This window comes from Carassius carassius, chromosome 40 (genome assembly GCF_963082965.1).
Source record: "Carassius carassius chromosome 40, fCarCar2.1, whole genome shotgun sequence".
Classification (NCBI taxonomy): Eukaryota; Metazoa; Chordata; class Actinopteri; order Cypriniformes; family Cyprinidae; genus Carassius; species Carassius carassius.
Window position 1 is genome coordinate 2,232,450 of NC_081794.1, and position 237,997 is coordinate 2,470,446.

The 237,997-nt window shown below is 36.5% G+C and overlaps 10 protein-coding genes and 1 long non-coding RNA gene across 20 annotated transcripts in view; 8 read left to right on the forward strand and 3 right to left on the reverse strand.

Moving 5' to 3' along the window:
* wfikkn2b (WAP, follistatin/kazal, immunoglobulin, kunitz and netrin domain containing 2b) overlaps nt 1–11 on the reverse strand; it is a 3,308-nt gene extending 3,297 nt beyond the window's left edge. Inside the window, exon 1 of the mRNA XM_059532951.1 lies at nt 1–11. This exon is cut by the window's left edge and continues 465 nt beyond it. The gene's annotated coding sequence lies outside the window, so the exon portion shown is untranslated.
* Nucleotides 12–17,084: 17,073 nt separating this feature from the next.
* abcc3 (ATP-binding cassette, sub-family C (CFTR/MRP), member 3) lies at nt 17,085–93,388 on the reverse strand. Of its 6 annotated transcripts, none has more exons than XM_059531675.1 (31): nt 93,083–93,377; nt 58,907–59,083; nt 58,700–58,825; nt 58,230–58,358; nt 56,369–56,494; nt 54,601–54,662; nt 52,137–52,268; nt 49,953–50,186; nt 46,943–47,120; nt 41,806–41,967; nt 40,475–40,567; nt 39,380–39,583; nt 39,021–39,167; nt 37,872–37,959; nt 37,683–37,749; nt 36,280–36,406; nt 36,035–36,211; nt 34,918–35,085; nt 34,559–34,742; nt 33,489–33,603; nt 32,953–33,106; nt 32,526–32,733; nt 28,144–28,457; nt 24,676–24,875; nt 24,398–24,524; nt 23,727–23,828; nt 23,408–23,554; nt 22,107–22,265; nt 20,469–20,635; nt 19,406–19,600; nt 17,085–17,861 (listed from the first exon to the last, which is right to left on the reverse strand). In XM_059531675.1, the coding sequence occupies exons 1-31, from the start codon at nt 93,113–93,115 to the stop codon at nt 17,753–17,755; spliced, it is 4,611 nt and encodes a 1,536-aa protein (XP_059387658.1). In that variant the 5' UTR covers nt 93,116–93,377; the 3' UTR covers nt 17,085–17,752. The 6 variants fall into 6 exon arrangements, with proteins under 6 accessions (XP_059387658.1, XP_059387659.1, XP_059387664.1 ...); XM_059531676.1 differs by lacking the exon at nt 28,144–28,457 and adding an exon at nt 30,614–30,924; XM_059531677.1 differs by lacking the exons at nt 17,085–17,861; nt 19,406–19,600; nt 20,469–20,635; ... (1 more) ...; nt 23,408–23,554; nt 23,727–23,828 and having other exon boundaries at nt 24,419–24,875; nt 93,083–93,388.
* An 8,643-nt stretch (nt 93,389–102,031) lies between these two features.
* On the forward strand, nt 102,032–134,161 carry radil2b (Ras association and DIL domains 2b). Its single transcript, XM_059531682.1, has 16 exons — nt 102,032–102,419; nt 104,357–104,674; nt 108,623–108,855; nt 110,030–110,361; nt 114,742–115,341; nt 116,864–116,901; nt 117,015–117,193; nt 117,276–117,388; nt 124,261–124,480; nt 124,555–124,727; nt 128,432–128,573; nt 128,687–128,829; nt 131,915–132,215; nt 132,327–132,406; nt 133,625–133,764; nt 133,867–134,161. Exons 1-16 carry the CDS (start codon nt 102,286–102,288, stop codon nt 133,964–133,966), a joined length of 3,246 nt encoding a protein of 1,081 aa, XP_059387665.1. The 5' UTR covers nt 102,032–102,285; the 3' UTR covers nt 133,967–134,161.
* Nucleotides 134,162–134,818: 657 nt separating this feature from the next.
* Nucleotides 134,819–138,813, forward strand: sult2st2 (sulfotransferase family 2, cytosolic sulfotransferase 2). Its single transcript, XM_059531683.1, has 6 exons — nt 134,819–135,048; nt 136,329–136,540; nt 136,614–136,740; nt 137,056–137,150; nt 138,199–138,379; nt 138,556–138,813. The coding sequence occupies exons 1-6, from the start codon at nt 134,910–134,912 to the stop codon at nt 138,663–138,665; spliced, it is 864 nt and encodes a 287-aa protein (XP_059387666.1). The 5' UTR covers nt 134,819–134,909; the 3' UTR covers nt 138,666–138,813.
* A 7,555-nt stretch (nt 138,814–146,368) lies between these two features.
* On the forward strand, nt 146,369–152,568 carry LOC132122575 (sulfotransferase 2B1-like). The gene is made up of 6 exons (XM_059532952.1): nt 146,369–146,534; nt 148,633–148,844; nt 148,922–149,048; nt 149,185–149,279; nt 151,859–152,039; nt 152,431–152,568. Exons 1-6 carry the CDS (start codon nt 146,396–146,398, stop codon nt 152,538–152,540), a joined length of 864 nt encoding a protein of 287 aa, XP_059388935.1. The 5' UTR covers nt 146,369–146,395; the 3' UTR covers nt 152,541–152,568.
* A 1,215-nt stretch (nt 152,569–153,783) lies between these two features.
* On the forward strand, nt 153,784–170,541 carry LOC132121936 (uncharacterized). Of its 4 annotated transcripts, none has more exons than XM_059531684.1 (19): nt 153,784–154,150; nt 154,351–154,614; nt 156,705–156,947; nt 157,248–157,487; nt 157,566–158,132; nt 158,224–158,645; nt 158,737–158,865; nt 158,967–159,164; nt 159,289–159,429; nt 160,733–160,993; nt 162,271–162,454; nt 163,533–163,699; nt 163,786–163,914; nt 164,791–164,966; nt 166,074–166,243; nt 167,203–167,427; nt 168,298–168,404; nt 169,394–169,594; nt 169,751–170,541. In XM_059531684.1, exons 1-19 carry the CDS (start codon nt 154,039–154,041, stop codon nt 169,913–169,915), a joined length of 4,101 nt encoding a protein of 1,366 aa, XP_059387667.1. In that variant the 5' UTR covers nt 153,784–154,038; the 3' UTR covers nt 169,916–170,541. The 4 variants fall into 4 exon arrangements, with proteins under 4 accessions (XP_059387667.1, XP_059387668.1, XP_059387670.1 ...); XM_059531685.1 differs by having other exon boundaries at nt 154,027–154,150; nt 154,445–154,614; nt 169,751–170,262; XM_059531687.1 differs by lacking the exons at nt 153,784–154,150; nt 154,351–154,614 and adding an exon at nt 155,670–155,822 and having other exon boundaries at nt 169,751–170,263.
* Nucleotides 170,542–170,756: 215 nt separating this feature from the next.
* Nucleotides 170,757–201,012, forward strand: LOC132121937 (uncharacterized). The gene is made up of 25 exons (XM_059531688.1): nt 170,757–170,976; nt 171,058–171,205; nt 172,771–172,945; nt 174,620–174,797; nt 175,572–175,698; nt 175,915–176,034; nt 178,515–178,656; nt 178,846–178,958; nt 179,147–179,300; nt 180,194–180,442; nt 180,529–180,720; nt 182,215–182,393; nt 183,714–183,900; nt 184,974–185,116; nt 186,185–186,369; nt 190,649–190,914; nt 191,717–191,936; nt 192,023–192,200; nt 193,085–193,211; nt 193,294–193,374; nt 193,468–193,647; nt 195,468–195,727; nt 195,843–195,988; nt 196,954–197,038; nt 200,759–201,012. The coding sequence occupies exons 1-25, from the start codon at nt 170,759–170,761 to the stop codon at nt 200,897–200,899; spliced, it is 4,194 nt and encodes a 1,397-aa protein (XP_059387671.1). The 5' UTR covers nt 170,757–170,758; the 3' UTR covers nt 200,900–201,012.
* Nucleotides 201,013–201,143: 131 nt separating this feature from the next.
* Nucleotides 201,144–205,337, forward strand: LOC132121938 (uncharacterized). The gene is made up of 4 exons (XM_059531690.1): nt 201,144–201,365; nt 201,492–201,671; nt 203,232–203,397; nt 204,434–205,337. The coding sequence occupies exons 1-4, from the start codon at nt 201,281–201,283 to the stop codon at nt 205,002–205,004; spliced, it is 1,002 nt and encodes a 333-aa protein (XP_059387673.1). The 5' UTR covers nt 201,144–201,280; the 3' UTR covers nt 205,005–205,337.
* A 772-nt stretch (nt 205,338–206,109) lies between these two features.
* Nucleotides 206,110–215,707, forward strand: bsk146 (brain specific kinase 146). Its single transcript, XM_059532953.1, has 4 exons — nt 206,110–206,335; nt 211,004–211,199; nt 213,025–213,227; nt 214,614–215,707. The coding sequence occupies exons 2-4, from the start codon at nt 211,028–211,030 to the stop codon at nt 215,406–215,408; spliced, it is 1,170 nt and encodes a 389-aa protein (XP_059388936.1). The 5' UTR covers nt 206,110–206,335; nt 211,004–211,027; the 3' UTR covers nt 215,409–215,707.
* A 1,758-nt stretch (nt 215,708–217,465) lies between these two features.
* Nucleotides 217,466–219,737, forward strand: LOC132121939 (uncharacterized). The gene is made up of 2 exons (XR_009426331.1): nt 217,466–217,658; nt 218,376–219,737. It is a non-coding gene; the product is annotated as an uncharacterized LOC132121939 (long non-coding RNA).
* An 11,531-nt stretch (nt 219,738–231,268) lies between these two features.
* Nucleotides 231,269–237,031, reverse strand: si:dkey-94l16.4 (uncharacterized). Of its 2 annotated transcripts, none has more exons than XM_059531691.1 (6): nt 236,824–237,031; nt 233,571–235,702; nt 233,401–233,494; nt 232,605–232,654; nt 232,363–232,432; nt 231,269–231,856 (listed from the first exon to the last, which is right to left on the reverse strand). In XM_059531691.1, the coding sequence occupies exons 2-5, from the start codon at nt 235,695–235,697 to the stop codon at nt 232,388–232,390; spliced, it is 2,316 nt and encodes a 771-aa protein (XP_059387674.1). In that variant the 5' UTR covers nt 235,698–235,702; nt 236,824–237,031; the 3' UTR covers nt 231,269–231,856; nt 232,363–232,387. The 2 variants fall into 2 exon arrangements, with proteins under 2 accessions (XP_059387674.1, XP_059387675.1); XM_059531692.1 differs by lacking the exon at nt 236,824–237,031 and adding an exon at nt 236,568–236,810.
* Between the last annotated feature and the right edge of the window lie 966 nt (nt 237,032–237,997).

Below are 237,997 nucleotides of genomic sequence, written 5' to 3' on the forward strand. Positions count from 1 at the left end.
TGACAGTTATGAATTACTCTGTAGATCTAGAGAGAGGATTAAAAACATCTGGTCCAGATTTGGGTTGGTACTAGGACACCTGCCTCTCTTTGAAAGTGCTCTAGGCTGCTGCTTTAACCCTTTATCCACGTGATGCGCGCTCGGGAATTGCGCGCACGCGATCCTTCAGCGTATACCACATAAGAACCCAAAAGCAAGAACGTCAGTTTTCAAATATCAATGTTTAAGTAATATACACCCGTTTAACCAATCACAGATAACATCTCCATCAAACCAGAGCAATATAAAGGCATTCCAGGACAAAATGTGCAAGGTAAGAAAATATGCCACAGCTTTTACGTTTATCGTAAAATTTCTAATTACGGATCAGATATATGGTATAAAATCTAATCCTGTCACACAAATGCAAAGTCCAATCCACTAGGTTATACTTTCTTTAATCGCCAATTCCAATATAAGGAGTAGTCTAGTTAAGTATGCGACTAAACAGCCTATACATAACAAAGAGGGAAAAACAGATCCATCGATAATGCTGTCGGTATATTTTCACATACAGTAAGTAAGTAAAAACATACGGGATACAACACAACTAAAGATGCACTAAAGACGCATTTGATTCTCTTTTAAACACTAAAGTTGTGCAAGAAGACGTGAGCGCGCGTCCAGCTGATTGCCATAATTTGATCTAATGTTTAATAGGCTATATATATATATATATATATATATATATATATATATACTATATAATTTTTTAGTTTTGGCATTTTTTATTTCTTTATCCTTAAATTAAATATATATTAGTGACAGTGCATAAGATAATAAATATAAACTGCACTATTTAACTTATAAAAAATAAACAAAATATTTTCAACTGCAACTTTTTACATTATTATTACATTTATAAATACTTTTATGATTTCCCACAAAATCTGTTTCTCCTTGTTCAATAAAAAGATATTTATTTTTCAGCAATCATACACTACTGGAGTAAAGCACATGTTGATGAAATTGTAAATTAAATGATGTGCATTCAATTAATAAATGTAATTTGCATTAAAATTAGGGTTTATCTTATGTAGAACACATGGAGTTTCCATAAAACCACAGCCTGTGAGTAAAACTCAAAACCTATTAATGCAAAAACACTAATGCTGATTAACTAAGGGCTACAAGACTCTCATTAGTCCTGCCAAAAATGTGAACCGAACAAAGGACGTTTCATTCACAGTGCACTAGTGAGTCATGCCTTAAACAATAAATATATAACACAAAATAAGACTGAAAACAAATGAAAGAATATAGCGGCAAGCAGCAATAACGGGGCCAAGCACTACAGAAGCAAGCTTCAGACAAACGGCAGGAATGAGTAATTAAGACCGTTTTAAGATTATTTTATGCAAAATGGCTTGAAAACAATAAACAAAAAAACTAGTAATAGGATTTATTGGCTTATCACGTTTGACCAATAGGTGGCGCTATTACCAAATTAGTGTGGAATGGTCAGTGTGAGGTGACAATGACACATACCATGTTTGGTGCAAAAATGTCAAAGCTTTGCTGAGATACAGCGCCTCAAATGCATTTTGGCTTCCAGCAAATTCGTTGATGCGCTAAATGAGAACCGTTTTTTATATTGACATGAATTCCATGTCTTTTAGGTGCCTCAGTCTGAAGATGATATGATTTGATTTTTGGTAAAAATCGGACAAACGGTCTAGGAGGAGTTCGAAAAAGTAGGTTTTGACTGAAAATCAAAATGGCGGCAAAGGAAGTTCGGCCAAATAAGGAATACTTGGTATCTATGTTCTCAGCTTGACACAAGGAATCTATTAAAACCAGCGGCATTTCAATAACCAGATTTATTCAAAAGTTATTAGCTTTTTTGGAAATTTTGTTATAACATTTGACCACTGTTTCGAAATATTGTGAGTACCTTCAGGGGATGGTGTTGTTGGCACATTCTGAGTTTCGTAATATTACACCAATGCATTTGTTTAGTATAGCATTTTATTTCAGAAAACTGCAATAAAGTCAATGGCAATTTCATGTTTTGTTCTATTATAGCACCACCAAGATGCTCAGTCCCACCATTTTTTTATGTGTCATCAGAGTGAGCCCATACATATGTGTGTCAATTTTGGTGAAAATATCTCAATTCACTTCAGCGTTATAGACATTTATATGAAAAAACACGTAAAAAAATTACTGACTCTTGACTTTGATTGAATTTTACTACCCCTTACTATCAATATTTTCACATTTGGGGATTGGTATTTAGCTATCGACCTATGTTTCCGAACTTCTGACGGTGGTTTCGTCTCAATCAGACAAGCGGTTTCGAAGATATAGCCAAATGGTTTTTAAGCGCTAAATCACATCGCTACACAAACTGTAAGGCAAAACCTAGCATGTTTGGTATCGTAGGACTCTGTAAGGTTTCAGGGCCCGTATTCATAAAGATTCAAAGAATCCTCTCAGAAAACTCTTAATTTAGCTTAAAAACTTTTACGTAGGAGTCTTAGCTTAAGAGCGATTCGGGACCGATCTGAGAGCAACTCTGAGTAAGGAAAAGACAAAAACTTCATCTTAGTGAGGAGGCGTGGTTGACCCAGTTGCTATGTATTACACAATCTTTTGAAGACTGTGATTGGTTGGTTGTCCAAGAAGGAAAAAAGAGTGATTTTAAGTATAGGGTCTATTCTAATTCTCACTTTGAATTTACATGCGTAATTTTTCCTATTTGACCGTTCTCTCACACACACACATTATATGTGTGTATATAAATCCTTTTTTTTTTTTACCATGCTTTTAATTTCCTATAAGGTATTTGATTGGCTTAGAATGATAAGAATTGTTCCACTCTTTCCAGCTACAGTGATTGCTGTCCTATTTAAGTGGCAGTTTGAATGTTGGTTTTAATGTATCAAACATGGAATCAAAACCAAGAAGGGCGAGAAAGCCAGACTGGACAGAGGAACAGTGTTTACTGTTAGCCCAGTTAGTGGATGAACACAAGGCCATTCTTAAAGGAAAATTCGGGCCGGGTGTCACAGCAAGGGACAAGAAGCAGACATGGGAACGTACAGTACAAACTATTAACGGTTCATTCCCCCTGCTTGTGCGCACCTATAAGCCTGCTATATTCATAAATGCAGTTTTTTGAGCCTGCAAGGTGGGAATGTCCAGTGGAAACGAAATGAACTGCGACACAATAAGATGTTCTGAAAGTGCTGTAATTGTTTGTGTGATCACTCTGCTTACAGAAGGTTGTGACAGACCCAAATCATCACTATTGCATTGTTGCATTTTCCCAGTTGCCAAATATCTTAATGTAGTGATTACTTTAATTTCTGGCGCTATGGCATTTCTGCGCTGTTTCGGAGATGTTAGCACGTCTCTAATAAGATCAGTCACAAACATGATCCCAGCACGATCTAATCTATAGTATCTTATTAACTCACTGTCATCCATTGTCTGCAACACATTTCTTCTGCCTCTTCGTCTTTCTGCCATTTTCTCCTCTGCTAAAGAAACTTTTAAGCCTCTTAAAAGTCCTTGTCTGTGCTCCTAACAAGTTTGACCTTAAGACCTCTTTTAAGGGTTAAGATGCTTTCTGAATTACTTTGTTCTTTACTAGGATTTTTTCTTTAATTTTAAGAGTAAACACCCACATTTCTAAGAATTTTCTAAGATTTTTTTATCAATACGGGCCCAGGAGTCTAATTAGATAAGTCTCGTGAAAATACGTTGACCACACCCAAAGTTATAAGCATTTTAAAAAAGAAGATCACCACTAGGTGGCGATGTTTCGAAACTTCTCACGCTCCTTTAGGACATTGTGCTGATGACCCATACTAGAGCTGAAGATCTTTGACCGAACCCGACGGGACCCGATGGGACGGGCTCGGGCTCGCGCTCCGGTTTGTGAGGTAAATGTGCGGTCATGTGATGTGTTTCGATTAGCACGAGAAAGATGCGAAAATGGATGCTGAGAAGGAGAAACGGAGGCTTGCATCTGGTGATTACGTTTAGCAACTAAAGCAAAGTCTGAGGTGTGGAAAAGTTTTGACCATGTTTATAATGAGAATAATGAGTGAATAATGACGCACCATCAGTGAGCGCAGAAACGCGCTGAAGCCATCTACAGTGGATTCAATCATTTTCTCCATAGAAACATGTAGGCTTAGTCTAATCTCTGTGAGTAAAGGTTTTTCAAATGATAACTAAATATTCATTGAGTCTTAAATGCATAATGTGGACAGAGTATTTACGCTAATGTTGGCATTGTTCTTTTATTAAATGTCGACTGCTAGTGGCGAAGCAAATCCGGCGGAGCCTTTATCTTAATTTTGTTATTGTCAAATACCCATCTTAATTTTAAATTTATCTTAATTTAATTTGATTAAAAAAACTCATTTTTATTGTTGCGTTGGTCTATTTATAGGCAAAATGCCTATGCCTATTTAGAGTGCTGACATGTTTCGATGTTACAGAGGACTTATTTTATTTCTTTATTCCAACTTCCAAGTGGCCTATAATCTACGTTAGTTATGAATAAATTATGTTAAAACATGTATAAATGATTCATTCTTGACAAAAGGCAAAAGAGCTGTGCATGCGCGCACATTTGAATAATGTCGGGCTGTAAACGGGTTTGGGCTTTAAAAAGCTGTCAATCAAAATGTACTTGTCGGGCTCGGGCCGAAACCTGTCGGAGTCGGGTCCTGTCGGGCCTTAAAAGTTATTATAGCTCTAACCCATACCATGTTTCGTAACAATCCGTTAATGCGTTCTTAAAATACAGCATTTTAGCACAAAATTCAAAATGGCCGACAGTCAAAATGGCTGAAATGGTAAAACTGTACATCAGTTCGACTCGGCATGTTGCCCTGAATCTAACGAGACCAATTTTATGATTTTTGGACAAACTGTTTAGAAGTTATAAGCAAAAATAGCCATTTTTCATATCTCCGGACCAGTAGGTGGCGCTGCACTGAAACGCAGCAAGTAGCCTCAAGTCATGCTTGTTATGACATGTACAGATACAGCCTTAGAAATGTTTTTGTTAGCGCTACGTAAAATTTGTTTGATTGTTGATCGAAAACGGTTTGACGAATCAATTTGAGTTGCATAACTTTTGGTCAGCACTGACTGAAGATGATCTGGTTAAATTTTCGTGTGAACCGGACAAACCGTCGAAGTTCGACGAGTTCTAAAAAGGAGGTTTTTCAAAAAATTCAAAATGGAGGCCATATTTCTATGACGGAAAATGACTTCATAGGGTGCAATCGAATCGACATAAGCTCAGAAATCAGACAAAAAAAGAATTTTGTTGATTGGCCTTATGGTTAAAAAGTTATTAACAAAATTAAAGTGAAACTTTGGACAGTTGGTGGCGCTAGAGGGAATGTCGTAAACACACTAAAATTGGTGTACTTACCCAGCCGGCATTTCAACGTTGAAACAACATCAGCTACCATGCTTGAATCAACGTTGAATTACCTTTCGATTTTGCAAATTGGATCAACGTTGAAATCACGTTGATTCACCGTTGAAATCGCGACGTTGATGCACGGTTGAAATCGCGACGCTGTTTCACCGTCTTACCTTCATCACGGGTGAATTACGGTTGTTCTGCAGACCTTGGATTAACGCTGAACGAGGTGTTGATTTTGAAAAGTGAATCAACGTTGATAACATGATGTTGTTTCACCGTCGTATCTGGCACCGTGTATAAATACACACTTGTATGTTCAATGAGATCCTAGTAGATCAACAGTAAATGATAAAGGCTAACAATCAAATGACTGGCAGCAATGGCTTTACAATCAACTTCAATAAACTACCACATGCTCAAAATTGTATAACAGCAGTTTTATTTTGGAAACATACTGTATAAAACAGATGAAAATAATCCCAAACTTTATTCTTGCAGAGTATGCATGGATGTATTGTTAAAAACATGTAGTAGAACAATCCAAATACAATAATATTTAAAGGTTTTTGTAAAATAATTTGGCATACAAACCCTTGTACCTTTATGACTGAAACCAGTTGATCTTTTATTTTGGTGGAAAACTACAGTTTCTGTAAAAAACATGTTTGAGTAATGTGTCTCATGACGAGATGTGTACATTTGTGCAGTGAAAATGTGTTGCACAGTTCGAGAAGGGAACCTTCAACCAGGACCGCTTGTAAGGGGAGGGAAGATTAGGACAATTCCAAGGGCCCAGCGTGTCTTCTTTACCGTGGGGAATGCAGAATGAGATTTCTACCAAAGGGGACTCTAAAATGTTATAACCAACAGCCTTGTGCATATAGTGTGGTTGTGCTTCGGGTGATCCTTGAAAGAGTCCCAGCGCTAGGTCCATTCTGACGCCATCCCCTCCACTCTCTCCCACTTGTGCACTTTCTGTACCGTCCTGTATATGCATTTACATTTAATCATTTAGCAGACGCTTTTATCCAAAGCTACTTACAAATGAGAACAATAGAAGCAGTCAGGTCAACAAGAGAACAACAACAGTATACAAGTGTCATGACAAGTCTCAGTTAGTCTAGTATAGAACGCATAGCCAGTTTTTTTTTTTTTATATGAAAGACAAGAAAAGAAGGAAAAGTGCTAGTATTAGCTGGTTAAGTGCTGGCGAAAAAGATGGGTCTTGAAAATGAGTACAGACTCAGCTGTTCGGATTGAGATTGGGAGGTCATTCCACCAGCTGGGCAGGAAAAGGTCCGTGAGAGTGATTTTGAACTTCTTTGGGATGGCACCACAAGGTGTTGTTCACTTGCAGAGCGCAGACTTCTGGAGGGCACATAAGATTTAACCAGTGAGTTTAGGTATGTTCACAATGTTTCACAATAACTTTGATATTGTGAAATATATTTAACTGAAAACTGAATGCAAAATAAATCACACAATATTTTCACTTTACAGTTCAGTAACGGTGAGGTTGGAAACAAAGTGGACAACACTATTCATTAAACACTTATTTAATGTATTCAGATGAAAGTTTACAATTCACAAATTATTCACAAGCAGTGTTTTCAGAGCCCCCAGTTACACTGTTTTAATCAGAACACTAGCATTACAGTGTAGTAAAACAAGTAAAATCAAATTCAGTAATTTTTTATTAAACTAAGTACAATCAAAACCTATCACAAGGTCAAAGCATCTCTACCAGAAGTGACTGCAATGTAGCAGATGAACAATTTCTTACCAATGTTTCAAGAATAAGCTGGATCCTTGATGACTCTACAAGAGGAAAGAAGAAATGTATTAACATTAATATTTAATTTAGTGATTCACCTGCGTAACCACTAGAGAGGGGCCTGACACTGAGAACCACTGCTTTAAACAATCCTAATTCACTTTTAAATTCATTTTCATTAATTCATTAAAATTTTACCGACATTTGCACTTGTATGTTTTAGAAACACTTTGAAACTATTATTAGAATAAAAACATATATAACACACATAATGTGGATTCATTATCAGGAAAATGTGAAAAATCTCTAAAAGACAGACATTAACACATAACTTACCAGCAACACAGTAGGTGAGCATCTAACTTATCTGTGATAAAGCAATGCAAAAATACACACACAGGTATTTATTTATCTTCTCCAGGTTACATGCTACCCATTTGTAAACTCTGGTTATACTTTACTATTTTCAAAAGATAATAAAGATAGCGATTTTCTTACCTCATTTTGCCAGGATGTTTGCAGGACCTCGCAGAACACATCTGACCCTTCTTGTGTTCACAGTTTTTGTTCTCCGTTGACATGTCACGACTCAAATTCGCTCAAAATAAAAAAAAATTAACAGGCAAATTTGTACGGAAGAATAATAATAATAATAAGTATGTGTGATAATAATAGTGATGCTTTGCCTCGGCAAGCACCACTAATAATGTTTTTTTCTTTCAGTTTATAATGTATTTTTTTTTTCTATTTTAATTCTAAAATATCTTATATTTACATATAACACAAGCTAGTAAGTGTTTTTTAACATTGAGCTGCTCATGAGACGCTTCACCTTGTTTTACCCGTGACCAGAGATTAACTTTAACAGTGCCTCGTTGTTAACTTTAACTGTTTAATTCCTTGTTCTCACATATTGTTCCAGAGAATGGGGAGAAAAAAAGGGGAAAAAAACTTTCAGGTTAGGTGTCAAATGAGGACAACCTCTTTATGAATCACACTTTCTTTCTTTCTTTCTTTCTTTTTCTTTCCCCCTTGCATTTTACCTCACTTAAATATCCAGAAATCTCAGACTGTAGACTGATATTCAGGAAAGATTTACTACAATTTGGCCATCAACAGTTATCCATATGATATTTCACGCCTGGGGAGCTTCGATTCAAATATATCATTACACGAACCTCTAACAATCAAGCATTTTTTCCTCAAACATTGCAGAGGAAGCGTGTTCGACTGAAGGATCCAGGTTGAGGAGAGTATCTGGCCTCCAGCAGGAATAAAAGGCTTTGATGAGCCGCTTTAACTGCTGGCACATTGATAACATACTGCAACAGCAGCTCCTCTGTGCTCGGTGTGATTGATTGCTGAAGGAGCTGCTACACACTGCATTCTTTCACGTACCTGCTTCAGAGGCACATTACCTTACTTGCCCTCTACGGAGGCAATGTGGGATGTGTTTGTTTGAGGAAATATTGTAATGGGAACAAAAAATTAATAAACTCCTGTCAGTCTGAACATCTTGAGTGAGGACTGATGCAACCTCAGGGTGTGCCATTGAAATAACAGGATAGTTAGTTGTGAAAAAACTGTTTCAAATCATCCACCGGGAGGTTTTAACACAGTAGACTGATCTAGACTAATTATTTGAAGACAATCAATATCAATTTTATTAAGAAATAGTAGACAGTTTAAACCGATGGATAAATCAAAGTTCTTTGGGGTATTCATGACTGAGACGTTTTAGTTTTTACACAATATGCTACAATGTAACTGGAAAAAAAATGCTTTAATGTTTTTAAAGGTAAAGAATGTAAAAATGTAAAAACTTTAAACACCTACACTACTGTTTAAAATTTGGGGTCAGTCTCTTCTCATCACCAATGCTGCATTTATTTCATCAAATACAGTAATAAATCAGAAATATTTTTTACAATTAAAAAAAAAGTTTTCTATGCGAATAAATGTTAAAATGTAATTTATTCCTGTGATCAAAGCTGAATTTCCAGCAGCCATTACTCCAATAATGCTCCAAAGTTGCTGCCGAATTGCCAAAAAAATAATATTAATTTAAAATTAAAATTTGCTGCAAATGTCCTTACCTTTGTTTCTTCATCAGATTTAGAGAAATATAGCATTGCATCACTTGCTCAGCAATGGATGCTCTGCAGTGAATGGGTGCCTTCATTCTATGATGATTTTTATCAGCTGTTTGGACTCTCATTCTGACGGCACCCATTCACTGCAGTGCATCCATTGGTGAGACACTGATGCAATGCTACATTTCTCCAAATCTGATGAAGAAACAAACTCATCTACATCTGCACGTCCCGTGATGACTGGAACTACAGTTTATGTTTCTAAAGAAGTGTTTTCATCCCAGCTCACATATAGCACATCTGCAGATCCAGGAACACCGGCTGCACGTAACCCTGTTGTTCTCAATATAAAAACAGCATGTTATATTCTCACAAACAGGCCCGACCCTTGCAAGAAGGTTTATTTCCCAGAAAACATCATCCACTCCAGATATTGTTTACAAACACCACAGGCCGTCAATGCCACAGGTAACTAAATTGGGAAATGGGCTGATATATTGGCGCTTTGTTTTATATCGCAGGCAAATCTTGCTTTGTCAACGAAACACACCCACTTCTGCTCCAATCTTTCCCCCTGCAGCGTGAAGTGATCAGGCAGGTAAAGAGGAAGAGCCAAACCCATCCATATTTCATGTGCTCAGGCTGAGGGAGCCAATATGCTTCGCATCTACATCCTTCTGTGTCCATCATCATCTGTCAGTGCCGCGGCGTTGAGACAGCACTCTTTAAATGAAGTTTCACCACTGATCCTAATTAAGTAAATGACATTAAAGGACGGCCAACACTCAGATCTCCAGCACAGAGCGTGAGGTGTCTTGTCTGGAGATGAATGGGAATAAACAGCCCTCCTGTCTGGATCCTCGCAGGCCTGCCAGTGTTTGTCACTCCGCATGACGGAGGATATATAAAGATATGGGGTTTTTTTCTGTCTCCAGGGGATGTTTCGTGATTAAGCTTGCTCCATGAGCCGAAAGGAGTCGTGGAGGGAGTTTTGTGGGCTTGTGTCATTGAATTGGCCAATTTCGTTACTGAAGTGTTTGACATTTGGAACGACTGATTTCTCAGAGGTAAAGATCTGGAGGTAAAAATCATTGAAAGTCATTATCATATCAAAAACATACAGGGTTATCATTAGGAATGCACGCGGCACTAATACATTTCTCTTTCGATACTGAAATAACCGCTTTTTCAGAAGGACGTCTGCTGATACTAATGATTCGGATTTTCTTAAAGGGGTAGTTCACGCAAAATTAAAATGACCACATGATTTACTCACCCTCAAGCATTCCTTGATGTATATGACTTTCTTTTTTCTGATTAAAACAATCGGAGTTATATTAAAACAATGTCCTGGATCTTCCAAGGTTTATAATGGCAACGAATGGGTGTTGATATTCTGAAGTCCAATGAAGTGCGTCCATCCATCATAAAAAGTGCTTCACATGACTCAAGGGGGTTAATAAAGGTCTCCTGAAATGAACTGATGTGTTTGTTTAATAAAATGTCCATATTTAAAACTTTATAAACCATAATCTCTAGATTCTGCTAACTGTCGTATGCGTGTAATGATAAAGTGGCATTCCAGCGGATGACGTAGAGAGCAAAACGAAACACCGGTCACAAATTAGAAGTACAAGACACATTGATTGCCTTCAGATGGCCTTTATTAACCTGGAGCCGCGTAGAGCACTTTTATTATGGATTTATGCACTTTTATTGGACTTCAAAATCTCAACAGCCATTCACTGAGATTATAAAGCCTGGAAGAGTCAGACATTTTTACAAAATTTAACTTCGATTGTATTTGTCTGAAAGAATTAAGTCATACACACCTAGGATGAGGGTGAGGAAATCATGGAGTAATTTTTATTTTTGGGTAACCTATCCCTTTAAGAAAAAAAAACCTAATGCTGTAAGCTATACCGGAACCTTCTCGTTTAGTATATCACTATAATATATTAGAAGTTAAACTTTTATAAATAAACTATTATACTAAACGGATATAATGATCATGTTCAAACAAAAACTGAAACATTTGTCTAAAACTCAGTTGCACATCATAAAAACTTGTCTTCATGTTAGATTTATTCAAACATGCATATATAATTAACAGTAAATTAGTTCTAGCTCCTATTTACTGTTAACTAACAAAGTGTGAGCACTGGATAATTTTCCTAAGGTAGGCTAAATGCAAAGTTAAATGTTCACAAGCTGATTTATTTGATGTCTTTTGGTGGTTGAGATACTAAATGATCAATTACTTGATAATTATTTACTTTCAACTACTTCTGTTGTTCCTTCATGTTTATTTTGTGCTGTAACTAGTAGTAAACAGAGATTATCAATGCACATGCCGCTTGAACTACAGTTGTTACGGCTGTCAAAACAAATTAAAGAGCACAAAAACCACATTTATTGTTTGAATTTTGTGACAAAATGGACAGAATTTGAGAGCTGAGATTTTGTTTCTCATTAAATGTAACACAGCTTCTGCGATTATTGGATGAGGGAGTGCGGCATAAATAATGTTTTGTGAAGGGTATAACCAGAGGTGGGTAGTAACGAGTTACATTTACTTCGTTACATTTACTTGAGTACATTTTTTGGGTAACTAATACTTTTTTGAGTATATTTAAAGATGGGTACTTTTACTCTTACTTGAGTAAATTTTTTGGAAGAAATCTGTACTTTTACTTCGTTACTGTGGGCAACGCTACTCTCGTTACTTTATCTTAATGCAATAAATGTTATAAATGCTTCAGTTTATTCCAAACGCGCCGTCTACTTTTCTCTGGACAATGAGCGATGCTCATTCGCAAATGATTCATTCTTTTGAGTCAACTCTGTTCAAAGGCTTGATCAAACCAGTTGGCAAACGAGTGAATTGGTTCATGAATCAGTTTGAATTATTCGTTCAGTTCCCTGCCGCGTGCGCTGAGCGTCTGAAGCGGTTCAGTTGTAACGTTTAACACCAGCAGCGTTGAAAACGTGGCTATAGAACTGCACTGAATTAAAAGCAAATCTGCAAAGGCTAGGCTATTGCTAGCGATGAACTCTACCCCTAAAAATCAGCGACTTGGAGAAAGAGCAAGTCTTTGGCCACCCGTGCTGCCAGCTTGGTCAGTGTTCGCTTTAATCAGTCACACATACACCTTGTACTCATTTCCGTATATATATATATATATATATATATATATGCTCTTTTGCTTTGTTTGATTTCGGTCTTGTTTTTTTATTTTTTCCCCTTTTCTTTTCTTTTCTTTTCTGTTGTTATTATTGTTTTATTTTATTTTTTCTTGAAGTGGAAGTGTGTGTGGATCTAAAAACCTTTCTATATTATAGTAAGGTTACCTCATTAAAAAAAAAAAAAAACTGAGAAGAATGCATACAACTTTCCCGTAGTGTTGCCTTTGTTCTGTCTTTCTGTTTTTTTTTTTTTTGTATGTAACGGATGGTTTGGTTTGTCTGGTGTGCTATCTGGGATAAGGGAAATTAATATACAAATGTGTCAGGTATAGACTTGTCTGGCGCCCGAACAATAATAGTTTTTTTTTCTTCTTTTGAGGCTTTCGGTCAGAAAGTCGACTAAAGTCTGCATGCAGTCATCACCAAGAGTAAGGTGTGGGCTGGTGGTTAGGACTTTCTGTCTTCACACGGATGACCCCGGTTTCGATTCCTGCTTCAGAAGTGTGTTTTTTTTGGCAACCACCGTTATACCAGGTCAATTGGGAAACTTCTTGGAGAAGTTGGATGTGCTGCTATCAAACTTTCCTGAAGATGGTACTCCTCTGGTACTGCTTGCTGACTTCAACATCCACCTAGATAAACCCCAGGCTGTTGACTTCAACACTCTGCTCGCCTCATTTGATCTCAAGTCAGAGTCTACTACAGCCCCTCACAAATCGGGTAACCAACTGGACCTCATCTACACACAATGTTGCTCCGTGGACAACTCTTCAGTTGCTCCACTGCACACTTCAGACCACTTCCTCATTACTGCTAACCTAGTACTTACTCCTGAAGTGGCACACACTTCACCGCAGGTCACCTTTCGACGGAACCTACGCTCACTCTCTCCATCTTCTGTGGTTTCATCCTCACTTCCTGCACTCTCTCAGTTTTCAGCTCTGGACACAACAGCGCTACGGACACTCTTTGCTCCACTCTAACCTCTTGCTTGGACAACTTTTGCCCACTGTTGTCTAGACCAGCATGCACCGCCCCATCTGCCCCCTGGCTGTCCGAGGTTCTCCGTAAACATCGCTCTAAACTCAGGGCTGCAGAGAGGAAGTGGCATAAATCAAGAAACTCTTCTAATCTCAGTGTGTATCAGTCTCTCCTCTCTTCCTTCTCTGCAAATGTCTTCACTGCTAAAACATAATACCATCACTACAAAATGTACAACTGTTGTGACGCCCGGACACTCTACAAAAATCTTTCGCTTCTCTTCTTAATCCGCCTCCGCCACCTCCTCCATCGACTATTACAGCGGACGACTTTGCCGTTTTCTTCACAAATAAGACAAGAACCATCAGGGACCAATTCTCCACACCGCAGACTGAGGATGACTTCACAACTACTAATGCACACTCTCTGTCCTCCTTCTCTCCACTCTCAGAGATGGACGTTTCCAAACTTCTCCTGTCCAATCATCCTACTACTTGTCCACTTGATCCGATCCCCACTCACCTCCTTCAAGCGATTTCTTCTTCAGTCATACCTTCTCTTACTCACGTTATCAACTCCTCTCTCCACTCTGGAACATTTCCCTCAGCATTTAAGCAGCCTCGGGTAAGCCCAATGCTTAAGAAACCATCTCTAAATCCAGCGCTTCTAGAAAACTACAGATCGGTATCCCTTCTTCCATTCATTGCAAAGACACTTCAGCGAGCTGTGGTCACAACAACTTGCTACTGGGATTCCTCAAGGCTCAGTACTTGGACCACTTCTCTTCTCCATCTACATGACGTCATTAGGATCTGTCATTCAGAAGCATAACACTCAACTCTACTTCTCATTCCAACCGCATTTCAGCCTGAGTGACATGTCTAGCTGGATGAATGACCATCACCTTCAGCTCAACCTTACTAAGATAGAACTGCTGGTGGTTCCAGCTAACTCATTGGTTCATCACAACTTCTCTATACAGCTGGGTTCGTCAACCATAACTCCTTCCAGGACAGCCAGAAACCTAGGAGTTGTGATGGATCATCAGTTAAGCTTCACAGACTACATTGCTACAGTACAACGACCTGGTCCTGCAGATTTGCCTTATACAACATTAGGAAGATTAGACCCTTTCTATCAGAGCAAGCCACCCAACTCCTTGTCCAAGCTCTTGTTCTCTCCAGACTGGACTATTGTAATGCTCTCCTGGCGGGCCTTCCTGCATGTACTATCAAGCCTCTGCAACTGATCCAGAATGCAGCAGTGAAGGTTGTCTTTAATGAGCCCAAAAAAAGCTCACGTTACTCCTCTCCTCATCAGGTTACACTGGTTACCAGTAGCTGCTCACATCAAATTCAAGGTACTGATGCTTGCCTACAAGACGACAACTGGCACGGCACATACCTAAACTCACTGGTTAAATCTTATGTGCCCTCCAGAAGTTTGCGCTCTGCAAGTGAACGATGCCTTGTGGTGCCATCCCAAACAGGTTCAAAATCACTCTCACGGACCTTTTCCTGGACTGTGCCCAGCTGGTGGAATGACCTCCCAATTTTACTCATTTTCAAAAAAACATCTAAAGACTATTTTTTTCGCCAGCACTTAAGCAACTAATACTAGCACTTACCTTTTCCTTTCTTGTCTATCATATTCTTAAAAAAAAAAACACCAACCTGGCTACGTGTTCAGTACTAGACTGAGAGATTGTAACAATCCAAAGAGAAAGGAAAAATTTAAATCGCATCATATGACCCCTTTAATTATTTTATACATCTGTGTATCCATATATAAAAAATAATAATAATTACTTAAAAAAATTATTTCCAGTTAGGAAACATTTACCTAAACCATTTAAAAACTAAAATATATTAAAACTGCATAGAAATATATAAAAATAATAATAATCCAACTAAAAAAAAAAAAAATCTAATTAAAAATATTAACTTTATTAGTTTATCAGTGATACTAAAATAAAACTGCTCTTGTACTTATTGGATTTTCCTACATTTATTTAATTACATTAAATAGACCTTTTACACATTTAAAAAAGTTAAAAAGTGAGAGTATTATTGTTAAATAAATGCTGTTCTTTTAAATGTTTTATTCACCAAAGAAATCAGAAATGTTAGTTGAGCAGTAAATCAGCACATTAGAATGATTTCAGAAGGATCATGTAACTCTAAAGACTGGAGTAAAATTCAGCTTTGATCAGAGCAATAAATTACATTTGACTACTTATTCGCATATAAATCAGTTATTTAGAATTTTAATAATAATTATCAAATTTTTACTGTATTTCTGATCAAAGAAATGCAGCCTTGGTGAGCAGAAGAGACGTTTAAAAAAAAAATCTTACTGACCCTAAATCTTTGAACAGTTGTGTATATTTACAAATCTTTACATGGACATGTAGTCAAGTCGGTCTCAACAGATTATGAGGGATAAATCAAGTCTGTTTCATTGCGTGACACAACCTTTCAGATCTTCAGATCTAGTCAGTGGAGCTCAGAGGAGACGGACAGCAGCTGCGTCCAGAATGAGAGGAATGACACCCTTTGACCCGCTTTATGTTGTATCTATTGCGGCATATTTTCATACATTCACACTATGAGCCCTCAAAGTTTCAACAGTTCAACATTAGATGTGTTCAAGCCTATTCCTAAAACCAAAGTGTCCTCAGAAAAAGGTGATTCAATCATGAAGCACATTAGTTAATGTTTTGACTCTGTTGAGGCTCAATTGCAGAATCAGAAAGGCTCATGTGCTTTGTTACAGACGACATGATGATGCTGAGGAACGTCCTCTAGTGGCAGTTATGATCTAGATCTACAGACACTGAAACACAAGCAGTGGACGGTGAATTCAGGTGCAAATCTACTTCAGTTCACTCTGCTGATGAAGAGATTTTAATATTACTTTAGTAAACAGACATTTAGCTTTCATGCTGTTTTAGAAATGAGCAATAAATGTCAGTAAACAATACACTTCTGAATTTTCTTTAATTTCAACTTCAACTTCCTGAACTTATTTAAACTTTTATTTAAAAATAGATTACATCTATAAAATCTATAGTTCATTTAACTGGTTTTATGGCCATCGTTTTATTTTAGTGAAAGTGGACGTTTTTATCACTACTCTCTTCAAAAAATAATTAAAAACCAAATTGTAATTAAAAACCAAATCAGCTTTTGAGCATATTAAAATGTATTTAAGATTAATTGGGATAGTGTAGATAAAGTTTTGTTAAAATAAAAAAAATTAAAATAAAACAACAACAACGAAAAAGCAATGATGTATCGTGAATTGATAGCTGCCACAATTATGAAACAATGTATTGAACTATAATTATAATAAATTACAAATAAAGAAAAAACAAATATATAAAATGGGGAAAAACAATACAATTTATATCAGTAGTAGTGAAACTGTGCAAAACATTATGCAATGATTATATGAAATTATAATTATAATATAGCATAAATTATGAAGAAACTATAATAAATATGTATATATATATTTTTAATAATTCATAGGTTCATGATTGCTACTCTGGTAAAAAAAAAACAAAAAAAAAAACTTGCGAAACATTGAAAAAGTATATTTCTTTTATTAATTATAATAGTATAATGATATTATAAGTATAGTGATAATAATAATACTTATAAGTAGTAATATTATAATTATAATTTATAGTTGGCTAGCATAAATGAAGTTTTTTCAAAATTATGAAAAATTCACTATCATGCTGTATTGTTTATGAGTTTACAGCAATCAGAGATCAAAAATAATATTTTAAATAAGTTACAATTAATTGTAAATGTAAATGCACTAAAAATATATAAATTAAAATATAAAAGTGGCACTACAAAAAGGATGTTTATGAGTGATAATCAAAACGACTTTTGGACACAGCATTTCCAAGAAACACATAGAAGCAGTATTACTTTTTTTTAATAAATGCAACAATACTCCAATTCTGCTAACAGAATTCAAGTTTTTACAGATTTGGTTTACAAAAAGAATCACACAGAAATCTTCCCTATTAAACAACTTCAAAAAGTGACTTAAATAATACAGTACAAAAATAGACTGCTTGGTCATGAAACGACTCATTCAGTAACAGTGGCACTGTAGTCATAGAAAAAACAACAATAATGTAAAAACAATAAAAGATCCTAGATGTAGCTTTCGCTGTTGAGTAAAAACAAAACAACATTACATTCACTGGCACTGTGTGTGTGTGATACTGTGTGAAGGCACTGCGGTTTACAGCATAGCGGCTCACACCAGACCCGCGTCTTTAGCCATCCCATAGAAGATTCCTTTCTGAGCGATCAGGTTAGTCGGTGTGTCGAACTCTGCAATCTGTCCCTTGTCCAAAACGAGCACTCTGTCACAAGAGAAACGCACATGCACCGCCTTCAGAAGAATGATATGGGTTTGCCATACTGCTAGATACTGCTAGATATGCCTTAATAAATGCCTTAACCTAATAAATGAGTTGTACACACAGCTGTTTATGTCTTAAGTGAAGGTAAATAGTTGAGAAAGAAAATGCAAGAGTGTCAGTATATTAGGTCCGTGCATTAGGTCTTAAAGTGACAGCAGCCTAATAAGCCTGCTGCTGTCATTAATGTTATTCAAACAATAAAAAAGAAAATATCTCACTGCTTTAAACTCAAATCACTTTTGTATGGAATTGTATTTCTGCCAATTAATAAAGAAATAGATATTTGGGACTTTTTAAATTGCACAATTCTTACATTTTGTAAGAAAACAGAATTGTAAGAAAACAGTTTTTTTCCTCCGAATTTGACTTTTTTACTTGCAATTGCAAGTATATACTGTATCTATGTTTATATAAATTCTGTAAAATGAAGCCAACATTTTGAGATATAAAAAAAAAAAGTTTACTGCATATCTTGCAGTTTTGAGTAAAAAGTAAAAACTATGAGATAAGTCATAATTTTCTTGTTTTATCTTTTATAAAGTGACGGAAATAATCTTCCATACTCTTCAATAAGACTAAATTAATATTTAATCAGACTGTGCATTGTTTTTCTGTACAGAACAGAATTTTAGTTCTTATTTCTAGTGCTTGGTTTTTCACATAAGTCTATTTCATTTGTGTCTTTTATTCTTGTAGTTTTTGTCCTTTCATTTGTTTCTATTTTCTTATTTTATCTTACTGTTTATTTGTCTTCAGTAAGCTTGAGAGATTTTCTTTTACTTAAGTTAGGTTATTATTAGAGTTTTGTGATATTAAAATTGATGACAAGAATTATATGAATGGTATCAAAACTTCTGAAATCATAAAAAGCTTTACTTAAAGCGAAAATAACTATAACAGAGCTGAGTTTGTGCTGCATCTGTCAGTGATGCCAAAAATGCCAAAAATAACATATGCATCTGGAAAAATTATTATTCAATGTTAATTTAGTGATGCATTATTATTTATGAATACTTTGAAATTCCAAATAAAATACATTTTACATTAAACAAAAAAAAAAAAAAAAAAAAAAAAAAAATATATATATATATATATATATATATATACAATTTTCTGCTATTTTATCATGTGCCAAATGCCATTCATGATTTTTATTACTCTGGTCAAAGAACTTATGAATCAGTATTACTTTAATAACAAATGCAATGCAATAATACATTAACTACACTTACCAAAATAAAGTCAAATGTCAAAACAGAGTATTCAAAATTTATAATTAAATAAAAATGTGTTTTTCTGCTGATTACGAGAGAATATAAGACTGAATAACCCTACAAGTAATCATCAAATGCAAAAATGCTAAAAAATGCATCATCTTTTTTGTGAGAAAATGTGACGTGGTCCAGTAAAGCAGACCGAATTTGTGGAATCTGCAGCTCAAGTGTAGTAAGAAATGAGAATTGTGTTTGCGTGATTAGATGAACCTGGTGTAGTCCATGATAGTGTTGAGTCTGTGAGCGATGGTGAAAACGGTGCAGTCCTCGAACTGTGTGCGGATGGTGGACTGGATGAGATCGTCCGTCTCCAGATCGACGGCAGCCGTGGCTTCATCCAGGACCAGGATCCTGGTCTTCCTCAGTAAAGCTCGCGCCAAACACACCAGCTGCCTCTGACCCACACTGAACACACAACAACACGCTATACATAAACACACTCATAATGCATCACACTTACAGCAAATATAGAGAAACAAATTGTGCATGAACTAGTGTCTTTTTTGCCTGAACCCTCTGATGCTGCTTTTGTGGCAGTCCATTCATTCATTTATTCATTCATTTATTCAATCATTTATTCATCCATTCATTCATTCATTCATTTATTCATTCAATTATTAGTTTATTTATTTCACTGAAAAGAATGTACTTTTTAATTTTGATATTTTTTTTTATTTAAAATTTTGTATTGTACTAATTTATATTAAATTATCTATATCAAATAAAAATATATATTTATATTTATTATATTTAAATTATATTTATATGTATTCAATCTTAAATGTTTTGAAGCACAGACTCAAGTTTTGTCTCGTTTTAAAGAAGACACTAGCAGAAAAAAGTTACAGAAGTTTATTATTATAAAAAATGCATATACTATCTTTAAATTTTACATTAAATATTTATTTAACATGTTTCAGTCTAAACTGTTTGAAAAACAAAGCTATGAATTAAGTTGTGTTTCAAATTTGAAGTTGACATCAAAAAAAAAAAAACTTTAGAATGAAAAAGTACGATTTTGTTTGGGTGCAGTACAAATGTTTTCATTAGAAATGTAAGTGTGACTATTTTTTTTTTTTTCATGTTTATGTTCACACATCAAGTGACAAAACCTTTACCAAGTTTTGTCCCATTCTGAAGAAGGTCAAATTTTTAAACAACCAAAACAAACAGTCAAAAATGACCGACCAGCACTTAAAAGGTTAAAATAACAGTGTTTTTTTAATAAATATGTTGTGATGTAATGCACAGCCCATATTGCTCCTGCTTGTACCTGAGGTTTTCTCCCCCTTCGGAGCACTCCAGGTCCAGTTTGGACGTCTGGTTGCTGACAAACTTCTTCAGATGAGAGAGTTCCAGCACTTTCCACACTTCTTCATCACTGTATTTCTCAAAGGGATCGAGGTTCATCCGCAGAGTCCCAGAGAACAGGACGGGCTCCTACAAACACACATCAATCCCACAATACACTGCTCTGTCAGATACTGTGTTACACAAAACATTTATAACCAAAACTCACTTAAACAGCATTTATTTATCATCGGCATGAATCAATGTGAATGGCAGGACTCAACCATATTGTCAAAATTATTATTAATTAATAAATCAAATAATATAAGCAGTATGATTTCCTGCTATTAATGCAAATTAATAAAAAAAAAGAAAATTAACATTAGCATACATTAGATTTTTTTTTTTTTTACATACATTAGATTTAACTTTACTGAACTCAATATTTACTTGAATTTATAGCTGTCACAGTTAAATAATACATAAAATTATAATAAATCAATTAAAAAAAGAAAATTAAAATGTAAAATACATTTGATTTTTCAAAGATATTTACAAAAATTAACTTTACTGAACTCAGTATTTACTTAAATTTATAGCTGTCACAGTTAAATAATGTTATTAAATAATATACATAATTATAATAAATAAATTAAATTAATTAAAAAAAAGGAAAATGTAATAACATTAATACATATTTGAATTAAAAAAGAAAATATTTAACTAATGCTGTACTGCTGAATTTATAGCTGCCAGTGTTAAATAATAATTTATTTACTAAATAAATAATATATACAATTATAATAAACTATAAATTAAATAATTGGCACAATTTCCTGCTGTTAATACAAATCAATTAAAAAGAAAATGCAACATTTAACTTGATTAAACTCAATATTTAACAAACGCTGTATTGTTTATGAGCTAATAGATGTGAAAAAATAAGTTACTTATTGAATAAAACATAAAATCATAATTAAAATAAATTATCAATTAAATGATATAAGCAGCAGAACTCCTGCTATTAATGCAAATTAATAAAAAATAGATTTATATATATATATATACAGTACAGACCAAAAAACATTACATTGGTTTGGAAACATTACTATTTTTAATGTTTTTGAAAGAAGTTTCTTCTGCTCATCAAGCCTGCATTTATGCATATATACATACATATATATTTGATATATATTTGAATACTTTAAATATATACAGAATTGGAATAAAACTGCTGTCCTGTCATCGCTGTGAATAATGAATGGTGCTGAGCAAAACAGATTTAAACACTGCAGCATTTTAGCAACTGTTAAAAGTTGAAATGAGGTTAAGAACAGGTTTTACTAGAGAAAACAAACAACATGTTAATAATCTGGACACAAGCTAACAGGCCATTAGTTTATAACAGGCTAATTAGCCAGAGTTTAGTGAGCCTGAAGGTGCTTTGGCATCAAAATCACTATCAACTGCTTTATGGCTCTGATTGGGGAAATGAGCTTTTTCTGCTGAGCCATCATGAGTGCAGTGCTAACACAGCAGTAAACACCATTCCCAAGCTGTGCTTAAATTAAAACAGATGCTTTACCACCAACAAAGCCCAAGAAAAAGCCAAAAGAGTCACCTGAGGGATGATGGTGAGTTTGGAGCGGAGGTCGTGCAGGCCGATCTCAGAGATCTTCACCTCGTCGATCACGATGTCTCCATCCGCCGCCTCCAGCAGACGAAACAGACACAGAGTCATGGAGGACTTTCCAGCACCTGTCCGTCCGACGATACCGATCTGAAGAGACACACGCATCCAGTTAGGAACTCAAACCATCAGATGGAAAACACACCGCATAAAGGAACACAGAAATAATGCGGTTGCCCTGTAAACCAATCATTTTCTGTTCCTGACGCCCACTTGTCATGGAGAAGAAGGGAAGTGCAACAGTATTTAAGATTCTTTATTACGTTAATGTGCAATTGTGGAAAAAAGGGTCAAAATGATGAGATATAACTCAAAATTGCAATATATAAATGCGCAGATCTGAGAAAACAAATCATATTTGTGAGATATAAACTCAAAATTACACATCATAAATGCAATTCTAAGAAAACGGTTAAACATTTGCGATACAAACTAAACATTGCAAGATATAAATATTGCATTTCTGAGAAAAAAAGTCATAATTATGAGATATAAACTCAAAATTGCAGGATATAAATTTGCATTTTAGAAAAAGGACATGATTATGAGATAGAAACTAAAAATGGCAAGATATAAATGCTAAATTATGAGAAAACGGTCATAATTATGATATAAACTCAAAATTGCATTATATAGATAAATGTGCATTTCTGAGAAAAATATCAAATGATGACATATAAACAAAGAATTGCAAGATATAAATGCGCAAATCTTTTTTTAGCAATTATCTTTTTTAAAATGATTGATATATAATAAATACAATGTGCAAGATATAAATCCGCAGGTCTGAGAAAACGGTCATAATTATGAGATTTACACTCAAAATACAAATAAAAAGTGCATTTCTTGATATACTCGAAATCACACATTATACATGCAATTCTGAGTTAAACATTTGAGATACAAACTAAAAATCACAAAATATAAAATGCGCATTTCTGAGAAAAAAAGTCCTAATTACGATATAAACTCAAAATTACACAATATACTAAATGCAATTATTAGTATAATTCATGCCAAATATTTGCAAATGTTATGATTCTTTACAGTTCTTCTTCAAAGATGTGTAAAGGCTTTAGCAATCACTGTGATGTGGAAAAAGAGTCACATGGTAACCCTTATAATGCACCTCTGTGCCGTTTGACATCACTTCTTACAGTACTCCGGGTGAAGTAACAGTACCTGAAACAGACTAAATGTTTCTGTGCTGTGAATGATGTAAAACAGGTCACCTTCTCTCCTCCTTTGACCTTCAGCGAGATGTTCCTCAGCACCAGGTCGAGTCCCTCGCGATACCTCACGCTGTAGTCTACGAACTCCACGTTCCCCTTCGGAGGCCAGTCTGGAGGAGGTTGCTTGTCCTTCACTATCCATGGAGCCTACGGGTTCGATTTCAATGACTGACAATCAGCTCTTGCTGTCTACTGAGCAGTCTGTGTGCAGAGTAAACTGCAAACTGCACCAGCTGTAATACTGATATTCAAAGTCTTGCTCATGCAGATGATTTCTGAACCCTAGGAAAATGATTATATGATGACGGCGGATGTGTACCTCAGTCTGCGTCTCTGAATACTCCTTCACTCTCTCCACTGCTACTATGTTGCTCTCGAGGTCAGAGGTCATCCTCACCATCCAGTTCAGGGACATGGTGACCTGTTCAGCAGAAATAACAATCGTTGATGCAGATTTTATTTGCACAAAAAACATTGCATTTCTCTTTTTCGTAATCTAGCTTATAATAAATGTGACATTGTATCGAGTGAATATTGCTGAGTCTGTGATGAATTGCGTACGCTCCTCTGTTTCAAGTTGCTTTGGATAAAAGAATTAGATTTTAAAAATGCATAAACAACCAGACAAAAGAAACGTTTTTGTGTTTTGATGTCCTTCTGCTAACCAAGGCTGCATTTATTAGATCAAAAAATACAGTCAGAACTAATAGGGTGCATTAAATTGATCAAAAGTGACAGTAAAAATCTTTTTGAGCAAATAAGCTCAAAAATAAAAACAATCTTTATTTAAACCGTTTTACTGGTACAGTGTTTCTCGTAAGTCCTACGATACGTTTTCAAGCATCAGATGCAGTTATAATAAAATACAGTAAAAAATCTAATCTAAATGAGAACTAATACTCTGCATTATGATTCAAGCAGTTCAACCGTTCACTCATCTAAAGGTACATGTTATCATGATTATACAGAACAAAATGAGTGTGATTTTACCTGTAGAGCATATGACACGGACAGACCGACCAATCCGGGGCTGAGTTTGTCCTTCCCAATCACAGCAAACAGAGCAGCAAACAGCACAATGCAATTGCCGATAAACTCGATGCGAACCCCCAACCACCTGTGTGCATCCAAACACAACACCGTCACGACTCGAAACTGAATTCAGAAAGACATTTCCCATCAAAGAGCCAGTGTTGTTATTTTCTGTGAAGCAGAGGCTAAAGAATAGAAACATGCATGCATCCAAACGAGAGCGAGACCAAACCTACCTGTTGGAAGCAATACCAGGGTAGTAACTCTTTTGGTTCTCATCCACTTTCATATCGCTCAAGAGAACAAAGGCAGCGTTTCGCCCGTAGGCGCGGATCACGCTAGTGCCTGTGATGGTCTCCGAAAAATGAGAATATATAGGAGACCTACTGACAGACTCCAGTCTCTTAAGCTGCCGAGATGTGGCTACATAAAACCTCTAGAGAAATAAACAAGATGCTATTACAACAACATCATATATATGTGTACAGCATACAACAGGAATATAAGATATACAAAAATACACAAATGAGCGAGGATTCTCTTCATTTGACTGGCAACATGCAGTTTTCTTGCTTTTCAAGCCTTTTCAATTAAGGCTTTAAAGTTAGGCATTAAATGCACTTCAATATTGCAGGTTTGTCTGAACTCCATAGGAAAGTTTGGTCAGTAAGAGAAAAATGAATGCAAATTATTTTATGGTGGCCAAAAGCTTCTATATAATCATTTTCAGTTTGCCCTCGAATGCAAATATCAATGGTAGCTTCTCTTTTGTCTTATGCACGATACAGTTTGGGGTCTGTTTCTGACAGATGTGTGTTCTGCTCATCAACTCCTGCATTTATTTGATTAAAAGTAAACTATTTCGGCATCATTACTTCAGTCTTCAGTGTCACATGATCTTTAGAAATCATTCGTATGATCGGATTCGCTGCTCAAGAATCATTTATGATTTTGTTTAATGTTGAAAACAACATGTTATGCTACATTATATTTTGGCAGAAAATGTGATGCATTTCATTTTTCAGGATTCTTTGATGAATAGAAAGTTCAAAAGAACAGCATTGTAGCATCTTTTGCAAAATTAGAAATGTCTTTTGATAAACTGAATGTGTCCTTGAGGGATAATTTTATAAAAAGATTAAATCTGAATACGATAATCAAAACTCTTCCGAATATCTAATACTGCTACTTATAATAAACTGTATGGGATTCAAAATAATCCAAACATTCCTTCGTTCAGACAAACCATTATGTCCAATTTTTAATTTACAGTTTAATTTAGTTTCTGGAATCCTCGCTTTTAATCAGTTATCAAACAACATTTAACAATACATGATATGGCTATCTTCAAACACTCAAATATTTCAAAACAATGTTCACATTAAGGGATCAAATGTAAACGGGATCAAACACTATCATAATGTTGTAGTGTTTGGTTTGGCTTCGTGCATTCCTGTGTTTAAGTTTATAATGAAATCAGTGAGAATTTAAAAGAATGCATTTGATATTTTGGTTGCATGCAGCAAGTGATTCATTTAATCATCGCACAGAAAATATAGAAATCCAGTCAGAGCCATGCAAGGCCAAAGCAAAACCTCAAAGAGAGACCGTATGTGAAATTAAATTATAATCAGGAGGAGATGCAAGACCAAGTAAAAATAATGCAATGAGAGATTAGAAATTTAGTGCCTAAAACATCTTGAGAATCACAGTAGAGAGACTAGACCAAAACTGCACCAAAGATACATCTGAAACACTATCTTAAAAAACATCATTATTATACAGTAGCAGATGTTACAAGATATTATTGTTATCACCGTAATGCTGCTTTCCTTTCAACTACTTGTAATTAGGATCTGAACAGGTTAAGCAGAATTTAACACTATGTTGTTAGTAATTTAACAGGAACAGGTTGCCCAAAAATTTTAATTAGCTGAAAATGTGCTCACCCTCAGGCTATCTGAGATTAGGATGAGTTTGTTTCTTCATCAGATTTGGAGGAAGTTAGCATTGCATCAGTGTCTCATCAATGGATGCTCTGCAGTGAATGGGTGCCGTCAGAATGAGAGTCTGATAAAAACATCACAATAATAATCCACAGCACTCCAGTCCATCAGTTAACATCTTGTGAAGACAAAAGCTGTGTGTTTGTAAAATATAAATCCATCATTAACGGCTGACGGCACCCGTTCACTGCAGAGCATCCATTGATGAGACACTGATGACATTTCTCCAAATCTGATGAAGAAATACACTCATCTACATCTCAGATGGCTTTAGGGTGAGAACACTTTTTTATCTTTGTCTGAACTGTTCCTTTAATAGTGGGACACCCCCCCAAATCCACTTCTTACTCCTGGACCCTCTCACATCCCCAGTTCTTTCATTAAAATAACTACAGGAACAATTTAAAGTCCTGTCTGTTAAGAGCGCTAGCATTAGTACCGTCAGCTACACGCTACACTGTTAGTGTCAGAGCAGTGTGAACACTGATGTGATGGAGATTAGACTGATGAAGTGATGAGATGCAGCACAGCAAAACACTTCAAACCATGTTCAGTACAAGACAAATCAATTCACTTCTACTCCTGCTAAAGCTAACTCGACAGTAAAAGGCTGTTCTTTACCTGCCTTTATTACTTTTCAAAATAACGGGTCATTCTTGTATTAGGATTGATAATATGGAATATGAAGTTTACGTGGAATATACTGTTTACTATATGCCAAAGTACTTAGAAATTCATTATTAAAATAAATAAATAAATAATAAATAATCATACATTGTTGCCATAATTTAATTACATTATAATAAAAATATTTATATAAATAATGATAATTTTTTATTACTTTTACTTTACATTAATCCTAATGAGAATTTATTGCAACATTTAAATTATATAATAATAATAAATAATTATAATTAGTAACAGTACTAGTAGCAGCAACATTAAATCCTTTAATAATTAATTTACTACTAATACTAATAATAATTTAGTAAACAGTAGAGTAACAAATATAATTAATACTAGCAGTAGTATCAATATTATATAATTTATATAATAATAATAATTATTATTTTTATTTATAAAAGTTTATTGCAGTAACACATAATTACATAATAATAATAATTAACTGTAACAATGTTTACAATTATATCCATAAACTAATTATTATTATCATTACTAGTAGTAGTATTAATAGCATATATTTAACAAATTATTGTAATAATGTATTTTTTATAATAATAATAACAAATGATTGCAATGATAGTAAATAATGCTATAATAGTACAATATATATAGTAGATACTATAATAAGACAATTTATAATAATAAGACAATATAATAATAATAACAAAATAATACTACTTTTGACTCCAATTATTATACTGTTGATATAATACACAATATTAATAGAAACTAAAACGCGAGGATTTGTGCTATACTGCATGTTTCTAGTAAGCTCTGTTACTGTACGTTTCTATGAAGTTCTCCGAAGCGAATGATTGGGTAACAGCCACGACTAAAACATCAGAGAGCGACTCCCTGAGCGCACTACAACAGAATGACCAAACCACACACACACACACACACACACGGGGTCGCACTACAACACTACCACATAATGATAATGCAGCTAGAACATAACAACAACAACATGTTAGCATGCTGTATTAATGAGTAAGCAGACTTGTTCCTATTTACCTGGACCCACCAATAGAACAGCATTAACGGCACTATGACTATGAGGAACATAGGGGTGAGGGCAGAGCATACGATCAGCACATTTACTGTGTACCAGAAAGTGCGCATCCAGATATCAATATTTTCTGGAATGACAGAGTCTATTGTGTCCACGTCTTTGCTGAATCGGTTCAAGACCCGCCCAGAGGGTGTGGCCTCAAAAAAGGCCTGCGGGGCCCTCAGAATGGCGTGGAGCATGTGGAGGTGCGTCTGGTGGGCCGCCTTCAGCATGCTGTACGCCCGGCACAGTAAACAGTTGGCCAGAATCAGCGCACCTGTTGAAGGGCAGCACACGGGTTAGTGAGGTCGAACCCTCGCACCGTGTGTGTGTGTGTGTGTGTGTGTGTGTGTGTGTGTGTGTGTGTGTGAAACACTGACAGAAGCCGGCACCGTCTCCACTCATCTAGGAGAGAAACAGACTCATGTGGAAGTCAGAAAACTGCTTTGGTTGTGTTTCTGTTGTGCTTGTGAGAAATTCAGCATTCTAATGACTATAACCTTCAGAGATTTTAATGTAGTTTAGATGAAAACTGTTCAAAAGTTTGGGGTCGGTAAGAAAGAAATGCATACTTTTGATTATCTTAGTATGTGTTTCTGTTTCAAATTAATGCCATTCTTCTGAACTTTCTATTGATCTGTAAATCATGAAAATTATAATGTATGATGGTTTCCACACAAATATGACGCGGCACAAATTTTTTCATCAACAATGATAATCAGAAATGTTTTCTCAGCAGCTATATCATCATATCAGAATGATTTCTGAAGATCATGTGACACTGAAGACTGGAATAATGATGCTGAAAATACAGCTGCACATCACAGGAATACATTAACCAAATTAGTGCAGCCTTGGTGAGCAGAAGAGTCTTTTAAAAAAATAAAAACCTTGCCGACCTCAAGCTTTTGAAATGTTGTGTAAAGCATTTTCTGAGATATAATTAATAAAATGTGATCTGAAACTACTAGAGACATGAGATTACTTGGGTCTTTATCTGCCTAAAGGCTAAACAAAAGATGTTAATATTGTGTCGTTGCTGTCTAGAAGATTAAAATTAGTTCAGTATGTTTGTCCTATTGTCCAGTACAATTATCTAAACATTTACCTGAGAAGCAAAATGACTTGTTTTCTGAACAAAATGTATCAAACTTCATTGAATTAACAAAAACTCCCCCTTTTGGTACTTAACGAGAAAGCAAATTTTTTCTAAAGTAAATTATAAGATATTTTTACTGGAAAAGAAGACAAGAAAAACTCAGTTTGGATGATTAACTAAGAACAAGATGATGGCTAGGTTGTACTCATTGCTCTCAAACACAGCGAGCACAGATTTGACAGGAGAAGTGTGGATGTGTTTGATGATCAGCAGAGGGCGCTAGTGAAGCACAAACCAGAGACGGACAGACACTCCCAGAGTCCCTGTGTGCATGTGTGTGATTGTGTGATGGTTTGTGCTCATGAATGGGTGTGATTGTGAGAGCAAACAGCAGCAGAAGTCAAAGCAGGAAGTGGGCAACAGGCGCTGAGGGAGGAACAGGAAACACACGACACACAAGCGACGGCTTTGCTCACACCACGTGAAAATCTGATCTCTAGGAGCGATGTCTGCGTGTGATAACATCAGCTGTGTGTGTCCAGACAATGTTGTGCATTAAATGCTTCTAAACTACTGTTTGTCTACATACAGAAGACTGCAAAAATGATTTTCTTACTCAGTATTTCTGTTGTTGTTTTCCACAATAAATATCAGAAAATTCTTAAATAAAGTAATACTAAGTCTTAAATCAAGATACACCTCCACAGAAAAATTTTGATTAAATTTAATATATATATATATATATATATATATATATATATATATATATATATATATATATATATATATATATAAAGGAAAAAAATAGCCAATCGGGTCGGAAAAATGTAGTAAAAATGTAATTTATAAATTGTATTAATTATATAATAATAATAAATTCATTTGATATAAACAATTTAACATTGTAAGTCAATTTGCTTCTCTAGAAATGAAATTAACACACACAAAAATTTATTAAAATTAATATACTAACAATGTAAAAAACACTAAGAAAATCAGTTTTTGCAGCGTAGAGTAATAATGCACATTTTCTGTGATTTTATATTGATGTGTCCTAATTGACAGAATAAATGTAAATCGAAGAGACTGTTAAATCTGTTATTTTAATTGTGCAATAAAACCCAAAACAACAACTAAAAAAAATCAGATTTTCCCGCTGTCTGAATAAAGCCATATAGACACAGAGGAAGGAAGAAATCACGTGTTACACAGACTGACTCTGTACCATATTCTGGAAATCACACGCTCAAATACTCCTCGAAAGGGAACTGAAAAGCAAACGTTATCCCGCTCTCATCCAGAACGGTGTACAGCTGCAAAAAGGGCAAAAATACCTGCACAAAGAAGTAAATCAAAGCCAGAGGGCCAATGACCAGCGCGAATATTGGCGTACTGCAAATGATAACAATCATGGTGGACACAGAGGCAAAGAAGGTGCCCAGGAACATGAGGACGGTGGACGGGAGGACCTCGTCGATCACATAAATGTCCTTGGAGAAGCGGTTGATGATCCGGCCTATGGGGGTGGTGTCAAAGAAAGACTGGGGCGTGTGAAATTTGTTGTCCAGCAGGGTCTGATGCAGCTTGCGTGCTGCCTGGATTTTCCCCAGAGCCAGAGTAAAGGAGGAAAACATAACCAGGACGCCTGTGTTAGAGAGACCAGAGGAGGAGCACAGCATCACTACACACACCTGCAGGGGATTGTGGGATACGGGAGAGCTACAGAGCGGGAGTCAAACGAGAGCACAGTCCTCAGCACAAATACACACAGGGACCGAGTTCACACAAAAACACCAGGTGCATGAGAGCACTCCACTGGAACGCAAAAGGAGAAAATTAACACAAAATCGATCGGCCAACAAAGCTGTATTCACAATAGAGGATAAAAACGTCCATTTTTAAACACATGTGCCTAGTTTTGATCATATTTAGACAACCTGTCCTGTTTTTTGTTTGTCATCAGCACTTTTTCTACTGCGAATGCATAAATCAATTTAAATTAAATTAAAAATAAATGTATGCATTTATTCAAAGTGACTTACAGTGCATTCAGGCTATACATTTTCTACCTAAAATGTGTTCCTTTGGAATCGAACCCACAACCTTGCACTGCTAACGCAATGCTCTACCACTGAGCCACAGGAACATGTATGTATGAATGGTTGCCAGGTTGAGAAGATAAAGCTAAACACTGAATCCTCTCAAGAGAGAAGCTCATCTGGCAACCCTAATACATTCAGACACATGGAGTCCTGTCTTGGATATAGCTTTTATTTTTTAAATGCTATAATTAATACAGTCACTATAGTGAAATGATGCTCATGGGAAAAAGGTGGTCAGGGAATATTTTCATAGTTTTTGTTAACGAAATGAACAACTTGCTCTGCACTCTTTGTTTTCACATTAGTTTCATATGGTTTTGACAACTTTTATACCACTTTGAACAAAATGGTTGTATGTACTGTATGTAAATAACTAATTATTAAAATGATTTACGATCTCCAGTACCAAAATGCTGTTTAAAACCCTGTTTTTGTGTGATTTGGTTATTTTCTAGGAAAACTAAAGTTTTAATCAAAATTCTTAAAATTAAAAATTTAAATAAAAAACTCATTTTGTTTATTTATTTATTTACATTTTTGAAATGTCTTTCGGTGTAACCAAAGGGTAAATGTCACATTTTTGTGGAGTTGCACCACACAACATCTTACAACCTCTAATATTGCCCTTTTGTGATAAAAAGTTAACTATTAATAACATTTTAATATTCATAACAGTTAGTTATAATTATATTAGACGCATAGTTGTATATATTATAATCAATATAATTAGAATATAATTATCATAATTTAATATTTTACGAGATTTCTTGAACTTCACATACAGTCTAGACTATATATTTTTTTTTTTTGTAAAAAAGCCTGATGCACCAGTTTTAATACGCAGAATGGAGAATAATAGATTTGAAGTGTTTTAAGCTGTTTCTAAAGTTTGACAGACATGCTCACTTTAACAGAAGCGAGTGAATCTTCATAATTTCTCCTTTTTCATTCCAGTGAAGCAGTAAATGGGTTTGATAAGACTGTTCAGATTTTTTGGGTGAACTGTCCCTTTATGGTGCTTGTGAATGAAATGCTATGACCATGTGTAGTCAGTATTTCTGTGCTTGGTTAAATGACACATTCAGACGAGACTCGTTAGATTAGCATTAGCGTGTCTGTGCACAGAGAGAGTATCTGACCGTACCTTGTGAAATGCCCAGCGCGGCGTACACCCCCACCCTCATGGACACTTGGTCCTGCGTCCGGTTATTCTGTGCATCGTTCGTCCAGTCGCTCAGCCAGAAGTTTGCTCCGATGGAGGCGGCGCTCTGGCAGCCGTACAGGAAACAGATGAAGACAGACAGAAACGGCCCCACGGCCTTCGCATACTCCCAGTACACCTTAAACTTCACCTGAAACACACACAACACACAGAGAAAACACTTTGGTTTGGTTATTTCACAGCATTAAAAAGGAAGTAAAAAAATTCAAATTGAAAGGTTGGGTACTATATATATATATATTTCAAAACGTAGTGTAATGTGGCATCATAGTGAGGTAGAGTTGTGTGCTGTGTTTGTGTGTTTGTTGGACTCTCGTCCTCCACACGAGGGCGATCTGGAGTCACGAACCCGTCCGGTCTCAGCCGTCTCAGCCTGGATGAGTTTCTCCATCTTCAGCTCCTTCTTCTCGGTCGGAGACTCTGGGTGCTTCCTCTCGCTGCAGCGCCGCCGGCGGGACATTTTCTTTGGGTTCTCCAGATCATTAGACATGATGCTCATCTGCCTGCAACAGAGAGACGCACAAACTGATGGGACATCCCAACTCAAACACCCATGCATTTTTTAATCCAAATGTATTAATCCTGTAACATGCATGCATCTATAGGATGATGCTTATTTATAAACATTCAAATAGGAATAAATATAACCGTTGTATATAAATGTCTTTTGTATATTCCACTGAATGTGATATAAGGTGGTTATAAACTGGATATACAGCATGCAAACTGCATTGTGTCATAATTGTATCATATCATAAAGTCACCGAAAAATAAAAGCAGTGTTTGCCGAGAACCAAATTTGTTGTCATCAGAAGTGCTTGTAAAAGGAGATTCACAAAGCCAAAGCAACTGGCAGAGCGAGAGGCATTAGTAATGCATGTGTACCTCATGAACTGTCTGCGCGCCTCATTGACTACAGGCTCGTTATCCACCATATCTGTGTGATTACTGAGAGCATCTTCAGGAAACTCCTCCTCCTCATCATCATCAACCAATGAAACTGAACAACCATCGGGAGTCAGAGTCAGAAAAACATAGTGTAAGACCAAAACTAAAGCAATACTGAGTCATAAATATATTATACATAAATAAACAAATATATAAATACATAACTAATATTTAAAAGTGAACAACATTGTAATATGTATTACAAAAAAATGATAAACAAAATAATAAATAAAAATGAAATGTTTTTATAATAAACAAATTCATATATGTTTTACAAATAAGTATGTATAAATATGTATTATGAAAAAAAAAATTATTTAGAAATATCTGTCAACCAACAAAACTGAAAAACCATTAAGTGTCAAAGTGAATTTCTATAAGATCAAAATGAAAGTTATAATTTTTTACTAAATATATTATAATATTTTAATTAATAATATGTAGAAATAAATAAATATGCAACCAACAAACAAATAAATAATTATTTATTAATATGTATTATAAACAAATAAATACTCAAAATAATCTAAATATATAAATAAATATTCCAATATATGTATTACAAATAAAAATATATATCAATATATCAATTACAAACATTTAATGTGTATTATAAACAAATAAATACTATCTAAATATATGAATGAAAAATATTTCATATGTATTACAAATTAATAAATAAATAAAATTATATATAAATGTAAAAATAAAAAAATACTTGATTATATATTACAACTAAATAAAGAAATCTAAATATATGAATAATGAATAAAAATATATAAATTATAACATAAAAAATAAATATTACAAATATACACACATCTATATTTATTTATTTTTATATATATATATATATATATATATATATATATATATATATATATATATATATATATATATATATATATATATATATTATAACTTAAAAATATAAATATTTACATAAAGATATTTAGGACCACATTTTATAATATGAATAATAAATAATTAATAATTCTCTTACGTACCAATGAGTTCATCGTCTTCAATGATATCTTCGAGAGAGTAGTTTCTGAGGAACTCTGCAAAAGCTCCATTCTGCTTGAGCAGATCCTGGTAGGAGCCCATTTCTGACACGTGTCCGTCCACCATCACCAGGATGTTGTCCACCTGCGGCAGGAAGCTGATCCCGTGGGTCACCAGTATCCGCGTCTGGTGTAAGAACAGCACATTACTTTACCCTGATCTGCTAAATCACATTAAATTCTGACTGTGACAGATGAGAGTGCATCTCATACATGGGTCAATGTTAGACCATTGTCCTGACCACTGCTAGTTCACTCAAATTATTTTCAGGGAAAATGCTCTGAAGTAGTCATGCGCATACCTTTCCCTTGAGGGCTCCTTCAGGCCCGATAACTTTGTCAAAGATGTGTTTGGCGACATGAGCGTCGACGGCAGACAGAGGATCGTCCATCAGATAGACGTCCGCTTCACTGTACAGCGCTCTGGCCAAACTCACTCTCTGCCGCTGACCACCGGACAGATTGATGCCCTACACACACACCATTAATTACATGACATGCTGATAATTACATTACATGACACTGCACATGAACATTAGTAAGCAATAAGGTACGAGAGCCCATTGCTGTACTGTGAATAAGTCACGACTGAAAATAGGTTGTTAGGCAGTTATTCACAATTCAGTAAACCTATGCCTTATTTGCTTTTATAAAATGATTACCACACCATACATAATAAATATTAAAACCAAAAAATTTATGTATTGATACTTTTTTTGAAGTAAGTTGGTTAAATGATTTGTAGCAGTGAATGAAGAGGTATCATATCGATCACAAATGCAGTATGGAGTACCTCAGGGCTCAGTACTAGGGCCGTTACTTTTCACGCTTTACATGTAACCCTTGGGAGATATCATCAGGAAACATGGTGTTAGCTTTCACTGTTATGCTGATGATACTCAGCTCTAGATTTCTTCACGGCCCAGAAAAACATACCAATTTGAAAAACTAACAGAATGCATAGTCAATATAAAAAACTGGATGACGAGTAAATTCTTACTGCTAAATTCTAAAAAAAAAAAGCGGTGTTAATTATTGGACCTAAAACCTCTGCATGTAATAACCTAGAACGCTGTCTAAGACTTGATGGCTGCTCTGTCAATTCTTCGTCATCAGTTAGGAAATAACTAAATAACTAAATAAAATAAACAATAATAATAATAAAAACATTCAAAAGTCATCCATAATTAAAATCAGGGTAATGCACAATTTGTATATAACTATTTGTATAAAATAAACATATTAAACTAGACAGTCCTAGTAACCATACAGCACTATTTAATTAAATATAAAAATAAAAAACAAAGAGGGCATGATTAAATGTTAAAATAATATTAAATATTATAAAATGTATTTTAATATTTTAACTGTATTAAATAAACAGGTGTTAAACTGACATCTTATTCAAAAGTCATGCACCTTCTCTCCGATCTCCGTCTGGTCTCCTCCAGGAAGCACTTCCAGGTCAGGGGTCAGAGCGCATGCCTCCAGCACGCAGTTGTACTTCTGCTCCACGTATGGTCTGCCGAACAAGATGTTGTCTCTGAGCGTGGCGTTCTGGATCCAGGCCTGCTGCGGTACATAAGCCACAGATCCCTACAGGAGGAGACGGGCGTCAAACACAGCATTCCCTGATAAAGACTGATCTAGAGACGAACACACACCCGTATGGAGATCTGACCCTCCTGCTTCTCCATCTCTCCCAGCAGGGCGCACACGAGCGAGGTCTTCCCACAACCCACGTGACCCACGACGGCCAGCAGAGATCCCTGCGGCACCATCACATTAATGCTGCCAACACATCACACGGGTTACTGAGCACTGCTATTAATCAATCACTTCCCCTTTAAGAGAAGCACTATCATGAGGCAGCTTTAAATCTTGTCTTAAGACATCTTAAGGGTAGCTTTAACTTGACTACTGGTTTAATTGTTTTATTTATTTATTTATTTTACAATTTTATTTCATTTTATTATTTGTATTTTTTTGTCTTATTTATCTTAATTTATCTAAAATCTTATTTATTTTGTTTAATTTTTAATTTTTATTAAATTTTTGTATATTTATTGTATTCTATTTAATTTAGTTTATTTATTTATTCTTATTTTCTTATTTATTTTATTCATTTTGTTACATGTTTTGGCTTGTTATATTTTATTATTTTATTTATTTTTTATCATCAATTTTATTTTATTTTTTAAATGTGTTTATTTATTTTATTTTATTTAGCTTATTTTTGCTTAATTTTATTGTTTTATATTTTAATTAATTAATTTTGTATTTGTTGTTTTTTATTTTACAATTTATTTTGTTTTTATATGAAGTTTATTTATTTTTGTTATATTTTTTCTTTTATTTTAAAGTTTAATTTATTCTTCTGTCCTCACATCTTGTGTTGTCTTGTTTCATTTGTTTTGCTTTTGTTGTAAAGCACTTTGAGAAAGCAACATTAAAGGCACTATTTAAAATAAAGCTATTATTTTTGCTCTATTTTTATTTGACACACAACAATGTCTCTCAATAACTGTGCAAATGCACAGCAATCTGTGTGAAAAGATGCATGCAAATGTTTTCTGATTAAGGTTGATACATCAATACATTTGCGCTTTTTCTGAAGGATCAAATTTAGAAACCACACGCATGTAAAAATCACTTAGAAACATGAAAAGTGTCAGGCTAAAATGCCTCTTATATTAACACTAAATAAGTGATCCTAAAATAAGTCATATGTATTTCTGAGAATTATAAATGATGTGCATAAATCTAAATCAGATTCAGCATAGAAATGCAGTAAAGGCCTCTATGAAAGTGCTTGTTTTGTTTAAATTACACTTGGCTTCACCCGAACAATGAATCAAAAGGAACATACAGTAGACACATGTTTGCAACAGGAGGTTATGCATGAAGCCCATATATGGAGATAGTGGGTGTGTATTATGTTAATTAGCATCTGCTGACACACCCTCCTTCATCCAAAATAATGTGTTAGACCTTCTGTCATGAGCACATGTATAAGATCAGCTGCACACCTTATGATGAATGAGAGCCAGTGTTTTGTGAGTCTTACTTGTCAAGAGTGGCTTGGTCTTGTTTGGACCATGAGAACGTCCCGTTAACGACGCTCACGGCGTACTCTGATGAGAGAGAAAGCATGAGTCAAGCTTGCAGAAAGGAAGCTTGCAGACAGCAGAGATTTTACAATGACTCAGCATGAAGAAACTGGAGTCGAGTCTGATTGTTTCAGCATGATGGTTACCTGACGCGTTATTTCTTCTGTCCACGCTCTCTGGATCGAGCTCATCATGACTCAGGAAATCCTGGATGCGTTTTAGAGACACGCTGGCCTGACGGGCGATCACACACAGGAACAATCAGAAATGCTTATTCTGTACGAGCACAAAACATGATGAAGCTGATCTTGATCCAGGAATATTACGCAATTATCTGATACATAGACTAACCCTATTAGGAAGGTCACTTCTGAATATGAACTGAGACCAATTAGTTTATTTAAACTATCTAACTATTTAAAATCTGAACTTTCTGCTGTAGTTCTATATGACAGATGCAGACAGAAAATAAATAATTTTTCCTCACTTTTTTATATGTATGTGTATGTATATATATTTTTTTTCTCAAAATGAAAATTTTATTGTTTTCAACTTTTCTGATCAATTTATAAAAAAATTATTAATTTTATTAATAAATTAATAATTATTTTTATTAAAATGATCTTTTAATTCATAATAAATGATTTATTTTTTGCTTGTATGCCAGATTATATATATATATATATATATATATATATATATATATATATATATATATATATATAAAATCTTATTTAAAATCTTTAATCTTTTTTAAACTTTTATTGTATTGGTATTAATTTAATTTAATTTAATTTAATTTAATTTAATTTAATTTAATTTAATTTAATTTAATTTAATTTAATTTAATTTAATTTAATTTATAAAATCTTATTTAAAATCTTTAATCTTTTTTTAAACTTTTATTGTATTGGTATTAATTTAATTTAATTTAATTTAATTTAATTTAATTTAATTTAATTTAATATATAAAATTTTATTTAAAATCTTTAATCTTTTTTAAACTTTTATTGTATTGGTATTAATTTAATTTAATTTAATTTAATTTAATTTAATTTAATTTAATTTAATTTAATTTAATTTAATTTAATTTAATTTAATTTAATTTAATTTAATTTAATCTCTCTATCTCTGTGACAGATGCTGGCATAAAATATTTTGCCTTACTTTGATAGTCACATAGGCTGTATGTATATGTTATTAATTTAACACTGTGATCGACAGCGTCTGTAATGTCTCTCTAAAGCTAGATTCAGCCTGTAATATTAGTGTAATAAAAGGCAGCGCTGGCTCACTTGTACGATGCTGCTGATGACCTGCGGAAGCATGTTCAGCGGGAACCTCAAGATGTTGAACAGAGACAAAGACACAAAGGCCTTCTCTGCATCCAAAACGTTATCCTCGTCCACATTCACGTACACAGCAAACGTGGTCAGAGCCACCTGAAGCACATCACAGCACAATCATGACAGATAGACTTTAGTCAGCGCTAACAAACTGAAACCAAGAGCACTCTGAGCTTATTAATCACATTGGCTAATGCACTTCTGAAACATGAGCCGGCAACTCGACGCCTAGATAGGGATCTACTGCAAAGATAAGCACTTTGCATTTCCATCAGACACATGAAACCGCACAGAAAGCGATAAGTTACCATGAAGGGTGCGCTGGTCCAGGCCATGGTGGAGAGAGCGCTGAGATACGCCGTCTTGCGCAGCACAGCCAGCTCCTTCTGCCGGATCTGCAGGATCTTCTCCTTGAAGGACACTTCCCAGGCGTAGAGCTTCAGCACCTTTATACCGTTGAGAATCTCGTTCATCAGCTTGATGCGCTCGTCCTTATGCTTCATCTGCTCCACCTGTGCCCACCAATGCAACGAGTTTTGTTCACAGCTCTTGAATTAGAATTTTTATATTGCCCAATTTAGTTCAAGCTAAATTTCTGTCATTTGTATTAGTTTTGGGTTTTATATAGTTTAAATAAAAAATTGCATTCATTTTCATTTTAGTTTAAGTACATCCTAGAGATAAAAACAGAATAAAAGTAGATTAAATAAATTAAATAAAAATGAGAAATGATGAATTGGCAATTACATGGAATAAAATAAGTGTTTTATATATATTATATATTTTATATATATTTATGTATATAAATATTCTTTTTTAATTATTATATATTTTTTTCATTTTGTTTCATGTAACGCCAATGTATTATATTTTTTTATGGTTTTAGTCAACAATAATAATCATTACCATAACGGTGTTCAGCTTACTAGGGTAACCAAACATTGAAATGTATTAATATAAATACAAACTGCCAGCAATATGATGAGTTATTAAGCTAGCATTGACTAAATGTAAAAATTGACCATTTGTGTCAAGTTATTATGCTATTTTATTTCTGTTTAAAAAACAAAAATTATATTATATTATATTATATTATATATATATATATATATATATATATGTGTGTGTGTGTGTGTGTGTGTGTGTGTGTGTGTGTGTGTGTGTGTGTGTGTGTGTGTGTGTGTGTACATTTTATTAACTATAATAAGCCTGGTGTGGTGTGCAGGCAGAAATGACTTCACATGGTGTTTTGTTTCCAGTTTAATTAGTGATCTGTCTCTTTAAGAGGAAACGACGGCTGGCTAGAAACTTCTCCTAAATGTGAAAGTCTGATAAGCATAAGCTGCAAAAACCTCAGAGCAGACGCAGAAACATTGATAAACAACTGAAGAAGCGAGCCAAACCTGGTAGGTTCTGGTCTTCATGGCGATGAAAGCGTTGAGAGGGATCAGCAGAACCATCACAGCCACACCGGCCAGAACCGACGGACCCAGATTCTGAACACCAGACAGAAAACTCTCACACATCTGTGATTCTGTCAGACGTCTCTCTTCACATTTCAGACTGTTACCCAACACAATAACTGGCATATTTGCTTATATTTTAGATAAGATTTATTTTTGAATTATTTTCACTTTCATTTTAGCTTAAGCTTCAGTAATTTGACTAAAGTAGTTTTTGTCATTTTCATTAATTAATTAATTCATTAATTTTCATTACATAATTAAAATGTATTAAACATTTTTTTAAATGGTTTTAGATTAGACTTAGTTAATGATCATTAAATTTGTTATTATTTTATATTCATCTTAATTTAAGATATGTTTTAGTAATTTGTTGTGGTTTGTCATTTTCATGCGTTTTTAAAAAAATGTCTCTGTTTTTCTATTTTAAGAAATTAATTTGTTTTAAGAATGTTTTTTGTTTATAATTATATTACAATTAGTTTATGAATTTTTCTTTAGTTTTAGTTATTTTAGTACTTCAATTTACGTGAAATAAAAATAAATTTCAATACTTTATTTCAATTACTGTTTATTTTATTACAAGTAAAAACAATGTTTTATAAATTTTTTATCATTTTATTTTCCCTTTCATTTTAACTAAAATTGTAATTTTCATTAGTTTTTTTAAATGTTATTTTAATTTCTCTATACTTTATTAATTTAAGAATTATAAATTTAATAATAATCATTATTATTAACAGTCAATTGATTTATGAATTTTCTTTAGTTTTAGTTATTCTAGTACGTCAAGTTAAACTAAATAAAAAATTATCAGTTTCAGTATTTAATTAATTTAGCAAAAAAAAAAAAAAAGGTTTTAGATTAGGTTTCATTAATGATAATAACCCTGATCAACAATATTATTAAAATGATATTGACTGAAGATATACAGAATATTTTAAGAGTGTTGAATTTCAATGGTTCCCGGAAAACACGAACCATTTTTTTTTACTTTTCTTTACAATATTGTTCCCTTACATACTGCCTTAATGTAAAAAAATAAAAATAAACTAAATTCTCTTTTAAAAGCGGTCAAGCCTATTTGTTTCACTAATAACTATGCATGATTACATTGACAAAAGCATTAAAGATTTACATTAACTATCTCTTTTAAGAACAAAACCTGCGGCACATTTTATAAGAGAAACATTCTGTATGAATATGATTATCCTTTGAGCAACAGAAGGCAGAGGAAGCCTGTAAATGTGTTGAAATGTGTGGCGCTGTACCTGCCAGAGGAAGAAGAGTGCCAGGATGATCTGCAGCGGCGCTGACCACAGCATGTTCAGGAAAGTGACGAGATCCATGAAGCGCTGGGCGTCCACAGACATCAGGTTCACCACCTCCCCGACCGTGGACGAGCGCTTGGCCTCGTTCGTGATCACTAGAGCCTGCAGAGACACCACAAACTCTCAGAAACGGCACAGAATGCATCGGTGATTCAGCTGCTGAAAAAGTCTTAAATAATAATGAAAAAACTCAGTGCTGTCAAAGGATTAATTGCGATTAATCGCATCCAAAATAATTTTTTCCTTTTACATTCTATATGTGTGTATACTGTCTATATGTATTATGTCTATATAAATACAAACACATGCATGCATATATTTAAGAAAAATATTTTATTGTCCTATGTTCGATATATTTATATATAATACAAAATATAAGAATATGAATATATAAGTGTATAACAATTCTTTTCGAAATATATTCTTTATGTGAGTGTATTTATATATACATAATCAGAGCCAGATTATCCATAAGGGCACTTGGACCAGTGCCACCAACCATTCACAACAACTAGGGGCGCACCACATGACACAAGCTTTAAAAATATTTTTCGTAAATTGTTTTATTACTAACTCGAAATTCTTGAAAGACCATACATAACTCGTTTATGAACACTAACTTAACAATAATAATAAAAATAATAATAAATTATAAATAAATAAAGATTACATGACCACTATCAGTCCCCCCCTTCCGTCCCCAACCTGTCAGAGTTGAGTTGGTCCACAACAAGTACGCGCAAATGTGTAATTTTTTTTAACGGCTACAGAAAATGAATTAAAATGGATGGACATCAATTGAGTGGTTTTGCAAAAAGAAAGTTAAAGAAAGACAAGGACGCTAGACGTTTAGCTACAATTCAAAATGTTTCAGGGATCGAACATTTTTTTTTAAACGAGTGAAGAATGAGCTCAGGACGACAATGACACAGAAGCGATCGACTGCACTGTCCCTTGTTTACCATTGAAGTTAAAGTTAAAACATTACCATCTCCAGCCGCGAGAGGTAATGTTTTCTCTTGGTTTTTGGTTCTAAATAAATGCGACTTATAGTCCAGTGCGACTTATATGTTTTTTTCCTTGTCATGACGTATTTTTGGACTGATGCGACTTATACTTAGGTGCGACTTATAGTCCGAAAAATACGGTAGTTGGACAAGTTAATAAATTACATTTGAGAAATCACCTTAATTGTGGTTAGAGAGTTTGACTCCTAACCCTATGGTTGTGGGTTCGAATCTTGGGCCAGCAATACCACGACTTAGGTGCCCTTGAGCAAGGCACTGAACCCCCAACTGCTCCCCGGGCGCCGCAGCATAAATGGCTGCCCACTGCTCTGGGTGCGTGTTCACGATGTGTCTGTGTTCACTGCTCTGTGTGTGTGCACTTTGGATGGGTTAAATGCAGAGCACGAATTCTGAGTATGGGTCACCATACTTGGCTGAATGTCACTTCACTTTCACTTTTTCATTATGTCTGATGGGGGGGGGGGTGCTTTTGAGGTTTAGTGCCCAGGGGCACCACACTGTCTTAATACGGCCCTGTACATAATAAATATACACAGTACACCAACATATAGAAAGTGAACAAAAACTTTTATTTTGCATGCGATTAATCAAAACAAATATGCAAGGCACATATCTGCATAAACTGGAAAAATCTCTCTTTTCATTCTCGTAATACAAAACAACTACTGATTTAATTTGACTTTTAATTCAGATTGATTTTATCAAGCTTTATTTGTGATAATTCAACTTAAAGTGGGCAAAAAGGTTAGTGATTAATAATAAGACAGCTGTAATAAAATGCCACACAACAAAAAAGTGCCAAATCATTAATTCAATTTTGAGCTGCTAAAAATGTTCAGTAAAAAGTAATAATAAATAATATCTCTGTAGCAGTCAAACAGGTTTCCACAAACCAGCATTGACTGCAAAAAAATATTTTTTTTAAATCAATCCAAAAAACAACTAATTTCTACTTCAATTTCAACAACATTTTTCATGAGCAATTCGTAGAATTCGGGTAGAAAAAGTAATAAATATTACTATCTCTGTAGCTGTCAAACTTGTTTCAATTTTAACTCTATTTTCTGAACCTGTAATTTAAAGTAGTTCAGTATTAAATAATAATAAATAATACCTTTACTGTTGTCAAACAGGTTTCCACAAACCAGCACAGATTGTCACAATTCAAAAACAACTAATAATTAAATCTCTACTTTGATTTTAACTAGATTTTACATTAACATTTCAATATAAAGGGGTTGAAAAAGTTTTGTAATAAATAATAATACATAATATTTGTGTAGTTTCCACAAACCAGTAAAAATAGTAAAAATCTTTATTTTTCATTGTCACGATCAAATAACAACTAATCATTTCATTTCTACTTTTCAACTTAATTTTCTGCCAAAGTAATTTAAGGTGGATAAAAAAAATAATAAATACAAATAAATAATGTCTGTTGTTGTCAAACAAGTTTCCACAAATCAGCATAAACTCTAAAAATATTTATTTTTATAGTCATAATGCATTAACAACTACTAATTTAATTAATGTCAACTAAATTTTGCCGTCAGCAAATACATTTAAAGTTTATAGTAATAAATAATAATAATAATATCTCTGTAGTTGTTAAACAGGTTTCCACAAACCAAAACAATAATGTAAAATGTAAAAAACTAAAAAAGTTATTTTTATTGTCATAATGCAAAAACGATTAGAATAATTTAATTTAACAAGATTAAAAATTCTGTAATAAATAATAATAAATACATACAATGTGGGTTGTAACTTTGACACAATTATTTAGGATTAAAAAAAAATCATAAATAAATTGATAATTAACCCCGTTTTACATTTTTGTGGACTATTTTTTTACAGTGTAACAGGTTTGTTTTTTTTGCAGCTTATCTTCCACAAAAGGTCTAAACCAACAGAGCTATAAAAACCTAAAAAAGTTTCTACTAGAAAAAGTTTGTACTACGTTTTGGGCGATGTAATATGGAATACCATTTCATACATGCATGCTACATGAACATGCTAGCCGTTCAGTACCACAGAATAAACAAATATCAAAGTAGTTATTGCATTGAACTGTTGATGCATTTCAATGTTTTTTCTAATGCAATATCTTATGACGACGCAGAATTTCAGGAATATTTCACACCCACGAGTTATTACGCAGATCTGGGGTAAAAGTGCACATGTGTGAAAGTGCACCGTCACCCTTACACCACACCTACCACAACTCAAATCTTTATTCTATTCAGTTCTTTTACTCGTGTGGAGTAGAGTAGTAGAGCAGAGGTCAGACGGCAAAATCACACAAAGGCTGGAGTTTATTTAAATCACTGTCTGTCATCGTGACTCTCAGCACAATGTCATGCTGGAATTAACATTAAAACACAGTTTTAGAAGTTAATATATTGTTTCATTTTTTTCTGCACGTCTAATTTTTTTTTTATGCATTTTTGAAGTACTTGTTAAACTGTGAGTGCAAATAAAAAACAAACTACTGTCATACAGAATAAGCATGTTTTCCAGTGGTATATGTGTATTTAAGTACTGTGAAGTAATTTAGCCTTTATCTCACAATATTCAGCAGAAGGTTTAATGCTTATATTGTAACTGTAACTCTGACAGTCACAGTAATATAGTCAGAACAGGGATAACACATTCGAGTGCAAGTATCTGTTGACATAAGCTCGAGTATCCGTGTTTAGAGTTTTCCTTGAGGCTCAATGCACTTTCTTTGACTTGAACCCAACTACATTTATAAAAATAAAAGGTCAAACCTGTAATACTAGAGCATGGAAAGTTCATTTGAGTTTGGAAAGGTACAGTTTCTGATATAATCAATGAACTGTCAAAGCCCTACTGTATAACTAGCATTTTGTCACCATTTACTCATGTGGGTCCTATCCGGAAGATCTTTTCCGCCGATGAATAAACAATAAAAATGGCTAACTGTGACTTTTTTATCTTAGGATTCTGACTTTCTTTCTTGCAATTACAAGTTTATATTTGCCAAATGTTGTTTTTGACTTTTTTTTGTCATGCAATTCTGTGTTTATAAATATCTCCGGGTTTCAAGATAAAAGTTTGTAATTTTCAACACCTTTTTTTAATCCCATGGCAAAAAAATAAAAATAAAAAAAACATTCCACAGGTTACAGACCAGTATGCAGTACTTGTATGTACTATGATGTTTCGAATAATTATATAGTTCTTATTATTTACTCCTATTAAGATATATGTGTCCCTGGAGCACAAAAGCAGTCTTGAGTCTCTGGAGTATATTTGTAGCAATAGCCAAAAATAGATTGTATGGGTCAAAATGATAGATTTTTCTTTTACGCCAAAAATCATTAGGACATTAAGATCATGTTCCATGAAGATATTTTGTAAATGTTCTACTGTAAATATATTAAAACTTAATTTTTTTTTAGTAATGCACATTGCTAAGAACTTCATTTGAACAACTTTAAAGATGATTTTCTCAATATTTAGATTGTTTTCTCTTTTGCACCCTTTCTCTTTTAGTTGTATCTCAGACAAATATCGTCAGATCATAACAAACCATGTTTTAGTAACAAACAAAGCTTATTTATTCAGCATTCAGATGATGTATAAATCTCCATTTTGAAAAATTGACCCTGATGCCTGGTTTTGTGGTCCAGGGTCACATATATGGTTCACCAAAAATGTCATAATTTACTCATTAAATATTGCATTGCTTGTATGTGTAATGCATTTAATTCTTCTGTGTGACACAAAAGAAGGTGTTTCGAAGAACGAGTCCACTGACATCCAAGAAAATCTTTTTTATCTATATATAAGATATATTTATATATTTTTATATATTAAAATATCTTCTGTCACACAAGTTTGCAAATAAATGACAGCAGAATTAAAATTTCTGAGTCAACAACCCCTTTAACCTACACCATTTGTGATCAGTCACTTCACTGAAAAGACTCTTCTGGTCGGCCAGCACTAACCAGCATGAACCAGTCTTTATTATAATTTATTTGTTATTGAGTGAGTCTTTATTCTCAGAGAGACATCTGTACCTTCCTGTAAATGGCTCCGATGATTCCCGAGCGCAGCCTCATGCCTGTCACAAAGCAGTACTGAAAGTGCTGATGCAGGATGAGGGTCTGTAAGAGGGAAGTGCCGAACATCAGGAACGCCAGCGAGTAACCCCACCACAGCGGGGCATTGGACTGTTTGGTGAACTCAATCAACATCCTGATAATAAAAGGAGAATCACGTTAAAAACACACCTCTCTCCATTGTGGTTTCCATATATCATCAACTGTAGACACTACCAGGCAAAAGTTTGGCATTGGATGTTTTTTTTTTTTTTTAAAGAAGTCTCATCTGTTCACAGAGTATATGTTTATTTGACAGAAAATATAGTAAAAAATTCTAAATATTATTACAATTTGAAATATCTGTTTTCAACGTGAATATCTGTTAAAATGTAATTTATTCCTGTGATCAAAGCTGAATTTTCAGCATCATTACTCTAGTCTACAGTGTCACAAGTTTCAAATAAATGCTGATCTTTAGAACTTTCTGTTCATCAAAGAATCCTGAAAAATATCACAGTCTCCACAAAAATATCGGTTTTCAACACAGATAATAATCAGAAATGTTTCTTTCTCAGCAAATCAGCAAATTATTCTGATTTCTGAGGATCATGTGACACTGAAGACTGGAGGAATGATGCTGAAAATACAGCTGTGCATCTCAGAAATAAATTACGTTTAACATATACAGTCAGGTCCATAAATATTGGGACATCGACACAATTCTAATCTTTTTGGCTCGATACACCACCACAATGGACTTGAAATGAAACGACCAAGATGTGCTTTAACTGCAGACTTCCAGCTTTAATTTGAGGGTATGTACATCCAATCAGGTGAACGGTGTAGGAATTACAACAGTTTGTATATGTGCCTCCCACTTTTTAAGGGACCAAAAGTAATGGGACAGATTAACAATCATAAATCAAAATCTTTCACTTTTTAATACTTGGTTGCAAATCCTTTGCAGTCAATTACAGCCTGAAGTCTGGAACGCATAGACATCACCAGACGCTGGGTTTCATCCCTGGTGATGCACTGCCAGGCCTCTACTAGAACGGTCTTCAGTTCCTGCTTGTTCTTGGGGCATTTTCCCTTCAGTTTTGTCTTCAGCAAGTGAAATGCATGCTCAATCAGATTCAGGTCAGGTGATTGACTTGGCCATTGCATAACATTCCACTTCTTTCCCTTAAAAAACTCTTTGGTTGCTTTCACAGTATGCTTCGGGTCATTGTCCATCTGCACTCTGAAGCGCCGTCCAATGAGTTCTGAAGCATTTGGCTGAATAGGAGCAGATAATATTGTCCGAAACACTTCAGAATTCATCCTGCTGCTTTTGTCAGCAGACACATCATCAATAAATACAAGAGAACCAGTTCCATTGGCAGCCATACATGCCCACGCCATGACACTACCACCACCATGCTTCACTGATGAGGTGGTATGCTTTGGATCATGAGCAGTTCCTTTCCTTCTCCATACTCTTCTCTTCCCATCACTCTGGTACAAGTTGATCTTGGTCTCATCTGTCAATAGGATGTTGTTCCAGAACTGTGAAGGCTTTTTTAGATGTTGTTTGGCAAACTCTAATCTGGCCTTCCTGTTTTTGAGGCTCACCAATGGTTTACATCTTGTGGTGAACCCTCTGTATTCACTCTGGTGAAGTCTTCTCTTGATTGTTGACTTTGACACACATACACCTACCTCCTGGAGAGTGTTCTTGATCTGGCCAACTGTTGTGAAGGGGTTTTTTTTCACCAGGGAAAGAATTCTTCGGTCATCCACCACAGTTGTTTTCCGTGGTCTTCCGGGTCTTTTGGTGTTGCTGAGCTCACCGGTGCGTTCTTTCTTTTTAAGAATGTTCCAAACGGTTGATTTGGCCACACCTAATGTTTTTGCTATCTCTCTGATGGGTTTGTTTTGTTTCTTCAGCCTAATGATGGCTCGCTTCACTACTAGTGACAGCTCTTTGGATCTCATATTGAGAGTTGACAGCAACAGATTCCAAATGCAAATAGCACATTTGAAATGAACTCTGGACCTTTAATCTGCTCCTTGTAAATGGGATAATGAGGGAATAACACACACCTGGCCAAGGAACAGCTGAGCAGCCAATTGTCCCATTACTTTTGGTCCCTTAAAAAGTGGGAGGCACATATACAAACTGTTGTAATTCCTACACTGTTCACCTGATTTGGATGTACATACCCTCAAATTAAAGCTGGAAGTCTGCAGTTAAAGCACATCTTGGTCGTTTCATTTCAAATCCATTGTGGTGGTGTATAGAGCCAAAAAGATTAGAATTGTGTCCCAATATTTATGGACCTGACTGTATTCACATAGAAATCTGCTATTTTAAATTGTAACAATATTTCACAGTTCTACTGTATTTTTGATCCAATAAATGCGTAATTATTTCAAACTTTTGACTAGAAGTGCCTGATTCAAAATAGTAAAAAGGACTATAGAGAAACATATTTGCATTTGGTTTGCATTGCAAAACACAGACAGAGAGTGTGAAGAGCACATATGTGAAGAAAGTAAAACAACATGCAAACGATTCTGCAGGCTTCTATGGAAAACAGCAATATAAAAGATATTTTTTACACCACATTCCAGCTAATCTGCGTAATTTGTGTTTGCTCTTCCTGTTACAAGCAAACGGAATAAATCCATGCGTATAATAAAACCCAGGTCTAGGTAAATGTTAAAGGAACAGCAGCTACTGTGACAAATAATATTACAGCTGTTCTGACTAAATCAATACCTTCAATTTATTAATCATGAATCATAATATCAGCAGCTACCATGCATGAAAACGGAAGTGAACATGTTGTGTGAATAACCAGTGCAATAGAGCGAACGTCAATGTAAACCTCACTTACTGGCAGCTTTATCCTGATGTGTGTGATATCACTACCTTCCCTATCGTAAAATCATTACTAATTGTGACTATAGTGATCCTCTCTGGCTGGGAATGATGCTTTACCTGAGCAGCTGAGGGTTCACGAAGGTAATAAGATCCTGCAGGAGTTTGAAAGCGGAGCCGATGAGGAAGTAGGGCCCGAAGGCCCTGAGAAGGGCCCGCAGGAACGAAGGCTGCCGTGCCTCCTTCCTCTTGGACAGCAGAACCTCCTTCTCCTCCGGACTGACGCTCACATGGTTGGGTTCAGCGTCCGGGCCTGCCTTCCTAAACGCGGCCTGCTCCTTCACACTCGGCTCACTGCACAGACAAACAATAACGGATGATCTTCTGAGGTTTAAATGACTCTTTCAGCAGCTACGTCAAGGTCACGGGTTCGATTTCCAGTGAATGCATGAACTGAACAAATAGAAGCATGAATGTAAATGCATTAGTTTTGGGAAATCAAAACGCAAAGCTGAACCTGGACTCAAGTGTCATCCTACACTAGTGGCACCAAAAACACCTGCAAAAATAACTATTTTTCACGCCCTTTCAAAACGATGCTTTGGCAAAATACCCTTCCATTATATTAATGTATCACACAAGCTGCCAGTAATGAAAACAGAAGCTCACCATGCACGTATGAACGTTTAAAAATTACAATACACAACAGAAATTCTGAGAGAGAGAGAAAAAAAAACGCATATTGCACTATAATTGTAAAAAAAAAAAAAAAAAAAAAAAAAAAGTATTACATGTTTTGATGAATTCAATTAATTAGGTGGGCTGTCAATCGATTAAAAAATTAACTAATCACACATTTTAGTGTAATTAATCACGGTTAATTGCATATTAATATAGTTATATTGTCATTTCACATTGAATTTCCAAATTAATGTAGGAACAACAAAGAAGGTACATATTAAATATGTGTTTAATGAAATCTTTTTACTAAGCAGCCTATTATTAATTAAGGCATCATTAATAGCAATATGGCTACAGAATGATGTCTCTATTTAATGCACTTTTTCCTCAATATTAGCCATTAATTATAGAAATTCAACATTACAGTATAACTGATTAATTTATTATTATTTTTAACCTTCAATAGGCTTTGAAAAATATTAGAAGTAAACTTAATGCAGTCTTCACATAAAACTACACATTTAAATTATATTTCAAATACTTAAATTATATTTTTGAATGACAGATTTTCTTTTGTTCTTTGATTTTTATCAATAGGCGCGTTTCTATTACCCTTCACATTGCTTCAAAAATGTTTTTTATGCACGCATGAGGTGGTTTTTCAGGCAAAGCGAAAAATAGTTAATTAGCAAAACTGCATTGGAAACGGCTATGATATGACCAATGAAGCTGACTGCGGTCTATGGTTTATTCCAGCCGCGCCATGCTGTAAAGATACACACATACATCTTCTTTGAATAAATATAGCCAAAATCCAACCAAAGTCCTTTGCCATGACTATTCGCGAGAGGCAAAAGATTACATTTTAGTAGCATAACATTGGTTTCGCGCATAATGACAGACTGCAGCAGGCTTCACTTTAAAAGCAGCACTGTCTCTTTAAAACTTGATGCAGATAACGTGGACTTGACAGATATCTGGGCTTTCTCCCAGTTCTCTACTGTCATATAAGACTTTTAAATGTATGCTTAAAGGGTCAACAAAAATGGGCACATTAATCGCACAATTAAAACTGAAAGAAAAAAAAATGGAATTTGAAATTTTGGAAGAAAAAAAACTGTAGCTTAGTGTTACTGTCACGAATCGCACACACAAACAGAGAGATCCAGTTGCAGTGCTTTATTAGGAGAATCCAAAAATCCAAATCCAGTCAGGCAAAGGGTCAATATCCAGAAAGGCAGTCCAAAACAAGAAACACGACAAACACTGGGGAACACGAAAAAGAAGGGTTAAATAATCCAAGGACCCCATGAAAATGATAGAAACAAACAGTCTATATAAGGACAGGTGAAAACAATGAAAGTGGGAACAGCTGAGTGCAATTAACAGGTGTGCAATTAACAGTGATGAAACGGACAGAGGCTTGTGGGAAATGCAGTACCTGCAGTGGGGTGACTATATGGGGAAGTGAGACCACTAGTGGACACCCAGCGAAACACAGACCAGACACTGTGACAGTTTATTACTATAAACAAGAAATGACACTCGCAGCCTTTTTAATTGACCCAATGTGCCACTAAACCAAATGTAAAACTTCATTTTCTGTTTTAATGCATACTGTACCTCTGTGCTTTGGATTTCTCCACCTCCCATTCACTGAGCAGATTGGGAACCACCAGTTCTGAACTGTCTTGCTTGTTCAGCGACCAGAGGTCTTTATTCTCCAGTGGGGATTTATAGCCTTTGATCGCCATGCTGTAAAACACAAACAAACATCTGTCTTAGAAACACCTTCAAACAAGAATTCTTCTAGCATTGGACATTAATTTTTCTGTGCTTTTATTTCTGTTGTTTATGTCGAATTAAAGGGACAGTTCACCCAAAAACGGTTCTGTCATCATTTACTCATCCCCATGTTTTTTATCCTCTACAGAATCCAAATACTGTAAGACGATATTTTGAAGAACCTATTCATTTCTTTAAAAATAATTATTCTTTTATGTTTCAGAGAGGAGAGAAAATCCTAGAGGCTTGGGACAGATATGAGACCATGTCAATTTTTTGGTGAACTATCCCTTTAAATCTTACACTTTGGCTTGAGAGAAAACATTTGGGCTAAAAGAAATGTAAACTAAACAAATTCAGGTTATACAAATGTTGTGGAAATGTTGTTGTGAAATGTTTATAAAAGTTATAAACATCCAGTTTTATTCTTCTTGATTAGAACGTTGTCTAAAGTTACAAAAACGTTTCTATCACAACATTCTACCAGCTTTATTTCGACCCCAAATGTAACACAATTTGAAAGTTTACTTTTAATATTCTAAGAACTTTAAAAAGTCCAATTCACTTGTCATGTGCAAATATCATCAAAGAGTTGAATGTATATTCAGAATGTTTATTGAATGTACATCAAATTTTAAAGGGTTAGTTCACCGAAAAATGAAAATTATGTAATTAATAACTTACCCTCATGTTGATCCAAACCCGTAAGACCTCAGTTTATCTTCGGAACACAGTTTAAGATATTTTAGATTTAGTCCGAGAGCTCTCAGTCCCTCCATTGAAGCTGTGTGTACGGTCTACTGTCCATGTCCAGAAAGGTAAGAAAAACATCATCAAAGTAGTCCATGTGACATCAGAGGGTCCGTTAGAATATTTTGAAGCATCGAAAATACATTTTGGTACAAAAATAGCAAAAACTACGGCTTTATTCAGCATTGTCTTCTCTTCCGTGTCTGTTGTGAGAGAGTTCAAAACAAAGCAGTTTGTGATATCCGGTTCGCGAACGAATCACTCGATGTAACCGGATCTTTTTGAACCAGTTCACCAAATCGAACTGAATCATTTCAAACGGTTCGCGTCTCCAACACGCATTAATCCACAAATGACTTAAGCTGTTAACTTTTTTAAGGTGGCTGACATTTCCTCTGAGTTCAAACAAACCGATATCCCTGAGTAATTCATTTACTCAAACAGTACACTGACTGAACTGCTGTGAAGAGAGAACTGAACAAGTCAAGAACCGGTTGCATCGGTTTTCGGATCACCAGTAATTCTTTTTTTTTTACAGTTCGATTCAATAAACCGGTTGAAGAAAATGATTCACCGGTTCTTTTGCGCTCGACGTAATGATTCTTGATTCAAGCCTTCGGTTTACCTGGGCACATAACATTAGCACAGAATCAGTTCTGAATCAATCACTAAAAGAATCAGTTCGGTTCATGCGCTCTGTGTGTCGGTCTGTTTCACACTGAATCACACATGCGCAGTATCATCAGCTCCTCGGTTCTCGAATCGGACGCATCTGACAGAAACGATTCTTCACTCGTGAACGAGTCATTATCTGGCTTGGCTCGGTGTTCATCTTCAGTTCTCTCTTCACAGCAGTTCAGTCAGTGTACTGTTTGAGTAAATGAATTACTCAAATATTGGTTTGTTTGAACTCAGAGGGAGTGTCAACCACATTAAAAAAGTTAACAGCTTAAGTCATTTGTGGATTAATGCGTATTGGAGACGCGAACCGTTTAAAATGATTCAGTTCGATTTGGTGAACTGGTTCAAAAAGATCCGGTTACATCGAGTGATTCGTTCGCGAACCAGATATCACAAACTGCTTTGTTTTGAACTCTCTCACAACACACACGGAAGAGAAGACAATGCTGAATAAAGCTGTAGTTTTTGCTATTTTTGTACCAAAATATTTTTTTAATGCTTCAAAATATTCTAACTGACCCTCTGATGTCACATGGACTACTTTGATGATGTTTTTCTTACCTTTCTGGACATGGACAGTAGACCGTACACACAGCTTCAATGGAGGGACTGAGAGCTCTCGGACTAAATCTAAAATATCTTAAACTGTGTTCAAAAGATAAACTGAGGTCTCACGGGTTTGGATCAACATGAGGGTAAGTTATTAATTACATAATTTTCATTTTTCGGTGAACTAACCCTTTAATGAAGCTATAAGAATGTTCCATACACCTTAATTTAGGAACGTCTTGTCCTAAAATTTATATAACATTAGTGTAGGTTGTGAGAACAGCTTTTTACATTAGATTATATTTTACTTCATATTACTCACCTAGTAAACCACCAAAAGGTCATTTTGGAGAGGAAACCAGCAGTGATTTCTGGACAAGCATTCTGAAAATCCAAAAAAAACACCACAGGCACTTTTTAGTTTGCTGTTCTGACCTTTCTAATGTTCAAAGATCCACATAATCTACAGTTGATGGCACTAAATCATTCTTTTATTCATTCTTGTTTTTTGAAAGCATGACGGTTACTGCTTGCCCTAGATCACACACACGTACACACGAGCACGAGCACACACACACTTAGTGTTGTCAAAAGACCCGGTACTTCGGTACCAAGTCGGTACTAAAAAAATGTAAATGTGACGGTACCAGGTTTCTTTAAGTACCGGTAGTACCGAGGTCCCGTTCAAACCCGGTTCAGCGCTATGATTTCCGCGAAGCAAAAAACGAGGATGGAATCTCAAAATCCAGTCATGAAAATTAAACTTACATTTTAATATGGACAGTCATGGAATTTGTCAAAGTTAGCATAAATTAATCAAATCAAATCTCCATGTGGACCAGTATCTGTAAATGTTAAGCCGCAAAAGTTGTTTGAAATATGAATCCGTGTTCTGCGCGTCTCTGTGTGAATTAATGAATGGCAGAGACGTGCGGGTTTGTTTACTACATAGACTGAAGCGCATGACGCTTGCATTAATTTCAGCATTTGAGCTTCAGAATTCTCTCTCCATCAAGCGATCTGAACTTTTCAGTTCATCTCAATGGACGCACAGCGCACCGGTATTTGACGCTCTGTAAACTCTTTGTGAAGGCGCACGACTCACCGTCGCTTTACTGATAGCGCTGTTTCTCACACATGCAAAGAGAGCGAGAGCGAGAGTCTTACCACGCTGAATCGACACGCTATATGTAAACTATTCTTTGTTGTCTTCTCCTGTAAAAATAATGGAGTTCATTTAGAATTATTCATATTCATTTTCGAACAAGCAGAAGACATACCGGTTTCTCCGGTAGTGGGCGGAGCTAATGCGCAAATGGCAATTTCATTGGCTGGCGCTGATCTAGTACCGTCCCTGTTTTGATTTCAGCAAATCAGTTTGAACGAACGCAGACAACGTGATTAATATTCATGAACCCAGCAGCTCATCATTTCATAGTGCATTGTATATACATTAGTATGATAGTAGAATTAGTAGTAGTATTATCTTTTAATAATAATTAATATGATCTATTACTATTTTTTTTACAGAAACCCTCAATGACCAAAAATATCTTAAGCATCACCACCAGTCTTAAGTTCAGTTAAAATGACAAATATGCATTCATTAGGCCTAAAAGTTAATTTTTACATAATGGCATTTTACATAAAGGCATAGAAATATTACTATTATTTAGTAAAATGTATGTGATACTGCTACTACTGTTGAAAAAAATTATAAGACTTTATTTTTTAAAGAAATAAAATCACAATATTTCTTCCATGTTTTAATTTTAATAGCAAATCCCCTTTATTTACCAAAAATAAAATGTGTTTAAATTTCATAAATTTAAAGACAAATTAGATTTGGGTGAAACTTGTTTACTGTTTTTCATAATTATATAACTTGTAGAAAAACTTTAAACACAATTGTGAATAAGTATAAAGAAATAAGTGCTTGTAAATTAGTGCTAAAAAGTTTTTTCTTTTTTATTAGCATATTTTTGTGTTTTGCTTTGGTACCAAAATTGGTACTGAGAACCGTGGATTTTCACTGGTATCGGTACCGAATACTGAAATTTTGGTACCGTGACAACACTACACACACTTACAGGATCTGTGACCACGCTGGAGAAGAGAGGAGGCTTTTCATTGAAGCATGATAGGATGAGTTGAATCAGGGTGAGGCCGAAGTAAATGTAGAACATGGTGAACCGCAGCTTGTCTTCAACCCCGTTCTGAAAACAGAGAACGCTGCTTTATCAAGTAATCGTAACATCTCTACACGCCGCATCACAAACCCTCTCAGCCCTGAGTGTGTCCTTATTCCTCACAACCCTGCTCTTTATGAAATCTAGCTCTTATTTGATTTCAGAACAAGCCTGTTCACATCAGGCTCTCACCCCACACTCACACCATCAGTCACGCTTTCTGTCAGGATGGTCGAGACGCTCAAACAATGAGTGATGTTTTGAATAATGTCCCAACATTTTGAGGAAATTGACCTACAAAGAGCTGACTTTTAGTTGTATATCCTCATCATGCTTACAGAGAAAGTATTTTAAAACGACTGAATCTTTATAACATAAACACCATGTGATAAAATATCTGAAACTAATTATAATGCAGATATTAATATTCTAAACAATGTAAATGCACACCATGCACAAACATTATTCATATTATGAGTTTATCTGACAATTTGGAATGCAAAACATGCGTGAGCCATGTTAATATTATTAAATTAATATATCTGAAAAATGTAAGTACACAACATGCACAAACAATATTAAAATGAATAAATTAATATGTCACCATGGAGAACATATAATAGTATTCAACTAATATACAGTATCTGAAAAATGTATAATGCACACAACGTGCACAAGAAACGTTAATAGTATTAAATATAACTAAAAACTCAAAATGCAAAACATCCAGAAAAAATATTAATATTATTTAGTGCTGTCTAGTGATTAATCAGACATATTAATTTAATAATATTAGTGCTGTCAAATGATTAATCATGATTAATCGCATCCAAAATAAAAGTTTTTGTTTACATAAAATATGTATGTGTACTGTGTTCATTTATTATGTATTTATAAATACACAAACATACAGTATATATTTTGAAAATATTTACATTAATATATTATTATATTATATATAATATTTTTAATATATAAACAGTATATTTTTCTTAAATATATACATGCATGTGTTTGTATTTATACATACATAATAAATATACACAGTACACAGACATATATTATGTAAACAAAAACGTTTATTTTGGATGCGATTAATCGTGATTAATCATTTGACCGCACTAATATTATTAAATTAATATTTCTGAAAATGAATAATGCAAAACATGCACAAACAATATAACTTATTAAATAAATATATATATTTGAAAAATGCATCATGCACAACCATGCACAAACATGACTAATGTTGTTATATATTTCTAGCTACAATATTTGAGTGTTCCTGCAGAGCATGGCATCTCAATTCATGGGTTCAGTCCACAGGGAATGCATGAAGTGAATAAATATACTTTAAATGCAATGTGATTCACTTTGAATAAAAGCGTCTGTCAAATGCATATCATTTATTATTCAAAATTCTAAATCAGATGGCATTTGTCATAACCAGAAGCAAGAATCAGACTCATTTGACTTGGAAAACAGCGACAGCCTTGAGTTATGTTTGTTGCTCTGTGAGTTAGATAAGCTGTCTTGAAGCAGGTTTTAGGAACAACAGCAGCCCTATTCTCTCAAAACATGGCCTTAACTGAACTCCTTCAGAGCCGAGAGAAAGCTGAACATGTAGGTCAAAAGATGCATGTGAGGAATAAATCGGGAGGGAAAAGTGCAGGAGGGGAGAGAGTCGCACATTAATGCTGGCAGAGCAGTTACCATGGTTAGACTTCATAGTGGAATATCTGCTTAAAACGGACAAACTGACCTGATACATGAGTTTGGAGCGGAAAGGCACAATGGCACACAACACTGAGATCGTCCAAAATATGAAGAGCACTCCGGAGGACTGCACACCTTTCAGCCTCTCATACTGGATCAGGAACGTGGCTAAGAGCTAGAAGAGACAAAAGACAGCGAAAGTCTCACAAAACATGAAATACACCTTCCTTCTGAGCACATATACTGACTTTTAGATTGTGCACACAATATGAGTGGAGTCATTCATTTTATTTCATTTTAGGTAATGCAACCAGACTGCTTTTCGATTTCTTTTAGATCACTTGTGAAAAAACCTAAAGCCTAACAAATCATGTGCTTCATGTTGATCTGTTTTTAGACATGCATAGAGGTTTGACAACGAGCCATTGTTAAATGAAAGCCTTTTTTGGACTAGAGAGATCCGAAAATGATTTTAAGATCTGACACGTGGGACAAAACCGACATATTCACACTTACCATTGTCATGCCAACTATTAGAGGAGTAACGAAATATATTGGGGGTTTAGACTGATTCTGGCTCATCTCGTGAAATGAAGAAAACAGGTCTGTCCAGCATACGATCCACAATATCAAGCCGAGAACCTGCACACACAGATACAACGAATTATTACAAATAGATAGCAGAGAACTCCAGCACACCTCAGAGACGTTCACATCGCCTACCGTTTTGATTCTGTTCAATATAGACATCATGATGTATCCTCTGTTGTTCCTCTTGAGGTAGAAGATGTAGAAAGGAGACGTGAGCCACAGGTAGATGCAGGGAGTCCATGGCAGGATGGACAGCTGAAAGCATGCTGGGAGATCCGGCAGGTTTGTGTGCTTCGTGAGATTGGAGTCCTGAGGGAACACCAACATCAATTCAGATGCATGGTTCCCAAACTAAATGAATATCATATGTAGCACAGAGAACGCAAGTCTATTGGATTTGAATCGGTTCATGCATGGGAATTTCAGTGGGAAACAAACCCATGATCTTGAGAGCATCATGCTCGCAAAAAAAGCGCACAAAAATAAAAAAATTCAATTTGTAAAAATGCACAAACAATATTAAGATTATTATACATTTTTAAAATCAAAATATAATATTTGAGCTGTCCTGTAGAGCATGGGGTCTCTTTATGAGCTCAAGTTAATATATGAAGTGAATAAATATGCATAGTTTCTTGATGAAATGTAAATTCCATTAGAACTCGGAATATAAACAGAACTACGAATATGTATGATTTTTTTTATTATGATAAAAAATGAACAATCTAGAACTCATAACGTAAACAGATTTCTCAATAATTATAAATCTTTTTCAAAATTTTAATGAAAAATAATAATTAATTACATTTGAACTCACAATATTACAAAATTACACAGTAGCTCAGGAACATGAATATGCATCCTTTAGAAGTGTATGATAAATAATTCAACCGATATTACAGATTATTTAACAGATTTATCACCTGTTGGATATTTTATGCTCATTTCTCCTATTTTTACATTTCGATTATCTTTGCCATCCTTCATTCTCACTTAAAGTTAATCTTAAAAAACACAAGAAATTAATAAGTGTTAAATCTATTCATCAGCGGCAAATCTAAAGTAAATCTCCATTTTTCATGATGTACATTATTATGCGATTATGATGTCTAGATTGACAAGTATTAAAGAAGATTTACTTTATTTATGTTTTGTTGTTAATGGTTATTTAAAATACATATTCCTGTGTCCTGCAACAGGTTTATGTCAATAACATAAAAAAATACATTTCCATATCAAGCTCTAGTGACTTTCTTATCATTTTAAGTAATTGTTTTGTCCCAGGTCTCAAAAATCAGTTATACACCACAATAAAAATATATTTTATAACACATTGCATGATAAGGCTTCGACAAACAACAGTCATCCAATATTCCTCAGTCACGACAGATACTCCAGTGTGGTAACCGTCACTATAAAAGAGCTGCAGAGGACATCTCCAGAGAGACGTATTCTCTTATCAAGCACAAACAGAGCTGGGAAAGAGAGCTCAGATGTGTTTTTGTGTGTTCCCTTCTCTCGTTTCTAATCACCATGATGCTCTAGAGTATCTGAGTTCTGGCTTTAGCCTGATCACTTAAACAAGCAAACCTGATTAAACTCAGGGAAATCCAAGCGACAGCCATTGCGCAAGATACCAGATGCACAGCATTCAATACAGTTAGAGAAAATAAAGCAAGGCTTGGTTATGCTTCCATCTTCAAAATTTTTAGAAGACTTAGGCCAGCATTGGGGGTGACAAGTTATCAGATTACTTTTTTTAAGGTAACAAATGAGCTATTTTTAATTTACAAAAAAATTATATATTAAGTAGCAATTGCAAAAGTAACATAATGCATTACTTTACATAAAAAGTGACTAAGTAACATATTTTTTTTTTGGGGGGGGGGGGGGTGACATAATATTGTAATTGATTACTTTACAAAAAAAATTAAGTAACATAACTAGTTCCTTTTTTGGAGTAAAACAATATTGTAATACATTACATAAAAAGTAACCAAGTAAATTTTTAGGGGAGTAACACAATATTGTAATGCATTACTTTACATTAAAAAGTAACTAAGTAACAGTTAAAGGCCCGTTCACACCAAGCACGATAACTATAAAGATAATGATAAAGATCTAGTTCTAAAAATCTTTCTCAATATTAAAGAATAGCAGAGTCCACACTACAACTAAAACGATATCGTTGGAATCACTTTCAGAACGATTTTTTCCAGCTGATGAACGATACAAACATTGACATCCAATCAGAATCCACCCTACTATAACGAGCTCGAGGATTTAAAGTGGCAGACGCACGTGCGCTCTGAATAAACAGACGATATCATTCGCTGGTGTGGACGCTAATATCGTTATCTTTATAGTTATCGTTCTTGGTGTGAACGGGGCTAAACACAATATTGTAATGCATTACTTTACATAAGAGGTAACTAAGTAACTGTCACGGAGACGAACCCCGTGATTCCCTCTGCTGGCCAGCAGAGAGCACCCTCACCTGAATACTGACACACACGCATCCATCCATTCACTTACACTGACGACACTACATTTCCCATAAGCCCAGTCCTTGGACTCTGATCACCTACACAGGTGCCACTCATCAAGACTGTGCATATAAGCTGGACTTCCACAAGAGTTCAAACGCGAAGTCTTGATTTGCTGTGTTTGTCATTTCTGAGCGTTATTACCCGTGTTTGATTTCCTGTTACCGATCCTGCTTGATATCCTCTACGTACCTTTGCTGCCTACCTACCGACCCCTTGCTTGTTACTGGATTTTGATTCTCTGTTCTGACCATTGCCTGTACGACTTCGAGTCTTTACAATAAAGCCTGCATTATGGATCCCATGTCGAGTTCTGGTTCATTACAGTAACAAAGTTACTTTTTAGGGGAGTTACACAATATTGTAATGCTTTCCCCAACAATGGAAATCATAGTACATCATAATTCAGAATGTAAGCAGAAGTATGAATATATTGTAATATTATAATTATTGTGATAAAACCATTATAAATTAAATCATAATTATTATAATATTCAAACATATTCATATTTCCGCTTACATTATGAATTCTAATGGAATTAATATTTTATATCATTAACTATTCATAAAAATATTCATACATATGTAATATAAACAGAAATAAGAATACATGAATATGTTTTCAAAATTATAAAAAAAAGAGTAATAACATTGGAACTCATAACATAAACAGGAATATCAATTTTAGGAATATAAAATATTTGTTCAAAGTTATGATAACAAAATGATAAATTCAATTGTAACTCAATTGTAAACATAAATATGAATATTTTTCTTTATGAATTATGATAAAAGTTACAAATTACATAGTAGCTCAGGAATATGTATATTTATCTTTTAGAAGTGCATGATAAATCAGTACTATATTAATTTAGCCAATAAAAAAATTAAATGTATCCTTTAATATTAGATATTTAGCAACTGAGACTTATTTTGAAAGGGTTTTTACATTTGCCAAAAATAGTACAAACAATCAAGCCCAGTCCTGCTTTTCACGAAAGTAACAAAATTCAACTAGTATGTAACTACAGTAGTTATCTTTTAGGGAGGAACACAATATTGTAAAGCATTGCTTTTAAAAGTCACTTTCCTCAGCACTAGGCTGTGTTTATGTCGTTGCTCTCACAGGATGTGGGCTGAGGTTTGAAGGGAAGACACCTCTCACTGCAACGCCTTAGTTATGAGGTTATGAGGTCAAACGCACAAATCAGAGTAATATCTGCTCCACTTCGGTCAGTACTGAGTCTTTAAACTGGAGGTGAATAACACAAGCAGCTCCCTGGTGAGTACTATTACAGTACAGTAGCTGCTTGTGTTAATCGCTAGATGAGATCTGTTTATCACTGCTTACTTCCACTCAAATGTTTTTAGGAAACACAAACATAAAACAGTGACAGATTTACTACTAACTCCTAGGCTGTGCTCAAAATCCTTTACCTAATTTGGTGTTCCCATTCAAAAATTGCCAGCAAATCACACATTACGCTGTTACCTTTCAAATTTTATCAACTTGTTTTCTTTCAATTAGCACAGGTTTTGTATTTCTTTCTGGAACTGATTGATCTGAACTCATGCACCATTATTTCAGAATGAGCTTTTTTTTTTTGCCAGGTATGTTTACACATACGAGGAATTTGTTTTCGTGACAGAAGCTCCGCAGTACAACAGAATGACAGCGACAGAACATAAAACACATAATAAAAGAATATAAAAATACAAAAAATACAAATAAGTAGACAAGGAATGAAAATATACAAATTGACAATTGTAGGCAGGTATATTACAAAAATGCAGTAATGTATGTACATGTATATTATGTGCAAAATTTAAGTGTATACTAAGTATGTGTGTTAGATAAATTAAGTGTATGTGTATATAAATATAAAGTGTAGTGTGTTCATTGTGTTCAGTGTGTATCAGCTGTTCATAAGATGGATTGCCTGAGGGAAGAAACTGTTCCTGTGTCTGGTCGTTCTGGTGCTCAGTGCTCTGTAGCGTCGACCAGATGGCAACAGTTCAAAGAGGGAGTGTGCTGGATGTGAGGAGTCCAGAGTGATTTTGCCAGCCCTTTTGCTCACTCTGGATAAGTACAGTTCTTGAATAGATGGGAGAGTTGAACCGATGATTCGCTCAGCAGTCCGGACTACCCTCTGTAGTCTTCTGAGGTCAAATTTAGAAGCTGAGCTGAACCAGACAGTTACTGAAGTTCAGAGGATGGATTCGATGATGGTGGAGTAGAACTGTTTCAGCAGATCCTGTGGCAGGTTAAACTTCCTCAGCTGGCGAAGGAAGTACAACCTCTGCTGGGCCTTTTTCACAATGGAGTCAATGTGAATGTCCCACTTCAGGTCCTGAGAGATAGTGGTGCCCAGGAACCTGAATGACTCCACTGCAGTCACAGTGCTGTTCATGATGGTGAGTGGGGGGAGTGCAGGGGGGTTTCTCCTGAAGTCCACGATCATCTCCACTGTTTTGAGCGTGTTAAGCTCCAGGTTGTTAAGACTGCACCAGACAGCCAGCTGCTCAACCTCCTGTCTGTAAGCAGACTCGTCACCGTCCTGAATGAGGCCGATGAGTGTGGTGTCATCTGCAAACTTCAGGAGCTTGACAGAGGGGTCATTAGTGTACAGGGAGAAGAGCAGTGGGGAGAGAACACAGCCCTGGGGAGCTCCGGTGCTGATTGTACGGGTGCTGGATGTGTATTTTCCCAGCCTCACTAGCTGCTGCCTGTCTGTCAGGAAGCTGTTGATCCACTGACAGACGGAGGTGGGCACGGAGAGCTGAGTTAGTTTGGGCAGGAGGAGGTTTGGCATGATCGTGTTGAAGGCAGAGCTGAAGTCCACAAACAGGATCCTCACATAGGTCCCCGGTCTGTCTAGGTGTTGCAGAACATAATGCAGTCCAATGTTTACTGCATCGTCCACAGACCTGTTTGCTCTGTAGGCAAACTGAAGAGGATCCAGCAAGGGTCCAGTGATGTCCTTCAGGTGGGCCAGCACCTGTTTTTCAAATGACTTCATGACTACAGACGTTAGAGCCACAGGCCTGTAGTCATTTAGTCCTGTAATTTTGAATTTCTTTGGGATGGGGATGATGGTGGAGCGTTTGAAGCATGAAGGGACTTCGCACAGTTCCAGCGATCTGTTGAAGATCTTTGTGAAGATGGGGGCCAGCTGGTCAGCACAGGATTTCAGACAGGCTGGTGTAACACAATCTGGGCCTGGTGCTTTTTTCCTTTTCTGCTTCCAGAAGACCTGGCGCACCGCATCCTCGCTGATCTGTATTGCAGGTGTGGGGGAGAGGGGGGATGCAGGAGGTGTGAATGGTGAGAGCGCTTGATTGGAGAGGTGTTCAGGGTGGGTTGCAGGAGCTGTTAATGGTGTGAACGGTTGTTTGGAGAGGCATTAAGGGTTGGTTGCAGGAGTTGTTATTGGTGTTAACGGTTGTGTGGAGAGGTGTTCAGGGCAGGTGATTGGTGTTCTTTCAAACCTGAAGTAAAACTCGTTCAGATCGTCTGCCAGTCGTTGATTCTCCACAGTGCTGGGGGGTGGTGTCTTGTAATTGGTGATCTTTTTTAGACTTTTCCACACTGATGCTGAGTCGTTCGAAGTGAACTGAGTCCTTATTTTTTCAGAATAATTCCTCTTTGCCACTCTGATCTCCTTTTCCAGTGTGTATTTAGCCTGTTTATACAAGACATTGTCCCCCTTCCTGTAAGCATCTTCTTTGGCCTGACGGAGCTGTCTGAGTTTTGCAGTGAACCACGGTTTGTCATTGTTGTAATTTAGTTGAGTCTTGGTAGGAATACACATATCCTCACAGAAACTGATATATGATGTTACGGTCTCTGTGAGTTCGTCCAGATCGGTGGTAGCAGCTTCAAAAACACTCCAATCAGTGAGGTCAAAACAAGATTGTAAATCCTGCTCTGCTTCATTAGTCCAACTTTTTACAGTCCTTAATACAGGTTTAGCTGATTTTAGTTTCTGCCTGTAGGTCGGTATAAGATGAACCAGAAGGTGATCAGAACGTCCCAAAGCTGCTCGTGGAACAGAGTGAAATGCATCCTTTATTGTGGTGTAACAGTGATCCAATATATTACTGTCTCTGGTGGGACATGTAACATGCTGTCTGTATTTTGGCAGTTCACGGGAGAGATTGGCTTTATTAAAGTCCCCGAGAATGATTAAAACAGAGTCCGGTTGTTGTTGTTCTGTCTCTGTGATGTGCTCAGCGAGTTTCTGTAAAGCTGAGCTCACATGCGCTTGTGGAGGAATGTAAACACTAACCAGAATGAGCGAGTGAAACTCCCGCGGCGAATAGAACGGCTTGCAGTTGACAAACTGCATTTCTAGATCAGGACAGCACATCTTCTTTAACACAATTACATCTGTACACCACCGTTCATTGATGTAAAAGCATGTCCCGCCGCTGCGCGTTTTCCCCGTTGATTCTGCGTCGCGATCCGGTCTGAACAGCTGAAAGCCCGGCAGATGGAGCGTGCTGTCCGGTATGGCGTCATTCAGCCAGGTTTCCGTGAAACACAGAGCAGCAGAGTGAGAGAAATCCTTATTTGTCCGAGAGAGCAGAAGGAGTTCGTCCGTTTTGTTGGGTAGAGAGCGTAGATTTGGCAGATGGATGCTAGGCAACGGCGTTCGAAATCCGCGCTTCCTGAGTCTGACGAGCGCGCCAGCTCGCTTTCCCCGCCTGCGCGTCCTGAAGCGTTTGATGGATATTTGTGGATATTTTGGCTTAAAAACTGACATGCATGAGCTCAGATCGATGAGGCCTATGATCAATCATATCCAGAAACAAGCACAAAACCTGTGCTGATTCGAAGGAAACAAGTCAAATAAAAAATGGAATCTAACGTTTGGTGATAATATAGTATAACAAGAAATTTATAAGCAATTTTCTATAGGCTGGTCATTTTTTAATTTGAACATGTGAAGTGTAACAAGATGGGAATAATGTCCCAAAAATGGCTATGGACTAACCTTTTTAGGAAAAAGAAAATCCTTTTTGGGCCAAAATGGCCAGAAAACGAGGGTTACACAGCAGTACTTCTCTTCATGCCATTTCAAATCTGTAGTGCTTTCTTTCTTCACAGGAGCACAAAAGAAGAAACTTGTAAATTAAGTTCATTTCATTGATTTTCAAAGACTTTTTAATGGATGCAAAAGCATCATAAAAACTCCTAATAAAAAAACGTTTTCTGAACCCATACGACAGCTTTTTATGAGTAACACACTGAGATTTAAGACATTAGTGAAAATCTTGATATCCAGCCTAGGTCACTACGTTTTTTTGACTTTTTGATTTTGGGTGAACTATAACACTTTACATTTCAGTCTGTTCCTCACACAAAGCAATGGCTTCAGCAGACCTTAATTAAAGAGCACAAGTAGCATGGACTTAAATTATAAATCTTTTGTGTTGTGTTACGAACCCGTGTTGTTAAAATGCTCGTTGCTAAAGGGTTCAGCAACATAAAAGGAGACGCAAGGCAGAGAGCAGTTCAAAACATTTATTAAGACTAATAGGATGACTGCACAAACTCACGTCTCTCAATTTTTCTCTCTCTTCACATGTAAACACACATTTACTCTACACTAAAGTCAATACAGACATAACAAACACTAACAAAGATAAACAAAATAGTAGCACAAAAGACAAAGAACACAGTTTGAGTTAACCAGCGGCTAGGCATCATGACGCGCACGGAGTCACCGTCGCGTGTCTCACCCTCCTTCACACTCCACTTATATGCTCAGCACGAGCCATCAGAGCAACGGGCCACAGGTGCGCAAGGGCGGAGCCTACATTCAGAAAGAAACCCCCGATTAGAAAACGAAACAAACACACAAATACACACAGGCAACACCCATAAGGCTGAGGCCGTAACACTTCTCCCCCTAAAGGAAGAATCAGATTTTTTTTTTTTTTTTTTTTTCCTTCCTTTAGAAGAGAAAAGAAAACTGATTCTGCATGAAATCACACAGAAAGCTTAAACTAATCCGCGAGACAACGCGTCTGCAACCACGTTGTCAGATCCTCTTTTATGATGGATCTCTAAATTATATGGTTGAACCATTAAAGCCCAACGCATCAATCGTTGATTATGGTTGTACATTTTGCTCAGAAAAACCAGCGGATTATGATCCGTGTAAACAACGACAGGAGAAGAACTAGACCCCACATAAACGTTAAAATGTTGTAATGCTAACAACATAGCTAAAGTCTCTTTTTCGATTGTTGAATAATTCAACTGATGACGGTTAAACTTAGCTGAAAAGTACGATACTGGGTGGCCTATTTCGTCAGCACCCTCCTGCAGCAAGACAGCTCCCACTCCAACCGCACTAGCATCTACCTCAAGCTGGAATGGACGAGTCACATCTGGAGCAGACAGAACAGGTGCACTGCAAAGGAGAGATTTTGCAGAGAGAAATGCCTGCTGGCACTCATTAGTCCAGTTAAAACAAACTTTAGGACTACACAATTTTGTTAAAGAGGCAACAACACTCGAGAAATTTTTACAAAAGCACCGGTAGTACCCAACCATCCCCAGGAATCTACGTAATTCTCTCCTCGTAGTAGGCACTGGGTAGCTGAGGACAGCAGCCACTTTTCCGTCCACTGGCCGTACCTGACCGTTTCCCACCTGCTTCCCTAAATAGGTGACAGAAGCCTTCACAAATTCACATTTTTTTAGGTTTAACGTTAAGGAAGCCGCTTCTAATCGGTGAAACACGTCATGTAAAGTCAACATGTGTTCGGCCCATGTAGACGAATAAATGACCACATCGTCTAAATAGATATTGCAGTTTGGAACTTCGCCTAACACGATAAACATTAAACGTTGAAACGTTGCTGGTGCGTTCCGCAAACCGAAGGCCATACGCGTGTACTGCAGAAAAGCATCAGGGTTACGAACGCGGAGATCTTAGAAGCGCGCTCGGTTAAAGGCACCTGCCAATAACCTTTCAAAAGGTCTAACTTAGTGATGTATTTCGCACCCCCAAGACTGTCAATGCAATCGTCCATTCGCGGTAACGGAAAAGCATCAGCCACAGTGATAGAATTTACCTTTTTAAAGTCAGTACAAAAACGTAAAGACCCATCAGCCTTTGGTACGAGAACACACGGCGAGCTCCATGGACTATTACTCGGGACAGCGAAACCATTCTGCAATAAATACTTAACCTCACTTTTCATTGCTTCTCTCTTATTTATTGGGCAACGATAAGCATGTTGCTTGATTGGCAATGAACTACCGACCTCGATGTCATGCTGGATGATATTAGTACCGGGAGGAACGTCGTTAAACAAACTCGAGAAACTATCTATCAGCTTCATTACGTCTTCTCGCTGTTCAGGCGAGAGATAAGATAGTTGATAAGGAAGCGAAGATAAAACTTCAGAGTTCTCAAAACATCCTCCTTTTAAAGCTTCCATAGATACATTCAACCCATCATCCTCAGTGTCGGTAGGCAAAGCATAAGTTAGCAGTGAAACATGCTCAGTGGTTAACTCAGTCACCGGTTCACAGACCAAATCCTCAGTGTTCTCTTTTGACTCAACACGACATAAATATGGTTTCATCATATTCACGTGACATTAACGGGTTTTTCGCCTCCGTTCTGGAGTGTATAAGATATAGTCAGTTTCACTCAACTTACTTTTTATCACGTAAGGACCGGAGAAACGCGCAGAGAGAGAGGATCCAGGAATGGGAAACAGCACTAGACCTTTCTCTCCTGGCAGAAAATTACGCACCACTGCTTTCCTATCGAAATTTCTCTTCATTTTCTTTTGTGACAGAGAAAGTGCTTCCCTCGCCACAGTACACGCATTTTGCAAACGTTCACGAGTACGTGATACGAAATCAAGGACGTTGGGCTTCGCAGACGAATCATTACAGAGAAATTCCTCCTTTAACATTTTCAAAGAACCACGGACATTATGTCCGAACACAAGCTCTGACGGGCTAAACCCAAGCGAGTCCTGTCGCGCCTCACGCACCGCAAACAAAACCAATGGGACTCCATCATCCCACTCATTTCCAGTCTCTATACAATACTTCCGCAGCGCAGATTTTAATGCTTGGTGCCACCTCTCCAAAGCTCCTTGCGACTCAGGGTGATATGCACTTGATACGACGTGAGATACCCCAAGAGCCTTTAATGATGTACGAAAAACGTGCGACACGAAATTTGAACCCTGATCCGTTTGGACAGTTTTCGGTAGCCCAAAAGTTGTAAAGAACTTCGTTAAAGCCTTAGTTACAGTCTTAGCCGTTATATTCCGTAACGGAATGGCCTCTGGGAAACGTGTAGCTACGCACATGATTGTCAACAAATATTGACAACCAGACTTAGCCCGAGGGAGTGGACCCACACAATCAACTAGAACACGCTCAAATGGTTCGCCGACTGCAGGAATAGGACAGAGAGGAGCAGGCGGTACCACCTGATTAGGTTTTCCACTGACCTGACAAATATGACATGTTTTACAGTACCTCACGACATCAGATTTTAACCCTGGCCAGAAAAAATGCTGGAGCACCCGGTTATAGGTTTTAGTTATCCCTAGGTGTCCAGACCAAGGATGGTCATGGGCCAGACTTAAAACATGTGGTCGATATTTTAAAGGTACCACAATTTGATGCACCGCATTCCACTCTTCCCGCTGCTCAGGATTTAACGATCTACTCCATTTACGCATGAGCACATTATCGTTCCAGTAAAACTGGTGGTTACGCAGCAACATTTTATCATTTTCAGCACTCGCACGACATTTGTCTAATGATAGATCACTTCGCTGAGCTTCAATCAGAGTCTCACGCGAGACAGACAAGTCAGCGGTAAGATCAAAGCAAACAGATGACCTAGAAGTCGTTTTAGACGAGTCTGGAGAATCAGGAAGAACATCAGTTTTCAAAATATTTGAAAAGACAGAATCGCCAAGAATATCACTTTCCTGAATGTCACGATTCGCTTGTGCTCGCGTCACCACAGCACTAAACACATTTGGCAAATTCTTACCAAGTGCATCAGCCTGCGAATCATTATACGGGACATCAACCGCTTGCACTACCGGCATTACCTTACCTCCAGCTATGTCATTTCCCATGATGAAGTCAACACCTTTCAGAGGTAAAGAGGGACGAACGGCAACCTCAAAACACCCAGATGCCAAATCAGAAGAAACGTATACACGATGAAGTGGAACAGGAACAAAACCCATTTCAATACCCTGCACAATCGCGCTTGTATTACACGCCGAATCAGCACAAAAATCCAGAATCTCTGATAATATAAAGGACTGAGACCCTCCGGTATCACGGAGAATTCTTACAGGTTTTCGGCTTTCGACCTTCTCATTTAACGACACAAATCCATCGAACACAAAAGGCTGAAAACAGCTATCAGGAGTCGCAGGAAAACCAGAGAATGATGGAGACAAAGTTTTCACCAAAACAGAACCTCGAGGCTGAAACGATGAGGACTCTTGTCGCTCTTGTTTCCGTTTTAGAGTACGACACTCGGCCATCATGTGTCCCATCTTGTGACAATAACCACACTCTCTATTGGACTTCGGACTGGTAGGAACCCATTTATTTTTTGAATCAGAAAGATTTTCATTTTCTTTTAGTGAGGGACCCCCAGAATCAGACGAACGCTTAAAAAACACCGTTTTGTGCATTAATGCGTACTCGTCAGCCAACACAGCAGCCTGTTGTACCGTGCTGACTTTTTGTTCGTTTAAATACAACGCAGTACGTTCCGAAACACAGTTTTTAAACTCTTCGATCAGCAACAATTCTCGCAATGAATTATAATCAGTTACCTTGCACGCTTTGATCCACCGATAAATAAAATGCCCTTTTCGCGAACGAATTCGACATAAGTTTGAGACGTACCTTTTTTCGTGGTACGAAATCGTTGTCGATAGTGCTCAGGAACTAATTCATATGCTCGTAAAATTGCATTTTTCACGGCATCATACTGCACGCTGTCCTCTAACGAGAGAGATGCACACACCTCTTGTGCCTTACCTGATAGTTTACATTGTAACATTAGTGCCCAAACCTCGGTTGGCCATCTTAATACACCCGCAACTCTTTCAAACGCCTGAAAATACACTTCAACTTCCTTCTCACGGAAGGGTGGAACAATAGCGATATTTTTAGCCACATCAAAATGTGTCGAAACCGGCGCTACTACAGACTCAGATGCGGTACCAGCCGAGACAGAATTAATACTCGAATTTGATGGACCAGCCGGTGTCTCCGAATTACCCTTCAAACTAGATGTTTTTAAAGTAGATTTTTTAGGGACTTCTGGAACAACCTGCAACTCCAACTCCCGCAGTCGCACTTTTGTATCTGCATCAATTCGATACATTTCGATCTGACGCTTCAAATCATCTTGTCTTGCCTGAGCTCTATCTTGAGTCTCTAATTGTAACCGTGCTAAACGTATCTTTAAACGTGACTCTAAAGGCAAACCAGATGATGCCTCGGTGGAAAGTGAAAGAGGTTCAAATTTAGGCATCGAAAAAGACGGACCTACCTCCGTGCCAGCCACAGTCACTGGAGTCACTGGAATACCACTCAATACACGTAAGGGCGAACTTCCTGCAGCTGGTGCCGCCAACTCCGCTGCTGGAACAGTCTCAGAAGGAAATACCCCCTTGGTAATCAAACTAGCCACTAAACAAGCTTTTAACTCTTCTTTACGTAGTGTTCTAGAGATAGAAATCTCATAATGTTGAGCAATAAGAAACAAATCATTTTTCCGACATGTCTCTAATATTTCAACACTAGGCTGATCTATAAATTGATTTAACTCAAACGTTGCCATCTTTTTAAAAAAGAAAACACAAAACAATCAGAATGATCCAACACTCTCTGGACCTACCTACCTCACCATTAATCTAACTATCCCCTACCTAATCTTCAGAGGGTACCGATTAAGAGATCGCTCTCTCCCCCGGAATACCTCCAAAAACAACAAACTAAAATAACAAAGAAAAACAATAAACAGTAAACCGTCGTCAGGACTGGCGCTAAGCACAGCCCCGCTGGTTTACTCTTTCTAACCAGAGAATATGGATCACCTGAATCAAATGAGATCAATCAAATTGCTACTTTTAAAACGTGTTGATGCCCGACGTTTATTCATTGGCGAAGGATCCCTTTAATGAAGCTCACAGAGTGATGTTTTCATGCAAATGCTCTCTGAACTTGGATGAAGTCCTTGTGCAGCAGGTTCTTGGCCGGCTGTAGGTGTCCTGTCCTTTTTATCTGAGCCACGGTCTTCAAATAACATGCATTTCTTATAAGGTCACAATGAGTTTCTCTCTCTATCTCCTCTCTGTCATGTTAATGTATTCCATGCACACTGCTCAGTGCACAGTAGTTTATACAGCATTAGATTAGAAAAGTTTTATTCCACCTGGTCTCTCCACACAAGTACTTCCTTCAAACAAACATGAAAGATGTTTAAAAACTGACAGGACCAAAAAATAAAAAACAATAAAAAAGTGGTATACTAACAAAATCAGCAGAGACCAGGCAGGCTTTCCCTGCAGCCACAGTAAGATAAACACAGCTGCAGTTCCTCTCTGTCTGTCAGCATCGCTCTGGTGTGTGTGTGTGTGTGTGTGGCATCTGCCGTCGAGGAGAGCAAACCCAGATCCACCAACTGATATATTTACCACATTCACATGTAAACATTCACATATCCAACACAACATGCAAATAGCTCAAGACAGCAACGTAAAGCAAATGCAAAACAGAGGTCTTTTGAGAAAACTGGAGATTTTTGTATGCGGCATCCAGAGCTAACAGGGAAAGTTCTCATGACTTTAATTAATGTTATTTAAAAGTTATATGACTGTTAGGACAAAATGTTCTTAATGTATATGCAATGTTCTAATTTCTTTAATATTTGATATTGACTATGACATTGAGAGAAAACTTTCTGAGAAAAACATTCTAAAAATGTTCTTATGATGTTAATTGTACTTGATGAACATTCTAAGAAACGTTTTTTTGTAACATTTAAATAACATTCTAATCACGACAAGAAAACTATACATTTTAATGTCATGAGAATAGTAAAATAAACATTCAAAAACCAAATTTTTTAATCTTTAAATTAAGTTCAATAATGGACATTTTAACGTTTTAAGAATAAAAAATAATCTTTTAAAAACAACCTTTTTAAAACCAAAAAAAAAAATATTTTAAATAATATAAAATAACATTGTAAGAAACATTTATCTTAAAATATAATTTTAATCGTGACAAAAAATGGTAAAATTTGGTAAAATTTAAATGGTAAAATTTAAATGTTCTTAGAATATAATTGCAAGTTCAAATAACATTATAACAAAGTTAGCAAAATATTTTAAGAAATGTTTGTGTAACCTTTAAGTAACATTATAATCACGATAAGAAAACTGAATATTTAACCTTCATAGAATATAAAAAATAAGCGTTTAAAAATTGTTTAATTTTGGGTGCAAGTTAATTTAGTGCAATGTTATGTGAAGCGTTTCTGCAACCTTTAAACAACGTTCTAATCACGACAGCAAAACGTCTCGGGTTATGCATGTAACTATGGTTCCCCGAGAGGGAAAGGGGAATGCCGAGAGCACGACCGGCATCTAAAGCACAGGTGAAACAACGCCAATCCTATTGGTCCACATGGCCCATGAGGTCATAGGTAGGGTGCCCGAAGTATGAAAGCATAACTGCTGAATATGTCACCAACGTTGTCTAAAGAAGACGTAAACAAGCAAGCTGAAGTTTCCTCTCAAGGAACCATGGTTACATGCGTAACCCAAGACGTTCCCCTTCTAGGGAACTCCATGCTGCACCCCCTAGGGGGGCACACTGGGGAACAAAATCCAACCCTGTTATGCCAAGGCGCATAGACCAGAATAACAATCTAGATAGTCTTCCTGCAGAGCTGTACATGATGCACTTACAGTCCACTCCTGATCCGCGGCTGTTAACCACAAACACAACATTTATCCATTATTTTCAAATACAAACGTAGTTAGCCTATACTAAAAGTGCTTTTTCCACAGTACAGTTACACAATCTTTCATAGACATATTCACATTTAAACTCAATTAATATAAACAGTGTAGCCTATTAAATGCATTTGGCTTCTTGATTCAAGTGGAAACACATTTGAATGCAGCATATAGCTTTCTAATATTAGGTTATCAAAAATGTTTTAAATAAAATCTTACCACTGACAGAAACAGTCGGCTCTCATGTCTTTTACATTTAAATCTTTATTACAAACAGTCCCGCGTGTCTTAAAGAACTTTGTTTTTATACCTCCACAAGACACAAGTGCATAGGTTGCCTTGTTTATCTAAAGGTGAATTTTTCTTTGTTTTAAACCAAGCCAAAAAGCCTGTGAAACAGACTTTAATTATATCTATTTATTGGGAAATTACTACATTTCCGTGTCAATCCATGTTCACTTTTAGCACAAAAAATGGACTGTCACTTTAATTCAGTGCAAGCAATACAGTAAAAATAGACTCGTGAGCCATCCGTAAACGATTGCTGGACTGCTGAAGACACTACACTCAGTCTGCAGTGTGAAAGCTCTAATCCGTTAACATGGGTGCGTAAAAAAATGCAATGCACACGCACTGCAGATGGAAACGGGGACGCAGCGTAGAGTTCCTAGAAGGCGAATTTGACATTTAAAAAATTTAGAAACATTTCAAAACAACGTTCCTACAATGTTTTCCTAACCTAAATCTCACAGTGTTGTAGCTGAAATGGTGCATATATTTCATTTCAATTATATAAACAACGCACAACAATTTTCTCTCTTTCACACAAAGCTTGCTGAAGGGAAGGGCAGATATGAAGCATATTTGTAACGCCGAAGCTTTTCTGTCTTAAAGGATTACGAGTGTTAAAGCCAATCTGTTCTGATCCAGGCGGCCTGTGTTCTCTTCCTCAAGGCTGCAGGAAGGTCAGCTTTTGCTTTTAGCGCCTCTATTCATCTTGATCAGTGAATTATGCAAACAGCCCTCAGACACACCTAGCAAACCAGAAGAGGAACATTCCTTAAGAGTTTACATGTTGGGCTCCTTCCTGAACCTCTGGAGGCACTCATATGACATTACATGCATTAAGTTCAAAGTAGAGATGCAGACAAAGCCCAAGGACATTACAATTCACAAATGAACGCACACACATTTTTGTTTAACTATGCCAGATCTTATAAAGGATATATGTTTATATGATATAAAGGCTGAGTATATTCTATTTTAAGAAGGCAGTATGCAAGATAGTGGCAATAATGCATTGCTGAGTGCTTTTTAAGTAGAGAATCCTATTATAATTCTTGGAAGAGAAGACATTAAAACTTTTTATGAAGTTATATATACAGATGATATCTGTAGTGTATAAAAGTGTATATAACTTCTATATATATAATATATATAACATATAACTCTATATTGTGTTTATTTTTACATTTAATTTAACTTCTAATTTTTTATTTAGAATTCAAGAAATTTGTAAAGTTCTTTAAATCTCAAAGTAAAATTAAGTTAAATTCTTATTTTTAAGTTTATTTGGATAATAAAAAAGAACTAATTCATGATTATCAGAAAGGCTTTTTTGTTGTTGTTGTTTTACAGTGCACTAAAGGCACATTTCCTGTCTTTCTAATAAATCTACTAACACACCCTCACCATAAAATCCTTTAACAATCCATAGAATGGCCCTGTATTGACAGGAACAGGAGCGGTGAGAGATGGCAATGACACAAGCATTTCTGAAAGAAAAGTGCAAAACGTGGCAAAGAGCCGAACACAAAAGCTTTTACCCTTTGCCTTGTTTTTACACTAAATCTGAACTCAGAGGAAACACTTCATCCAGAGTAACCAAACCGCAGTCTTAGTCACGTCAGGAAGTGCTATATATGGTGATATTTTGGCTTGCAGACAAGGAAAGTAAATGGTTTGAGTGAACACATATGCTGTGTGTCTGGATAAATGTAGTAAATGATTCAGCAGTCGTGAGTAATCCTTGTATAAATTATTGAGGGAAGATCAGTTCTGAACCACTTTACAACTCTTACTTTGTCAATAAGAAGCAATCTCAAAGACTGACCTATTTATGTCACAAAATGTATACTATTTACAGTTTATTATATAAATGTATATGAATATGAAGATCCCATGGCTTGGGGCTTTACAATTTTCTACCTGGGACAAAGCTTGATAAAGACTTGATTTAAAACAAATGCAACATAAAAGTCAAATTAAAACTGAATTTACACTTAAATTGTCAGCTAATTAGCAGTCAACAAATTTTTGTGATATTACGGTTATTATAGGTTAAACTTAAATTTAAACCATAAAACTAAAACCATTTTTGTTACTTAAAATAATTATATATATATATATATATATATATATATATATATATATATATATATATATATATATATATATATATATATAAATAACTTATGTTATTAATCTGGTTGAAAATTTATTTAAAAGCAAATATATATAGACACATTTGAAAATAAATAATATAAAAAACTATACTAAAAAATGTTTTAGAAATGACAAAATTACTAAGTAAAATATACAAATAAAAGTACTCAAACTGTTAATATACACTAAAATAACACTGAAGTTGTGTGACCAACCTACAGTGTTGTAATTTGTAATAAAAATGCATTAGATTAAACAAGAATGCATTGGAGACGTTATTTTCCCAGTATTCTCAGACGTTTGTCTCGTTCCTCTAATAAGACCAGAAGTTCTTGATGGAGCACTTCAAAGCTGCTCTTTGTTGCTGGAGATTATCGCCATTATTATGTCTCTTGGTTTTAATGAGAAAACCTGCCGAAAGCTGGGGGAATCATTCTCTCAAAGGTGTATTCTTGCCAAAAGTGGCACAGTCAGAAACTATTCTATTCAGAATAATGATTTTTCCTTATTGCATAAGCAAAATCAGCTCTATTCTTAATGCTTGATCATGCCAGAGTCTAAAATTAAATGACACACTTGCATTCAAAGCTCGAATATCTCACATGCATTTATTTTTCCATGCTGTTGAGCAAAACTGGTGCTGTTGTTAGGACGCATTTGTTATGTTCTGTGTAAACATTTGCTACGTTATCTATGTTCTATTGTGAATAAAATATTGGCTCATGTGATTTGAAATTCCTTTAGTTTTCATTTTATTAAAATTTAAAAAACTTTTCCGGAATTCGGGTTGTACTAATTTGTTCCATCGATTTATAAATTGTGCGCACAATTTACTAATTTGTTCCCTCGATTTATAAATTGTGCACACGATTTACTAATTTGTTCCACTGATTTATAATTTGTGCGCACAATTTACTAATTTGTTCCCTCGATTTATAAATTGTGCGCACAATTTACTAATTTGTTCCCTCGATTTATAAATTGTGCACACGATTTACTAATTTGTTCCACTGATTTATAATTTGTGCGCACAATTTACTAATTTGTTCCCTTGATTTATAATTTGTGCGCACTATTTACTAATTTGTTCCCTCGATTTATAAATTGTGCGCACAATTTAATAATTTGTTCCCTCGATTTATAAATTGTGTGCACAATTTACTAATTTGTTCCCTTGATTTATAATTTGTGCGCACTATTTACTAATTTGTTCCCTCGATTTATAAATTGTGCGCACAATTTAATAATTTGTTCCCTCGATTTATAAATTGTGCGCACAATTTACTAATTTGTTCCCTAGATTTATAAATTGTGCGCACTATTTACTAATTTGTTCCCTCGATTTATAAATTGTGCGCACAATTTACTAATTTGTTCCCTCGATTTATAAATTGTGCGCACTATTTACTAATTTGTTCCCTCGATTTATAAATTGTGCGCACTATTTACTAATTTGTTCCCTCGATTTATAAATTGTGCGCACAATTTACTAATTTGTTCCCTCGATTTATAAATTGTGCGCACAATTTACTAATTTGTTCCCTCGATTTATAAATTGTGCACACGATTTACTAATTTGTTCCCTCGATTTATAAATTGTGCGCACTATTTACTAATTTGTTCCCTCGATTTATAAATTGTGCGCATGATTTTCTAATTTTTTCCCTCGATTTATAAATTGTGCGCACAATTTACTAATTTGTTCCTTCAATTTATGAATTGTGCACATGATTTACTAATTTGTTCCCTGGATTTATAAATTGTGCGCACAATTTACTAATTTGTTCCACTGATTTATAAATTGTGCACACGATTTACTAATTTGTTCCATTGATTTATAAATTGTGCGCACAATTTACTAATTTGTTCCCTCGATTTATAAATTGTGCACACGATTTACAAATTTGTTCCATTGATCTATAAATTGTGCGCACAATTTACTAATTTGTTCCACTGATTTATAAATTGTGCGCACGATTTACTAATTTGTTCCCTCGATTTATAAATTGTGCACACGATTTACAAATTTGTTCCATTGATTTATAAATTGTGCGCACGATTTACTAATTTGTTCCCTCGATTTATAAATTGTGCACACGATTTACAAATTTGTTCCATTGATTTATAAATTGTGCGCACGATTTACTAATTTGTTCCACTGATTTATAAATTGTGCACACGATTTACTAATTTGTTCCACTGATTTATAAATTGTGCGCACGATTTACTAATTTGTTCCACTGATTTATAAATTGTGCACACGATTTACTAATTTGTTCCACTGATTTATAAATTGTGCACACGATTTACTAATTTGTTCCCTCGATTTATAAATTGTGCACACGATTTACAAATTTGTTCCATTGATTTATAAATTGTGCGCACAATTTACTAATTTGTTCCCTCGATTTATAAATTGTGCACACGATTTACAAATTTGTTCCCTTGATTTATAAATTGTGCACACGATTTACAAATTTGTTCCCTTGATTTATAAATTGTGCACACGATTTACAAATTTGTTCCCTTGATTTATAAATTGTGCACACGATTTACAAATTTGTTCCATTGATTTATAAATTGTGCGCACAATTTACTAATTTGTTCCCTCGATTTATAAATTGTGCACACGATTTACAAATTTGTTCCCTTGATTTATAAATTGTGCGCACGATTTACTAATTTGTTCCACTGATTTATAAATTGTGCACACGATTTACAAATTTGTTCCATTGATTTATAAATTGTGCACACGATTTACTAATTTGTTCCACTGATTTATAAATTGTGCGCACGATTTACTAATTTGTTCCACTGATTTATAAATTGTGCACACGATTTACTAATTTGTTCCACTGATTTATAAATTGTGCACACGATTTACAAATTTGTTCCCTCGATTTATAAATTGTGCGCACAGTTTTCTGTTCCCTCGATTTATAATTTGTGCGCACGATTTACTAATTTGTTCCCTCGATTTATAAATTGTGCACACGATTTACTGATTCATTCCACTGATTTATAATTTGTGCGCAAAATTTACTAATTTGTTCCATTGATTTATAAATTGTGCACACGATTTACAAATTTGTTCCCTCGATTTATAAATTGTGCGCACAGTTTACAAATTTGTTCCCTCGATTTATAAATTGTGCGCACAATTTACTGATTCATTCCACTAATTTATAATTTGTGCGCACAATTTACTAATTTGTTCCCTCAATTTATAATTTGTGCGCACAATTTATTAATTTGTTCCATTGATTTATAAATTGTGCGCACAATTTACTAATTTGTTCCATTGATTTATAAATTGTGCGCACAATTTACTAATTTGTTCCCTCGATTTATAAATTGTGCGCACAATTTACTAATTTGTTCCCTCGATTTATGAATTGTGCGCACAATTTACTAATTTGTTCCCTCGATTTATAAATTGTGCGCACAATTTACTAATTTGTTCCACTGATTTATAAATTGTGCGCACAATTTACTAATTTGTTCCATTGATTTATAAGTTGTGCACATGATTTACTAATTCGTTCCTTTGATTTATAATTTGTGCGCACAATTTACGTATTTGTTCCATTGATTTATAAATTGTGCGAACAATTTACTAATTTGTTCCCTCCATTTATAAATTGTGTGCACAATTTACTAATTCGTTCCTTCTCTCGATTTATAAATTGTGCACATGATTTACTAATTCGTTCCCTCAATTTGTTCAAATCGTGCACATGATTTATAAACCAAGAGATTGAATTAATACATTGTGTGCATGATTTAGCAAATCGAAGGAATGAAATAGTAATCGTGTGCATGTTTTAGTGCATCGAGAGAACGAATTAGTAAATTATACGTACAATTTATTTATTTTTCTCGCATGTTAGGTGCGGGGCTCCATACAAAACTGTCTAATTCTCAAAATCGGGAAGAAAGCAGAAATGTTAATGTAAACCTATTATGATTCCATAAAGCCTTGATAAATATTACAAGTGGACTTATCGAGTGAATGAATGCTAGAAGAATGCAGAATATAACCTCATTCATGTGATTAATTGCTGGAGTCATCCCAGGACAGACACCTCAGTTATTTGACCCACACTTCCAATCCTCAGAGCGATTATTAGAAAGCCTGTTCTGCACGTTCAGACTGTCCGTGTGAGGATACTGTTGTCATCAATCACATATTACTTTAACACAAACAACACTCTACATATACTGTAAAAAGGAGGTCACAGTATCAGAAAGCCATACAGTGTTCTCAAAAACCTCAATCCACACTAAGAGAAGAAGCACGGTTAACAATTAACTTGCAAGTTTAACGGCTTCATGCTGCCAGCTGCGAATTGTCACACACCCGGATGACCAGACCAGGATGCATAAACCTATAAATTCATCAGACAATATGTATTAAACTGTATTATTAGACATCAAGCTCTTTTGATACTGCATCAACCATTTTTTATAATAAACCATGCTTTTTTTTTTTAACTCTAATGTAGTGTTTAGTTTACCCACAGAGATTAATGAAAGCATGAGATCTACTTTAATGTGTATTGTATTACTGGTCATATTCACGCACACAAACACATTCACACGAATAACTTGAATGATACAATCGTTCATAGTGAGCTGTGTAAATAAAGCAGTGTTTAAACAGCCATATGGAGATCTCCCATAGGTGTGCCATATCAAACACGCTCAGGAATCAGGTTTGGACTAATGCTTTCAGATTTAGACAATGACTAGTGAAACATGCTGACTTCAACAGGAAATGTGACACCAGCACTGAATTTTGCTTTCCAAACATAGCATGGATCACTGTATTTTCTTTCCCAAGTTATCATATGATGCGGATGATGAGCAAACCTGCACGAAGGGGATTTCACACGGCTTTAATAAGGAAGCGAAACCTTGAAGACTCATTTATAGACTGGTTTTCCCGTTTATATTGTTAGAGGGCATTATCTGGTAATATGTGGTCTTGTAACAACCCAATAATTGGTTCACGGGTTAAAAGTGCAACATTAAGGGCATCAACTGGAAATCACTTTTAAGCCATAATTATTGTTCATTTTTGTTCAGTGCAAGAGCAATGCTGGTTTGTAAGGAATCTGCTCGTTCTGCTTGCTCAACCCAAAGCCATTATACGTGTTGCTACATGTCGAGTTACTAAATCAAGTTTTACTTCCCTTGAAAGTAAACACTGGTTAGTTTGAGTCAAGAGACTCTAATGATTCAGAGCTGAATGTAGATGTTTCTGATTTTCTGGAATGGTTTCAATAATTTTTGCTAAAGCTGAACTAGACTTGCTTTTCCTGTAGGAAATACCAGCACTCACAGTAGAATGCTGTTAAAAGGGTTATTTCACCCAAAAATGAAAATTAGCCTGTGTTTTGATACTAATGATAAAATATTTTTATTAGTGGGAAAAAAAATATTATTTGTGACCCTGGAGTCTCTAGGGTATATTTTTAGCAATAGCCCAAAAAACACTGTATGGGTCAAAATTATCGATTTTTCTTTTATTACAAAAATCATTGGGTTATTAAGTAAAGATCATGTTCCATGAAGATATTTAGTAAATTTACTATCATACATATATCAAAACGTAATTTTTGATTAGTAATATGCATTGCAAAGAACTTCAATAGGACAACTTTAATGGTGATTTTCTCAGTATTTGGATTTTTTTGCTCCCTCAGATTCCAGATTTTCAAATAGTTGTATCTCAGACAAATATTGTCCGATCATAACAAACTATACATCAAAGGAAAACTGATTTATATAGATGATGTATAAATCCTAAAGACTTGGTTTTGTGGTTAAGGGTCACATTTAATTAAAGTGATAATTTGGTTTGGAGAGACCAAACTTGATCTAGCTCAGGACTGTTTTGATTATCATAACCCTATAAGCTATTTTAAGAGATTTTCTTGTGAACGTTGTGCCTGAATAAATCAGTTTTTTCATCCAAAAATAAAGCATCTTATCCCTTACCTCTATTTTGTTTCGTATCCATATGACTTACAAAAGAATGATGTCATTCAGTGACTTTTTCATGTGGCTAACTAAATGGTGAATAAGAGCGTTTATCTGTCTGTCATCTCATTTGGTGGCAAATACATTTATTTGTATAAATGAATTGTGTAATCATTGTAATTACATAATATGATTTTCAAAAGCTGAAGTAATTACCTTTATTTATTCGTTACAATATGTATAACTCAATACTTAAACTAATTGCAAATGCTGGATAATCAAAGTCTACTGATTAACCAGTGAAATAATCGACGATTAGTCGATTAATCGTACTAATAATCATTAGATTAATCGATTATCTAAATAATTGTTTGTTGCAGCCCTAAAATAAATGAAATAAAAAACATGCCTCACACGGCTCCATAGGGGGTGAATAAAAGCCTCATGTAGCGAATCCATGCATTTATTACATTTGAAATATACATAGAATTTTTATATCAAAATAAAATATTTTTAATATACGTTTTAATATTGTATTATTAAATTATACTTACTCCTTATACTTATTCAATAAAATATCTCAAATAATTTTCAGAACTACTAGTGAATTGAATCAAACATGAAACATGAAATATCTTCTGACTGACTGTGACTGTTTCACATCATGCAGCAGTTTCACGTCCAGTATGGACAGATAAATGTTATTATATTGTTTGATTTCAGATACTGACACTTCCATGAATTGCTGTTCAAGTTTAAGTGAAGTTTAGTTGTGGTTCTGTGTAAATGAAACCAACATCAGAGCCGCTTTGCTGTCAGCTTCAGGCAGAGAATCACTATCATTCACGGCATGAATTAAGACAGCTGAACGTTCGCACTAAACATTAGGACACTGCTGGCTCAATTATGTGGTTCTGTGCAAGTTTTTAAAATCGCTAGGACCTGTCTCTCACAACTTCGATCACTTTTTCAAAACCCTTTTCACAGTGAAGCACTGCAGCGTGCGCGAACTGTAGATCATTTATTATAATTTTGGCACCAAATACAGTACATACATGAATTGTTTTCTCACTCAGACACAAAAAAGCACAAACTCAAAAACAGGTCAATTTACACTTTCAACTTAATTTCAAAAACTTACGTAATACAACCCTCGATATTATGGTGCTGGAATCACTCCACAGTGACAAAACAAAACACACCCAAGAGTGACTAATTGACAGTAATACAGAGAACTGTTAGCTATTAACTTTAAATTATAGTATATGTAGATGAGTTTGTTTCTTCATCAGATTTGGAGAAATATAGCATTGCATCACTTGCTCAGCAACGGATGCTCTGCAGTGAATGGGTGCCGTCAAAATGAGAGTCCAAACAGCTGATAAAAACATCACAGTAATCCACAGCACTCCAGTCCATCAGTTAATGTCTGGAGAAGACAAAAGGAACAAATCCATCAAGATGTTTTTAGCTTCATCAGGTGAAAAAAAAAGTCCATCTCCTGTTGTCTCACACATCAAAATTAGGGATGCATCGATCCAATACTCAGGATCGGTATCTGCTCCGATACTGGCATTTTCTGTAGATCGGGTACCGGCCACATATTTGTTTAGAGCCGTTTTGGCTTGTAAACGGTGCTTGACCTATGCAGATTTCTCTCCTGATTCAGACCAGATGACTTTTTCACTGAAGGAAGTGTTATTATGGTTTTCAGACTTGTATTTTAGTTAAAAACATCTTAACGATGGATTTGTTTCTTCCAAACACACAGCTTTTGTCTTCTCAAGTCATCAACTGATGGACTGGAGTGCTGTGGATTATTGTGATGTTTTTATCAGCAGTTTGGACTCTCATTCTAACGGCACCCATTCACTGCAGAGCATCCATTGATGAGACACTGATGCAATTCTCCAAATCTGATAAAGAAATCTTGACATTTTGCATGGACTGAGGGTTCATTTTTGGCTGAACTACTTTTTTTCATTGCAGAAAGCATTTATTAATACCCATAAAAGCAAAGGCAGCTGCTCAGTGGCATTATTTAGGTGTCTGCCTGAATTGAATGCAGTGCGAATAAGGATTAATTCAAGCAGACATTAATTATATTCAAAGCCAAAACTGACAAATTCAACGACAGTCATGAGACAATCCATGCAAAATCCAGTAGGTCACAACTCACCAGTGTATTTCCAGTGAAAACATGGGTCAAAAGAGGTGAGAGATTTGAAACAGAACAGACCTTACCGATCCGGCTAAAAACGTGTTATGCCCTGGAATGAGTTACCTTACCTGACATTTCACACATGCCAGTAATTGATTTAGCGCTCATTATAGTAACATTCAGTATTAACCATTCAGGGGTAATCCCTGGTGGATTAACTACTTTGTGCTCATTTGAAATTGGGACAGCAACATGCTACAAGTAATTCCCAACAATCTCATTTCAGTTCATTGCTCTTTTCGAGTAACTCAGCTTTTGTTTTATCACTGAGAAGGATTTCACCTAAATATGAAATCAATGCCATACATGAAATATGATACAATGAAATAGTTACAAAGCTGTGTAACATTTAATTTGAGTAATCTGAGTACTGGAAAAAATTACATTAATACATAAGCTACGAATACATAATGTATCATATCAGTTTTAGATTTTTAATTGTGAAAATCATATTTGCTGTCATAAAACGTTCACTTACAGATTACAAAATACTAATAATTTAATATAGTAAAATAAAAAACCTTAAGACTCATAATGAATATTCATGTTTTATTATATCTAAATTCACAGCTTTTTTTATTTTAATATCTATATAAAGATATATTTATATAAAATGCAATACTAAATTAATAATTATTTTAAATAAAAAAAAAGAAAATTTTACAGTACATTTCTTTGCATGTTACAGTAAATATAAAAAAATATCTTAAAGGAGTCATACCCTCGTATTACCTTGGATACCTACGGCTGTATTATAGTCTTTCAGGCCCTTCTAAAAAAGAAAAGTGGAAAAAAAATAAACACAGAGCTCCTCAGACCCTTATCTCTGTAGGCATTATTGTCTCGCGAGATCTGATGCGATATTTTGGCTGTCGTGAACGGTCATTATAATAATGCAAATGAGGGGCACGTTGATTGGTTGCAGGAAGGAGGGGGGTTGACACCGCAGGTAACGCTTTAGCATATCATTACAAACTGACATCATGGCGCAAGTTGTGAATGAACGCGACAGGCTTCCCGGCCAGCGCCGTTTAGGGCTTAAATCAAACTTCATTCACGCACACATATAAAACACGCTTGCATATATACTAAGTACTAGTCACACTCACACATACATGTATATGAACTATCTACGCACATAAAGTTACTCATATGAGACGTGAGCACAGCACACACACACAAATATAAGACGTGAGCACACACACACACAAACTAGACGGGGCCTCATGTAAGCATTAGGTAATAAATATTCAATAACCTAATTCATGATGATCTCAGTCATTTGTTTTTTGCAAAGTACGTTAGCAGCCATTCCCCATACCTCGAAGCTAATACTCCTGCCAGTGTTGTGCCTGGACGCGTTCATTGAACGATAATTCATGAACTCGTTCATATTTTGGGCGAACATGAACTGAACGTACCGCATTACTGCCTGATGAACGTTACTGTGAAGTCGTTCATTCTGGTGTCTGTGAATGCCACTCTCTCTCTCAGTTTAACTTCGTTCAGTAGGATGCCAGTTTCTATAAAGCCTTCCAGGCGAAAACCCACCTAAAACACACCGTAAACCGGCCTTAATATGTAGCGGAAAAAACACCCAATTTGGCAACGCCAGACTCTCTTGTTCAAAGTCGTTCATCAAAATGAACAAATTAGGGCTGGGATAAACGATTATTTTTTAAACGATTAATCTAGCGATTATTTTTTTCGATGCATTGATTAATCTAACGATTAATTTTTCAGACCGATTCGATTTCGATTATCTCCCCATTAATTGACTACTAACAATTTATACATGTTAATTTACATATCTGAATGAAAAAAACATGAATTCCTTAACATTGCAATACATGTTTATTGCTCTTAAAATTACAAAATAAAAGACTGACTAAGAATGCATTACTTTGCAATTGTATAGAGATAGCATTCAATAAAACCTTGAAGCCTTGAAAAAACATAGCTTACTGAAACAAGCTTACTGAACACATAGGCCCTAGCTTACTGAAAAAAAGTTCTTCTTTCAGATGAAAATAACAACAACTTGATGTCTAGCATTCAATAAAAAAGTTCACCCAAAATACTTGTTTAGAGCAATTGAAAGAATACAGTAACCAATGTAAACTTTAGGGCTTTAAGCTAATACAGAGAGTGCTTTTCCAAAATAAAAATAAAAAATTTAACAGTGGGAGCCAGCAGCCTGTCATGGAGAAAAAAAAATCACCGAATGCTCCACGTGAAACTTTGGCGTTCCGCCCTTTTTCTTATCGTGTCTAATGATTTTGGTTAATATTCACGAGGGGTGGGGGAAGAGAGAGAGAGAGCGCTCGTGTAGTTTGAAGACTGTGAGTGAAACTGCGCGTGAAACTTTGGTGTTTCGTCCTTTTTCTATCATGTTTAATGATTTTGATTTTGCACAAGGGAGGGAGAGAGCAAGAGGCGCTCGTGTTGTTTGAAGACTGAGTGCGCGCGCAGCCGGGGCCAGTGTTGCCAGATTGGAAATGTCCAAGTATCGTACCAGAAGTTCAAAATTATCGTATTTGGAAGAAAATTATCGTACACGAGTCAAAAGAGTTATTTATCTATTCTAAACCAACAACATTTCGACACGACCTGCAAATTACCACAATAGATAAGGCGTATTGTTGGACGGAAGCAGCGAGACAAAATACTATCCCATTATTTTCAGTGACTGTCTCGGGCGTGGCGCATATTAAAACACATTTAAATGATTTTAACACTTGCTTTGTCGCATCCAGTTAAGAAGGAATTTAGCTGTTTCTGCGTGGTGCAGTTAACTCCACATCTGAGCCGCTGTCATCGGAATCCTGCGTGTTGCCAGATGTTGAAGGGAATCTTTCTGTCATGGACCGCAACTAGTGCTCGTTGGCTTTAAAGCAGGGCACCCTCCAGCATTCTTAACACACTCTGAGGTGCACACGAATGCATTTAGAGTGTCTGTAATGAGCCGATTTCGTGTATGAGTAAAGAAGCCCTATGACTGCAACTACCACCATTTAAATTTTCATAAAATACTGAAATTATCGTACATTACGGGATTTTTTTCATTATTGATCGTACATCGTACAGAGGTGAAAATTATCGCACAAATACGATAATTATCGTACGTCTGGCAACACTGGCCGGGGCTCTCTCTCGTACGTGCCCTGTCACTGTCACTCACCGATCAAATAAGGCTTTGACACCCGCCAAAAAAAAAAGATCAATGCAGAAAAACCCCTGGATTGGTTATATAACGTTGGACAGAATGTTGATCCGGCCATCGCGTATATTCAGCGCACATAAGGTAAACGTTTTGCAAACGTTTTTTAGAGAAATAAAAACAGGTCGACGAATCGATGCGCATATTTTGCGTCGACGTATTTTTTGCGTCGACGTCATCGATGACCTCGACGCGTTGTCCCAGCCCTAGAACAAATCTTTTTTCGAGTCATTTCGTTCATTTAAGGGGCTTTAAATGTTACTTTTAACTGGCAAATTCCCCGAACACATCAACATACGCAATCTTGATCATATTCTGAATTAAGAAATCATTATAATGCAGTCAAAAGTCCATTTTTGCAGTCAGTTTACAGGGAACATAAATAATTACTTCACCTCAAGTCTTTCGTTTATTTGTCTAGTGACAGACGCAATAGCATACAATAGCCGCATTAGCAGTTATGCTGTTTGTTACACAGCAATAAAAACACAGTCTTACCGTTTCAATTGCAGGCAATTTTGTTGGAATGGCGCTTTTCCCGAGCTTCGATGCCAACTTCGCCTGATATTGCCCCAAATTTGTGAAGGATTTCGGCGTACAATGTTTAGCACAAACACGTAACGATAAGCCAGTGGAAGGGTTGAAGGAACCGCGTCATTAAAAATGAATTTAATCCACTGGTCTCTGATAGCTAGGTCCGTTCTTGGTAGAGAAAACACATTTACATGTTGATTCTGGCAGTCAACCACAGAGCAACTCACGTGTGCACTAGTTCCAGCGTCTTTCTCGACTGAATATGAGGGGGAGAGGGGAAGGGCCAGCTTCCTGCTGCGGTGTCCATATATGGTATATCCTGCCACGTCTTGACGTCAAGACGGGGAAGAAATCAATATCTCGTATTTGAGTGCGCGTGCACGTGGGCTATTTTACAAACCCTGAGGTAAACAAACGCTTCACTTTTAAATATCGGCTTCCCGGCCAGTGTATAATCGTTAGGCAATCATAACATACATTGATTCTCGTGGAAAAGTGAAAATTGTGGGTCATGACTCCTTTAAATATATAAAATAATGATCAGATTCAGCAACTACTAAATCTGATTGCCCCGAAATTCTCTCTCTGTGAAATATCTCCTGATTGACTAATTGATTCCCATCATGCTGTATAGTTTCTTGTTGGAGAAACGCACAGCTTTTTATTTGGTTTCAGATACTGACACTTCCAGTTTACTTCTTGGAAACATGTTCCCGCATTGAAACAATGATCTCTGCTATAAAACACCAGCTTTCATGATAATAGCATACATTAGTCTTTAGTGGTTCTGCTGTCCTTCATATAAACAGAGCAGCGGTGCTATTCTGCAATGGCTGCTGCAATGAATGAAGAAGACGTTCGAGGACATCTGAACACATGATCCGTATGCGCAACACAGAATGTAGACCAAGCATGAGAAACAGAGATGAAAAGGGAGCGGGAGAGCAATGTGTTTCAATGCATGTCTCATGCAGCAGAGTAGCATCAATGAGATTCAATGAGGAGCCGCAGACACACATTCAGAGAGAGTCTGCCGTTACCTTACGTGACCCATGGCTTCTGAGCAAAACTAATCTAAATCTGAGAGAGCACAATGAAATGAGCTGAATGCAGCCAGACAGCGGCGCCTCAGTCTATACAGTAAGACTAGCTGAAGTCTAAAACCACTGCCTTACAGGATTCAAAAGAACAGCTCAAAAACATGCTAAAAAATGATGAAACTGTGGAGGAAGCAGAGTAGTGCAGTATTTAATTACAGCATTTCATACAGACTGATATCAGTGCACTCTAGGAACAATAGAGTGATTAAATCTATGATATAATCAGACCAAAAATTCTCCCTTATCTCAAAACAACAGAGTTTTATCAAATAAAACAGCAAAAAATTAAATATAGTCTACATGTGCATTAAATATCCCTGTAGGTTTCAAGATCTTACACTGAAATATTGTGATTTAAACCTATAAAATAAAACATGGAAATTAAATTTGATTTAAGAAGGATATTAAACTGAAGTTACAGAACTGAGAATATTTTTGGATGGATTCTGTTACAGTAAGTGCAGAGTAATTTCACAGCACAAGTCTGTCCAGATCGTTTTAGCCACAGGAAACTGATTCTTAAGACATAAGATAATTCATTAGATCCGATAGACATAAAACATATTGGGTTTTTATACAAAATATTCTATATATGTGTCCCTGGAGCACAAAAGCAGTCTTAAGTTCCTGGGGTATATTTGTAGCAATAGCCAAATATACATCGTATGGGGCAAAATTATTGATTTTTCTTTTATGCAAAAAATCATCAGTAGGATATTAGTAAAGATCATGTTTCATGAAGATATTTTGTAAATGTCTTACAGTAAATATATAAAAATTGTATTTTTGATTAGTAATATGCATTGCTAAGAATTCATTTGGACAAATTTAAAGATCATTTCTCAATATTTACATTTTTTTACTCCCTCAGATTCCAGATTTTCAAATAGTTGCATCTCGGCCAAATATTGTCCTCCGAACAAACCACACATCAATGGAGAGATGATTTATTCAGCTCACATATTTGTATTTTGTGGTGTATTAATGATATAGATGGTAATGTGTGTGTGTGTGTGTGTGTGTGTACACAATGTACTTGAAACTTTTATGTACAATGCAATGTATATTTTCATTAAAAACTGCAACCTTAGCTAAAATGAATTATAATTTTTACTAATTTCTTGTTACATGTGAAATTGGTTGCTTTTCTAGTGTTTAAATGAACTGAACCTTCTAAAGGTGTAACGATAAGTATTATAATTATAAATTTGTTTAGAATTTTACATGCAATGCATTCACAAGAAACTATTCATGCATTAAACATACTTTATTTTTGTTGCATTATATATACAAGAATTCAAGTAAATGTTTTAATGTTATTCATTAAAGTTATATACACACATTTTGTATATAATATATTGCATTTTTTTGAAAACTAAATAATACATCATTTTAAAATGTCATGAAAATATAGCTTTCTTTTAATTGGCTTGTTCCAGGTTTATTGAAACCTCTTGCAAGAAAATTTGAAATCTCGTATTTGGAGGCAGTAAGGACAAACACTTGATTTTTGCACTTGTCTATCCTGTTTTGACTCTGGACTCAGTGATTGACATTTCTGAACGGAGGCGAGTTTCAGCCCTTTGCGTTTCTTCTTAACCTACATATCGTCTGTAATGCTGGCTGACTGACTGTACGGGCCCCTCGGAGAGCCTAATGACCCAGAGAATAAGCCTTCGCCGTGTCTGTCCAGCTAACTAGGCCATGCACACAGATGCTATTACCTCCAATAACCTCGTAAACAACATAAATTTCTCTCCAGAAGCTGTGATGCGGCCTGACCCTGAATAAACCAACATGAGAGGTGAGCAAAATGTCAGACCATATGGATAAACACATGCTATTAGTGTTAATGAAGGTTGCAGAACGTGATGGGAAGTCTGACTCATTTCCCTGAATCACTTCTTTGGAACAGTTTAGTTCAAAAGACTGATTCACTGCTTGTTTGTGATCACATGGCTCATAGAATCCCGCTTTGGGCTCTAAAATGTCATCTGCAGACACATACCATGCATTACTTTTTCTGTAATACCTGTAATATATATATATATATATATAGGTATGTTATTTATTGAAATTTCATATGCATTAATTGAACCCATCACTCAAAGTTTCAGGCATTTTTAACCTAAATAAAACTGAATTTGCATGCATTCATTTGCAATTAATTCACAAGGCTATTGCATGCTTTAATAAAAGGCTATTCATGCAAATCTTTATTTTATCATTCAAATCTATTTCACAAAAGTGTTCATCAGATACAATTATTAAGCATATTCCAGTACATCTTAAATGTCATTTCAATGTATTAAAGTCAACCTGATTCAAATATTCAATTCGCTCAAAGTTTTCTCTGTAAACACGAATCACTAACATGAATTCATTCTAGTAACTCATAAGCAATTCTGTGAACAAATTCATTGAAATGATTCAGTTCTGAAAAAATGATTCATCATGATGACAAAAACATTATTTAGATAATTCATCAAACATTCTTCTGAAATATTTCATATGGAAGTTCTTCTTATTTCATGCTTTTTGAACATTAAAAAACGTGTTTTTCTTGGTAAGGTGAACGTTAAAAACATTATGAAATGTTTAAAACGTTACACTAACGTCCGACTAAAATGTCAAGGAAAACATTCCATGAATGATGTATGAATAGTGCACTAACGTTTTAAGAACGTTATTAAAGATCAAATAAATTTGAACGGACGTTCTTTTAACGTTCCTGGAAGAACTTTAAGAGAACTTTGCCAGTAACGTTACATTAACCGTTACTTAGTTCGTTTCCCCTCCTATTTACATACGATTTTTACTTAAGAAAAAAACTATGCATGCAAAAACTAAGATGTCTTAAAAATGAAATATCTTACTTGTTTCACCAACGTTTAAAAAACTTCAGAGATTATTTCCAAAATATAAAATAACGTTTTCATAATTATACGGATACGTAATTTTGTTTGAAAAACTATTACTTCTAATACTAAGTCACAGTAAAACGAGATCTTTATGTAACGTTACGCGTAACAGCAGCGTTACATTCGTTACGCGTCGATTGTTACACCGCGTCACTCCATCGCGCGCGCGCTCGTCTGATGAGCGTCAAGGAAACACAGCTTCATATGCATTCACGAGCTGCTAAACACATCCAAAGCTCGCGCTACGTGTGTTTTTACTCTGCGAGAGTTGATGGGAACTTACCCAGAATGTCAGATTGCCGCATAAGTGCTTCATCGCTGTTCAGCGGAGCTCTTCCTTCTCCTTGTACACAGAAGGATGTGGCTGCTTTTCTTTGCTGCGCTTTTGTTCTTGCATACAACTCAAACACACGCTCATACGCGCGCACACAGACGAAACACACTGCATCGACGGACAGCGGGTAATCTGTTATGAGTTGTGTGGCCGGTTCCTAACCCTCCTCCCCGGGGGAGCGCCTTATGACGTCCGAAACTGTACTCTCTTACCCCCCTCGGCTTGTTTTGGTTCAGAGCCGACAGTCACTCCGCGGTTGTCATGGCACGAGAGCCCCGCCCACTTGGTGCGCATGCACACGTTTACATAGCTACCTAAATAGCCATCTACGATTAATAATTAAACTAGACTCATTCAAACCTTATTTGTTAGTATTTTTAATGCTAAAAATGCAGCAAGTCATCCACAAAATTAGTTTTTCCTCCTAGTTATGCCACCAAACATGTGGGAAGTCCCCAAAATATGTTTTGATAGAGCAGGAGCTGTATAAGAAAGTGTATTAAAGTTCATTTTTATTAATTGCATTAAAGTGCATAGTATAGTAATTCATTTAAAATACATTAACACATGTAATTTTGGAGAACACACTTAAGTTGAAATTAAAATACATTATTTTACATGTGCTTTAGTATATTGATATATAAAAAATAAGTACTTATTTTAAACACAATAAAATCATAATTATGTAAAATGTATGTTTAAGTAATACTTAATTAGACATTATCATACAGTGCAGTTTTATAGAGTGCGCTTAATCTCTTTAAGTACACTTAAGTGGCTTTTAATTTAAATTATATGATATTATCTGCAAAGGCACATTTAAAAAAGTATACTTTTAAGATTTGAAGTACACAAAAAGTGAACTTCTATTACAAATAAGCACATTTCTTTTTCACAAGGGAACGTTCCCTTTAAGATATGATTATGGGATCATAATGGGAAATGTTGTTTTACTTTCTGAAACTAGTAAATAAAAACGTTTGCAAAAAGTTCGACCAACTGTTTAAGAAAAGCGTTGCATGAATGATGTTTAAATACGGTAGACTATTTAAATTTCATTCATGCATCGCTTTTTTGAAACAGTTGGTCGAACTTTTTGCAAACGTTTATATCTAAAATAAATGTAAAAAAAATACAAAAAAATTTACAACAGTAGTTTAACATTTTAATTGCTTAAAATAAAATTAAAAGTAACAATTTCCTTAAAGCCATCCATAATAATAGTCAAAACGTTAGATGAACCAACGATGTAAAAATAATGTGCTCGTATGAGTGTTAATAACTGCTAAATTACTTTTAACAAACGTTCCTTTAATGTTACTGGAAGAATGTTTGTTCATAACTTTGAGAGAAGAGAAGAAAACTCTCTTAGCTGGGATGCTTCAGTAGGTCAGAAACACACACATGTCCATTTGTCTATGTTGGAAGAGACTTTTCCTCTATTCTATTATTTTTACAGTGAGAAAATTATATAATGACTATCCTCTGCCTTTAATCCATTTGCCTTTTTCACATATAGCCACTGAACAATTTCTCTCATCGTGGGTGATTTTGGATTTTGCGATGCTTGCAGGTGAAACCACACACATTTGCATTATTATGCCCCACAGGAGGATATTAATACTTACTAGACATGAATTTGCATTAATGCAAATTGTCTTCAGGCACATACATAGCATCCCATTCATATAGGATCTTTGCTGTCACGAATCTGTCACTGCTGAACAGCATTTAAGTAAAGTCCTGCGTGTATGTTTTATAAAGGCTTGTAATTCTTAATGAAAACAAGTGTTTACAGTAGAGCAGTCAATAAACCACAGAACTCATGAAAAAGCATAAGTCTTCTGAGCCAGTAGAGTGTGTAACCGAGGGATTGATCCTGATGAAGCAGATCTCATTATATGCATTAAAACCCCCTCCTCATCCTGAAAGAGCTCATCTGCACCAGAGCCAAGAGAAGAAGAGCGCAGGCCTGTCTTCCAGATCCCAGGCCTCAGAATAACTATTTGCATTCGCTGTTTATTACCTCCATTATTCTTCCCTAATGCCAAGAACATGCTTTTTGCTCTTGTATGTCTAAGCTCAGTAGACATTTTGTCTGCTCTGGATTGACATAGACCCTCTGAGTTGAGGACAGTGCTTATTATGCTGCTCTTAAATCTATAACATCAACAAACATACTCCAGCAAAAGCTAAAGCATTTGTTTCAAGAGGCAAATGCTGCACAGTCTAGTGAGACTGTTAGTTTACTGTGATTTAGCACAGATGTAAAAAATAATGTTTAACATATTCTTTGTTTCTTGTTTAATAGTTGATGTTCTTTCGCTTTTTGGGTGTTAAGCTCCCTCTAATGGTGTAATATAGAACTGCATCAACTGCTTGATTATCTGTGATTATAAGTTTAAATAGATATAAATAGTTTTACAATGAAAATACTACAAATATTATTAATAATAATAATATTGTGTAAACATAGTTCAATAAAAAAGTAAGTTGTGAAAGCCTAAAAGATCATGAAAGTCTAAAACTAAAGAATGCTGAAGCTATGGGGTGTTTTCTTTTATGTCATGTATCTGTATGTTTCCACTGACCACTAGATGGGATCCTTGTCCAGACTGATAACTGCTCAAACGCTTACAGGGAGGTTTACTAGAAGACAGAAGTCACATTGACCCAGTTAAGGCAGTTTGCTGTGGTTAATTAAAAAAGTGAATGTGACATTTGCCAAGTATGGTAGCCCATACTCAGAATAAGTGCTCTGCATTTAACCCATCCAAGTGCACACACAGCTAGGGTTTGGGAGGACACCCCTCGGGGGCCACGATGACCACAGGTCCGATGACGTACCAGTGGTGGTAAATCACAACTTAAAACATGTTTTCATAAAAATATTAATTGCTAATGAACTTTAGTAATTGTATAAGGTGGCGTGAACACAGATTTTGGATAAAATATTTGTCATTGTTTGCCGACAGTAACACATCCAAACAGTGAAACCACATAATAAATAATCGATCTACAAACATTTCTAAATTCATGTAAAACACACAATATTTTTTATTATTATTATTGGTAAGTCAATCTATTTTATATAGTCTATTGTTAATTCTACAGCCTATTGAATACTGCAATCATTTAAATTAGTTACGTTGTTTATTTGCTTCACTTAGGATCTATATTTTTATTATTAAATATATCTATCTTATCTCTTAAATTAAATAATGCTTATGTGTCTGACTGTACACCTTAACCGTAATAAACAAATCGCTAACACTTTAAAATAAGGTTCATTAGTTAACTACATTAATTAACATTAACTAATAATGATCTGCACTTATACAGCAATTGTTCATCTTTGTTCATGTTAATTTCCACATTTAATAATACTTTATTAAAATCTTGTTAATATTAATGCACTGAACTAACATGAACAAACAATGAACAGCTTTATTTCTATTAACTAACATTAACAAAGATTAATAAATACTGTAACATGTATTTCTTACTCATTACCAGATCAGGGGCAGAATAGGAAGAGTCTTCACAGAATGCGGGTGGGATGATCTGCATGAGATGCTGCATTGAAGACAACTCCGAAAATACAGGACAAGCCCCGTCCCGTATTAATTCAAAACGGGACGCGCTATTTCATTCTCAAATACGGGACGATTCCGTATTTTAAGGGATGGGTGGCAACCCTACACACAGCAGTGAGAAGTGAACACACCGTGAACACACACCCGGAGCAGTGGGCAGCTATAGATCCAGCGCCCGGGGAACAACTGGGGGTTCAGTGCCTTGCTCAAGGGTAACTTCAGTCATGGGTATTGTTCATTCACCTCCCCCCACCTACAACTCCTGCCAGCATCGAAACTCGAACCAGCGACCTTCTGGTAACTAGTCCGTCTAACCTTTAGGCCACAGCTGCCCCCCAAAGGGTTACAGTTTGGGGTCTGTGGTTGTTGGATTTTGTTGCATAAAAAGGGTTTGAGATTATATAGACAGACAGATAGATAGACAGACAGATAGACAGATAGCCAGATAGATAGATAGGTTGGTTGGATGGATGGAGGGATACATACACTGAACAAAATTATAAATGCAACACTTATGTTTTTGCCCCCATTATTTATGAGCTGAACTCAAAGATCTAAGACTTTTTCGATGTACACAAAAGGCCTATTTCTCTCGAATATTTTTCACAAATCTGTCTAAATCTGTGTTAGTGAGTAATCCATCCACCTCACAGGTGTGGCATATCAAGATGCTGATATGATAAATCCTGGTTTTTACTGTACAGGGCAGATGGCAGACAGCGTGTATGGCATTGTGTGGGTGAGCGGTTTGCTGATGTCAGCGTTGTGGATCGAGTGGCCCATGGTTGCGCTGGGGTTATGGTATGGACAGGCATATGTAATGGACAAACGAACACAGGTGCATTTTATAGATAGCATTTTGAATGCACAAAGATACCGTGACGAGATCCTGAGGCACATTGTTGTGCCATTCATCCACGAGCATCACCTCATGTTGCAGCATGGTAATACATGGCCCCATGTTGCAAGGATCTGTACACAATTCCTGAAAGCTGAAAACATCCCACTTCTTGCATGTCCAGCATACTCACATGTCACATGTCACCCCTTGAGCATGTTTGGGATGCTCTGGATCGGCGTATATGACAGCGTGTTCCAGTTCCTGCCAATATCCAGCAACTTCACACAGCCATTGAAGAGGAGTGGATTAACAGCCCACAGGCCACAATCAACAACCTGATCAACTCTATGTGAAGGAGATGTGTTGCACTGTGTAAGGCAAATGGTGGTCACACAAGATACTCACCCTCCGGACCCCAATACAGTAAATATGCACATTTTAGAGTGTCCTTTTATTGTGGCCAGCCTAAGACACATCTGTGCAATATTCATGCTGTCTAATCAGCATCTTGATATGCCACACCTGTGAGGTGGATGGATTATCTTGGCAAAGGAAAAGTGCTCACTAACACAGATTTAGACAGATTTGTGAACAATATTTGAGAGAAATAGGCCTTTTGTGTACATAGAATAAGTCTTAGATCTTTGAGTTCAGCTCATGAATAATGGAGGCAAAAACAAAAGTGTCGCGTTTATAATTTTGTTCAGTATAGATGGGTGCATGGATGGATAGATGGAAGAATACATGTTTGGATAAATGGATGGATACATAGAGGGATAATAGATAGATGGATGGAAACGGATGGACGGATTGATAGATGGATGAATGACTGGTGGATGGATGGATACATAGAGGGATGATGGATGGAAACGGATGGACGGATTGATAGATGGATGAATGACTGGTGGATGGATGGATACATAGAGGGATGATGGATGGAAACGGATGGACGGATTGATAGATGGATGAATGACTGGTGGATGGATGGATACATAGAGGGATGATAGATGGATGGTGATGGATTGACAAACTGAAGGATGGATGAATGATTGGTGGATGGATGGATGAATTCGTAGATGGATGCATGGATGGATGGATGCATAAATGGATGGATGAATAGATACATAGATGGATGCATGGATGGATGGATGCATAAATGGATGGATGAATAGATACATAGATGGATGCATGGATGGATGCATGCATAAATGGATGGATGAATAGATACATGGATGGATGGATGAATAGATACATGGATGGATGGATGCATAAATAGATGGATGGATGGAAACTAGATAGATAGATAGATAGATAGATAGATAGATAGATAGATAGATAGATAGATAGATAGATAGATAGATAGATAGATAGATAGATAGATAGATAGATAGATAGATAGATAGATAGTCGTAATGTCACGTACGGGAACACAGGAGACGGAAGATCCAAGTGCAGTGTGAGTTTAATAGGGTTATCCAAATTCAGAGTCAAAACAAGCCGGGGTCGTAACCAAACATCAGTCCAAAGCAGAAACAAACAAACAAACAAACAGGAACAGGAACAGGAACACGAAGACTAGGAACGCGAGGAAACTTGGTGACAGAAAGTAAGGACTCCATGTAGACAAACAGAAAAGGTCTGGTTAATATAGGGAGGATAATGACTAACAAGTGAAGACACCTGAGTGCAATTAACAGGAGTGCAATTAATAGGTGCAATTACTGTGATGAAGGGACAAGGCTAGTGGGAATTGTAGTGCCTACGGTGAGGTGCCTATGGGGAAGTGAGACTACTAGTGGACACCCAGGGAAACAGAGACCAAACAGCGTGACATTACCCCCTCCTCCATGGAGCAGCTACCAGATGCTCCACCCGAACCCAAGAAGAGACCAAGGAATACAGAGACCAGGAGGGAGGTGGAGCAGCGGAGGACCAGGGGGAGGGACGGAGGGCCAGGTAAAATGGGGAAACAGAGACAAGTGCAATTGACAAAAACAAGGAACCCAGGAGGAAGGAGGACCGGCGGAGGACCAGGGGGAGGGACGGAGGGCCAGGTAATAGAGGGTAACAGAGACAAGAGGTGCCAAAAAAAAAAAAAAACAACAAAACACAATTCCAGGGGAGAACAGAAAGTTCAGTGGTCCAGGGCCGAACCGACAGGGCAGGAATCCAGGGTGGCACAAGGTGGAATTGGAGCCATGCGGTTGAGTCAGAAACCCACCAGGGCGGCGCAGAAGACCACTACATCCATGCGGTCGAAACAGAAGCCCACCAGGGCGGCGCAGAAGACCACCACCACAACCGTGCGGTCGAGACAGAAGCCCACCAGGGTGGTGCAGAAGACCACCACCACCGTGCGGTCGAGACAGAAGCCCACCAGGGTGGCGCAGAAGACCACCACATCCGTGCGGTCGAGATAGGAGCCCACCAGGGCGGCGCAGAAGACCACCACAGCCGTGCGGTCGAGACAGGAGCCCACCAGAGCGGCACCGAGGACCACCACAGTGGGATCGATGATACATGAGAGCAAGTCTGGATAGGCAAGTCTGAAACAGAGAACATGAACAAGTTAAGTGTGGCCTCAGTGGCCACGACAGGATCAGTCGAGCGCTCAGAGAGTTCAGCTGAGACGTGGAGAGGCTCTGGTAGTTCAGCAGAGACGTGGAGAGGCTTTGGTAGTTCAGCAGAGATGTGCAGAGAGTTTAGACTGGATTCAGGAAGATCAATGGTGACTTGACTCTGCTCATGAGGATCATTGGTGACTTGACTCTGCTCATGAAGATCATTGGTGACTTGACTTGACTCCTGAGGTCTAACTGTGGTAGTGCTTAACTCATGAGTGTCAACGGTGACTTGACCTGACTCTGGAGTGTCAACGGTGACTTGACCTGACTCTGGAGGGTCAACGGTGACCTGACCTGACTCTGGAGGGTCAACGGTGATCTGACTCGACTCTGGAGGGTCAACGGGAACCTGACTCGACTCTGGAGGGTCAACGGGAACCTGACTCGACTCTGGAGGGTCAACTGTGGCTTTCATCCCGTGTAGAGGCGCTGGGCCGGCGGCCATCTTGGGCAGTGGCGCTGGGCCGGCGGCCATCTTGGGCAGCAGCGCTGGGCCGGAGGCCACCTTGTGCTGAGGCGCTGGGCCGGCGGTCATCCTGGGCAGTGGAGCTGGGCTGGCGGCCACCTTGTGCTGTGGCGCTGGGCTGGCGGCCATCTTGCGCGGTGGCGCTGGGCTGGCGGTCCTACTGTCTGTAGACCCCGGTCTAGAGTCGGCCATCCCAACGAGAGAGACAGGTGTGGCTGAGTCATCCCCCCGAGATCGATGCTGTAGGTAACTGGTGAACCCCCAAATGTCCAGGATCTCCAGCCCCTTCATCTCCCACCCAGGCAAAGGGTCATCCAGGCAGTCGTTGAATAGGTCCTTCAGGGCCTCATCATTATACCCCAGCCCCACTGCCATTGTCCAGAACATTTGCGCCAAGCCGCCCACCTCACTCCCCTTTTGACGGAGAGTGGTTAGGTTTGAAAGTCTCCCCATCCGCTCCTCTATGGTGGCTGGGGAACATATACGAATTCCCACACCGCTGGATCTTGACATGATGGAGTCCTTCTGTCACGTACGGGAACACCGGAGACAGAAGATCCAAGTGCAGTGTGAATTTAAAAAAAAGTCAAAACAAGCTGGGGTCGTAACCAAACATCAGTCCAAAACAGACAGAAACAAACAAACAAACAAACAGGAAGAGGAACAGGAACAGGAACAGGAACACGAAGACTAGGAACGCGAGGAAACTTGGTGACGGAAAGTAAGGACTCAATGTAGACAAACAGAAAAGGACTGGTTAATATAGGGAGGATAATGACTAACAAGTGAAGACACCTGAGTGCAATTAACAGGAGTGCAATTCATATCTGCAATTACTGTGATGAAGGGACAAGGCTAGTGGGAATTGTAGTGCCTACGGTGAGGTGCCTATGGGGAAGTGAGACCACTAGTGGACACCCAGGGAAATAGAGACCAGACAGCGTGACATGGAATGGATACATTGATGGATGGAAGAATAGATTAGCAGCAGAATGGATTAATAGTCGGATGGATGGAAGTGTTAAAATGACCAAATATGATAATGACAATATTATCAAGTTATAAGTTAAGTTATACTGAGAAGTCAATTTTCTATCAATATTCAATATTGTAACAGTAGTCAATATCGTAACAATGTTAATGCTCACCATGTTTTTTTATATGGTATTTTTACCGTGGTATGTTGGTATGGTATTTATGTTTTTAATGATTTGACTTAAACTTCAATAAAAAACACACTTTTTTCCATCCCGAAGAACCTCCCTTCAGCGCATCAGCAGCACGTGTAGCTTGTCTCAATATCCAGTAAGTTGTCTGTATAGACAGTATTTTTTTTTTATTTTTTTTTTTAAGAATGACAGGCACGCGCATTTTAAACAGGGTTGACTCGGGAACGCGCCCATGATGCCCACAAGTGCTGCCCACGTAGACAGTTCAGCGCGTTTGAGACGCAGCGCTTTAGCAGCAGAAAGTTTCCTTCTGGGTGTCATTCTGCTCACAGCATTGATTTGAAGAGTTCACGTTGCTTGTGGAGTGATGTCGGCCGGTTCTTAGAGGAGTATGATATGTGTGCTCATTCTAACGGCCCGTTACTTTGACGACACGACCTCTGGACAGCTTTGGGAATGATGATCGGTAACGAGCGGAGCTCACAGACATCCAAGCCGCCTCCTCCAGCCTCACCTGCGGCTTTACCGCTCAGCGCTTCCCGCAGAAGATTCTCCCGGGTCGGGAGGAAACACAGCAATGGATCCGTCCAGTGAGTTCACTTCTGAAGTCCCACTTACTGTACATATACAACCTTCAGAAAGGACTAGTCATTCATAAGCTGTCCGTTTCTTATTAGATTTATAGTTAACACGTTAGCCAAAGAGATACAAGCATAGCTTACTGTCATAAGAGTTGATGTGTTTGGACATTTGAAAGTTTTTTTTTTTCAAACCTAAAGCAGCATGTATTTTCTCTCTTTTATATTAGCCTGTATTAAATGAGATAACATTTTTATCCCACCTTTAACGTTTATGTTTGATCCTTTTTAAATGCCTTTTATGATTTTTACATTGGTCTAAAGACTTTATAACAAGACTTTCAATTGTAAAAAGTGTTGTTACTAAAGGCTACTCAGCTAAAATAAAGTACGTTCTAAGAACGTTGTAGTAACGTTACAATTATGTTGTGAAAATGTTTTTTTTTTTTTTTTTTTTTTTAACGTCCTGTGTCTTCAAATTGCTGTTTGATAAATGTCTTTAAGAAATGTTTTTTTTCTTTAGTTATGGGAACATTCCATTTTATTGTTGTGAAAACATTATGAGGACGTTAGTTATAACATTAGCTTAGTAATATGCATACATATATATATGTATATATATATGTGTGTGTGTGTGTGTGTGTGTGTGTGTATAAAGTTTTAGAAAAAAATATATAGTTCCACTAATGATGTATAATTAATGTTTTTGTGCTAATGTTTTGATGTTTTTGAGAATAATTTTGAATGAGTGTTTTATTAATGTTACTGGAAGAACATTGAGAGAACCTTGCCAGAACGTTCTAGAACGCTTGTTAGCTGGGTATGTTCTAAGCCAAGAATGAAATAAAAAATAATTATTTAGATATTTATTGTGTAAAAACAATTTTTTCACTGGCATAATTCTCACCACAATAAACGACAAAGGAACTAACAGTGCAAATAAGAAGTTGAGACTAAATATGAGATGTCATGTGTGGAGAATATCAAGGAAAATATCTAGAATATTTTGTTGTGTTATATCCGGTCAAGCTGCAATTTTGTAAAATTATGCTAAATAGAGTGAAAATAGCCAATTATTCATTTGTATTTATGGTATGAAACATGCTGTGGAATTTGCTAAATTTATTTATAAAAATGTATAAAAGACAAAATTGCTTTTTTTATTCTTTAACTTGTTTCTATTATTTTGTTTAAAATATCATTTCCACTAAAGTCTGAAACATTATATTCCACATAGTCTGAGGTTTAAATAACAGTGCACTCTTAAAATTAAAGTTCTCTATTAGAATTGATGGTTGATTTATTGGCATCATGCACTTTTTGCATCCATAAAATCTTTCCATTGCACACTAGATTTTTTATAGTGGAAAAGGGTTCTTTATTTGTTTTTTTAATGTTCGTCATCCTAAGAAAAAATGGTTCTTTTAAGTATTTGGGGAACCAGAAATGGTATTCTTCTATGGCATCACAGTGGGAACACCCTTTTGGAACCTTTATTTAGAAAAGTTTAAGGTGGAAATGTTCATGTGTACGTCAAAAAACAAAACAGAACAACAACAACATTTTGATCAGATGATTTCCTCTTCTTTTTTTGGACACTAATAGTTGAAAAATTAAATGAGTTATAGTTTTAGAACATTTCATTTAGGACCAGTAGATGAGGAAATACATGGTAATAGTGACGCAATTAGTGAAAGCTGAAAAGGAGCTTTTGTGCCACTGCTACTGAAATAAACTGATTACTGGATTGGAGAAAATCCTCCCAAGTATTATGTAGAGCTTTGTTTTGTATGTGTGTGTTTTTTTAAGTCTCTTTGTTCATTTTGTGAACATTGCTGTTCATTAACTAGGGGCAATTAGTGTAGCGATGAACAGCCAGACTGAAGTGACGTAGGTTTGCATCTACAGTCCAGTGGAGAACAGAGCAATCATTCTGGTTCCTCTTCCAGGTCCAGCTCATCCAGCGGCACAGCCAGATCAACGGAGAGCGTGGGAATCCGACAGCCAGCGAAGAACAAGATCCGGCGTCACCAGCACCGTCTGTCGGTGGTGTTCGGCCGCGGGCCCAGAGGAGGTTCTGGAGAGATGGCCGCTGAGGGAGAGGAGGCGCTGGTAACAGAGGACCCCTCCGAACTGTCCAATCACATCACGGCTCCAGGCATTCTAAAGATTTTTGGCACGGAGATCTGTGAAGGAGCCAACTACAAGAGCGTCCTGGCCACAACACGCTCCAGTGCCAGAGAGCTGGTTAAAGAGGCACTCGCCAGGTGGGCCAGAGAATATTGCCACTGATTTTGCTAATGTTTTTAGCATTACCCTTACGAAAAATAAGTTTATTCACGTGTGCTATTACAATACTTAATAAAACAAAAAATAGTAAAGTATGCTTTTAGTTGACTTTTTATGTACTTCTCAGAAATGGGCTTTATGCACTCCTCAGAAATATACTTAAAATGACATTTAAGTATACTTGACTTATACTTACAAAAAGTCTAAATATATTTGAGCTATACTTGTGCTCCTAGAATCTGTTACAGTTTTGATGCTGTTTAATGTCAGATGATCATGTCACATGTGTTAGTATCTGGTGTTTCTTTTTTCTTCTTCAATTGTGATTTTTGGAAATTCTGTACAGAAGATGTGTACTAGGGCCCTCTACCGTATAACAATGAAAACACAGATTCTAGGAGCACAAGTATAGCTCAAATATATTTAGACTTTTTGTAAGTATAAGTCAAGTATACTTAAATGTCATTTTAAGTATATCTTAAAAAGTACATAAAAAGTAAACTAAAAGCATACTTTCCTATTCTTAGCTTAAAATAAGTATTCTAATAGCACGCTTGAATAAACTTATTTTTCGTAAGGGCCCCCTTTTTGAGCTTAGACATTAAAATGCACTATCCGAACTTAAATTATTGTAATTCATGAATGCTTTGGAATAACAGACCTAAGGTTATAGATTTGTAAGTTTGCTGAGAAGTAAATGCACTGCACTAAACATTTTATGTTTTGCACACAAAAATATATAAAAAAATAGTACGCACACGAAATTCAAAGCCATATATCAAACCAAGTTGTATTCCAAATTTGAAGTTGATATCACAAAAAATGAGGTTCCTGTACATTTTGTTTAGCCATTTTAATTTTGTTTAACTTCACAGATTTTTGTGTTGAAGTGTTGTTCTGTCACAACATTTCCAGCTAACCTTTTCACTACTTTTTAAAAATGTTTAATAACTTTATGCACTCATAATGTTTAGAGAAAACATTCTGAGATCAACGTTCTCCAAACATCCTTGTGATGTTATTTTTACTTGGTGAACATTTTAAGAAATGATAATTAAATCATTGAATAAACACAGCAATACAAATTTTAATATTCATAGAAAATTTGAAAAATGAAGTGTAAAATAATGTTACATTTTGTATGTTAAAAATAAAGTTAGTGGAATGATTTAAGAAACATTTGAGTAACATTTCTACAATGTTATGATCACCACAAGAAAACTGCCTGATAAGAGTAATTTAAGTACAGTTTTCATGGTAATGCATTATCTAATTTCAAAAAGGTTTTCATCACAGTATTTAAAGGGGTCATGTGATGCGATTTAAATTTTTTCCTTTCTCTTTGGAGTGTTACAAGCTCTTGGTGCCTGAAGAAGATTGCAAAGACTAAAGTCTCAAATCTAAAGAGATATTCTTTATCAAATTTAAGACTCGTCCACACCCCCCAAAACGTCTCATTCTAACACATCCCCACATCTACATCACTATGTTGGAAGATTTGCATAATGCCGCCCAGATGTTCACGCAAAGAAAGAAGGCATAACTTTTATTCTCTCTGTTGCCGCCTGTGCCATGTCGTGGAGTCGCTGTGTGTTTCGTTGTGAAAGCGAAAATACTTTGTTTGGCCTTCCAAAAGAGGACAAGACTAGGAATCAGTTGAGTTGAGTTTCAACACTGTTCCAGAACAGTTCAACCCTAATATTCAGATGTGTGCAGTGCATTTTGTGCACAAAGGCTGTTTATATAAAGTTGCGCAGTTCAAACTTTGCAAGGGTAGCCTGGCGCTTCTGACTCACAGCTTGTAAGTAAGTTTTTTTTATATTTAAATAATTTGCCAATGATGATTTCAAACGCGTATTTTGAGCAGAGTAGAGCTTGTTTGTTGTTTCTCAGATCACAAATGCACAAATGTTTTACAGTATGTTTAAGCGGCGTGATATGCAACACAATGCTTATCGCGTCTCCAGTACTGTCACGTACGGTGATACAAGAAGCACAGAAGAGATCCAAATGCAGGTAAAGGTTTATTGAGGGTAATCCAAAAGGCATAAACAGTCCAGGCAGGGTCAAAACCAGAAAATCCAAACACATAAAAACAAAACAAGAAAACACGGAAAGAACAGACTCTGGGAGGTATCACTCATACGACAAGGACTCCGTAACACAGACTCAGACAGACCGGGTATAAATACACAGAAGGATAATGGGGAAACAGGAGACAGGTGGGGAACAATCAATCAACTAGAACAAGGAGGAAGGTGACCAAATAAGGGAACAGGAAGTGTTAATATGATAGACACCGTGGGAACTGAGGACACCTAGTGGATACCCAGGGAACACAACCCAGACACTGTGACAAGTACGCACCAATCTGTAAATTACTTTAATTATTCGGTTGATAAACATGCCTTACACTCCCTCTGATGCGAAATAAACCACTATCCCGAGTTATTCAGTTACTCCTAGCAGTAGATTGACTGAACTGCTAAAAGAGAACCGATAATGGGATGTCCACGAGCAGAGCAGCTGGACATGTTCGAATCTAAATTCTGCTTTACTTCCTTTTTCCGGAGGTACCTTTTTCTGAACAAATTTTGAAAGCAGCATAGCTGTATTCTTCGCTGCCTTTGATATCCCACAATCCTGTGCATTCCATTCTGTGATGTTTAAACAAAAAAAAAAAAAAGGATGGCGTCTGAAAGTTTCGTCTGGTGGTCCCGTTTGTGTGCAAATGTACATTTCTGACTAACTTTTTGAACCTTTGATGTTAGTTCTAGCGAGAAATCAGTATTATAGTAATTAAATATTTGTTTAGTTATCACAAAAACTCGTTGTTTTCGGATGCAGCCATAGAATGTTGAGGGGCGTAACATTTTCATCAAATGCCTGAGGCATTTAGCCAATCACAACGCGCTGGATAGCTGGCCAATCAGAGCAGACCTCACTTTTCCAGAGCGATGAGTTTTGTAAAATCGAGGGCATAGGGGAGAAACAATAATGTACATTATATGGAAAATAATGTGTCTTTTGAACCTGCATAAACACATTGCATTAGACCAAATACTCAGAATAATGTTCTTTTTGGCAGCATCATATGACCCCTTTAAACTTTCAAAGGATACCTAATTTATGATGATTACTAAAATATGTAATAGGGAAAATGCACCAAGTGTTCTAACACCAACAGTTAATAAAAGGGTTTCAGTGTAAAAGCTAAAAGACATAGCTGTAAATGCGGTTCAAATATATTCAGGTATGTGTGAAATGATGTTTAAATTTGTCTTATAATATTTTGTCAATATTTAAAAATCATAATGCGGTTGCTATCTGAACAAAAAGCCCAGATGATTTTCTTAAGAATCTGGATTTCAGTAAATGCACAAAACGGCCTTTGTGCACATTGGTTAAAGTCCATTGTAACGGCAGGAGAAGTTTTCATACCAAATGTCTCGGTTGGTTTGGAGAAGTTTGAAATTCAAGGCAAAATGAATTCCTCGGTGAAGCCACTTTGGATCGAATGCTGCGTCAGCACTCAGAAACTGAAACTCTCCTTTCTTTCACAATCCTACAGCTAGAGTGTGTGCCTGAACGTTTTCTTAGTTTGTAATGTTTTACCATAACTGTTTTCAACACTGATAATAATCAGAAATGTTTCTTGAGCAGTAAATCATCATATTAGAATGATTTCTGAAGATCATGTGACACTGAAGACTGGAGGAATGATGCTGAAAATACAGCTGTGCATCACAGGAATAAATTACATTGACTATATTTAAATAAATAAATGCAGCTTTGGTGAGCAGAATAGAGTTCTTTGAATAACATTAAGAAAACTAAGTGACCCCAAACTTTTGTACAGTAGTGTGAATATATGTCCTAGCATTTCATACATATCAGTCATTCTGCTGTTTGTATTTTTATTTCAGATACTCCCTGAGCAAAGAAGACACTGATGACTACGTGTTATGTGATGTGATCGGCTGTATTGGAAACCAGTGCTGGAGGACTGAATGCGTTCGTGTGGTAGGAGACAATGAGAAGCCACTGTTGCTGCAATCGCTCTGGAAACCCAAAGAAGGATTCGCTCGACGCTTTGAGATCCAGCGCAAAGCCACTGTAGAAGAAAACAACTCTAAAGACCAGGACACTGTGACCGCTGGTACATGATTCCTCATGCATAATCACATTTTCATTAAAGATGAAGATAAAAACCAACCATTTTGATGGGTTTACTGTTTTCATCATTCTGTAGGCACTTTTTCTTCCTGTCTACAGACAATTGTGTGCATTTGGTAAGACAAGAAACCAGAGTTTTACTACCACTGAGATAATGATTCAATTTTGATATGCAGAAAGCCCTACAATTTTTATTTTATTTTAATTAGCTCTTGCCAACTGACAATAAAGTAAAGGTAAAGCGGTTAAAGTTGTATTAAACCGTTTGCAAGGCAGCACTGTATTTATATTCCTCCAAAGTTCTGGTTATTGTTGTTCTAAAGCCCAAACAATTAACACAAGTATTAATACTCTGAAATTAATTTGGCAATTTGCTAATCAGTCATTTTGGTTTCTTGAACTCGAAAAACCTGTAACAGAATGTTCAGCTTTTAAAATGTATTGGTGTATTCTAATATTTGCATACTGAATTGCAATTTGCAGTCTTTCTTGCACCTATTTGCATATAAACTATGATTGGTCTTGCATTTAAATAAAGGATTAGTTTACCCAAAATTTTAAATTTGCTGAAAAATTACACACCCTCGGGTGAGTTTCTGATTTGGAGATATGTAGCATTGCATCAGTGTCTCAGCAGTGGATGCTCTGCAGTGAATGGGTGCCGTCAGAATGAGACTCCAAACAGCTGATAATAACCTCACAATAATTCACAAGTAATCCACAGCACTCCAGTCCACCAGTTAACATCTGGAGAAGCTTATTTTGATGTTTTTATCAGCTGTTTGGACTCTTATTCTTACGGCACCCATTCACTTTCTTCATCAGACTTGGACAATGTAGCATTGCATCACTCGCTCAGCAATGGATGCTCTGCAGTGAATGGGTGCCGTCAGAAATAGAGTCCAAACAGCTGATAAAAACATCACAATAATCTTCTCCATATGTTAACTGATGTACTGGTGAGGATTACTCTGATATTTTTATCAGCTGTTTGGACTCTCATTCCGACTGCACCCATTCACTGCAGAGCATCCATTGCTGAGCAAGTGACAAAATGCTACATTTCTCCAAATCTGATGAAGAAACAAAGTCATCTACTACATCTTGGATGGCCTGAGGGTGAATAAATTGTTGGCTTAACTATTCCTTTAACACAGGAATAAATGCACAGGCACGTAAGCTGCAGAAGACGCGCTGCAGAGGGAAATCCGTGCCGCTGGACGTATGCATGAGGGATGACGCCGTGGACGGCAGACACAATTTGTTTAAGAGTCTCAGTGACTCAGATCTAACAGCTGAAGCTCAAAGCACCTGTACGGAGCGAACGCAAGAGGAGGATCCAGAGGCCGAGGCCGACAAAGCGACACAGTGTCCTGCTAATGAACGGGAGGAGACGGAGAGCAGCGATGACAGTGCCACACAGTATTCCATTCACCCGCCTCTGGACTTCCCATACTTCCTGCTTCTGCAGGGCTTCAGTTACAGACAGGTAGGACAGACTCACACTATATCTGTGCTGCTGCTCCTTCCTCTCGCTCACTTCACCGTAGCATCTGTATTCCTCCAGCCCAAACACACCAACACTGTTTCTGGTATTCAGTGGCATGAAGTTGTTATCAGTGCAGCATACTTAAGTTGGCTTGAGAAAGTCAATTTACTGATCTATTGTTTAACCTCCAAGAGCTTTCAAACTACAACCACCAAACTCAGCTCTGAGTCGGGTTGCTACATTATATCTTTCTAACTGATTGAACTTATTTTCATTAAACAGATGATCAAAACTACGAAAGGTCCCATAGACTTCAATTGAGGGGGTGAAAACTATTTTGATCTTTTTTTCTGTGGTGGAATGGGCTTCCATACATAGCAAATTTTGAAGGAATATTATTTTATGCAATATCAGATTTAGCTCAAATGACTTTTATTTTACCTGCAATGAAAAATGGATGTGGAAAACAGTTTTTTAGTGTTGAGAACAAACACCAGAATAAAAAACAAAACAAACAACAACAAAAAAATAAAAAACTATTAGGGGTACAGTACAGTCTAGTGGCAACTTTGCATAGCTACAGTTTTGATCAACAATAATCTATGATTACATCTATTATATAATTACTCAGTTTTCCAGAAAGTCCTTCCATCTTTTCTACAGCAGAATCCTTTTTTGCTTTGTTAATTTTAAAGAAAAGGTAAGAATTTACATCTTATATATTTCAATTTTTTATTTAGTTTTTAAAGTGTATCGGACACCTTTTAGGTAAATAGAAAAAAATAAGTGCACTTATTAGTATTAAATAAGCACTTGTAGTGTACTTCAGATCTTTAAAGTAGATAAAAAACTGTACTTGCAGGTAATATTAATATTAATGTTATAAAATGATTTGTTGTGCTTTGAAGAAGTAAATTTTTTTTGCTGTATTTAACATAATAAAGCACATGTAAAATAACTGATTATCATTTTAACTATTTAATACAAGATTAAAGTTAATATACAGGTGCTGGTCATATAATTAGAATATCATCAAAAAGTTGATTTCACTAATTCCATTCAAAAAGTGAAACTTGTATATTATATACACTCATTACACACAGACTGATATATTTCAAATGTTTATTTCTTTTAATTTTGATGATTATAACTGACAACTAAGGAAAATCCCAAATTCAGTAAATGAAAATGAAAATGAAAGTATGAGCATGTACAGCACTCAATACTTAGTTGGGGATCCTTTTGGCTGAATTACTGCAGCAATGCGGCGTGGCATGGAGTCGATCAGTCTGTGGCACTGCTCAGGTGTTATGAGAGCCCAGGTTGCTCTGATAGTGGCCTTCAGCTCTTCTGCATTCTTGGGGCTGGCATATCGCATCTTCCTCTTCACAATAATCAAGAAAATCTATGGGGTTAAGGTCAGGCGAGTTTGCTGGCCAATTAAGAACAGGGATCCCATGGTCCCGGTAGCTTTGGCACTGTGTGCAGGTGCCAAGTCCTGTTGGAAAATGAAATCTGCATCTCCATAAAGTTGGTCAGCAGCAGGAAGCATGAAGCGCTCTAAAACTTCCTGGTATACGGCTGTGTTGACCTTTGACCTCAGAAAACACAGTGGACCAACACCAGCAGATGACATGGCACCCCAAACCATCACTGACTGTGGAAACTTTACACTGGACCTCAAGCAACGAGGATTGTGTGTCTCTCCTCTCTTCCTCCAGACTCTGGGACCGTTATATCCAAAGGAAATGCAAAATATTATTTCATCAGAGAACATAACTGTGCACCACTCAGCAGCAGTCCAGTCCTTTATGAAGTGAGACGCTTCTGACGCTGTCTGTTGTTCAAGAGTGGCTTGACACCAGGGATGCGACAGCTGAAACTCATGTCTTGCACACGTCTGTGTGTAGTGGTTCTTGAAGCACTGACTCCAGTTGCAGTCCACTCTTTGTGAATCTCCCCCACATTTTTGAATGGGTTTTGTTTCACAATCCTCTCCAGGGTGCGATTATGCCTATTGCTTGTACACTTTTTTTCTACCACATCTTTTCCTTCCCTTTACCTCTATATTAATGAGCTTGTACACAGAGCTCTGTGAACAGCCAGCCTCTTTTGCAATGACCTTTTGTGTCTTGCCCTCCTTGTGCAAGGTGTCAATGGTCGTCTTTTGGACAATTGTCAAGTCAGCAGTCTTCCCCATGATTGTGTATCCTACAGAACTAGACTGAGAGACCATTTAAAGGCTTTGCAGGTGATGTGAGCTAATTAGCTGATTAAAGTGTGGCACCAGGTGTCTTCAATATTGAACCTTTTCACAATATTCTAATTTTCTCAGATATTGAATTTGGGATTTTCCTTAGTTGTCAGTTATAATCATCAAAATTAAAAGAAAAAAAACATTTGAAATATAACATTCTGTTTGTAATGAATGAATATAATATACAAGTTTCACTTTTTGAATGAAGCTAGTGAAATCAACTTTTTGATGATATTCTAATTATATGACCAGCACCTGTATTTAATTGTACTAAATTGCAAAATATCATTAAATCAGATACATCATAAATTAAAAAAACTAAATCATCAAAGATTTCAATACATAACATTCAAATTTATCATAAATTCTTATTAGTGCATTCAGCAGTAAATTACATATAAAGATGAACTTAAGTTCTAAACACACTTATGTTCAGCTTATTGTATTTGATTTTTATTTAAACTATTAATAATTTCCATTTAGTTATAAATAAAATGTAAAACTAAGTCGCTGAAAACATATTCATTTAAAGTATATTATTTCCAAAACTCTTTTTAAAAGCATGTTAAAGAGTACTTCTTTTTCACAAGGGGTTATGCACCACAATTCCAGTTTTTATAGTAATTGGAGACTTCAGCATGATGTTTTATGTTTTTAGACATAAACCTGTGATGTTAAACTACAGAATTGCAGGGATTTTCAGATTTTGGTTGTTTAAGGAAAATAATTCAGTCGGTGATCAGAAGTGACAATCTTACAATCACAAAGATTCACTCCCTGTACACTGTATAATACAACACAGGTGACGTCAATGAATCGTGGAAAAAAAGGATCCCACATCCCCTCGATGCCATCGGAAAATAACAGTGTGTGCCAAACAGAGGAAAGATGGCATGAAAAATGAACACGTATGCAAAAACAGGCCTAGTGTTCACGCTGGACAGGAAGTGGAGTGTCCAAAGGGTGGATGCACTTCCTGCCAGATTAGCTGTGTGTGACGACAACAGCGACTGATCAAACACACACGTGCGCACATACAGTATATACATCTACGTGTTAACTTCACACATGTGTAATGATTGTTTTTACACTCTCTGTCCTGTTCCTCAGAGTCACACCTTGGCATTGATTGTGCCACGCGTTACTATTAAAAAACATGAATATTCAAACTGTGGGCATTACTAATGATACTTTAATCATTTGATAAGTATAAATAATATTATATAAAAAAATCTCAATAAAACAATTTATTATTAACACATGAAATGAAATACTGTAAAAAGTTTTCATTATTGTTTATAATGTATTATTATTATTATTATTATAATTATTAATTATAGTTATTTTAAAATGGCAATAATACAATTCTAGATGAATTTTTTTTTTACTTTATATGTATAATCCTGCATAAAATGGTTCACTGTAAAAATGATTTCATTATTATTTATTATATCTTATTTATTGTTACTATTATTTTGTATATATATATTTTAGTTTATATATATATATATATATATATATATATTTATGTATTTATTTATTTATTTATAGATATGTATATTTAAAATCAGTTTATTTAAATCTGTATTAAAATGTTACATTATAAAATGTTTATTTATACACTATAAAATTATTTATAACATCTTAATAATAATAATAATAATAATAATACATTGAATTTCACATTGATTACATTGTTTTCTGCATTAACATTTAACTCTTAACATTTTAATTTAATTTTTTACATTTAATCTGATTTACATAAATGTTTACTTGATTTTCACTTTGTTTGAATTTTCCTTATCAGAAATAAAATTAAAGTGGTTCAAAAAGTGCAATAAAAGTATCACTGCAGGCTATAACTTTTTTTATTTGTATTATTTATTTATTTACCCTTTTACAATTTACACATTTAAGACAGCAATTAAGCTTTAGATTTTTAGTGGGTTGACACTAATGCATGACAAATCTAAGGATTGTTTACTTGTTAGTGGTTTGTTCAGTTTTCAGGATTCCTGAAATATCATGTTTTACAGTTCGATAAGTGGATCAGAGTCCAAATGATCATAGTTTCTGGTCATGTTGACATACTAAGAACGTCTTGCGTTTCATGCCCTCTTCAGGATTTTGTCATCTATGCCCTGACCAACAGCTGCACAGTATTCGGACGCCACATTGAACAAGCTCACAGTGTGCCTGAGAGTGATATCGATCGTATGAATCTCTGGGCTCCTGATCTTCTGCCCGATCACTGCAGCGTTACTCGGACATCAGTGACCCGACTGAAACCCCTCAACAGAGCCAAGGTGAAGAGGAACGGAGCCATCATCAAGCACGAGGTGGAGCTGCAGTCAGGAGACATCATCGTTCTGGGCGATCATTACCTCTTCATGTATAAAGACCCCGCTTGTCCAAAGGTCGCGACCCCTGCAGAAGTGGCTCGGACGAGCAGACGGCCTCCTCTCTGTAAATCATGCGTGAGAGCGAGATCCTGCTTCAGAGACGTGGATGGAGCAGAGCTGCTTCTGTCGTATGACGTGGAGCATGAGTCCAGGGTCCTGAAGGAGATCTTCGGCGTGGTTGAGCAGGATCCGGCCGCACACAAACTGACCGCGGCCTTCCTGCTGTGTTTGTGTCTCCAGCAGTCCGCCGCTCACTTCTCAATGCCGGCTCTCCGGCGACTGCTGCTACAGATTGCCAACGAGCTGCAGACCATCGTATGGGTGAGTTTACTGAGTCATTTCATTTGTCTTTCGGCCAGAGGTTGAGAGGAAATGCAACCACAATATAACCAGAATATGATTAAAGGGACAGTTCACCCAGATTCTGTTGTGATTTACTCACCCTTGAGTTGATCCAAAATTGTATACGTTTCTTTCTTCTGTTGAACACAAAAAAGATATTCTGACGAACTTTGGTAAGTCATCGACTTCAGTAATATGGGAAAAACACAGTGCAAGTCAACGGCTGCCAGCATCTGTTTGGTTCTTCAAAAATAATCTTCTTTTGTGTTCAACAGAACTGAATAAATGAATATCTACTGAATATATACAGTAGTCTTAATGATAATGATTTTCAGTTTGTTCACTGTAATTGATTCAACGGTTTTTTTCAATAAATGAAGAATATGTAAAAGCATGGAAATTAGCTCATGTTTTACTCACCCTTGAGGCCCGATGACTTTCCTCTTTCAGATGAATCCAATTGAAGTTATATTAAAAATTGTCCTGGCTCTTCCAAGCTTTATAATGGCACTGGGCGGGTGTTTTTGTTCACCAGTCCAAAAGAAGTGCAATAAAGCGCGTACATCCATAATAAAACATGCCTCACATGGCTCGGGGGTTAATAAAGGCCTCCTGCAGCAAATTGATGCAGTTTTATAAGAAAAATATCCATACTTAAAACATTATAAGCACTTTTTTTCTGACTTCTGCTGACTGTTATATGTGCAAGACGCTCGAAACACATTTTATCATGGATTATTGTTCAACTGTAGTTGTGACTACTTCCTTAATCAAAAAGTGTGTGAATCAAACGACTCAGTTCAGTGAATAATACAACGACTCACTCATAAAGACAGCCACACTGAATCAAAGCTTTGAAAGAATCAGTTGAGTAACTGACTCATTCACTCGTAATGACTCGCTCGCTGCCACCTACTGGCGTAATGATGTAACATACAGAAGATGTCCAGCAGATTAAAGTGATAATGAAATGAAAATCCTTGACTTGCTCTCTTGTTATTCCAAACCTGAGTTTTTTTCTTCTGTGAAATGAATTGAAGAGTGTTTCATTTCATATTGACTTCCATAGTGTGGACATAAAATACAATGGAAACCAATGGCAACCGAAACTTATTTTCTTACAGAACCAAAATTATACTAAATAAAAAATCTCTTTTGGGGTCTGCAAATGAAATAAAGTCAAATGGGCTTTGAATGACATGAGAGTGAGCGAATGATCACTGATGAACTATCACTTTGAAATATACTTCTTATATAGTGTACGAGTCAAGTGTAATGACTTTTATAATGTTTTTACATCCTTTTAGAAACTTAAATGCTTGTAACTGCATGGAAAACAGACTTTAGATGTTTTGTGTAAGATACAAAGTAGCCAAACGTGAATTTGAGCTACATAAAAGAGTGTCAGTGAACGACAGCATTTGATAAGTGTCACAGCCAGTCGTTAAACATTTTCCGTCCTCCGTTGTAACTGTACTGTATCTTTTATACTTTAATACAGGAAAAGGCAAAGGAACTCGCAGCCTTGCAGCCTGAAATGTAAGATCAGGAACTCGTTTCTCATCATTTCCTAAGCAGAGGAATTTAAATTCAAAGTCTTAGACACGCCGTACATTAAAACCAGATTTTCCTCGCTCTCCTGACGCAAGCAGAAGTGAGTCAGACGCGGCAGACTGGCCTTCTGGTGCTGACAGACTGATCCGAGCTCTGGAGCCGCTGGTCCTCTGGATGTCCAACTCCATCCAGATCCTGCACTTCATCCACCAGGAGGTTCCTCGCCTGCTGCACGGAGTCTCTCAAGAGGAGGAGGAGGAAGAGGAAGACTGCATTGGTGAATCAGTCAGTGCTGATGTCAGTCATGTGATGTATGTGTTCAGATTCAGTATCTTTGCGTGTGTGTGGTTCTGTTCCAGCGGTGCTGGAGCTGCGGCTCTCCTCCGTGCGCTCGGCCAGTGAGGAGGCCATGACGGTCCTGGAGGAGGTCCTGATGTTCACCTTCCAGCAATGTGTCTACTATCTCACCAAGGTCAGGCCTTCTGCATGCTTCGTCCAAATACGAGCATTCTGTCATCAGTTATTCAAAAAGCGGTTTGACCTTATTTCTTCTGCGGAAAAAAGATTTCTTTCAGTTTTAGCTATTTTAGTACATTGGTTTAACAATTTAATTAAATTGTAGGTATATTGTGGGAATTATTATATTATATTATATTATATTAAGTGTTTTTGACATTTTTATTAGTTTAACAACTGATATATTTAAACATTAGTTTAAACATGAGCCGTACTTGTGACCAGTAGTGTTTTATTATTATTGTGATACTTTTTCTTAAGTTTAATGAAAGTTTTTGTTGTATCTATTTTTATTTTGGTTTAAGTTATTTTAGTACATCAATTTAACACAAATAACCACACAGATGCATTAGTAGTACTTGTAACTAGTTTTATTTTAGTAATATTTTTAGACATGATAATCATGCTGGAAACATGCTAGTGACATACTAGTCACTTGCTAATCATGCTAGCAACATGCTAGTATAACATTTCTTATCTATTTATTTATCTATCTGTCTATTTATCTATTTATTTTCCAGATAGGTTGTATTGGCATAAAACTTTTAAAAGCTTTTAAAACTACTTCAAACTTTCTGGCTAGGCTTTTTTAAGCCAACATAAAGTTTGTCAAAAAACTTTACTATATAGTTTTATTTGTACCTTATTATATACTATATTAACAGTAAAAAGAAATACTTAAAAATAAAATACTGTATCACACTTTCCACTAAAATATTGTGCAGCACGACTGTTTTCAACACTGATAATAATCAGAAATGTTTCTTGAGCAGCAATTTCTGCTTAAATAATTTCTGAAGATCATGTGACACTGAAGACTGGAGTAATGATGCTGAAAATACACAATAATAAATTCGATTTACAGCATATTCACACATATAGAAAACATTTATCTAAAATTGTAATATTTTACAATTCTTACTGTATGTTTGATTAAATAAACATAGCATGAGCAGTCATCTCTCATCCTAGCCCTATGACTCCAAGTCTTGAAATGATTAAAAGTTTCCTCAGTTATATTTCATAAGCTGCAAGTTCGTTTCTCACAGACTTTAATTCAGTGCTCAGACATCCTCGTTTGGCAGAGCCGGGATTTGGGATTGATTTGTATTCTGCATGGGAAAATCTCCCAATGTCTCGCCCTTTGGGAAATGATAATTCATGTTTTTTTGAAGAGATTGTTTGCCGTGGAAAGAGAAGCTGTTTGTATGGGTGTGATGTGATTTAGTGCAATATAATGTCCAACATTTTGATGAGGCTTTTCTGTGGAAAAAGTAAACTGGTTTGTTGGAATGTGAAGCGAATTCACGGCCGACAATTAAATGAAAAAAAAAAAAAGCTGGAGGCATTTCATCCATCATCATGCAAACCAATTCAATCTCTGATGTTTAATGAGATTGTGTTTGAATAGACCAAATAAAATAAAATATCCTCACACAGGAAAATGAGCATTTATTTAGTCAATTAACCTCGACTAACCGCTTATCCTTGACTAATTGCATTCATTATAAAGATAATAATTTCAAGCGTGTAATAAAGTAAATTGAAAAGTTTCCAAGACGATTCTGAGGAATATTTTTATTGACGTTTTTATTGATTGGCATGTATTAAGAGTGGAAATGATTAAGTCGTGTGGTTTGTATCGGTGGCACAAACTATCCGTTCTTCTGTAAATGACATTTTATAGTTTAAAAGCTTGGCAGACGTCTCGTTCTGTTCTCACACTGTGCCAGCGCTCCATTATGAGCTCAATATTTTCTGTAGGAAAATTGAATCAAAAACAAACACGGCCGGTTGGAAAGCAAACTGATGTTTTACGGCTACAATAACAGGCTGTGTTTTCTCTGTGAAGGTTTAGAGCCGCTTGTGTGTGACTCGATCTCGCTGAGAAGGAAACAGCTGCTGGACTTAAACTAATAAAACACATTTGTTGGTGATTCCCAGCGCTGGACACAACAGATTTAGTTTACATTGAGTCACTGTTCTGCTGCACAGAAGCATTTTACATTCAATTCGGATTCATTTGCATATGATAGTTCATTAATCACTTCAGCTTTGCAGTGAACAAGATAAATGATGGAAGCAGGGTTGTTATCATGAAAACTAAAACTGAAACTAAAAACCCATTTCTGTCATTTAAATGAAAAAAAAAAAAATATATATATATATATAAATATAAAGGCAAGATTTCTCATGTTAATTTAGTTTATTTTGATGATGTTCTAAAATAACTTAAGACAAAAATGAATTAAGACATTAATAACATACATAGACGTATGACGTATTTATAAAAAAATATATAAAAAAGAAAAATGTATAAATAAAAATACTAAAACTTGAACTAACATGTAAAATATAAAAAGAAAAATAAATAAATAATTGATATAAACTATCTGAACAATGCTAAAATTAGCCTTCGTGGAGGAAACATTACAAATAAAAACAATAAATTAAACTAAAATAGACTAAAATAAAATACAATAATAAAAATATTAATAAACACTATGAAATGGCCTTGGACAGAAGATACAATAAAAAAAATAATATATATATATATATATATATATATATATATATATATATATATATATATATATATATATATATATATATATATATATATATATCTAACAAAAAATATAATGAAATATTTTTTATACAAATAAAATGTATTACAGTTTTGTGTGCAGTTTTTTTTAAAATTAGAGTTGTCAAACAATCAGAAATAAACCTGTAATACCTCTAATGTTTTCAATACATGCATGAATATAATGTTTTAATAAAACTGTTCCAAATCAGTTTCACAGGGAATATTTGCAAGTTAGAGACAGTGACAAGGAAAAAGATGGACGATACCATGCAATGTCATGCAAAAAATAAATTAATAAATAATAATAATATTAATAATAAAAAATAAACATTTTCATAAAACTTTCATGTGCAGTTTTTTTTTACTCTAAGAATGACAGCTGCCAGTCAAGCAATTAGCAATAAGTTTAGTTGAAGAATTTTCATCTAGAGTTAATAACTGGACTCACTAAGAAACCTCATTATGTGCACTGAAAGCATTTGTAGATGAATCTCTGCTTCAGTGGGAAGCAGTTTGGTTGTGTGTCAGTTTTTCCTTCATGGTTTTGGGTGGATATTTTCTGCTGTGTGGAGATGGAGCTGCCAGAGCGGCTGCCAAACTGGTGTCAGCGCGAGAGAGACACGTCTCCCTGAGAATCCATACATACGCCGGGATCCAGCCGTCTGCACACAATTACACAGAACAAAGCCAGCTTTGTGTTATTGTGATGTGAGGCACATTGAGATGGAGGACGTGGGCTGAACGTCTTCAACACAGACTCTCTTTCAGTGATTCCTCGACTCTATATCCCTGCCTCCAGCTGCAGATGCAGTCACATACACGCTTACTGCTCAAATATAGAGAGCTGTTAGCAACAGAGATGTCAGAGAATGGCAAACACATGTGCTTTATCTCTCTCCAGACAATCAGCAGCTTTATTCCAGTCGTTTTGGGTCTGTTTTAGACTCTTAAAGCATGTAAGATGCGAGATAAAGAGGATGGATTGGTCAGTGTGTGCAGGAATCTTATGGCAGATGAGAGCGAGATCGTGGTCTGTCTGAGGAAGTTCATCATGTATTGTTGATGATAAGATGTTTATGAACTGTCTCATGTTTTAGAATGAACTTTGAAAGTGGCACGACCTAAACAATGAATTATTCAAATATAGGCGCTGCTAAAAGAGATGTCGTTTTCATTTTGTTTAAACTGATGCACTAAAATAAATAAATTTTAAATAAATAATATTATTAAATAAAAATAAATTACTGGGCCTTTATTTGGCAGTGTATAACAATTATTAAAATTACTGCGAATTATTAAAATATTATCTGAAAAATTAACTTTTTTTCAGTCTGAAGATAATCCTTCATCTCAATATTATGGAGATAACATTTTTATATTAATTCAAATTAGTTTGAATGTATTTGTATAAATAAAAATCAGCAAAAAGCAAACATTTCTAAATTAGAAATTAGATTTAAATCCACCATGTTATAACTGAGATATTTTTATAGGTTTGATTATTATTTTGAATTAGTTTTTATGGTTATATTTTCCCTTATATTTTCCACTTTTAATCAAATAATTAGTAGTATTTATTGTATCATTTGTCATTTTCCTAGCCTTTGTCTATATATTATTATGTCTATTATAGACAGTTGTGCTCATAAATTTACATACCCCCTGCGGAATATATTAATGATTTCAACAAAGTAAGAGAGCTCATGAAAATGGCATGTTATTTTTTATGTAGTTCTGTCCTGAATAAGCTATTTCACATAACAGATGTTTATATACCCCCCCCCCCAAAAGCTGCATTTATAAAAATTACCCCGAATTTATAAATCGTAAACCTTTGTATTGTTTCCTGGATGATCCACGTGTTGTGATAGTTGTTCATGAGTCCTGCATTGGTCCTGAACAGTTCAACTGTCTGCTGTTCTTCAGAAAAATCCCCAGCTCCTGCACATTCTTTGGTTTTCCAGCATCTTTTGTATATTTGAACCTTTTACAAAAGTGACTATATGATTTTGAGATCCATCTTTTTACACTGAGGACAACTGAGGGACTCATATGCAGCTAAGGTTCAAACACTCACTGATGCTCCAGAAGGAGAAACCATGCATTAAGAGTCGGGGAGTGAAAACTTTTTTAATTTGAAGATCAGGATAAATTTGACTTTTTCTATAATTATGTAATTTTTTTTCTGAGAAACATGTAACTTCAATGTATCCTCTGTAGCCTCAGAAGGGCAGTACTAAATGAAAAAATATGATATTTAAGCACAATAAGAATGTAACTACACATGTCCTGTTCAAAAGTTTTCACTCCCCGACTCTTAATGCATGGTTTCTCCTTCTGGAGCATCAGTGAGTGTTTGAACCTTAGCTGCATATGAGTCCCTCAGTTGTCCTCAGTGTAAAAAGATGGATCTCAAAATCATATAGTCACTTTTGTAAAAGGTTCAAATATACAGAAGATGCTGGAAAACCAAAGAATGTGCAGGAGCTGGGGATTTTTCTGAAGAACAGCAGACAGTTGAACTGTTATATATATATATATATATATATATATATATATATATATTAGGGGTGTAACGGTTCACAAAATTCACGGTTCGGTTCGATACAATACACTTGGGTCACGGTTCGGTTCGGTACGGTTCGGTACGTTTTAGATGCAGCAAAAAGAAAAAATTGGCAGATAAATTTCCTTGATTTTTAAAAAATGTTTTATTTATTAAAACTAACAAAGTATGTTTTTTTTTTTACATTGAACAATGATGGAGCTATTCTTTACCCATCTTCTATGGTGTTTTCTTAGCAGCATACTGTATAAAACAAAAACAGCTCCTTATAAAAAAAATGAAAATGTTATATTAGTTATGAACAAATACAAAGATGTAACTTTTTACATGGAACTCTATATATGTTTTTTGGAACAAAGCAGGAATTACGGTCTGTCTGAAATGGGCTCGTGAAGGAATATTGTAACGGGGCTCAATTACAATAAGCATGTTCTTAAAACCTAGGCGCTCGCTCACTCAGTACGCGCTGAAGGCTCGTTGCAAAATGGCTAATGCGTTTAACAGACCAGAAATAGAAGATCCTTCAATAACCAACAGGTCTGGTGTTTGGGTGCACTTTGGATTCCCTGTAAGCTATAATGGTGATGATAGAATCAATGGTAAATAGTAAGGTCTCATATCCGCGGCTATAACGTAAATGTAGCCTACCAATCGCCGTGGTGATGTCTTTTGCCCTGTTTGAATCCGTTGGAAATGTCTGTCTAAATGCTACGGGGATAGTTTGTTTCGTGTATGTTTCTCCTTTTTTCCGTCTTTTCCCAGATACTGACACACTAAGGTGATGTCGGCGTAAATGAGTTGACATGTTTCAAGTATTCCCGCTGGTGTTTTTTTTTTTTTTTTTGTATTCCCGCTGGTGTACCCTAGATGAGACATATCGTTGTTTTTTATCCACCGCTCTCTTGCCATCACCATTATAGCTTACAGGAAATCCAAAGTGCACCCAAACACCAGACCTGTTGGTTATTGGAGGATCTTCTATTTCTGGTCTGTTAAACGCATTGGCCATTTTGCAACGAGCCTTCAGCGTGTATTACTGAGTGAGCGAGCGCCTGACTGAGTAGCCTAACATAAACATATAAGTTGGTGTTTTTTTCTTCTTCGGGGGTGTCAGGGGCGTTGCCTGTTACGTCGTTTGGGTTATTGGGCTACCTTGTTGAACGCATATCATTATATTTCACAATTTTTTTTATTTTCCAAATATAATTAATTAGTCCAACGAACCGTTCGGTCCATAATGCGCACCGCGTACCGAACCGAAAGCCTCGTACCGAACGGTGCAATACGAATACGCGTATCGTTACACCCCTAATATATATATATATATATTATATATATATATTAATATATATATATATATTTAATAAAATGTAATATGACATCTACATTTAAGATATAGTTCACCCTAAAATTTAAATTTGCTGTTGGTTTATTGTTAAATGTTTCAATGAACTAACCCTTAACCACTAGCTGAATTATTTATTTATTTATTTGACATTACTTTTTTTTTTTTTTTTGAGTTTTACATTCATTATTATTAACTGAGGGTTACTGTAGGAAGGTTAAGGTCAGCAGTTGTTCTGTCCGGATGCTGTTTTTCAGAATGGACCGATCAGCATTAGCGTGTGTTCTCCTGGGCTCATGTGTGTGTGTGTGTGTGTGTGTTTGGCAGATGCTGTACCCGCTTCTCCCCGGCGTTCTGGACAGTCATGCATTCTCTGACAGCGGGCAGCTGCAGGTGTCGCCGCAGGTCAGACGCGTGCTGGACGTCCTCAGTCAGAGCCTGCGTCTGCTCCGAGCGTTCGACGTGCATCCAGACATAAGCGCGCAGCTCTTCTCCTACCTCTTCTTCTTCATCAACGCTCTGCTCTTCAACCTGCTGATGGAGAGAGGTGAGTGAGGCAGCAGATGCGGCTGATGTTCAGCTTCTTTCGGTCATCTCATGCGACGCTGCTCTTGTGTGAAGGGTCAGGAGGAGCGTTTTACTGCTGGTCCCGTGGAGTCCAGGTCAGGGCCAATCTGGATCTGCTGATGGACTGGGCTCATGGAGCAGGACTCGCTGATCTGGCTCACACTTACCTTCTCAAGCTCTCCTCGGCCGTCAATCTGCTGGCCACACCGAAGGAAAACCTTCTGCAGGTCCTGCTTCTGTTCCCTCAGACCACTCTCATCTCAATTATTTTATTGTATTTATGCAGAAAAAGTCATTATTTTACTGATTCAACTACTTTACATCAGTATAACTTTAGAATTTAGATAAGGGACAAATAGGAAGTTTTGAATAGCATTTAAAATATAAATTTATAAATATTAATTATTTTAAATATATTATGTGTATGTAAGTATATACAGTAAATACACAAACACAAATATGTAATTTTACAATAATAAAAACCTAACATAATTATACATTTATAAATATTACTTAAATATGAAAAATTTATTGTTTGCGTGTGTGTGTGTGTGTGTATATATATATATAAATGTATGCTTTATTAACAGTATGTATGTGCACACAATATACACAATACACTTGATATATAAAAGTGCAACATTAATACAAGCACTGTTTATATACTAAAAATGATTTAATAGATAAAAATATAAATATAGTTTATAAATTATATATATATATATATATATATATATATATATATATATATATATATATATATATATATAAAACAAAATAAATTATTTAAAATGTATTATTTAAGATTTTAAATATACTTTGTTATATATTTTATTTTTATGTACATACACATAGATTTTCTTTTCACTGAAGAACTTCTTAAGATGACAAATGTGTTAACCTCTTAAATATATTTACATATTTAAAATTTTATATATATATAACATTAAACACTAAATACATGGGGGGAAAAAAAACGTATTATGATTTCTTTTTTATGTGGACAGTAGTAAGTTAGATGAAATGGATGTGTAAAAGTGTAGATGCAGTGAAAGAGAGGACATTTATTTCCATTAATTTTTAAAGCTTTGCTGTTTGTCCGCAGCATTCTGATCATTCCCGCTTTATTACACATGCATTCCTCTCTCATCACAATCTCTTCAGACATCAGGAGTTAGTGTGGAAATCAGAAATAATTAACAGGAAATATTACTCATTAAAGGATAAAGCTTCAAGAACACAAAGACTCTTTCACGGTCATAGATAAAGATTACGTCTGTAAATGACATCTGACAAATGATCCTGACGGTACGTCCCACTAAAGACACACACTGCAGTCACAGATGCTTAGAGACTCATTAATCATAAAATCTGTTGTATTAAAGTGTTATTTGTGATAAAGTGGGTTTTATATGCAGAAAATAATTATTATATTAATATCATACTACATTATTTTAAAAGTAAAAATGAAACCATAATAAAAATATATTTGAAATATTTGAAATAAAATAAATGTAAAATATAAAACTAAATGAAACTGAAATAAAATATAAAAACTATTTATATATATATATATATATATATATATATATATATATATATATATATATATATATATATAATATCTAAATTGCAATTGAGCAAACGAGACATTTATATATATTTAATTAAAATAAATTATGGCACTGCAACAAAAAAAAAAGTCTACATATTTTACAGTCATTACTTGGTTTAAACTTGTCATTGACCCTTAATAACATCGTAAAATCCTTTGTTTTATTTAATAACTATGAGATACTGTATCAAGTCTTATTTGTGATAAAGTGGGGCAATATATGCATAAAATCAATATTTTCTGTAACTTTATATCTATCACAAAAGAAGAAGAGATGCTATAGTAGAAAGCAGTGTATTCACTGTTAGGTAGCTGTGTTTACTGCTTGAAATCAGATGATTTCTAGTGTTATTCTGTGACATCAGATCATTTCTAGAGTTACTCTGTGAAATCAGATGATTCTAGCATTATTCTGTGAAACCAGATGATTTTTAACATTACTCCGTGAAACCAGATGATTTCTAGCGTTACCTCTGTGAAACCAGATGATTTCTAGTGTTATTCTGTGACATCAGATCATTTCTAGTGTTACTCTGTGAAATCAAATGATTTCTAGTGTTATTCTGTGACATCAGATCATTTCTAGTGTTATTCTGTGAAATCAGATGATTCTAGCATTAATCTGTGAAACCAGATGATTTCTAACATTACTCTGTGAAACCAGATGATTTCTAGTGTTACTCTGTGAAATCAGATGATTTCTAGTGTTACTCTGTGATATCAGATGATTTCTAGTGTTATTCTGTGATTTCTAGCATTATTCTGTGACATCAGATGATTTATAGTGTTATTCTGTGACATCAGATGATTTCTAGTGTTACTCTTTGATATCAGATTATTTCTAGCGTTATTCTGTGACATCAGATGATTCCTAGCATTATTCTGTGGCATCAGATGATTTCTAACATTACTCTGTGAAACCAGATGATTTCTAGCGTTACTCTGTGAAACCAGATTATTTCTAGTGTTATACTGTGATATCAGATAATTTCTAGTGTTACTCTGTGAAATCAGATGATTCTAGCATTATTCTGTGAAACCAGATGATTTCTAACATTACTCTGTGAAACCAGATGATTTCTAGTGTTACTCTGTGAAATCAGATGATTTCTAGTGTTATTCTGTGATATCAGATGATTTCTAGTGTTATTCTGTGATTTCTAGCATTATTCTGTGACATCAGATGATTTATAGTGTTATTCTGTGACATCAGATGATTTCTAGTGTTACTCTTTGATATCAGATTATTTCTAGCGTTATTCTGTGACATCAGATGATTCCTAGCATTATTCTGTGGCATCAGATGATTTCTAGCGTTACGCTGTGAAATCAGATGATTTCTAGTGTTATTCTGTGAAACCAGATGATTTCTAACGTTACTTTGTGAAACCAGATAATTTCTAGCGTTACTCTGTGAAAGCAGATGATTTCTAGCATTATTCTGTGACATCAGAGGATTTCTAGTGTTATTCTGTGATTTCTAGCGTTATTCTGACATCAGATGATTTCTAGTGATATTCTGTGACATCAGATCATTTCTAGCGTTATTCTTTGAAATCAGATGATTTCTAGCGTTATCCTGTGACATCAGATGATTTCTAGCGTTATTCTGTGAAACCAGATGATTTCCGGTATCACTCTGTGAAATCATCTGATTTCTAGTGTTACTCTGTGAAATCAGATGATTTCTAGCGTTATTCTGTGAAACCAGATGATTTCTAGTGTTACTCTGAAATCAGATGATTTCTAGCATTATTCTTTGAAATCAGATGATTTCCAGTGTTACTCTGTGAAAGCAGATGATTTCTAGCATTACTCTGTGAAATCAGATGTTTTCTAGCGTTATTCTGTGATTTCTAGCGTTATTCTGGGACATTTAATGATTTATATTTTTATTCTGTGACATCTGATGATTTCTAGTGTTACTCTTTGAAATCAGAGGATTTTTAGCATTATTTTGTGACATCAGATGATTTCTAGCGTTATTCTGTGACATCAGATGATTTCTAGCATTATTCTGTGAAACCAGAAGATTTCTAGTGTTACTCTGAAATCAGAAGATTTCTAGCATTATTCTGTGAAACCAGATGATTTCCAGCGTTACTCTGTGAAATCAGATGATTTCTAGCGTTATTCTGTGACATCAGATGATTTCTAGCATTATTCTGTGAAACCAGAAGATTTCTAGTGTTACTCTGAAATCAGAGGATTTCTAGCATTATTCTGTGAAACCAGATGATTTCCAGCGTTACTCTGTGAAATCAGATGATTTCTAGTGTTAGTCAGGGTGTGTGATGCCGAGGTGTTTGTGTGTAGATGTCGTGGAAGGCTCTGCGGATGGAGTTCCCGTCTGTGAACGCTGCTCAGCTCCATCACATACTGAGAGAGTACGAGCCGCGGCGCTCCTGTCCCGCAGCGTGGACGCCCTCTGGCGACGAGGACGAGGCGCTCGCAACCGGTACATAATCGCATAACATTTTAACAAGCCTTCCAGAGTCCCTGTTATTACATACTCAAGTGATCTCTGTGGAGGAGTGATCATGAACGCTGATGTTTGTGTGGCGTATACAGCTGATATCCTGGAGAGCTTCGATCAGCATCCTCCTCTCGTCCTCCCTGCAGACGGCTTCATACTGCAGCTGAGAAGAGCAGTCAGTGAGACGCAGCTCATTACACAGCTGCAGCGCTTTCAGAGAACCATCACCACCCCTCAGGTGCACTCCTCCGCTTTCATCTTGATTTCAAATACATTATTTTGAACTAGTAATATTTTATTCTGTAGCATAACAAAATATTCAGTTTTATTATGTTTGACCAATAAATGGCTCATTTAAAGCAGTTCTTTTAGTATCACTGAGTTTCCATTATAGGTTTTTTTCATATTATGAATTATGTTTTATTCGATATTTTCCCTGTTTATTTAAATTTTAGTGTAAATATTTTGTTGTGTGGTTTTGGAACATTATATTGGCAGGGGGCGTGATCAACACGGACAAATAAAGGCCGGGGGGAAATTTGTGCAGCAGAGCCAGATAACGAATGTACACGCCCACTGTCGGAGCGTTTCTCGTTCTCGAGTCAAGAACCGGTTGCAGCGGTTTTCGGATCACCAGTACACTGAACCGAGAAGTGTTTCTGTCGGACGCGTCTGATTTGAGAACCGAGGAGCTGATGATATTGCGCATGCGTGATTCAGCGTGAAGCAGACCATGGGGGCAGGGTTTCATATTTTTTTGAAGCACCCCTGGGCGCCGCCATTGGCTAGCGGACCCCCACCTGCTGTTAGCATTCCATTGACTTCATTTTGCCGTCACTTTGACAGTGAATAACTTTACATCTGAGGCATTTAAAAACTCCATTTGTCCATTCATTATTTCTAAAGAAACATGAAATGAAAATGAATGTATAAAAGGCCCCATTTACTTGTCTTACGTTGTGGCCCCGTAGAAGCAGTTTTTGTAAAAAATAGGCTAACGTTTGCGTCATAACCTGCGACTCTCTAGCCCCTTTCACACTGCACGTCGGACCCGGCATATTGCCAGAACATTGCCGGGTCGCCTTCTGTGTGAAAGCAACCACGTCCCGGGATTGATTCCAGCATTGAACCCTGGTTGGGGACCTAGTAACATTGCCGAGTTCGACCTGGGACGAGCGCTGTGTGAACAAAAGCCAGATCTAATAGGTCGCATAGGTAGAGAAATTACCGTATGGACAGGAGGAGAAGCTCGCAGGCAATCTTTTACTGTCTATGAGGCAATCGGGGGTACGTGGAGGCATGAAGTCAAGGGGGAAGCTCATAAAGAGTCCATAAAAGCAACTGGACAAAATTCAACAATGTCTGCAAGATTCGGTGGGTGATTCAGATTTCTCTTGGCACAGCGATTAAAAGACTTAAAGGTTGCTCACATGACATTTACGTCATCCAGTTCAGTTTGAGTCTGCGCAGTACGCCTGATCCCCAGGAAGTAAGTGCTTCTAATTGACTTCACTTGTCTCCGTTGAATCCAATGGGGTCGCAGTGTCCATTTCTTTTACGGTCTATGAAGCAGACTGACACACAGCTCGTCTGAACTGAACTGATTCTTTTGGTGATTGATTCTGAGCTAATGTTATGATATCTGTCCACTGGAACGCTATCGCTTTTAATTTAAAACGGGTTATTTAAAACAATTACTTATCAAACAGATGGAATTAGAAATAAAGGCTTGACTCTAATAAAAGCCTGCTTCAAATAAAAGCCTGTTACCTTCTGCAGTTCAGGTAAATAAAGGCCCCAGCTTTTATTTGTGTTAGGTGGGAGATAGAGGACCAAAAGGCGAGATTCTCAATCACAGTCTTTTTAATGAAAATGAGAAACAGTCATAGAATCAACAGGAAACATAAATCCACTCCGGAAACAGAGGTATCAGTCAAAACAGAATTCTTCCCCCGTAAACCCTGAGCATTAACAAAAAGTAGCAGAGAAACTAATTACTGGGATTCGGGATGTGCGGCAGCCGCACCAGGTGCAATGGAAGATCCCAATAGAGAATGCGGCAAAAGTGGAAGCCCGCAGAGAGAGTGGGTACCGTAGGCTGGATATCACGTCCGTTCAGGACCACAGCGTCTGAGTTGGTAGAGCAGTGTAAGGACCGTGTAGGAGAAAGGCTTCCAGACAATTCGGACAAGACAGGACAGGACACAGCAGGTAGGAGATGCGTCTTCGGCATTGATAGCTAGGAATAAACTGACAAAAGGGGCAGAGAAAGCGGGGGTAGAAATAGCAGGAAGAACCCGGGAAAAGGGGAAACAGGAGAGAGGATAGGGTGAGATAAGTGTAAGTGGGAACAGCTGGGACTAATGAAGTTAAAGTGATGGTGTAGAGCAGTGATTCCCAAACCTGTCCTGGAGTACCCCCAACACTGCACATTTCTTTCTCTCCCTAATTAAACACATCTGATTCAACTCATCAGCTCATTATCACATGGGTTAATGAGCTGATGAGTTGAATCAGATGTTTTTATGGACAGGTTTGGGAACCACTGGTGTAGAGAAGGAGTGTGTAGGATGAGCACAAGAGGGGGACAGAGAAAGGAGGAACCCAGATCATGACAATTTGAGGAATTATGGTATATATATACAGGTGCATCTAAAAAAAAAAAGTAAATAAATCTAAATCTAATTCAGTAAAACCTAAATTCGGTTTCACAAAATTAGATTTAGTATTTTTAGTACTTTTAGAAATTATATTTATTCATATTTAATTTCCAGTTTATTTGTAGTGCCAGAGTTTTATGTTATGATTTTTACCTATATTTTTATTAACAAATATTTTAATCTTTTTTCATTTTAATTTCAGTTAGTTATAGAAATTTTGTTGTTTTTGTAATTTTATTATTATTATTTTAAAATGTCTATAGTTTTTCATTTTATTTTAGTATAATTGAAATACTTTATAGTTTTTTTATATAGTTTTTATGCTATTTTTATTTTCTGTTTTCAATTTTATTTAAGTTAAAGTGTTTTTATTGGGTTTTTTGTCATTTTTATTAGTTTTAATTTTCTTGAGAATATATGTTGAGTTTTTTTTATTTATTTTTTTTAGATTGAGTTATTTTAGTGTATGAAGTTGTGTAATCCTTGCTTGGGCTGAAATAAATACATTTTTTGTTATAGTTTTTTAATATTTTAAATATGTGTAAATATTTTTTACATTTTCTAATAAAGAAATTTAATTTAGAGTTGATTGAATATATTTGCATTTAATTCGTTATTATAGTAACACTTATATTGTCTTTATCATCTCTGCTGATGTTCCAGCTGGCCTCTGCAGTGCCGATGGAGGCCAAGCTCACTAAGCTGGAGCTCCACCCTAAAGCTCATCTGGAGGCGGGTCACACAGAGATGGTGATTCCTCACGCTGGAGCCAGTGACCTGAGCTCATGTGAAGCTCTTTTGACCAGAAAGCTTCAAAGTCTTGAGCTACAGGATAAAGATGCGGCCCGTCCGGCACTGGACCCGTCATGTTTACTGACTCCACCGAACACGCCACAGGACCAGGAGCTGACCGACTCGGACACGGATTCACACCAGCACACCTCCACAGTCAGAGCGGAGGAAGGTGACAGGACGCTCTGAGCTCTCGATGTCAGAGTGATGTCTCCATCAGTGCTATGAACGTCAGCTGTTTAGTGACACAAGCTCGTGTGTGTGTGTGTGTGTGTGTTTGTAGGTGAGAGCGAGGAGAGTGATGTGTTTGTGCTGGAGCTGCAGAAAGCTGCGTGTGGTTTGGGTCTAATGCTGGACGGAGAGGTGAGCCAATCTCTGAGATATGATGAGCTATCAGAAATATTAATGGGATAGTTTGCCTAAAAATGAACATTTGCTGTCAGTTTAATCACCTTCAGGCCATCCAGGAAGTTTGTATTTCTTCAGTAGAACAGTAAAGAAGATTTATAGCTGAAAGCGTGGTGTTTAGTGATTCATCAAATGCAAGTCAATGGCTACCGTCAATTTGTGAATCAAAAAGCATATACAGGCAACAAAAAATGAAAAAACCCACATGGCTCCTGACGATATACGTATTAGGGTCTTATAAAGTGAAACGATAGGTCTATGCAAGAAACTGAACGTTATTTACAACAAAACTTCCTGTAATCAGGCAAACGGACCAAAGTGATTCAAAAGATTATTCTCCTAGTGGTGCATCTGTTCTTGTGATGAATGAACTGATTCAGTTCGACTCGGACCGAGTGAATGAACCTGTGAACCGTGAACGAAAGGCCAAATTGAACGTTTGTATGGGTTATCATTATTTATGTAAAAAGGTGAGCTGATGAAGATTAAATTTTTCACTTTATATATGTGAAACCTCCACGTTTCACGTCATTATTTAGTGCTTTAATAACTTAATTGCTTATATGCATTACATGATCACGTAAACAAACTAGTGAACTGAACCAGTTCATTGAAACAAAGTGTCCAAAAGAAGCAGTTCACAGAAAAGAAACCTATTTCCTGAGGCTCTGGATTACAGGTAACCAAACATATTGTAAATTTAAAAGCCTGTTTGAAAATTGCAATAAAAAGTTTATGTTTTTTAAGTTGAACTGTGTTTAACCTGACACAGCATTTTAAAAGTGCATTATAAATGCAATAACAATATATTGACTTCTAAGCCAATTTATAACTGCGTTCAGTCCTGTACTTCTTTGCAAATACTCCTTTCTTTAAGTGATCTTCATTTGGGGATGTTTCCGAGCAAATATCGATATATGCAATTAACTGTGATTAATTATGTGAATAAGTTGGCATATGATGCAGTTGCTTCAATTACAGCCCTACTCTTGCAAATCATTTCCATAAAGCATATGGCAACATCATCACTATTAATATTAGTTTTTTTTTTTACAGCCCAATAGCATCTCCATGTGGTTGAAAATGTAATATTTCTTAGATTTTATAAAGACATTGTGGATGTTTTCTGAAATACAGAATTAATTTAGGACAATATTTCTGTGTCCTTCACAGGAAAGCCCTTCTACTGTGAGCGGGATTTACATCCAATCAGTGCTTCCACACTCTCCTGCCGCTGTATCCCAGAGGCTGAGAGCCGGCGACCGGATTCTAGCCGTGAATGGACTGAGTCTGTCCGGAGTCGACCATCAGACGTGAGGAGAATTACAGTAGATGTGAAACGTTCTGCATTTCCTTAAACATAAGCAGTCGGACTGACAGCCAACAACATTTCTTGTTCTTTTTTTACCTTGTAGAGGCCGGGATCTCATTAAGATGTCAGGAGAAAGGCCTCGGCTGCTGGTTGCCAGATCTCACAGTGCTACAAAAGAAACAAGGACAAAGCCTTCTACATAAAACCTAGTGTTTAAAAACTCTGCTTTTACCCTTAAATAGAGATGCATAAAGAGTGGACAAAACAAAATGACAAATACAACTTTTTTAACATCTGGTTTTATATGTACAGGTTGCTTGATTGTGTAATCTTTGCATTTTGTGATTAAAAATATATGGAAACTATTAAAATAATTAATGTAGAGGTTATGCGCTGCTTTTTTAATTTATTGCATAATGTATAAAATGAATGGTCAGCTGCAAAAGTGCTGCAGAGTTTGACTGAAACATTTTAAATGGTATGTCATTAATTTCTCGTGATAAACTCAGATCGTTTTATACAGCCTTTAATACATGCATAAAACATGCAATATATGCTTACAGCACGCTTGGAAACAAAAGTTTATGTTTTTGAAAAAAGTCTCTTGTGCTCACCAAGGCTGCATTTATTTGGTCAGAAATAAAGTAAATGTAATGAAATATGATTGCAATTTAAAATAGCTGTTTTCTCTGTGAATACATTGTAAAATGTAATTTACTGATGTGATCAAAACTGAATTTGCAGCATCATTACTCCAGTGTCACATGATCCTTCAGAAATCATCATAATATGCTGCCCAAGAAACATTTGTCTGTGACTAAACTGAGATTAATTTGATTTATAGATGAGTTTTGCAGCGAATTCATTTAAGAAAACAACTGTGTGCACACTACAGCGCGGGAATAATTATCTTTATCTATCTTATCTGACCTTATTGCACAAGTTGATACAAATGATTAGACATTCTTTTTTTTTCTTTTTTTACTTTACAACTTGCCGAACAGTTGCGTAAGAGTTTGTGATTGCACACGAAGGTCCTGCGCGAGAAGCAGAACTATATATTCCGAGTTCTCGCGGTATTAGAGACTCTACAGCAGCTGCGAGTTTAAGCTCGCCGTTTATTTGTGGAGTGCTTGTCTTGAGAAAATGACGGAGGCTGAGCTGTACTCGGTGTATAAAGGTGTGTACGTGCCGACGCATTTACATCCTCCAGAGAGCCTGAAATACTGCGATGAGTTCACTTTCCGTCCAGACGACATCCTGATCGTCACTTACCCCAAATCCGGTGAGTCCCACTGATGCAGATTATTGTAAAAATGTCCGTATTGAACACATAAGGTCACTTCATAAATTGCAGTTAAGTCTGCTATTGTAAAAAAGTGTTTAATTGTATTGCATGTGCACGTTTAGCTAATATGAATTAAATAAAAGTGCACTTAAGTAGCTGCTTTAAAGACCTTTTCTTAACACTCTTAAGAATGTACATAATTACATAATGTATAACTCAGGTTTTAATTATTTGTTGTGTTTTCTCTTGGTTTGATGTGTTGGCTAGCATACCAAATAAGCACAGAAAGACAAAGTACGTGATTATCATTTTAGATTTAGTGTTTCATTTATTACAAATGGTGCTGTAAAACGATTATCGCATACAAAATATAAGTTTTTGTTTGCATAGCATATGCATGTGTACTGTGTATATGTATTATGTATATACACACACACACATACAATAGACTATATATTTAGAAAATATTTACATGTCTATATATTCATATAGCTAATTTATATTCTAAATAAATAGAATATATAGATGAATGTGTGAGCATTTATATATTTATATACATAATAAATAAACACAGTGCACATATTATGCAAACAAGAACTTAATTGTTATGCATTTAATCACGGTTAATCGTTTGATAGCACTAATTACAACTGAACTTCATATATTTTAAATGTAGTAAATTGCAACTTCATCATTACAAATGTGTAGCTAGAAATACATTTAAATACTGTACATGACGTACAAGTTTCAATAGAAATTACATTAAAGTATATTTAGTTTATCATAAACGCTTGTCAGTGTATTGTGCAGTAATTACATATAAATAAGTATATCCATCTCAAAGTAATCAATCTTAAGTTCAACTAATCATATTTATTATTCATTTAAACTAGGCTATAATATATTTCCATGTATTAATGGTTAATAACTTGCATTTAAGTGTCTAAAAAAAATAAATTTAATTACAGTATGTTCTTTTGGAGTATATTATTTCCATAATATACTTTATACTAAGTACTGTTTTTAAAGGTTTGATAAAGTGTCCTTTTTTTTAGTTTACTTACAAGATTTGAAGCTAAATGTAGTTCTTTTTTCTGTTGTGTGGAGCTACATCACATAACAGTCAATTACAGTAAAATACAGTTTTTTATTTTAATTCTTTTAAATCTCTAGTTTTTTATGCATGTGCTATGTCTTAGAAATGCACTGTCTGTTGGATTAGAAACACTTTTAAGCCATATTTCACTGTGAAAAGCTGTGCTTTGCTCCACACACAGGCACAACATGGATGCAGGAGGTGGTTCCTCTGATCGTGAGCGAGGGTGATTTGACTCCGGTGCTGACGGTGCCAAACTGGGACCGAGTGCCATGGCTGGAGGAACATCGGGCGATCCAGCTCAATCTGGAGCAGAGAGCTTCTCCACGCGTCTTTGCAACTCACTTCCATCACCACATGATGAACGAGTCTTACTTCAAAACAAAGCCCAGGGTAAAAACTCAATAAGTCACACGCTGCATGTGCGCTGGTTAATTAAATGCATTCAGATTATTGTGTGCTTCAGGTTCTTTATGTCATGCGTAACCCCAAAGACGTGTTCACATCCTCGTATCACTACTATGGAATGGCCTCATACCTGGTGAAGCCAGGAACCCCAGACGAGTTCATGGAGAAGTTCCTCGATGGAAAAAGTATTTCAGCTCTATTTCCAAACTACAGGCTAAATATGTTAATTGTATGAGTATCTTAAATGATAAAACAGCTTTTTTTCAGTGTTTACATTTGCAGAAAAACTTTATTTGTTGTGTATAATGCATGTGGACATATAATACATTTGAAAGGTGTTATAAAAAAATGCAAAATTTGCATGTAGAATAATTGTAGGCTACTGTTAAGTTTGGACTTAGTTTTGTTTTTTTGCATATGGACCGAATTTTTCCAATTTGTTTAGTGATGTAGTCATTATTTTGTCAAATTGACTTAAGCATGATGTCTGTTATCCACAGTCATGTTCGGCTCCTGGTTTGATCATGTCAAAGGCTGGATTAATGCTGAAGAGAAGGAGTCCATACTTCATATTTTCTATGAGGAGATGATCGCAGTAAGCTTGCATTTATCACTTTGTTTTTTATTGGTTTATGGGTTTCTTTAATCTTTCAAAAACATCAGGGTAAATTGATTTGGCTTTACTCTTGTTAAAAATTATATTTTAAAAGATACTTACTACTTGGTCAAAAGATTTCTCTGTGAAATGTCAAAGACTCAGTATGCAGTTTATGCAATCAGTAGAATTGGTTTAATTTTATATTAACCTACAAATGTAACCCTGGAGCACAAAAGCAGGCTTAAACCAAAATTATAGATTATTCTTTTATGCCAAAAATCATTAGGATATTAAGTAAAGATCATGTTCCATGAAGATATTTTGTAAATGTCCAACTGCAAATATATTAAAACTCAATTTTTGATTAGTAATGTGCATTGCTAAGAACAACTTTAAAGGTGATTTTCTCCGTATTCTGATTTGCACCCTCAGATTCCAGATTTTCAAATAGTTGTATCTCAGCCAAATATTGTTCTATCCTAACAAACCATACATCAATGGAAAGCTTTTTTATTCAGCTTTTCATGTACAAATCTCAGTATCATAATTGACACTTATGACTGGTTTTGTGGTTCAGACTCACCAATGCGAAGGCAAATTAAACCTATTCATTGAAGTGTAAAGGTTTCAGTCAAAGCTATCAGCAGCTCTTCTAGAAACAATCAGTCACTCATCAGTGTGTTACTCAGTAACAGGTTATCTCATGATGACAGCGTGTTGTAACTTTGGCAAGCAGTCCAAGGCCCTTTTCAAGGTCTCTCTGGTGCAATGAACGCTTACTCATGTCCTTGTATTGAACTTGTCCAAAGAGATGTCCAAAGTCCTCTTAAGTCCTCCAGCAGAACGTCCCTTTCTCATTTCTCAAAGAGCATTTCAAATGAACAAACAAGGAGGCCGCGTGTTCCCATGTATGTTTAGTTTTGTAACGATAAATGTAAATTTGGGATGAATCACAGTTTTTTTTTTTTTTTGGTGCTATAAAATATTTAAATCCACATAAAGTTCTTCATGGTTTTTAACATGTGATCATACAAATCTTTATCAGGATCTGAAAGGATCTGTGGAGAAAATTGCCAAGTTTCTTGGTAAATCTCTGAGTCCAGATGTGATGGAGAAGATCGCTGACCACTGCGTCTTCAAGAACATGAAACAAAACAAAATGTCCAACTTCTCTCTGGTTCCGAATGAATTCATGGACCAGAAGAAATCTGAGTTCATGAGGAAAGGTAAAAATCTCATAATTCAGCTCAAAGCAGCTGGGCAATAACTATTTGATTGCTGTGTTTGAGGAATAGATCATTCTATAAGAAAAATCTCTTAGTTTCACTCAAATATCATTTGACTGTATTCAGTCATGCCAAGTTCACAAAGAGACTTTTCTTGTCTTTTTTTGCTCTGTCAGGAATTGCTGGTGACTGGAAGAATCATTTCACTGAAGCCCAAGAGGAGCGATTTAATGCTGTATACAAGGACAAGACAAAAGATGTCAAATTCAAATTTATGTGGGACTGAAAAAACACATGCATTTAATCGTATCTGCTTTTAATAAACCTTTGGTGCACATTTACCACAAAAGACAGGTCTAAAAGAGAATTTTTTGTTTTTTGAAAATAGCTTTTAAAGACCTTTTAAATAAAAGACAAATAAATTATTCATAATTTCATTGATAGTGATCTTTCCGTTTTATTTGAATTGTATGATTAAAACTATCACTACACTGGAAATTATTAACAATCATTACTGTAGTGTTTATGTTATGTGCCTTCAGAACATAAAATATGCTTTTTATTTATTGCATAAAGTATAGAATTAATGGTTGGGTGGAATAAATGATAAGTTTTAGTTTAGGTTTTCCTGGTTTTTGGTGTCCTTGGTAAAGATCATGGTCTTGCTGCCTCAAAATGCTGACCAACATAAATTGAATCATAAACATCATCGTTTGAACTTTAAGCATACTGAAGTTGATTTTAACATTTTACATTTTAAACCACCAACTATCACAATTAGTTTTTCCGACCGAGGTTTGCATATCTTATTTTCATGATACATATAAAACTTGCTATAATATACTTACTGATTCTTGGTTAAATGGTTTTTCAACCATTTAAAATACATGTTTTTACAACTATCAAATATATGAATTGAATAAAAAAACGAAATGGCTGATAAATACTTTAAAATATATAATAAAAGTAGAGGTCCACTGGAGTTGTCAATGGTGTTAATGTTTAACAAAAATCATTTATTTTGAAATAAAAATCACACTGATGACATTACTTGATTTTTTCCTATTTCCTGAAGAGCTATGAAAACTTTCTCTTTTCACTTATCAGAAATGCTCTCATTTTTCTCATGATTTCATATGAAGCTTTTAACCTTGTATTACCCAATTTATTAGATGACGCTCCGCCCACTTTTGGCTTCAAAAACGCTCTTCGGAAACCTATGGGTGACGTCACGGACACTAAGTCTATGTTTTTATAGTCTATGGCTTTAGCCTTTTATACAGTCTTTAGCCATAGACTGTATAAAATGATTTACCCTGGCAACAAATCTGTGTATATTCTTTAAAAAAATGTTTGTCTTTATGGTTTTAAGTGTACTGCCTTAATGTTTGTATTGTTTAATAAAAAATTTAAAAAGACTTAATAAAAGGCCTTAACCTATCGTTTGTTCTTTTGACACAAGACTTGACAGCACTGGATAGAGAAATTAATTTACAAGCTTCCTTACAAATGGGTGCATATTCATTATCATCATCATCATCAAAATTATTGTTCACTCTTACAGTTACTGTGTTTCTTATCTCAAATTGTAGCCTTTTACTTCTTACAGTTTTTAAATGTGTGAATTTCTGTCGTGATGGTTATTTTCCATACATTGAATGTTGTAAAAAAGGTAATAAAGAGTTGGTTATTATTATTTTTAAGTCTCTTTCTGGCTCAGACTGCACAGGTTAAAGCTTATGGGTCTGTAACATGATGAACGAACAACTCCAAAAAATACGAAGAATCATGAGATTAACTTCTCTTTCCGGCTCAAGACTGCATTGACTGAAACAGGAACAGAACTGAACGAATCAATCCCAGAGACTCGTTCTTCCTGAGTCACATTAAAGATTCGTTCAAAATGAACAAATCATTCAAGAACGACCCATCACTAGAGCACAACAGCTTGAAGTTGTCTTATTTGGCACGATCTCTGCTGCACTAATAGTAGTAAGCCATTCCTCTGTGTATACATATCCTTAAAAGTACAATTCTCACTATTATTTGTGTCCCCTTCAAAAAATGCTTTTGAGAAAATTTATGTTTATTGCCCCCCACCAACTGTTAGACGAAATTTACACCCCTAGTCTAGTAGTAAAATTATTTTAGGAGATGCAGGTCTAAGCATAGAAACCATAATAATGATTTATATGGATATGACACCAAGTAATAAGCTTATGCAACCTTATACATTTAAAATTACAATTAATTAGCAATGTCATCTCATTGCTAGTTTTACTTAATTCGACACCATAGATCATGACATACACACATAATCATAGATCGATTACATAACTATACAGGTATTCAAGGGCAGGCTTTAAGATGGTTTAGATCCTACATGTCCGATCGCTACTGTCATGATCCAGTCATTGAACTTCTGTTTATTCACAACCAGAGGTCATCATCCACAACACAGACTCTCACACTACACATTACACCCTGGACTACATTTCCCATGCTCCATTGCACCAATCCCATTCACCTGGTAACAATCACACCATGCACCTGAGACCAATCACACACACACAGCACAATCATCAGACATGCTTTATAAGCACTGGACTTCCTCTCACACATTGCCGAGTATTGTTCTGCATATATCCCTCACCTTGCGATAGGTGCAATTCCAAGCCATTCCGTGTTAGTCTTGTGTCAGTTTATCGTTTTCATAGTCTAGTCTTTTCCTTGTCCTGCCCTCCTTCTCGTATTTTGACCCATTTGCTCTGTTTACTGGATTACCCCTCTGGATATTGTTCGCTCATCGAAGACCCACACTTGCCCTAGAATTATTCTTGTACCATTTGATGAGGTCTCATTAAAATACATTTTTCATTTTGGACTAAATGAGTCCATAAAGTCATAGTTACCTGAGGGGAGGTTTAATTGTAGTCTGAAGGACTTTATAGACTGTGTGTTGGAGCTACATTAGTTTGCTTTCAGTAGTGGTAATTCTGTTAATTAATTTGTTTACTATTATGATTTTGCTCATATTAGTAATATATATTCTGGTAATATTCTTTTGTTTGTTGGTTTAGTTAATTGTTTTTATTTATATGTTTAGTCTTTATTTTTGATTAGTTTAATAACTACAATGTTTGATTTAGACACCTGAGGGCAGTAGTGGGCACAGGTAAAGGTAAATATTGGTAGGGAGTAGGAGGTGGCCTGGAGCACCTGGGTGATGGGCATATGGTTTTTTACCAGCACGAGAGATGCTCTATTGTTTGCTCAGTTGGAACAAATAAACCAGCCACAACCCTGGATCCAGCTTGAATTAGATTTTATTTCTTGTCTGCGTACATCACCTGCCTAGAAGTTGTCTGTAAGTTTAATTTATTTTTGCTTGTTGACATACGGCCACTACACTATGCTTTGCTGTCTGCTGGCTCTATGTTCACAGTGGGTTTTGCTGAGGAGTACACTGTGCCTGTAATGGCAGATGCACCAGTTCGCCTGCACAAAATGATGGCAACAGCAGAATCTGTTCACAAAATGGAAGCCCCGGCAATGCTCCGTCATGTAACTGCTGCCATTCAGAAGTCAAGTCAAGTCACCGTTGATCTTCCAGAGTCAAGTCAAGTCACCGCTGATCTTCATGTCTTACGAATAAGATACGCGGATGCAAGTGAAAGTAAAATAACTCTTTATTGAGAGAACAGTAAAGGTCTTCCCGTTGCAGCCAGCAGGAGAGTGGTGATGAAAGGACTTCGATGGGCAAACCAGATAAGATGGGTGACGACAGAGTGAAGAATTCCCCGGAGTGCTGAGTGATGAATCAGGTGTAGAATCCACAACAGGATAGGAACAGGAACAGCCTGACGCGACGAACTCAATGCAGCTGAAGAAACACACGAGGAGAACTTAATCAGAAACAACACAGGGAAACTCCAACAATGATCTGACAAACATGAGACGAAAGACAGAGCATTAAATAGGCTGGGGAAATTACATGCAGCTGTCGCTGATGTCCACATCAAACAATCAGCGTAAAGAGACACCCACAAACACACAAGACTAGGATGACAGTGGATCACCAACCATGACAGTACCCTCCCCCCTAGGTAGATGATCCTACCTGTCGATTGTTATCATCAAAAAGGGAGTGATCCAGGAAGTCCCTAGCAGGTTCCCAACTTCTCTCCTTTGGACTGTAACCTTCCCAGTCCACCAAGTACTGGACTCCGCGTCCCTCCTTCTTGAGTCCAGAATACGGTTCACCGAATATTTCGGTTCCCCATCTACGAGTCGTGGCAGTGGGGGAACTGGGGCCGGTGGATTAAAGTGTGAATGAAACACGGGTTTGATCCTTGATACATGGAAGGCGGGATGAATCCTCCTGTATGCCGGAGGAAGTTTGAGTCGGACTGCCACCGGACTAATGATCTTGGTGATAGGACACAGGCCAATAAATTTGGGAGCTAAACCCCTGGTCAGAGCCTGACTCCACCCACTGGCAATTTTTGAAAAATGCTGAAAAGTGGGCAGAGCACAACGGAGATAGAGGGGACGAACCGAGGGCGGGGCTGAGTGCGTGGGGCGTGAACCTGAGACCCGCAGTTACGGATCAATTGACAGCTGCTGTCAGAGTCACTAAAATGCAAGTAGCTTTGCAACACAGCATTCATTTGAAGTAGAGGAGTTTTCTCCCCCACCGTCACCCAAAGGGGAGGATGTCGAGGTGTCTGTGGACACAGGGCCAGGGCCTGAGCCAAATCAATTCGAGCCGCTGACTCATACTGCGGTCTTAACTCCCGCAGCGAGATCGTCATCCGACGATGCTTTTCAGCATGAGCTATGTGGAGAAGCCATTTCCACCTCCAATGCATTGGAGAAGCAATCCCGTGTAAAATCCAGCTCTAGGCGGGAACTCGCGGTCTTCGAGGCCAAGTGCATGCAACCACTGGCGCCTAATTTTCAAGTCTGCTTTAAAACTATGCAGTCCAGCAGTGCTGTTGCAACCAGCAACACTACACCTATGTACCATCCTGACCACTGTAAATAAATCTATGCTAACTTGAAGCTATCTTACCTGATGCAAAAATCATGGGGCACTAACCTTGTTTTGAGATAAATGCCTTTTATTCGCGGTGTCTTAGCTAAGTACTTCATTACCCACAATCCTGAACAATCCCACAATCCCACAGTGATGCATCTGATTGGAGGAGCTCGTGTAACCGTCTGGTTAAACCCCGCGAAGGTCCGAAAAGACTGAAGATCATTAATAAAAAAATAAAATAAAATAAAAACCTGTGTTGTGTTATCAGTGCAATCATGATCTCCTTGGCTGCCATGAAAGTTTTGCAGGGAGGTTGGTAACGTTAGTTAGAATTATTGTCCACTTTAGCTAGGCTACTGTAGCCTTCATATGGTATGAGTCATATCAAGCATTTTATAATGCCACTGTCAAAACAATATTTAGCCTAGGCATACCTTTTTGTGCATTTACTGAACATTTGTGTAATGGCAACGACATGTGTTGACTACTGAGGGGTGATTGCAGTCAGGTACAAAGCACTGCACCATGTTGCTAAAGTTATCCTTAACCACTTTCACACACGCACACAATATAAAATACACGATGATAAATATAAAAATCAATACATAATACCTATATAAAACACTATTTATTTACACGATTAATACTGAAAGAATTGCTATTAATGCACATTCACTATATAAAATAAAATTCACTGGAGGAAAAAGTTCGCGCGGGCGGCCGTCGTTATGCTGTATTCACACCAAACGCGAATAGAGCGTCTGGCGCGAATGATTTCAATGTTAAGTCAATGCAAGGGCGCGTTTACGCGCGTCTCGAGGTCTCGCTGCGCGAATGAGGCGTTTAGCGCGGCGCGAAAGACGCAAATTCGCCTCATTCGCGCGTCTAGTTAATTTGAACTCATTTGAACTTTGGCGTCAATTCGAGTTTAAAACAACTACATTTTCGCCTGAAATACTTTTAAAACTACATTTCATGACACAATAACAGTAATATTTTGAAAATTATCCGAATAAAAATGGCGGTTGAAAATGCTCCGTGAACTCAGCTGGCAGAAGCCCCCCCATGACGCGAATTCGCGTCTGTTGTGAAGTTTATTTCACGCGCGAATGAAGCGAATTACTCGCGCGAATGATCTCAAAATGGTCAAGCGGCAAACTAGACGCGGTAGACGCGAATTCGACGCTCTATTCGCGTTTGGTGTGAACCATAGACTGTATAAAAATATGGATGTACGTCACCCGTAGACTACTGAAGAGAGTTTTTGAAGCCTAAAGTGTGTAGAGCGGGCCGTCGCCATCTTGGCAGCGCGTCACCGCGCGACTCTCCCAGACAATCAAAAATGGGCAAAAAGGCGGGAGCTAGTTGCTGTAGCCACGCCCACCTAGCGCGCCAGCAGTGTCAGCAGCGGCAATCGCCCTGTCACTCAAGTGGCCACGCCCTTAATTATGCAGAACTTTAAGTCTTAATATAATTTAAACGGATGAGTTGTAAAAAAATTCACCCCCCTCACAGTTGTCATGAAGGGCAAAATTAGCTATTTAGACCAAAATCATTTTTTGAACCAGGCTGTAAACATGTTTTTTCCTGCTGTAAAGTTGGGCATTTTAACATGGGGAGTCTATGGGACTGACTCCGCTTTTGCAGCCAGCCTCAAGCGGCCAGTCGATGAATTGCAGTTTTAGTCACTTCCTTATTGGCCTCACGAGAGAGAGCGGGAGGTTGGCGCTCGGTGTGAACACAGCATTAGATTTGGAAGTCGCTCAAAGGCTCGTTCGCGGTTGTGGCTTCAGTCGAATTCGAAGTCAGTGAGGCGCGGTGGTTTATGGGATGAGTAGTTCCAGCGCTCGAAATGAAAATATGTACAGTCTTGTACCTTTGACTTTTTTTGGACTTTCTCCTAATTTTTTCACTCGAAATGATATGTTATATGCTTATGAGTTCATTGTAGCTGGTTATCCTCACACATGCTCTAAAACTCTTTAGATACGGATTTTTCCGAGAAATGAATGGGAAATTTACTTCCGGCACCACGCCCAGGGAACGCCCCGTCACGTGATGTGAATTTAGCCCGTGGGGAAAGTGAAGTGAAGTGAAGTGAAGTGACATTCGGCCAAGTATGGTGACCCATACTCAGAATTTGTGCTCTGCATTTAACCCATCCGAAGTGCACACACACAGAGCAGTGAACACACACACACACTGTGAACACACACCCGGAGCAGTGGGCAGCCATTTTTTATGCTGCGGCGCCCGGGGAGCAGTTGGGGGTTCGGTGCCTTGCTCAAGGGCACCTCAGTCGTGGTATTGAGGGTGGTGAGAGAACTGTACATGCACTCCCCCCACCCACAATTCCTGCCAGCCCGGGACTCGAACCCACAACCCTTCGATTGGGAGTCCGATTCTCTAACCACCAGGCCACGACTTCCCCCTTCCCCCAAGGAAAAACATTGCCTTGGCGCCAATTTTTCAATTCAATTTTCAATACATGGGACAATCACGCCGAAGAGTTGCTGTGTCGTTTTCTGTACCTCCAATAAACTAACAAATTATGAATTGAAGTTCTACATCCTTCCTAATAAACATACAGAACCGGAAAGGATGACAAAATGGCTACAAGCAATAAGTTGTGAGGATGATCAAGGGAAGTTGTGGAATCCCAAGACTAAGCATGTGTGTGTGTGTGTGCAGTCGGCATTCATCACAGGCAGGCTATATTAACATCGTGTTCATTATTAACGTTATCAAAACTGTGTAAGGTTGTTTAAGAAAGTGGAATGCATATATAAGTAGTCTTATCGTTCTACCCGAAGCAAAACTATGTAACGTTAGCCTAGTGACGCAGAGCCGTAGACGCATAGACATCAATGGTCTCCACCCCAGATGTGGATCAAACCACGCCCCCTGGATCTTGTGTTCCGCAGTGAGGTTCTAGCGGTGTGTGTATTTATTTGTGGAGTGCTTGTCTTGAGAAAATGACAGAGGCTGAGCTGTACTCGGTGTATAAAGGTTTGTATGTGCCGACGCATTTACATCCTCCAGAGAGTCTGAAATACTGTGAGGAGTTCACTTTCCGTCCAGACGACATCCTGATCGTCACTTACCCCAAATCCGGTGAGTCCCACTGATGCAGATCGTCGTAAAAGTTAGCCGATAGTAGCATAAACCTGTAACTTGTGTAGTTTGTTAACCTTGCAGCTGTTTACGATACCATGATAACCATAGTTACATAGCTCTATATGCGCAGAATACGCAGATTGCGTAGTGCACCATCTCCCCGGAGGACCTCATCCCTGCTGCTCAAAAACAAATAAACAACAACAACAAAACTTGTGACCACTTGCAACTCGTATTTGGCTGTTGACATTAATATCGTGTTTTAATGTCGGAAATAATTACACCATCACCGAGGCATCTAATGTTCTCTCTGGGTTATCATCTTCCTTCACGGAAATTAGCCATGGTTTAAACCACAGACACGAATGGTAACCAGCCTCTCTATGATTTTTCAGCAACAACAACAAAATAAAATAAAAATCACGTGGACATCACATCCCTTACAAAAATAAACCATGGTTTAGTAAAGTCACAGCCATCGGTAACTGTCTTCAATTACAATTTATAAATAATACTATATATATATATATATGTTTATATTTGATTAAAGTTCTATTTTGACCTATATAGTAATATATATATATAGTATTATTTATAAATTGTAATTGAAGACAGTTACCGATGGCTGTGACTTTACTAAACCATGGTTTATTTTTTACGTTCATTTAACGGTAAGTTTCAAACAAGTTAGGTAAACCGGAATCTTAAAAATTAGTCAGAATAGATTACCTAAAGTGATTAACCTACATTATTAAAGCCAATTTTCATTATGTAGTCTGTGATCTGTGATCTACCCAGCAGGCCAGCACTGTAAATAAAAAGTCTTAGTTTCTACTACAAAATCGTATGTTTTGTTAAATGTGGTCCTTGCAGTTTCTTTGCGACTATTTGTGAAATGAACTATTTTCTAACATGCAACTATAAAAATAAAATGGCTGAAATGAGCGCATAATGCTTTACAAGTGTTCTTTGTTAACTAATTCTATTAAATAAATCAAATAAACTTTCTAGATTTGAGTGTAAAATGGTACTCTGGAAGAAACTATAATTACCATGAAAGTTGACTCGATAACTGAAACCTACTCTAACAAAACCAATGCTTGCAGAAAACGCAGTTGGTTTTTAAGCTAAAACAAATGCAGAGAGACAATCTTTATACTTCAAAATGCTGTCTAGATAGTCTCTATCCACATACCCTTGTTTCATGACAAAACCAGTTTTGGAGTGGAATGTTTGAAATGTAGAAATGTGGCTATGCATGTTATTAAAGCAATAAGCTATGTGAATGTCTAACAGCTAAGAGGTGTTTTTAGGCACGACTTAAAGCAGAGTGACTTAAACCACCGTAGCCGTTATAAATCTACTGTAAACCAAGGCTTCATGGGGCTTATTGCTTTAATAAAACAGTTATTCCATATACGTAAAACAGCAAATAAAGTGTAATGATATTAATAAAAACAGTATTCTTCCACCAAACAATGTAGTTCCTCAGAAACAGGTTCCAATAAAGTGGTTGCCGAGCAACACACAGAAGTAAACAAAGGTGTGTGTTTGTAGTGTTGTTTACAACAGATTCAAAAGTGGCTCAGCCAATCAGAATCAAGGACCGGAACTATGCGTTTAATAAAACCTGTTTAAATGAGGTCAGAGTATTATTAAGTGGGCAGAAGATTGTTTCATCTTGTAAGTCCGTGTCATACGACTTAAAAATGCACATGCCAGGTTCTCAAAAATGCACTGTCTGTTGGTTTGGAAACACTTTTAACTTAAAATTGCATTTCTAAGACATGGCACATGCATTAAAGACTAGATAAAAAAAAAAAAAAAGAAACTGTATTTTACTGTAATTGACTGTAATGTGACAAAGCTCCACACAACAGTAAGAAAAGACTACATTTAGCTTTAAAATCTTGAAAGTAAACTACACTGAAAAGTACAGCTCACATGTCACATAACAGTCAATTACAGTAAAATACTGTTTTTTTATCTAGTCTTTAATGCATGTGCTATGTCTTAGAAATGCACTGTCTGTTGGATTAGAAACACTTTTAAGCCATATTTCACTGTGAAAAGCTGTGCTTTGCTCCACACACAGGCACAACATGGATGCAGGAGGTGGTTCCTCTGATCGTGAGCGAGGGTGATTTGACTCCGGTGCTGACGGTGCCAAACTGGGACCGAGTGCCATGGCTGGAGGAACATCGGGCGATCCAGCTCAATCTGGAGCAGAGAGCTTCTCCACGCGTCTTTGCAACTCACTTCCATCACCACATGATGAACGAGTCTTACTTCAAAACAAAGCCCAGGGTAAAATCCCACTCAAAAAGTCACACGCTGCATGTGCGCTGGTTAATTAAATGCATTCAGATTATTGTGTGCTTCAGGTTCTTTATGTCATGCGTAACCCCAAAGACGTGTTCACATCCTCGTATCACTACTATGGAATGGCCTCATACCTGGTGAAGCCAGGAACCCCAGACGAGTTCATGGAGAAGTTCCTCGATGGAAAAAGTATTTCAGCTCTATTTTAGATTTTATTAGCATGCATAGTTTTCACCAATCCAGATATAAATTGGAATATGCAGCTTTTTGCGAGACATGTCTTTGTTCTGTAAAGGAATGACTTTTGAGCGTCTTTTATCCACAGTCATGTTCGGCTCCTGGTTTGATCATGTGAAAAGCTGGATTAATGCTGAAGAGAAGGAATCCATACTGTATATTTTCTACGAGGAGATGATCGCTGTAAGCAGGACTGAACATGCAGCTTCTGCAACAGGGTTCATAGGTTTCAATAACTTCGCAATAACAGTGAATAATGTAGTTGGACTTGCTAATGAACAAGACAGTTGTGCTCCAGGGCAATGAAGTTTCCCCTGTGCTGTATAAGAATATCTGTATACAGTTTTTCCCCCATTAATCAATTTTGGTAACACTTTACTTAAAGCCTTTATGTATAATGCATTATAAAATGTTGTTTAAGGGTATAATGTATTATAACATTATTCATAATTTGTGTTGTAATACATTTTTTTCTTGTCGCAAATAATTATAACCAGATTTAAAATACATAGTGTAACAATGAATTGATAAGTATAGTTACAATTATTCATGAGAAAGCATTGTAAGGTGCATAACAAGGCATAATTAATGCTTTAAAACTACTTTTTTACACTGTAAAACCCGACAAGTTAACTTAACTCAAACCGTTTGAGTAAACAGATTGCCTTGATTTAAACCATGTAAGTTTTGAAACTTTGCATTCAAGTAATTAAGTGATTAACTAAGTGCTGATTGAGAATTAGTGATGAACAGCTGCTGTTAACAAACAGAATCACTGAAGAAAAGAGAAACACAAGAACTACTACAACTGACTTCAGACACAGCCTTAGATGAAATCAACTGAAATAAAATACATGAAATCTCTCAAGATCTGATTAAACAACCGCACAAACAGCATCACCAGCTCCACTTATTAATAACCAGACTGACTTTATTTCTGTCAGACTTCTACAGAAGATCTTATTGAGAATGAACTAAGGTTTAGATGTTGATTTATTGTTTCATTTGAAGTAACCATGTTAGAGATCAGTGTTTGCTTTAGTTGGGCTCTTGACCCTTGACTTCAGTCTTTGTGTTTTCTCTGGCTGTTATAACCGTGTGTTTCTACAACACATTTGTTGTAACTCAAAAGCCCAGAAAAAATGCCATCAGGTGCTAACCTGTACCTAGGTGTAGGTTGTTATACTTTATATTGGTGATGATAATCATCAATTATTGAACTGTACTGAGTCTAATCTCCGATGAAATAGGTGTTGTGTAATTTGATTGATTATAGTAAATGGATGCTAAGAGCCAGTGGTTCTGTGATAATCAGATAATACAAAAACTTTCCAAACAGTTTGGACTTCTATGGTGTCAATTAGTCACACACAGACATCAATAATCAGCATATGAACCTCAACAATGGTGACCATAAAAAAAAATGCTGCAGAGCATGCTGGGAGCCATGGATGAGTTTTGTAATACAATAGTACCCAGCATGCATTGCAGCATGTTTTTTTCGTCACCATCGTAGAGGTTCATATTCTGATTATTAATGTCTGTGTTTGACCAACTACTGGCATAGAAGAAAAATGTATGTGTACAAAATGTTTAGAAAGTCATTTTTATATTAACTGATTATCACAGAACCACTGGCTCCTAGTGTCATTTTTTACTAGAACCACTTCTACAAATTACACTACACCTACTTCATCAGAGATTAGACTCCATACGGCTCAATAATTGTGAATAATAATGAATAATTATCATCACCAATATAAAGTATGACAACCTACACCTAGGTACAGGTTAACACCTGATGGCATTTCTTCTGGGCTTTTGAGTTACAACAAATGTGTTTTAGAAACACACGGTTATAACAGCCAGAGAAAACACTAAGACAGAAGTAAAGGGTCAAGAGCCCAACTAAAGCAAACACTGATCTCTAACATGGTTACTTCAAATGAAACAATAAATCAACATCTAAACCTTAGTTCATTCTCAATAAGATCTTCTGTAGACGTCTGACAGAAATAAAGTCAGTCTGGTTATTAATAAGTGGAGCTGGTGATGCTGTTTGTGGGGTTGTTTAATCAGATCTTGAGAGATTTAATGTATTTTATTTCAGTTGATTTCATCTAAGGCTGTGTCTGAAGTCAGTTGTAGTAGTTCTTGTGTTTCTCTTTTCTTCAGTGATTCTGTTTGTTAACAGCAGGTGTTCATCACTAATTCACAATTATCACTCAGTTTATCACTTAATTACTTAATTGCAATGTATATCTTCTTTCAGTGAACTCAACTGAATTAAGTTCAGAGTACTCATAACTGTTCGTTTTTTCAACTTAAACGGTTTAAGGCAATCAGTTTCCTCAAATGGTTTGAGTTAACATAACTTAAGGATATCTGTTTACTCAAACGGTTTGAGTTAAGTTAACTTGTCGGGTTTTACAGTGTAATGCATTATGCAGAAAGGCTTTGTGTTACTTTTTTTATTGTTGCATTATTTTTATTATTGTACTCAGGCATGAAATATAGATGTTTAATCTCAGTGAAGATTTATTACTTTTACAGTTGTGAATCATTAACTTGTTTTATTTGTTATATATAAGCTTTCTCACCACAAATGATAGACTTTCTGTTCAGCCACAAAACCAAAGCCTATAGTTCTGAGATGCAACATTTGTCTTTGACCTTATGTTGAGCTAGTGAAGTAAAATATTGAAATCGAAATGCAAAGTGCTTCTTAGCTCCTAACATGTGATCATACAAATCTTTATCAGGATCTGAAAGGATCTGTGGAGAAAATTGCCAAGTTTCTTGGTAAATCTCTGAGTCCAGATGTGATGGAGAAGATCGCTGACCACTGCCTCTTCAAGAACATGAAACAAAACAAAATGTCCAACTTCTCTCTGGTTCCAGAGGAATACATGGATCAGAAGAAATCTGAGTTCCTGAGGAAAGGTAAACTAAACAATATAATTATACAGGTAATGTAAACCGAAGCTTCCATGCCTTGCACCATAAAAAAGTAGTCTGTATTGCATGTGTGAACTGATTCACAGATGTGACCCTGGAGCACTAAAGCAGTCAGGGGTATATTTGTAGCAATAGCTAAAACTACATTCTATGGGTCAAAATGATAGATTTTTCTTTTATGCCAGAAATCATTATGATATTATGTAAAGATCATGTTCCTTGAAGATATTTTGTAAATTTCCTACCGTAAATATATCAAAAGTTAATTTTTGATTAGTAATATGCATTGCTAAGAATTCATTTGGACAAATTTAATGTGCAATTTAATGTGCCGGATTCCCTCAAGGTTACTCAAGGTCTTGTTTTGCTCTTTCAGGAATTGCTGGTGACTGGAAGAATCTATTCACTGAAGCCCAAGAGCGACGATTTAATGCTGTATACAAACACGAGATGAAAGATGTGACATTCAAGTTTATGTGGGACTGAAAACATAATTTTTTGAAAACAAAAATAAGTACAGACAGGTCTATAACAGAAAATTTTCCCTGCTCTGTGTGTGATATTTACATGTTATTTGGTATAACTGTCACATTTATATATATATATATATATATATATATATATATATATATATACATACATACATACATACATACATATATACTTTTATATTTTATATAACTGTTTTTATAACGAAATGTTTGTATACCACTGTAATCTGTGTAATTACTACTTTATATAGCATATATAATATATAAAAAATCAGTTTGATTATATTAATATATTGCTTTTGTTTCATGCATTTGTATTTTTAAGTCTAATAAATGCATAGTTTATACACAGTGTTGTTAATTTACTCTAAAAAAGTAATTATTACTAGCTACTAATTATATCTTCAACAGTGTAATTAGTACTAATTACTCTCTAGGTATTGCATTAATTATTGCTAATTACATTCTAAATTCATTACAGTTGAGCAATGCAAGGATACATATGAAACTTATCTTTTAAATAATAAATAATATTAAGTTACATCAAATTTTTCTTGAACTGGTTAAAGTATTAAAGTATTAAAAAAAACAGTTATTTTAATTTTCTTTTCTTTTTTTCACTTTCATTTTAACATTAGATGCTAAATCCACTATTGTTTGTTTTAGTATTGTTCTATAGCCTATATTTAATGCCATGACATCAGACAGAATTGTAACTAGTTAAATTAAAAACAAAAAATGAAGAGTATTATATCACGTTACTTTTTTAAAGGGAAAAGCAGTTAAATCACAGTAATCAATTACTTAGTAATGCATTGCACCCAACACTGTTTATACATACATATATGATACATGGGACATGTATTATAAGCTTACATATTTTTTGACAAGCTCTTAAACGTAAACTGTAACGATACTCCTCCACAACACTAGAGGGGGGCGGCGCCTTGCTAAAGCGAAACTACAACGGCGCGGAACCAAAGAAGAAGAAGCTCAGAAACAAGCCGCTATTAATCCAGTGTCAGACTCATTTACATGTTTACCGTTCAAGTAGCTAAAATATAAGACTTTAGCCGCTATTTTGCGTTATTATATATATTATAATTTAAGATAAAACGGGCGCAATGTTTTTAAGGTAGCTATTTTAGCAGCAAAAGTACTTTAAGCATATTACCCACATTGTGTTGTCTTTTTTTTTTTTTTAGAAAGCTGCAACTAATTCTACGCGCTTTTCCCCCTGACTAAAATGTAATCGCTTTCCATTGAATCAGTGTCAGAAACCCTGCTATTAAGAGATTGAGATCAACAGGGAACCGTTTGAAGAAGTTTCTGATCCGTTTTCTGAATCAGATGATGCGTTCTCATTGGATTCGTTTTTAAATCAGATATAGTTTTTCTGAGGCAATTGCAAAACAACTGAACTTAAATGTTTTAGTTTAAACTCTCAGTGAATTTTATAACTGGAGAATGTCTTGTTTTTAACGAGAAGAAAGATGATGGCAAATAAACAGGGAACGAGCAGCGGCCCTCGGAGACATCAAGGGCCCCTGGAAAGGTCTAGGGTCCCGGATGAAGCACTATCTTCGACATCAGGAACTGACAAAAGTATTGTGCATTTCTTTTCTATTTGGTGGTCTTTACAGCTCATTGTACATACAGTTTTTTATAGCACTTGCTCTAGTTTGTGGCAGGAAAACATACATTTGACATGAGAATATCATTTTTAAATTACAATTTTGTCTGCCAGAATATACATTTCTAATATTTCTAGTTTTGCCATTTACAATTGTATTTTGCTTCATCAGGCCCCTCATTGCAAACACTGAAAGAGGAGGTTGTCAACTTAATACAGAGCTTTCCGGATGGACTTGAAGTGTCAAGGTTAATCTTTATGTACAGGAGGGTCTACGGCAAGAGGTTTGGACCGTTGAGCAATTATGGTTTGGAAGGCCTTCAGGAGTTTTTTGAAGAGCTCAGTGACCAAGTGCGTGTGGAAAGGATTAACAATAAAAACATTATCAAATCTGTAAACACTGTTCACAGGAATCTACAGCTTCCCATGTTTCAAGGTATGAACTGAAAACATTGCATTCATTTCCTCGATTGTCTTTATGGGGCGGCAACATTTTGCATCGGTGTCTCATCAATGGATGCTCTGCAGTGAATGGGTGCAGTCAGAATGAGAGTCCAAACAGCTGATAAAAACATCACAATAATCCACAGCACTCCAGTCTATCAGTGAACATTTTGTGAAGCAAAAAGCTGTGTGTTTATAAGAAACAAATTCATCGAGACGTGAAAAGGTCGTCTGGTCTGAATCAGGAGAGAGAGAGAAATCTGCTCGGATCAAACACTGTTTACAACCAAAACAGTGCTCAACAAATATTTGGCTGGATTTAATGTGAGAGGACAGCAAGCAATAGACTTTTAACAGGAGGGAGCATTATTATGAAGGCGTTAAAACGTTGTAATGATGGATTTGTTTCTTACAAACATGAAGCTTTTTGCTTCACGAGACATTAATAGATGGACTGGATCTGTTTTAATCAGCTGTTTGAACTCTCATTGGATTGCATGTAATGCTACATTTCTTCAAATCTGATGAAAAAACAAACATTTTCACCACATTCTAATTCATGGGTTAACCGCTCCTTTAAATGATGTAACAAATCTCTAAATTATGTGTTTGTATAATCATATAACTCAAAACTCAATATATTGTATCAGATTTGTCATTGTCATCCCAAAAAAAACCCTGATTAAATGACCACTAACTGCAAGTTGTTGTGAATAAAAACAAAAATAACTATTTAAAACTTAAAAAAATATTTTTTAATTTCTCAACAGCTGCAAATTGAGTCAGATTAAGCATTCACTGTTCTTACTAAGAATTTGCAGTTAGTTCATGTGGGATCAACAGTCTTTTGAATTGATTTTCCTTCTTATCCCTTTAATTGGCAAGCCAGTTGAGTTTCAGTTTTCAGGAAATGTAACAGCGCATGTTATCTCAGGCTCCAGCTGGAAACTGAACTAAGCGCTGGGTCACATGACTTCTCTCAGAACACAGAGAGAATTAGATCAGCTGAGAGAGAGAGAGAGAGAGAGAGAGAGAATACATGCAGGAAAACCTGTTTTATACAGTCTGTGAGGAAAACGAAACCTAGGCCTGTGGCTCATGCCATCGTCGATCATTTCACACAAACACATTACATGCTCACTGTGTTCATATGAAGTCCTACAGCATTTAAAGCATTTCTAGCGGTCTTTGTTCAAACAGGTAGGATCATCTTCAGACGGATAATGGTTGTTTTGTTTTCTAGAATTGAGAGTAATGCTGAAGGCATTTGCATGACTTTCAGTTTTGTTTCTCGTGATGCAGTGCATGTTTATGACGAAGGGAGAGACTAGTATAAAACACCACACAATCAATTAGTCAGTCAGTTCGGTCAGGCATTCACGGAGTACAAGCACAGGGTAAGACCTATGCTGTTATTAAATAATCATTATCAAATGTTTGTCAGTCTGTTAATATTATTTCCATACGAGGTTTCTTGGTATATTTTAAAAGGTTTATGTTGTAGCATTTGGCTTGATTGGTTAACGTTAGTTAACTGCTAAAACATAACAAAAGGCACTTATTAATCTTGATTTCAACATTTACTAATATATTTTTAAAACCAAACATTGTATGTTAACATTCTTAGTAGATAGTAAACTAAAAGAAAAGTGTATTTCTGCCAAATGACATCAACAAAGATTGATAAGTGCTTTTTAGGTCATGTCACTTTGATGCATTATAGTAAAGTGTTACCAGTTTTATTTGGTCGTAAATGATAAACTGTGTTACTTTGAGGTGCATTATTAAGTGCTGAGAAATGATGTAGCCTGTAGGTTGTTATTTTACTCAATCTGTTTTTGAAAACATTGTTTTTCCTGATTAATTTGACTCTAATATACAGGTAAGTTTCATGTCAATGGTCATTTATCTTTTGGAGAGAAAGTAAAAATGCATTTGATTCATGCTTTTTTTAGTAACATTCCTGACTTTGTTTTTGAGGAACTTGATATTCATTAAATTTTTTGAAGATAAATGCCAAATGATTTTGTATTTAGGTCTAAACAAATTCTACTCTGAATAATGTTTGTACTGTTTTTCCAGATGGAAATATGGATGATGCTCCTAAGAAAGCAATTCGTAAGAAGGTTATCAAATTATTGAAAAAGCATCCTCAAGGAATTCCTCTTAATAAATTAGCAGAGGTCTTTGCTCAGAAACATAAACAAGCCCTTTTGCCAGCTGAGCTGGGCTTCCCATCAATGGAAAGCTTTGTGGACTCTCTCAGCAGGGATCTGTTGATGGAGGATGGTGTGGTCTTTCACAATAGCAACATAGTTCTTACAGGTACTGATTTTTCAATGTGGCTTCCAGATTCATTATTTCCATTAATGCAACTAAGAAATAACTGTTTTGTAAAGGATTTCTCAAACACAGCACTGTAATAAAAACAGAAGTGTTGGATTCCTGTTTTGAAGGACATTACACAAGGAAACGCCATTTTTGAGAAACTGATTAAAAGTAGTTTAAACTGAGTAGGATTTAAAATAGTGAATCACTTGTTATACTGTCAGGAAAGCCAACTTGCAATTCCTTTTATTATTGTGACAAAGCCATCTCTCTCTTTTTTATTTTTTTTTTATACAGGTGAAGACTTTGAAAAGAGATGCAAAGAAGTTGTGGATTTGGTAAAAAGCCACCAGGAAGGCATTCCTCTTTCAAAAATAGCAGTGTTTTTTAATAGCGAATATGGGAGGCCTCTGAGAAAGAAAGAACTTGGGTTTTCATCAATGGCAGAGTTCATTGACTCTCTCAACCAAGAGCTTTGTGTTGAAAATGGCCAAATTTTCTACAAGGTTGCAAAGCCTGAAGCTTCGACCCATACAGGTAACTATTTGTTGCAATATATTAGAGTTCTGTCATTCACTCTTGTGGTCCTCATACATTTTTTTATGCTTTTCTCAGCACCGCCTGTGCATGTTGATGGGGTTTTCAAAGACGTCGTGGAGCTGGTTAAGGACCATCCCACAGGCATTCCTCTTAGGAGGTTGTCTCAACTTTTCAATCAAAAGTATCGGCGTAACCTCGCTGTGTCAGAGTTTGGTTTCAAAACAGTCGCCTCCTTCGTTGATTCTCTGAGCGATGAGCTATTGGTGGAGAAAGAGAGAATCTTCCACAAGAATCACAGAGCAGCACCTGCAGTCCCAACACCTGCAAACCTACCAAAAGTGAACAATGACTCGACACCTGCAAACTCAACAACCCCTGTAGTTAGTTTTGGAGCTGACTTTGCTCAAAGAGGTAGTGAAATGACGCAAGAGGAACTGATGGATAAAGTTAAAGAGGTTATAAAAAAGTATCCATCTGCACGCCATTCCATTACTGAATTGCAGAATGGCTTCTTCCTCCTATTTGGGTCGGCACTTCCATTAGATCTCTATAAGACATTGTTTGACAATCATACAGCTAAACAGCTTTCTTCCTCTTGTCTTGTTGTAAATAATAAACCAGCAGTAGCGAAGTGCCTTGAAGGTAAGATTATATATATATATATATTTTAAAGATAATACATTATTCCATGTTCTTAAATTAAAAAAAAACTCTATCCATTTTATTCTTGTAGCAGCACACAAGAAGCTTGTTGAGGAAGTAAAGAAAGTTAAGCCCATGCCTGTTGTTGTAAATGAACAAGTGGTCCGGTCCAAGGCAGGATCCCCTATGCTTCGGTTTCAAAGTTTAACCGCCCCACTGATGGCAACCCCAAGTAATCTGTCCACTGGTGACTTCCCAGTTCTTGGTTCTACGCTGTCCAAAGCCGAGGAGAAGAAGCTGAAGGAGGGAAGGGGGCCTGTTTTCAGTGAGTCCTACTACAGCCAAGTGAGAGACGTCCATGGTGCTAACATGAGGGCAGCAGAAGCCTTGCTGGAAGATGAAGACAATGTTGGGAGACGGAGAAAGGCAGTGAGCTCAAAGGAAGTGAACTCTTTGGTAGAGAACGTCATGAGGGCCCTAGCAGCCGAAGGAGAGCATGTCACCATCGAGAGGGTCTGTGTCTTTCTAAAAGAACAAACCAGAACATCCATTTTGTTCATCATAATGTCAAAATATCTAAATTTTATTTTGCGTTATTGTGAAGGTGGTCAGCAGAGTTTGTTCACTTCTACAAGTGTCCAGCTTGAAAGATATGAATATCGACGCTCGTCGGCATCTGCCTGCGGTGCAGGACCTTCAGCGCAGCATTAAGGAGATCAATACGTATATTGAGGTACACGGTCTTGCACAAAATTCTGGTGTAGGTTTATGATCTGATTGACAGGTTTGAAATGCTGTCTTGACAACACAAACTTGTGCTTTTTTCTAAATCAGTCAGTGGAAGCTGTTTCCTCTATATGCACGCTTTACGAATTGGGACAGGCTTTGGCCAACCTGAAGAACAAGAAACGCTTTGAAGAACTCCATCTGGGCCCTCTCTGCAAGATCCCTCTTATTCACAGAATGTTCAAAATGGATGCAAATACTAAAGATGATGATGTACATCAGATTGCGACCGTGGATATTCTTAGGGTGAGTCTGGTTGGGAACGGCTGCATATTTGACCATCCTGAAACGTACCCGAGAGAAAGAGTACATCCACTTTGACATGACTCGCTCTCACTCATTGAACGCTGTGGTTTTCTGCTGGTTTTAGAGTCTCCGAATGTTCAGAAGAAAAAGCAAGACACCTAGAGTTGACCTTGCTGACTTCATGAAGCACCTTGCAGACCAGTACAGCTGTGAGTCACCATATGAACTTGGCATCAGAATTCAGAGTCTTGGGTTGCCTATTTCGGTAAGATTTATTGCTACCACCCCTTTTTCAGAATTGTATGATTCAGTATCGAAGGTTCCGTTCTCAAAGCACTGAAAATACAGCCTTAAACAGTTTCCCAAAACTCTGGAAGATGGAGATTACCTTATCTGTTACCAATGGTCAAGGATAGCTAACCCTGCTCCTACCATCCTTCAGAGTTTAGCTCAAAATGTAATCAAATACCTGAACCAGCTAATCAAGGTGGATTACTTGAACATTACAGGCAGGTGAGTTGGAGCAGGGTTATATCTGTAGTCTGCAGGAAGGTAGGCCTTCAGGAACAGAATTGGCTACCCCTGCTCCAGGAAAAACCATATAACTCTGCTCCAAACTCTTACCCCTTTTTCACTTACCTAGTTCACGTTCCTTTGTCAATCCTGGCTCTCAGCCTGTTCTAAGCTGGTTGTATTGTAGCCTACTGAGAGCCGTCCACATGGTTCCACAGACTTAACAAATAGAGAGTGTTGCTATGTGTTTTTTACGTCTATGTGTTTTGCCAGTCAGTGTCCAAGTACACAGTCCAAAACATCATATTGCACATTTTTTTGTTTTGTCAACTTGTCCTCCACATTTGTTGGCTTCTCTTTTTTTGGTGCTTGTATTGCTATGTAGAAGATAGGAAAGTGAAAGTGATAGGTGGGTGGCATTGGGAACGGGAGGGGTTCCCAAACTAGGACTGAAACTTGGGATGCCAGAAGTGCCAGCACACTGCCAACGAGTCTATAGGCGCCAGTTTTGCTAGGTTGTCCGATTGAAACCAGCATTAGATGTTACTTTCTATATAACTTTTTTTCCTTTTTTGAGCTCCATAAACAGTGCATGTTTCCTCCAACTGGCATTTTGCATGTTTTTTTTTTTTACAATGTTCTCCCTCGAGATATTAGCACAACACATAGGAAATCACAAATTATTCCCAAATGTGCTGCTTTTTTCTGACAACTTCCGCCTACATCACTATTTCTGGGGTTCCAGTCCATCAAGTTTTTAGGGCTGAAGTTGACCAATATTTCCGGCCCAAAACTCTCTTTCCTGTAGTGGAAATGGACACTGGCCAGGAACCCTAACCCAAACCAGAACCATGTATGTGGAAAAGGGGACCCGAACCATGATGAGCAAAGTGATAGAAAACATAAAACATTCAAGTGCAGTTTAATTAAATGCCATGGAATGAGCAAACCAATCAATTTTGAGGACCAGATTTCCATGCATGCTAAATCCAACAACCATATTGAACATACTTTACTGCATTATTCCCTTGTTTTTCCACAAATTGTGTTCTTAGACGTTGAATAAAGCATCTGCTGCTGAGTTTTGCCACATGGACACAGCCAGAGAAGCCATTCAGAAAGAGATTCAGGAGGAGGTGGATGCCAAAATGTTTAAGATCAAGAAGAGTATCATGGATCCAGCCCAAGGACCTGTGACCTTCTCCCAGATTGGCAACTCTGAGCTGAGGAAAAAATATGTAAATATGACCGCTGCGGATGCAGTCATGGAAGTCTTCATCAATTCTGAAAGTGTCTTTAACAAGAGTATGACAAAGGTAAACAAAATCTCCCATTTTAAGATTTTGCCGACTGGTTTTTTTTGAGTCTTGATGTCTGATGTGTCTTAATCGCAATGGAAATGGAGACTTGACTGCTTTTTCAAAACCCCGTAACAGTGTTGTAGTACTTTAAATTAGACTTGAGTCTTGAGTTTCAGTCAAATCAGGATAAGTCTTAAGGTCTAACTGATTCATAGAGTGTAAATATGCTTTCCTTTGGGGTAATTAAAGACCGGTTTTGCATCAGTGTCATGTGAAACTCACGATGCCAGAGTCTAAGTCAAGAGGACTTGATGAAAAGACAAAGAACATGAAAGCAAGTTTTGGATTTGAACTCAAGACGAACTGGAGATTGAGTCCTACAACACTGATAACTAATCTTGGCTGCGTTTCTCAAAAACCTTGATTGTTTAAGTTGATCGTAGATGGCATTGGTAGCAGTGGGTCTACAATTTAACTTGGGGTTATGATGCTTTTGGGAAACGCAGCCCTGAGTAGTAAACATGCATGTGCAAAGGTAAAAAAAAAATGGCAACCACCCTAAGAAATAGATTTGCGGTGGCAAACCACAAGCAGTTTGGGTGCATTTTGTTTGGAAGAGCTTTTAAGTCATGAGTGTGCTGAAGCTACAGTAAGTAATGTTCCTTTGCTGGACATGAGCCTTTCTCTTTCTAAAACGAGGTTGGGTGCCCATTTATAATTATCACTAATGAGATTCTTAAAGGGATAGTTCACCCCAAAAGTTAAGTTCTTTCTTCATTTAGGCTGTATCTCCACCAAAGAGTGTTTACTGTGTTTTTTACAGCTGTCCAATTACAGTAGAAGAAAAACGGGACAAATATCACACCAAGGAACTCAAATGGAGTAGAAGTTAATATTCTTGTTTCCAATTATTAATGTCTGTACCAGATGAAATCCCGGACTACCCCCAATATTGATATGAAAAAGAAACAAAGAGAGTAGTCTTTATTAATGAGATGTTATGCTCATCATCTGCTAATCCCACTCAGAAATATTATGTCTCCCAATATTATTCCTTATGCACTCACTGTTTTCACTGACCTTTCCTTCTTTATTCACTTTGAGGGATTAGCATGTGATGGGGTCATTTCTTGTGGTGCACGTCTATGAATATAATCATGCCACTTCTTCTCTGGTTTGATGAACTGAATCCGATTGAGAATATTGAATGAATGTTCGTAATGTATTAGTTTTGAACGGTTCTTTCATAACTGTTCTGGAAGCAACTGATTGTGCTTTTTTTGTGTCCTCAGACTATTCAGACGTTCCTGTTATGTATAAACCGAGACAGGCTTGCTAGAGCCTTATTCCAGCTTGCTATATGCTGTGGCTCCTTGGACGCCCCTCAGGACCTGGTAGCTAAAGAAAAACCACAGAAAAAAACAGAGGCAAAGAAATCTACAGAAGAGAGAGCCACAGAGATGCTCCCTACTGAAGGTAGCTATCTGAATCTCCCCTTTTAGTTTTAGCACCATCCAAAGTATGACGCCAAAAGGACAGTATGATGACATACATAAATGTCTGGAAAGCCTATTAAAATATCTAAATTAATACAATATATAATAATGTATTATTTATTTGAATTTCCATTATACATGGACTTTTTTGTTCTAAAAAAATTACATTTTTATTTTATATTTAACATAGCTTTTAGTCAAAATAATTACTTTCTCTGGACCTTTTGTTCTAAAAAAATAAAATTATTACAAATATTATAGAACAAAAGGTCCATAGAAAGTCATTTAAACTATAAGCAATGTTAGATATTAAATAAAATAAAAAATTTAACATAATTACTTAAGAACAAAAACTCCATATAGAGATATTAAAATTAAATTTGAAAATAAATTCAATTCTCAAATTACTGTTATTAATTTGTTTTTTTACAAAAATAAAAAGTTAATAGAGAGATCATTTTAACCAGTAAAAGTGTTATAAATAAATAAATATAAAGGTAAAATTATTAAAATTAGTGGGGGTTTTTTATGAACGAAATGTCAATATAGAGTTATTGTTTAAACTAGTGCTATCATTGTAACGTTAACTTTTTAAATGTTAATTTATTTAAAAATGTAATGACTTTTTACATTTTTTACATTTGTTAAATGAATGCATTTAATCTGTCACATGAATATAATTTCTTGTACTAATACTGAATAGAATACATGAATAGAATTTTTTTGTATAATATTATTTATCTTTATAAATTATGTTTATTGGGGGGGTTTTCTTAGCAATTTTTCTTGATAAATATGATTTTATTACAGTTAATGTGATGAAAATCTAATTTTAGTCAATTGATAGTCAATTTAAAATTTGTCACCCTCTTTGAATTCTATTGTGATATGTTGCATGCAGTTGCTTTGTTCTTGGTGTAAATCTGTCTGTTTTCCTATAGCTATACAGTTTTCCTATATCTAAATTATCCATGTTTGTCACTTAAATGCATGTGCATTATTGCCTGTCGTGTAAAACGTATTCTCTGTATGTTCTCATCTGGTGATTTTGTGCGTAGCTGACGTGAAGAGCTATTTTCAAGAGTGTGTCACTAGTTTCAAGAGCACACCTACTCTGGCCCACCTTCGCACTCTGGAAAAGAGGATCGCAGAGAAGTTCAAGTTTAAAGACTTCAGCCAGCTGCAGCAAGGAACCTTCCTTGATTTCATTTTCCACAACAAGAAGGTGTGTGTTTCTACTCGTGTGAGGTTTCTCATGGCGTGTCACACTGTAACTAACCGGTCTTGGTCTTGGTCTTGGTCTCGGCGCAGGTCCTGCAGGAGGCAGCAGGGGGCGCCGTCTCTATCGACAGCCAGGATCCTGGAACGGACGGCTTCAGACCGTGCAGACAGGATGTGTTTGAGTTCATCAAGCAGTGCGGGGAGGGAGATGACAGCAGAGTGAGTTTTGCAGCTTGTCTGTGTGATCTTTGCACGGTTTGGTAGATCACGACTCTGATTGGTATGTTTCAAAGACAGCCTCCTACTTACAAAAACATCCCACGCAGATGAACAAACAAGCATCTCTAACCCTATAAAGCATCTCTCTAAGTGATCAAAACCGTTACTCACTATCTACTACAAGCCTTCTGTCGTCTGATTGATAGTTTAGACTATTTTAATCAAGTAAAAGCTCTTTTAGTTGCTGCTTCTCATTTCAAATCTTTCCTGATTGTGATCAAGTAAAGGTCAGAATAAGGTCAGTAATATCTCCAGATGAACTCTTCCTGGACTGAAGCAGCTCAGCTTTACTTGATTCTCCATCAATCATGTTTAAGAGACTCAGATCTGATCCTCAGGATCTTTTGAGGAGAGTTTGTTTCCAGAAGCTTTACTTTCACTGCTCCTCAGCGGAGGAATGATCTTCACAAGCCTCCAGAACATCTCACATCTTCTGAGGAGCGTTTATTTCTTCAGCTCTCAAACAGCATTGGATTGCATTGCATTATATGTTAGGATCATTTTAATTTAAAAACATGTTATTGGAGATATATAGAGTACTGACTGATTTATATCATTTTAAGTATCTGCTATACTGCTCACAAGCATCTGAATTTCATCAGATAAACACAAGCATCTTCGCCAAATTGCATATTTTTGTTCATTTTGAATAAAATTGAGCTGTTTTTCCTCCTTGTTCTCTGTAAATCAGATTACATGAGACAAACTTTATTGATTATGATCTCACATGCCAGGCTTGACAGCGTTAATTCTAGCAAACGTACAGTTACAGTACACATGGGAATGAAACATGTCTGTGTTTTTGTTCTGGATCAGCTGCCGTTCATCGAAGCCGCTCTGAGGAATCATTACCGGATCAGAGATAGTCGAGAGCTCGGTCACGGGCCGCTCAGTTTTCTTGTCAAGTGCACTCAGAAGCAGAAGGAGCTAAGCGGAGACGCTGTCGCTAGTGTGGTGCGCTACGAGTGTCCTCTGCTGCCCATAGGTTCAGGGTAAGACGGTTCAGATCTCCACTTTAACTCGTACTCGTCTGTTTCTCTGCACAACTCTGTGAGCTGTAGATAGACGGCTGTAAAACTAGTTCAGAGCAAAGCCTGATTCCCAGGGTTTAGTTTATTGCCGTCTGAATCCAGCATGTCTGTGTTTCTCCCACTCCCAGGCAAACTACTTAATGTTTTTTGACAAACACCAATGTCATGTGGTAATTTAATTGCTGCCCAAATTCACACTGACTTTACAAGAAGAAAATCTGTTAAAATCCTTTTTGGCTTCCGCCAGACACTGTTTGCACTTTACTGTAATTTACATGCATGCTTTTTATTTTTTATTTATATATATATATATATATATATATATTTTTTTTTTGTTTCTCTGTTTTTCCTTCTGGACAAAATGTTAACGATAAAAAAAAATGTATTAAAATTTTAAATATTTTAAAAATAAAACTAGTGTAATTTCCACTTATTTTTTAAGAACAAACGGTCCATGGAGAAGTATTGTTTTAATGAGGGCTATGAATAATAACATGTTAATTAAATGTTTTATTTAAAAGAAAAAGCTGTGTGTTCAAAAATGAATGCATTTACTCTGCCTCCTGAATAGAATTTTCTTTGCATTAATATAGTATTTATTATTTCTACGCTTTTTTTGTTGTTGTTGAGGTTTTTGATATGTGATTTAATTGCAGTCAGTATGATGAATTAATCTGTATATTATGAGAAATATTACAAGAAACGTCTTTAAAAGTGTCTTACCAAGCCCAACCATTGATCAGTACTGTATATGTGATCCTGGAAAAAAGAAAAATGAATAATTCTGACTCATACAATGTATTTTTGGCCATTGCTACAAATATACTCCAGCGACTTAAGACTGCTTTTGTGTTCTAGGGTCACATATGTGTATAAAGCATATAGTGTGTGTATGAATTAAAATCTAAATCTAATAATTCAATTACATTTATTTTTTGTTTTACACACAAATTCAGTGTGGTGTCCATACCGGTGTTTGGTAGTGTAGCTGGAGAACTGAGCGCACACACACATGTTTGGCTGGAGACTCATGTGTGTGTGTGTGTGTGTGTGTGTGTGTGATCTCAGGGAGTGTGTGGTGGACTCCGTGGGTATTCTGGGCGAGCTGAGCCGTGATCAGGCGCGGGCGAGTTTGCTGTCGGCTCCTCTGCTGCAGGATCTGGAGGAATGGAGTCAGTGGCATCTGGTGTTTCAGCCCAACCACGGCCCTCTCAAAGACTTCATCGACAAGTACTGTGGTGCGTCACCTCGCCAGAAGCATGCTTCAAACTGTGATCTAGTGCTGTGCAATGCTCCTATTAAGTATTAGCGTCATAGTCTTATATTTCCATGTGATATAGTTGAGCATTTAGTTTAGTGATTCATTTATAAAGACCGTCACTTGATTCATTCCTGAAGGAATCGTCCACTTAAACGAATCGTGTGAGTGAATGATGCAATGGCTCACTCATTAATACAGTCTTTAGTTTCTGTTTAAAATATTGTTTCCTATTAAAATAATTTTTGGAATGTATTTCAATATTCAAAATATTATTTTTAAAACATTAATCGAATAGCATTAAAAAAAAAATTATTTAATTACGTTTTTTTCTTCTATAACAAACACCAATTAACAAAATATTTCCGTGAAATAAAATTATGAAAAATTATTTATGGGGAAAAAAACCACTTTGTTAGTAAGTTCAATTTTTGGTAAGGAAATATTTCTTATTTTGTTTACCTTGATGTTCTAAATAACTAAAACTGATATGCAAGTAAAAATTAATGAAAGCTATATAGACCAAAAAATACAAATGATAAACATGACAAAATTGAAAAATAAAATATAAAAATGTGAACTAATTCAGAATAATAAAAGCTGTGTATGTGATTAATAAATAAGACTCATTCTAATTGAATTTGATTAGATATAAGAATTGGACATAAAATATGATTAAAATTAGACATAATTGTCCTAATAAATTGAAAAATGCTCTTGGAAATTATTTTAAGGTGTGAAATATCGGCATGTAAAAAAAATAAAAAAAAAGTTATACAATTTCTATCTCTGCTGTGAATTCAACATCTCACAGAGTATGACAAATATGACAAGCTTGTCTACAACAGGCCTAAAAACACATGCAGTTAATTATCACTAAAGTGGCAGAAAATATGGGAGATTAAGTCTTGATTGTCGCTGCATCCCTCATGTGTCCAGGTAAGACGGAGCTGCTGGCTCTCGAGGTTTCTCCCGGCGTCCTGCTGCGGGTCACCGCTGACACCGGGGACAAACACTTCTCAGAGGCCACACAGGCTCTGGACCCCGTGGGCACCGCCGGACACTTGGTCTCCATCGTGGTGGCTTACGGGATCCCAAACACGCCCACGGCGCTCCTGGCCAATCACATGGAGAGCGCGCTGAATGTAGCGGTCGCACAGGAAGGTGGGAGGGTTTCTTCTCGCACCACAAGTGTCTGCACACTTCGTCACACTTTACTCACGGTCCGTCACACTTTGTCCTGAAACCGTTTGTTTATCTGACTCCGCTCCATCCATAAACACAGATGATACTGCTCCTACCGGGTTTACATGGCTCCTTAAAATCTTTAATTCAGGCCTATTGTGGGTCTTAAAAAGTCTAGATTCGCCCTGCAACACATCTTGGATCAAAGCAAGAAGTCTTAAATTCATAAAGTTATAGTTAAAAAGTGAAATGTTGCATACACTGCTTTGTAAGCATTTTTTCTTGCTTTAAAGTACAAATATCTAAACGTCAAGATACATTTATTTGAGATGCAAAATGAAGATATGAAGTCTTGTTTCTTTGGGGAATTGAACATATTAAAAAATATGTGACCCTGGACCACAGAACCGGTCACAAGGATCAGTTTTGAAATTGAGAATTATTAATCTGAAAGCTGAATAAATAATCTTTTCACTGATGTATGGTTTGTCAGGATATGACAATATTTATCTGAGATGCAACTATTTGAAAATCTGGAATCTGAGGGAGCAAAAAAATCACAATATTGAGAAAATCATCTTTAAAAGTGTACAAATGAATTCTTAGCAATGCATTTTACTATTCAAAAATGAAGTTTTGATAAATTTACGATAGGAAATGTACAAAATATCTTCATGGAACAAGATCTTTAGTTAATATCCTAATGATTTTTGGCATAAAAGAATAATTTATCATTTTGACTGCATGATTTATTAGTTTCTTCTCTACAGGTCTTAAAGTCTCAATTTAGATTTTAAAGCCTTCCTAATCAATGAATGTAATCTGATGTTTGTGTCCTGTTTGAAACAGAGATAAGGCCCGGTGAGGATGGTTACTCGTACGGCTGTGTGGCTCGGTTTGTGCTTGAATGCGTTGCTCTGATGCCTACGAGAATCTGCAAGGAGCTCCTGCAGCAGGTACTGACTCGTGCGGGAGAGATCACATCATTACGCCTCTGCTGCTGCTGCTTCAGTCATATCATGACACAAGAGAGAGCTCACATCTCTCTTTCCCCGCTGGAGATTTGCTTTATGATTAGCGATAGACTCGATTATTGCACAGGCCAGTCTATCAGCTGATATGTTTGAGATCAGCAGATATTTTTGATTGGATGAGTCTCGTTTGAAGCTGCTTTATTCGCACACCTGAGTGAATCAGATGTATAGCTCTGCTATATATGACCTAAAGTGGGAAAACACATACAAAAAAAAAAAATATAGATATACTTGTAATTTTTTGATTTACAATTATAATTACTTTAAACCGTATACCTAATTCACACAAAAGAATAACAAACAGAAATGTATAATATACGTTTAAAAAAAAATATATATATATTAAATATAGAATTTAATAAAACTTTTACAAATAAAATAAATAGCCATATGTTATGTAAATAGAAATAATTATTTAAAAAATATTATATATGTAAATAAATTAATAAATAATTAAAAATATATAAATATAGAATTTTATACAGGGATAGTTATTGAAAATGTCATTATTTACTCATGCTTGTTGGAAGAATTGTTTATTCTGATTATAGTCAGGGATTTAATTTATTGTTAAACTTTAAATAATATTTGTAAATAAATAAAAAACACTTGTAAATCATCTGTTCCTCTGTTAAAAGTCTGTTCCACCAAAGTTTTTTTTTTTAAAGATGAATGAAAAAGGCAAGTAAATCATGCAGTTACAGTTTAATTTAATGATTACATATACATACATACATACATACATGCATTAAAAGTGTTTACAATAAAAAAAAAAAACGTACTGTATATATTAACAGTATGCCCATATTGGCAGAGCACTGATGATGATCTGATCCTCTAGTCTGAGCTTCAGCGCAGCAGCATTGGGATGTGTGTCTTATTCCTTGGACGTTTCTGATGACTCTGTGCAGGTGTTTTTGGAGCCGCTGTCGAAAGTGCTCGGTCAGACCAGATCAAAAACAATGCTGCTGGACGCTGCACGATCACACACACGCTTCCTGAACAAACTGCATCAGATGGGGCTCCTGCTGGGAATCACAGAGTGGAGGAGCCACTTCAACTACAAACTGCTTCTGCAAGCTCCTGCTCAACTGCCTTCAGAGATCAAGAAGGTTTGGCTTCCCTTCTAGTGTGTTCCAGCAGAACAGTGCATGCAGACCAAATTTCAAGTCATAAATCAGTTTCATCAGACAATGCAGAAGCAATGCAACACAACTATATATGTTCATAGTTCTAGTTTCTTAATGAAAGCCTTGTAATCTGTGCAGTTTGTGGTGGAGGACTCTATGAGTGACATGTCTTCAGTGAATGAGATGGATAATGAGGAGGAAACGGAGCTCAGCACTTCCTCCAGCAGAGTCCATCAGCAGGGTGAGCCTCGCTTCTTACTGTTTTTGTCTGTTCTTGTGCATGATAGTTTCATTACACTTTGACATTGTTAATTATAATGTTTGCAATATTTCAGAAATGGTGTGAAGAAGTCTGTTCAAAAGCTGTTCAAAGTCAAAAGTTAAATTAAGGCTGAATGTCTTTTGTTACTTCTTAGGTTCGATAAGAGAACAGAAAGTGGTCATGATTTTGGTGCAAAAAAAAAACACATTTGTGTTAGTAAAATTGACATTAAATAACAATAAAAAAAATGTTAATGTGTAGAAACAATATGTCTGAAAACTAAAAGGAAAAATAAAAATAGTGATTGAAAAAATTATGGGAAAATATGGTATAAAAAGAAAGAAAAATGATAAATGTGAAGAAGAATATGGGTTAAAAATTAAATTAAAAAGCTATATATAAGGAGTGTAGAAAAGTATGGCTTGAAATAAAACAGTAAAAATAGAGGTAAAATGTTTAGAGAAATATGGCTTAAAAATGTAATAAAATCAATAAAATGTAAAGATTTTTTAAATAATTTTCATGAAATATAAAAACAATGAAAATGGTGATAAAAACATAGAAACGTGCTAAAATGTGCAAAAAAATTATGGCTTACGAATTAAATGAAAGCAATACAAAATAAAATGATTGAAATGAAAGTTGTCATAAAAAAACAATAGAAAAATGTGGAATGACAAAAGAACAGTAAACAAATTATGCTAAAATGTGCAAATAAATATGGCTTAAAATGAAATAAAAGCAATTGAAAAAAATTATAATGTTACAAAATTTTCATGCAATAAAACAATAAAAATTGTGATAAAACGTAGAAAAATGTGGATGACAAATGAACATTAAACAAATATTGCTAAGATGTGCAAAAAAATGTCTTCTGAAATAAAATGATAAAAAAAGCATTGTTTCTTCTTTTAGACGATGATGATGATGATGATGAGGAGGAGGAGGAGGAGCAGATGTACGAGCTGGTGTCTGAACGCACTGAAGAGACAGACAGCAGTGAGGATGAGGACAGAGAAAACTCAACGACTGCTGATCAGCCAGATGAAGAAGAGAACGCAGCCGAGCTGGATCAGCACAAAGCCATCATCGAGGACATCAGGTTCATTCAGGTTCATTTAGTTTACACACTGTTTCTTCAGAGTTTAGCTCTGTGCTAATGCTGTCGCTGCTGATGCTGTAGGAAGACGGAGTTCGGCATCGGCGTGGAGCTGAACGAGGAAGGCCAGAACCTGATGAGGAAGCAGCAGGCGAGACTGGGCCGCAGTCTGGAGCGCCTCTCCACTGAACTCTACAGCAAAGACACACACTTCGTGCTGGAGCTCATTCAGGTCAGCAGCAACCTTTGTAAAAAAATCTTAGTGGATCATTCAAATCAGCAGGTGCCATGTTTAGGTAAGAAACAGATCACAGTATAATTTCTGTCTAATGGGGCGTTCACACGCGACGCGTAGTTGAACGCTTGAACATTTTGAGTTTACTTGTTTCATTCACGGATGAAATTCGCTTCTTTCATGCGTGAAACTCACTTCACAACAGACGCGAATTCACGTCATGGGAGGAGCTTCTGCCAGCTGAGTTCATGCAGCATTGTGATTTCAACCACCATTCATTAGGATCATTTTCTAAATATTACTGTTATGTCTTGATGTAGTTTTAGTTTTATTTATAAAGACAGTGCCTATTTAAAAATTTGTTTTGCCGATTTCGGAGATGATTAGCTTCACGCGATCAGCAGTGAATTTCGCAAGTGACAACCAACTGAAAAAGTTGGTTGCGGTGTGAGTCAATGCAAAGACGCAAATAGACATCCTGCGCGCGATTGAAGCGGTGCGAATGACACGTCGGGAATGAAACGTTTCTGCCGTTTTGACACGTGATTTGCGTGATTCACGAGAGTTGAAAAATCTAAACTTTAGCGAAAATTCACGTGAGAAATATTCAATTCGCGCGGTGTCATTTCGCACCGCTTCAATCGCGCGGATCGTCGCTCTGTCGCTCTGTCGCTGATGCTTCATTCGTGTCTGGTGTGAACGCACCATAACAGTCGTTCAGATTACTGCGATGATCGTTTATAGTTCGGATATAAACATTGATGTCTATGGTAGTGATCAAAATAGAGCAAATCAACTTTTGAACTGGTGCTTTACGTAAAGTTTGTTTTGATTGCAGTGTTTCTCTTCTAGGTGTCAACAAGTGAATGTTAAAAATATATATTTGGCGTGGAATCATTGATTCGAGTGATTCGTTCAAAAACGCTGATTCACCCTGTTATGAAACAAGTGATGAATTTATGAGTCATTAAATCATTCATTCAAACCACTTTTTCATAATTTTAACATACGGGTATATGTGTATGAACCTGGAGCACAAAACAAGTGTCAATTCTTCTAAATTGAGAAGTATACATCATCTGAAATCTGAATAAATGAGCTTTCCATTGATGTGTGGTTTGTTAGGAGGACAATATTTGTCTGAGATGCAACTATTTGAAAATCTGGAATCTGAGGGATCAAAAAAAGTTGTTTAAAGTTATCCAAATTAAGTCTTAGCAATGAATATTACTAATCAACAAATTAAGTTTTGATATATTTATGGTAGGAAATTTACAAAATATCTTCAAGGAACATGATCTTTACTTAATATCCTAATGATTTTTGCCATAAAAGAAAAATCTATAATTTTGACCCATACAATGTATTTTTTGCTGTTGCTACAAATATACCCCAGAGACTTAAGACTTCTTCCCTGCTTCTGTGCTGCAGGGTCATAAATGTATCTATTAGGGCTATCTATTTCAGAATCGAGATCTCTATCTGAGATGAGAAAAAGCGTGATTCTCAGTTTATCCAGAATGGTGCAGTTCTTCCTGAAGCTGATGTTTGTGTTTGTGCAGAACGCTGATGATAACTGCTACCCTGACGGCCGAGAGCAGCCGGCGCTCGCCTTCGTGGTGGAGAAGGACTGCATCACCATCCTGAACAACGAGTGTGGGTTTGAGGAGAACAACGTCCGTGCCATCTGTGACGTGGGCCGCAGCACCAAAGGAAAACACAAATATGGCTACATCGGTACTTTAATTATGTGCTGTTTCGTTATCCATGTTTGGTTGTGCTTTTGTCCTGCACAAAATATCGAAATAAAATAACGAATGTACAGATTATGATCTGCATATCACGATTTTAATATTTCAAGGTACAAAATAATAAAAGTAACAGAATAGACTGGCACACAACTGTTACCTCAGATGAGTGCTTTTCAGTGTTGTTTTAGTATTATATTATAGTTTATAATTTTAAAGTTTTAGTCATTTTGTTGCATGTTTTTCTCTTTTGTTTTCCATTTATTTTTGTGTTGCTTTTGTACATTTAGTTCAACTAAACGCAAATGAGAAATTCTGCCTTGTCAGCTAGCTTATTATTAATTTTTTACAATTTTTTACAAGTTTCAGTAAATGTTTTTCTTTCAAGTAACAGATTTTTTTAATGTGTGGTTTTAGTTGTAACTATAATAACCCTCGTGCTTGTGCACCGATGATTGTATTTATTGGCTAAAGATCATGAAACATGTTTAAATATCGATTAAATTGCACACTTTAATATCATGCAACCCTAATTTGCAAACACTGTCCTAATAGCAGTGTGTTATTATTGTTACCTAAAATGTAAAAATAAAAATCTGTAAGTGAAATAAAAAAATATAAAAATGATATATATATACATTTAAAAATATATGTAATTTAATTATCAAAAACACTACTATAACTCAAATTAAAATGGAAAATATAAAAGGTATTTCAAAATAGTAATTCATATATTTTTTGTGCTTTATCAGCACGCTAACGATCTTTCATAGTGATTGATGCATGTATTAATTGAAATAGCTTGAGCTGACAGATCTTAACCCCATAACTGTCACCGTCCCACCTGTGGGACGCTTGGCACTCTTTTTTGTTGTTGTCTTTTTCTCTATAAAATCTTTTAGTAATCATCATAAGTCATATATCATTTGAAAGCTTAGAAGCCCAAGATTCATCCTGTGGAAACCATTTTTAAATCGGACATTGCTTTACCATGGAAATGGTACTTTAAAATCTAATGGCGGTCACCTCCCCCTTAGTGGGCAGGGCCAAGTGTCATAAAACATAATGCATTACGGTCTTCTAGAACCAAAACTTTTTATAATCTTGGCAACAAACATATCATTGGAAAGGTCTGAGTCTCAGGATTTCATATTTGGTGGTTATTTTGAGATAGAAGTCAAATTCACAGAGAAATCTAGAGAAAAAAATCATTAAGAAAAATTCTAAATAGTTTTGATGACTCCCAGTGGCTGTGTGTGGTATGACGCCCTAAATAAAATCTCACAGGAACCTCAATTTTTTTCATATCAACTTCAAATTTATAACATAACTTATTTAGACACAAGGCTTTAATTTTATACCAATTTTTGAGTAAAACCTGTTATGTAAAATATTTATAATAAATAAAATAAAATAAAATTAATATAGCGCATATTATTTACAGTACATTTAAACTTCTATAACTTTTTGATACTTCAATTTTTTTGAATAAATTCCACTTTTGCCAAAATCTGCTAATTTTCTTCTTTAAAAAGATACCAACCTTATGTTTATATTCCAAAGTGTTCATAAATTACAGGAATTTTAGTTTGGATAGTGCACTTTAATTCCTATTTAAAAAAAGGGGGGTGACAGTTAATGTCTGTGGTGTTTTGTTATACAGGTCAAAAGGGCATTGGCTTCAAATCAGTCTTTAAAGTCACCGACTGTCCGGAAATCCACTCCAATGGTTTCCACATCCGATTTGACAAGAACAGCGGCCCCATGGGATACATCCTGCCTCACTGGGTGGATCAGGAGCGTTCTGTGAGCGCTGATGCCAGAGAGATTGCAGAGCAGAGGTTAAACAAACCCACAAGATTCACAAGCCCGGTTCCACAGACAGGGCTTAGCCTAAACCAGGATTAGGCCATAGCTCAATTAAATGATTTTTATAAACATTTCTTAGAAAAAAGCATTACTGGTGTGCATCTTAAGACAAAACAAAGCGCTGACATGTTTCAAGATCAGTCAGTGCGAGTTTCTTTCAGTTGAAACGGCTCAGATTTACATTTTAGTCTTAAAGCCTTGTCTGTGAAACCGGACTTTAGATTTCTCACTCTCCCAGAAAATGTGCTTAAACACTTTTAGTGTCCATATTACATCTTCTTTCTTTAGAAAAAACATTAAATTATGCGTAATCACTTGCATCTAACCATAAACCAAACATCAAAGAGTAAGCACATGTAATTAATTAATATCGTAAAATAAAAATAACTCAAATATATTCAAAATTAGAACGTTTATATATTTTTTTAAATTCATTAAATATATTTTTTTATGCATTTTAGTATGCATAACATTTTTTTATATTTATATTTTTTTATATATATATTATATTTATATTTTTATATATATATTATATTTATATTTTTATATTTATATTTTTTATATTTATTAAAATATTTACTTGCATTATTTTATTTTGCATTAAACTTTATTATATTATAGAGTCTTGAATTGTTTGGAGCTACTTGTGTAAAAATAGTTCAGACATCACAGTTGCCTTTTTCTTTTGTTTTTTTTTTTTGCATTATTGTTATGTAAAGGCTCTTTGGTGTCTATTTTTCTTCTAGATGGGCTACAAAGATCCACCTGCCCCTGCGCTTCGAGAGCTACCAGACTAAAAACCTCTTCCATGACGTTCATCCCTCTCTCCTGCTCTTCCTCCATCGCCTTCGCTCCATCTCCATCTTCAATGAGGTGAAGACCTGCTTTTTGCATCACCACCCAAAAACAGCTCCTTCTGTTACCCTAGAAAGCCTGCTGTGTTATATTTGGAACTGTTAAAGCAGTCACACACAATCTACTCCATGCTTTCTGTCGTCTCATTGGTATTTTTGCGACTATATGAGCCAGAAATGCCTGATGCATCAGATATGATGTTTTTTGACTGTCATGTGTTTGTTTAATCCTCAGGCTGAGAAGCGTTTGGTGTCGATGACGCGGCGTGATCTGAGCCATAACATCCTGGAAGTGGCACACACCGGTGGAGAAGAGCGATGGCTAGTGGTCAAGAGAATGCTTTATCCTAAAAAGGCAGGTGTTGCACACAATTATCACCTCATGTATGGTTTCTTATAACATGTTTGGGGACGTTATGCAAGAGTTAAGTGCTTTATACCTCTGAGGAACTAAGTGTTCATGCAAGGGAGATGATTAGTAAAGTGCGGTGAATGTGTTTCTTGTGTCTTTGTTCTCAGAAGCAGCAGAGATTCACTGCACTTTCTGAAATTTATTTTATCTCTAGTTTTAGTACAACCCGAATTCCGGAAAAGTTGGGACATTTTTTAAATTTGAATAAAATGAAAACTAAAAGACTTTCAAATCACATGAGCCAATATTTTATTCACAATAGAACATAGATAACATAGCAAATGTTTAAACGGAGAAAGTTTACAATTTTATGCACAAAATGAGCTCATTTCAATTTTGATTTCTGCTACAGGTCTCAAAATAGTTGGGACGGGGCATGTTTACCATGGTGTAGCATCTCCTTTTCTTTTCAAAACAGTTTGAAGACGTCTGGGCATTGAGGCTATGAGTTGCTGGAGTTTTGCTGTTGGAATTTGGTCCCATTCTTCCCTTATATAGATTTCCAGCTGCTGAAGAGTTCGTGGTCGTCTTTGACGTATTTTTCGTTTAATGATGCGCCAAATGTTCTCTATAGGTGAAAGATCTGGACTGCAGGCAGGCCAGGTTAGCACCCGGACTCTTCTACGACGAAGCCATGCTGTTGTTATAGCTGCAGTATGTGGTTTTGCATTGTCCTGCTGAAATAAACAAGGCCTTCCCTGAAATAGACGTTGTTTGGAGGGAAGCATATGTTGCTCTAAAACCTTTATATACCTTTCAGCATTCACAGAGCCTTCCAAAACATGCAAGCTACCCATACCGTATGCACTTATGCACCCCCATACCATCAGAGATGCTGGCTTTTGAACTGAACGCTGATAACATGCTGGAAGGTCTCCCTCCTCTTTAGGCCGGAGGACACGGCGTCCGTGATTTCCAACAAGAATGTCAAATTTGGACTCGTCTGACCATAAAACACTATTCCACTTTGAAATAGTCCATTTTAAATGAGCCTTGGCCCACAGGACACGACGGCGCTTCTGGACCATGTTCACATATGGCTTCCTTTTTGCATGATAGAGCTTTAGTTGGCATCTGCTGATGGCACGGCGGATTGTGTTTACCCACAGTGGTTTCTGAAAGTATTCCTGGGCCCATTTAGTAATGTCATTGACACAATCATGCCGATGAGTGATGCAGTGTCGTCTGAGAGCCCGAAGACCACGGGCATCCAATAAAGGTCTCCGGCCTTGTCCCTTACGCACAGAGATTTCTCCAGTTTCTCTGAATCTTTTGATGATGTTATGCACTGTAGATGATGAGATTTGCAAAGCCTTTGCAATTTGACGTTGAGGAACATTGTTTTTAAAGTTTTCCACAATTTTTTTACGCAGTCTTTCACAGATTGGAGAGCCTCTGCCCATCTTTACTTCTGAGAGACTCTGCTTCTCTAAGACAAAGCTTTTATAGCTAATCATGTTACAGACCTGATATCAATTAACTTAATTAATCACTAGATGTTCTCCCAGCTGAATCTTTTCAAAACTGCTTGCTTTTTTAGCCATTTGTTGCCCCCGTGCCAACTTTTTTGAGACCTGTAGCAGGCATTAAATTTTAAATGAGCTAATTAAGTGGATAAAAGTGTAAACTTTCTCAGTTTAAACATTTGCTACGTTATCTATGTTATATTGTGAATAAAATATTGGCTCATGTGATTTGAAATTCCTTTAGTTTTCATTTTATTAAAATTTAAAAAACGTTCCAACTTTTCCGGAATTCGGGTTGTACATTGTAACTCACAGAAATGGTTCATGGTTTTCACAGAAATATTCAGCAGCACAACTGTTTTAACATTAATAATAATCAGAAGTGCTTCTTGAACATCAAATGTGCATATATCGTTGACATCCTATAATAATCACTTAATAACCTTAATATCAACCTTGCTAAATGTAAATTAGGAAATCTCTAAATATCTATCTAAATTTAGCGTTGCTCTTGAAGCACTTGATTCATTGTAATATATATATATATATAGGTGAATCTAAAAAAAAATTTATATGAAAAAGTTCTTTATTTTTTGTAATTTAATTCAAAAAGCAAAGTTTCTTCTAGATTCATTGCACACAAACTGAAATATATCAAGAGTTTTTTGTTTTGTTTGTTTTAATTCTGATGGCTAAGACTAACAGCTTAGGAAAATTTAGTATCTAAAAAAAAGTGGAAAAATTCCATGCAAACATCAGAATTATAAAATAAATAAATAACTTGAAATATTTCATTTTTTGTGCGATTAATCTTGAATATATATTTTCTTTTTTAAATTAAATTACAAAAAATAGAGAACTTTTCCATGATATTAAAATTTTCAATCATGTTGTCTCTAGATCCTACCTTGACTCATGATTCTGTGTGTGTGTGTGTGTGTGTGTGTGTGTGTGTAGATTAAAGATGAGGTGGAGTCGACAGAATTGGCTCTGGCGTTCCAGCTCAGTGACTCGTCTTCCTGTGATGTGAAGCCTCAGAAACAGCCCGTCTTTGCCTTTCTTCCACTTCGCAGCTTCGGCTTCCGTTTCATCATCCAAGGTTTGACACATGCTTATGTGCAATGTTAATAACCCTGACAATAAATACAAAATTATAAAAACTGTTCATATACACATAAAAAAAGACAAAAACACACCGAAACGTTAAATGAAATAAAAGTGCAATCAGAAAATACTATGCTGTATGGAGACCATGATAACGTTGGTCTCATTGTGTTGCCTGTTGTAGGTGATTTTGACATCCCTTCCTCCAGAGAGGATGTGGACCGGGACAGTTCCTGGAACCAGTGGCTTCGCTCTGAGATCCCACAGCTGTTTGTACACGCCATGGACGTCTTCAGTGTAAGAACGGAGTGGAATATGATGTTCCTTGCATGCATTAGCATTTAAACTCCAGCTTCAGATGAAGGTCAAGACTCAGTCTGTTTAAGGAGCTGCTTTTAGCATGAAAAAAGAAAAAAATGGCATTTATGCATCATCCAAAAGAACGTTTCTAGCGCTAATGAGCACATGCAATGTCAATCCCACAGCAACACCCAGAGTTCAGCGGGCTCGGAGGCCTCTGTTACTTCATGCAGTTCATCCCTCAACCAAGCGAGATCCTGGACTTCTTCAACCCAGTGGCCAATCAGATCATTCAGCTGCTGAAGGGCAAAGCTTGCCTTCCTGCCAAAGAGGACAGCGGTAGGTACCACAGTCTCCTTTAAGGGACAGTATTTGCACCTTGGAATTGATTTAACCCGCAAATATTATTATTTTTTGCACGTTTTTGGGAGTAAAATTGTAAATTACCTTATAAAATGCATGCATGCATTTTTTTTTTTTTTTTGTCGAATACATGTTTAACCAAATAATTAAATCAGTCAGTGTTATGTTTATAAGTGAAGTTTATGTATTTACACAACAGCTGTTTAATATAATTAGCCTGCATAAGGCATATTTATAAAAATTATATATATATAAATACAGGGTAGGGCTGCAGTTTTATGACAAAAATCATTATTGTTGATTATTACTGTTTATATGTTGACTAATTAAATGCATAAATGTGTTTTTGAATAGCTGCACAGACAAAACGAGCAAAGAACTGTTTATCAGTTCGTTTATTGCCTTTTGTGCATAAAAAAAAAACAGTGGCTTCACGTTAATTATTTCAAAGCATGACAAAACGCTTATTCAAACTGGAAATAAATTATATTCAGAGAGAAGGTTCCTATATATTAGATTGTTTATACCACAGGACAAAAAATAAATAAATCACAAAACACACAATTGCAACTTTTTATATTCAAAATGCATAATTTTCTCACAATTCAGACTTTACATAGTGCAATTGTGAAATTTGTATTTTATTTTTTCCTTTAGAAAGATGACTTTGTCTCACAGTTCTCACTTTTTTTCCTCTGAATTCTGACTTTGCTTCTTGTAGTTGTGTTTTTTTTCTGCTGTAGTTAATTACACTTTATTCCTTTTTACATGTTGTTTTAATCGTAAATTGCCCTTTATATTTGTGGAGCATTTTTTGTAAATTTTTGCTTTAGAGTGATTAAAGTATAAGCTGACGCCTCTGTTTTCAGAGGGTCGAGTGGAGTACAAGCAGCCTTCCCAGCTGGCCGTGTGTCAGGACCGTCTGATCCAGGACGTGATTGGAGGAGAGGATCTGTGCAGAAGCCTGAGTCTGTCTTACCTGCATCCTGCGCTGCAGTCCCGTCTGTCCAGCTCTCTGCTGACCGCGCTGGGCGTACATCGTCTCCGAGCCAGCGAGATCATCACGGTCACCTGTGCCATGGCCAGAGAGCTGGTGCAACACGGCCGGCTCCAGACAGGTCTCTTCTGCTGTGACTGTGTGCAGAAACCTGCGGGTCTGACTGATCAGCCGGTTTGTGATCATGTGTTTGTATTTTCTGCTCAGAGCATGATCTGAAGAAGCTGGCCAGGCTGTTGGTGTGTGACTTCCGTGCGCTGGAGCCGGAGTACGATGTTGACGCCCTGCTCCAGTCCCTTAAAGACGTTCCCATGATCCCTCTGGCCAACGGCAGTGTGGTTTCTCTGAGTTCAGAGGGAGTTTTCTTTCCTCTCAGTGATGTGACGCAAGCTCAAACAGGTAATTCATCAACATCTCAATACCCCAGTCTTGCAGTGGAACCTTTCACACAGTTTTCTTGACGTGGGCTATATATATTTATATATCTAGTGTGACTAATTAAGGAAAAAAAATAAAGTAGGCATTGAATGCAGCCGTCCCATCCAGACCTGTCCATCAAAAGAAAAAAAAGAAAAAAGTGATCATGTAAATCATTTTACATTCGTGCAGTTGCCGATGAACGTGATGCAGGATGATTATTAGAATGCAGTTATATGAGCCTAAAAATCATTATATGAAGGCAAAAATATCCCCCTTTTGTATAAATGTCAGTTTTGCAATATCACACTAGCATTATTGCTGTTTTGGCCCTAATACCTGTAAGCATTGCAAATGTGATATTGATTTAAAACAACTGAATGAACAAGAAGTCAATATTGTTACATTATTACTTATTACTGAGAATATTGTCTGGTTTTGCTAAATTTCAACAAATGAAAATAGTTTTTATTAATAATGTATTTATAGATCAATATTTTTGCTTAAGTAAATAACAATATATATATATTTACACACTTGCATCTCAGATTGATATTCAGCAGATTCTCAAGGTTGCATCTGTGCATGTTAAGGTTAAGTGTTGCAACTCCGATATGAAAAAATGGTATCATGACATACTTAAACTCAGTATTTCTTATAGATTAAGATATTTTAATGCAACATTCAAAATTTTATTTCATCCATTAAAAGTCCGTGGGAAAAAAAAAACTTTGATTCTTCCGAAAGTTGAGGAAGAGGTTGTAAAAGTAATCCATATAAATGCAGCAGTTTAATAAGTCTTCTAAGGAGTTATAAACACTGTTATGTGATATAATATATAAACATGATCAACACACATGCATAGAGCATATCAAATATAGTCAATGCAAGCTCAAACGTGTGTGCTTGACATTCAGGTTTATTTAGCTTCTGTAGATCTAGTTCATCTAAAACATATTTAATGTTTGTGTAGTCTTGTATTCAGTCAGCAGTTGTTTTTCATGTCTGCTCTCGTATGTGGAGCTGTCTGCAAAATGAATGATCCTCTTCATCTCCTGCTTACTTCCTGAACCAATAAAGTGAGTCACAGGAGAGAAAGCGCTCGAGCAAGTCACTACGTGCGTCACTGCAGTCAAAAAAAGGGGTATTTTATGAATGAAACGCCAACTTGAGATGAATTTGTCCTCTAAGATCTTTACTTTTACTTCTAATCTCAGTTTTGACACAAGCTTCCACACTCGCTTTCTATTAAACATTAATAAACGACCCGTTTTCTTCTATGGCTGCTGTCAGATAAGTCATAAGAGATTCAGGTTAAAAATATATAGCCATGCTGACGCCTGTGTATCAGGTCGAGTCACATACATAAGCTAAAAGCAGGGAAGGGATGAATTAAACATCAGTATCGGTGCCCAGAGGGTCTGGGAAGTGGGTCACGCAGCCGCTCGTGTGCACTCATGCATCCTGACTCTGTAGATCTACAGGCTCTCTACAAGGACCTGAACATTGTGGAGCCGCGGCTGCTGGCGTGTCTGGATGAACTGGGAAACTCGCAGGTTCGGGAGCTGCTCCGGAGACTGAACGTCCACGAGCTGGAGCCACAGCAGGTCCTGCAGCAGCACATCTACCCGCTGCTCAGGAGCAAAGCCTGGGAGGTCAGAGACACTTTTATCCAAAGCGCTCTTGATGCATGAACAGCTGTCCTGGGATTAGAACCTACACACTTTACACTTTTTCCAATCCCAATCTTTAACCACTCAGCCAAACCACCTCTATTTAATTCAACCATTTGCATTTGCTTCATAAGAGCTTCCAGTGGTTCACATTGTGGATGCATGATATTCAAATTCTGAACTGTACTGATAAGCCAATAATTAGTTTCATTGTATTATACAGTTTAAAACATTGATTAATATGCAGTAAAAAAAATGTAATTCATTAAAAATTTGTTAATTTAGTAATTGCGTGTCATTTAGTCAATTAAATTTAATTAAAAATGTATAATATGTTGTCTAAATACAATACAAATAAAACACTAAACTGATATCAGTGATTTCGATTACGGTTATTGAAATGTGCATTTAAAATCTAATTAAATTGCATTCATTAAAATCTAAATATATTAATTTATTAAATGCATTTAAAATGTTAACTGTTTTGTCTCATTGCATTAAAAATAAACACTAAAAACTAAAATCAGTCGTTTTAAAAGTATCTGGGATGAAATTTGAATATGGATGTTTGTTTTGAAATTTACAAAAGATTATATTTAACAGTGCTAATGAATTATTACTTTTCTAAATATTAACTTTGAGCATTTATACCAAGATTTATCTATTTTAATTGCATATAAAATTAAAATATGATTATGTAAATACAATCAAATAGATTTAAATAGTTAATGATAAACTATGGCATGATTATTTGAGTGCAGAAATTTTATTTATAACTGACAAATGTCACATTAATTTTATTTGTTTGTTAAATATGTGTTAATACACCTTATACTAGTGGTCGAACGATATCTGTTTTTTGAAAGTCGATGCCGATATCTTGGAAAGCATAGGGCCGATATGATAAATAAATAAATATTTAAGATGCCAAAAATGCCAAATATCGGCCGATATATCGGCCTTGGCGATATATGGGTCAACCACTTCCTTATACATAAATCTTTAATTTAAATATGTTTGAAGTGTAGATGATGGCTAAAAAAATAAAAGTATAATATTGGACAGTAACCAGTAAGGTACAGAGATATATCGTGCATCTGTAGTTCACCTGATCTTTTCTTACAGCTCAGCTTGCTTAGTCTGCGTCTTTAAACTGAATTACAACCAAGTTGGAATAAGATTTACAAGTACTTGGGTGATTCATAACCGCTCCAGATGTTCATCAAGCGTGTGAAATGCATTATGTGCTGTCATCTATTATGAATGTTCCTCATGTTCTTATTTAATGCACTTTCCTTCTAGAAAAAGCCAGAGGATATCGTCATCAGCTACCTGGTGTTCATCAAACTGCACTCTCAGGATCAGGATTACAGGAGCCTCGTCACGAACGTCCCTGTGCTGACTAACAAGGGCTTCCTCTGCCCCGCCGAGCACAAAATACACTTCTCCAAAGAGTACGACAACATCCACCTTCCCAGTGTGCTCCCCGGTAAACACAAATAATAATAAATAAATAAAAAAAAAAAAAAAAAAAAAAAAATATATATATATATATATATATATATACCGTATTTTCCGGACTATAAGTCGCACTTTTTTTTCATAGTTTGGCTGGTCCTGCGACTTATAGTCAGGTGCGACTTATTTATCAAAATTAATTTGACATGAACCAAGAGAAATGAACCAATAGAAAACATTACCGTCTCCAGCCGCGAGAGGGCGCTCTATGCTGCTCTGTGCTCCTGTAGTCTACACTGAAGACATAGAGCGCTCTCTCGGCGGCTGGAGACGGTAATGTTTTCTATTGGTTCTAAATAAATGCGACTTATAGTCCAGTGCGACTTATGTTTTTTTCCTCGTCATGACGTATTTTTGGACTGATGCGACTTATACTCAGGTGCGACTTATTTCAAAAAATACGGTGTGTGTATATATATATATATATATATATATATATATATATATATATATATAATTTTTTTTTTTTTTTGGCAACACTTTATTTTAAGGTGTCCTTGTTTAACATGTTACCTGTACAAACTATCATAATAACAATAAATTATGCATAATTGCATGCAAGTAACCCTAAGCCAAACCCTAAACTCAAACCTTAAAATAAACTCTTAACCTTTTTTTTATTAAAAAAAAAAAGTATTATGTATAAAACATATTTTAAACTTCATTATAGTGTTGCGATGGCTGAATTCATTTGTTTAGATTTTTATTTATTTAGGCAAAATAGTCTAGCAATGGGATTTTAATATTTAATTGATACAATAATTCAAACTCCAGTTCTTGAAATAAATCTGCTCCTGTAATCATTGTTGTATGACTGATTTCACATTTAGATCTGATGTTCTGATTCAAAAAATGCACGCACTGAAATTTCAGCATATGCAATGGAATAAAGTTCTAAATCTGTGATTTATCCCAAATTATTGATTCACTCTTGAAATGAAGCAGTGAAGTAGAAGTCTTTAGAAAAGCATGAAATGTGCATGAGCACGGAGTCTTGTGCAGTGGGATGAAGGTGTTTCATCAGCAGTTGTGTGTCTGTGCTAGGTGTGGACTGGGTGCTGCTGGACGCTTGCTATCTGAGGGCCGACCGAGACCAGAGCGGATGGAGAGACTTCTTCAGTGCGCTGGGAGTGAGAGACCTGCTCATCTTCAGGAAGGAGAAGCGCACCTTTGACTCCTCTCAACTGGTGAGACGTGCTGACGGATCTGTGTGTGTGTGTGTTACTGTCAGACTCAAGCATGTCACCGCGAGGAAAGTAACAAAGCACGCTATGTGTGCAGAACAACAGAGCGATCAGAAGCAGCCTCTGCTTCAGCCAATCACTGCTCTCTCTGCTGCAAGCAATATTGGCACTAACTGGTTGCAATAAAAAGGGCAAGTTGAAGCTGAACTCCTCGAACCTGCTGTTTAACATCCTCTCTCATGATGACTTCAGTGTCCTTAATAACACATCGCTCAAAATTCTTGGCAATTCCAGACATGTCATTATGCAACCATGAATCACAGTAAACATTGATCTGATTTTCCATCGCTCAAGTATGGCTTTAACTGTGCCTGAACACACACACACACACACACACACATCATCTCAGTGCTTTGAACGTCAAGTTAAGAAACCACAGTCCACTTTTTACTAGTTTGGAATGTAAATGTAAAATTTAAATAATAAAAATAAATAAAACCTTTCCTTATTAATAAAAATAATTCAAAAATGTATGTGTATTAATTAAAATTCAATTTAAATGTATATTATTTTGTTTAAATGCATTAACAGTAAACTGATAAAAACTAAAATAAGCCTTTTAAAAAGTTATTAGAAATCAAAATTACAATGTGCAGTATATAAAAAACAACTGTCCTAAACGGTCAGTATTCACTTTGTATTTAGGTCAGTAAATGACATTTAATGTCAATTAAAACATTCAAATATTCACAGAATATTGGTAAGTTTACAAAAAAAAAGATAACCTGGAATGAAAAAAAGTTTAATTTGATGGACTAAAATAAATAAATCTAAAACTTAAAAATGAAGCATATAAAAACTGTATAGACATTTAAAAATAAAATAAAATTTTGAAAATATAAAAATGTGAATGCATTTAACTAGAAAATGCATTAGACAGATGTGTTGTGTATCTTGTATTTGTAAACATCAGTCAGAGGTCAGAGTGCAGTATCTGCTAGTAAATCTGCATTGACTTCATCCAGACGCTGTCATTAGCGTCTTGTGTGTGTGTGTGTGTGTGTGTGTCAGGCGTCCAGCCCGTGGGCAGTGGAGAGCAAGCCGTGGTCCAGGCCTGCGGATGGACAGTATGTCATCGAGGATCAGCACTGCGCTGAGTTTCATACGCTGGCCACTGCAGATCATCTGACCGCTGACAGCAAACTACAGCAGAGACTAGCTCTGATCAGCCTTCTGGACAAGAACTGGGACACCGGGTAAATCAGCACGGTTTATACACGCTCCATACTAAACTATTCATTTAGTCATACATGCACAGACACACACACACTTCCAAGTATTTCTATACACACTACAGCTACAGCTTATAACACATGCATATAAAAGCAAAAATCTGTAATATCTGCCTGGAAGGGATATTTTATATATATATTTTTTAAATGATCTCTTTTGTTTTCTAATACTTTATAAAACTTCTAATTTAATAATCCTGTTAAATGCAATCTTTAATAAATGTAAAAAATATATACTGCATTTACTTATAATCTTATTACTCCATGTATAAAATGAAATATTTATATATTTTATATTGCATACATAAAATAGCTGCATAAAATCAGCACCTAATAAAAAAACTGTAAAATATGCCATAAACCATATTTTATATACTCTACAGTCTTAATTTTATTAAAAGTAAGTATTTATACACACACTTCTGTTTTAATTATATTTAATTATATTATTTTATTTATAAAAATTTATTATAATTATTTTGCTGTCTCTTAATACTAATATTTTAATAATACTATTAAATGTGATCTTTAATAAATTAAAATATTATTTTTATAATGTACAGTAAAATATTAAAATGAAAAAAAAAAAACAGAATTTTTTGACAGAATGGTGTAGAGTTTTAGCAAAATAATTTTTATATTTTAACTGAAACTAATAACACCAGAGTTTTCCAGTGAATAGGATCAGCTGTTTTGTTGATGAATTAGACTCTGCTGGATTGTCTTGGCATATTAAATTGTGTTATTTTGGCAATTATTTGCGAATTTTCTTTTCCTCATCTCATTCTGTTTAGACTACAAGCTCACAACTCGGGTTAAAAAACATTTCTTTTGCATGGCTTTGGACATTTAGCAGTGGTGGAGCATTGCAGACAAATAGTAACACAGGAAATGCTTTCATAATGCATCATATCACTATAATGAGAAAACACCGAACCGTTGAACTCCTAAACTCAGACGTAATGTCCTAATCCTACACCAATCACAGCTGCTTGTGGAGAAATCCACTCCACTTCCGCTCAATCTGCCACATTTACTGCTAACAGCGCTCTAGTCCAGATTATTCAGACTCTCCGGCTGTGGCTGTGTAGAAATGGATATTAGTCTGGCATGCAGGTCAACGTTTGCTTTTGATCTTTTTTTGATCTCATAAGCTTTTAAAAGGAGAAAATGTTGTGCCGTGTTAGGTCTGGCATGGACGGATTTGGCCCGGTTATTTAATGGACTGTGTATGATAACTGTAAAACCACGTCAGATGCTATTTGGGAAGCATGCATCTCTATTCTTGGTGGTTTGGTTTTATAATGCTCTGGTGGAGATGTTCAGATGCACTCATGAGATGTGTGTGTGTGTGTGTTTGAACTGCTGCGGTGTGACTCATCACACTGTCCTCTGTCTTATGTTAATATTATGTTCATAGTCTTATATGTGCAATTAATTGTTGCACAAAAAAAAAAGAAAAAAAATAATGTTTTGTGCATGCACTACTTTTCTAAAGATTGGAGTCAGAAGTAATTATAACAGATTAGGGCTGGGCGATATACAAAAAAAAAATGATATCTCGATATTGTCAAATTTTTTACGATATTCGATATATATCTCGATATGTTTGCATTTAAATAATAAAAAATAAAACATGATTTTCTTTTGCCCATAAAAAAAAAAAAAAACATTTAGATTAAACAGCTAATTTAAGCAGTTAAAAAATCTAGACCAAGAGATCACTTACTGCTTTTTATTAATGAATACATGTAGGCCTATATGTAACTGAAGCAGTGCAAATTAAGTAACAGTTACAGAAAGTGCATTCTGTCAACTTTTTAGTGCATGCAATTCACAATTTAAACTTTGCAACTGGGATAAGTATTTTATTTTAATTTTTTAACAAGTTTTTAAGCTAAGAACACAAGTCTGTCAACTGTCTGTGGTTTTAAGAGAAGCTCTGTGGCATGAAACTATGTTCCTACTGACACTAAAAACCCTCTTAGATGGGGAGCTAGTTGCTGAAGCACATAGCTATTTCTTATATATAAATATATATAAATGAATACCAAAGACTTTTGCATTCTCTCTGTCTATATTATGGAAACTGGTAAACATATCAGTGAAATTCCCCAATAGTAATTCCAAATGGCCATAGCCTATGTTTCTCTATTCAAACATCAGCGGTCGAGTAAGTGCATTTATTTTGCGATCACAAACGCAAATACAGTTGAGATCTCACGACAGAACACAGACCGGCTGAACGACGCTTTCATTAAATCGCTCAATTCCAGCTTGTTAGTGTTTTCAGATTATCGTCAGCGGCTCTTCCGCAATGAGGAGTGAGCACGTGCGCATGGTTGCCAGATTGCTTAAAATAAGCAAACACTGGGCAGAAAATGTATCCTTGTAACAGTGGAGCTCTGATTGGGAGATTTAAACTCTTGTTATCTGGCAACCGCTATCATTACAGCTCTCGTAGTAGAGGGGCGTAGAGCAGTCAGCAGTTACAGGTTCCTTTTTTGGACATTCGGCGCGTTCTTTTGGGAAAGTATGCTTGAATTTGAAATATTCGATATTCCCGATATATTCAAATTGTACATCGTCGTCAAAATTATTCCGATAGTATCGCTAATATTCGATATATCGCCCAGCCCTATAACAGATATAAATATTAAAGTATGCATGTTTTTTTTTTGTGTGTGTGTGTTTAAGTGTATTTGGTTAAATTGAATATTTAATTATATATCTATCCATCTATATATATAAACTTAGAATAAATATTAACTGAATATATATATAAAAAAACATATTTCTGCTAGCTATTTCTTCTGCCATATTTCTGCAACATATCTTATCATTTAGTTTAACATAAAGTACTAAAGTAACTAACACCAAACGAACTAAAACTTATTAGAAGACAATATATAGACATAACAATTTTTTATAAAACAAAATATAGAAATCTTAATTAAAATATTATGATATTTAAATAACACTGGTCTGTTCCACATTTGAACTTTTCAACAACTAATTTATTAAAATAAGTAATTCATAATTGAGAATCTTTTTGACCAATTTAGAACTACTAATAGTTATTAAAGGCAGGGTAGGTAAAAAAAATGTATAAAAAACTTTTTTTCCAAATTTGTTTAAACTTTATTTATATATCAATACATAATTAAAATGTAAGTACTCTGAAAAAGAAAGTATAAAAATCGAGTGTCTGTAGACCTCTCACGACTGTTTTAAAGACAGCTCATTATTTCCATTCACTCCACCCCCTCCCTTCTGGGTTCCTTCCAAAGCCTCTACTACGGCTCGCTAAGTAATGTTATGTTAGCTATATTACGCAGCTACGTGTGCTAATGACACATGCTTCATGAAAAAAATATGTATGATCAAAATACAAAAAGAAAGATTTACCTGTCCAGCAGAAATAAAGCCATCAAGGAGTCACTTTTCAGCCCCTTGAGTTCCCTCAGTTCTCGCCATCGCTGGAAAGCCACGCCGATATAAACTCGCGTTTTATTTCTTTGTTTATCCAAAGACTTTTTGTTCATTGCCTTTTCTTGTACTGTTACTGTCTTCCTTTTTTGTCTGGTTTGCCTTCACTAACTGCATAGGCTGGTACTGTGAAATTTGCTTGCTGTTTCTCTGCCATTGTTTGCCTGTTGAATTCCTCAAATCAAACAGGCAAGTGGGCAGGTCATGTGTGGCAAAAGGGTGGTTGCCATGGTTGCGAGAGAGTGACAGTCGTCTAAGCCAATCCTATGTTTCGTCCCGAAATGGAAATAATGAGCTGTGTTTAATACAGAATAAACGGTCTAGAGTCACTCGATTTTTATACTTTTTATCAGAGTACTTACATTTTAATTATGCACTGATATATATAGAAAGTTTAAACAAATTTGGAAGAAAGTTGTTTATAAGTGTATTACCTACCCTGCCTTTAATTTCTGAAAAACACTTTTTTTTTTCTTTAATTTTTTTTTTTTGTTGTTGCATGTAACCAGTAAAGAAAATGCAACAGAAAGATGTAAATTTATTTATTTTTATTTTTTGCATTGCAATGTAAAGCACAACGTAAGTGGATTTAAAAATATATATATTTATTTTTCAATGATAAACATGTAATAAACGTTAGTATAAAATAGCTGGTTATAATGCAACATTAACTTTGGCCCATGGCCCTCAATCAATATGTTTGGGACAATCTCTTATTAACTTGTTCATGCGAGCCTTTGGTGTTGTGTTTCAGAGAGAAGTACTCGCAGTACCTCTGGGTTCAGGTCTGTGACAGTCAGGGTCGCTCTGTGAGAGAGGCCAGATCCTCCTTCTACCATCAGCTCACACAGCTGTCCTGGATCCCCGCTCGCAGACCGCCCTGGGACGACAGCCGACCCGTTTCATACCTACAGCCCAATTCTGTCTACATCTTCTCTGTGGAAGTGCACCGGCTGCTCGGCTCCCACGTCGATTACGCACACGGTGCTCAGATGCCCAGTGAATTCACCAGAGCCATAGGTATGGATTACCAATCTTCAGAATTAAAATCAGCTCTGTATTAAGAGACTGAGTCGAGTTAAGACCTGCAACAAACACAATAACACTTGCCGAACAGCATGTGATCTTAAAAGCTCATAGCTCAAGTATTACATGTGATAAGACGTGATTGATTTGTAGTCAATATGGAATCAAAATAAACCCTTTTAATTTTCTTGATACTTAAGTAATGCATACGTAATGCATTCATAGTCTGATATGTGCTATTAATTGATGCACAAACAAAACTAAAAAAAATAATGTATGGTGCATGCACTACTTTTCTAAAGATTGGAGTCAGAAATAATTATTACAGATATAAATATTAAAGTATGCATATGTTTAAAAAATTAAATTCATACTTTCATTCTTCAAGGACACATTAAACGGATAAAAAATGGCGGATTTCTATTTCAAACTCGTTTTTAAAATTCTATTCATCTGTGAATCCTGAAAAAATAAAATGCATCACGGTTTCAACAAAAATATTAAGCAGCACAAACGTTTTCAATATTGATAATAATCAGAAATGTTTTTTGAGCAGCAAATCACTATATGTGACACTGAAGACTGGAGTAATGATGCTGAAAATACAGCGGCGTATCGCAGAAATAAATACAATTTTTACATAGATTCTCATAGAAAACAGCATTTTAAATTGTAATAATATTTCAACATTTTTCAATTTTTCTTGATTGACTAAATACAGCCTTGATGAGCTGAAGAGAATGCTATAAGATACAACAAAAAAACCTCTCTCTGTTGGCGTTTGATGTAAATGCAGGAATGAGACACACTGTGCATGTGGAGGACATGATTGGCTATCTGAAGCGTTGGTGCATGAAGGTGTCTGAAGATACGTCTGAGGATCCTGAAGGAGCAGATTTCACTACTACAGTCGATCACATCCATGCAGTCTATCGATACCTGTCCGCCGAGTGCACGAGCATCAAGCTCCGAGACTTGTTCCAGCATGCACCTGCTGTCTTCATCGAGTACGACAGGTCAGACACACAGATCTGGGTCTTAACCCTCCGATTCCTTCAGATATAGCTTGCATTAACAGCTGTGCTGCTCTGTTCTCATGCAGGGAGGATGACTGGTGCTCTGGGCGTTTCTATCATCTGAAGGAGGTTTGCTGGTCTGATCCCACAGGCATGTTTCACAGATACAAGGAGCTGATTCGACGGGCTGACAGCGGCATACAGGAGCCCAGAGTCCTCGCACCCTTTTATAATAATTTGGAGGACATGAAGAAATTTTTCAAGGTCTGTTTTTAAGGTTTTGTCATTAAAGTTATTTTAATGTTATTGCCATCAACTGAGAAATCAGCCGTATTACATTTTAGTATTTTTTTAAATTAATAACCGTTGTACATGTAGACATCACAACCTTGTAATATACAGTATGATGAATGGATGTTTATTTAGAGATTTGCAATACATTTAACAATGTTATTAAATGATTATTGTTTTTAATGATTAACTTTCAGTAAGCATCAGATGAATACAAAGGAAATCTAAATGTTAAAACATGCACAAGTAGATATCCAGTTATGGTTGAAATATATTACCGTTGTACAGTAGAATGTACTTTAGCAAAAGTAATATTTACAATAATAATAATATAATAAGGAATTCCTCTAGTTTTTCCAAAAACATTTATTGTTCGAAATTATATCTGAACGATTAAGTAGTTCAAGTTTTTGTACATTTAATTAATGCATTTTTTGATAATAAAATTGCATTAAATCTTAAAACACAGAATCCAGAAACAGGCAACATGGAATTTCTTAAAAAAAAAAAAAAAAACAAAGTATAGGGTACTATTATTGTTAGTTATTTCTTTAGTTGATTTAATTTATTAGACATGCTTTTTTATTTTATTTTTTTTATTTAATTAATCCATTAAAACAGAATCTAGAAAAATTAAGACAATCAACACAGATTTTCTAAAAAAAAAAAAAAACTAATAATATTTATATTTAAACACAAAAATACCACTAAAACAGAATCTAGAAAAAAAATTAAATAGACATTTTTTTATATTTCATAACTCCCTACAAATTTCAGCTACATAATTTAGATGGCTCCATTTAATATGTCAAGAACAGAAATAAATGAATTGTAAGGAATCTTTCTGATCATTGCAGTCTCTGAATGTGCAGTCCAGTCCATCTATGCATCAGTACGTGTCTCTGCTGGAGGCCGTCTGTGAGGCGTCTCCTCTTGCGACAGGAGAGGTTGTCCAAGACGTCTCTGTCATCTTCGCCAAACTAGGTAAAAACCAAATGATATCCAGCCTGAGCATCCATTAACCGCTGTTTGGATGTGCTCTGATGTGCTTCTCTCTCTCTCAAAGCTGATATCTGTAAGAGCCATGTTCAAGGAGATCAGGATCAGGACACTCAGCTCAACCAAGTCTACTGCAGCTCTCTGAAAGGTGAGATCAGCTATCCCTGTGTGTTTGTGTGTGTGTGTTTATTGTGCTGGTGATATCTGCAAGTTTCTGATTTGATCTTTATGGTGTTAACAGAAATGGTGTCTCGTAAAAGAGTGTTTCCCACCAAGACTAGCAGTTGGGTCACATTAGCTTGTAAGCCCATGATCGCAGACAACGCGAACCTGGAGAAGATCTTCAAAGCGCATAGTTCGGTTTGTCTGCTCAACCTGCCGTGTGCAGCCAAGAGAGCAGCCAACAAATCCAGGCATGAAGGTAATGTGTGTGCCGTTTAACATGATTCTTTTGCTTTCTCTTTGGAGTGTGACAATCTCTTGGTGCATGATGAAGATCTGTAAAGTTGCAAAGTCTAAAATCCAAAGAGATATTCTTTATAAAAGTCAAGACTCGTGCACACTGAGTTTTTTTTAACCTTAAACCACATAAACACATTGCATTACATCAAATACACAAAATAATATTCTTTTTAGCACCATCGTATGACTCCTTTAATTCTATATATTTGCCGTTACCTCAAAATATGCACACAATATAATTGTTATTTTTATTACATTTAGTGATCTTTGATCATTCATAACAGTCACCTGGAATAATTTTTATATTTTTTATTTTACGTGGTATTTACTAAATTATATTATTTGAAATCAGTCTTATTTTTTTGTTGGTAAAAGAGCCATATTGATCCTGGCTTAATCCAATGTTCAAACATCTGGAAATGTATTCCATAATACTTGCAATACAAAACAATTGTCAAAATGTACTGTAATTAATTGAAATAATTAACTTTTGGTTTGGTCAACCTGTAGTGTCTTGAATTAACTCACATATGCAAGCAAAATATAACATGAACATTTATTTTAACTCTCTGAAAACTGCAAATACTGTATTCCATTATATATCCACTACATATCCACTACAGGGGGGATAAAAAATAAATGACTAATGAAAAAGTCATCAGTCATTTGATGATGGCTCATTATTGGCTTGTTGAGATAAGCAATGACAACAGTCAGTAGTTTTTCACACTTCTGTGCTTTTTAAAATATTTTTTTAAATTGCAAAGCTAGTATTCCTGTGATGACATTATGAAAAAATTATAATAGTTGAAAAATACATTTACACAGAAAAATAAATACTTTAAAATAGTGGTCGACCAATATGTGTTTTTTGACAGCTGATGCCGATATCTTGGAAAGCAGGAGGGCCAATATAAAGCCGATATGATCTTTTAAAATTATTATTAATAATATTTAAGTAATTTTTTATCATTTGACGATGGATTAACAAAACATATAGTTATATATACATATTCCCAGTGCACAGTGTAAATGACATATGATAGAGGGCAAATGCTTAAAGCGCAGTATAATTTGAAATCACGTTTAAAGCATTAAATTCACACGGACTGACTGTCACGCAGAGAACATGCGATCATGCTGGATACACATACACACTTCACAAGATCTCACAGCCGGATTCGGCTAATTTGGCAAGGTTTTTGAAATTAAATGTTCATTAATTATTCAAAGATTTGTTTAAATTATATAAAAGCATATTTGCTTAATGTTGACGGCAAAATAAAAGTCCCCCCTCGAACACGCCAGCCAAGCAGAAAAACCTATCGGCCAATGCAAATATTTGGAAAATGACAAATATCGGCCGATATATCAGCCTTGGCGACATATCGGTCGACCACTACTTAAAAAAAAATTAAGTTGTTAAAACTTATAAAAAGATATGGAATAGTCGCTAAGCTGTCATCAATAGTCTTTTAATATATCGCGTTATTTTATATATATATATATATATATATATATATATATATATATATATATATATATATATATATATAATTTTTTTTTTTTTTTTTTTTTTGCTTTGGATAAAAGCGTCTAAATAAATAAATGCATTTATTTATTTCATGCATTGGTCCACTGGTCTTTGGATGTGTGCAGATGTGTAAATATGATGGAGAAACACTGACGACATATATGTGAAATGCATGCTTATTTTTAACTATGAAATGAACGATCTGGACCATTTCCAGCTCAATTTCCCGGGTCTGTTGTCCTCAGGTAAGCAGGAGAAGGAGGCGTTCAGCGAGCGCGACCGTGAGTTATTCCTGGAGATCTGTGGGGTGGAGCGGCTCTCCTGGCGTGTGACCACTGAAGCCCAGACCGAGAACTACAGGCCTTGTCCCACGGTGCAGACCCTGGTGCGGCAGCTCGTCCCCTACATCCAGAGGTTCATCTACGGCACTGATTTCGATGGCGTGTACAGTGAGCTGAAGGAGAGTGGGATTGCTAAATGCATTCACTCGCTGAGTTTTGGACAGGTACGCTGGAGGCACTTTCTCCAGAATGCAAAGCCATCAAATTACCGGCTGTTGCATCATGTTCTTTCACAGGGGAGGAAAACAGAAATGTTTTTTTTTTTTTTTTATTCTGCAGGTTGGGAAGCTGTATAATCACTATCGGCTTGAGGTGCCGGAGGAGAACCCGATCTACGAGAGCGAGGATATTATATGTCTCCTAAAAGACAAAAAAGAGCTGTACATCCATAAAGATCACCTCTCAGCCAAACTGGACATCTGCAGGTACAGAGTCTGCCAATGAGATTCAGCAAATGCACTTTAGGGATGGGTGGGTCCATACTGAAGTGTCTTCAATACTGAAAGTATTGATACTCAAATAAATAAATAAAATATTGTGTTAAGTGTTAATTTTTTTTTTTTACTAGCGATTTAGTTTTAAAAGAAAATACTTCAAACAGTATGCTCATCTGAGCACATAATATGGATTCATTAGATTAGGTTATTTTGCCCTTTTTTTACCGTCTAAATGTTGCATTTAAAGTTGAAAATTGTTTTACAATTCAATTTAATTTAAATAGTGCTTAAAAACTATGTACAATTTCAGTTAATTTGCATTTAAAGTCATTTTTAAGTTAAAATTATTGTTAAAAAATATTGTTCTGTCAGAATGAATTTTTTTTTATTTATTTACATTATTTGTTGTAAAATTACCATGAATCACAGTACAATAACCATATTTTAACCATGTGTAAACAAGCAGTTAAGCTTAAAAGTCTAAAAGTTGAAGGTTTCCCTGCGGTTTTATGCCAAAATAATCATTCTATGGTTTAACGCCTAAAAGCATAGGAAAAAAATATTAGTATTGTAATGTTGTATAAAATAATACTAATAATAATTGTTATTATTCTCATAAAGTAAATTAAATTGTTATTATGAAATACTAAATATTCCAATACTACTACACTTTAATGTATTACATTTTTTATAATGATAAAAAACAATAATACTAATAATAATAATTGCAATTAGATATGTTTCCCCAATGTGTTTTGCCTGTTTTTAATTAAATGATGCACATAGAGATTTATGGCTGGTAAAAATGTTTTTATCGGTTTCTGTATCGGTATCGGTATCAATGTTTGAAAGTATCAGTATCATATGGGAAATAAAATGTGGTATCACCCATCCCTAACGTAATGTTTCTGTAGGCTCATGTTTGTAACTCATCTTTCTGTGTATTATTGCAGAGAGCTGGTGAAACTGTTCACCACAGACAAGAGCTTTGCTAAAGAGCTACAGAACTTCCTCCAGGGCCTTGTGACATGCATAAATGTGAGTATAATGTTAAAAACATTTAGTTGACGCTTTCATCCAAAGTGAGTTGCAAATGAGGACAGAAGCAATCAAACCAACTAAAGAGCAGAGATGTTTAAGTGCTGTGACAAGTCCTGGTTAGTCTAATGCATTACACATAGCAATATTTTTGTCATTAATAAAAAAAGTAGATAGAAAACAAATAGAATAGTGAGAGTTTTTTAGTATGCTCCGAAAGAAAGGGCCTTTAACTGAAAATGGTTAAAATTGTGTTTACTGTTGCCCTTTTGCATTATTACACACCATTTTCCTATTTAATACTATAACGCTGCTTTGACACAATCTGGATGGTTAAAATCGTTATATAACTAAAGGTGAATTGACTTTTGACTTTGAAATTCATCTGATCATCAATGACGACTCCAAGGTTCTTGGCTGTCCTTGGAGTTATTTTTGTTGCACCTAGCTGGATGGAAGAACATTTGATGAAGTGTTGTATTGGCTGAAACTACAAGCAGTTCTGTCTCGGCATGGTTGAGTTGAAGGTGTTGGTTCTTTATCCAGCAAGAAATATTTGTCATGCTGAGACGTGAGCAACTATCGTCGGGTCATCAGGATGGTATGAGAGGTAGAGTGAGGGTCATCAACATAGCAGTGATATGAAAAAGCATATTCTGAATGACAGAACCTAGTGATGCCATGTAGACAGAGAAGAGAAATGTTCCAAAAACTGAGCCTTGAGGCACCCCAGTAGCTAGATGTTGACATTGGAGTGTGGTTTAGAGTCAGAATGTGATTAGAATGAGTCTGCAGCCAGTCTGAGGAACAACAGCGGCATATTCATTCTCTCTCTCACACACACACACACACACACACACACACACACACACACACAAGTAATGTTATCTGTTTGTCCAAGGTGACTCTGTCCTTGTTTACCAATTATTTACAGTGAGAGCTCAGACAAAATGAATGGCCTTCAAAACACTAAATGCTGCCTTTTAAGTGAATTGCTAGACTGTGTATTTTTGTTGCTGGTCTGTTGGATTATATCGAGGGTTTTCTCTCACCTGGGGCTCGTTCTTCGTACGTCGCTAACTCCGTTAGCTGGATTTGATTGTTGACGATTTGGCATGATCTTGGATTGTTTGGTTCTTCGAAGCTCATCCCGGACTTGCTGTCATAGCAACAGGTGCGCAATCTTAAACCTGCTCGCGAGCAGGCTTATTTCATGTAAACAGGATTAGACTGCGGCTCATAAACGGAGATGATACGGGAAGTCCAGCGCGATAGTGCACTTTCTGAGATATATATATATATATAAAAAAAAATTTTCGTGACTCTTGAGATTGTCGTTTACATTATTAATTTGTTGGAAAGGCACATTTATTTTCGACTTGTCGGAGTCGGGCTTTAACTACAGAACAAACTGTACCCTAAGATTATTTGCGAGTGGCTCTTTCCTTTATAGCCTACTATTGGAGATGCGGAGAACTTGATGGAAAGTGCTGTCTGTCGTGCCATTAGACCCAAAGTTGTAAAGCAGTTTTTTAAGCAGTTTTTTATTTTTTTATTTATTAGACGACTATACTATTTATTAGACTATTTAAATATTTTTTTAATGAAGATCATGCAATCATGGCCATGCTGATTACAGTATATGTCACTCAGGCTTATGCTAGACCATAGACTGCCATCAAGGCCTCAATGAAGGGGATTATGTGAACAGAAAGGGGGTTCACAATGTAAATGTGCAGCCCAATTACTATTGTGATTGTAGATGTGGAATCCTGCAACTTATACTGCAGCCATAAAGCATACAAGTATAAATTAAGTAAAGTTATTATGCACTTGCAGGTAGGCTAGTTCCTCCATATGACAGTTATCTGAGAGGGTTTATTCACTGTCCAGTGCAATGGAAACAAATAGACATTACAAAGTCTTATACTTTCTTTCCTTTGGAAAGTTAGAAAATGTCCACTTAAGTTAACAAGTGTTGGTGTATTATGTAAAAGTGCACAAAAGAGGAAAACACAATGTCATTACAATGAACTACACTTGGGAAAAATGTGATCAATAACTCTTTTTGAACTCTTCTTCAATAAATAGTTTTACATTAACATAAGTTTATCAGTTTTCACTTTCACAAGTCAAAGCAATTCATCATTACTCAAGATTTAACAGTTGAAATGACTATACAGCCTTAATTTAATGCAGCAAAATATTTTACAGTGTAGGCTACTAAGATCTTTTCTATTTTTTCAGCCTTTTTCTTGGTTGCTATTATAAACAGACAACCATTTATTTAACAGTGCCTTTTATAGAAGAGAAGAGACTATAATATAACAAAAAAATACCATGTAGAATATTTTGTACTTCACTTTTATTTGTTCCCATGTTTTAGTGTGGTGACTCTGACATTACAATGAACAAAATAATTATGCAATTAATAAAATACAAAAATATAGGCTAATAAGTGATAAAAAACATATAACATGGCCACTTCTAACGGATTTAAATTGTCTGCTACTTTTTGCCAGGCCTCTCTCCTGGCTTTTGCAGACTTGGAGGTGTTCCCTGGCGTTTTGATTAAACATTAAAATTCCGAATAAACTTCGACTATCTTGCTCTGCTGAGGAGAAAAACTGTGCGCGCTCTTTGGCCACGCTGAGCAGCCAATAGCAGCGTTGCTGATCAATGTTTCTACTATCGATACATATCCCCTTTTAAGCCAGCGCATGAACGCGCAGTTATCTCAGATAACTCAATCCAGCGATACTAATCATAAACAACAGGTGTGTTCGAAGAACTCAATTAGCCGGATTATGATTAGCACGATGAAATCATCTTGGATGTGTCATTTGATCTCGGATGTAATAAGCAACGTACGAAGAACGAGCCCCTGGTGTAATATAGACTCTTGGAGTCATTGTGATGGGCGTCAGGCCAGTTTACACACAGGTGCATGAGTGACTCATCTACCAGGTGTACTCAGTTTAACACATTTAATCATAAATAATAGGGTGTTAAAATGAATTTAATTGTGCCCCCGAGCCATGCATAAATAAGAAAAAGAAATTAAAACTAAATTAATTTCTTATTAATTTATTGATTATTAAAGGCGCACAAGTTTTCACCACTAGAGGGCGCATATTCAAAACGAGCAAAGAAACAAAGGTGACCGAGTGTCGAATCATGGATGCAATCCAATGGGACTCAGGCAGAAATCATGTTCATGGATGAGCTAATGATTTATTAATGTCATAGTATGAAGCAGGGTGAGACTGAAAGCCATCGAAGTGAAACAAGGCCGCTGAACGAGCTTGTAGTTTAGAGCGTAAATATATCAAAACTAAATTTTTGATTAGTAATATGCATTTTTCTCAGTATTTTTTTTTTTTTGGAACCCTCAGATTCCAGATTTTCAAATAGTTATTTCTCGGGCAAATATTGTTCTCCTAACTAACCATACATCAATGGAAAGCTTATTTATTCAGCTTTCAGATGATGTATAAATCTCAATTTCGAAAAATTGACACCTAAGCACACAGGCATTATTTTTATGCATGTCTTAAGTAAAGAAAACCTTATTTTGACTGACATTTAAGTAGTTGGCATTTTAATCTCAAAATTATTGTGATTCACAATTTTGCAACCCTCATTCAATGACATTAAATTACAATAAAATGAAATGCTTCCATCACATGATGTTATGTGGCTTGTCTTGCTGTAACTCAGGACCGAGCTGATTTAAAGAGGTTTCTGGACAGAGAAAATGCTCCAGAACTCCCTGAAAATGAGGAACGATGGGAGGTGCCAGCACCGGTGGAAGTAAAAGCAGAAACCATCGGTAAGCATCTCTTCACGTGCCAGAACTGAGGCGATGGTAAGGGACAGACTCTCGCTCACAGAGCTCTGAACGCATCGTCTGCACAGCTGCATTTGATCCCTTTGATTTCTCCTCTAGTTTAATCTGTGCCTCTCGCCCTCATTTCATCACTCCTCTCACACTCACACACATGCATAGTGCACATATGCTAATGGGGGTTTGCTCCCTAACATGAAAGCGCAGCTGTTGCCAAGGAGAAGAGAAGAGCTGTCTCTGCTCAGCTGCACATCAGCCACACACTTTAATAACCACTGCACAGTGAGACCTATTTGGGTCAGTTGTTGTGATGTGGCGGTTCGGCTGTAATCATCCTGCTTGTGTTTGCAGTGTCGTCTCTGTTCCGGCCGTCAGGAGACGTGCAGGAGGAGGAAATGCAGACACAACACAATAAAGAGGACCGGCTGGTTTGCTGGCCACCGAAAGCCTCTCTCAGTAAAACAGGTGGCAGCAGTTCAGGTACAGACTGTGGATGGAGACTTATGAATATATATTCAGAGCGCTGGCTGTTGCATTTGCAGCTGTATCATATCAATCTTGTGGTTATGATCAGGCTCATAATGCATGTGTGTTTTGTGGAGTCAGGCAGTCAGGCTGTTGAAGAGGTGATGAAGATGTGGCCTCCTCCGGCTGCTCTGGGTCTCGAGAGGAGCTCGTCCAACATCAGCATCCATCAACGAACCACAGAGTCTCCACTGCACACCGAACCAAGAGCTCCACATGAACAGGGTCCCAGACCAAGCAGCTTCCCGCCACGAGCCACAGGTTAGGACTGGATATATGTGTGTGTGTGTGTGTGTATGTATGTATGTGTGTGTGTATGCATGTTTGTATGTGTGTGTGTATGTGTGTATGTATGTATGTGTGTATGCATCTATATATGCATGTATGTATGTGTGTATGCATGTGTATGTATGTATGCATGCATATATGTCTATATGTATGTATGTGTGTATGTGTGTATGTATGCATGTATGTGTGTATGCATGTGTGTGTGTGTGTGTGTGTGTATGCATGTATGTATGTTTGTGTGTATGTGTGTGTGTATGTATGCATGTGTGTGTGTGTGTGTGTGTATGTGTGTATGCATGTATGTGTGTATGTGTGTGTGTATGTATGCATGTATGTGTGTATGTATGCATGTATGTGTGTATGTATGCATGTATGCGTGTATGCATGTTTGTGTGCATGCATGTATGTATGTGTGTGTGTGTGTGTGTGTGTGTGTGTGTGTGTGTGTGTGTGTGTGTATGCATGTTTGTATGTGTGTATGCATGTTTGTGTATGTATGCATGTGTGTATGCATGTATGTGTGTATGCATGTGTGTGTGTGTGCATGCATGCTTGTGTGTATGCATGTATGCATGTATGCGTGTATGTATGTGTACATGCGTGTGTGTGTGTGTGTGTGTGTGTGTGTGTGTGTGTGTGTATATGTCTGTGTGTGTGTTGAAATATATGTATTGGGTTTTAAAGTGGCTTTAAACCTTATAAAAAAATTTGCCAATTAGATTTAATACATTTGCAACTGAAGCACATTAGATATCTACTTAAAAATACTGAAGATTTTTATGCTGTTTTACAGTAAGTGAACAGGAAAAACTTTAATTTGCATCTATATCAATGTATATAGTAATAATTATAAATCTTTGCTTTATGATTCTATAAAACATGCCATATTTGATACATTAGTGAACTATCAACTACATTTTTAAATGATTGATGGAAATTGACAGATTGATTTGTTAAAATCAAAGTTTAGCTCTAAAAAGCAATATTAAAATTAAAATACTCATTGAATATATGTACATTTGTCTAAAAAAAATCAGTATTGTTCAGATCTGTTGGCCTGGCATTTTGCTCTTTTGATTCTTAAAGTTAATTAATAGTTAATTAATAGTTTCCCAAATAGGGGCTCATGAGGGAATTGCTAGTAAAAAGCTAATAAAAAGGTCAAATTCAACAGGATCTCCATCTCTGCAATGCAGTGAATTTTCTACCAAAATTACTTTTTCATGTTGTGGACAAACGTTTGCAGCAAGAAGCACTTAGAAACTTTCCCACTAAACACAGAGAATTAAAGGTCTCCTGCAGTTTACTGGCAAAATAAAAGCTTGATGGTTTAATGTTTGAAAGTGAAGAATTAAGACATAAATAGTAGTATTATAACTATAAAAAAGCGTTTACTAAAATTAAAAACTTTACTGTTTGCTTGCACGTTGTGACTGTTAACTGACATCAGAGAATCGTGAATGAAATAAATAGTGAAGAAAATAGTTAATGTTAAAGGGGTTTGACTGATCTCTGTTTTAACTCCTTGTGAAGATGTTTGCTCAGAGCGGAGGGAGGAGTCCGTTCTGCAGGATGTCCAGTCTGTGGTCAGTCCTCAGCAGCCTGTGAAACTTAACGCAGCTACAGATGAAGAAGAAACTACAGTGGACAAAACCAACCCACCGCCACCAACAGCACATGATGAACACTCAACACTGCAGTATGTTTCATTACTATTGGCTTTATTAATTGCATTTCAAATAGGGCTGTTGTTTTGACTCCTTAGTGTGGCATGATTAATTATGGAAAAAAGAACAACGTGTCTTTAGACATTTAATGCAGCGCCTGTCAAGAGCTGTCCATCATTTTACATTGATGCACTTTCTGATGAACATGATGCACGACAATGGACTGTGTGATGAAGCCTATTAGAATGCAGTCTAAAACTCAAGATGCAAAAGTGCAAAAAATGACCCTGTTATTTTTTAATACTACAGTTCTATAAATGAGAAATTACTATTAGGTTGCATTTTAAGCTCAGTATTGTCTGTTTTAATTTTGTCAACGAAAATAGTTCTAATCAAAGCCACATCAGAACTGTTGAGCAACACACAGCGGTGATTCGTTACTGAATGAATCCTTGTTTTTGAACAAACACAGTGAGCCAGTGAGAGAGACACTCACTTTGTTTCTGAATGAATTGGTTGAGTGAATGATTCAATGACTCAATTAAATCTTAGTTTTGAGAGTGAGAGAGACACTCACTTTGTTTCTGAATGAATTGGTTGAGTGAATGATTCAATGACTCAATTAAATCTTAGTTTTTCAAACTATTTCATAAAAAATATATAATTTGTAGTTTAATATTGAATTTCAAAAAAAAAAAAGTCATTATTTATGCAATGCTGAATTAAAAAGATTCCATTCTAAAGCTACGTACAATGCTTATCTCAGTTAAATTAAATTTATGCATTTAGCAGACGCTTTTATCCAAAGCGACTTGCAGTGCATTCAGGCTAACATTTTTTTACCTAATGTGTTCCCTGGGAATCGAACCCACAACCTTGTGCGCTGCTAATGCAATGCCACAGGAACACACTGATCACTTAACACAATAATGACTTTAAATGATCTTTTGAGGGGGTAATTAAAAACATTTGCAAAATTGCATCATGCAAGTAATATAAGGGTTTAAAATATGAATCGCATGACCGACCAAATTTCAATACATTTTGCAATGATTTCTTTATTTCCAGAAGCCAAAATCCAGCCCAGGCCCCAGAGATCGTGTTGAGCCAGTTCCAGGGAGCTGAAGCCCTGCAGCGTCCGCCAATGACTCTGGACAGCGCCGTCTGGAGCAAAGCCATGGCTCCGGAGGAAGTGCTGGAAGATCTGAAGCTGGATTGCACCATGCCTCAAACCCTAGTGCTGCCTCAAGACAAAGAAGACACGGCCAGCATCGGACAGTGGGGAGAGCAGCTGGTTCACTCCTTCCTCACGCACTGGAAAGAGAACGGCGGCCCCAGTCAAATCACCTGGTTCAACGAGAACGGAGAGAGTGGCCGTGCATGCGACTTCAAGCTGACCTTCACAAATAATGGCAGCATGCAAGAAGTCTTCGTGGAGGTGAAGACGACGGTCAGGCGAGAGCGACACTTCATCCACATGTCTGCGAACGAGCTGGATCTGGCACTGAAGGAGAAGGAGCGATATCACATATACCGAGTGTACGGCGCTGGAGATGTGCAGCACGTTCGTCTCTGTCGCATCAAGAATCTGGCGCAGCATCTGCACTCCAAGTCTCTGGAATTGTTTTTATTCGTGTAGCCATCTTAAAATCTGGAGTTGTTTTAGGATAACATTTTCTGACCTGTGTCAGATGTACAATTCTGCCAGTTTTGCACTCTATTCTGTTTAATTATTTTAATTTTATTTTTTAACTACTGATACTGTTTGTACTGATATGTGCGATTGCACGATTTTAGTGGCCAGTTATAGTTAAACGTTTTAAAGAATCAACATTTTCTCTACTCACGTTTTTGGTCATGTATTCAGAGCACAGGTTTTGCATTGATTCTGTCATAAGCTCTACTGTAAAAGTATAACTTTACTCTTTGGATTTCTGTAATCATTTCCGTAAATAAATGTTCTGAAAATGAAGAGATTTGGAATGGTTTCACTCTTTGATCTTTAAGGACACAACTAACAGAGAATGTTCCTCCAAACATTCTATCAGTAATTTTAGTAGAACGTTCATTTAGAATGTTAGCACAAAAACATTTATAGATCAATCATGGAACATTTTTCTGAAATGTTTAAGTTAGTATAATTTATTTAAACATGAACACTAATTTCAGATGGTTCAGAGAACATTCAAAAGTAATGATCAAGTTTGCAAAATGCTAAAATGCAACATTCCCTTATATGATGTTCATACAACCAAGAAAAAAAAAAAAAAAAGACAATTGGAAATTTTGAACCCTCTTCGCTAAAACGGTGCTGGAATTTTTTTCAGACAACCTAAAGAGAACCTATACAGAACGTTCTCTGATGGTTATTTTTAGGTTTTACTTTATAACCAAAAACCAAGAACGTTCTAGAAACGAAACTGATTGGCCTTTAGTTTGTATTTAAAAAACAAACAAACAAAAAATAAATTATATATTTTTTCCACTGGCACTGAACATTAAAATACACATAGTTCTAAACGTGCAGCCTTAAATATCAATCTAAACAAAACTAAGGCTAATAAAGCTAAGCTTTTAAAAATAAAAAGACATTTATACGAATAAAATGCTTTTAAAATATACAGCCTTAGCGACCTGACGCGACGGAGCGACTCGTGCTGCTATTGGCTGACGCTCGCAGTGGGTGGAGTGTAGTCTGGTGACGCGAGGAGTGACCTGCGCTCTTACTGGCTGATGCGTGCAGTGGGCGGGGCTTCGTCTGCCCGTCTCGGAAGCCGTGATTTCTCCAGTCTCGGTGAGATGAGATCCGCGCCGGTGAATGACAAGATGTGGCGGAGCGACTGATTCCCAGCAGCACCGAGACACAGATGCGCGGAAGAGAGAGACACGACACTGCACCGTGAGAACAGACTCTCACTGCGGGATTTCTGCCTCGAAACAGAAGAACTGCGGCTCTGGACGGATTTCATGGTGAGAGCATTCCGCTTGATTGTCAACATTATTATAATATTGCAGCAATTTATATATTCTGACGTGGAATTGATGCATTAAGCTCAATCAAAAAAGACTAACGTATCCTGCTCAAGACTGAAGGATTGATGTTATAATAACCCGAGGTTACCGCTTCCAGACGACCTTAATAAGCACTGCAGAAGAATGTCCTTATGCTGCTAGTAAAAATAAATAAATAATTTATTAATAAAAATTTAAGCATGGACATGAGCAATGCAATTATTATTATTGTTTTTCTTATTATTAATCGCTTGGTACAGCAAATTGGATTAATAATAATAATAATAATAATTAAAATATATATGTATGTGTGTGTGTGTGTGTGTGTGTTTATTTTATATGCATTGGACCTATGGCTACATTTCCAATTGTCCTGTTCACCATGTAAACGTATTCCCCCTTCAAGAAGTGTGTGTGGCTGCAGACTGCAGGCAGCACTGTGTGTGTGTGTGTGTGTGTGTGTGTGTGTGCTGCTGCTGTTGTTCTCAGTGCGGATAGGATGAGTCTGCAGGTATCCGCAGGTCACCCAGAACTGAAGAGCGTTAAATGGATGCTGTCAGAGTCCGGATGAGTAATGAGCAGACCGGTCTGGGGAATAAGAGTGTTTAGATGCTGATCTCCTCTGGTGGACGCTAGACAGCAGTGCAATCTACATTCCCCGGCCCTGAGCTCTGCTCCTGAATGCAAACACAGACTCATGCCATGCTTCAGCTCTGCACATTGGTTTTCTGTTTGATAGAGACAGACTGATCTCTGTTTGCACATGCCTGCCGGACAACAACCACACATTCGCCCTGTGCATTCTGGGAAACAAACGTTAATGTGCGATATGGGATATGCTGGCTTGATTGTCTTTCACACCCCTGTGGTTTGAACACAAGGTGTGAGAGTCACAGTTGTTAATTATGAAAGCCGCTCCACACAACCTCCTGTTCACTGGATATTTACAGTATTGTCCAACATCTTACAGTCGTCCACATGCTCATGTGCATTTTTTGACGTGTATTGTTAAAAACTAAATTTTTCCAGTTGTATTCTGAGGTGCCATTGCATGTTATTGAATATTGTTGCATGTTATGTTTAAAAAGTACCATAGAATGCTGTCGTTATACCATGGTACTGCCACAGTAAGTGACTTTTGGTGTTTACACTGTGATTCTTTTTAGTTTAAATGTCTTATGAAATATGTTTGGAAATTGAAAAGCTTAATTGTGAAACGATGACTTTAAAGAGCTAATGCACATTTGAGAAAGATTGAACCATAGAAATGGATTAAATGGACAGTATTTAAAATCTAAATACTGAGAAAATCGCTTTTAAAGTTGTCAAAATGAAGTTCTTAGCAATGCATATTACCAATCAAAAATTAAGTTTTTATATATTTATGGTAAGAAATGTACAAAATATCTATAGATCATATGGAACATAATCTTAATGATTTTTTGCCATGAAAGAAAAATCGATAATTTTGACCCATACAATGTATTTTTTGGGCTATTGCTGAAAATATACCCAAGTGACTAAAGACTGGTTTTGTGCTCCAGGGTCACATATTAGTAGCAAAGGTCAAATGTCATGTGACTCTTCTCTATCAGCTATTGTGTGTGTGTGTGTGTGTGTATTTCCAGAAAGGCAAGTCTTTCAGGGTTAGTGAAGAAAACAAGCGGGTCTGTAGGGAGAAATGCACAGCTACTTTCCCAAACCCCGCTGAGTCCTGCAGAGCGGCAGCGACATGAATATTCTAGTGTGGAAGCACTGAGAGAGAACAGAGAGATTAAAGGCCCATGTTTCACCTCCCTTGACTTTCCCTTCCTTTTCTTTCCTCTTGTCTGCGTTTTCCTGGCTGCGGCTGCGATAACCGCGGAGCGAGCAGAATGACAAAATAGCTGGCGCATGGGAATAAATGAGCTGTTACCGTTTCACGCTTTTAAACGACTGTCTAATGACGAGAAACAGAGGAAGTCTGTGCCTGATTTGTGTGCAAAGAACGTCCTGTACCATATTGTGTACATCAGCATGTCAAAGTTTGACATTACAGCAGAGATATTCTATATTTGCATCTCTGCCTTGAGCCACACAGACTCGCTCGCAGATTTGACCTGGTGAGTCATATTGCACCAGCCCAGCTTCCAGCTTCTCTTTATGAAGTCCTGGTTACAAATCTGTCTGATTTGCAGACTGCGTTTGGAGTCTGTTTAATAAAGCATGCTGCAGGTCATTAGTGAGGGATTTGAGTGTTTAGCATGCAACTTGTCATGCACCATTAATGTGAAAGACAGCTGAAGTCTTAAAAGTGTTTGTTAAGGAGAGGTGAGTTATCTAATCATCCACTCTTAGCACCTTAGCAACCCACATTCCTGTGCCCTGGCAACCACCCAGATCACCATAGCCTTGCATTGTTCAGAAATATGCATTGATGTTTCGTGTGCATGCAGAAGGAAGGTGTCATGACATGTAATGTGTAATGCAGGTGTCAATCGATAACATAAGCTGTGAATAAGAAAGTCTGTTCCATTGTCAAAGTCGTTGCACAGGGAAGAATTTTACTGTGAAACAGCTTTGAAACATCCTGCATTGTATAAAGTGCTATCGAAATAAATGTGAGTTTACTTGACATCACGGCTGCCAAGCACTTCTGCTCCGCTGGCAGTAACTAATGGTTTATGCTATTGAGGGATGGATGGGCTGTGATTCAGCCATTATGTATCACTGTTTTCCAATGTAATATTAAGATCAGAATGAGTGGACTTGGCTGGTGTATAAACCAGATTGAGTAATTGGGGGTAATTTAACTATTTTGACAACATCAAACAACGGTTGTGGCTGATAAGGTTAGTTCCGGTCCTTGAATCTGAATGGCTGAGGCGTTCCAAGAGTTTTCTTTCTGCAGGTTGCATCTTTACTCAAGTAAGGTGGCTTGAACAAAAGTCTGATTCATTTGGGAATGAAACTGATGACTGAGTTACTGAATCATTCATTATACTGTTTTATTCTAAAATGCTGATTCAATTAGGAATGAAACAGCTGACTGAATCACTGAATCATTCGTTCAACTGTTTCTGCCCAAAACATTGACTCATTTGAGAAGAGTTGTTGAATCATTCATTTAAACAATTTGTTGAAAAACACTTATTCAAACAAAATCACTGAATCATTCATTTAGCTGTTTCCCTCCAAAACTCTGATTTATTTGGGAATAAATCATTAATTTAACTGATTTGTTTAGAGAAACAGATTAATTCAAATTATAAAAACAAGTCATTGAATCATTTGTTCATCTGATTCGTCAAAAATCACAGATTTGTTTAGAAATAAATCAAGTCAATGAAACATTCATTCAGTTAATTTGTTCAGAAACACTGATTCATTCGAGAATTAAACAACTGATTGAGTCGTTGACTCACACAACCAACTCATCAAAACACTGATTCATTCAGGGATAAAATAGCCGAGTGAGTCATTGAATCACTCACACAACCAACTCATCAAAACACTGATTCATTCAGGGATAAATCAGCTGAGTGAGTCATTGAATCACTCACTCAACCAACTCATCAAAACACTGATTCATACAGGGATAAATCAGCTGAGTGAGTCATTGAATCACTCACTCAACCAACTCATCAAAACACTGATTCATTCAGGGATAAAATAGCCGAGTGAGTCATTGAATCACTCACACAACCAACTCATCAAAACATAGATTCAGTCAGGGATGAAACAGATGAGAGAGTCATTGAATCACTCACACAACCAACTCATCAAAACATAGATTCAGTCAGGGATGAATCAGCTGAGCGAGTCATTGAATCACTCACACAACCAACTCATCAAAACACAGATTCAGTCAGGGATGAATCAGCTGAGCGAGTCATTGAATCACTCACACAACCAACTCATCAAAACACTGATTCATTCAGGATTAAATTATTCAAACTTTTTATTTAAAACACTGATTCGTTCAGAAAACACTACATCTGTGTGTTGCTCAGTAACACATCATGTAATGGATCTGTATGTCTTTGTGTCTTTCTGTAATAGAGGAGAAACAGACAAAGTAATTGGCAATTTTGTGTTTAAAATTCACTGAAGTTATTGAATGGTACGCGATTAATATTGCATAAATGTGTAATATCCAGCAATTTTTCTAGGTCTTCTCTTCATGCTGATGGTTAGATATTCTTCCGTTGAATCTCAAGAAGCATTTTGGATCATCTTAAATCACATGATCAGTAGGTTGATGCAGAAAAACTGTGATGTAACAAATACTAAAAAAACTAATTTGACCATCTTATTCAATCGGTTACGCAACAGCAGTAAACAGTCGAGCTCTGCTTTAAAAATTAGCAAATTGATAAATATTCAAGACGGACCCTTCGAAGTCCAGACGATTATAATATTGCATAAGCCACTGCACCCAAACACTGCGAGAGCGAGACTGCTGAGGCATGAAGCGCTGACGAGATCAGCAGGTTAGATGAGGGGAAGTGAAATCCCTCTTCTCAGAGGACGTGTCCCGTATCTGCAGGATAATTACATTCCCTGCGGCAGACCCCTGCTCAGTCCTCAGCAGAGGAAGGCAGCTCCTAAATTGAAATGCGTTGTTTCTTGTTCTCTGTGTTGCAGTAAAGCAGAGCGACCATCAGCAGAATGAGCTCCTCTCCCGTCGTCTCACGCGTGTCCGTCGACATCTTGGAGGAACTGCAGCTCTTTGCAGCTCAAAACCTGGAGAAGGTGGATGTCAACAAATACTATGAAGTCATCCGGGAGCTGGGGAAAGGCACCTACGGGAAGGTGGACCTCGTCATCCATAAGATCAGAGGTACAGCACAGATACAAACCAGCGGTAAACTAAAACCACACAAAACATTTACACTACATTAAAATAAACATAAATTAAGTCAAATAGTTGATCTTATTTTATTTCATTCAGTTGTCAAGGCAGCATTTCTCATTTCATTTGGTATAAATTTAAGCATTAAAACTAAAAAAAACTACCTCAATAATAATAGTAATAATAATAATAATAATCTTAAAAAATTAAAAAAATGTTGTCACACTATTTAACTAAGAAAATGTAAATAACACATTTGCAATATGTAAAAACTAATATTAATTTTACATACAGTATATGAAAGTATTTAAGCACATTATTTGAATTTTAAGTCAATCCACATTTGTAAATTATTTATATATATATATATATATATATATATATATATATATATATAATATATATATATATAATAAAAGTTTAATACACTTTAAACACCTAAAACAGTTTAACACTTTAATTAATTAGTTATGAAGAAAAAACGTGATTAAAATATTTAACGCCGTTAACGCACTGGCCCCGCCCCCAGACCGGTGTCATGTTACATTTCATACAGTTGACTGTTGACAAATATGATGCAGTGCAACAACTTCATGAATGCAGTTATGCCCTACAATTTAAGATATTGAGTTTTTGTCTCATAGTTATATCAAACGATATCACACCACCATGGAGAGCAGTTTTACACGAGTGCTGATTTTGTCCCGAATATCACAAGTTTTTTATACAACAGTTCAGTAAATAAGAAGTTAATATTGTGTTATATTTGAAATACAATATTATGCTTTTGCTTAATTTAGCTGAGAAATATAACCTTTAAGTCATAGCAGAACTGTTGCTCGTCTCTGAATAAAACAGAGGTGTTTAGTTTCTGACTGAATCTGTGATTTGAATGAATCGTGTGAATCAATGATTTAAAAACTCATTCATAAGAGAGCTGTTTACTTCTTTGATGAATGAATCATCCATTTGAACGAATCGAATGTCTCATAAAGACATTTACCACCACCTGCTGGCAGATTTAGTTTCTTATTTAGTGTACCATTTCATAAAAATAAATAATAAAAATAAAAACGTTAAAGGGATGGTTCCAAAAAATTCCATCATTTACTCATCCTAATGTCGTTTCAAACCTTTCTTTTGTGGAACATAAAAGAAGGTATTTTGAAGACTGTTGGTAACAAAGCTGTTTTGGTTACCAGTGACCAGATGTTTCTCAAATTATCTTCTTTTATGTTCAATAGTTCGTTGTGGCCTAAATGTTTATGTATATTAAACGTTGAATCAAACCAAATGGTATTAACGGTGTTATTTAGCAGTTAATTAATTAAATAAATTGTATAAATTAGGGCTCGGCAAGTTAACGTGTTATCACGTTAACGAATTAATTGATAAATGCCCACAAATATTTATCGTGCGTTAACGCAGTTTTGTATTATTATGAAAAGAATGCAACAAGCTCGTAATCACGCCTTTATAAGTTGGAAATTAGGAAGTAATTTTGATAAACGTGCATTGTTAACATTATTGTGAGAGGATAACAGATGTTCTGAAATGAATGCATACAAGAAAAAAACATTGAAAGAAACAATGCATATATAGAACATATCTATATTTCTATACAAATTCATAAATATTCTCAGTTTTTGAATACCTAATTGTTTAGATTTATTTATTTCTGTTTAAAACTAGGGCTGTCAGTAAAGTACTTGTCTTTAGTAAGCAAAATTAAAGTTAACCAAGTATATATGCTTTAATTGAACGATTCAGCGAAATAAATCACCCGTCATGTTTTGTTTCTCTCAACCCATAGGTACCAAGATGGCTCTGAAGTTTCTAAAGAAGAAAACAACCAAGCTGAAGAGTTTCTTGAGAGAGTACAGCATCTCGCTCTATCTGTCTCCATGCCCCTTCATCATCAACATGTTTGGCATTGCGTTTGAAACAGAGGAATACTATGTTTTTGCGCAGGAATATGCGCCATCCGGTGACCTGTTCGATATCATTCCACCACAGGTAATGCAGCGACAATTAACGAGCATAATGCACATGAATAAAGAAAAATAATTTCTTTCAAAATTATGATCTATGCACCCTCATGTTGTTCATTTTCTTTGGAACACAAAAGTAGTGACTAATCAAGACCCAAAATATACAAAAAAAATCCATAAAGTCAAGTCACCTTCATTTTTCTAAAGAGCTTTATATAATGTTGATTGTAATGTTTATTCAGTTTAGTGAATAACTGTCAATGTTAATTATATTAATGATTTAATCAATTCAATTCAGCTATAAAGAAACTCTGGTCTCATTCAGGTCAGTTCATGTATTTATTGGCAAAGAAGCAAAATTAATAGATTCTAAAACAAATTCGATTCATCTATAAAGCCGTTCTACAGAAGACAATATTGTCATTATTCAGCTCAATGCAGTTTAGTGTTGCAAAGTTTATTAATTACAGATCAACATTAATTCAGCTATGAAGAAACTACAGAAGATAATACTGTCATTATTCAGCTCAGTGTTGAAAAAAATAATCAATTCTGAAATGAATTCAATTCAGCTATATTTCTGAGTTGTCATTATTCGGCTCAATTCAGATTCATTGTCGAATCAGTTTAGTTTAGTAACAGTGCAGTGTTTTAAAGTTCATTAGTTATAAAACAAATTTAATTTAATCTGTAAAGCACAAGACAGCACAAAGTAAAGCCATTATAAAACATGTTCAATTTAGCTATAAAGAAATTACTGAAGATAATACTGTCATTATTCAGATCAGTTCAGTTCAATGTTTAGTCAATAAGTGTCAAGTTTGCAACAAATTCAATTCAACTTTATTTCTGAATTGTCACATTTATTGTTGAATGGATTTAGTGTAATAACTCTTAATCTTGCAGTTTATCAGTTATGAAATTCAGTTTAATCTGTAAAGCAAGAATCATTATTCAGATCAATTCTATTCAATGTGGATTCAATTTGCTTCACGTTTTGTTCTCATCTGATAATGTCAGTGCAGTTAATACTAGATACTTTCCTGGAAAACAATACGTTTACAAAACATAATTCATATTCAGCCAAAATATGTAATTTCAGCGCGTGATTGTGGGTGACCTGCCATTTACTCAACATTATGTCATTCAAAACCTTTCTGAATTTCTTCTGTCGAGCATGAAAGAAGATTTTAAAGAATGTGCTGAGAGTATTTTTCCCATACTATGGAAGTCAGTGGATACTCTCAATAGTTCTTGTTTTTAAAATATCTTCTTTGATGTTCCAAAGATTGAATTGCATTATTTTTTGATTTTCGAGTGAACTATGCCTTTAAATCTTGCTTAATACAATTTCTGAATGTGATGATGATTGTTGTGTGGGTGACTGATTCTTCTCAATCTTCTTGCTCAGGTGGGTTTGCCGGAGCCGGTGGCGAAGCGCTGCGTTCATCAGGTAGCCATTGCTCTGGATTACCTGCACTCCAAAAAGCTGGTGCACAGAGACATCAAGCCCGAGAACATCTTAATCTTTGACAAGGAGTGTCGCAAGGTCAAGCTGTCGGACTTCGGCATGACGCGGCGCGCCGGCTCGCCGGTGAAGCGTGTGAGTGGCACCATCCCATACACGGCCCCTGAGCTCTGCGACACGACCAAGCATGAGGGCTTCTGCGTGGATTACAGCACAGATGTGTGGGCCTTCGGAGTGCTGCTGTTCTGCATGCTGACTGGGAACTTCCCCTGGGAGAAGGCCATGGCGTCCGATACTTTCTACGAGGAGTTTGTGCGCTGGCAGAGGCGGCGGAGCGGCACGGTGCCATCCCAGTGGCGCAGATTCACAGACGAAGCCCTGCGCATGTTCCGAAAGCTCCTGTCCCTCGAGCAGGAGCGCCGCTGCTCCGTCAAGGAGGTGTTAGCGCATTTTGTCCACCGTTGGATGCTGGATGGCCAGGCTAGCGGAAGCCACCATCAGGATGCGCTGAACTCTTCGTCCGAGGAGGAGGAGCTACTGGTGGACCGTATGAAGCAGCAGACCCTGTCTCCGACGGCTTCCAAGACCAACGGCATGGAGTCGGGAGCGGCTCACCACTTCACCTCCGTGTCCACGAACAGCTCCGTGTCTTCCACCAACAGCTACGAGCGCTCGGCCAGGGACAGCCCACCAAGCAGCCGCATCCTGGTCACGACGCCGATAGAGATTTGCGTGTAGAGATCCAACTGCTGGCGAAATTAATGCGCACACAAGCAGACGAATCCATAAGAGACTCTCATGTGTATCTGGAACGGATTCTGTTACGACTAGGGCTCCACGATAAATCACATGCAATTGTCCTGCGTATCTCGTCAGTAAAGCCGACTCTGTGATTAGTAGTAAATCTCCATCAAGTGCTTTCAGATGGAGCACCGTTAAATACACAGAGCTGTAGTTCACTGACAAGCTACGCAATATCGCATTCGTAATTTTTATGTATTAAAAGGTGCTCCATCTGAAAGAATATGATGGAGATTTACTACCCTAAATGGTTTAGCTCCTGCGTACCTAACTAGCCTTCTACCACGCTACAACCCATCACGCACCCTAAGGTCACAAAACGCTGGACTTTTGGTAGTTCCTAGGATAGCAAAGTCCACTAAAGGAGGTAGAGCTTTTTCACATTTGGCTCCCAAACTCTGGAATAGCCTTCCTGATAATGTTCGGGGTTCAGACACACTCTCTCTGTTTAAATCTAGATTAAAAAGCATCTCTTTCGCCAAGCATTCGAATAATGTATCTCTTAAATTGTGAGTGTAGTTGCATCTGCATTTTTATTCTTTAGCTTGGGTTAAACTAATTTTACTTTGTTGGATCAGCAGCTATGCTAATGATGTCTCTATCTTGTTTCTATGTTTTGCCACGGGATTTACATCCCGTGGTAACTAGGATTTACACAAGCTCCAGTCTGGATCCAGAACACCTGAGAAGAGATGATGCTGACCCTCAGATGACCCCAGATGATCCTAACCTTGAATCAACAAACAGAACTAACAATTATTGCTACATGTGTGACTGCATCATATAATTACTATTAATTAATAATATTGATAGTTCATCATCTAGCTGACTACGTCTTGTATTATTATTATTATTTTTATTTTTCTAAAATCCTGTCAAACGTGCACAAACTACTAGCTACTACTAAATATTGTAGAAACATAATTTTCTGTAAAGTTGCTTTGTAACGATTTGTATTGTAAAAAGCGCTATACAAATAAACTTGAATTGAATTGAATTGAAAATACTACTAATCACAGAATCGGCTTTACTGACCAGATGCGCAGGACAATAGCAGGCGATTTATCGTACAGCCCTAGTTACAAGGCAAAAAATTACAAACTTATTCTGTTCGATTCTCCGGTTGACTCGACTAACATTCCTAACAGAGATTTGCATCTAGAAACGGTCTGCGAAGAAGCGTTAGGTTGTGCATTCTAAAGACCCATCCACACCAAGAACGATTACTATAATGATAAATATATTCATCTCCACACATCAACTGACGTTCTGTTTATTTTCAGCATGCTGCTGTTTTGTTGTCTGCTACATTAAATGCTCAACTTTTATAAAGTCAGATGTATTATGATTGGCTATCAATTTTTTTGTTTATTCGTTTATTTATTTGTTATTACAGTGATATCAGAAGTAACATTAGCAAATTTATGAAATGGAATGTTTCCTTAACGTTAATGTATAATGCTATGTTAATGTATAATATAATGTTGTCATATCTTAACTGGAATGTTAGTAAAAAAGAAAAATCATTCTGAAAGTGATTAGAACGATATTGTTTTCTTGGTCCAGCTAACACTTTGTTATAAAAATGTATCAAAAAAATGATACATCGCACATGGAAGGTTTTTCTTAAACATTGTAGTTGGACATTCATCTTTTAAATGTTAACATTTTGTTCAGAGAATATTCAAAAGTGACGTTCTTATGTTTTTGAAATGATACAATGGAACCGTTTTTTAGAACACCAAACATTTTCAAAACATAAAATAAATGCAACATTCAGAAATCACATTTTTTAATTACACTTTCACATCTTAATGGGAACATTAGCTAAATGTTCTGAGAACATATTTTTCTGAAACGTCATAGTTATCGTTATCATCTTTGGTGTGAATGGACCTTTACTCATGGATAAGCAATGAACCAATACATGAGTGGATTGAACATTTGAATCCAGTTCAAGCTCAAAGAAGCTTGGGGGAAGAATTTCGAGCAATATATGAAAGCAAGAAAAAAAAAAAGGAAGGAGAATATCTGGGATTGTCATTCTTGTGAGGAATTCATCAAATAAACATTTCAGTGACTAAGCAAACAGTGAGATCTGGGACATTGACATTGATATTTGCTGTGGTAATATGTGAGTGAGTTTGTGTGCGTGTTTGAGATTATTTAAAGCCTGGAGTTCAGTGCGTGCAACCCAAAGAAATAGGGGTGCTCCGATCACGATCGGCCGATCGTTCTGCGCATCTCGTCAGTAAAGCCGGTTCTCTAATCAGCGGTTAATTCCATCAGGTGCGTGATTTCACATAGAGCAGCTGTTACTACACAGAGCCATTGTTAACTGAGAAGATGCGCAAATCCACGTTCATTTTCAGCGTTTATTGGCGCATCTTCTCAGTTAACAACGGCGCTGTGTAGTAACAGCTGCTCTATGTGAAATCACGCATCTGATGGAATTAACCGCTGATTAACAAAAAAAAAAAAAAAAAAAAAAAAAAAAAAAAAAAAAGGGGAAGTCGTGGCCTGGTGGTTAGAGAATCGGACTCCCAATCGAAGGGTTGTGGGTTCGAGTCTTGGGCCGGCAGGAATTGTGGGTGGGGGGAGTGCATGTACAGTTCTCTCACCACCCTCAATACCACGACTGAGGTGCCCTTGAGCAAGGCACCGAACCCCCAACTGCTCCCCGGGCGCCGCAGCATAAAAAATGGTTGCCCACTGCTCCGGGTGTGTGTTCACAGTGTGTGTGTGTGTTCACTGCTCTGTGTGTGTGCACTTTGGATGGGTTAAATGCAGAGCACAAATTCTGAGTATGGGTCACCATACTTGGCCGAATGTCACTTCACTCTGATTAGAGAACCGGCTTTACTGACGAAAAGCGCATTAACGATCGGCCGATCGTGAACGGAGCACCCCTACAAAGAAAGCTTTTCCAGAGGTTCACGACACTCATCATGATCACGTGACACATTTTTGCATGTACTCGAAGTGTGTCTAAATCTGACTTGTAGACTGTTGTTTTGAATTGACTTAATTTATCAGGATTCTTAGTATTCAGAAATATCTATTTTTTCAGTTGCTATGTTGTGATTAACCAACATCGATATTTTTCATTTAATTTTAGTACTTTAGCACAGTTGTGCCAAACTTATTTTTTAATGTGATGTTCTTGTGGCAGATGTGAAGGTCCGCTGCTAATCCATGATGAACATGAATTTAAAACATGGTAACACGGAAGTTTATTCACAATGTTTAGGAGTATTTTTTTAATTTCTGAGCGCTCGGCTATAATTGCTTTACGAGTCGGACCTTGTGCTCTGGTATTTGAAGACTGACAGGTTGAAAAGATGTATTTTTGCCTACTGTACAATTTTGTTTTCTTGGTGTTCCCCTTTTAAAGTCTTATATTTTTTCTACATTGGTTTAAACTGAATCTCAAAACAGAGTGCAGGTGTGCACAAGCATTCACGTTCTAATAACTGCATGACCACAATGAGAAAAAAAAAGCATTTCAGATATGTGAGAATTACTGTAATGTGAATATTTTTGCTGTCAGAATTTCTTGCATAATGTTTCAGGGTGAAATTGTAGTAGATGACGTAGGGCAAAACATCCAGCCAGCCAATTGAATCGTTCGTTTTGTTGTTGTGTTTGTGTACTGTTGTTGTTGTTGTTGTTGTTGTTGTTGTTAATTTCTCACTGATCAAGAACTACCTGATTGAAACACCTCACACCTGTGCTGCTTCTGTCAGATACTGGAAGCGATCATTTTCCGGCGAGGTTGAATGGAAGGTCTTACTAAGAAGTTTGCGACTTGAAATCAAGGCCTTGGAGACATGCAAAAGGTTTTTTTTTTATTGGAATTGGTGTTTTATTTAATGCTACATGTCTGCATGATCTTTCAACATGTATTGGGAGTATGCTCTGAGAAAAAAAAAAAGGTTAGCTATAGTCGCATCAAACTCTTTGCATCAAAAGTGGACAGTCAGAGCATAAATATCCTGTTCTTACATATCGTAGACATGCAGCTCTGCTGGAAACTACACATACTGACCATCAAACGCCTTTCAGCAGTGCTTGACCTTGTTTTAGGAACGAATGGAAAGACCTGGAGATTTTGTGATCGGTCAGCCTTTGTCATACTGAAGCGTTTTGGTTTCATAAGCTATCAGTGGGCTTTCAGTCATCAAAACCGTCTAAAATCTGTCTTTGCAATACAACTGTCTTCCTGTAAGTGCAGATTTATTCAGAAATAAATCTTGACAGAAATGAGCACTCGTTTGTTTTTCTAGGTTTCAATGACTGGTTTTGATAATGTTTTGACTGTAATCTCACAATTTAGAATGTTTCTCGCAGTTGCTACTTGAGATCTCACAATTCATACTTTTTCTTTGTTCATCAGAATTCTAAATTTCACAATTCTGGCTTTTTTTTCTCTCACAATTCCTAGTTTGTATCTTGCGAAACTGATTTTTTTGGTTCTCTAGATTTTGAGGTTAAATTGTACAATTGTGACTTTTTCCACTTTTCTCACATCTCACAACTTTGACTTGAGTCACTTAACAATTCTGATTTTTTTTTCTCAGAATTCCAAAGTCCTTAGAAGTCTGGGTTTAATTTTTATAATTCACATTTTTTTCTTGTAATTCTGAGTAAACTTCTTGAAAGTCTGACATTTTTTCCTCAGAATTATGTTTTTATTTTTACCTGGAATGAGTTCACATTTCACAATTCAGATTTTTATTTATCTGAATTCTTAAATTTCACAATTGTGACTTCTGAGTTAAATTTAGAATTTTGTTGTTGCAATCCTGACTTCTTTTCTTGGGATTTCTTGCAATTGTGAGATATAAAAGTATATGAAAAAAAAATATATATATATATATAATATATATATATATAATATATATATATATATATATATTTTAAAAAGTTTGAATTGTGAGAATTAAAGTCTCTCTCTGCGGCAGAAATAAGCTAGCCATATTACAGTTTTTCTCGGTTGATTTGGTGCATTTCTCACATCACAATTTACATGTGCACAACAGTTAATGCAGTTCTCAAAACAATTAGTACAAACTGAAAAAACCGAGCTGATAACCTGCAAAAGCGTGTCACTTGCTCAAAATGGATAGGTCATTGCTCAAAAGCAAGTATTCATGTCAATGAAAGTGTCAGTGTCATCAAGATGAAAAGTCAAATGGCTTTGTCATGTTTTCATTATGACAGTTTACTGTTTTACTGTCAGTGTTTTCCAATGCAAAAAAGTCAGATCTTGGTGACACTACCTGAAAATGCTCAGCACTATATACTATTTGCACAGCCATTTGTAAAATACAGTAAAATTACACATTACTGTATTTAGTGAGGTAAATGAGTACAAGACACTGAATATGTATGTTTCACATTTTTACTGCATATGACTCTGCAATTCTGATTTGTTCACAGCATTGTGCAAAAGAAAAAATACACCCTTATTTACAACAAATATAACTCCCTTTGAGTGGAACAACTGTAAACAATATCGCAGTACATATTTGAACTGAACATACAATACACACATGATACTGTAATCATTCATGCACTTCCAGATGTTCCTCTCTGCCTGGCCACATAATTTAATCTACATCGCAGCGAATATCATCTCTTGCAATGCAGCGAGGAAAGAATCTCCTCGAGTGACGAATCCACTCTCTGCAGGACTCTGCTGTGATGTCATCACATGCTGCATCCATGGGTATGTGGATACCTTCCACCTCCAGGAAGAGAAAACTCCTCTACTGGATTTAGGAATGGTGAGTAGAGAGGGAGATATGCCACCAGCATCCTATCATGTGCTGCAAACCACTGTCTGACGACATCTGAGTGGTGAAAACGCACATTCTCCAAAACAACCACATCCTTGCTCAGATGGTCTCCAGTTAGACCCCTCTCATTCTCAGGGATTATGTCCCTGTGTTACAGTCCACGATCTTTTGTGCTGTATTTTTTTTTCTCTCTTTTCTCCATTTTCACTCTCATGCTCTTAGGTACCACCTTCCTTGGATTCTATTGGATATCTTTGCTGTCAATCATCATTAACATCGTTTCCTTTGCTAATCATGCTCTCATCCAAGAGGTTTAAAAGGAGAACATCTGTGAAAGAGCGGGAAGGACGTTTTCTGCTGAGACTATTGTGTGCGTTTGTCGTTTTGCTGCTTTCTGATCTGATGTTTTGTCAGCTTGTTGATGGTTTGGAAGACAAGGAAGGAGTGGAAGAGTTTAGTAAGTCACGTGACCTACATATCTGCATGTAGTGATCTTGGATGTATTAGAAACACTAGTTGTGTGCGCTTGTTTTTGTATGTTTTGGCTTTAGTGCAGTTAGTGTAGTTTATTACGCTTTTGCGTTGAAGACTTTTCTTTTCTTTCTTTATTAGTTTGGGAAGTTAGTTAGTGGGGCTTATATTTAATTTTATGATTTAAGCGCCACTTTAGCTTCCCTTCTCTCCTTTGTCTTGCCTGTTTAACTTGTTGTTCCTTGAGGGCAATAAATATTTCTTGTTGTGTCATGTATTCCATTGCCACCTCTTTCCCTGCCTCATTTCTTTAATATGCAACTTAATGTTACCTCCTTTAACCCCTAGTAAAAACAATTTCATCAGAGACGTAACATTAAATGGGGGCTCATCTGGGATTTTATATTTTATCACTTTTTTCCCCTGTTTAGGAAAGAGAAGTGGTCAAGTATGCCCTTTATATAATTTTGCATGTTGAGAGATGTTGGGGTGGTGGCAAAGGGAAGTGCTGATTTGAGTAGTTGTGAAATGTGGTAAAAGGCAGTGAGTAATGGTTTTTTGAAGGTAGTCCCATTTGTAATGCACTTGAAACATGTTCAGTTTAGAAGAGTTTGTCCTTCGTTGGAACAGCTTAACTTGTGTTGGAAACAGGATTTGTTTGCGATGGCTGATCATTTTAGTTTGACAGTCAATAGACAGAATCGTAAGGCTGATATAAAGAGTCGAATAATAGATAAATTAGTTGAGCTAAATGTCCTTCTGACATCAGGAGTTGTGATGGCTGAAAATGCCAGTGTTCTCAGCCCTAGCGATGTGGCAGTGGCTTCTTTTAGCTTGGGAGATGCAGACGTATGTAGTGGCGGAATTAACGTTGAAGCGGAGGTGGAGGCTGAAGCGGATACGAAAGCTGGTTTGCCACCCTTTGATCAGTTATCTCCTGTTTCTTTGGGTTCCAGAGTCCGCTTGGCTCGTCTCCATTATGAGGCGCAGGAGCGTACTCGGACACATCAAGCTGAAATTGATTGAAGTTTGCAGATACACAAATATTAATTTGAGGCTGATACGCAGGTGAGGCTGCGCCAGCTTGAACTTGACGCTAAGGTTGCTAGAGAGCCTGTTGCACGGCCAGTTTCAGCTCCTTTATCTGCTGTTTCTCCAGTGGCTGAGTCATCCCACTGCAAATTTGACGCGAGTAAGCACATTGCTCTTGTTCCTCAATACAGAGAATCAGAAATAGACTCCTATTTTAATGCCTTTGAAGCAACAATGAGTGGATTCCATTGGCCTAGTGAAGTTTGGTCAAAGTAAATTGGTAGGCAAGGCTTTGGAAGTTTATTCTACGTTATCTGTTGAAGATAGTCTGAAGTATGATTCTGTAAAGTCCGCCATACATCGTGCATATGAGTTAGTACCTGAAGCGTATAGGCAGAAATTCAGAACTTGTAAGAAAACTTCTAAGCAGACCTTTGTGGAATTTGCTCAAGATAAAGGTACACTCTTTGATAAGTGGTGTGCGGCAAACAAAGTAAATGATTTTAATTTGTTGCGTGAGCTAGTTTTACTAGAAGAGTTTAAAAATAGTTTGCCTGAGAAAGTGGTAGTTTACCTGAATGAACAAAAGGTAACTTTGATGTCATCTGCTGCTGTGCTAGCTGATGAGTTTATCTTAACTCACAAAAATGTTTTTGTACCTATACGTTCTGAAAATTTGCAACCGATTGTTGATGTTCCCAGAGTCCAGTTTGTGCGCTCGAAAGCTAATTCACCGCGAGCTAGAGAGGATCGCGAGTGTTTTTATTGTCATAAAAGAGGACATATTGTTGTAGATTGTTCATTGCTGAAACGAAAACAACAATTTCAATCAAAGTCAGTAGGTTTTGTGAAAACTCTTAACTCTACTGTTGTTTTCTCTGGTGACAAAGTCGAAGAGACGTATCGACCGTTTCTTCTTAAAGGCCTGATTTCTCTTTCTGGAAATGCTGATGAGCAAAAGGAAATTACGATGCTTAGGGATACTGGTTCGATGCAATCTTTTGTCGTGGAGAATAAGTTGCAGTTTTCTGATGTAACTTCATGTAGCTCCAGTGCAATTGTACAAGGTATCGAGATGGGATGTGTAAAGGTGCCTTTGCATAATGTGCATTTGCAAAGTGATCTGTGTACTGGGTTTGTTCGAGTGGCAGTTTGTACTTCGCTTCCTGTGAAAGGGTCGGATTTCATATTGGGAAATGACTTGGCTGGAGGGAAAGTTATGCCCTTGTTGGAGGTTTTGGATAAACCAGAAGTCAGTGTGACAAATGAGGTGGGTGAAACATACCCTCATGGTTTTTCCCATGTGCGCAGTTACCCGTGCGCAGTTGCGAAGTTTAAAAGAAGGGGAGTTGAATAACTAATTTTTTCCTGCTGTAGTTAATGGAGAGAAAGAACTTATTTCTGACTTTCCTAAACAAAAGAAAATGGAACAATCTCAAGAACTACTGACTGATTCAGATTCATCGATTTTAAAAGTTTCACGAGAGAAATTAATTTCTGCCCAAAAAGAGGATGAAAGTCTCACTACCGCTTTTAACTCCGTTGTCTCTTTTGATCTGACTAAGAGTAAGCAGAATGCTTATTTTGTTGAAAATGGTTTGTTGCTTCGAAAATGGTGTGCATTACCACAGCAAGATTTTGATTTCTTATCAGATTGCGGTTCCTGTTTTATATCGACCACATGTGCTATGTTTGGCGCATGATCATCCACTGTCAGGACACCTTGGTGTTTAGAAAACTTATAGTCGGATCTTAAAGCATTTTTTTTGGCCTGGACTGAAAAAGGATGTAGTTTGCTATTGTCGTTATTGTCACACATGTCAAGTTGTTGGAAAACCAAACCAGATTGTTCAACCTGTTCCATTGAAACCAATCCCTGTGCTAGGAGATCCGTTTGGATACGTACTAGTAGACTGCGTTGGCCCTTTCCCAAAAACGAAAAGTGGCAATCAATTTTTACTAACCGTGATGTGTTTATCTACTAGGTTTCCAGAGGCGATTCCTTTAAGAAAAAGTACGGCACCGAGCATTGTGAAGCACTTGTGAGATTTTTCTCGACATTTGGGTTGGCTAAAATTGTACAAAGTGACCAGGGTACAAATGTCCAATGTATTTAATCAGGTAATGAAGACCCTAGCAATTACCCATCGCACGTCTAGTGCTTATCATCTGGAGAGTCAAGGCGCGCTGGAAAGATTTCACCAGACACTGAAATCTATGTTGTGAAAGTACTGAGACAGGTAATGATTGGGATGAGGGAATACCTTTGTTGATGTTCGCTGTAAGAGAAAGTGTGCAGGAATCTCTTGGATTCAGCCCTGCTGAACTTGTATTTGGACATCAGGTACATGGTCCTTTGAAGGTTTTGAAAGACAAAATTTTGGAGAATGATCTCAGTGCGAAAACAAATGTACTGGACTATGTGACAAAATTCAGAGAACGCTTGAATAAAGTTTGTTCATTAGCTAAGGAATCTCTTGCTAAGGCACAACAAAGGAATGAAACGTAGCTTTGACAGAAAGGCTGTTATGCGGTCTTTTAATGCCTGGAGATTCAGTTCTCATATTTTTACCAGTCCCCGGATCTTAACTTTCTGCTCGATTTTTTGGTCCTTATGAGGTGAAGGAGAAAATTAGTGAAACTAATTATGTGATCTGTACTCCTGACAGAAAACGGAAGACTCGTATCTTTCATGTGAACATGTTGAAACTTTATCATGTTCGAGAGTCACCCTAGGCAAACATGGTTAAAGCTGTTGAATCTCCTGTTATCTCAGTTGCAGCTGTGACTGAAAGAACATCTGTACCTGATTTAAATTCTAAGGATGGAGTAATTTTTCGAAATCTTCCTCAAGCTACTGTGAGGTTGACTAATGTCACCGGGGCGGGCTCGGATGACCAACCACCCCTGACTTAGACACCACCGCGGGGAGCCGACACCACAGGACCGCAACAGATGGACAACGCAGACAAGAGGTAATTTCAAAGGGATAACAATCTTTATTGAACACAATATATCAATGAGCACAAGCGTGATAGACTTCAGTGTCCTCTAGGTCTTCTTCAGCTACGGGTAGGTACTGATCGTACGTCTCAGTTTCGCCCTGACGGCGACTTCACCAATGGGACGGCTCACTTCAGGACTCAGGCAGTGAGTATACAGGTAAGGAGGCTTCTCAGTCAAGGATACTTGCATCGATACACAGTAGTGAGACAGTGGTTTAAAAGCTTACTTCACCAGAAATGCTGTATACTTCCAAGACTCAGGCGGTGAGTAGAAAGGTAAAGACTTTCCTCAGTACAGAATACTTTCGTCGGGGCACATTAGAGAAAGAATGTTTTAAAAGCCTACTTCACCAGCGATGCTGCATACTTCCAGGACTCAGACGGTAAATGGGGGTGGGGGGGTGAGAAGTCTCCTCAGTATGGGATACTTGTGTCAGTGCATGTGAGTGAGACAGTGGCTTAAAAGCTTACTTCACCAGCACTACTGCATTCTTCAGGACTCAGACGGTGAGTAGACAGGTAAGAGTTCTTTGCAGTACAGAGTACCTTCGTCAGGGCACATTAGAGAAAGAATGTTTTAAAAGCCTACTTCACCAGCGATGCTGCATACTTCCAGGACTCAAACGGGGAGTAAGAAGGTAAGAGTTCTTCACAGTACAGAGTACCTTCGTCAGGGCACATTAGAGAAAGAGTGATTTAAAAGCTTACTTCACCAGCAATGCTGCATGCTTCCGGACTCAGACGGTTAATAGGGAGGTAAGAAGTCTTCTCAGTACAGGATACTTGTGTCAGTGCACATAAATGAGACAGTGATTTTAAAGCTTACTTCACCAGCTATGCTGCATACTTCCAGGACTCAAACGGGGAGTAAGAAGGTAAGAGTTCTTCACAGTACAGAGTACCTTCGTCAGGGCACATTAGAGAAAGAGTGATTTAAAAGCTTACTTCACCAGCAATGCTGCATGCTTCCGGACTCAGACGGTTAATAGGGAGGTAAGAAGTCTTCTCAGTACAGGATACTTGTGTCAGTGCACATAAATGAGACAGTGATTTTAAAGCTTACTTCACCAGCTATGCTGCATACTTCCAGGACTCAAACGGTGAGTAACAAGGCAAGGATTTTCCCACAGCAATGTGTTCCTTCCTAGAGCTCACAAACAGAGAGAGTGGTTTAAGAGGAGATTTCAGCGAGGCAGTATAGTACTCAGAGCTCAAACAGCCCAAGAGAGGATGGCGCAGGAAGATACCTCACCAACCCAGCTGGATCACTCTGGAATTCCGACAGTGAGTAGGTATCATAACTTTTCACAAACTTATAGGCAAGGGTTGGGACCGCTTCTCAGCAAAAGCACACCACACTCGTGTTCACCACAAATCCACAGCAATGAATCAATGTGTAACTAAGGCAAAAGCACTGCAATTCACTCACACGATAGTGCTGATCAGAGGCCTCAATCCATTCGTTACACTCCCATGGGGGATATTCAATCCTCAATTCCTCTTCAGCACACTCTAAAACGCATAGCTTCCCCAACAGTCAAATTTACATTCACGGTATCCTCTTCAAGCTTTTAGAATGTTTGTAAGATGAAATCAATTCACTTATCTTTCTCTCTCCCTTCCCAGTGCAGATGCAATCGACAAATCAGTCCAGCAAATTCCCACAGACGAACTCTGTCCCAGCAGATTTCAATTGGCGGCTTTCACCCCAACGAGGCTTCACCATAGCCAATTACACTCCCAATGCGGACAACGTCAATAGGGAACCTTTTCCCGGAGACTTCAACAGAAAACCTTCACACCCAGACAACTTCCCCGAGCAAGCTTGTGCCCAAAACTGCTCCGAGATAAACCAGCAGCCCCGAAACTTCTCTGAATAACCCTTTTATCTTTCGCTTGTAAAGCAGAAAGCCTATGAGAATGCCCCTCCTCTCCCTCTCACAGCTGCAGTGCATTAGCGCTAATCAGGCCGGACGATGTTTCTGCCACATCCGGAACCCTTAGTGGGATGTGTCGCACACAAATCGGTCCCTCGAGAAACTCGGGACTCGTCAAGAGGGTTCCGCTTGCTGAGCGTTTTTGTCACCCGTGACACTAACTCTAAAATTTTTTAAAGATCTTAGCTCATATTTTAAAAATTTGGATGAACATCAGAAAAATGATCTTATTCAGCTTATTTCAGAGTTTAAATGCTTGTTTAAAGATGTGCCAACATTGACAAATGTTATGCACCATGACATTGATGTTAAAGATGCTCGTCCGATTAAACAACATGCGTACATAGTTAATCATGTGAAGCGTGCGGTAATGCGTCAGGAAGTTGACTATTTATTGGAGAATGGTCTTGCAAAACCAAGCTGTAGTCCGTGGAGTTCACCATGCATTTTAGTTCCAAAGCCGGATGGTTCTTTAAGATTCTGCACTGATTTTAGGAAAGTGAACGCAGTCACTGTGCCTGATAGTTATCCACTTCCTCGAATAGAGGACTGTGTCGATTATGTTGGTTTTGCACAGTTTGTAAGTAAGTTAGAAATGTTAAAAGGCTACTGGCAAGTCCCGCTTACTTTTAAAGCTTCTGAAATCGCAGCTTTCGTTACTCCTGATTCATTTCTGCAGAAACGCACCGGCCACATTTCAAAGGCTTGTTAATAAGATTTTAACTGATGTGCCAAATTGTAGTGCCTATTTGGATGATTTGGTGGTTTATTCCAAGCAGTGGAGTGAACACATTAAGTCACTTTGAATGGTATTTGAGCGTTTGGCAAAAGCCTTATTAACACTTAATTTAGCCAAGTGTGAATTTGGTCAAGCGACGGTGACTTATCTTGGGAAAGAGGTGGGGCATGGTCAAGTTCGACCAGTAGAAGCTAAAGTGAGGGCAGTTTCAGAATTCCCTGTTCCTAATACTCGACGAGAACTTCGAAGATTTTTGGGAATGGTTGTATACTATAGAGTTTTTGTAGGACTTTTTCATCCGTTGTTAGTCCTCTTACTACTTTGTTAAGCCCTTCGAAGTCTTTTATGTGGAATTCTGAGTGTCAGTATGCTTTTGAAAGTGTGAAAGCAATTTTGTGCAATTCACCTGTTCTTCAGGCTCTTAACTATAAACGTTCTTTTCAGCTTGAAGTAGATGCTAGTAATGTTGGAGCTGGAGCTGTTCTTCTGCAGGAAGACGAACAAGGAATAATCCATCCAGTGAGTTATTTTTCGCGAAAGTTTAACAAAAACCAGTTCAACTATTCTACGGTCGAGAAAGAAACTCTAGCTTTAATACTTGCTCTACAACATTTTGAAGTTTAAGTTGGTTCTAGCATACTTCCAGTTGTTGTGTATTCCGATCATAGTCCACTAGTGTTTCTTTCTAAAATGTACAATCATAATCAAAGATTGACTTGTTGGTCTTTGTTGCTCCAGAGTTATAATATTGAGATAAGACATAAGAAGGGGGCTGATGATGTGTTCGCAGACACTCTTTCTAAAGTTTAAACTTTTTTTTAAATCTGTCGGGAAGGACGTTTTCTGCTGAGACTTTTGTGTGCGTTTGTCGTTTTGCTGCTTTCTGATCTGATGTTTTGTCAGCTTGTTGATGGTTTGGAAGACAAGGAAGGAGTGGAAGAGTTTAGTAAGTCACGTGACCTACATATCTGCATGTAGTGATCTTGGATGTATTAGAAACACTAGTTGTGTGCGCTTGTTTTTGTATGTTTTGGCTTTAGTGCAGTTAGTGTAGTTTATGACGCTTTTGCGTTGAAGACTTTTCTTTTCTTTCTTTATTAGTTTAGGGGTTTGGGAAGTTAGTTAGTTAGTGGGGCTTATATTTCATTTTATGATTTAAGCGCCACTTTAACTTCTCTTCTCTGTCTTGTCTTTTTAACTTGTTGTTCCTTGAGGGCAATAAATATTTCTTGTAGTGCAGTTGTGTCATGTATTCCATTGCCACCTCTTTCCCTGCCTCATTTCTTTAATATGCAACTTAATGTTACCTCCTTTAACCCCTAGTAAAAACAATTTCATCAGAGACGTAACACCCTGTAAAGAGTGTCTAAAAAAGTCAGCAGATGTTGTGTTGTATGGACCAACTAATGCTTCACACACCCCTTCTCAGTGAAAGTTGAGATTAACCTGAGAGAAACTGTTCAATTTAGGAGACATTTTCAGGAAAAACATTTTTTTAACAGATTTTGACAACTATTTGATGTAACGACTCAAGCAATGAAATGAGGACAATTAGTTTTATATATTTAGCATACACAAGTATAGTTAGCAAATGACAATGTTATATAACAGCAAGTTGTATGAAATCAACTGATGCATGTCCAAAAGCATTTGTAAGTTGTTTGAAGGAATGAGAAACCGCTACTATGATGTGCACAAATTACTAAATGTTGTGGAGGTTGAAATAACTGTTGTGCAAATGTAAATAGTGATGTGAGAAATGCACCAAAGCAACGGAGACAAACTGTAATCATGATAAATCTATACAAGTAAATACAAATGAGTGTCCAACAGCACATTAGGCAAAATAAAAGAAGCCAGTTTATTAAGCTGACCAACTGGGTTTAGACAGTTCAGGATAAATATGTCCACAACAACACAAAAGACTCCTGCTCAACCCTGAGATTAAGATCGGAAAGGTTTAACGTTTGAGAAAAACAATGCCAACAAAAAATTTGGTATGATGCTAAAATGTGACAATTCATTCAAGACAGACAAAAAAAAAAAAATTTGCACAAGATTTGTACAGATACAGTTCTGAACAAAAATATGGCACAAAACACGAGTACATTAACATCACAGGACTCGACCTCTCAAGCTGCCCAAGTACATCAAGCTGTATTTGGCACAGATTCCAGATTCATCTTAAACTTTGGACAAAGATATTGACACAAATAGTCAATCGACAATACATCAGTGCAGTGTTGTTTAATGCACTGTACATTTACAGAACGAGTCTCCAAATACTGCTCTCTTTCATCTAACATAAAGGAAGTGCTTCCTGGGTAAAAGTCAGACATAAACTGATACTGATTTGTCTTAGCAATGCAGCAACAAATGAATAAACCAATTTAAGAAAAGAATTATGAATTAAAAAAACAGCACTGAAACATTCCACAACTGTCCAAAGGAAATCTGCATCGCACAAGTGCTTTCCAAACTCTTCTACAGTTAATTTCTGATGGCATCAAGGTGATCGTCAACACTAATGCAGGTTTATCATTTACACTTTGTGTAGATGAGACGCATGTGACTGCATAGAACCAACAAGAAAATCCACTGGATGTGGTTCAGATGAAGTTATATCTGATGAACTGGGACACTTATATTCAGCATTTACAATAAATGTGTGGACATTATACAATTAATGTAATCGAAAATGAAGATTAAATGCAGGCATGCGTTCACAGAGCGTCTTCCTCTCTTCTAGATCTAAGTGTGTTCATGTGCCGTTACGCAGGAAGGAACAGCATCATTCGAGACGCAGATTTAGAAACGCATAAATCATGAAGCCAACATACTAATCTTGGACAAAATTAAATCATCATCCTTTTTCCATTTTGTACAGAAAGTGCCCTTCTTAATTGCTTGCTAGCTGTTGGTTCCACAACTTTTTTACGCTTCCTTATTTTACAAAGAACATTTTTCTTGATTGGATGCCAAATGAACAGAAAGTGTTGATTATGAAGACAAGCATTACATTTTGACAAGCAGTATATTTAAAAATTTATTTTTGTTTTCATAAATTAAGACAGAATGAACAACAACAAAAAATATTTTAGATGAGCATTTCCAAAAAAAACTGATTTTGCGCCAATGTATAAATATGACACATATTTTGTAAAATCATATAAAATCATTAAGAGGAGCACACGTTTGTGCTGTGGTTCTTCTGCTCTGTGCAATTCTCTCTGACCTTCCCCGCAGTCCTCACATCTGACCCTTGTATGAGTCTCACAAACAAACTTGTGTTTGTGTGAGAGTGACAGGTGTTAAGAGCAGTGCAACAGCAAAATTATTAAGGTGGATGGGTGTCTGAAGGTCCCGCGGAGGAACACTGGAGTTAGAGGTCAACCACACTCTGTGAGGACAGAAGAGAGTGGCGCTATTAGATACTGGAATATGAATAGTGCTTTTTTGCATCTGAAATGAGCTACGGCTTCAAGCACATAAAACATGCTCAATGCATGTTTCATTGTGATGAAAAAAGTCAATATAAAATTATAGAGGCATTCATTATGAACATATTTCTTTTGCAGTGCATGCAACATTTAATGCCATGACTTTATGAATGCAAACCACTGAAACCCTGTTTAAAAGCAAAGCATTCATTAATTTATTTAAAGCTAAACTTGTGGCATGCGGGGAAATGCACTGTACAAATAAACGTCTTCTGAATCCCATCAAATTTAAAGGAATTGTTGTGGAGTGACTAGAAAAAATATAGGTTTATAGCATTTATATTATCTGTAAACTGACACGACTGTTTCTCTTCTCTCAAAAATGCTATTTGATTTAAAGTCACATGACGTGTGAATTCTTTTCCTGACAATACAGTAATAGATGTATAGAGTGAAGCTCTTGAACCTTGCATAGCATCCTCGTTCTCCTGTCACCTGTTGATTTGACGATCAGATGATCCTTTCATGGACTTGTTCTAATGCATCAGACAACAACAACAAAAACAAAAATCAGACAGATTTGAGGAATTCACACAAAGCACAGCATGCTTGTAATCCTAAATATAAAGTATTTAAATAAAAAATGCAGAAATCAAATAATTAAACATTTTTTGTGAACTGTCATCTAATAAAACATTTCACGTGTACCTTGTGCTTTCTGCATTTCATTGAGAAATTATCCTCGTTTAATACACAACCTTTAAAAACAGGGAAGCAAACACATCAATTCATTTCAGAGGGTCGAAAAGTAGTAAAAAAATTAATTCAGGAAGTTAACAGCAAATCATAATACAAAAATGAAACTCTGGTTCTCTGCTTAATATATGTATATATGTGGAACTAGACCACAAAACCAGTCATAAGGGTCAATTTATCGAAATTGAGATTTATACACCATCTGAAAGCTGAATAAATCATCTCTCCATTGATGTATGGTTAGTTAGGAGGACAATATTTGTCTGAGATACAACTATTTGAAAATCTGGAATCTGAGGGAGCAAAAAAAATCGAATTATTGAGAAAATCACCATTAAAGTTTTCCAAATGAATTCTTAGCAATGCATATTCCTAATCAAAAATGAAGTTTTGATATATTTACGGAAGGACATTTCTTCAATTTTCAAGGAACATGATCTTTACTATCCTAATGATTTTTGGCATAAAAGAAAAATCAATAATTGTGACAAATACTATGTATTTTAGTACTCAGCGACTTAAGACTGCTTCTGTGCTCCAGGGACACATATATATTTTATAATTATATTATATTTAAGTTTACATCATATTTTTCACGCACAGGCAGATTTGCATGTTTATTTGTTTGAACACAAAAGCATCGGTTAACAGGCAGATCAGCATTTTGATGTTTCGGACCACAATGCAACGCGTGTGTGTGTGTGTGTGTATTGTGCAACAGAATTACAAAGGACTGCTGATGACTAACCGGACCGCAGTGCACATGTGTAGTGGTATTTGTTCGAGCAGCCTTTGAAAACGCAGCCCAATGTTGCCCCTCTTCTTTGACATGTCGAACAAACCTTAAAAAAAAATAAAAACGACGGTTGAGTGTCATTACTGCAGATCATTAAAGAATCTGTGTATCCGAAATCTTACCGACGCTTTCGCCAACCTGACCGCATTTTCCAGTCCGTACAGCTTTCCCCGAACCAGAAAGACGCTTGCGGACCATATCACGCAGTCCTCGTGGAGCCAGTGCTCGTTAGCGTCCAGAGGAACCACTGGAGGACTGAACCAATCGGTGTCACCATCCATCCTGGCTCTCTTAGATGAAGGCCTATTGGACGACTCGCTATCACTGGTCCAAAGAGACTCCAGGCGTTTTTCTCGAACAGACGAGTCCGAGTCACTATTATCCTCTTCCTGTGGATTACAAACCGCTTTAGAAGCTGATTTGAAGCCTTCGGGGTAATACGGCCCATGCAAGTCTCCGAGGTCCATGGCATTGGCCGAGCCTCCGCAGAGACAGCAGACCAGAACATCCCGCTGTGTGACATCCACACAGACCCGACCGTACTGCAATCCAGGCGTCACGGGCATCTCACCGGTCGCAAACCCGGCACACACCTGCCGCTTTCCCTGCTTGATCCGGACGCTGTCCTCGGGATAGTTGACCACCGTACAGACGGGGAAGTCTTTGCTCTGCATGCGCACATAAGGTGCGAAGGTCTCATCCCGCACATCCTTCTTCTCCTTGTAGCTCAGACATTTGAGTTTGATTTCAGGTTCCTGTGGTGAGAAAAATGACGCCTGGCCGACTGTGTGTTTCTTTCTCTTCCGTTTGGCAGATTTCTTCAGGACTTGTTGAGCCGGCATTGGTTTTTGATGCTTGACTGGTACCGGATGAAGGCTTTCTATCCCTTCGGAGGATTTTTTCTTTGTGCGTTTTACAAATGCATCTAACATCTTTGCAGAAATTGAGGTAGATTGTGTGGCTTTACGTCTGCTGGAACGTCTGACGTCGGTTTCTTCAGTCTTTTTCTTCTTTACATCACGCATCTTTTCCAGCACCTTTTTCTTCTGAACTTTTCTTTTACACACACGACTCCTGATGGGATGGATGTCTTGAACGATGGCTTCCATTCTTACACCTCGTCTAGCTCTCGGAGGCAGTCTTTTCCTCTCAAGCACGAGCGAACTGCCGCTAGACTGCAAATCGTTGCTTGTTTTGAATGCATCCGTGTCGGTTTGTTCTGCAGATGCATCGTTGACATGCACGGACTCTGTGTTGCACGTTCTGTCAGTTTTCTCTGTTGGTCTTTCTGTTGTTTCGGTCTCAGCTGCCTCTGGCATTGTAGAATCAAACTCCTCTTCTTGCTTTGCTCCACTCAGAGAACTCGCAAAAACATCCTCTATTTGCTCTGCCAACGGAGACTGAGGATCTAACGGATTAATGAAGTCTTGGTTTAATGAAATGGCGAAGCCGTCGTTTGGTAAAACCACCGGCTCCTCTGATCTGGAGATGAGAAAGACGAGCTCCGGATTGGCGTTCCGGTGCAAACCATCTGCATTCGCACCGTTATCCTCCGGATATCCTCCCTCGAAGGGTCCGACATTCCAAAGGCCATTCGCCGCTCCGTTCTGAAGCTCATCCATGCTGATGGGAAACCTGCACTCGCTGGGATCGGCTTGTAAAGATTTGAGCGTTTCCAAAGCCAGGTTTTCCACATCTTGCATATCCGGAGGTTGCTGAAGGTAGCAGAACGCCGCCACGTTTTCCACAACCTGAGCCGGTGACATGAAGCCGAACTGATCGCAGGCCGTCAGTCCGACCGGTACAGACACCTGCTGGAGACAGTGTTGGTCCACCGAAAGCGCAGCATCTCCTGCATCCGTCACCAGCTGCCCGCCATCATAAGCGGCGGGATGCAGCGCAAACGCTTTGCTCAAGGAAGGAACGATCGGGGAATGCTCGGAGAAGACGTGCGACCGGCTCACGTAGGAGAGCGTGACGGTCGTGTTGGAAAACGCATTATCCGGTTGGATCTGGTCTGTGGGAAGCGGAAGCGGTTCAGAGTCAGTTTCGGGAAGCAATATCCCATTGCTGGTCCCAGGATTGACAAACCAGCCTGGCGTCTGGACGACATGCAAGGCGTCGATGGGGTTGGCTTTCAGAAGGCATTCCTCGGCGTTCCGCGTCAGATGGAAGATGTTGGGAAGGCTGCAGGCGGAGGACAGATCCTGAGGCTGTAAACCATCCGAGTCGCTGGGAGGCTCTTCCATATCAACTGAGAGCAGAAACATATAAGGCACCATTAAAAAATGCAATTTGACCAATCTTTAACAAAATATTGAATAAAAATATTGCATTAAAAATGCAAAAGCTAAAATAACAAACAACAATACTAGTAATAATTAAAATAACAAAACAGGAAACATGCATGCCAATTTTATGTATAAAACTAAAAACAATGCAAGTTGACCAACGTGCTTTAAAAAAATAAAAACTTAATATTTAATAATAAAAAAGATAAAAACTAGAATAAATTCAATAATAAATATGAACAACATTTTTGAACCACTTTAGATGAATGCAATCAGTGTCATAGCCATTTGCGCCACAGCGGAAACATTACGCAAGACAAGAGCTACTGCGCATTGAAGAAGAAAAAAGTGGGCATGATTTTAACTAATATTAATGTTAATAGTTACCACAGTAATAAACGATTACTAGATTCGTACAGCACAGTATTTTAATATAGACCACAATAAACGTACTACAGTATTTGCAAAGCATAGCACGGATTATTATTTGCTGTACTTCAGGTTAGTGTCTGGATACTTTATAAATCCCTTTTGTTATTTATGTATTTGATGTAAAACCGAAAACCCATGACGTGGAACAACCAGTTTTATTGCCTGCATTAACGTTAAAGAGCTATAATGGATTTATTAGCGCATAAACGAACACTGATGGCATGAATCTCCGACACTCCCTAATTATAATAACATCAGTCGTGTTTTATCTCCAGTATCAGCTTAATCTTAGTCTTTTGCACCAAATCAAATCACTCTTTATGATCTGGATAACATCCAGAACTGCCAAACATCCCCAGAGCAGATTTAATCCGGGTTCTTCAGGAGTCGCTTTACCTGTCCTGTGGTTCTTTGTCGCTTTTCCGTCTGGCGTTTGTTATGCTAACGTTAGCATAGCATGCTGTTAGCACGAGGGCTGATAAACATTCTGACAACAATAAATGACGCTCACTAACGCGTCCAGCAAATGCATGTCGTTACGAAACCCAATGAAGCAGCGCGATTAATCAGAGCTGAGCGCTGGAGAAGCACCGCAGGCTTCCGTTAGCGACGCAAAGCGAGCTAAACAAAGAACGCGCGTGCACACACTCACCCGAGCAGATGCATTTATTCACGAAACCATCGCAAACTCCATCCCACTGGAAACAAACACACTATTTCTGGTGCCGCCGCTTCTGTTTGAGTTCGGACTGAATAATGCATGGAAGGGGAGCTTCTCATACTTCTGTGCTCCAGTGGTTTTGGTCACGGCTGCGCTGTGTGCTGTCAGAGTCATTGCGCAGCATCATGGGACTTGTCGTAGTCAGTCCACTCAACAGTGTACTAATGCGACACAAAATGTTCCTTTAAAGCAAAGAATTGTGATGCATCTCTTTGCATTTTTTTCACACAATGCATTTCTAAGAGTTGCTGTATTTGCAAGCATTTTACAGGGCAAAAAGCAAATTTTGAAGTCTTTCATATTTTCCAGGTTTTTAATGATTGCGAGAGCCTCATAGTTGGTTCCTTGAAAATCAGTGGAAATAAATAAATAAATGAACAAAACACGCATACAGCATTTTTTCCTTTCCCATAATAAAAATTCGTTGCTCGTGAACTAATAAACTCTTTATTGAATATGAAATTGATTTACTGCATTTTTTTATGATCTTTTGCCCAAAATGAATGTGCAATTAGTTTGAGTATTCAGGACATTATAATTAATTAGATTTTAAAATAAATAAATACAACGTAACAGATTCACACCCCTAATTGACATGTAATTTAATTTATAAATACACAATGGCTTACAATATAAATGAGCAACTATACAGCGTTCCGACTTCCTGCATGTTTTATGAAAGAAAATGAAAAACTTTTTAAAGACCTTTTAAGATGAAGTAAAAAAAAACAAATAGGGAAAAAAATTTAATGGCGCACAATACATCAATATGGTCTTTAAATGTAAATGTATTGTTTTATCAATTCTTTAAAGTTTGAACATATAACCTTAAGACAGATTTCTATTACTTTTATTTCTTATTTATTCCAAATAAATAAAAAATTTAAACTATAATACAAAAACAACTTTTACTGTACCTTTTGATTACAACACAAAAGTGTATTTCTTCCTCATCTTTGTCTTGTTTTAATGTCTAAAGATTCTTAAATCAAAACAACTTCTTATTCAAGACAAATACAAAAGTTAGAAATTGATCAAAATAAAACGAGTTTATTGTTTAAACAAGAACAAATATCTGCCAATGGAATATTTGAATAAAAAATAA

What these genes read in the sequence shown, in the direction of transcription:
- LOC132121936 (XM_059531684.1), top strand. Translation starts at nt 154,039, where the DNA reads ATGATGGCAAATAAACAGGGAACGAGCAGCGGCCCTCGGAGACATCAA. An exon ending in GACATCAGGAACTGACAAAA is followed by an intron (nt 154,151 to 154,350) that starts GTATTGTGCATT and finishes TTGCTTCATCAG; the next exon opens with GCCCCTCATTGCAAACACTG. An exon ending in TGCCTTCAGAGATCAAGAAG is followed by an intron (nt 169,595 to 169,750) that starts GTTTGGCTTCCC and finishes TAATCTGTGCAG; the next exon opens with TTTGTGGTGGAGGACTCTAT.
- si:dkey-94l16.4 (XM_059531691.1), bottom strand. Translation starts at nt 235,697, where the DNA reads ATGGAAGAGCCTCCCAGCGACTCGGATGGTTTACAGCCTCAGGATCTG. An exon ending in TCAGGTTGGCGAAAGCGTCG is followed by an intron (nt 233,495 to 233,570) that starts GTAAGATTTCGG and finishes TTTTTTTTTAAG; the next exon opens with GTTTGTTCGACATGTCAAAG. An exon ending in CACATGTGCACTGCGGTCCG is followed by an intron (nt 232,655 to 233,400) that starts GTTAGTCATCAG and finishes CTGTTTTTAAAG; the next exon opens with GTTGTGTATTAAACGAGGAT.
- LOC132122575 (XM_059532952.1), top strand. Translation starts at nt 146,396, where the DNA reads ATGACAGAGGCTGAGCTGTACTCGGTGTATAAAGGTTTGTATGTGCCG. An exon ending in GAAGTTCCTCGATGGAAAAA is followed by an intron (nt 149,049 to 149,184) that starts GTATTTCAGCTC and finishes TTTTATCCACAG; the next exon opens with TCATGTTCGGCTCCTGGTTT. An exon ending in TCTACGAGGAGATGATCGCT is followed by an intron (nt 149,280 to 151,858) that starts GTAAGCAGGACT and finishes AATCTTTATCAG; the next exon opens with GATCTGAAAGGATCTGTGGA.
- LOC132121937 (XM_059531688.1), top strand. Translation starts at nt 170,759, where the DNA reads ATGATAAAAAAAGCATTGTTTCTTCTTTTAGACGATGATGATGATGAT. An exon ending in CCATCTCCATCTTCAATGAG is followed by an intron (nt 175,699 to 175,914) that starts GTGAAGACCTGC and finishes TTTAATCCTCAG; the next exon opens with GCTGAGAAGCGTTTGGTGTC. An exon ending in GAATGCTTTATCCTAAAAAG is followed by an intron (nt 176,035 to 178,514) that starts GCAGGTGTTGCA and finishes GTGTGTGTGTAG; the next exon opens with ATTAAAGATGAGGTGGAGTC.
- abcc3 (XM_059531675.1), bottom strand. Translation starts at nt 93,115, where the DNA reads ATGAAGCACTTATGCGGCAATCTGACATTCTGG. An exon ending in TGTTCTATTGGTGGGTCCAG is followed by an intron (nt 24,876 to 28,143) that starts GTAAATAGGAAC and finishes TTATTTCTCTAG; the next exon opens with AGGTTTTATGTAGCCACATC. An exon ending in ACTATCATGGACTACACCAG is followed by an intron (nt 17,862 to 19,405) that starts GTTCATCTAATC and finishes CTCTTGTGACAG; the next exon opens with AGTGCTCGTTTTGGACAAGG.
- sult2st2 (XM_059531683.1), top strand. Translation starts at nt 134,910, where the DNA reads ATGACGGAGGCTGAGCTGTACTCGGTGTATAAAGGTGTGTACGTGCCG. An exon ending in ACTTCAAAACAAAGCCCAGG is followed by an intron (nt 136,541 to 136,613) that starts GTAAAAACTCAA and finishes TGTGTGCTTCAG; the next exon opens with GTTCTTTATGTCATGCGTAA. An exon ending in ATCTGAGTTCATGAGGAAAG is followed by an intron (nt 138,380 to 138,555) that starts GTAAAAATCTCA and finishes TTGCTCTGTCAG; the next exon opens with GAATTGCTGGTGACTGGAAG.
- radil2b (XM_059531682.1), top strand. Translation starts at nt 102,286, where the DNA reads ATGATGATCGGTAACGAGCGGAGCTCACAGACATCCAAGCCGCCTCCT. An exon ending in AGCTGCAGACCATCGTATGG is followed by an intron (nt 115,342 to 116,863) that starts GTGAGTTTACTG and finishes ACTTTAATACAG; the next exon opens with GAAAAGGCAAAGGAACTCGC. An exon ending in GCAGCCTTGCAGCCTGAAAT is followed by an intron (nt 116,902 to 117,014) that starts GTAAGATCAGGA and finishes TGACGCAAGCAG; the next exon opens with AAGTGAGTCAGACGCGGCAG.
- bsk146 (XM_059532953.1), top strand. Translation starts at nt 211,028, where the DNA reads ATGAGCTCCTCTCCCGTCGTCTCACGCGTGTCCGTCGACATCTTGGAG. An exon ending in CGTCATCCATAAGATCAGAG is followed by an intron (nt 211,200 to 213,024) that starts GTACAGCACAGA and finishes CTCAACCCATAG; the next exon opens with GTACCAAGATGGCTCTGAAG. An exon ending in TCGATATCATTCCACCACAG is followed by an intron (nt 213,228 to 214,613) that starts GTAATGCAGCGA and finishes CTTCTTGCTCAG; the next exon opens with GTGGGTTTGCCGGAGCCGGT.
- LOC132121938 (XM_059531690.1), top strand. Translation starts at nt 201,281, where the DNA reads ATGCAGACACAACACAATAAAGAGGACCGGCTGGTTTGCTGGCCACCG. An exon ending in CTTCCCGCCACGAGCCACAG is followed by an intron (nt 201,672 to 203,231) that starts GTTAGGACTGGA and finishes CTCCTTGTGAAG; the next exon opens with ATGTTTGCTCAGAGCGGAGG. An exon ending in GATGAACACTCAACACTGCA is followed by an intron (nt 203,398 to 204,433) that starts GTATGTTTCATT and finishes CTTTATTTCCAG; the next exon opens with AAGCCAAAATCCAGCCCAGG.